Raw genomic sequence first — 288,358 nt, 5'->3', positions numbered from 1 at the left:
AATCCAGAGCTCTCAGAATCAATTCCTACAGTACCAGAGTCAACTCCAGATCTGTCAGAATTACTCTCTACAGTCTCAGAGTCAACTCCAGAGCTGACAAAATCACTCCTTGGTCCCAGACTGAACTCCAGAGCTGTCAGAATCACTCCCTGCAGTCTGAGAGAGAACTCCAGAGCTTTCAGAATCACTCCCTGCAGTCCGAGAGTCAACTCCAGAGCTGTCAGAATCTCTCCCTACACTCCCAGAGTCAATTCCACAGCTGTCAGAATCACTCCTTAGTCTCAGAGTCAACTGCAGAGCTGTCAGAATCACTCCCTAAATCTCAGAGTCAACTCCAGAGCTGTCAGAATCACTCCCTACAGTCTTAGAGTCAACTCTAGAGCTGTCAGAAACACTCCCTACACCCCCAGAGTCAACTCCATAGCTGTCAGAATCACTCCCTATACCCTCAGAGTCAACTCCAGAGCTGTCAGAATAAATCCCTACAGTCCCAGAGTCAATTCCAGAGCTGTCAGAATCACTCCTTCGTCTCAGAGTCAACTGCAGAGCTGTCAGAATCACTCCCTAATTCTGAGAGTCAACTCCAGAGCTGTCAGAATCACTCCCTACAGTCCCAGAGGCAACTCCTGCGCTGTCAGAATCACTCCTATGTTCCAGAGTCAACTCCAGAGCTATCGGAATCACTCCCTGCATTCCCAGAATCAACGCCAGAGCTGTCAGAATCACTCCTTACACCCCCAGAGTCAACTCCAGAGCAGTCAGAATCACTCCCTACCGTCTCAGAGTCAACTGCAGAGCTGTCACAATCACTCCTTAGTGGCAGACACAACTCCAGAGCAGTCAGAATCACTCCCTATACCCCCAGAGTCAACTCCAGAGCTGTCAGAATCACTTCTTAGTCTCAGAGTCAACTCCAGAGCTGTCAGAATCACTCCCTACAGTCTCAGAGTCAACTCTAGAGCTGTCAGAATCACTCCCTACGCCCCTAGAGTCAACTCCACAGCTGTCAGAATCACTCCCTACACCCCCAGAGTCAACTCCAGAGCAGTCAGAATCACTCCCTACACCCCCAGAGTCAACTCCAGAGCAGTCAGAATCACTCCCTACCGTCTCAGAGTCAACTCCTGAGCTGTCAGAATCACTGCTTATTCCCAGAGTCAACTGCAGAACTGTCAGAATCACTCGCTACAGTCCCAGAGTCATCTCCAGAGCTGTCAGAATTACTCCCTGCAGTCCGAGAGTCAACTCCAGAGCTGTCAGAATCAATCGAGAGTCTCATATTCAACTCCAGAGCTGTCACAATCACTCCTTAGTGGCAGAGTCAACTCCAGAGCAGTCAGAAACACTCCCTACAACCCCAGAGTCAACTCCAGAGCAGTCAGAATCAATCCCTACCGTCCCAGAGTCAACTGCAGAGCCGTCAGAATCACTCCCTACAGTCCCAGAGTCAAATCCAGAGCCGTCGGAATCACTCCCTAAATCTCAGAGTCAACTCCAGAGCTATCTGAAAAACGTCCTACAGTCTTAGAGTCAACTCCAGAGCTATCAGAATCACTCTTTAGTCTTAGAGTCAACTCGAGAGCAGTCAGAATCACTCATTACAGTCTTAGAGTGATCCCCAGAGGTCTCAAAATCACTTCCTACAGTCTCAGAGGCAACACCTGAGCTGTCAGAATCACTCCTTAGTCCCAGAGTTGACTCCAGAGCTATCAGAATCACTCCCAACAGTCCCAGAATAAACGCAAGAGCTGTCAGAATCACTCCTTAGTCTCAGAGTGAACTCCATAGCTGTCGGAATCACTCTCCACTGTCTCATAGTCAACTCCGGAGTTGTCAGGATCACTCTTTCGTCTCAGAGTCAACTCCAGAGCTGTCAGAATCACTCCCTCAACTCCTAGAGTAAAATCCAGAGCTCTCAGAATCAATTCCTACAGTACCAGAGTCAACTCCAGATCTGTCAAAATTACTCTCTACAGTCTCAGAGTCAACTCCAGAGCTGACAAAATCACTTCTTGGTCCTAGACTGAACTCCAGAGCTGTCAGAATCACTCCCTGCAGTCTGAGAGTCAACTCCAGAGCTGTCAGAATCACTCCCTGCAGTCCGAGAGTCAACTCCAGAGCTGTCAGAATCACTCCCTACAGTTCCAGAGTCAACTCTAGAGCTGTCAGAATCACGCCCTACATCTCAGACTCAACTGCAGAGCTGTCAGAATCACGCCCTACATCTCAGAGTCAAGTCCAGAGCCGTGAGAATCACTCCCTGCATCTTAGAGTGAACTCTACAAAAAATCACTCCATACATCTCAGAGTTAGATCCAGAGCTGTGAGAATCACTCCCGACAGTCCAAGCGTCAACTCAAGAGCTGTCAGAATCACTCCCTACATCTCAGAGTCAACTCCAGAGGGGTCAGAATCACTGCCTACAGTCCCAGAGTCAACTCCAGAGCTGTCAGAATCACTGCCTGCAGTCCCAGAGTCAACTCCAGAGCTGTCAGAATCACTCCCTACAACCCCAGAGCCAACTCCAGTGCTGTCAGAATCAATCCCTCCTACAGTCCCAGAGTCAACTCCAGAGCTGTCAGAATCACTCCCTACAGTCTTAGGGTTAACTCTAGAGCTGTCAGAAACACTCCCTACACCCCCAGAGTCAACTCCAGAGCTGTCAGAATCACTCCTTAGTCTCAAAGTCAACTCCAGAGCTGTCAGAATCACTCCCTAAATCTCAGAGTCAACTCCAGAGCTGTCAGAATCACTCCCTACAGTCTTAGAGTCAACTCTAGAGCTGTCAGAAACACTCCCAACACCCCCAGAGTCAACTCCACAGCTGTCAGAATCACTCCCTATACCCCCAGAGTCAACTCCAGAGCAGTCAGAATCACTCCATACACCCCCAGAGTCAACTCCAGAGCTGTCAGAATAAATCCCTACAGTCCCAGAGTCAGTTCCAGAGCTGTCAGAGTCACTCCTTACTCTCAGAGTTAACTGCAGAGCTGTCAGAATCACTCCCTAATTCTGAGAGTCAACTCCAGAGCTGTCAGAATCACTCCCTACAGTCCCAGAGTCAACTCCACAGCTGTCAGAATCACTCCCTACACCCCCAGAGTCAACTCCAGAGCAGTCAGAATCACTCCCTACACCCCCAGAGTCAACTCCAGAGCAGTCAGAATCACTCCCTACCGTCTCAGAGTCAACTCCTGAGCTGTCAGAATTACTCCCTGCAGTCCGAGAGTCAACTCCAGAGCAGTCAGAATCACTCCCTATACCCCCAGAGTCAACTCCAGAGCTGTCAGAATCACTTCTTTGTCTCAGAGTCAACTCCACAGCTGTCAGAATCACTCCCTACACCCCCAGAGTCAACTCCAGAGCAGTCAGAATCACTCCCTACACCCCCAGAGTCAACTCCAGAGCAGTCAGAATCACTCCCTACCGTCTCAGAGTCAACTCCTGAGCTGTCAGAATCACTGCTTAGTCCCAGAGTCAACTGCAGAACTGTCAGAATCACTCGCTACAGTCCCAGAGTCATCTCCAGAGCTGTCAGAATTACTCCCTGCAGTCCGAGAGTCAACTCCAGAGCTGTCAGAATTACTCCCTGCAGTCCGAGAGTCAACTCCAGAGCTGTCAGAATCAATCGAGAGTCTCATATTCAACTCCAGAGCTGTCACAATCACTCCTTAGTGGCAGAGTCAACTCCAGAGCAGTCAGAATCACTCCCTACACGCCCAGAGTCAACTCCAGAGCAGTCAGAATCACTCCCTACAACCCCAGAGGCAACTCCAGAGCTGTCAGAATCAATCCCTACAGTCCCAGAGTCAACTGCAGAGCCGTCAGAATCACTCCCTACAGTCCCAGAGTCAAATCTAGAGCTGTCGGAATCACTCCCTAAATCTCAGAGTCAACTCCAGAGCTATCTGAAAAACGTCCTACAGTCTTAGAGTCAACTCCAGAGCTATCAGAATCACTCTTTAGTCTCAGAGTCAACTCCAGGGCTGTCAGAATCAGTCCTTATTTCCATAGTCAACTCCAGAGCTGTCAGAATCACTTCTTATTCCCAGAGTCAACTCCCGAGGTCTCAGAATCACTCCCTACCATCCGAGAGTCAACTCGAGAGCAGTCAGAATCACTCATTACAGTCTTAGAGTGATCCCCAGAGGTCTCAAAATCACTTCCTACAGTCTCAGAGGCAACACCTGAGCTGTCAGAATCCCTCTTAGTCCCAGAGTTGACTCCAGAGCTATCAGAATCACTCCCAACGGTCCCAGAATAAACGCCAGAGCTGTCAGAATCACTCCTTAGTCTCAGAGTCAACTCCAGAGCTGTCGGAATCACTCTCCACTGTCTCAGAGTCAACTCCGCAGTTGTCAGGATCACTCCTTCATCTCAGAGTCAACTCCAGAGCTGTCAGAATCACTCCCTCAACTCCTAGAGTAAAATCCAGAGCTCTCAGAATCAATTCCTACAGTACCAGAGTCAACTCCAGATCTGTCAGAATTACTCTCTACAGTCTCAGAGTCAACTCCAGAGCTGACAAAATCACTCCTTGGTCCCAGACTGAACTCCAGAGCTGTCAGAATCACTCCCTGCAGTCTGAGAGTCAACTCCAGAGCTGTCAGAATCACTCCCTACGGTCCCAGAGTCAACTCTAGAGCTGTCAGAATCACTCGCTACATCTCAGACTCAACTCCAGAGCTGTCGGAATCACGCCCTACATCTCAGAGTCAAGTCCAGAGCCGTGAGAATCACTCCCTGCATCTTAGAGTGAACTCTAGAGCTGACAAAATCACTCCATACATCTCAAAGTTAGATCCAGAGCTGTCAGAATCACTCCGGACAGTCCAAGCGTCAACTCCAGAGCTGTCAGAATCACTCCCTACATCTCAGAGTCAACACCAGAGCTGTCAGAATCACTCCGTATATCTCAGAGTTAGCTCCAGAGCTGGCAGAATCACTCCCTACATCTCAGAGTCAAATCCAGAGCTGTTAGAATCACTGCCTACAGTCCCAGAGTCAACTCCAGAGCTGTCAGAATCATTCCCTATAGTGCCAGAGTCAACGCCAGAGCTGTCAGAATCACTCTCTACAGACTGAGAGTCAACTCCAGAGCTGTCATAATCACTCCCTACATCGCAGCGTCAACTACAGAGCAGTCAGAATCACTCACTACAGTCTGAGAATCAACTCCAGAGCTGTCAGAATCACTCTCTACACGCCCAGAGTCAAGTTCAGAGCTGTCAGAATCACTCCCTATAGTCTCAGTGTCAATTCCAGAGCAGTCAGAATCACTCCCCACAGGCATAGAGTCAACTCCAGAGTTGTCAGAATCACTCTTTACATCTCAGAGTGAACTCCAGAGCTGTCAGAATCACTCCTTACATCTCAGAATCAAGTCCAGAGCTGTGAGAAGCACTCCCGACAGTCTGAGAGTCAACTCCAGAGTTGTCAGAATAACTCCTTAGTCTCAGAATCAACTCCAGAGCTGTCAGAATCAATCCTTAGTCTCAGAGTCAACTCAAGAGCTGTCAGAATCTCTCCCGACAGTCCAAGCGTCAACTCCAGAGCTGTCAGAATCACTCCCTACATTTCATAGTATACTCCAGAGCTGTCAGAATCACTCCCTACAATCTGAGAGTGAAATCCAGTGCTGTCAGAATCACTCCCTACAGTCCCAGAGTTAACACCAGAGCTGTCAGAATCACTCTCTACAATCTCAGAGGCAACTCCTGAGCTGTCAGAATCACTACTTAGTCCCAGAGTCAATTGCAGAACTGTCAGAATCACTCCCTGCAGTCCGACAGTCAACTCCAGAGCTGTCAGAATCATTCCCTACAGTCTCAGATTCAACTCCAGATCAGTCAGAATCACTCTCTACACGCCCAGAGTCAAGTTCAGAGCTGTCAGAATCACTCCCTATAGTCTCAGTGTCAATTCCAGAGCAGTCAGAATCACTCCCCACAGGCATAGAGTCAACTCCAGAGTTGTCAGAATCACTCTTTACATCTCAGAGTGAACTCCAGAGCTGTCAGAATCACTCCTTACATCTCAGAATCAAGTCCAGAGCTGTGAGAAGCACTCCCGACAGTCTGAGAGTCAACTCCAGAGTTGTCAGAATAACTCCTTAGTCTCAGAATCAACTCCAGAGCTGTCAGAATCAATCCTTAGTCTCAGAGTCAACTCAAGAGCTGTCAGAATCTCTCCCGACAGTCCAAGCGTCAACTCCAGAGCTGTCAGAATCACTCCCTACATTTCATAGTATACTCCAGAGCTGTCAGAATCACTCCCTACAATCTGAGAGTGAAATCCAGTGCTGTCAGAATCACTCCCTACAGTCCCAGAGTTAACACCAGAGCTGTCAGAATCACTCTCTACAATCTCAGAGGCAACTCCTGAGCTGTCAGAATCACTACTTAGTCCCAGAGTCAATTGCAGAACTGTCAGAATCACTCCCTGCAGTCCGACAGTCAACTCCAGAGCTGTCAGAATCATTCCCTACAGTCTCAGATTCAACTCCAGATCAGTCAGAATCACTCCCTACAGTCTGAGAGTCAACTCCAGAGTTGTCAGAATCACTCCCTACATTTTGGAGTCCACTCCAGAGCTGTCAGAATCACTCCCTACAGTCTGAGAGTCAACTCCAGAGTTGTCAGAATAACTCCTTAGTCTCAGAATCAACTCCAGAGCTGTCAGAATCAATCCTTAGTCTCAGAGTCAACTCCAGAGCTGTCAGAATCAATCCTTAGTATCAGGGTCAGTCCAGAGCTGTGAGAATCTCTCCCGAGAGTCCAAGCGTCAACTCCAGAGCAGTCAGAATCACTCCCTACATTTCATAGTAAACTGCAGAGCCGTCAGAATCACTCCCTACATCTCAGAGTCAACTCCGGAGTTGTCAGAATCACTCCTTAGTTTCAGAGTCAACTACAGAGCAGTCAGAATCACTCCAGAGTCTCATAGTCAACACCAGAGCTGTCACAATCGCTCCTTAGTGGCAGAGTCAACTCCAGAGCAGTCGGAATCACTCCCTACACCCCCCAGAGTCAACTCCAGAGCTGTCAGAATCACTCCGTATAGTCCAGAGTCAACGCCGGAGCTGTCCGAATCACTCCCTACAGTCTGAGAGTCAACTCCAGAGCTGTCAGATTCACTCCCTACAGTCTCAGAGCCAGCTCCAGAGCTGTCAGGAGCACTCCTTAGTTCCAGAGTCAACTCCAGAGCTGTCGGAAACACTCCCGACATCTCAGAGTCAACTCCAGAGCTGTCAGAATCACTCCCTACAGTCCCAGAGTCAAAACCAGAGCTGTCAGAATCACTGTCTACAGTCTCAGAGTCAACTCCTGAGCTGTCAGAATCACTGCTTGGTCCCAGAGTCAACTGCAGAGCTGTCAGAATCACTCCCTGCAGTCTGAGAGTCAACTCCAGAGCTGTCAGAATCACTCCCTACGGTCCCAGAGTCAACTCTAGAGCTGTCAGAATCACTCGCTACATCTCAGACTCAACTCCAGAGCTGTCGGAATCACGCCCTACATCTCAGAGTCAAGTCCAGAGCCGTGAGAATCACTCCCTGCATCTTAGAGTGAACTCTAGAGCTGACAAAATCACTTCATACATCTCAAAGTTAGATCCAGAGCTGTCAGAATCACTCCGGACAGTCCAAGCGTCAACTCCAGAGCTGTCAGAATCACTCCCTACATCTCAGAGTCAACACCAGAGCTGTCAGAATCACTCCGTATATCTCAGAGTTAGCTCCAGAGCTGGCAGAATCACTCCCTACATCTCAGAGTCAAATCCAGAGCTGTTAGAATCACTGCCTACAGTCCCAGAGTCAACTCCAGAGCTGTCAGAATCATTCCCTATAGTGCCAGAGTCAACGCCAGAGCTGTCAGAATCACTCTCTACAGACTGAGAGTCAACTCCAGAGCTGTCATAATCACTCCCTACATCGCAGCGTCAACTACAGAGCAGTCAGAATCACTCACTACAGTCTGAGAATCAACTCCAGAGCTGTCAGAATCACTCTCTACACGCCCAGAGTCAAGTTCAGAGCTGTCAGAATCACTCCCTATAGTCTCAGTGTCAATTCCAGAGCAGTCAGAATCACTCCCCACAGGCATAGAGTCAACTCCAGAGTTGTCAGAATCACTCTTTACATCTCAGAGTGAACTCCAGAGCTGTCAGAATCACTCCTTACATCTCAGAATCAAGTCCAGAGCTGTGAGAAGCACTCCCGACAGTCTGAGAGTCAACTCCAGAGTTGTCAGAATAACTCCTTAGTCTCAGAATCAACTCCAGAGCTGTCAGAATCAATCCTTAGTCTCAGAGTCAACTCAAGAGCTGTCAGAATCTCTCCCGACAGTCCAAGCGTCAACTCCAGAGCTGTCAGAATCACTCCCTACATTTCATAGTATACTCCAGAGCTGTCAGAATCACTCCCTACAATCTGAGAGTGAAATCCAGTGCTGTCAGAATCACTCCCTACAGTCCCAGAGTTAACACCAGAGCTGTCAGAATCACTCTCTACAATCTCAGAGGCAACTCCTGAGCTGTCAGAATCACTACTTAGTCCCAGAGTCAATTGCAGAACTGTCAGAATCACTCCCTGCAGTCCGACAGTCAACTCCAGAGCTGTCAGAATCATTCCCTACAGTCTCAGATTCAACTCCAGATCAGTCAGAATCACTCTCTACACGCCCAGAGTCAAGTTCAGAGCTGTCAGAATCACTCCCTATAGTCTCAGTGTCAATTCCAGAGCAGTCAGAATCACTCCCCACAGGCATAGAGTCAACTCCAGAGTTGTCAGAATCACTCTTTACATCTCAGAGTGAACTCCAGAGCTGTCAGAATCACTCCTTACATCTCAGAATCAAGTCCAGAGCTGTGAGAAGCACTCCCGACAGTCTGAGAGTCAACTCCAGAGTTGTCAGAATAACTCCTTAGTCTCAGAATCAACTCCAGAGCTGTCAGAATCAATCCTTAGTCTCAGAGTCAACTCAAGAGCTGTCAGAATCTCTCCCGACAGTCCAAGCGTCAACTCCAGAGCTGTCAGAATCACTCCCTACATTTCATAGTATACTCCAGAGCTGTCAGAATCACTCCCTACAATCTGAGAGTGAAATCCAGTGCTGTCAGAATCACTCCCTACAGTCCCAGAGTTAACACCAGAGCTGTCAGAATCACTCTCTACAATCTCAGAGGCAACTCCTGAGCTGTCAGAATCACTACTTAGTCCCAGAGTCAATTGCAGAACTGTCAGAATCACTCCCTGCAGTCCGACAGTCAACTCCAGAGCTGTCAGAATCATTCCCTACAGTCTCAGATTCAACTCCAGATCAGTCAGAATCACTCCCTACAGTCTGAGAGTCAACTCCAGAGTTGTCAGAATCACTCCCTACATTTTGGAGTCCACTCCAGAGCTGTCAGAATCACTCCCTACAGTCTGAGAGTCAACTCCAGAGTTGTCAGAATAACTCCTTAGTCTCAGAATCAACTCCAGAGCTGTCAGAATCAATCCTTAGTCTCAGAGTCAACTCCAGAGCTGTCAGAATCAATCCTTAGTATCAGGGTCAGTCCAGAGCTGTGAGAATCTCTCCCGAGAGTCCAAGCGTCAACTCCAGAGCAGTCAGAATCACTCCCTACATTTCATAGTAAACTGCAGAGCCGTCAGAATCACTCCCTACATCTCAGAGTCAACTCCGGAGTTGTCAGAATCACTCCTTAGTTTCAGAGTCATCTACAGAGCAGTCAGAATCACTCCAGAGTCTCATAGTCAACACCAGAGCTGTCACAATCGCTCCTTAGTGGCAGAGTCAACTCCAGAGCAGTCGGAATCACTCCCTACACCCCCCAGAGTCAACTCCAGAGCTGTCAGAATCACTCCGTATAGTCCAGAGTCAACGCCGGAGCTGTCCGAATCACTCCCTACAGTCTGAGAGTCAACTCCAGAGCTGTCAGATTCACTCCCTACAGTCTCAGAGCCAGCTCCAGAGCTGTCAGGAGCACTCCTTAGTTCCAGAGTCAACTCCAGAGCTGTCGGAAACACTCCCGACATCTCAGAGTCAACTCCAGAGCTGTCAGAATCACTCCCTACAGTCCCAGAGTCAAAACCAGAGCTGTCAGAATCACTGTCTACAGTCTCAGAGTCAACTCCTGAGCTGTCAGAATCACTGCTTGGTCCCAGAGTCAACTGCAGAGCTGTCAGAATCACTCCCTGTATTCTGGGAGTTAACTCCAGAGCTGTCAGAATCACTCCCTACAGTCCCAGAGTTAACACCAGAGCTGTCAGAATCACTCTCTACAATCTCAGAGGCAACTCCTGAGCTGTCAGAATCACTACTTAGTCCCAGAGTCAATTGCAGAACTGTCAGAATCACTCCCTGCAGTCCGACAGTCAACTCCAGAGCTGTCAGAATCATTCCCTACAGTCTCAGATTCAACTCCAGATCAGTCAGAATCACTCCCTACAGTCTGAGAGTCAACTCCAGAGTTGTCAGAATCACTCCCTACATTTTGGAGTCCACTCCAGAGCTGTCAGAATCACTCCCTACAGTCTGAGAGTCAACTCCAGAGTTGTCAGAATAACTCCTTAGTCTCAGAATCAACTCCAGAGCTGTCAGAATCAATCCTTAGTCTCAGAGTCAACTCCAGAGCTGTCAGAATCAATCCTTAGTATCAGGGTCAGTCCAGAGCTGTGAGAATCTCTCCCGAGAGTCCAAGCGTCAACTCCAGAGCAGTCAGAATCACTCCCTACATTTCATAGTAAACTGCAGAGCCGTCAGAATCACTCCCTACATCTCAGAGTCAACTCCGGAGTTGTCAGAATCACTCCTTAGTTTCAGAGTCAACTACAGAGCAGTCAGAATCACTCCAGAGTCTCATAGTCAACACCAGAGCTGTCACAATCGCTCCTTAGTGGCAGAGTCAACTCCAGAGCAGTCGGAATCACTCCCTACACCCCCCAGAGTCAACTCCAGAGCTGTCAGAATCACTCCGTATAGTCCAGAGTCAACGCCGGAGCTGTCCGAATCACTCCCTACAGTCTGAGAGTCAACTCCAGAGCTGTCAGATTCACTCCCTACAGTCTCAGAGCCAGCTCCAGAGCTGTCAGGAGCACTCCTTAGTTCCAGAGTCAACTCCAGAGCTGTCGGAAACACTCCCGACATCTCAGAGTCAACTCCAGAGCTGTCAGAATCACTCCCTACAGTCCCAGAGTCAAAACCAGAGCTGTCAGAATCACTGTCTACAGTCTCAGAGTCAACTCCTGAGCTGTCAGAATCACTGCTTGGTCCCAGAGTCAACTGCAGAGCTGTCAGAATCACTCCCTGTATTCTGGGAGTTAACTCCAGAGCTGTCAGAATCACTCCCTACATTCCCAGAGTCAACTCCAGAGCTGTCAGAATCACTCCCTACATTCCCAGAGTCAACTCCAGAGCTGTCAGAATCACTCTCTACAGACCGAGAGTCAACTTTAGAGCTGTCAGAATCACTCGCTACAGACTGAGAGTCAACTCCAGAGCTGTCAGAATCACAGCCTACATCTCAGAATCAACACGAGAGCAGTCAGAATCACTCCCTACCGTCTCAGAGTCAGCTCCTGAGCTGTCAGAATCACTGCTTTGTCCCAGAGTCAACTGCAGAGCTGTCAGAATCACTACCTGCATTTTGAGAGTCAACTCCAGAACTGTCAGAATCACTCGCTACAGTCCCAGAGTCATCTCCAGAGCTGTCAGAATTACTCCCTGCAGTCCGAGAATCAACTCCAGAGCTGTCAGAATCAATCGAGAGTCTCATAGTCAACTCCAGAGCTGTCACAATCACTCCTTAGTGGCAAAGTCAACTCCAGAGCAGTCAGAATCACTCCCTACACCCCCAGAGTTAAGTCCAGAGCTGTTAGAATCACTCCCTACAGTCTCAGAATCAACTCCAGAGCTGTCAGAATCACTACCTACATCTCAGAGTCAACTCCAGAGCAGTCAGAATCACCCCCTACAGTCTGAGAGTCAACTCCAGAGTTGTCAGAATCACTCCAGAATCTCATAGTCAACTCCAGAGCTGTCAGAATCACTCCCTACAGACTGAGAGTCAACTCCAGAGCTGTCAGAATCACTCCAGAGTCTCATCGTCAACACCAGAGCTGTCACAATGACTCCTTAGTGGCAGAGTCAACTCCAGAGCTGTCAGAATCAATTCCTATAGTCCCAGAGTCAACTCCAGTGCTGTCAGAATCCTCCCCACAGTCCCAGAGTCAGCTCCAGAGCTGTCAGAATCACTCCCGACAGTCCAAGCGTCAACTCCAGAGCTATCAGAATCGCTCCCTACAGCTTCAGAGTCAACTCCCGAGTTATTAGACTCACTCCTTAGTCCCAGAGTCAACTCCAGAGCTGTCAGGATTACTCCTTATTCCAAGAGTGAACTCGAGAGCTGTCTGAATCACTCCTTAGTTCCCAGAGTCACCTCCAGAGCTGTCATAATCACTCCCTGCAGTCCCAGAGGCAACTCCAGAGCTGTCAGAATCACTCCTTTGTCCCAGAGTCAACTCCAGAGCTGTCAGAATCACTCCGTACCTCTCAGAGTCAACTCCAGAGCTGTCAGAATCACTCCCTGCAGTCCCAGAGTCAACTCCAGAGTTGTCGGAATCACTCCCTACATTTCGGAGTCCACTGCAGAGCTGTCAGAATCACTCCTTAGTCTCAGAGTCAACTCCAGAGCTGTGAGAATCACTCCCTATAGGCCCAGAGTCAACTCCAGAGCTGTCAGAATCACTCCGTACCTCTCAGAGTCAACTCCAGAGCTGTGAGAATCACTCCCTGCAGTCCCAGAGTCAACTCCAGAGCTGTCGGAATCACTCCCTACATTTCGGAGTCCACTCCAGAGCTGTCAGAATCACTCCTTAGTCTCAGAGTCAGCCCAGATCTGTGAGAATCACTCCTGACAGTCCAAGCGTCAACTCCACAGCTGTCAGAATCACTCCCTACATTTCATAGTAATCTCCAGAGCTGTCAGAATCACTCCCTACATCTCAGGGTGAACTCCAGAGCTGTCAGAATCACTCCCTATAGTTCCAGAGTCAACTGCAGAGCTGTGATAATCACTGCGTAGAGTCCCAGAGTCAATAGACAATTGAGAATTGATGCAGGAGTAGGCCATCTGGCCCTTCGAGCCAGCACCACAATTCACTTTGATCATGGCTGATCATCCACTATCAGTATCCAGTTCCTGTCCTATCCCCATAACCTTTGATTCGACTATCTTTAAGAGCCCAAACCATCTCCTTTTTGAAAGCATCCAAAGACTTAGCCTCCACAGCCTTCTGGGGCAGAGCATTCCATATATCCACCACTCTCTGGATGAAAAAGTTTGTCCTCATCTCCATTCTCAATGACCTACCCGTAATTCTTAAACTGTGGCCTCTGGTTCTGGACTCACCCATCAGCGGCAACATGCTTCCTGCCTGCAGCGTGTCCGATCCCTTAATGATCTTATATGTTTCAATAAGATCCCCTCTCAGACTTCTAAATTCCAGAGTATACAAGCCCAGTCGTTCCAATCTTTCGACATATGACAGTCCTGCCATTCTGGGAATTAGCCTTGTGAACCTGCGCTGCACTCCCTCAATAGCAAGAATGTTCTTCCTCAAATTCAGAGACCAAAACTGCACATAATACTCCAGGTGTGGTCTCACCAGGGCCCTGTACAGCTGCAGAAGACCTCTTTGCTCTTATGTTCAATTCCCCTTGTTATGAAGGCCAGCATGCCATTAGCTTTCTTCACTGCATGCTTGTTTTCAGCGACTGGTGTGCAAGAACACCTAGATCTCGTTGTGCTTTCCCTTTTCCTTACTTGACTCCATTTAGATAATAATCTGCCTTCCTGTTCTTACCACCAAAGTGGATAACCTAACATTTATCCACATTAAACTGCATCTGCCATGCATCTGCCCAATCACCCAGCCTGTCCAAATCACCCTGCATTCTCATAACATCCTCCTCACATTTCACACTGCCACTCATCTTTGTGTCATAGGCAAATTTGTTAACGTTACTTTTAATTTCCTCATCTAAATCATTAATATATATTGTAAACAGCTGCGGTCCCAGCACTGAACCGTGCGGTACCCCACTGGTCACCGCCTGCCGTTCCGAAAGGGACCCGTTAATCGCTACTCTTTGTTGTCTGTCAACCAGCCAATTTTCAATCCATGTCAGTACTCTGCCCCCAATACCATGTGCCCTAATTTTGCCCACTAATCTCCTACGTGGGACTTTATCAAAGGCTTTCTGAAAGTCCAGGTACACCACATCCATTGGCTCTCCCTTGTCCATTTTCATAGTTACATCCTCAAAAAATTCCAGAAGATTAGTCAAGCACACTTTCCCCTCCGTAAATCCATGCTGACTCGGACCGATCCTGTTACTAATATCCAGATGTGTCATAATTACATCTTTTATAATTGACTCCAGCATCTTTCCGACCACCGACGCCAGGCTAAGCTGTCTATAATTCCCTGTTTTCTCTCTTCCTCCCTTCTTGAAGAGAGGAACAACATTAGCCACCCTCCAATCCACAGGAACTGATCCTGAATCTATAGAACATTGGAAAATGATTACGAATGCGTCCATGATTTCTAAAGCCACCTCCTTAAGTACCCTGGGATGCACACCATCAGGTCCCGGGGACTTATCAGCCTTCAGACCCAACAGCCTATCCAACACCACTTCCTGCCTAATATAAATTTCCTTCAATTCGTCCATTACCCTAGGTCCTTTGGCCACTATTACATCTGGGAGATTGTTTGTGTCTTCCCTAGTGAAGACATGCAAAGTACCTGTTCAACTCATCTGCTATTCCCTTGTTCCCCATAATAAATTCACCCGCTTCTGTCTTCAAGGGCCCAATTTTGGTCTTAACTATTTTTTTCCTTTTCACATACCTAAAGAAGCTTTTACTATCCTACTTTATATTCTTGGCTGGTTTACCTTCGTACCTCATTTTTTCTCCACGTATTGCCCTTTTAGTTACCTTCTGTTGCTCTTTAAAGGTTTGCCAATCCTCCGGCTTCCCACTCATCTTTGCTATGTTATACTTCTCTTTTATTTTTATACTGTCCATTACTTCCCTTGTCAGCCACGACCTCCCCTTACTCCCCTTAGGATCTTTCTTCCTCTTTGGAACGAACTGATCCTGCACCTTCCGCATTATTCCCAGAAACACTTGCCATTGCTGTTCCACTATCATCCCTGCTCGGGTATTGTTCCATTGAACTTTGGCCAGCCCATCCCTCATAGCACCATAGTTCCCTTTGTTCAACTGTAATACTAACACTTCCGAGTTTCCCTTCTCCCTCTCAAATTGTAGATTAAAACTTATCATATTACAGTCACTACCTCCTAATGGTTCCTTTACCTTGAGGTCCCTGATCAAATACGGTTCATTGCACAACACTAAATCTAGAATTGCGTTCTCTCTGGTAGGCTCCAGTACAAGCTGTTCTAAGGATCCATCTTGGAGGGACTCCACAAACTCCCTTTCTTGGGGTCCAGTACCAACCTGATTCCTCCAGTCTACCTGCATGTTGAAGTTCCCCATAACAACTGTAGCATCACCTTTGCGACATGCCAATTTTAACTCTTGATTCAACTTACACCCTACATCCAGACTACTGTTTGGGGGCCTGTAGATAACTCCTATTAGGGTCTTTCTACCCTTAGAATTTCTCAGTTCTATCCATACAGACTCTACGTCTCCTGATTCTATGTCCCCCCTCGCAAGGGACTGAATATCATTCCTCACCAACAGAGCCACCCCACCCCCTCTGCCCATCAACTCCAGAGCTGTCAGAATCACTCCCTACAGTCCCAGTGTCAACTGCAGAGCTGTCAGAATCACTCCCTACAGTCCCAGTGTCAACTCCAGAGCAGTCAGAATCACTCCCTACATCTCAGAGTCAACTCCAGAGCTGTCAGAATCACCTGTTGATCTAGTGAAACAGCACCCCTAATTACCATAGCACCCAAGCAACAATAAAGTTATTAACTCTGTCCTGGTCTAAGCTCAGATCCACTCTACACTTCTGCTTATTTGTTTGTTGTTAATGTCTTGCCGTTGCTATCCTCAGATCAGTTAAGTTGATCTAAGATCACTTAAGGTGGTGACGTCACTCACTCTCACTCACGTGAGAGATTGATAGTATACATACACTGTTCGGGATCCAGGCTCACGAGACTAACGATGCTGCACACACACATTGTGCTTTTAGAAGCCAGCGTGTATTTTGGCCGACGTGAAATCGGATCGATTTTTGGTGAGAAAATGACCTCATCCAGCGGAATCAGTGGTGTCTCAGCTTCAGCCTGTCTTAATTGAAAGTGACATGCAGAAAGTAGGTGGGGATGAGGATGACAGCAGTTCATCCAAGGAGTGTGAGGGCAAAGTAGAGGAACAAGAGATGGAACGGGATTTGGAAGAGAACATGGATGGAGCTGCTCTTAGTACTAGTGGGAATACTGTTAGCAATGTTAGCCAGCAGCCTGATGAAGGACCCCGTCGCCAGCATTGAAAAACTACCCTTCGCAAGAGTTTGGCAATCAGCAAAGGAGTTTTATTTGTGGCTGGTTTGACCGGTACTCCTGGCTGGAATATTCGATCATGAAAGATACTACGTTCTGCTTCGCATGCAGGCATTTCCTGTGTGGAGGACATAGGTTCCATTCTGAGTCTACCTTCACTCTTACTGGTTACTGCAACTGGCAGAAAGCTACAACAGCTTTCAAAACCCACCATGTAAGTGCAGCTCATAAGTTTGCTATGGAGGCATGGGCCAAATTCAGATTGAGAAAAGAAGATGGTTCAAGATTGGGAAATATGCTTGATTAAGGACATGCAAAGATCGTCCAAGAAAATAGTTAGTATATGAGAGCAGTGGTTGAGTCTCTATGCTATACTGCATGCCAAGGCATTACCCAGCGAGGACACGGGGAAGAGGATGGATCTGGCAATAGGGGAAACTTTGTTGAGTGGCCCAAAACTATGGAGTGACTGAAGTGAACCTGACTGCAGAGCTACATCAGGTACGGTTTCTGCTGGAAACAATATAAAAGCAAGGACAGACAGCAAATGACACAGTGGAATTTCTAGCTCTAATGAGACCCTACCGCGAAGCATTTATAGATTTATACAAACTAATCTACATATCACTGACTCTGCCTCTGACATCTGCCTCATGCGAACGGAGTTTCTCTTGCCTCAGACGCCTCAAAAACTACCTAAGGAATAGCAGCAGTGATGCTCGGAACAGCAACTTGGCTCTGTTGGCCATAAACAGCCGGAGGACCAAGGCACTTGACATCCAGAAAATCATTGATGCTTTCACCACCAATCACAACCAGAGATGGATTGTGCTTCTCTGAAAACATCCATGGTGAGTGCAGTTGATTTTTTTTTAAATTTGGACCCGGACTAATGCTTATTATTATTATTTTGTGGTGGATACCCCATAGTCCTTATGTTTCCTGCAAATCCTGCAAAAACTATTACATTTACTGCTATTAAGCCTACTGGTTTTGCTTAGATGTCCAAGCAGTGATTCTGTTGATTTTTGATTTAAATTCAGTAGCCGAATTAATTGAGGTATTGCATGGTCAGAGTACAATTTGTCCAGCTCCTGGTAAAGCCTTGCATTTGTTGTTTGCCTTATTTGACTTTGATAATGGTGTATCTTTTGTCATTGTCTGTCTATGTAATGCGAGTAGCAGTTGACATTGTGGGTTAGCGTTGTGATTTTCAGTTGAAAAGCATGCATTTGACGCTGATTGTGGGACTGGTGTGTGATTCACGTTGTGTGTTGTGGGTCGGATGCTCTGTTGGTTTGTTTGTTTATGCTCTGTGTAGCCCAGATTGTCTCCAGTGCTGTTGACACCGTCACAGTTCACTTCCATATTAGATCTATCAATTGCTCAACGGTGGCATTTATATTAGGCTTGAAACTGACCTTTGAACGCCATGCGTCTGGCCTCACGAATACATATTACCATACGGTACATCCCTCAGCACCATCACTGAATAATTCAGCCCCACTGTAGCACCAGCAAGAAAAAAATCCCTGGCACCGCCACTGCAGTCCAGGCACTGAGTACAGGAGCTGGATCATATGGTACAGTTGTTTAAGATGTTGAGGAGGCCACAGTTGGAACATTGTGTATAGTTCTGGTCACCTGTTATATGAAAGACTGGAAAAGATCTACAAGGATGCTGCCAAGAACTGGTTGCCTGAATTAAAGGCTGGCCAGGCTAGGAATTTACTCTAGGTGTATGGAACTGTAAGGGGTACCAATGGGGTGAATGAACACAGACTTTACCCCAGGGAAGGGAAACATTAAACTAGAGGACATAGGCTTAGGGAAGAGGTGAATGATTTAAAAGGGATCTGAGGGGTAACTTCTTCATTCCGGAGATCTGTGTGCACAGCATGAACTGCCGGGGCAAGTGTTTGAGGACAGTATAATATCAAATTTAAGAAAGATTCAGAGAAGTACACAAATAGGGGGCATATATATGAACCAAATATCAGCAGATGGGACTAGCAACATACATAAAAGTGCTGGTGAATGCAGCAGGCCAGGAAGCATCTCTAGGAAGAGGTACAGTTGACGTTTCGGGCTGAGACCCTTCGACAGGACTAACTGAAAGAAGAGCTAGTAAGAGATTTGAAAGTGGAGGGGGGGGGAGATCCAAAATGATAGGAGAAGACAGGAGGGGTAGGGATGGAGCCAAGAGCTGGACAGGTGATTAACAAAAGGGATATGAGAGGATCATGGGACAGGAGGCCCAGGGAGAAAGAAAGGGGGAGGGGGGAAGCCCAGAGGATGGGTAAGGGGTATAGTGAGAGGGACAGAGGGAAAAAAAGGAGAGAGAGAAAAAGACTGCGTGCATATAAACAAATAAATAACGGAAGGGGTACGAGGGGGAGGTGGGGCATTAGCGGATGTTTGAGAAGTCAGTGTTCATGCCATCAGGTTGGAGGCTACCCAGATGGAATATAAGGTGTTGCTCCTCCAACCTGAGTGTGCCTTCATCTTTACAGTAGAGGAGGCCATGGATCGACATATTAGAATGGGAATGGGACGTGGAGTTAAAATGTGTGGCCACTGGGAGATCTTGCTTTCTCTGGTGGACAGAGCGTAAGTGTTCAGCGAAACCATCTCCCAGTCTGCATCGGGTCTTGCCAACATATAGAAGGCCGCATCGGGAGCACCGGACACAGGATATCACCCCAGCCGACTAACAGGTGAAGTGTCACCTTACCAGGAAGGACTGTCTGGGGCCCTGAATGGTAGTGAGGGAGGAAGTATAAGGGCATGTGTAGCACTTCTTCTGCTTATAAGGATAAGTGTTAGGAGGGAGATCAGTGGGGAGGGTTGGGGGGGGCGAATGGACATGGAAGTCGCATGGGAAGCGAGCCCTGCGGAAAGCGGAGGGGGGGAGGGAAAGACGTGCTTACTGGTGGGATCCCGTTGGAGGTGGCGGAAGTTACGGAGAACTACATGTTGGACCCGGAGGCTGGTGAGGACCAGGGGAACCCTATTCCTAGTGGGGTGGCGGAAGGATGGAGTGAGAGTAGATGTGCGTGAAATGGGGGAGATGCGTTTCAGAGCAGAGTTGCTGGTGGAGGAAGGGAAGCCCCTTTCTTTAAAAAAGGAGGACATCCCCTTCGTCCTGGAATGAAAAGCCTCATCCTGAAACCGGATGCGGCGGAGATGGAGGAATTGCGAGAAGGGGATGGCATTTTTGCAAGAGACAGGGTGAGAAGAGGAATAGTCCAGATAGCTGTGAGAGTAAGTAGGCTTATAGTAGACATCAGTAGATAAGCTGTCTCCAGAGACATAGACAGAAAGACCTAGAAAGGAGAGGGAGGTGCCGGAAATGGACCAGGTAAACTTGAGGGCAGGATAAAAGTTGGAGGCAAAGTTAATGAAGTGAACGAGCTCAGCATGCGTGCAGGAAGCAGTGCCAATGCAGTCGTCGATGTAGCGAAGGAAAAGTGGGGGACAGATACCAGAATAGGTTTGGAACATAGATTGTTCCACAAAGCCAACAAAAAGGCAGGCATAGCTGGGATCCATATGGGTGTCCATGGCTGCACCTTTAGTTTGGAGGAAGTGGGAGGAGCCAAAGGAGAAATTATTAAGAGTAAGGACTAATTCCACTAGACAGAGCAGAGTGGTGGTAGAGGGGAACTGGTTAGGTCTGGAATCCAAAACGCAGCGGAGAGCTTTGAGACCTTCCTGATGGGGGATGGAAGTATATAGGGACTGGACATCCATGGTGAAAATAAAGCGGTGGGGGCCAGGGAACTTAAAATCATCAAAAAGTTTCAGAGTGTGAGAAGTGTCACCAACATAGGTAGGAAGGGATTGAACAAGGGGGGATAAAACCGTGTCGAGGTATGCAGAAACGAGTTCGGTGGGGCAGGAGCAAACTGAGACAATTGGTCTAGCTGGACAGGCAGGTTTGTGGATCTTGGTTAGGAGGTAGAAACGGGAAGTGAGAGCTGTGGAAACTATAAGGTTGGTCGCAGTGGATGGGAGATCCCCGAGCAGATAAAGTCAGTGATGGTGTGGGAGACAATGGCCTGGTGCTCCTCAGTGGGGTCACGATCGAGGGGTAAATAAGAGGAGGCATCCACGAGCTGTCTAGCTTGGTGGGCACCAGGACTAGCATATACATATATAGGCAAAGGTTGGAGCCCAGAGGACAATCTGAGGTCCCAAAGTTGAAGCCTGGAATCTGGAAGATGTCTGGGAGATGGAGAACTGTCTATGTGGGTGTGTGGGTGCGAGGATAAAAGGGGCTTGTTTAGCTGTTCAAAGAAACACACACATAATGCTGGAGGAACTCACAAAGTCAGGTACCATCTGTGGAAATCAGTAAACTGACGACATTTCGGGCTGAGACCCATAATAGTAATCTCTGCACTGTGTATGATGTCTCCTACCCACTGTGTTAAGCTCCCCTCAGAGCTCAAAGTGTCCTACCCACGGTGGTAATCTCCCCACCATATACAAAGTGTCCCACTCACGGTAGTAATCACCCCATTGTGTACAATGTGTCCCACCCCCTGTGATAATCTCCCTTCTGTGTACAATGTGTCTCACTCACCGTGGTAATCTCTCCTCTATGTACAACGTCTAACTTTAGACTTAGACACTAGAATACTACAGCACAGTACGGGCCCTTCGGCCCTCGATGTTATGCCGACCCATATATTCCTAAAAAAAAGTACTAAACCCACACTACCCCATAACCCTCTATTTTTCTTTCATCCATGTGCCTGTCCAAGAGGCTCTTAAATACCCCTAATGTTTTAGCCTCCACCACCATCCCTGGCAAGTCATTCCAGGCACCCACAACCCTCTGTGTAAAAAACTTACCCCTGATGTCTCCCCTAAACTTCCCTCCCTTAACTTTGTACATATGCCCTCTGGTGTTTGCTATTTGTGGCGTGGGAAACAGGTACTGGCTATCCATCCTATCTATGCCTCTCATAATCTTGTGGACCTCTATCAAGTCCCCTCTCACCCTTCTACGCTCCAAAGAGAAAAGTCCTAGCTCTGCTAACCTTGCCTCATAAGACTTGTTTTACAATCCAGGTAACATCCTGGTAAATCTCCTCTGCACCCTCTCCACAGCTTCCACATCCTTCCTATAATGAGGTGACCAGAACTGAACACAATACTCTGTGTGGTCTCACCAGAGATTTGTAGAGTTGCAACATGGCCTCTTTACTCTTGAACTCAATCCCCCTATTAATGAAGCATAGCATCCCATAGGCCTTCTTAACTATCCTATCAACCTGTGCAGTGACCTTGAGGGATGTATGGATTTGAACCCCAAGGTCCCTCTGTTCATCCACACTCTTAAGTAACCGCCATTAACCCTGTACTCAGCCTTCTGGTTTGTCCTTCCAAAATGCATTACCTCACACTTAGCCGGATTGAACTCCACCTGCCACTTTTCTGCCTAACTCTGCATCCTGTCTATATCCTCCTGTAATCTTCGACAACCTACAGCTCCATCCACAACTCCTCCAATCTTTGTGTCATCTGCAAACTTACTCACCCATCCTTCCGCCTTTTCATCCAGGTCGTTTATAAAAATCACATAGAGCAGGGGTCCCAGGACAGATCCTTGCAGCACTCCACTAGTCACCGAACTCCAGGCAGACTCATTTCCTTCCACTACTACCTTCTGCTTTCTTCCTGTAAGCCAATTTTTTTATCCAAACAGCCAAGGTTCCACTGATCCCATGCCTCATGACTTTCTGGATGAGTCTCTCGTGGGGGACCTTGTCAAATGCCTTGCTAAAATCCATGTAGACCACATCTATCACCCTACCCTCATCAATTTATTTTGTTACCTCTTCAAAACTCAATTAGGCTCATGATGCACGACCTTCCCTTCACAAAGCCATGTTGACTATCCTTGAGTAGACTGTACTTCTCCAAATGCTCATAGATCCTATCCTTAAGAATCCTTTCCAATAGTTTGCAGACCACCGACATAAGACTCGCTGGTCTATAGTTCCCAGGATTCTCCCTATTACCTTTTTTAAACAAGGGAACTACATTTGCCATTCTCCAATCCTCCGGCACCTCCCCTGCAGCCAAAGAGAATTCAAAGATCATAGCTACTGCTCCAGCGATCTCTTCTCTCACTTCCCACAGCAACCTGGGGTATATCACGTCCGGCCCTGCGGACTTATCAATCTTGATGTTTTTGAGAAGATCCAACACTTCCTCCTTAATGTCCACATTGTTCAGCACACAGGTCTGTTCTATTTCGACCTCAGCCTAATCAAGATCCTTTTCACTTGTGAGTACTGAAGCAAAGTATTCATTTAGCACCACCCCAGCCTCCTCCGCCTCCAGGCACATGTTGCCTTCTTTATCCTTTTGCAGCCCCACCTTCATTCTTGTTATCCTTCTGTTCTTCACATACGCACAGAACACCTTGGGGTTCTCCTTAATCCCACATGCCAAGGCCTTCTCATACCCGCTTCAAACTCTCCTAAATCCTTTCTTAAGCTCCTTCCTGGCTACCCTATATTTCTCATGAGCCCCTCCTGCTTCCTGCTTCTTATATCTAACATATGCTTCCTTCTTCCTCTTGACAAGTTGCCTCACGTGTTTTGTCAGCCATGGTTCCCTATTCCTACCATTTTTTCCTTGTCTCAGGTTTGTCACAACTCACATTCTGATAATCTCCTGTCTGTGTACAATGTGTCCAACCCCTGTGGTAATCTCCCCAGTGTACAATGTCTAACTCCCAGTGTGGTAATCGTCCCTCTGTGTACAATGTGTTTCACTCACTGTGATAATCTCCCCAGTGTACAATGTGTCACACTCACTGTGGTAACCTCCCCTCTGTGTACAATGTCTCACAACCCCCCTGGTGATTTCCCCTCTGTGTATAATGTCTAACCCCCCCCACCCCCCATGGTGACCTCCCCTCTGTATATAATGTGTCCCACTCACTATGATAATCTCCCCTCTGTGTACAGTGTGTCCCACTCACTGTGGTGATCTCCTCTCTGTACAATCTATCACACTCACTGTGGTGATCTCCCCACCATGTACAATCTGTCCCACTCACTGTGGTGATCTCCCCACCATGTACAATCTGTCACACTCACTGTGGTGATCTCCCCACCATGTACAATCTGTCACACTCACTGTGGTGATCTCCTCTCTGTACAATCTATCACACTCACTGAGGTGATCTCCCCACCATGTACAATCTGTCACACTCACTGTGGTGATCTGCTCTCTGTACAATCTGCCACTCACTGTGGTGATCTCCCCTCTGTGTACAATGTGTCCCACTCACTGTGATAATCTCCCCTCTGTGTACAATGTGTCCCACCCACTATAGTGAGCCTGACTCTGTCAAATGTGTACAGAGAGAATAGCTTCAAAAGGTGATGCCTCAAAAAGGCACCATCTATCATGAGGGACCCCAGACATACTCATAACTATCATCTGGGAGGAGGTTCAGGAGCATGACACACACTTAACACTTTAGAACAGGCTCTTCCCCTCTGCCATGGGCCCCTTTTTGCACTACTTATTTTATTTTTTTACAAATACACTACTCTTATAATTTGTACTTTTTAAGTATTGCATTGTACTGCTGCCACAAATCAACAGATTTCACTACATCTGAATATTAAGCCTTATTCTCATTCTGACTCCAATTCAGGACCAGCTACTTCTGATGACCCCGATGATGTACCTACCCTCCCTCCTTGTCACCACTCCAAACCCACTGCCAACATCTAGAGTGCCAATTTACCATAGGGATTGAAACATCAAGTCCTAGTAGCTCTACAGATCTTCTGGAAGAAAACCAGTGACTGCTGTGAAAGTGCAGCTGACGACAACAGAAAGACTGTGTGACAGCTGGAGAGACAGCTGACAGGAGGAAATAGACCCCAACGGGGCTGTTATGGGCTAGCTATGCATAACAGCAGGCTCCATCACCTTGTCAGGGCACAAGAGCCACCCTTACTTGGCTACAAAAAGTTTAAAAAGTATACCCCCAGAGTCTGTAAGAACGGGGGCGCAAGAAGACTCTCTGACTGACCTCCGGGTAACGAACCTTGGCATGGACACGACAATGAATGAAGAAAATGGCAATACTCTTGAGAAAGCGGCAGCTGGATATGTTCTTCAGACCTGAAGGTGTGGCTGGACTAAAGTAACATCAACTCGTAGTCTAAAAATTCATCAAGGACAGAAGAAATGCTTGAAAGTCTCCAACCCAGGGCCCCACATTGACCAGATTCTGTTAAGAGGAAGGTCAAATCAGTCGGATGAAACTCAGTGGCAGGAAGAAACCCACACTCCACAGAGTATCAGCACCCTACGGGATATGGAAGAAGTTTCAAGCACAAGCAGCAGTCCAAGACACAGCCAGGCATATCGTAAAGTGGAAAACGTGCAAGGACGTAAGCCGTTGGTGAAATGGCCAAAGTCTAACAGCAAGGAGTGGGAAACCATCAATGCAGATGTGAGCCTGAACTTAAGTGGCATCAAGGGATCAGCAGAAAAGAAGTTGGAGAGGATGGGTGACCTGGTCTACAGCTACAGAAAGGAGAAATTTGGAGTGAAGGAACAAGTCAGAACAAGTATTGAAGAAGATGAGGGTGCGGGGTCACTCTCTCCAACAAGCAATCAAATCCTTGTCAAATACAGCAGAAGAAAGCAGCAATTGGATTTGGATTAAAAGGAAAGACAACAACTGGGCTGCAAGATGAAGACAGGAGGATATGGAACTGAGGGGGGGTGTATCTGGGACGCCAGGTAGCACCGTTGAGCCCTCTGGAGACGTCGTGGGTTTATCAACGAAATGTCAAAGAAGGAGGGTGCCCACCTGATGACCCCAACGACGTGCCTACCCTCCCTCCTTATCACCACTCCAAACCCACTGCCAACATCGAGAGTGCCAACTTACCATAGGGATTGAAACATCAAGTCCTAGTCGCTCTACTACATTAACCATTTGGTTCCAGAGCTAATCTGCACAACTCTAATCACTCCCTCAGTGAAGAAGCACTGTGATCGTATTGCACGACAACGGACCTTTTTTTTTGTTCTAATTATGTTCCTTAGAACATAGAACATACAAATCTACAGCACATTACAGGCCCTTCCGCCCACAACATTGTGCCGACCATGTAACCTACTCCAGAAACTGCCTAGAATTTCCCTAGCGTATAGCCCTCTATTTTTCCAAGCTCCATGTACCCATCTAAGAGGCTCTCAAAAGACCCTATTGTATCCGCTTCCACTACTGCCACCGGCAGTGCATTCCACGCACCCACCACTCTCTGTGTGAAAAACTATGATTCTGCATGATTTGTGTTTGTTCGGTTTGTCTTGTGAATGCTATGTTGCTCTGATTCTGTTGCAAGTAAATGTCGTCATTGGTTCTGCCTTCTGGCCCACTGTGAATTCCAGCTCCTGAACCTTCTGCATTCCTGCCTTTCTTGTCTCTGCATCAGCGAATCTCTACCCGCGAGCCTCATGCCTTCCTGGTCTCTACATCTGTGTACAGTATTCCTGCCCCACCCCCTGCAATTGCCTACCCACCCCCACAACCTCTGCCGGTTTGCCCCCTTCCTAGCGAGCGCCACATCCCTGACCGACCGGGCTGAATGAATAGGTGAGCGGCTGATGACGCACCGGCACCGCTGCCCCTTTGTGACATCAAATCATGCTAGGAGACGAGAGAAGCTGTTATCCCTTCCGTCCGTTCCGATTGGCCAACCCCGAGGTAGCGTGAGCTCTGCTCATCGATACGCCGCGCCGCCATTGGCTGAATGCACAGCGAGAGGCGGGAACCAGCCGGCGCTCTGGAACTGTCACTCACTCGGCTCATCAGTATCTCATTAAATAGACGGTGACTGTCGGCTGTGGGGCGACGGAGGCTAATTGGGAGTATCGTCTCGGTTTAGGGCTATCAATGTGAACTGGGGTCGCCAGGCTACAACTTGGGGTGAGGGCACCCACGAAAGAATGAACAGGTTAACGGTTTCTGTTCCAAAAAACTACTTTCTGTTTCTTAGCACAGGTGCGATGGCCTGAATGGTCTCTACTTCTGGTGTATCATTTTGTTGGTAATATTAAATCCCAAATTATATTTAAAGTTAATGAAAAAGTCCTTAAAAGAGAGTAGAAACCTTTATATTAAGTTATGGGATTGTAAGCAATAGCATCATGCATCTGTCACGAAAAAGGTAAAGAAATCACAGTGGCTGGGCAAGAAATTACATCTCTTTTTAACTTTTTCTCGTTATTTTTATTTCTTGGACACAGTGGAAGATAAACTAATTGAAGATTGAGGAAAAAGACACGTGCCGTGATTGTATGAAGGGATCTAGCGATAAATGGTTAAACTTCGATTTATATGAATGTTTGGAATTTACTGAGGTGGAATTACATTTAAGGGACAAAGTTGAAAGAAAAGGACAAAGATGTGGATTTTCCTAGGAATTGCTACTTTTACTTATGTGTATAAGAAGTGCGATGACTTGCTGGACGCGAGCTACGCGAACAAGGAGGTGCTGGGGGCTTTGCTGCTATTTTTCTCCTTAGGGTTACTGCTGTCCTGTCGTTATCGATATAGGCAAAGGAAGGGTCAAAAACAGCCTTCCAACCTGAGCTTCATCTACCAGCTTCTCTCATTCCTGCCCCTGGCAAGCTCCTTCAATGGGTCTGCAGACTCTGACAGCACTGAACAGGGCCAAGCCAAGCAGGTAAGGAGATAACCAAAGGTCTACTTACAGGCAACATGCAATACAATCGCTTGTAATTTATTTTCTGCTTTGATATCATAGTAGATTCCTGACTAGTTTTGTAAAGCAGATACTGAATTTAAAACTAAATACCAATGATATGTTTGTTGATGCTGTAAAACACTTTAAAATCTCTTTAGAAGTAACTATTAGTCGATGATATTTGTGAGTGTGTCTTGAGGTATGCACTATTGTTGGGCAATTCATTTGGCCTTGCATCATCCCTCCACCCCTGCCCCCACAACTGTTCTATAAGAATTAGAGAAACTTGGCTTAAGGAAGAATGATAGCAATTGTAAGAATATTAAAGGTAACTTTTGACCTACCAGATGTTTATTATCTTGTGTATTTTGAGCTGCATCCAATCCAGAGTACAGTTATTTTGTTTTCTTTTACACATTTGTACTGGAAATGACATTCAATGATCTTGAATTAAAAACTGTGGGCTTGGACAAATGGATAATATTCTTGAATTAGATTCCTGAATATTTTGAAGTACTGGTGTTTTGTTTAAAAATACAAATGTGTAATTGAGACTTGCATCAGCAAATTAGATTTCATTATGTAAAATAGATTTGGAATGTGTTATTTAAACTATTGAGGCATTTACCAATTGTCATTTGGAGTTCCCAATTGTGAAATCATCACTCCAAAGACAGTTCAGCTGAATGGGGAGGGGCAAGTGAATGTTTCCCTTAAGATTTGGGGTGACTTCAGACTGGGATATGTTAATTTATCTCACTCATTAAACAGCGACAGCCAGCAGGTTTTCCACTGTTGTTATGTGTAGCAATTTTAACCTGAATTGGACGGGTATGGGTTCCAGTCTTATTCTGGAGCCTAACGATGGATTCAGGCTGATGCCCTGTGTAGTAATGATGTAAAGAGATGCAGTACGGGAACAAGCCCACACCATCCATCCATCTATCTGCACTCACCTCTGCATTAATCCATTTTAAAAAAGACTCTCTACCATTCTTCCATACACTTGGGGCAATTTACAGAGGCAAATTAGCCTACATCTTTGGCATGGGGGAGGAAATGGACCATCTGGAGCTAACTCCCATGCAGTATAAGAAGGGACACTTGGAGGATTGTATGCTGTTTGGTCCCTGCATGACGAGAAGCATGTGATTAAGTTGGAGAGAGTGCAGAAAAGATTCATAAGGGTGTTGCCTGGAGAGAAGGAGACTGAGAGGTGATATGAGAGAGGTAAGTTTTTTTTCAAAACAAAGAAGCATGCTGCTGTTGGCCAGTGTCTGTTTCCCATGGTGTGGGGTGTGTAATATTAAAAAAATAAGTTCAAGGTGAAAGCGGATCTGAAGGGTGAATTTTTCATACAGAATAGTTCATATCACCAGAGGAGGCGGAGGCAGGAAGAGTTACAGCATTTAAGAGACATCTTAGAATCATTTCATGGAGTCAAAGAGCATTACAGCATAGAAACAGGGTCTTGGCCCATTTAATCTGCTCCAAGCTATTGTTCTGCCTCGTTCCATCAACCTACTCCCTGTCGATCACCCTCCATACCCCTCCCAACCATGTACTGTACATCCAATCATCTCCTAAATATTGAAATCAAACCTGCATCCACCACTTCTGCTTGCAGCTCGTTCATCACTCACACCACCCTGAGTATTTCACCCTTCACCCTTCATCCATGACCTCTCATCCTAGTCTCAGTAGAAAAAGCCTGATTGCATTTACCTCCCATAATTTCATATACCCATATCAAATCTCCCCTCATTCTCCTACATTCAGGGATAAAGTCTTAATCTATTCAATTTTTCCCTATAACCAATATTTGCCTTTATAAAGCTCAGGTGAGGCCTCACTTAGAGTATTGTGAGCAATTTTGGGCCCCATATTTTAAAGGACAAACCGACACTGGAGAGGGTTCAAAAGAGGTTCACAAAAATGATTCCAACATTGAATGGCTTGTCATATGAAGAGTCTTTGGGCCTGTATTCACTAGAATTCAGAAGAATGAAAGGTGATCTCATTGAAACCTATTGAATGGTGAAAGGCCTTGACAGAGTGGATGTGGAGAGGATGTTTCCGATCATGAGTCTAGGACCAGAGGGGACAACCTCAGAATAGACGGGCATCCTTTTAAAACGGAGATGAGGAGGAATTTCTTTAGCCAGAGAGTGGTGAATCTGTGGAATTCTTTGCCGCAGGTGGCTGTGGAGGCTAAGTCTTTCTGGATATTTAAGGCAGAGGTTGATAGATTCTTGATTGGTCAGAGCATGAGGCATCTGGGGAGAAGGAAGGAGATTGAGGCTGAAATGGATCAGTCAAGATGAAATAGTGGAGTAGGCCCAATGGGCCAAATGGTTTAACTCTGTTCCTCTATTTTATGGTCTTTGTAATTCAGGTCCTCAAGTCCTGGCAACATCTATTCCGGCATCAACATAGCATTCTCACAACTTGCTCCCTAACTGTCAGTCTTTGGAGTAGGAATGAAACCAGAGCACCCTGAAGAACCTCACACAGTAATGGGGAAAATTATATACACTTTACAGACGGTGGCGGGAATCAAACCCTGATCGCTGATTGCTGGCATGATAAAGTGATTGCACTAACTGCTATGCTAATGTGCCACCCTGGGTCTCTTGACACCAGGAAGCTGCAGCTGTACTTGCTGTTTAGCTCTGGCATTAAACTAAGGAATTGTATGGGCTCTTCAAATTGATGTGGCAAGGTTTTGAACAAGAGCTGTAGAGATAACACACAATCAGAACAAAAGCAGTGGAACAATTTCCTGAAACATCCAGCCCACTGACTATCAACTACCTACCCATTTGCACTAATTCTTCATAATCCTGTGCACCTGTCAATGGGACTAGGCAGAGTAACAGTTCATGTTTCTATGCTGTTGTTTTCTGAGAACATTTGTGTATGTTTTAAGTCATAGGTTAAGAAACGTGAAGATCTCTAATTCCTTCTGTCCTGATGCAGCACAAGAAAACAAATATTACTTCCCCTGAGTCTGCTATGAACATCAGGACTTCTTCTCAATGTGATCCTGACATCATCATTGTGGGGTCTGGGGTACTTGGCTCTGCCATGGCCAGTGTACTTGCAAGGGCCGGGAGGAATGTGACGGTGATTGAGAGAGACATGAAAGAACCGGACAGGATTGTTGGAGAGTTGTTACAGCCCGGTGGATATCGGGCCTTGAGAGCACTCGGTCTTGAAGGTACCAACAACATTGGCACTTAAAAGCTCTGAATATTTGCAGTTTAGCTAAAGTGGAAATAATTAAACCAAAACATTTGAACAATTTAGTTAAAACATTTTGTGCTTTTTATTTGCAAAAGTCAAGACTAAATGCAAATAAATTATAAAATATGTGATGAACCTCAGCAGCTCTAATTTGCAATTGCTTAGTGTTTCAAAATTCAAAGTAAATATGCTACCCTGAGATTGCAGGAATTCACTGTAGAACAAAGAATGAATTTGGTGCCCTTTTGCTTTGGACATTATATGATGAAAGGAATGCAAATCGACAAGCACATCTAACGATGTGCTGGGGGCAGCCCGCAAGTATGCAAGTATCACAATACAAGCAGTAACAACAATAAAACAAGCAACAGCAAAACAAAGTCCTTTCCCATTTTCCCCCACACACCCAGATGGGCTGTCTCCAGCCCTCCAGTCTTTATTCCCAATTGTCAGACTCCAATTTTGACTTCACCTCAGGATGCTGATCAGTGAATTAATCATTAACTTTTTCCAGAGAGCTGGCAGAGATATTTAATTCACTAATTGGCAAATTATTTCTAAGTATTAACATTATCAGCCTGTTTATTGTGTACAAATTGGTTGCTGTCCTTCCCACACACAGAGGATCGATACTTCAAAAGTATTTCATTGTGCTGTGGACATTCTGAAAGGGACATGAAGGATTCACTGCATCCAGTTCAAATACCAGTGTGCTCCATCAAAATCTATTCCTTGTATAACTTAAGAGGTTAATTATATCTTTGTCTTTTTTTTAAAAAAATAGTTCCTTCTAATGTTGAATATGAGGGAACCTTAGTGCAGTCAGAGCCAAGACTTTAGCAGCTTTTGGCTTCCATATGGCATAGTTCAGAAATCGGCCATTTGGCCTATAGTGGAAGCTCTGTCATTCAGGCTCAATTTTAATTGTCATTCAACCATACATAAACACAGCCAAATGAAACAGTGTTTTTCCAGGGCCAAGATACAGTACCAATAGCACACAGCATAATTGCTATACGATAGCAGAAAAACAGTCACAAACAAAATGATATAGCCAAAGTCCAAGTGGCATGCCCTGTAGATTGATTGGGCATGGGATGTTGTCCTGATCCAGCTTGTCTTTCACCGAGTGAACACTGGAAGGCAGCACTGAAGCAACATAAAGGGCAGCACCGATGGGAGGTGCTAGCCCCCAACCCGGTACAGATTCCAACATGCTAACAGAGGCCTCTACTCTCTTCCACACTGCCTTGGCGACACTCAGCATGAGGACTTGGTCTGTGCAACAACCGAGATGATGCAGTTCCCTTGCCATCTTTCTCACCAATGATACAGTGACCCAGTCATGCAGTGTTCTACATTACCAATGTCCAACAGGGTCTTGTGATCATAATAAAAATAACCAAAACAATCTTGCGGATGATAAGGATGGTGATAATCATGGCTGATTTATTATCCCTCTCAAGCCAATTCTCCCTATAACCTTTAACAACCTTACTGATCATGATCCTATCAACCTCTGCTCTAAATCTGTCCAATGACTAGGCCTCCATAGCTGTGTGTGGCAATGAATTCTACAGATTGACCACCTTCTGGCTCAGAAGTTCTTCCTCACCTCTGTTCTAAAGGTACATCCTTAACTGGTGCTAGACTCATCTACTATAGGGTTCAATGCGATCTCCCTCAGTCCGCCACATCTTCTCTCAGGATGAGGCTTTTCATTCCAGGACGAGGGAGATGTCCTCCTTTTTTTTAAAGAAAGGGGCTTCCCTTCCTCCACTATCAACTCTGCTCTCAAACGCATCTCCCCCATTTCACGTACATCTGCTCTCACTCCACTCTCCCGCCACCCCACTAGGAATAGGGTTCCCCTGGTCCTCACCTACCACCCCACCAGCCTCCGGGTCCAACATATTATTCTCCGTAACTTCCGCCACCTCCAACGGGATCCCACCACTAAGCACATCTTTCCCTCCCCCACCCCCTCTGCTTTCCGCAGGGATCGCTCCCTACGCGACTCCCTTGTCCATTCATTCCCCCCCCCCCATCCCTCCCCACTGATCTCCCTCCTGGCACTTATCCTTGTAAGCAGAACAAGTGCTACACATGCCCTTACACTTCCTCCCTTACCACCATTCAGGGCCCCAGACAGTCCTTCCAGGTGAGGGGACACTTCACCGGTGAGGCGACACTTCACCTGTGAGTCGGCTGGGGTGATATACTGTGTCCGGTGCTCCCGATGTGGCCTTCTATATATTGGTGAGACCCGACGCAGACTGGGAGACCACTTTGCTGAACACCTACGCTCTGTCCGCCAGAGAGAGCAGGATCTCCCAGTGGCCACACATTTTAATTTCACATCCCATTCCCGTTCTGACATGTCTATCCACGGCCTCCTCTACTGTAAAGATGAAGCCACACTGAGGTTGGAGGAAGAACACCTTGTATTCCGTCTGGGTAGCCTCCAACCTGATGGCATGAACATCGACTTCTCTAACTTCTGCTAATGCCCCACCTCCCCCTCATACCCCATCCGTTATTTATTTTTATACACACATTCTTTCTCTCACACTCCTTTTTCTCCCTCTGTCCCTCTGACTATACCCCTTGCCCATCCTCTGGTTCCCCCCCCCCCCGCCGCCACCTTGTCTTTCTCCCCGGACCTCCTGTCCAATGATCCTCTCGTATCCCCTTTGCCAATCACCTGTCCAGCTCTTGGCTCCATCCCTCCCCCTCCTGTCTTCTCCTATCATTTTGGATCTCCCCGTCCCCCTCCCACTTTCAAATCTCTTACTAGCTCTTCCTTCAGTTCGTCCTGACGAGGGGTCTCGGCCTGAAACGTCGACTGTACCTCTTCCTAGAGATGCTGCCTGGCCTGCTGCGTTCACCAGCAATTTGATGTGTGTTGCTTGAATTTCCAGCATCTGCAGAATTCCTGTTGTTTGCGTCCCTCAGTGTTTTAATGGTTTTGACTATGCAGAGGTGCCACTATGCTGTGTTTGGGGTAGAAAGGTGGGCTGCACTTAAAGTATACGACCAACGTTTCTGAGCTTTTGCCTTTTCTCCTTCAGTAGGAACATTTCTTCTGGGCTTGGTAGATAAGTCACACGAGAAGGCCAAGAGCTGGACTTGGTTGTCGGAGGCTATTTGAGGCGAATGCCGTAGGGAACATTTAATAGGAGCTTGTCCTCATTACCACCCCTGGCTGTAACAACCTTAAGGAAATATTTATTTCTTGTTGCTTTGTAGCAGCACTACAGTGCAATAAATTACAACAAATTTCATGACACATGTTAGTGATAATGAACCTGATTGTGATCATCTTGACTCTTGGTCCCGAAATCCCCTCTGGACAATGTCAGGTTTTTAAGCAATGTAGGCAATATGTATTTCTACATGGCTTAAAAACCTGAATCATATTTCCAATTTATTTGTTTCCAGTGGATAATTTTCTTTTAGATAAAAATGTTATTCTGTAAATGCTCAAATCCTTTCTGGTTTTTCTCCCACCAGCTGCTGTTGAAGGTCTTGATGCATGTGCCGTAAATGGTTATATCATCCATGACCTGGAGAGTCGGACAAAGGTGGAAATTCCATACCCTGTGGATGAGGATGGTCGGGTGAAGTGTGGCACTGCGTTTCACCATGGACGTTTCATAATGGGCCTAAGGAAGATAGCGAGGGCAGAACCTAAGTAAGCATTACTTATAGACCACAATTAGCTCAGAATATCCACACGTTGTTCGGTGACTGAAACCTGAGAAAGCGAGTGCAAGTTTCAAGATGACTAATGATTGAAAATTTATTAACTCACTATCAAAACTTAACTGTGATCAAATGGCATATCAGATAATATGCTGAATGTCTTAATTCTTCAGTGGCCACTTTACGCTAGAATTTGGGTAGTTGCTAATGTAATAGTGTTTGTCAATTTCTGTTGATTGGGCTAAAATAGAAATAATTTCTTTGGCTCTATTGCAGTGTAAGGTTCATTGAAGGAACAGTGACGCACTTACTGGAAGAAGGTGGTAGAGTTACCGGAGTACAGTACAGAGAAAAAGAAAGTGGAGATGTAAAGGTTTGTATGGTTTTCATTGGATAAGGTTACCCCCGCAGTATGGAGGTGCAGAGCCATGATAGAAGTAACGTACACAAACCCTTCCCATTTCTAAAGGATGACTGGTCAGTGTGTTGACTTTAGAATGGATCTGTTCTTGTTCCCACTGAGTATATCAATGAAGTATTCTCTGCATGTGATCTATTCCCTGATAAATTAAAATTTTCTCAGGGGGCTGCCACTTGCCACTTGTTAACATTCTATATGTGCTACGATTTGTATGCTTCAGAATAAATGCCACAAAGCACTGAATCACTAGCTATCATACTAGTATATATTTTCTTATGAAAGCTGAACAGAAAATGCCAAATCTTAATTTGAATGAATCCAGAGACTAGGCCTCGGCTGTGTCCATAGGCCAGTGATGTGGACAGATTACGAAGGACATCTGTAAATGTCGGGCTGTCCTAGGTTAGTCCTGGGATTGGATGTCCATGTAAGAAGTCACAGGTTGGTCAGTGAAAAGGGCCAGTTAGTTGGTGTTTGAACCAGGAGTTTGGGGTCTCATCATTGGGGGTTGATACTGAAGATCAAAGCCCATAAGGTAAATCAGAAGCTTGGTTGTTAAAGCCTTACGCCTTAGCCATTGACCTGTACTGGAGTTGGAAGTGTGTGTGTGGTGTGTGTGTGTGGTGTGTGTGTGTGTGATGGGCTTGTTTTTGTTGTATGTTGTGTTCTGTTTTATTACGTTCTCTATTGTTCTGCTGAACATAAGGGCATGCTATATTAGCACCAGGATGTGTGGCGATACTTATCGTATTGGCTGTCTCCTAGCACATCCTTGGGTTGTGTTGGTTATCAACACAATGACACACTTCACCGTATGTTTCAATCTACATGTGATGAATCTGAATCTAAATTAACTAATTTCCCTCTTATTTCACTGAATAAATAGACATTATGATTTAATAGTAAGTCAGGCTGGGAGGCCCCAGGTTTGATCCATGTTATAGGTGATCCAGCCCATCAGGTGTGTTTCGCCATTCTATCATGGCTGATTTATTTTCCCCCTCAATCCTATTCTGTCTTCTTCATGTAACTTTTGACACCCTGACTAACCATGAGCCTATCAACCTTCACTTTAAATGTTCTCAGTGACTTAGACTCCAGCTGTTCAAGGCCATTAATTCCACAGACTCATCACCATCTGGCTAAAAAAAATTCCTTCTCAGCTGTTCTGAAAGGACATCACTCTATTCTGCGGCTGTGTCCTCTGGTCCGAGACTCCTCCGTTATAGGAAACATCTGCTCCACATCCACTCTATCTAGACTTTCAATACTCGTAGGTTTCATTGAGATTCCCCCTCAATTTCTAAAATTCAGTTAGTACAGGTCCAAAGCCATAAAATGCTCCTCGTACATTAAACCTTTCATTCCCGGAATCATTCTCCTGAACCTCTCCAATGTCAACACAGCTTTCCTTAGATAAGGGGCCAAAAACTACTTACAATACTTCAAGTGCAGTCTGACTAATGCCTCATAAAGCCTCAGCATTACAACCTTGCTATCTCTTCTAGTCTTCTCAAAATCAATGCTAACATTGTATTTGCTGCCTTTATCATGACTCAACTTGAAAATTAACCTTTGGGGAACCCTACATTCTCAAGTCCCTTTGCACTTCTGACTTTTGAACTTTCTCTCTGTTTAGGAAATAGTCTATGCCTTTATTCCTTCTACCAATGTGACTGCAAGATCATACACTTCCCTACATTATATTCCATCTGCAACTTTACCCATTCTCTCAATCTCTTCAAGTCCTTCTGCAAGTACCCTGCTTTCTCAACACTACTTGTCCCTCCACCTATCTCTGTATCGTTTGTAAACTTGGCCACAAAGCATCATCAAATCATTGACACATAATGTTAATCTTTTTTTGGAAGTTTTAGATTTGATCAGAAAGTCTTTCTTTCTGTTTTTTGGCCGTATCCTCAAAGTGGACTGCCCAGTCCCTTTTTGTCTTTTTTCTATCGTGTAGTGGTTTTTTTTCTTTTCAATTAAAATCCAATGTTTTTTTCTTTTCTCTTCATAAACTGGTAAGAGGAGAATTGTTATTTTTATTTTTTATTATATATTTTATACTAGTTCAACAATATCTATGATTTTGACAATGTCTATCTTAATCTCAGTTTATATTGTTACTGATATATATTTGAAATAATTCTCCTGCATTGTATTTATGCTCCTTTTAAATCAATAAAAAGATTAATAAAGAAAGAAAAAGACACATAATGTGAAAAGAAGTCCCAATACTAACCCCTCTGGTTCTTGATTGGCCATGGCATCAAAGGTTACTGGTAGAAGGCAGGAATTGGGGTTGAGGAGGAGAAAAAAAAGATCAGGCATGATTGAATAGTGAAGCAGACTCGATGGGCCAGATGACCTAATTCTGCTCCTATGTCTTATGGTCTAACACTACTAGTCACCAGCAGCCAACCAGAAAAGACGCTCTTTATTCCAACTCTTTGCCTCCTAGCAGTCAGCCAATCTTGTATCCATATTGGTATTTTTTCCTGTATTACCATGGATTCTTGTTAAGCAGCCTTGCATACAGCACATTGTCAAAGGCTTTATGAAAATTCAAGTAAACATCTACTGACTCTCCTTTGTCTATCCTGCCTGTTATTTCCTCAAAGAATTCTAATAGATTTGTCAAGCAAGATTCCCACTTAAGGAAACTGCTGATTTTGGCCTCCTTGACAATGTGCCTCCATGTATCCTGAAACATCCTAAATAATGGACTCCACCATTTTTCCAACCACTGTTTAGGCTAAATGGCCTATAATTTCCTGTCTTTTGCCACTCTTCCTTCTTTAAGCACTATTCCAGAATCTCATCATTCTTGAAAAATTATGAACAAGTCCTCTACAATCTCTTCATGTTCACATAACTCACATATTCATGCCATTAGGTTGGAGATTGCCGAGGTAGACTATAAGGTGTTACTCCTTCATCCTCATTGTGGCACAAAAGAGGCCTCAGTGCGACCCAATGGAAAGGGAATGGGAATTAGAATTAAAGTATTTTGCCACCGGAAAGTTCCCCTTGTAGACGATGGATTGGAGGTGTTTGACAAAGCAATTTATGTCGGGTCTTACCGATGTAGAGCAGGCCGCAACAGGAGCATCAGACACAATAGACAACCCCAGCAGATTTGCAGGTGAAGTTCTGCCTCATCTGGAAGGACTGTTCAGGGCTCTAAATGAATGTGTGGCAGGAGGTGAATGGGTAGGTGTAGCACTTCGGCTGCTTGTAGGGAAAAGTGCCGGATAGAGATTTGTGGGAGGAACAAATGGACTAGGGAACCATAGAGGGAGTGATCCCTACCAAAAGCAGGCAGAGGCGCTGCTAAAAATATGTTTGGTAGTAGGATCCCATTGAAGATGGTGGAAGTTGCGGAGAATGATGTGTTGGATATGAAGGCTTATCAGGTGGTAAGTAAGGACTAAGAAAGCTCTCACTGTTAAGATGGCAGGAGATGAAGTGAGCGAGGATGTCTGGAAAATGGATGTAGGTGAGGGCAGCATCAATGGTGGAGGAAGGAAATCCTGTTCTTTCAAGGAGGACACCTCGGGAAAGGTAAGCCTTGTCCTGGGAACAGATGTGGCGGAGATGAAGGAACTAAGAAAAGGGAATAGCATTTTTACAGGAGACAGGCTAGGAAGAGGTATAGGCAAGATAGCAGTGGAAATCGGTAGGTTTATAAAATATGTCAATTGACAGTTTGTCTCCAGAGATGGAGACACATTTGAGAAGGGGAGGGAGGTTCAGAAATGGACTGTGAATTCAAGGGTAGGGTGGAAGTTGGAGCCAAAGTTGGTGAAATTGACCAGCTCGGTATAGGTGCCTGAAGCAGCACCAATGCAATTGTCAATGTAGTGGAGAAAGAGTTGGGGAGCATTACAGGGGAAAGATTGGAACACGGACTGTTCTACATAGCCAATAAAAAAACAAGTGGGCATAGATGGGGCACATGGCTACCCCTTAAGTCTGGAGAAAGTGGGAGGAGCCAAATTAGAAATTGTTGAGGGTGAAGATTAATTCTGGCGGATGGAGGAGGGTGGTAGTGGAGGGGAACTTTATTTGGATAGAAGTGGAGAGCTTTAAGGCCTTTTTGATGGGGGAATAGATCTGTATTGTGACAGGACAAGGTGGAAATGAGATGGTCAAGGCTAGGATATTATAAATTACAAAGATTAAAAGCATGCGGATGTAATTGGCAAGGGACTGAAGCAAGGGGGATAGAATAAATTTTAGGTATGAGGACATGGGTTCAGTGGAAACATTAGTTCCTTCAGAACCCTGGGGTGTAGTCCATCTGGTCCAGGTGACTTATCCATATAACCATATAGCAATTACAGCACGGAAACAGGCCATCTCAGCCCTTCTAGTCCGTGCCAAACTCTTACTCTCACCGAGTCCCACCGACCTGCACTCAGCCCATAACCCATCATTCCTTTCCTGTCCATATAGCTGGTAGTTTGCCTCCCTGGTGCCAGGGTCCGGGATGTTACAGGGCTTAGGCGGAAACGGGCGAGGCGAGGAAGGTTTGGTATACATTTTTTGTTTGTTATTTGAGGAGAGGGGCAGTATGAGTGAGGGCAGTTTGTTGTTCTTGGTGCCAGATGTGGGAGGCCCTGGAGTCTCCAAGCCTCCCGGACATCCACATCTGCGCCAGGTGCGCCGAGATGCAGCTCCTAAGGGACCACGTTAGGGAACTGGAGCTGCAGCTCGATGACCTTCATCTGGTCAGGGAGAGTGAGGAGTTGATAGACAGGAGTTACAGGCAGGTGGTCACACCAGGGCCACGGGAGGCAGACAAGTGGGTCACGGTTAGGAGGGGGAAGGGGAAGAGTCAGGTAATAGAGAGTACCCCAGTGGCTGTGCCCCTTGACAATAGGTACTCCTGTTTGAGTACTGTTGGGGGGGACAGCTTACCTGGGGGAAGCGACAGTGGCCATGCCTCCGGCACAGAGTCCGGCCCTGTAGCTCAGAAGGGTAGGGGAAGGAAGAGGAGGGCAGTTGTAAGGGGGTCAGATAGGCGATTCTGTGGTCGCAGTCCAGAGACCCGGATGGTAGTTTGCCTCCCTGGTGCCAGGGTCCAAGATATTTCTGATCACGTCCAAGATATCCTGAAATGGGAGGGTGAGGAGCCAGAAGTTGTGGTACATATTGGTACCAATAACATAGGTAGGAGAAGGGAAGAGGTCCTGAAAGGAGAATATAGGGAGTTAGGAAGGGAGTTGAGAAAAAGGACTGCAAAGGTAGTAATCTCGGGATTACTGCCTGTGCCATGCGACAGAGTAGGAATGCAATGAGGTAGAGGATAAATGCGTGGCTGAGGGATTGGAGCAGGGGGCAGGGATTCAAGTTTTTGGATCATTTTGGCGCAGGCGTGACCTGTACAAAAAGGATGGGTTACACTTGAATCCTAGGGGGACCAATATCCTGACAGGGAGATTTGCAAGGGCTACTGAGGTGACTTTAAACTAGAATGGTTGCGGGGTGGGAATCAAATTAAAGAGACTAGGAGAGAGGAGGTTAGTTCACAACAGGGGGATGGGAACCAGTGCAGAGAGACAGAGGGGTGTAAAATGAGGGTAGAAGCAAAATAACAGTAAGGTGAAAAGTAAAAGTGGCAGGCCGGCAAATCCAGGGCAAAAGTCAAAAAGGGCCACTTTTCAACATAATTGTATAAGGGCTAAGAGAGTTGTAAAAGCGAGCCTGAAGGCTTTGTGTGTCAATGCAAGGAACATTCGTAACAAGGTGGATGAATTAAAAGTGCAGATTGTTATTAATGAATATGATATAGTTGGGATCACAGAGACATGGCTCCAGGGTGACCAAGGATGGGAGCTCAACATTCAGGGATATTCAATATTCAGGAGGGACAGACTTGAAAGAAAAGGAGGTGGGGTAGCATTGCTGGTTAGAGAGGAGATTAACGCAATAGAAAGGGAGGACATTAGCCGGGAGGATGTGGAATCGATATGGGTAGAGCTGCAGAAAACGGGCAGAAAACGCTGGTGGGAGTTGTGTACAGGCCACCTAACAGTAGTAGTGAGGTTGGGGATAGTATTAAACAGGAAATTAGAAATGTGTGCAATAAAGGAACAGCAGTTATAATGGGTGACTTCAATCTACATATAGATTGGGTGAACCAAATTGGTAACGGTGCTGAGGAAGAGGATTTCTTGGAATGTATGCGGGATGGTTTTTTGAACCAACATGTCAAGGAACCAACTAGAGAGCAGGCTATTCTAGACTGAGTATTGAGCAATGAGGAAGGGTTGATTAACAATCTTGTCATGAGAGGCCCCTTGGGTAAGAGTGACCATAATATGGTGGAATTCTTCATTAAGATGGAGAGTGACATAGTTAATTCAGAAACAAAGGTTCTGAACTTAAAGAAGGGTAACTTTGAAGGTATGAGACTTGAATTAGCTAAGATAGACTGGCAAATGACACTTAAAGTGTTGACGGTGGATATGCAACGGCAAGCATTTAAAGATCGCATGGATGAACCACAACAATTGTTCATCCCAGTTTGGCAAAAGAATAAATCAAGGAAGGTAGTGCACCCGTGGCTGACGAGAGAAATTAGGGATAGTATCAATTCCAAAGAAGAAGCATACAAATTAGCCAGAGAAAGTAGCTCACCTGAGGACTGGGAGAAATTCAGAGTTCAGCAAAGGACTTAATTAGGAAGGGGAAAAAAAAGATTATGAGAGAAAACTGGCAGGGAACATAAAAATTGACAGTAAAAGCTTTTACAGATATGTGAAAAGAAAAAGATTGGTTAAGACAAATGTAGGTCCCCTACAGACAGAAACAGGTGAATTGATTATGGGGAGCAAGGACATGGCAGACCAATTGAATAATTACTTTGGTTCTGTCTTCACGAAGGAGGACATAAATAATCTTCCCAAAATAGTAGGGGACAGAGGGTCCAGTGAGATGGAGGAACTGAGGTAAATACATGTTAGTAGGGAAGTGGTGTTAGGTAAATTGAAGGCAGATAAATCCCCAGGGCCAAATGGTCTGCATCCCAGAGTGCTTAAGGAAGTAGCCCAAGAAATAGTGGATGCATTAGTGATAATTTTTCAAAACTCGTTAGATTCTGGACTAGTTCCTGAGGATTGGAGGGTGGCTAATGTAACCCCACTTTTTAAAAAAGGAGGGAGAGAGAAACCGGGGAATTATAGACTGGTTAGCCTATCTTCAGTGGTGGGGAAACTGCTAGAGTCAGTTATCAAAGATGTGACAACAGCACATTTGGAAAGCAGTGAAATCATTGGACAAAGTCAGCATGGATTTGTGAAAGGAAAATCATGTCTGATGAATCTCATAGAATTTTTTGAGGATGTAACTGGTAGAGTGGATAGGGGAGAACCAGTGGATGTGGTATATTTGGATTTTCAAAAGGCTTTTGACAAGGTCCCACACAGGAGATTAGTGTGCAAACTTAAAGCACACGGTATTGGTGGTAAGGTATTGATGTGGATAGAGAATTGGTTGGCAGACAGGAAGCAAAGAGTGGGAATAAACAGGACCTTTTCAGAATGGCAGGCAGTGACTAGTGGGGTACCGCAAGACTCAGTGCTGGGACCCCAGTTGTTTACAATATACATCAATGACTTGGATGAGGGAATTAAATGCAGCATCTCCAAGTTTGTGGATGACACGAAGCTGGGCGGCAGTGTTAGCTGTGAGGAGGATGCTAAGAGGATGCAGGGTGACTTGAATAGGTTAGGTGAGTGGGCAAATTCATGGCAGATGCAATTTAATGTGGATAAATGTGAGGTTATCCACTTTGGTGGCAAAAACAGGAAAACAGATTATTATCTGAATGGTGGCTGATTAGGAAAAGGGGAGGTGCAACGAGACCTGGGTGTCATTATACACCAGTCATTGAAAGTGGGGATGCAGGTACAGCAGGCGGTGAAAAAGATGAATGGTATGCTGGCATTCATAGCAAGAGGATTCGAGTACAGGAGCAGGGAGGTACTACTGCAGTTGTACAAGGCCTTGGTGAGACCACACCTGGAGTATTGTGTGCAGTACAAAGAAGGTTCACCAGATTGATTCCTGGGATGGCAGGACTTTCATATGATGAAAGACTGGATGAACTAGGCTTATACTCGTTGGAATTTAGAAGATTGAGGGGGGATCTTATTGAAAAGTATAAAATCCTAAAGGGATTGGACAGGCTAGATGCAGGAAGATTGTTCCCGTTGTTGGGGAATTCCAGAACGAGGGGTCACAGTTTGAGGATAAAGGGGAATCCTCTTGAGACCGAGATTAGGAGAAACTTATTCACGCAGAGAGTGGTGAATCTGTGGAATTCTCTGCCACAGGAAACAGTTGAGGCCAGTTCATTGGCTATATTTAAGAGGGAGTTAGATATGGCCCTTGTGGCTACGGGGATCAGGGGGTATGGAGGGAAGGCTGGTACAGGATTCTGAGTTGGATGATCAGTCATGATCATACTGAATGGCGGTGCAGGCTCGAAGGGCCAAATGGCCTACTCTTGCACCTATTTTCTATGTTTTCTATGTTTCTGATCGCGTCCAAGATATCCTGAAGTGGGAGGGAGAGGAGCCAGAGGTTGTGGTACATATAGGTACCAATGACATGGGTAGGAAAAAGGGAGATGTCCTGGAAGGAGAATATTGGGAGTTAGGAAGGGAGTTGAGAGAAAGGACTGCAAATTACTGCCTGTGCTATGCGACAGTGAGAGTAGGAATGCAATGAGGTGGAGAATAAATGCATGGCTGAGGGATTGGAGCAGGGGGCAGGGATTCAAGTTTTTGGATCATTGGGACCTCTTTTGGCACAGGTGTTACCTGTACAAAACCTTAGTGATAGCAGTTATGCTCACTTCTGGCCTCTCTTACTCTCAAATTTCCGGCATACTGCTAGTGTCTTCCATAGTGAAGACTGACGCAAAATACTTTTTAAGTTCGTCCACCATTTCTTTGTCCCCATTACTACCAGTGTCATTTTTCCAGCCGTCCAATATATACACTCACATCTTTTTTACTCTATATATCTGAAAACTTCTGGTATCCCCTTTGATATTATTGGTTAGCTTACCTTCACATTTCATCTTTTTACTCATTATGATTTTTAGTTGCCTTCTGTTAATTTTAATAGCTTCCTAATACTCTAACTTTTCACTTATTTTTGCTATATTATATGCCCTCTCCTGTCCTTTTTATACTTTCCTTGACTTGCTTCCCTTGTCTTATCCTCCCTTTAGAATACCTTTTCATCTTTGGGATATCTATCCTGCATCTTTCCGAATTCCCTCCAGAAGCTCCAACCATTGCTGTTCGAAGGGCCAAATGGCCTACTCCTGCACCTATTTTCTATGTTTTCTATGTTTCTGATCGCGTCCAAGATATCCTGAAGTGGGAGGGAGAGGAGCCAGAGGTCGTGGTACATATAGGTACCAATGACATGGGTAGGAAAAAGGGAGATGTCCTGAAAGTGTCCCCTTCCAATCAATTGTAGCCAGCTCCCCTCTCATGGTTCTGCAATTCCCTTTACTCCACTGTAACACTGATACATCTGATTTATCTTCTCCCTCTCAAACTGCAGGGTGAATTCTATCATGTTATGATCATTGCCTCCTAAGAGTTTCTTCACCTTGGGCTCCCTGATCAAATCTAGTTCATTACACAAAACCCAATCCAGAATTTTCTTTCCCCTTATGGGCTCAACCACAAGTTCCTCTAAAAAGCCATCAAATAGGCATTCTACAAATTCCCTCTCTTGTGATCCAGAACCAAACTGAATTTGCCAATCTACCTGCAAATTGAAATCGTTTTGGCATTCATTTTCTGTTGTTATTTGAGGAGAGGGGCAGAATGAGTGTGAGGCCAGTTTGCTGTTCTCGGTGTCGGATGTGGGAGGTCCTGGAGTCTCCAAGCCTCCCGGACGTCTACATCTGTGCCAAGTGCATCGAGATGCAGCTCCTAAGGGACCGTGTTACGGAACTGGAGCTGCAGCTCGATGACCTTCGTCTGGTCAGGGAGAGTGAGGAGGTGATAGAGAGGAGTTGCAGGCAGGTGGTCACGCCGGGGCCACGGGAGGCAGACAAGTGGGTCACGGTTAGGAGGGAGAAGGGGAAAAGTCAGGTAATAGGGAGTACCCCGGTGGCTGTGCCCCTTAACAACAGGTACTCCTGTTTGAGTACTGTTGGGGGGGACAGCTTACCCAGGGGAAGTGACAGTGGCTGTGCCTCTGGCACAGAGTCTGGCCCTGTAGCTCAGAAGGGTAGGGCAAGGAAGAGGAGGGCAGTTGTGATAGGGGACTCAATAGTAAGGGGGTCAGATAGGCGATTCTGTGGACGCAGTCCAGAGACCCGGATGGTAGTTTGCCTCCCTGGTGCCAGGGTCCGGGATATTTCTGATCGTGTCCAAGATATCCTGAAGTGGGAGGGTGAGGAGCCAGAGGTCGTGGTACATATAGGTACCAATGACATAGATAGGAAAAAGGATGAGGTCCTGAAAGGATAATATAGGGAGCTAGGAAGGGAGTTGAGAAAAAGGACCGCAAAGGTAGTAATCTCGGGATTACTGCCTGTGCCACGCGACAGTGAGAGTAGGAATGCGATGAGATGGAGGATAAATGCGTGGCTGAGGGATTGGAGCAGGGGGCAGGGATTCAAGTTTTTGGATCATTGGGACCTCTTTTGGCGCAGGCGTGACATGTACAAAAAGGACGGGTTACACTTGAATCCTAGGGGGACCAATATCCTGGCAGGGAGATTAGCGGGGGCTACTGAGGTGACTTTAAACTAGAATGGTTGGGGGGTGGGAATCAAATTAAAGAGGCTAGGCGTGAGGAGGTTAGTTCACAACAGAGGGATGGGAACCAGTGCAGAGAGACAGAGGGGTGTAAAGTGAGGGTAGAAGCAAAAAGTACTAAGGAGAAAAGTAAAAGTGGCAGGCCGACAAATCCAGGGCAAGCATTAAAAAGGGCCACTTTTCAACATAATTGTATAAGGGCTAAGAGAGTTGTAAAAGAGCGCCTGAAGGCTTTCTGCGTCAATGCAAGGAGCATTCGTAATAAGGTGGATGAATTGAAAGTGCAGATTGTTATTAATGATTATGATATAGTTGGGATCACAGAGACATGGCTCCAGGGTGACCAGGGATGGGAGCTCAACGTTCAGGGATATTCAATATTCAGGAGGGATAGGCATGAAGGAAGGGGAGGTGGGGTGGCGTTGCTGGTTAAAGAAGAGATTAACGCAATAGAAAGGAGGGACATAAGCCGGGAAGATGTGGAATCGATATGGGTAGAGCTGCATAACGCTAAGGGGCAGAAGATGCTGGTGGGAGTTGTGTACAGGCCACCTAACAGTAGTAGTGAGGTCAGAGATGGTATTAAACAGGAAATTAGAAATGTGTGCAATAAAGGAACAGCAGTTATAATGGGTGACTTCAATCTACATGTAGATTGGGTGAACCAAATTGGTAAAGGTGCTGAGGAAGAGGATTTCTTGGAATGTATGCGGGATGGTTTTTTGAACCAACATGTCAAGGAACCAACTAGAGAGCAGGCTTTTCTGGACTGGGTTTTGAGCAATGAGGAAGGGTTAATTAGCGATCTTGTAGTGAGAGGCCCCTTGGGTAAGAGTGACCATAATATGGTGGAATTCTTCATTAAGATGGAGAGTGACATAGTTAATTCAGAAACAAAGGTTCTGAACTTAAAGAAGGGTAACTTTGAAGGTATGAGTCGTGAATTAGCTAAGATAAACTGGCAAATGACACTTAAAGGATTGCTGGTGGATATGCAATGGCAAGCATTTAAAGGTTGCATGGATGAACTACAACAATTGTTCATCCCAGTTTGGCAAAAGAATAAATCAAGGAAGGTAGTGCACCCGTGGCTGACGAGAAATTAGAGATAGTATCAATTCCAAAGAAGAAGCAAACAAATTAGCCAGAGAAAGTGGCTCACCTGAGGACGGGGAGAAATTCAGAGTTCAGCAGAGGAGGACAAAGGGCTTAATTAGGAAGGGGAAAAAAGATTATGAGAGAAAACTGGCAGGGAACATAAAAACTGACTGTAAAAGCTTTTATAGATATGTAAAAAGGAAAAGACTGGTAAAGACAAATGTAGGTCCCCTACAGACAGAAACAGGTGAATTGATTATGGGGAGCAAGGACATGGCAGACCAATTGAATAATTACTTTGGTTCTGTCTTCACTAAGGAGGACATAAATAATCTTCCAGAAATATTAGGGGACAGAGGGTCCAGTGAGATAGAGAAACTGAGCGAAATACATGTTAGTAGGGAAGTGGTGTTAGGTAAATTGAGGGGATTGAAGGCAGATAAATCCCCAGGGCCAGATGGTCTGCATCCTAGAGTGCTTAAGGAAGTAGCCCAAGAAATAGTGGATGCATTAGTGATAATTTTTCAAAACTCGTTAGATTCTGAACTAGTTCCTGAGGATTGGAGGGTGGCTAATGTAACCCCACTTTTTAAAAAAGGAGGGAGAGAGAAACCAGGGAATTATAGACCAGTTAGCCTAACGTCAGTGGTGGGGAAACTGCTGGAGTCAGTTATCAAGGATGTGATAACAGCACATTTGGAAAGCGGTGAAATGATCGGACAAAGTCAGCATGGATTTGTGAAAGGAAAATCATGTCTGATGAATCTCATAGAATTTTTTGAGGATGTAACTAGTAGAGTGGATAGGGGAGAACCAGTGGATGTGGTATATTTGGATTTTCAAAAGGCTTTTGACAAGGTCCCACACAGGAGATTAGTGTGCAAACTTAAAGCACACGGTATTGGGGGTAAGGTATTGATGTGGATGGAGAATTGGTTAGCAGACAGGGAGCAAAGAGTGGGAATAAACGGGACCTTTTCAGAATGGCAGGCGGTGACTAATGGGGTACCGCAAGGCTCAGTGCTGGGACCCCAGTTGTTTACAATATATATTAATGACTTGGATGAGGGAATTAAATGCAGCATCTCCAAGTTGAGGCCAGTTCATTGGCTATATTTAAGAGGGAGTTAGATATGGCCCTTGTGGCTACGGGGGTCAGCGGGTATGGAGGGAAGGCTGGGGCGGGGTTCTGAGTTGGAGGATCAGCCATGATCATAATAAATGGCGGTGCAGGCTCGAAGGGCCGAATGGCCTACTCCTGCACCTATTTTCTATGTTTCTATGTTTCTATGTAATATGACTTTTCTATTTCTTGTTGAAATTTGTATCTCATATCCTGGCTACTCTGAGGGCCTGTATAGCTCCCACCAGGGACTTTTTACCCTTGCAGTTTCCTAACTCTACCCATGAGGACTCTATATCTTCGGATTTTGTCACCTCTTTCTAAGGATTTGATTTCATTTTTACCAGCAGAGCCACACCTCTTCCCTTTGCCTACTTGTCTTTTCTTTTGATATAGAAGTTAGTTCCTAACTATGATCTTCTTTCAGCCATGACTTTGTGATGTCCACGATATCATACCTGCAGATCTTTACCTGTGCTACAAGATCATCTACCTTATTCTGTATATTGCGTACATTCAAATATAACATCTTCAGTCCTGTATTCATCACCCTTTTCAATTTTGTCCTGTTACATTTCAACAACTTCCACTGAGCACAATTTTACCCGATCGTTTGCCTGTCTTGTTTCATTCCACACTGCATTAACTTGTATACCAATGGTCTCATCCTCAGCCCTATCACTCTGGTTCCCATTCCCATGCCAACTTAGTTTAAACCCTCCCCAACATCTCGGCAAACCCTCCATGCATGTCCTGAACTCGCTCGAAGATCAGTGATAGTGTGTAGACCTTGCATTTGGACCTTTTTTTTTGAGTGATTCTTCACACTTTATAACCTAAGTAGTGAGATTATTTTTATTATTCATGTGTATCCTTGAGGTTGGGCACTTCACCATCACTGTAACTTCACATATTGATACACAACTAACCAAAAGCCATTAAAATTCCAGGAACTGTGCTCCCCTTTGACTGTGGTTGCTGATGGCCATTTCTCTAAATTCAGGAAAAATCTGGTGAAGACCAAAATCAGTGTTTCATCTCATTTTGTTGGCTGTATCATGAAGGTAAGATTGCTCAAGTTTGCTTTGCTTATTGCATCTAGTTAAGGTACTTAAGCAAAATGTTTCCAATTCAAATGGTACTTGGATATGTAAATATAGTAGTTGCAAATATGAGATAAATGCAACTCTTGGGGGCTTGCCAATTAGTGATATTAAGGCAGTAGAGAAAAATATATTTCTCATCAACCTATGTCTTCTACAGTTCATTTATAAGGTCAGAATTGTACAAAGGGAATCAACGTAGTGATGAGTAAATTTAAATGGGAGTCAGCATGTTTTCCCTGTTTAGAAGCACTATAATGAGAAAAGTAATCCAAAAACTGCTGCTGAATGACTACTGTAACGTTAGTAGAAACTGAGACCATCTCTTGGCAAAAGTGTCTGAAGCTAGGATGATATCGAGAACACTGTTAACATTCTACTGTAAGGAGATTAGTGACCTTGTACGACGTTTACTGATCTGCTGACCTTAAATTTCTTCCCACAAGGCATTATGCTTTTTGAGAGTTGCCTAGAATCTTGGATCTTTGGGTCAATAATATGTACTGTTGTAAATGGATGCATTAAACAGGTCTTAAAGATTATCTTTAATTGTGACATGTATGTTGAAACACAGTGAAATGCATCACTTATGTCAACAAAAAGCACATTCCAATGATTGTACTGGGACAGCCCACAAGTCTTGCCATGCTTCCAGTACCAACGTAATGTGCTCAAAACTTGCTTACCCTAACCTGTACGTCATTGGAATTGAGGAGGAAATGGAAGCTCCCACAAGGTCACAGGGAGAATGTGTAAACTCCTCACAGACATTGATGGAAATTAAACTCTAAATCACTGACACTACTGTGCCACCTCTTGGCTGTATATGCTGCAAGCTATTAGAACTGGAATTTTAAAATCAAATAATTTTGAAGAAATTTTATGGAAATAGAATGAAGATGGCACCAAAGCTTACCATCTGTACTTTGTTTATAGGACATGCCACAATTCAAACCTAACCATGCGGAACTTGTCCTTGCTGATCCTAGCCCTATTCTTATCTACCAAATTTCATCCAATGAAACGCGAGTACTTGTGGACATCAGAGGGGAAATGCCAAGACATCTTCAAGATTACATGATTGAGAAAATCTATCCACAGCTTCCAGGTATAGCAGAATACCTTTGTTTTTAGACTGTGAGTTGAATTTAATTTTCCCTTGGTTGGATTGATCGGTTGAGTCTGCCAGTTTTTGGATGGGGGTTTGTGACTCCTTCCCAGTTTCTTCCAACGCTCTTTTGACCTTGTTATCTATATGCCTCGTGTTCATTTAAATCTCGCAGTTCAGAATATGCTCATTTTATAAAATCTCACTTCCAACAGCAAAACCAACTGCTAGGGAAAACAAACTGGGTTTCATAGTCACAATTGTATATTCACAAAATAAATACACGTATAATTTGAGTAAGTGAACCAAGTACTTGCATTTATATAACTTCTGTACCTTGCACACAAGATATGTTGCAGCACCCTGTATACTCTTGTGAATCTGTTGGTATGAAGTTCATGATGTACACCCTATCCTTGTTATATGCGAGGGATATGTTCCTTGAAGTTGACGCATAATGTGAAATCACATAATGTGAATAATTATTTAAATGGAGAAAAAAGGGATGCATCCTAAATATGTTTTATCTGTAATTTATTCACATTTTTATACCAATACAACACAAAAGCAGTACTACAAGACAACATTTGTATTATATTTAATCAATTTAAGGTAATTCAATGTAATAAATCATAGAAAGTTAACATCCTCTGGTGTACGGTACTCACCAACAGTGGCAGGTGTGTTCGCTCCAGAAGATGAGTGGTTGTTATGGTGTCGGGCAGCTTTACACCTAAGGTGTAAGGTGGATGGTTGTGGTCGTCAGGATAATATCAGGCACAGCAAGGGGTGAAGGGAGACTAACAGAAGTCTTAGAACTGCCGGCAGAAGGTGCTGCCGATTTGCATAAAATGATGAGGGTTGTTTGCTTGGCAGCATTTTGTTTTAAATTTGCTTGTAGGGAAGAAGGATTGACGGCAGGGAACGACTGAAATGCTGACTCCGTTCTAAACTTGGGTCCATGTCCATCGCTATTTGTGCCAAATGTTCCAACTTCCACCATTCCCTCACCGTTGGTTAACTCCCGGGATTTTCAACATCGACTGTTGCTTGCAGCATCTGAGAGATAGTTCGCCGTTTTAAAAAAAAACATACACCTTGAATGTGGATCACACCTTGGTCGAGTGGTTGAATCAGTGATGTTGTGTTAGGCGGCAGGAAACACACTGTTATGTTGGACGAATGCTGTTCAAATGTTTAGGATGGGCTGGCGCATTGTCAAGCAACAAAAGAACTTTAAAGGCAAGATTCTGTTCCTGTCAGTAGCGTCCCAGAGATGTGTTACCTTCAGCTGATGCCGCACTGTTTATAATTTCCAACTTTTTTTCAAGTGTTAAAGCAGTTCTTTGCCGCTCGGCTGATGGCCCAAGACATGACATCGGACGCTTAGGAGGCATAGTTAAATATTTCAAGTGTAAAATCACTGCACCATAGGTAAAACCAACAGAAGTTTAAGATCGCGCATCCACACCTTGCCAAAACCAATGCGAGAGTGGCCAGAGAGAGATTGTGAGGCGTGCGCACGTGACTTGTACTGGCGGGAAGGCAGTGCTCCTCACATAACTGTGAATTTTGGACACATGTAACGAGACGTTGGTAGAAATAGATTCCTCGCATAACCGTGAATCCGCATAGTCTGAAGAAGCATATAACGAGGATAGAGTTAGGATATTAGCCTTAATCACAATATCTGTCAGAATCAGAACGAAGTTTAATGTCACTGACATGTGTCGTGAAGTTTGCTGTTTTGTGGTAGCAATACAGTGCCTTGTATAGAAACAAACTAAAATTACAATTTAGAAATATTCTGGTTAATTGGGACAAATTAGGACCAGTACATTTTGGGAATTAACTGGCCACTCCAATTAGCCAAAGTTTCACGCAAAAAAGGTATTTTAAAAAATATGAGCCACTGTTTAAGTGAGTAGCAAAACGCAGAACAAAGCAGAACACAATCAGTACTACTAGAGCACTATAAAACTTCGTATTAGTTCTTAATAGTTATTGATATAGGAATAGATTCAGTGTACACTGCCATGTTATTTTGATTGACAGTAAATGAACTAAATCCAGAACGAGGGGTCACAGTTTGAGGATAAAGGGGAAGCCTTTTAGGACCGAGATTAGGAAAAACTTCTTCACACAGAGAGTGGTGAACCTGTGGAATTCTCTGCCACAGGAAACAGTTGAGGCCAGTTCATTGGCTATATTTAAGAGGGAGTTAGATATGGCCCTTGTGGCTAAAGGGATCAAGGGGTATGGAGGGAAGGCTGGTGCAGGGTTCTGAGTTGGATGATCAGCCATGATCATACTGAATGGCGGTGCAGGCTCAAAGGGCCGAATGGCCTACTCCTGCACCTATTTTCTATGTTTCTATGTAAATCAGTGTAGACACCTAATGTAGATAATGGACTATCTTCATACAATGCTATCAATGATTGTATTCTCCAAATCTTCATGCTGATTGATTGTTGATACCTTCAGACAGGTATGCGAAGGGGGTGGGTGGCTCTGATGGCTTAAAAAAAAAAATGAAATCAAATCATTGAAAGAAGTGATATAGGATCAGAAGGTGTAGAATTGTTGTAATTGGAGCTAAGAAACTGCAAGGGTAAAAAGATATTGATGGGAGTTGTATACAGACCTCCAAACAGTAATAAAGATATGGTCTACAAATTGCAATGGGAGGTGGAAAATGCATATCAAAAGGGCAATTTTATCATAGTCATGGGGGATTTCATTATGCAGGTAGATTGGGAACATCAGGTTGGTGCTGGTTCCCAACAGAAGAAAAATTGTAGAATGTCCTCAAGATGGCTTTTTGGCCCACTTAGAAGATCAGCTATTCTAGATTGGGCGTTGTGCAATGAACCAGAATTGATTAGGGAGCTTAAGGTAAAGGAACCTTTAGGGAATCATAATATGATCAAATTCACCCTGCAATTTGAGAAGTAAGAGCTAAAGTCAGATGTATCAGTATTACTGTGGAATAAAGGCAATTAGAGGCATGAGAGAGGAGCTAACCAAACTTTATTGGAAGAGAACACTAGCAAGGATGATGGTGGAACCACAACAGCTGAATTTTTGGGATCAACTCAAAATGCAGGATAGATACATCCTAAAGACTAAAAAGTATTCTAAAGGGAGAATGAGGCAACTGTGGGTGACGAGGGAAGTCAAAAGTCAGCATAAAAGGAAAGGAGAGGACATATCATTGAGCAAAAGTTAGTGGGAAATTACAGGATTGGTGGCTTTTAAAAACAAACAGAAGGCAATTAAAATATCATAAAGAAGCAAAAGATGAAAGACAAATGTATATTTATAAAGCACTGGTGAGGCCTCACTTGGAGTATTGTGAACAGTTTTGAGGCCTTATCTGAGAAGGGGTGTGTTGGCATTGGAGAGGATTCAAAGGAGGTTCATGAAAATGACTCTGGGATTGAATGACTTATCGTATGAGGAGTGTTTAATGGCTCTGTGCCTGTAGTCACTGGAATTCCAAAGAATGGGGGGGGATTTCATTATAACCTATTGAGTATTGAAACCCTCAATAGAGTGGATGTGGAGAGGATGTTTCCTATGGTGGAAGAGTCTAAGACTAGAGGATACAGCCTCAAATAGAGACATCCATTTAGAATGGAGATGAGGAGGAATTTCTTTAGCCAGAGAGTGGTGAATCTATGGAATTCCTTGCCAAAGAGAACCGTGGAGGCCAAATCATTGGATATATTTAAGGAAGAGGTCGATAGATTCTTGATTAGTCAGGGCATGAAGGATTACAAGGAGAAACAGGAGATTGGGACTGAGAGAGAAATGGATCAAACATGATGAAATCGCAGAGCAGACTTGATGGGACAAATAGCCTAATTCTGCTGCTATATCTTGTGGTCTAAATTGTTAGTTCCTAACTTGAAGTAGTGAAATTGTATCACTTTCATTCCCGCCTGTTTCTGGCATCTCTGAGCCTCAATGCTTGAAACTGCAGTGAACAAAACTGTTCTGAAGTGTCTTACTGCTTCTTTCTAGCCAACTATCAGTGACAAAAATCACTGCTTTTTAAACACAAGTGCACACAACTGACACTATTTAAAAAGTATTTGCTCAAAAGTATTGTCTAATGGCCACAAAAGTGCATGCATCTGGTGCTAGTTAGAAACTACTCAGCAACAATCTCCTGCCCCAATTATGTGGCATAGTCTCAAATAAATGAAGGGATCCTGGCTATTTTCTTGATTAGTTTTTCTTCTTTAAGAATTGTCCCAAATCATCTGCCACCCAATTAACCAGATTGGACTTAATACAAAATTTAAATTAAGTAAATAGTGCAAATAGAAAGCAAAGTAGTGAGGTTGTGTTCATCGTCACACAATTGCGTTGAGAGTGGAATTTAATCTATGCTGCTGAAATTGTTTCTAAGCACTAAACTGGATTCTGATTTCTCTTTAACAGAGTATATAAAAGAACCATTCCTACATGCAGTTCAGAATGATCGCTTACGGACCATGCCTGCAAGCTTTCTCCCTCCATCACCAGTAAACAAGCCAGGTACAGTTATAAATAAGCAAAGAATTCACAGGGTTTTGCTTTCCTTCATTTAAACAGAAGGAAAATTAGGTGTCCAGTCGCACCCATTGGCTTTCCCTGTCTATGCTCATTCTGGATCATGAACGTGTAAATTGGTTGGGAATTATTTAGTTTTAAGCTGCTTCATATGCAAAATAGAAGTGTGTTTTTAAACAGATCATGGTAAATATTTTGCTTCTCACTCGCCATCTTTGCTTTTCAACGTGTTTTTCAATAAAAGAAACTGCCAAGAACTCATGCTTGGGGGCAGCATGGTAGCATATCAATTAGCACAATGCTTTGGAGCACCAGCAATCACCGTTCAGGGTTCGATTCCCACCACTGTTTGTAAGGAGTATGTATGTTTCCCTTTGACCTGGATTTTATCCAGGTGCTCAGATTTCATCTGGTGTTCCAAAGTCTTACAGATTTAAGTTAATGAGTTGTGGGCATGCTCTGTTGACACTGGAAGTGTGATGACACTTGCAGGCTGCCCCAACACATTCCTCAGACTGCTGTTGATATAAACAAAGCATTTCTCTGTTTTGATGTACATGTGATAAATAAAGCTAATCTATCTCAAATGACAAGATACAATTTCAATGTAATATTTAGCATGATATGAAGTCCTTGTTTTGTATAAGATGGAACTAAATACGATTGCAAATGCAATAATGCTATTCAGCCATTTATACAAATATCAAAATATTATTACTACAAATTATTTAGTTGTAAAGTTTGTCAAGTCGTTTAAGGCCACTCTGAATTTGTTCTGTGTGGGGGGGCGGGGGAACAATTTTTAGTGAAGTATGGGAGGGATCACTATTGCATGATGATTGTGTCCTACTTAGACCGTCCATTTTCATTTCTAGTTGGGCAGAGTGAGTCTCCGAGCAGATCTTATGAGTTGCTAACACGCGCTGTAAAATTTGCCTTGGTTTCTTGGAAAAACATTGCTAAATTTACTCAGGATGCATGCTAAATAACATTCACTGAATCCAAACCTCTTTTTGACCAATGAAAGCGACCGTTCTTTAATATCCCTAGTCCAGTTTCTGGAGGAGAGGCATCCATTAGTCTCATGAGACCATGGATTTGTGCCTTGGAAAGTTTCCAGGGCGCAGGCCTGGGCAAGGTTGTATGGAAGACCAGCAGTTGCCCATGCTGCAAGTCTCCCCTCTCCATGCCACCAATGTTGTCCTAGGGAAGGGCATTAGGACCCATACAGCTTGGCACCGATGTCATCGCAGAGCAATGTGTGGTTAAGTGCCTTGCTCAAGGACACAAACGCTGCCTCAGCCAAGGTTCGAACTAGCGACCTTCAAATCACTAGACGAATGCCTTAACCACTTGGCCATGCGCCAACACAAGGAGGGTTATGGGCTATGTGCAGGTCGGTGGGAATAGGATAGAGTAAGAGTTCGGCATGGACTAGAAGGGCCGAGGTGGCCTGTTTCCATGCTGTAATTGTTATATGGTTATATAATAATATCTATATTAGTGACATCTATATTAAGACATAGCAACACATAAAATCCTTAAGGAGCTTAGCAGGTTAGGCAGCATCGGTGGAAATGAATAAACAGTCGATGTTTCAGGCCGAGACCCTTCATCATGTAGGTTCTAAAGGGACACCCTTGTGTTCTGAGGCTGTGCCGTCTGGTCCTAGACTCTCCCACTGTAGGGAACATCCTCTCGGTGGCCACTGTATCTAGGCCTTTCAGTATTCAGTAGGTTTCAATAAGATCCTCCCTCATTCTTCTTAATCCCATTGAGTACAGGCCCAGAGTCATCAAACACTTCTCATAAGTTAACCCTTTCATTCCCAGAATCATACTCGTGAACCTCCTCCATACCCTCTCTAATGCCAGCAAATCTTTTCTTAGATTGGGGGCCCAAAACTGCTCACAATTCTCCAAGTGTGGTCTGACCATTAAATCCTTGCTTTTATATTGGGGAGGCACTGTAGCATAGTGGTAGCACAACCTGGCTTCCTTTCCTACCACTGTCCATAAGGAGTTTGTACGTTCTACCCGTGACCACCTGTGTTTCCTCCAGGTGCTCCAGTTTCCTCCCATAGTCCAAAGACATACCAGTTGTTAGGTTAATTGATCATTGTAAATTGTCCCATGATTAAACTGTGGTTAAAATGCTGTGCGGTTTCGGCTGGAAGGGCTTATTCCATGCTGCATTTCAATTAAATAAGTAAATATTCTAGTCCTAGTCTTCTTGAAATGAATGTTAACATTACATTTGCCTTCCTTATCACTCACTCAACCTGCAAGTTAACCTTTGGGGAATGCTGGATGAGGGCTTCCAAATCCCTTTGCACTTCAGATTTCTGAATTTTCTCTCTGTTTAGAAAATAGTTTACTCTTTTATTCGTTCTGTTGAAGAGTTGTGTCTTTATCCAGGTGTGCTGCTTTTGGGAGATGCGTACAATATGCGTCACCCTCTGACAGGAGGTGGGATGAGTGTTGTACTCAATGATGTGAGGATATGGAATTGTCTGCTGCAGAGCATTCCTGACCTCCACGATAACGATGCAATGCTGCAGGTGAGATGTTTAATTCAGCAATTTGTGATACATGGATTTTTCAGTTCATTATGACTCTGAGGAGATTTATTTTTGCCTAACCTTTACAGCTCTGGCTGTAAGATCAGGGTTCAATTCCTGCCACTGTCTTTAAGGAATTTGTACATTCTCCCCGTGACTGGGTTTCCTCCGGGCATTCTGGTTTCTTCCCACGTTGCAGAGATATACAGGTTAGGGTTAGTAAGTTATGGGCCTGCTATATTGGCCCCAAGAATGTTGGCATGACTCGAAAACTGGAGTTGTAGGGAAAGGTTGAATAGATTATGATTTTTTACCCAAGAGTATAGGAGAATCAGGAGAAATTTGGTGAGGTATTTAAAATTTATGATGGGTATAAATTGCAGGCTTTTTCCACTGAGTTTGGGTGAGGCTAAAATCAGAGGTCATAGGTGAAGGATGAAAGGGGAAATATTTAAGGGAACGACGGGGAACTTACTGTAGGCTTTAGTAATTTGTCTTTTCCCACCTCAGTGTTAGACAAAATTGCTGTTTTCCTCTAATCAGAAAAGCCATGGAAAATGGAGGTAGTGGTCAGCCTCTTGGCTTTTGACCTATTCATGGCTGATCCTCTGGCATAGTGTTCCTGCACTCTTTCCATTCCACCTGATGCCTTTTGTATCTAGACTTCTATTTACTTCCTTCTTGTATACTGTATATTTGGCATATTTATCTTCATAGTCTTCTGTGGTAGAGACTACAAGGGATAGCCACTCCCTGAGTGATATAGCCATAGATCTATCCTGATCCCATACCCCTTAGTCTAATCCTACCTACCCCTGCGCCATCCTTACCATGTCCATTCTGTTCAGTTCTGTGTAAGACTTTAATACATTTCAAGGAGATTCCTTCCACTTGGATAAGTCTAGCCTTGTCCTCGTACTACACTCTTGTCATCTCAGGAATCAGTCTCAATAGGTTTCATGTCAGAGAAATGTATACAATATACATACTGAGATTCTTTTCCTTCGCAGACATCCATGAGAACAGAGGAGTGCCCCAAAGAATGAATGACAGTTACATGTTAAACCCCAAAGCCCCCCCCAACTCCCCACTCCCACGCAGCAGCAAAGCAACGGCTCCCACTCCCCCACCGAGCACTCAAGCATGCAGCAAGGCATCAATAAAGACAGACTTGCAGTACCCCAAAGACTACTCGTTCACCCAGTAGTTCAACATACCACAGGCTTGCTCTCTCTCCCTAATAAGGGAAAAAGAGGTGTCCCCATTTCACAGGTGAGAGGGGAGATCTAACAAAGCAACTCGTTGATCTATAGTATTAAAAGTCTGTTGCATCACTTTTTCCGAGCTCTGTGCCCAAAAAACTCGGGTCTCTGGGCACACAGCTAACAGCCAGCTTACTGCTTATGATCTTCCGTCTCCCACAACGCATCAGGCGGCAGCACCTGCCTCGAATCTGCCCACCTCCAGAGCCACGAAAATCCGCACTAGTCTTCCAGGCTGTGTCCTTGGCATATCAAAAAGCGGCCTGTCGTGAGGCCCCGAGATCAGGTCCCATTTCCGCAAAGAACTAAAGCCAATGTGTAACTCCAGGTCAGAATCTTCAAAAGAACCTTTGAAAGGGGAAAAATAGAGATATCAAAGATAGAAATAGAGCTGTTTCTGAAGATGCAAGCAAAGGATTTGCTGTTAGGTGCCATCATCCTCTAAGCTCCTCCTAGTTTTTTTTTTGCTGCACTCTGGCAAATAAATTCCTTTCACAAGTAAAGAGTCCAAAACTGCACACACTACCCCGGTGTAGTCTCTCCAAGATTCTTCACACAGGATTCTTCTTTTGGTCTCTTTCAAGAGCAAATGAATTAGACTAGACTTTGAATATTGTGTTCAGTTCTGCTTTCCTCGTTATAAAAGGATGTGAAAGCTTTAAAGGGGGTGCAGAGTAGATTTACCAGAATGCTTCCTGGATTAGAGAGTATGTCTTATGAAGGTTGAGTGAGCTAGGTCTTTGGAGCAAAAATGGATGAGGGGTGACTTGATAGAGGTGTATAAGAGGCATAAGATGTAGACAGCCTGCACCTTTGTCCAAGAGTAGGAATAGCTAATAGGAGGAGGCATAATTTTAAGGTGATTGGAAGAAAGTGTAAGGGGGATGTCAGAGGTCTTTTTTTAACCTGAGTGGCAAATGCATGGAATGGAAGGTTAGAAGTTCAGCACAACATCGTGGGATGAACGATCTGTATTGTGCTGTCATGTTCTGTTTTTAACTCAATTGAAATTAGTATCAATAACTGCAAACTAAATCTTTTCCCTTTTACTTGTAATGGTGAGCCCCTTTAGTTTTGTGCCTTGCCTTCATCTGAACTTTTTACTTTTGTGATCAGTTCATTGACTTGCACATCCCACATCAAATAAGATTGGCCAGGAGACAATCAGAGCATTTTGAAAGCTGCATCTTTCATTCTTAACCCAAATGAATGAAAGTATAAATCCTGCATGGTTAATATTTATCAACAAAACAAGGTTTTATAAGAGAAACAAAAACAATTGCTAGAAAGGACTTTGAGATGCTTTTGTCAACTGCTGTCTGTTAAAACTGAAGAATTTGAGCACATAGTTTGACCAGTGTGACTTGCATGTTCAAATGTACAATCGGTGGGCAGTGTTTGGATATCGATTGCAATGAGGGCATGTTTTGGGAAAGACAATTTATACTATCTGTTTTATTTTACTCTTCTAGGCCAAGAAGAAGTTCCACTGGGCAAGGAAAAAATCCCACTCCTTTGTGGTGAACATTCTGGCCCAAGCTCTGTATGAACTTTTTGCTGCTACTGATGGTAAGAGCGACTTAGCAATTCGAGATTCTCTTCCGCAGCCTTTAGAACCTGGGTTTGATCCTGACTACAGGTGTTAGATGTGTGTAGTTTTCCTGCGCTCCCTGTGCCCTGGTTTTCTCCCACTTCCCAAAGATATCCTGGTAGGTGAATTTGGCAACTGCAAGTTTACCTTTCAGTGTTGGGAAGAGGCAGAAAAGTCAAGGGGGATTTAATGAGTCAATGAGAGAGAGGTTGGCAGAGCTGATGGGATTGTTCCATTAGGGTGACTAGCCTCTTCTATGCCACAGTAAATCATCTCGAACAGCCAGAGAATAAGGTTCCAAAAGACTCCTGAGCCTTTGGGGAAAAATAATTGCCTTGTCTGTCTTGAGCAGTTCCCTTTTAAATAAACTGTGACCCCCTGGATCTGGAATAGGTTAAAAGGTCAGCACAACATTATGGGCTGAAGCATCTCCACTGTACTGTTCTGTTCTGTTCTATGCTACACCTTACCAATATCTTTATGAAATTTATGCAAATATTTCTTTATTTTATTTCAGATTCATTACATCAGCTGCGGAAGGCTTGTTTTCATTACTTCAAATTGGGAGGGCAGTGTGTCACAGGTCCAGTGGGTCTGCTATCTGTGTAAGTTCTAATATAACACATCCATTTCTGGTGGGTGGGAGTTTGGGGGTATTTTCAAAGATTGTTTCCTCTGAATTGTGGCTGTGAAAGGCAGTGTTAGTGGCAGCAGAGTTGTAGGGAAGTGGTGTGGGTCACTGTTATTCAAACTGATGAAAGCTGCCTCTGGGTGAAGAGGAAGATTCCAGTCAAGTTAGAATTTTCTTCAAAATGCCTAAATCTCCCAAAGATCTACCATCCAGTCATCCCTGCATCCCTGTGTTTGGATTTCCAACTACCAGAAAGCCAGATGAATACCTTGCTGAAAATCACAGCTTTAACTCAAACATAGTAGTCACTAGATGTGACTACTGGGGTGGCATAGTCAAGGCAGTTAGTGTAATGCTATTAACAGCACCAACCTGTAAGATCAGAGTTCAATTCCCACTAGTGTCTGTAAGGAGTCTGTATTTCTTCCTGTGACTCTGAGTTTTCTCTGGGTTCTCTCGTTTTCTCCCATGGTTAAGGTGAGTGAGTTGTTGGCATGCTATGTTGGTGCTGGAAATGTGGAGACACTTTCAGGCTGCTCAGCACAATACTCCCCCTCATATCCCATCCGTTATTTATTTATATACACTTTCTTTTTCTCTCTCTCTCCTTTTTCTCCCTCTGTCCCTCTCACTATACCACTTGCCCATCCTCTGGGCTTCTCCCCCCTCCTCCTTTTCTTTCTCCCTAGGCCTCCTGTCCCATGATTCTCCCATATCCCTTTTGCCAATCAACTGTCCAGCTCTTGGCTCCATCCCTCCCCCCTCCTATCTTCTCCTATCATTTCAGATCTCCCCCTCCCCCTCCCACTTTCAAATCTCTTACTAGCACTTCTTTCAGTTAGTCCTGACGAAGGGTCTTGGCCCGAAACGTCAACTGTACCTCTTCCTAGAGATGCTGCCTGGCCTGCTGCGTTCACCAGCAACTTTGATGTGTGTTGTCAGCACAATACTTGCTGATTTGAGTTGATGTACATCTGACAAATAAAGCCAATCTTTAATCTGCATTTGATAGCTTTTTTTTATATATCACACATTCATTCCAGGAATTTGGGTTGAACCTTAATTGCTTATTCCTAGTTGACCAATGCAGTCCTTGAGGTACAAGAGGGTAAACCCACAATGGATTGGGGTTGCAGGGATCTGATCTAGCAATGGTGAAGGAACAGTCATATAATTTCCAGCCTCCTGGGATGAAGTTTTGTGAGAGGAAATGTGATTCAGTGGTGTAAAACTATGGATATAATTCTGCAATTTGGTAATTGATTTTCTTTGTGTGTCATCCAGACAGATTAAATATGTCATTGTAATATAAAGGAGAAAGCAGTAATAAATTATAGAATCTAATGTTAGCAGTTACTGAGGAAGTGCAGGTCAATAATAGATTAGTATTGACTTAGTGTCATGCTGGAGAGGATATTTGCCTTTTAAATTTCCTGCATGTGTCTGACTGTTGACTTTTTTTCTTAGGCTTTCTCCTGAACCAATGACTCTGATTGGACATTTCTTCGCAGTTGCATTCTATGCTATCTATTTCTCATTCAAGGCAGAACCTTGGTACCTGAAACCACGAGCCCTGTTGAAGGGTGCTCTTATTGTTTATCGTGCCTGCTTGGTTATCTTTCCCCTTATTTATTCTGAAATGAAGTATCTCGTTTACTGAATCACAGTTGGAAATGATAAAAAAAAAAGGTCATGTAGAGCCTTGGAAATTTTAATATTTACCCTTGCTACAGTCTAAATAATGGATTCATAATGTTGTCGAAAGATTCTCTAAGACCATTTGTGAAACATGGCTGTTCACCTTCTACCTTGTGAACTTGTGATGCAAGCGTGTAATTGTAATCCACTTAATGCCCAATTGCAGACCATCCATAAAACGACTTGACCTTCGGTACACTTTTTATATAGCGCTGATTATGGCTGATGGCACGGGCTTTCAGAAGTCTCTCTGTTATTGATGAAGCGCTCCGTTCTTTTGTTATTCAAAACGTGTTTATCCTCAATGAATTACTCCTTTTTTAAAAAAAAAATCCAGTCAATTGATTTCCACAGTAAAGTCATCTCCAATTTGCATTGTGTGTTTTATTTTAATCATTCGTTGTTGCCCTCTGCCTCAGAACTGCAGGCACCTTGTACCTTATTGGAAATCAATCCATACAGTACTGGTGCAAAAATCTTGGGCACATGTATACAGCTAGAATGCCTAGGACTTTTCCACAGTACTGTATTTGTCAACATGGAGCAGAGAACGAGTTTGTAAATCTGGCATGAGTAAAGAATGTTGGGAATGGTGAGGGTGGAGCACTGTGGGAGGTGTGTGGGACTGGTGGCAGAGGAGTGCTAGGGGCGGGGTTGCAGACACACCCTGTCCTGAGACACTGGGGAAGGTAATTTGATTCCAAACAATTGGTTTATTGATCATTACAGCATGTCTCTCAAGTGCTTCCCACTCCCTCTTGTCTCCATTCCCCTTTCCCCAACAATGATTCCCCTCTCCCTGACCTCTCTCCCTCCACTCTCAGTCCATAATAGAGACCTACATCAGAATTAGGTTTATCATTACTCACATTATGTCAAGAAACTTGTTTTTTTTAATGTTGTGACAGCAATACAGCACAATACATAAAATTACTATAGTACTGTGGAATAGTCTTGGGCACCCTATGTGCCTTAGACTTTTGCACAGTACTGTATAAATATACTTCGTAAGAAGAAAATGTCAAGTTCAAGGGTGTTTGCTTTATCTGATTACATTTGGGTAATATTTGGAAGTACTAAAATTGGGATTTTAATGATTCTGTTCCTGTGAAACCATTTTGACAGCTAATTACTTATTCAAATTATATTTGAGTATTATGGGTGGGGTTCAATGGCTAGTTTGTGAAACATAACTCATTATTTAATCATTTAATGGCTCTCCTGTCCGTTTTGAAGACAAATGAAACCAGGTTTGTGTCTGCTGTTGGTAGCAAGGTACATCATTAGATAAAGAGCTGTCAAAAGCTAGCAATTATGGGGAAGGGTAATGTGTGAGGAGGGGTTAGAAAATAAAAATCTGTACTTATCAAAATTCTTTAGTTATTGATTTTCCCTACTGCCTCTGCAATTGGCCCTGTATTTTCCTTAAATTCGCGTACTTTATTTTGAATGGAGATTGCAGTAATGTTTGGTACCACTAGATGCCACTTGGGTACAGAGGGTTCATCATCATAGGGAGTTAGAGCATGGAAATATGCACTTCACCAGCAACCATCAATCAGACATTTATACCAATCCTATATTAATCCCATGTTTTTTTTCTTTTAAATTCTCCCTTCATTCCTATCGACTCTCCCTAGCTTACACTAGGGAAAATTTACAGTGGCCAATTAGCCTGCCAGTTAGTTCTTGGGATGTAGGAGACCAGGGTATCTGCACGGGCAACACCTGAAGTCAGGATTGAAGCAGGGTCTTGAATTCTGTGAAGCAGCAGTTCTATGGGCTGTGCCACTCTATCAAATATTTTCTAGTCAACTGATTTCCTTGGATGACTAAATGCTTCATTCTTGTGCATATGATCAAATACTCAATTTTCTTTTCTATTTCTTTAAATCCTTCTTTAAAAAGAGGCTGACATGTGTCAAATGGACAACTTTGCAACCCTCTAATCATACTCTCAATCTGAAATTTGTGTGCTGTATTAAAAGTGTATATAATTGTGAACATAGCAGTAATTTTTCACAGCCTACATTTCTTTGATATGTTTAGTTATTCTGTCAGTAATTCCAAAATTGGACAAGTTTTGAATAAAATCTTTATAATTTGTTGAAGACTGTTTTGGAAATAGGATTTTTTCCCCCGTGTTATCTCCTTGCAGGTGTGCTCATCATGAGTTATGATTTCTTTCCTTATAAAGATGTTCACCTGACAATGCACAAAATGCTAATTAAAGGTAGATGAACTTGCAGTACAGTTGCAGATTGGCAGGTATGTAGGCATCACTGAATTATGGCTGAAAGCAGATTATAGGACAGGCAGAAGGGCAGCTCTGTTGGTTTAAAAAATTACATCGTCACTAGAAAAAGGTGACATAGGGTAAGAAGCTGTTGAATCATTTTCGATAGAGCAAAGGAACTGTAAGGGTAAAAAGACCCTGATGGGAGTTGTTTACAGACCCCCAAACAGTAGTAAGGATGTGGCCTACAAATTACAATGTGAGGTAGAAAATACATACCAAATGGGAAATATGACTTCAGTATCCAGGTAGATTGGGAAAATCAGGTTGGTGCTGGATTCCAGGAGGGGAAGTTTCTAGAGGGCCAAAGAGATGGCTTTTTAGAGCTGCTTGTGGTTGAGCCCACTGGAGGATCAGTTATTCTGGATTGGGTTTTGTGCAATGAACCAGAATTGATTAGTGAGCTTAAGGTAAAAGAACCCTTGGAGACAAGTGATCATAATATTATCAAATTCACCCTGAAATTTGAGAAGCAGAAGCTAAAGTCAGATGTATCAGTATTACAGTAGAGTAAAAGGAATTACAGACGCATGAGAGTGGATTTGGCCGGAATTGATCGGAAAAGAACACTGGCAGGGATGACGGCAGAGAAGCAATGACTGGAATTTCTGGAAGCAATTCAGAAGGCACAGGAAATAAACATCCCAAAGAGGAAGAAGTATTCTAAAGGAAAGGTGACACAGCCATGGCTAACAAGAGAAGTCAATGCCAACATAAAAGCCAAAGGGAGGCATATAATAGAGCAAAAGTTAGTGGGAAGTTAGTGGAATGGGAAGCTTTTAAAAACCAAGAGAAGGCAACTTAAAGTCATTCAAAAAAAAAGTAAAGATGGAATACAAAAGTAAGCTAGCCAGTAATAATAAAGAGGATACCAAAAGTTTCTTCAGATAAATAAAGAGTAAAAGAGAGGAGAGAGTGGATATCTTGATTGGGCATGGCATCAAAGGTTATGGGGAGAAGGCCAGGAACTGAGGTTGAGGAGTTTTATTTAAAAAAAAAAGGATCAGCCACAATTGAATGGCGAAGCAGACTCAATGGATCAGATGGCCTAATTCTGCTCCTATGTCTTGTGGATATCGGACCATTGGAAAACTATGCTGGAGAGGTGGTAATGGGGGACAAGGAAATAGCGAATGAACCGAATTAAGTATTTTGTGTCAGTCTTCATTGTGGAAGACACTAGCAGTGTGAGGGCAATTCCAGGTGTCAGGGGTCATGGAGTGTTTGAAGTTACCATAACTAGAAAGAAGGTTCTTAAGAAACTGAAAGGTCTGAAGGTAGATAAGTCACCTGGATCAGATAGTGTATACTCCAAAGTTCTGAAAGAGGTTGCTGAAGAGATCATGAAGGCAATAGTAATGATCCTTCAAGAATCACTAGATTCTGGTGTGCTTCTGGAAGACTGGAAAATTGCAAATGTCACTTTTCTCTTCAAGAAGGGAAAGGAAACTATAGTCCAGTTAGTCTGACCTCAGTGGAGGGGAAGATTTTGTGGTCGATTGTTCAGGATAGGGTGTCAGGGTACTTGGAGGCATATGATAAAATAAGCTGGTATCCTCAAGGGAACACCTTGCCTGACAAATCTGTTGGAATTCTTTGAACAAGCAATAAGCAGGATAGACGAAGGAGAATCAGTTGATGTTGTGTACCTGGATTTTCAGAAGGCCTTTGACAAGGTGCCACACATGAGGCTGCTTAACAAGCAGGGAAGATACTAGCCTAGATAAAGCAGTGGCTGATTGACAGCAAGTAGAGAGTGGGAATAAAGAGAATTTTTCTGGTTGGCTGCTGGTGATGTGGTGTTCCACAGGGGTCGGTGATGGGACCGATTCTTTTCACGTTATCTGCCATTGATTTGGATGATGGAATTGGTGGCTTTGTTGCAAAGTTTGCAGACTATATGAAAATAGATGGAGGAGGGGCAGGTAGTTTTCAGGAAGTAGAGAGACTACAGAAGGATTTATACAGATTAGGAGAATGGGCAAAGAAATGGCAGATGGAATAGAGTGTCGGGAAGTGTATGGTCATGCACTTTGGTAGAAGAATTGAAAGCGTTGACTATTATCTAAATAAAGTATAAAAAACTGAGCTGCAAAGGGAATTTGGAGTCCTTGTCCAGAATTCCCTAAAGGTTAATTTGGAGGTTGAGTCTGTGGTGAGGAAGGCAAATACAATGTTAACATTCATTTCAAGAGGACTGGAATATAAAAGCAAGGGTGTAATGTTGCGACTTTGTTAAACACTGGTGAGGCCTCACCTGGAGTATTGTGAGCAGGTTTGGGCCCCTTATCTTAAAAGGTTGTGCTGAAACTGGAGAGAGTTCAAAGGAGGTTCACCAAAATGATTCCAGGATTGAATTGTTTGTCATATGAAGATTGTTTGAAAGCTCTGGGTCTGTATTCACTGAAATTTAGATGAATGAGAGGTGATCTCATTAAAACCTATCGAATAGTGAAAGGCCTTGATAGACCAGTTGTGGAGAGGATGGTTCCTGTGATGGGAGAATCTAAGATCAGAGGACACAGCCTCCGAATAGAAGGGTGTCCTTTTTGGAACCGTGAGGAGGAATTTATTTAGCCAGAGGTTGGTGAATCTGTGGAATTCTTTGCCACAGGCAGCTGTAGAGTCTAAGTCTTTATGTATTTTAAGGCAGAGGTTGATAGATTGTTGATTGGTCGGGGCATGAAGGGAAGAAGGCAGGAGACTGGGGCTGAGAGGAAAATTGGATCAGCCATAATGAAATGGTGGAGCAGACTCGATGAGTCAAATGGCCTAATTCTACTCATATCTTATGGTCTTGTATAAACAGGCCTGTATGGTAAAGCTCATCCATGCCAACCTTAAATACAATAGATTCTATAGATGCTGGAAATCCAGAGCAAAAACACACACACAAAGCTGGAGAAACTCAACAGGACAGGCAGCACCAATGGAGAGGAACAGTTGATGATCTAGGCCAAGACCTTTCATCAGGACTGGTGAAGAAGCCAGAACAAGAAAGTCATAGGTGAAGCCAGGTGAGAAGAAAGTTGGATAGGTGGGGGAAGGGGATGAAGTGAGAATCTGGGAAATGACAGGTGGATTTGGTAAAGGAGAATAAGAAGAAGTGAGTAGGCCATGGGAGAAAGGGAAGGAGGAGGGGCACCAGAGAGAGGATAGGAAGATGAGAAAAGAAAAGGTAAGCAGGGAGCCAGAATAGGGAATGGAAAAAGAAGGGAGAATGAGTAGAAATTACCAGAAGTTTGAGAAATCAATGTTCATACCATCAGGTTGAGGTTACCCAGATGGAATGTGAAGTGTTTCTCCTCAAACCTGAGAGTGGCTTAATTGTAGCAATAGAGCCTAGGCTGAAATGTTGGAATGGGGATTGGATTAAAATGGTTGGCCACCAGGAAATCTTGCTTGTTTGCCAATTCTGCTCATCCATGCCAATCTTGATGGCTATGTACATTACGCATGGTAGCATAGCAGTAAGCACAACTTTACCATGCCAGCAGTCATTGATTCCCATCGGCTGTCTGTGAGGGGTTTGTACATGCTCCCTGTAACTGCATGGAATTCCTCCCACATTCCAAAGACCTGTGAGTTGTGGGCATGCTATGTAGGCATTGGACGCATGACAATACTTGCAGTCTGTCCCCAGCACCTCAGACTGTGTTGGTCATTGAAAAGCAACACATTTCACTGTATGTTTTAATGTTTTGATGCACATATAATAAATAATGCTAATATTTCTTTTAGTGTAGAATTTCATTTGTAAGAATCTGAAGAGTTTAGAAGATTGGATCAATGGATTAAAAATGAATCATAGAACAATTAAAATGAAAGCTGTTTCTCAGTTATTCGAGCAGCAAGGCAAATGTAAAATGGAGGACAAATTGTGTCCTGTAGGAACGATAGCAGAGCCATTGGAAGGGTTTGATGTCAGTTTAATAGAATGAATTTGGTAATAACTTATTTTATTAATGAAGAGGATGAAAAGTAATTCTTTTATGAGAAACACAAAGGTGATCAATGAAGGTTCTGTACTTTATAAAGTATTGATGTACAGTTGCTGCTATAACATTGAAAACAGTAAAGGTTTGTTAATTTAGTAACAAGAGAGTATAAAATTAGTGCAAAAATAAATTGTGAAGTTAGCATTTTTCCATACCTTTTTACATTATCAGAATCAGAAACCGGTTTATTATCACTGGTATGTTGTGAAATTTCTGGCTCCCCTTTCTCAATCTCTCTGTCTCCGTCTCTGGAGACAAACTATCTACTGACCTATTTTATTCCTATGGCCAATTCCCACCCAGTCTCCTGTAAAAATGCTATTCCCTTTTCTCAGTTCCATCTGCTGCATCTGTTCTCAGGATGAGTCTTAGCTTTCCTTTCCAGGGATGGCCTCCTTCTGCAAAGAATAGGGTTTCCCTTCCTCCAACAGTGATGCTGCCCTCACCCACATCTCCTCCATTTCCCGGACATCTGTGCTACCCCATCTTCCTGCTGCCTTAACAGTGATAGGGTAACTTTTGTCCTCACCCACCACCCCATGAGCCTCCACATTTAACACATCATTCTCCGCAAATTCCACCATCTTCAATGGGATTCTACTACTAATCACATCTTTACCTCCACCCGCTCTCCACTTTCCACAGGGATTGTTCCCTCCATGATTCCCTCTTGACACATGCACCTGCAAGTGATAGAGATGCTACACCTGTCCATTTACCTCCTCCCTTACCTCCATCAGGGCCCCAAACAGTCCTTCCAGTTGAGGTAACACTTCACCTGCATCTATTTGGTAGTAGAGTGTTGGGGTTGTTTACTGTATCTGGTGCTCGCGAAGCAGCATCCTCTACAGTGGTGAAACATGTTGTAAATGGGGGGGAACCGCCTTGTCGAGGACCTCTGCTCCATCCGCCGAGCGGAATTTCCTGGTGGCCAGCTATTTTAATTCCTGTCCTCATTCCTGTTCTGACATATCAGTCCATGGCTCCTCTTTTGCCACAAAGAAGCCACTCTCAGTGTGGAGGAGCAACACCTCATAATCTGTCTGGGTAGTGTGACGAGAATACACATAAAATTAAGATGTTTGCTGGCCTGGGTTAGCATCAGTGACATCAGCAAGTGGTCTGCCACCTGCCCTCAGGGGAAGGAGAGATAAGGAACAATGGAGCAGCATCTGGAGATGTGTAATGAAGGGACAGGGGAGAGAGAGCTGTCTGGAGCGGCTCCCCCCTTTGAACCTTGAACTGTTTGAAGTGATGGACAGGCGATACCCCGGCAGGGGGATAAAAAGGGACTAGTTCGCTAAGGCAAGACACACGCCACCTGAGGTAACGAGACCCTGGAAGCGGTACGCTTCTCACGAGTCGGTGGGAAGTACCAGACAATGGCCAGGGTGGAAAGGTACGATCAGCAGGAACCCGGTGTGTGTCCACCCTTGCCTGGGTGCCGGGTTCACTGCAGAGGATCGACCGCATCTGGAGGAGGGGTCACAGTCGGTGCCCTCAGGTGACATCACCAAGGACCCGCCCAAAAGGCTGCTTGTGAGCCATATCGTCAGTCTGTGAGTGAAGCCGTGTCTGAATGATCAGTTGTTCCTGTTCTCTCTCTCTCTCCCCCCTCGTTGTCCATCGCCATGGAAACGATTACTGCGAACTGAACTATTAAACTGGACTGAACTTTGAGTCACTTTGAAATTTGGTCATTTACCCCTAGACAACGATAGAGCTTGATTGATGCTGTTATCTTAATTCTGTGCACATGTGTGTTTAGCATCGCTGAACTGTTGCATTTATTATCCTTTCGATGACTGTGTTGCTTGTTTCTTTAGTAAAACTTTCTTAGTTCTAGTAAGCCAGACTCCAACTGAGTGATCCATTTCTGCTGGTTTGGCAACCCAGTTACGGGGTACGTAACATAAGTGGGGTTCTCGTCCGGGATTTTGAACGCTAAATTTGGGACGGAGTAAATTGATTGGGTTAAAATTCCCGAAAGAAAGAAAAGACAAACAGCAGAAATGGAGGCTGAGGAATTTATAAAGGCGCCGACCTTGGAGGCATTAGAGGATGCCAGGAAATCGGAATTGATAGCTGTGGCCAAATGGTTGAATCTTGCTAAGGTGAAGTCGACAATGAGGAGAGAGGAGATACACAGAGCTATTGTAGAGCACTATGTATCTAAAGGTGTGTTTCCCCAAGGTGAGCTGGGGGTGGTGTCTATTGAAAAACCTGCTGGAGACGCGGTACAGGTTAAGCTTGAAAAACTGAGACTCGAGCACGAGTTCCGGGTACGGCAGTTAGAACACGAAGAGAAGCAGTTAGAAAGGCAGGAGAGAGAGAAAGAGGTAGAAAGGCAAGAGAGAGAAAGACAGTTGGAGAGAGAAGAGAAAGAGAGGGACAGACAGTTGGAGAGAGAGGAGAAAGAGAGGGACAGACAGTTGGAGAGAGAGGAGAAACAGAGGGAAAGGGAATTTGAGCTGGAGAAGTTAAAGATAAGGGCCGAGCAGGGGCTCGTGCCGAACCAAGGTGGAGGGTTCCGGGCGACCCAGGAGGTTAGGCTGGTTCCCCCATTTGACGATACCGACGTGGATCGGTACTTTCTCCACTTCGAAAAAGTGGCTATGTCAGGAATGGCCGAGGGATAAGTGGGCTGTGTTACTTCAGAGTGTACTGAAAGGGAAAGCCCAACAAGCTTACTCAGCTTTGTCCGCGGAAGATGCCCAGAGGTATGAGGTGGTAAAAGAGGCCATCCTCAGGATTTATGAGTTGGTCCCGGAGGCATACCGGCAGAGGTTCCGGAATGCGAGGAAACAGTGGGACCGCACGTATTTGGAGTTTGCCCGTGAGATGCAGACATATTGTGAGCTTTGGTGCGCCTCGAAGGGGGTAGGGGGGATTATGACAGACTGCTACAACTGATCCTGATTGAGCAGTTTGAAGGTTGTGTCCCTGAGGGTATGAGACCCTACCTCGATGAGAAAGAGGCAGCCACGTTAGCCGCAACTGCTAAGTTAGCGGATGAGTATGCGTTGACGCATAAAATGAAGTTTGCCCCGAGTAAAGGCTACCAGAAGGGTAGTCAGGACGGAGGGGAGAGTCCGCCGGAAAAGTCAGAAAGTAAGCCGGGGACTAGTGAAAAGGATAAGGTAGACTGGGAACAGTCTGGTAGGAAGTCTCCTGGGGTCGTCTGTTATAATTGTGGGAAAGCCGGACACTTTGCGTCCAGGTGCTTTGCCCCAAGGAAGGAGACGGGGAAAGGAAAAGCGGAAATTTTGAATGGCTGTATCGAGCTGTTAAGCGAACCGCTAGGGAAGGACAGGTCTGAAAAAGTCCAGGAAGGGCGCGAGAGGTTTATCTCGGCTGGATTGGTGTCAGTGAAGGAGAGGTTAAAACCAGTTCCAGTGCGGATCTGGAGAGACACGGGAGCGTGTCAGTCACTAACACTGAAGAGTGTATTAGAGTTTAGCTCAAAGATTGAGACTGGGGAGGTAGAGGTCAAAGGTGTTGGGGAAGGGACAAAGTCAGTCCCTTTGCACCAGATACACTTACAAAGCAACCTGGTCTCTGGACTAGTCACGATCGGGGTGAGGTCCGAATTACCGATGAAAGACGTGGAAGTCTTGCTCGGTAATGACATCGCCGGAGGAATCGTGTTCCCAGTCGTGAGATTGACAGGTCAGCCTGCCAGCATTGAGGCCCCGCCCATGGACTCACAGGTTCATCAGGGGCCCGCGATAGTGAATTTAGCTGAAACGTTTCTGCCAACCTTGTATGAGACGGGGTGTAGTGAGACAAGAGGTAGTGAGGGAGCTGGGACGGACGTAGCAGTAGCCAGGAAAGAATTTGTGCAGACACAGGAGCGAGACGAGGGGCTGATGGTTGTGGCAGAGACAGCTCTCTCTGACACAGCTTTAACAAGGGAACTAGTAGGCTATTGTGTGGAGAAGGAAGTGCTAAGGAAAAAAGGGAAATCAAGTACAGTACCCGCAGATGAGGAATGGGGGGTGGTGCAAAAGAGTTATGGGGATGAGGTTTTTAACATGGCCCACGAGGTACCCCCCCCCCGGTGGACATTTTGCTGTGCTGGAGGAAACAGTTGGTGGAATCATGAAAGAGATTTACCGGCTGCCCAGGGGGAAAAATGTTATTGATCATGACCGACGCGAACTGAGACGGTCACCGGCTTTTGATATGCTAACAAACCTAGTCGGTGTTAGCGTGGAAATCAATGAAGCTAGGGGCCCCCTGATAAGAGGAAAAAACCATTTTGAAAAGATTAGGATGGGATCGGTCAGATGGGAGAAGGCTATTGTTTTGGCCAGGTCTACTGATAAGGTCTCTCCCTTAATCCCCGAACAAAGCGAATCTTTAGAAGAAGTAATTAAACGACTCACACCCGTGTGTTTGATTGTCCCGAGGCAATGCAAAGAACTGGGACGTTGGGTGATTGTTGTTACAATAGGGCAGCCTAGTAAACAACACCCATATTTAATGAGTAATTCAGTGACTAAAGGGCTGAGGAACACAGAGGTGTGTATTGGCAATTTAATACGGCTGTCTGAAGCCAGTTTGATAGTGAACCTTGAAAAAAATGAATTCGGCCACACGTGGGTCACTTACCTGGGAATTGTGGTGACACAGGGGCAGCTGGCAGCGATGCAAGCTACAGTGCAGGCTATCGCTGACCTCCCAACCCCGACAGACAAGAGGGCCCTCAGAAGGCTCTTGGAGATGGTGGGGTACTGCAGGAAGTTTTGCAATAACTCTGCGGTCAATACCCGTCCCCCTCCTACTAAGCCCTTGCGAGAGAAAACTGAGTCGGAATGGGACGACCCTTGTTATTGTGGTCTGGGACAAAACCAAATGAGAGGTTACATTGGTCGCAATTCATCAGTGTTTTTGGCCACTATGAAGTTTGCTGAGTCGGAGCCTGGTCTAAGGGATTATTAATAACACGTGTAAAAGGAACAGAAAATGTGATGACTGTCTGTCAAGGTGTTGACAATTTCAAATTCTTTGTATTAGCCAAATAACTGATAAAGATGTATATTTGTGTGTGTATCAAATAATGTAGTCATGTTTGTAATTTTTACCTCCCGGTAAAAATCCTTAAAAGGGGGAAAGTGTGACGAGAATACACATAAAATTAAGATGTTTGCTGGCCTGGGTTAGCATCAGTGACTTCAGCAAGTGGTCTGCCACCTGTCCCCAGGGGAAGGAGAGATAAGGAACAATGGAGCAGCGTCTGGAGATGTGTAATGAAGGGATGTGGGAGAGAGAGCTGTCTGGAGCGGCTCCCCTCTTTGAACCTTGAACTGTTTGAAGTGATGGACAGGCGATACCCCGGCAGGGGGATAAAAAGGGACTAGTTCGCTAAGGCAAGACACACACGCCACCCGAGGTAACGAGACCCTGGAAGCGGTACGCTTCTCACGAGTCGGTGGGAAGTACCAGACAACGGCCAGGGTGGAAAGGTACGATCAGCGGGAACCCGGTGTGTGTCCGCCCTTGCCTGGGTGCCGGGTTCACTGCAGAGGATCGACCGCATCTGGAGGAGGGGTCACAGTCGGTGCCCTCAGGTGACATCACCAAGGACCTGCCCAAAAGGCTGCTTGTGAGCCATATCGTCAGTCTGTGAGTGAAGCCGTGTCTGAATGATCAGTTGTTCCTGTTCCCTCTCTCTCTCCCCCCTCGTTGTCCATTGCCATGGAAACGATTACTGCGAACTGAACTACTAAACTGGACTGAACTTTGAGTCACTTTGAAATTTGGTCATTTACCCCTAGACAACGATAGAGCTTGATTGATGCTGTTATCTTAATTCTGTGCACATGTGTGTTTAGCATCGCTGAACTGTTGCATTTATTATCCTTTCGATTACTGTGTTGCTTGTTTCTTTAATAAAACTTTCTTAGTTCTAGTACTCCAGACTCCAACTGAGTGATCCATTTCTGCTGGTTTGGCAACCCAGTTACGGGGTACGTAACAGTAGCCTCTAAACTGACGGCATAAATACTGATTTCTCCTTCTGGTTTAACAAAAACTCCCTTCCCCTTTCCTCTTCTATTCCACACTCCGGTCACTTACCTCTCCTTCTCTTGCCTATGACTTCCCCCTGGGTGCCCCTCCTTCCCTTTCTCCTATGATCCCGTCTCCTCTCCTATCAGATTCCTTCCTCACCAGCCACTTGGCTTCACCTATCTTCTTCTAGCTGATCCTCCTTCCCCTCCCCCCACCTTTTTTACTCTGTCATCTTCGCCCCTTCCTTTTTACTACTGAAGAAGGGTCTTGGCCCAAAATGTCAACTGTTTATTCACTTCTATAGATGCTGCCTGACCTGCCTAGTTCCTCCAGCATTTTGTGTATGTTGCTGTGGATTTCCAGCATCTGAAGAATCTCTTGTGTTGCTGTTGTGAAATTTGATGTTTTGTGGCAGCAGTAATAGGCCAATACATTTTTAAAAAATACTAAAATGTACAATAAGAAATATCTTTAAAAAAAAGTCGTGCAAAAAGAGCTGTAATAGTGAGGTGGTGTTCAGGGACCATTCAGAAATCTGATGGCAGAGGGGAAAAAGCTGTTCCTAAAATTTTGAATGTGTGTCTTCTGGCTCCTTACCTCCTTCCTGATGATAGCAATGAGAAGAGTGTATGTTCTACATAGCGGGGGTCTCAAACGATGGATGCCGCTGCCTTGAAGCATTGCCTTTTGAAGATGTTCTTGATGGCATGGAGGCTAAGTTTACAACACTTCGCGTTTTTTTTATGATCCTGTTCAGTGGAGCCTCCATACCAGACAGTGATGCAACCAAAGTACAGCTGTAGAAATCTGTTGGAGTCTTTAATGACTTACCAAATCTCTGCAAACTCATTACACACATGTGACTAGTGAGATAGAGAAAATAACATCTGAAAAAGGAAATTAGATGAGGATTTGCAAATTAAGATCTAATGAAAAGAGTAAATCTATGGGATTGGAAGAGACAACACAAGTTAACAGATGAATTGAGGAATGCTGCGCCTTCTATCATGAAAAGGAATAATTAAAAAAATCAAATAAAATCAATCAGAAAAGTAACTAAGCTACTTGAAAGAACATATTAAACTTACAAATAGATAACATTATGGTCTAATCCATACAGAGGAATTTACAGCTAAGCCAGTCACAACAGGAGGAAATTCTTCTCCTGTCACATGAACAGGAGTACATCAAAGATGAACTCATGGGATCTGTTCTGGGAACCTTACTCTTTGTGATTTTTATGAATGACCTGGATGAGGAAGTGGAGGGATGGGTTAGTAAGTTTGCTGATGACACAAAGGTTGGGGGTGTTGTGGATAGTATGGAGGGCTGTCAGAGATCATAGTGGGACATTGATAGGATACAAAACTGGGCTGAGAAGGGGGAGATGGGGTTCAACCCAGATAAGTGTGAGGTGGTTCATTTTGGAAGGTCAAATATCATGCCAGAATATAGTACTAATGGTAAGACTCTTGGCATTGTGGAGGATCAGAGGGATCTTGGGGTCCAAGTCCATAGGACGCTCAAAGCAGCTGCGCAGGTTGACTCTGAGGTTAAGAAGGTGTACGGTGTATTGGCCTTCATCAATTGTGGAAATGAATTTAGGAGCCGAGAGGTAATGTTGCAGCTATATAGGACCTGGTCAGACCCCACTTGGAGTACTGTGCTCAGTTCTGGTGGCCTCACTACAGGAAGGATGTGGAAGCCATAGAAAGGGTGCAGAGGAGATTTACAAGGATGTTATCTGGATTAGGGAGCATGCCTTATGAGAATGGGTTGAGTGAACTTGGCCTTTTCTCCTTCGAGCGACGGAGGATGAGAGGTGTCCTGATAGGGGTGTATAAAATGATGAGAGGCATTCATTGTGTGGATAGACAGATGCTTTTTCCCAGGATTGAAATTGTTGCCACTAGAGGACACAGGTTTAAGGTGCTGGGGAGTAGGTACAGAGGAGATGTCAGGGGTAAGGCTTTTTACTCAGAGAATGGTGAGTGCGTGGAGTGGGCTGCCGGCAATGGTGGTGGAGGTGGATATGATAGGGTCTTTTAAGAGACTTTTGGAAAGATACGTGGAGCTTAGAAAAATGAGGGCTACAGGTAAGCCTAGTAATTTCTAAGGTAAGGACATGTTCGGCACAACTTTGAAGGCTGAAGGGCCTGTATTGTGCTGTAGATTTCTATGTTTCTATGTTTCTATGTTTCAAGCGTGGAAGTAGAGTTAAAGTATGACTTACAGTTGGAAAAAGCACCACCGACCTCTGATGATACAAAGATAGGCATGAAAATAAGTTGCTGATAGGAGATAAAGAGGCTCAAAGGGATATACTTTATACTTTATTGTCGCCAAACAATTCACTGAAGGATACCCTTGAACATACAATCATCACAGCGATATTTGATTCTGCGCTTCCTGCTCCCTGGATTACAAATTGATAGTAAATATTAAATATTTAAATTATAAATCATAAATAGAAAATAGAAAAATGGAAAGTAAGGTGGTGCAAAAAAAACCGAGAGGCAGGTCCAGATATTTGGAGGGTACGGCCCAGATCCGGGTCAGGATCTGTTCAGCAGTGTTATCACAGTTGGAAAGAAGCTGTTCCCAAATCTGGCTGTACAAGTCTTCAAGCTCCTGAGCCTTCTCTCAGAGGGAAGAGGGACGAAAAGTGTGTTGGCTGGGTGGGTCGTGTCCTTGATTATCCTGGCAGCACTGCTCTGACAGCATGCGGTGTAAAGTGAGTCCAAGGACGGAAGATTGGTTTTTGTGATGTGCTGCGCTGTGTTCAAGATCTTCTGCAGCTTCTTCCGGTTTTGGACAGGACAACTTCCATACCAACAGGAATTCTGCAGATGCTGGAAATTCAAGCAACACACATCAAAGTTGCCGGTGAATGCAGCAGGCCAGGCAGCACCTCTTCCTAGAGATGCTGCCTGGCCTGCTGTGTTCACCAGCAACTTTGATGTGTGTAACTTCCATACCAGGTTGTGATGCACCCTAGAAAAATGCTTTCTACGGCGCATCTATGAAAATTAGTGAGGTTTTTAGGGGACAGGCCAAATTTCTTTCGTTTCCTCAGGAAGTAAAGGCGCTGGTCGGCCTTCTTGGCAATGAACTCTGCGTGATTGGACCAAGTCAGGTTATTTGTGATATTGACCCCGAGGAACTTAAAGCTTTTGACCTGTTCCACTTGCGCACCACCGATGTAAATTGGGTCGTGCGGTCCGCTACTCCTTCTGAAGTCAACAACCAATTCCTTCGTCTTGCTGACGTTGGGGGATAGGTTATTGTCTTTGCACCATGCCACCAGGTTCTTAATTTCCTCTCTGTACTCAAACTCATCATTACCCAAGATACAGCCTACAATTGTTGTGTCATCAGCAAACTTATATACTGAGTTCGATGGAAACTTGGCTATACAATCATGGGTGACAGTGAGTACAGCATGTTGTGAGTACAGAGTTGCGAGCATATTGATGGGTTAGGTGAGTAAGTAAGAATCTAGCAGACAATATAGTATTGGAACATGTTAACTTTTCTGTTTTGACAACAAAAAACGGACTGTAAAAGCTTTTATAGATATGTAAAAAGGAAAAGACTGGTAAAGACAAATGTAGGTCCCCTGCAGACAGAAACAGGTGAATTGATTATGGGGAGCAAGGACATGGCAGACCAATTGAATAATTACTTTGGTTCTGTCTTCACTAAGGAGGACATAAATAATCTCCCAGAAATAGTAAGGGACAGAGGGTCCAGTGAGATGGAGGAACTGAGCGAAATACATGTTAGTAGGGAAGTGGTGTTAGGTAAATTGAAGGGATTGAAGGCAGATAAATCCCCAGGGCCAGATGGTCTGCATCCTAGAGTGCTTAAGGAAGTAGCCCAAGAAATAGTGGATGCATTAGTGATAATTTTTCAAAACTCGTTAGAGTCTGAACTAGTTCCTGAGGATTGGAGAGTGGCTAACGTAACCCCACTTTTTAAAAAAGGAGGGAGAGAGAAACCGGGGAATTATAGACCGGTTAGCCTAACGTCGGTGGTGGGGAAACTGCTGGAGTCAGTTATCAAGGATGTGATAACAGCACATTTGGAAAGCAGTGAAATGATCGGACAAAGTCAGCATGGATTTGTGAAAGGAAAATCATGTCTGACGAATCTCATAGAATTTTTTGAGGATGTAACTAGTAGAGTGGATAGGGGAGAACCAGTGGATGTGGTATATTTGGATTTTCAAAAGACTTTTGACAAGGTCCCACACAGGAGATTAGTGTGCAAACTTAAAGCACACGGTATTGGGGGTAAGGTATTGGTGTGGGTGGAGAATTGGTTAGCAGACAGGAAGCAAAGAGTGGGAATAAACGGGACCTTTTCAGAATGGCAGGCAGTGACTAGTGGGGTACCGCAAGGCTCAGTGCTGGGACCCCAGTTGTTTACAATATATATTAATGACTTGGATGAGGGAATTAAATGCAGCATCTCCAAGTTTGTGGATGACATGAAGCATGGTGGCAGTGTTAGCAGTGAGGAGGATGCTAAGAGGATGCAGGGTGACTTGGATAGGTTAGGTGAGTGGGCAAATTCATGGCAGATGCAATTTAATGTGGATAAATGTGAAGTTATCCACTTTGGTGGCAAAAATAGGAAAACAGATTATTATCTGAATGGTGGCCGATTAGGAAAAGGGGAGGTGCAACGAGACCTGGGTGTCATTATACACCAGTCATTGAAAGTGGGCATGCAGGTACAGCAGGCGGTGAAAAAGGCGAATGGTATGCTGGCACTTATAGCGAGAGGATTCGAGTACAGGAGCAGGGAGGTACTACTGCAGTTGTACAAGGCCTTGGTGAGACCACACCTGGAGTATTGTGTGCAGTTTTGGTCCCCTAATCTGAGGAAAGACATCTTTGCCATAGAGGGAGTACAAAGAAGGTTCACCAGATTGATTCCTGGGATGGCAGGACTTTCATATGAAGAAAGACTGGATGAACTGGGCTTGTACTCGTTGGAATTTAGAAGATTGAGGGGGGATCTGATTGAAACGTATGAGATCCTAAAGGGATTGGACAGGCTAGATGCAGGAAGATTGTTCCCGATGTTGGGGAAGTCCAGAACGAGGGGTCACAGTTTGAGGATAGAGGGGAAGCCTTTTAGGACCGAGATTAGGAAAAGCTTCTTCACACAGAGAGTGGTGAATCTGTGGAATTCTCTGCCACAGGAAACTGTTGAGGCCAGTTCATTGGCTATATTTAAGAGGGAGTTAGATATGGCCCTTGTGGCTACGGGGGTCAGGGGGTATGGAGGGAAGGCTGGGGCGGGGTTCTGAGTTGGATGATCAGCCATGATCATAATAAATGGCGGTGCAGGCTCGAAGGTCCGAATGGCCTACTCCTGCACCTATTTTCTATGTTTCTATGTTTTCTATGTAACAAAGGTTAAAAAGACGTATTATTTAAATAGTGAGAAACTGAACAACTTTGAAACACAGAGGGACCTCGGTGTCCTGGTGTATAGTTCACGAAAGGTGCAGCAAGTATTGAGTTGAATTGGATTGAATTGACTTTACTTCTTGCATCCTTCACATACATGAGGAGTAAAAATCTTTACGTCTCCATCTAAATGTGCAATGATAATAATTTATAATAAATAGAACAGTCAGTATAATATAGAATACACTCAAGTCAGTGTGAGTTCATCAGTCTGATGGCCTGGTGGAAGAAGCTGTCCTGGAGCCTGTTGGTCCTGGCTTTTATGCTGTGGTACCACTTCCCGGATGGTAGCTGCTGGAATAGACAGTAGTTGGAAAAGCTGAGAGAATGTTATTGTTTATTGCTAGAGTAATCAAAGAGTATCCTTCAGTGAATTAAGACAATAGTATTTTTTTGTATCCATTTGTTTGTTTTGTAGGATCAGGACAATTTCACCCCCTAAAACCAATCTGAATACAGCCCATTTGATGTAATGTGACATGTATTTAAAATGTTTATAGTGGAGTCATTGAAAATCTGGTTGAATGGTGCCATAATAAAAACCTTTCACTCAACAGCAGCAAAACCAAAGAACTGACTGCGACTACATGAAGGAAAAAGCAGGGTTCATGAGCCAGTCCTCATTAGGGAATCACAGATGGATCGGGTCAGTAACTTTAAATTAGGTGACATTACAATTAAGGGAGATTCGGCATGTCATCTAAAACTTTGACAAATTTCTACAGATGCACAGTAGAGAGTATCCTAACTAGCCTGGTATGGAAACACAAATGCCTGAGAATGGAAAAGCCCACAAAATGTATGGTGGATGCAGCCCAGTCCATTACAGGAAAAGCCACCCCTGTCCACAACCATTGAGCACATCTACAAGGAGCACTGCCACAAGAAAGCAGCATCCATCATCAAGGGCCCCCCACCATCCAGGCCATGCTCCCTTCTCACTACTGCCATAGGGAATGCGATACAGCAGCAGCCTTAGGTCCCACACCACCAGGTTTAGAAACAATTATCACCATTCATCTATCAGGTTTCTACACCAGAGGAGATAACTTCACTCACCTCAGCACTGAGCTAATTTCACAACCTATGGACTCACTTTCAAGGACCCTACAACCCACATTCTCAGCATTATTTATTTATTGTATTTGCTCTGTTTGTCTTTTGCACATTAGTTGTTTGTCAACCTTTGTTGGTGTGCAGTTTTTCATTGAATCTATCTGTTTTTTTTTGGTCTAATTGAATGATTCCACAAAAATGAATCTCAAAGTTCAAAGTAAATTTATTATCAAAGTACATACATGCCACCATTTACAAATCTGAGATTCATTTTCTTGCAGGCATGCACAGTAAATACAAGAAACACAATAGAATCAATAAAAGACCTCAACCAAAAGGACGGACAGATAACCCGTCAGAAAATGCAGAGGAGGTTTGACTCAAATGTGGAGCAGCGGTTAAACAGCAAATGCAATTTAGCAGTGAGGAATGACTTAAATAATAAACTGCAAAATAACAAGCCATGAGGGACCACAAAACAAGATAGAACAGATACTTAATATGACAAAGCCACAAGATAACTGAAGGCTAGGAGCAACTGGTTGAGACAGATTGGTTCATTTAAGTGAACAGGAACTGCGGATGAGAGCTGGGTTTAAATAGGCTGCAGGTGATGAGTTGAAAACAAGTGGTATGTGACTCCTGATAGCTGGGTAGAGACTGGGAAATGCCTGTTACATAGAAACATAGAAAACCTACAGCACAATACAGGCCCTTTGGCCCACAAAGTTGTGCCAAACATGTCCCTAGCTTAGAAATTACTGGTGTTCCCCATAGCCCTCTATTTTTCTAAGCTCCATATACCTATCTGAAAGTTTCTTAAAAGAGACTGTTTGTGCAAGCCTGACAGGACCCCTCCCCCTCACCACTACAGCCGGCATCCAATGGTCAAGGTGAACCATGTGGGTCTAGTGGAACTCTTCGAGTGATGGATCCAAAATGAAACTGTATGGCAGCAAAGATCTCTTCTCCAGGCCGTACTCTTCCCAGTCAGCCAAGCACTGTACACCCCATCCACAGCAAGTGAACCCATCAACTGACAATCTGTGTATATTGGACCACCTTCAACCATTCTTGGTTCCAGAGGTGCAGGCTCAGATAAGTCGAGTGATCCATAGATAATGGGCTTGAGGTAAGATGCATGGAAGGTAGGTGTGATCCTGAGAGACAGTGGCAGCAGGAGATAGTAAGTGACTAGGTTGATGTAATGGGTAAACTTAAAGGGACCAATGAACTGGGACAAGAGCTTGTGGGAGTTGGTGCATGGGGGCAGTTCTCAAGTGGACAGCCAGACACAATCCCCATGCTGGAATAGTCTGGCTGGGTGCAAATAATAGTTAGCATTGAGGCAATAGACAAGGTTGGCATCTAGGATGACTCTCGTACCCTCTTCCAAGAATTCTGGGATCGGCTAACCATGGCCCTGGTGGACAGGACCTCCACTGTTGACTCCTCTGTGGGGAACAATGGAGGTTGGTAGCCATGAACCACTTCAAAAGGTGACATGCCCATTGCAGAGGAGGTGTGTAGATTATGGGACACTTCAATCCAGTGCAGATACTTCTTCCACATGGAGGGCTTAGAGGAGGTGAAGCACTGTAGAATCTTCTCTACTTGCTGATTGACCTTGTTTGTAGATGATAGCCAGAAGACAAACTCACTGATGTATGGAGAAGGGAACAAAAGGCTTGCGAGAAGCAAGAAACAATGTTGTGGGCCTTTGTCTGACCCAATGTCCTGAGGGAAACTGTGGAGACAAACTACTTGTTGGAAAACCAGGTCTGCCACCTCACCGGCTGACAGAAGTTTGGGAGGGCAAAGAAGTGGGCCATCTTGGAGAACTAGTCTACCACTCTCATGATCACTGAGGCTCCATCACAAGGTGGCAAACCTGCAATGAAATTCATGCTGATGTGGGTTCATAGATAGCAGGAGTCCAGAGAGCCACTGGTTAGAGGAATTGAGGGCAGGCAGTGATGCACTGGTGTACATTTGCAATCATGATGGGCCGTCAGAACCAGCATTGCAGAAAAATCAGAGTCCATCATGCACCTGGACGGCCGGAGAGGGATGAGAAATGGGGCCATTGGAGTGCCTCAGAGCATACTCACCAGCATGTACATGCAGCTGTCAGGTGTGTCAGCCAGAGTAGATATGCTTTAGGGCCTGGAGAATCTGGTTCTCAAGGTTGCAGACAATTGGGGTGAGGATGGAATGATGGGCTGAGGGTGGATCTCAATTTCAACTGGGTTGAACTGTCATGACAGGGCATCTACTTTAGTGTTCTTGGAGTGGGTTGGTAGAAGATAGTGAAGCTGAATTGCTGGAAGAAGAGGGCCCAGCAAGTCTGATGTGGGTTGAATTGGCAGGTCTTTTGTATGGATATGAGGTTCTGGTGGTCAGTCCAGATCACGAAGGGCTTCATATTCTCCATCAGCCAATACCTCAATTCCTCCAAGGCCCATTTACAGGTGAGTAGCTGCTTGTTTCTTACTCCATAATGGCACTGAGTAGAGTTGAACTTGTGCAAGAAGAAGGCACAAGGGTTTGTCTTCCCATTCAGTCCTCGCTGGGAGAGGATGGCCCCACCACCCAGCTTAGATGCACCCATCTCTACCATCAAAAGGTCCAGAGGAGTTGGATGGCAGAGAACGGGAAAGGTGGTAAACATCTTTTGGGCTCCTTGAAATCATGGTCCACAGAAGGTGATTTGGTGAGGGAGGTGAGAGGAGTGGTGATTTAGCTGTAGTTCCTGGCAAGATGGTTATAGAATTTGGAGAAGCCCAAGCAGCACAGTAGCTGTTTGAGAGAGCACGGTCGGGACTATTCAACAATGGTGCGCACTTTCTCTGGGTCCATGGTTATTCCCTGGGTTGAAAGGTCGTAACAGGAAGGAAATGACTGGGTGTAGAACTGGCATTTTTAAAATTTTCAGTATACCTTGTTTTTGAGGTGACATGAAGAAGTGAATGGAAGTGACAGACGTGATCCTTGGAGGTTCTTGGAGAAGATGAAGGTGTCATCAACGTAGATGAACACATACCTGTGTATCATGTCTCAGGAGATCTCATTAATAGAGGCTTGGAAAATGGCTGGGCCATTGGAAAGTCTGAAAGTCATCATCAAGCATTCATAGTAGCCAGTGGGTATTATGAACACTCTCTCCCTGGCAGACACAGATAAGATTGCATACACTCCGTAGATCAATTTTGGTGAAGATCTGGGCCCTGTGGAGCATTTCAAATGAGCTTTCCATCAAGGGATGAGAGCAACAGTTCTTAAAGGTAATTTTGTTGGGTCTACGGAAGTTGATGCATAGACAAAGACCCTCATTTTTCTTTTTGCCAAAGAAAAATTATGCATCACCTGGGGACGGAGGTGGTCGAGCAAAGCTGTAACACTTCAGCAATTTAGTCCTTCATGGTTTGGGTCTCAGGAGGAGAGGGGGAGATCAGACAACATTGGGCAAGGTGGTGCCCAGGAAGAGGTCAATCACGTAGTCGTGTGTTCTGTAAGGCAGCAAGGTGCTGGCTTCCCTTTTACTGAAGGTGACGGCTAAGTTATGGTATTTTTGTGGGAGGTTCATGAGGTCAAAAGTTTGAGCGGTCAAATTTATGGTGAAAGTCAGCTGGTTGCAGGCAGCTGTTTTGGCTGGTGGATCTCCAACTCAGCAGTGAACCAGATGACCAAAGTGAGGTTTGTGAAAGGTGAGTCATTATGACAGGAGTGTTGAGGGAGTGAATTGATAAGGGAGAATTAGATGAACTCCTGTTGCTTTTGATGGTTGTGCACAGGCCGTGTGTGTTCTATTACTATCCTACGCCCAGCGGATGGCCGCCAATGGCCATAATGCAGTAGGGGTGAGAGAAAGGCTTGGTAAGGAGTCCAAGCTGCACAGACAGAGTCTGGTCCAGAAAGTTACCTGTTGCATCGGAATCCGCCAGAGCCTCCTATATTCATAGAGCTGGTGTGTGAAGGAGAACAGAGAGGGTGAGTTGGTTATGGTGCTGGAATGAGAGGCTGGAAAGAGCTTGCCACATAGAAGCCCCCTTGTCTCTACCTGGAGGTGTCGCTTTCCTAGATGCAGCATTTGATCCATGGTAAGCACACAAGTTGTTTCTCCACCGACATTCACACTCTTAAGGGAGCTCTCCATAACTGCATGGGATTATGAGGGTCCAGCAGCCTACAATGGTTCTGGAAACAATACTAGGCTTCTGGCTGATGATTTGAAGGATCATTCCCTAGGGCACTTGTCAATTTGGAGAGACAGATTGATGAGGCTTTTGAGGTTGGTGGGCATCTCCTAGGTACTCAACTCAACGTTCAAGCACTCTGAGAGGCTGTGATGGTAATGGGCCAGCAGTGCTTCAGCATTCCAGCCACACTCCACCGCAAGAGTCTTGAATTCCACTGTGTTACCCAGCACAGAGCATGAGCCTTGATGCAGGCAAAGTCAGGAAATGTAGAGAAGACTTGACCCAAATGCAGAGCAGTGGAGACAATTTAGCTGTAAGTAATCATTTTAGCAATTAACTACAAAATAACAATCCATGAGGAGCCTCAAAACAAGAGAGATTGTGTACTTTAACTAGGTAACTGAAGGCTTAAAGCAACTGGTTGAAGCTGGCTGGTTTATTTGAGTGAACAAGGACTGCGGATGAGAGCTGAGTTTAAATAGGCTGCAGGTAGTCTATCGTAATGAGAGGCAGGTGACTCCTGTTAGCTGGGTGGAGACTTGGGGTGGCGCGCGAGTGCCTGCCTGTCAGCCTGACAGCCTGTCAGGCATGACGCAACCAATGTGCAAAAGACAACAAATGTGCAAGTACAAAAAGGAATAAATAGATAGGTAAGAGCAATAAATATTGAGAACATGACATGAGGAGTCCTTGAAAGTGAGTCCATAGGTTGCGGGAACAGTTTAGCGGTTCAGTGATGGGGTGAGTGAAGTTATCCCCTCTGTTTCAAGAACCTGATGGTTGAGGGGTAATAACTGTTCCTGAACCTGGTAGTGTGGGTCCTGAGGCTCCTGTATGTCCTTCCTGATGGGAGCAGTGAGAAGAGAACATGGCCTGGATGATGGAGGACTTTGATGATGGATCCTACTTTCCTGCAACAACACTCCGTGTAGATGTGCTCAATGGTGAAGTGGCCTTTACCCATGATGGACTGGCTACATCCACTACTTTTTGTAGGCTTTTCCTTTCAAGTGCATATGTATACTCTAATGCACTGAAATTTACTTTGAACTTTGAAAACGTAATTAGGGAGATAGGAACTGATCCTACCCAAGTCAATCAGTGAAAGTCAACCTGGTGGCTGCTTGCAGTCAGCTTCACATAAAAACTGTTAGATCTGTTAATGTTTCTTATGAAAGGTAAGACTTGGTGCTTCTTAAGCACTGGTTCATGCATAGCTGTCCAATAGTGGGCAGCATACATCATGAAGGATTTGGAGAGGGTGGAGAGATTTACCTAAGTAATTCCAAGGATAAGAAAGTATTAGGTCAAGCTGCAGTCTCCTTCAATACATAATTGATTTTTTAAGTTCGTAGGGATGGTTCTTGGGGACAAATAGGGGAGTTAGGAGGTAGGCTAGGTTTTAGGTACATGGGTGTGGAGGAGTTAGAGGTCAGGCTTTTGTACCATGCTTGAGGACCAAGGATATCATCGTCTAGTCTGAGGGTCGATACTGAAAATCAAAGCCCAGAGGTTGATCGGAAGCTCAGAAGTCAAAGCTCAATGACCAAAGCCTGAAGACTGGAGACAGGAGGCCCGGGGCCACCCCCGGGAGTGGGGAAACTGTTCATATGTGTGCATGAATGGAAGGAACGAGGCTTATTTTGCTGCTGTTGTTTCGGTGCGTGTTGTGTTCTGTGTTGTTCTACCGCTGGAATGTGTAGCAACATAAGGAATCTTTCCTGATGTGGAATGACTGGAAAAGCTGGGATTGTTTTCTTCTGAACAGAGCAGGATGAAAGGAGGAAACTGAAGGATATGTCAGTTGTAGATAGAACCTGTTCCCAACGGTAGAACAATGGAACAGAAGGGTGATTGGCAAAAATGACTTGAGGATTTGATTTCCAATGTGGCGTGGAATGCACGGCTGGGGTAGTGGTAGAGGCATACGTACTGAAAGGGCAGCTGCACAAGGACTTGAAAAAGAAGAATTTTGCAGGATTATGGACAGAGGGTGGAATGTTACACCAACAGAGCTAGGCCTATGTTGTACATAGGCCAAGGACTATGTACAATCCTTTGGTGAAGCAAACACTCTGAAGATTTGTTGGTAGAGTGCAAACTCCCCTCGAAATATTCCATCTAGACAGCTGTCAAATGCACCACCCTCTGGTACGGACTGTCTCTTTTGTCTTTTGTCTTATATTTTGCATGGAGCTCATACTTTAATTTGTTTGAATTAAAAAGAAAGAGAAAATGGCAAAGAAAACACAGTTATGTTCTTTAGGAATTTAAAATAATTCATATTACAGTTCTACTTAGAAATTAATTGATATGAGACACTCTCAGTACTGAATTGTATTTAAAGCATTCTTTATTGCATGACCCGTCGCTTAATGTGAAATAAAGTTTGACGGTACAGAACCTCTTGTTATTGTAAGCTTTCTCTGAATGCACCTTTTTAAAAAATTATTTTCCATCTCATTTAAATTCACAGAAGGATTTGCTTACTCAACAATTTCTTTTTACCTCTCATCCAGTAAAGTAATTGTAAGTGGAGTTTCAGCACACTTCTAATCAGCCCAAACTATTCATTACTTCTCCAGGAATGTTGGAATTTCAGAGTAAAAAGCTCAGCAGATTTCTCTGAGACTGAACTTACTGCTGGACAATCTTTATCACAATCCATTCAATTCCACGAGCCATCTCTATGAATCCTGTTTGGGCTGCATCCTCCAAGTCACCCTAATGTACCACACACTTAGCAGGTTTTCCAAGTATTTCACAGATTCATTGAAACCACACTCCAAGCAAAATTAATTTCATTTCCTACATACGTATGTGGATCAGATTGTCAGAGCTGGAAAATTTGAAAAATAAATGCCTTTAATGAAAAGAGTAGGGATTGAAATTAAAAGATAATGCATTTTATACAGTCAACGTTCCACAGCATTATTTTAAATACATTTGAAGAGTAATTGAATTTCATTGTTACAGTTTTCATCCATTTTGAAATCTATCATTTTATGAATAATCTTTACTAAATCAATGACATTGTTACATTTATACTATGAATATTTTAAAACTTTTATTCACATATACTGCATTGTAACAAGCCCTTCTGGCCCAACGAGCCCAGACTTCATAATTACACCCATGTGCCCAAAGTTCACTATCTCCAGCTATCACTATGTCTTTCAAATGTGGGAGGACACCAGAGTGCCCGAAGAAAATCCATGCTGTCACAGGGAGAATGTACAAGCTCTTACAGACAGTGGCGGGAATTTTATGCTAACAACTACACTACCATACCAATTTTCCTCAGCTATTTTGGAGGAAACATATGATCATGAAGACTTTAAATTGGCCTATATTTTTAACAACAAAGATATGCAATAATTTGTATTTATTGTAAAGTATTTCACACAGAAAACCTTTCAATTGCAGTAATTGTGCTGAACTATGGCTTACAGGGTGGCATGGCAAGTAGCTGGTACATTACATCTCAAGCAACCCAGGTTCAAACCAAGTCTTCCGGCTTTGACTGTGTGGAGTCTGCATGTTTGCACTCTCATGTAGGGTTTCCTCTCACAACCCAATGATATGCCGGTTTCTAGGTTATTTAATGTAAGTGTGTGACAGGAAAATTAGAGTGACAAAGTTGGGCAAGTGAAGTAGAAAAGGTTACAAGGAAACAAAAGGAGGAATGGAATTTCTCTGAGAGCTGGCATAGACCTGACCGGTAGAATGGCCTCCTTAGCTGTGGTAAAGAAATATCAGAAAATAGAAAGAATGTAGATTGTTTGGGCAGAGAAGTGGGGTGATTCAGGGAGGGAATTCCAGAGAACAGAGCCTGGGAATGTGAAGATGTGATTGACAGTGGAATTATGAACAAAGCAGCAGTGTGAGATTCAAGGGAAAAATCAAGAATATACTTTACAGAACATTATAGAAATAGGGAGGATACAGGACCTGGACAGGTTTGTTTTTATTACGAGTTCAGTTTATTTTTGTCAAGGAAGCTCTATAACAGGTAGTTAAAACTGTCCAACATATCACCTACACCAGCCTACCCACCATCAAGAACAGATATATAGAAAAATGCTGGAAAAAGGTGAGCAATATCACAAAAAATCCCACCCACCCTGCTCATGGACTGTTTGTCCCACTCCCATCAGGGAAGAGGCCATGTAGCATCCATGCCAGGACCACCAGACTCAAAAACAGTCATTTCCTTCAAGCGGTAAAGCTGAACACCTCCACCCACTAAACCACCACCACTACATACACATTACCTAGTGTGAGTTTATGTATTGATTTATCGATTGAGATACCACGTGGAATAGGCCCCTCTGGCCCTTTGAGCCACACCACCCAGAAATCCCCAAATTTAACCCTAACTTAATCACGGGACAATTTACAATAACTTACCAACTGGTACATCTTTGGACTGTGGGAGGGAACCAGAACATTCAGGGGAAACCCACACAGTAACAGAGAGGATACACAAACTTCTTCCAGGCAGTGGCGGTAAAGGAACCCAGGTTGCTGATACTGTAAAGCGTAGTGCTAACCATTACCCTACCATGCCAGCCATTTACTTTATGTACAATATTTAAGCTAATCATATGCATTTATATCTGTTGTTTTTTTAAAAAATTGTCATACAGGACAGAAACAGGCCCTTCAGCCCATCTAGTTCATGCCAAACCATTAATCTGCCTAGTCCCATTGACCTGCACTAGGACCATAGCCCTTCATATCCTCTAGTACTTGTACCTATCCAAATTTCTCCTCATTCTCCTGCACTCTCAGGAATAAAATCCTAACCTATTCATTCTTTCCCTATAACTCCGGTCCTCAAGACCTGGCACCATCCTTGTATATTTTCTCTGCGCTCTTTTAATCTTATTGACATCTTAGAGAGACAACTGCCTACTACCACTCTCTGGTTTCTCCCGTGAAGTCAATGTCACTTAGAATAATATCCAGTAATTTACTCACTATTTACCTACAACTGATGCCAGGTTCACTGACCTATAATTTCCCGACTTATTCTTAGAGCCTTTCTTAGACAACGGAATAGCATTAGCTATCTCCCAATCCTCTGGCACCTTATCCTTGGCTAGGAATATTTTAAATATCTCTGCTAGGGTTCCAGCAATTTCTACACCAGCCTCCCACAGGGTCTGAGGGAACACCTTGTCAGGTCCTGGGGATATATCCACTCTAATTTGCTTCAAGACAGCAAACACCTTCTCCTCTGTAATCTGTATATGGTAAAGATAACCTCACTACTGCTTTGCCTCACTTCTATAGACTCTGTTTCCATTTCCTGATTAAATACAGATGAAAAAAAATCAATCTACAATCGCCTTCATCTTTTTCAGCTACATACATAGATGGCCAGCCTGATCTTCCAGAGGACCAATTTTGTCCATTATTATCCCTTTGCACAAGGAAGCCCTTGGGATTTCCTTCACCTTGTCTGCTCATGCCTTCTTTTAGTTCTCCTGATTTCCTCCTTAAGCGTTCTCTTGCATTTCTTATACTCTTCAAGTACCTCATTTATTCATTCCTTCCTATACCTGCTATACATCTCCTTCTTCTCCTTAACTGGAGGCTCAATATCTCACAAAATCCAAGGTTCCCTATACCTGTCTATCGCATTTCAAACAATGAAGCCCTGGAACATTGAGCTGCTAGTACCATTCCTCCTGCGAACAAGTCTCATCAATAGTTGCAATATTATAATTCAAGTCCAAGTTTAATAATCATTCTACCATATATGAATGTGGCTAAATGAAACAACGTACCTCTGGGCCAACGTTCAAAACATATTACCAACAGCACAGAGCACACTGCACATAGCACAAATAGCATATATGGTTATGATTTCAGAAAGAACAAACAGTCACAAAGAGAAAAAATAAGCGGAATCTCCGGAGCAGAAGGCCCGGAATCCTCGGCTTTGCTTGTTTCAGCGGCCGGGGCTAGGTCGAAGGCGCTCGGCAGAGATGGCGCTCAGGAGGCTGTATCAGAGGGGCTGGTCGGAGGCTCGAAGTTTTTGGACAGAGTGTCGGCTGTGGTCATCTGCTTCCAAGGCATCGGCAAGTTGACGGTGCCTGGAGTTTTATGGCAGAGAGTCTCCCCCTTTTGCCGCCTGCTATCGGGGACTCGGAGACTTTGAGACTTTTTTTTTACTGTGCCCATGGTTTGTTCTTCATCAAATTATGGTATTGCTTTGCACTGCTGTAACTATATGTTATAATTATGTGGTTCTGTCAGTGTTAGTCTTTGGTTTGTCCTGTTTTCTGTGATATCACTCCGGAGAAACATTGTATCATTTCTTAATGCATGTATGCATTTCTAAATGACAATAAAAGAGGACTGAGTGTTCTCATAATCTAATCAACCATTTTATGGAATCTTAGAGAGACATTCTTAAGCACCACATAGAACATAATCCACTTTATTGAATACACCTGCTTATTAACGCAAATATTTAATCAGTCAATCATGTGACAGCTACTCAATACATAAAAGCATGCAGACATGGTCGAGACTAGAGGTACATTTGTTGTTTAGACCAAACATCAGGGTGGGGAGGGTAAAAATATGACCTAAGTGACTTTGACCGTGGAAAGATGGTTGGTGCCAGACAGGGCGGCTTTTGAATCTCAGAAATTGCTGATCTGCTGGAATTTTTCATGCATGACATTCTCTACAGAGAATGGTGAGACACAAAAAAAATCCAGTGAGCGGCAGTTCTGTGGGCGAAAATGCCTTGTTACTGAGAGAGGTCAAAAGAGAACCAGATTGGTTCAAACTGACAGGAAGGCCACAATAACTTAAATAAACACACATTACAACAGCGGTGTGCAGAAGAGCATCTCTGAACGTACAACACATTGAACCTTGAAGTGGATGGGTTACAGCAGCAGAAAGAAGGTCACACTGGTTCCACTCCTGCACCTAATAAAGTGGTCACTGGGTGTACTTTGAGATGTTTCAACAATGGGGCTAAATTTAATATGATGCATTTTAAGACTGGGCTCTGGGAATACAACAGGAATTTTAAGAATGCATGTATTACGACAAATGTTCCCCAGTGTTACTTCTATGGTAGTTTGATTCACAAACACATTTAAAATAACTACAATTTTAAGGTTGTTTTTTCCCTTGATGCCAACTTTCATATCCTCTGAGATTAAAAAAATGTGTATCTTTGTAATTTTAAAAATCTGCTTCAGTGTACATTTTACTGAGGGCCACTCTCTTAGAAGAGGATTACATTGAGATCATTCCCCCTCTGCAAAGCAATTGGGATAATTCAATTCAGCCAGTATTAAAATCACTGCATGTAATATACAGAAGCCATTTCACTGCAGGCTATGTTATAGACCGTTATTTCCAGGGAAGAAAATTAATAAATTCATGTCTAGATAGCACTCTTCTGTTAAAAACTGTTGCACTTTCAGAGGGAACGCCCGCCGCAGCTGCATTATCAGCAGACGTAAATGATTGGTTACTGCAATTTGGTGGGTCAGTGTGACTCACGTGGTATGTTTACCCAGCACTGCAAATAGTGTTTGCCGTGTCTTTGGAAGTCTTGTTCTCGGGAGCAGAGTTCCGTGCAGCCTAGAATCAGAATCAGGTTTAATATTACTGGCATATGTTGTGAAATTTGTTGTTTTACGGCAGCGGTACAATGCATTACACAAAAAAAACTATAACTTACAAGACATATATAACAAATAAATTAAATTAGTCCAAAAATAAAGCAAAAAAAATGAGGTACTGTTGAAAAGTAAACACGAGGAAATCTGCAGATGCTGAAAATTCAAGCAACACACACAAAATCCTGGTGAATGCAGCAGGCTAGGCAGCATCTATAGGAAGAAGTACAGTCGACGTTTCAGGTCGAGACCCTTCGTCAGGACTAACTGAAAGAAGAGATAGTAAGAGATTTGAACGTAGGAGGCGGAGGGGGAGGAGGAGACCCGAAATGATAGCAGAAGACGGGGGCGGGGGGTGGATGAAGCCAAGAACTGGGAAGGTAATGTCTGAAAGGTTGGCTCATAGTCCGTTTAGAAAGAAATCTGAAGCTGTTCCCAAAATGTTGAATGAGGGTCTTCAGGCTCCTATACCGCCTTCCTGATGGTATCAATGAAGAAAAGGGCCAACCTGAGGAGGGGAATCTCTCAGGCTAAACACATATACAAACAGAGAATCGAGGAGCATTTCAACTCCTCGGACCCCTGGCGCATATGGCATGGCATACAGGTCATTACAGACTTTAAACCTCCTAGTACTGTGCCCCCTTCCAGCTCTGCTTCCCTCCCTGATGAGCTCAATTACTTCTATGCTTGCTTTGACTGAGAGAACAAGGAGGTCATTCTCAAAGCGGATCTCCCACCTGGTGAACTGCCTCTCTCACTTTCCTCCTCCGATGTTTGTGCCACCCTGAGCAGGGTGAATGTACGGAAGGCAGCTGGTCCGGACGGAATACCTGGCCGTGTGCTCAGAGTCTGTGCAGGGCAGTTGGCCGGGGGTCTTCACGGACATTTTTAATTTGTCCCTGGCCCAGGCAGTTGTTCCCAGAGGCTTCAAAATCGCCACCATCGTGCCAGTGCTGAAGCATTCCACTGCCTCGGGCCTGAATGACTTCTGCCCAGTTGCACTCAACCCCATCATTGCAAAGTGCTTTAAGAGACTAGTTCTATCGCATCTGAAATCCTGTCTGCCCACTACCCTAGATCCCCATCAATTTGCCTATCGCACCAACAGGTCAACAGAGGACGTCATCTCCACGGCACTTCACTCTGCCCTGACCCACCTAGACAGCCCCAACTCTTACGTCAGAATGCTGTTCATTGACTTTAGTTCGGCATTCAATACCGCGATCCCCTCCAAGCTGATCAACAAACTTCGCCAGTTTGGTATCAGCTTATCCCTCTGCAACTGGACCTTGGACTTTCTGACTAACAGAGCCCAATCAATTAAGTTAGACAACTTCTCCTCCTCCACTCTCACCCTGAACACCGGTGTGCCTCAAGGCTCTGTGCTGAGCCCTCTTCTGTACTCTCTTTTCCCCTATGACTGTGTTCCTGTACATGGTTCTAACTCCATAATCAAGTTCGCAGACAACACCACGGTGGGCCTGATCAGAGGGGATGACGAGACGGCCTACAGGGATGAGGTCCAGCACCTGGCCGCGTGGTGTGCTGACAACAACCTGGCCCTTAACATCCAGAAGACCAAGGAGATCATTGTGGACTTTAGACATGCTAGGAGCCACACTCACGTCCCCATCTACATCAACGGAGCTGTAGTGGAGCGTGTATCAAGCTTCAAATTCCTTGGTGTCTACATTTCCGAGGATCTCACCTGGTCCCTGAACTCCTCCATCCTGATCAAAGAGGCACAGCATCGCCTTTATTTCTTGCAGAGCATCAAGAAAGCTCACTTCTGTACCAGGATACTGACGGACTTTTACCATTGTACTGTTGAGAGCATATTCACCAACTGCATCTCAGTGTGGTATGGCAATTGTCCCGTATTGGACTGCAAAGCACTCCAGCATGTGGTGAAAACTGCCCAGCGGATTATCGGCACCCAGTTGCCTACCATTGAGAACATCTACCATAAACGCTGCTTGGGCAGGGCAAAAAGCATTATCAAGGATGCATCTCACCCTGACCATGGACTTTTTACTCTCCTCCCATCCGGTAGGCGCTTCAGGAGCCTCCGCTCCCGTACCAGCAGGCACAGGAAGAGCTTCTTCCCTGAGGCTGTGACCCTGCTGAACCTCCCATCACAGCGCTAAGCAGTATTGCACCCATATTGTACTGTCTCAGTACTTTTATATTTGTGTGGTGTAGCACTTACTTTTTATTCGCAGTTATTTTGTAAATAACACTATTCTTTGCATTTCTGGTTAGATGCTGACTGCATTTCACTGGCTTTGTGTCCGTACTTGGCACAATGACAATAAAGTTGAATCTAATCTAATCTAATCTAATGTCCTGGGTGATGGGGGTCTTTAATGATGAATGTTGCCTTTTGAGGCATCGCCTTTGAAGGTATCCTGGATGCTGGGGAGGCAAGAGCTCGTGATGGAGACTGCTGAGTTTACAACTCTGCAGCTTTTTCCAATCCTGTGCATTGACCCTTCCATACCAGACAGTAATACAACCAGTTCGAATGCTCTCTGTGGTACATCAGTACAAATTTGCTAGTTTTTGGTGATATACAAACCTCTTCAAATACTAATGAATTAAGTCGGATAACCTTTTTTTTTGATGAATACATAGCAGGGCGACAGCATCTTGCTGTGTAGTGGAATTTAAAAGAATTGCTCTTATATTTTATACAGTAAAATCTAAATTCTAAGTATTCACAATAGTAGAGTGTCAGGAGAACTGCTTGCATTGGTGGTTCAGTCGTAGAATTCTCACCTGCCATGCGGGAGACCCGGGTTCGCTTCCTGGTCAATGCAGACAATTTCACACGTTCTCCAATAATCTCATTGTATATTATGATATAATTTTATTCTATATTTTTGATGGTGCACAATATTGCTAATTGAATTCTGATTTGTAGGTTGTAAAGCCAGGACAGGGTTGACGTAGGGAGAGAGAAGTTATTCAGTTGGTTCAGGAGTCTGATGGCTGTAGGGTGATAACTGCTCCTGACTTGGTGGTGTGGGACCTGAACCTGTAGACTCATCTCTTTGCCAATGGATGTTTAAACATGGAACAGCCTCTCTCTGTGGAGGGCCTATTGAGATGCAAGGCATAACAAATGTGCTTCTGTGAACAAGGGACATCCTGAATTTTTCAATGAAAGGCTAGATAATAAAGTTAACCATCCCTGCAATGCCTTTTCATTCTTTATATTCATCATCAATGCTTTTAGTAGTGTTCTACTACATTCAAAGTTTAAAAGTTTAAAGTAAATGTATTAACAAAGTACATCTATGTCACCAAATACAACCCTGAGGTTCATTTTCTTGTGGGCATACTCAATAAACCTATAGATAATAGTCACAACAGAATCAATGAATGCCTGCCCAACTTGGGTGTTACGCACACTGGTGCCACTCATGTGGCCCTCAGGAGTGGTATATGACTGGAATAACTGAGAAATTGCACAAATAAAAAAATAATACGGAGAACATGAGTTGTAGACTTTTTGAAGATGAGTCTGCAAGTTCAGGTCCCACACTACCAAGTCAGGAGCAGTTATCACCCTACAGCCATCAGACTCCTGAACCAACTGAATAACTTCTCTCTCCCTACCTCAACCCTGACCTGGCTTTACAACCTACAGACAGGGTCACACTCCGCGGTGCAGTCCAGGACTGAGCATGATCCTTGATGCAAGCAAGTATCCAATCTTCTGCCACTGCCGCCCCCTTCCACTTTCCGGATGGTCAAACCTGGTGCATCTCAGCAGTGGGGGGTAAATTCCTCATATTTATTGCAAATGGTGGTTTTATTGTCCCATTTAGCGGCAGCCTAGGTCAGAGCTCACTCAGTCAAGAGAGAGGTAACAAAGGCAATCTTGGCTCAGTCCATAGAATACCAAGATGGCTAGAGCTCGAAGTGTAAGATGCACTGAGACAAGAAGTTGCGGCATCAAGTTGGAAATCCATCGAAGTGTTTCTGTACCGAAATCCGGGTTTTAGAGGGAAGAGATTGACTATCGCGGGCCATGGAGAGTTGGTTGAGAGTGGGAGCGGGGTGGTCAGCGGTTTCCTGCTGCTTCTGGATCGTGTGCTCATGACTTCCTTTAGATGGGCAAACTCTGCTGTGCCAATTGCTGGTTCACTCATCCTGTCCAGAAATGCAGAGGAGGCTTGACCCAAAAACAGAGCAGCAAAAATGATATAGCGGTGAGTAATAACTTTAATAATAAACTGTAAAATAAAAAGCCATGAAGGGCTACAAAACAAAAGAGGACAGGGTAACTGAAGGCTCTGAGCAACTGGCTGAGGCTAACTGGCTTAATGGGTGAACAAGGACTGTGGATGAGAGCGAATTTAGATAAGCTACAGGCGATGAGATGGAAACGAGTGGAAAGTGACTCCTATTAGTTGGATGGAGACTGGGAAGTGCCTGCCTTTGTAGGCCTGACACTCTGTATGTTTTGATGTACTGTACATATGATAAATAAATGTGAATCTGAAATGACATTTGATAGAGAAGTTTTGCATAACATGATGTTAGATGTAGAAAGTAATCAATCAGAAAGAAGACACATGGCATTTAGTCATTGAAATTGGATAAAGTGGATAAAGTATATTTGTTAGTATTTTGTTCTTCATTAACAAAACTCTGCCAAGATAGCTCCTCTGGTTCCAGTGAATAGTACCCGGAGCCTCTTCTTATGGGGACAAAAACCACTGAGTACAGAGTGCAGCTGAACCAAAACTTTGGGGGATCAATAACCAGAATGTAGCCAGGCCTTGAGGTGGAGTTGGCCTTTTCATTGACCCTAGCTTCCCAGCTCCAATGCCCCCCAGCTACTAAGTCCCATTCTGTACTCCCTCCCTCCAGCAATGAGATCACCCAAAGGCTGAAGCTTTTGTGCTGTTGGTACCTCTAGCCTATGAACATTTAGCACCTCAGGAGAGGAAAGACCATTGGTACTCAAAGGAGGAAAAGCTTCTCTCAATAAAACGCTGCCAAAATAATCATTAAGGAAGCATTATAGAATCAGAATCAGGTTGAATACCACTGGCATATGTTGTGAAATTTGTTGTTTTGCAACAGCAATACAATGCAATATATTAACAAAAACTATAAATTACAATAAGAAAATTATTTTTAAACATTAAATTAAATACCCAGTGCAAAAAGAGAGCAAAAATCATGAGGCAGTGTTCATTGTCCCTTCAGAAATTCGCTGGTAGAGGGGAAGGAGCTGTTCCTAAAACATTCAGTGTTCATCTTCAGGATCCTTTAGCTCCTCTCTAATCATAGAAACAAGAAGAGAACAGGTCCTGGATGATGGGCGCCCTTAACGATAGATCCTGCCTTTTTGAGGCATTACTTTTGAAGATGCACAAACATGAGAGAATCTGCAAATACTGGAAATCCAAAGCAACACACACAGAATGCTAGATGAACTCAGCAAGCAGGACTGAAGAGTTCCTCCAGCATTTTGTGTGTGTTGCCTTTTGAAGGTGGATCACTTTAACTTGTTTCTATAAAAGCAGTAAGATTTAAATTCCATCAAGCGATCAATCCGTACTACCTGTTCAAGTGAATGTACAGTCAATTCTTCAACCTGAAGCAATTGCACATTCCCCTCCACAGATGCGGCCTGACCTACTGATTTCCTCCACCAGTTCGTTTGTTGCTCTATTCTACCAACCACTTCAGCTGGGTTGAGAATTTTGACCCCCATCCCGCTCTGCCCACATGTTCTTTCACGAAGATGGTTTGCTGCTGAGTGCACTACAGCACAGATTTTATTCCATAAAAACACTCTTCCTCATGCCCCAGTTTTAGATTCAAGGGAAATTTAATAGTGGGTCTCTGGTTCTACACACTAGAGTGTTTAAACTGCTGCAAACTTGAGCTGGGTGAATACCTTGTTTTCCAATAAATGTGTTTGAAGGCTTGATATATTGGAACATAGAACATAGAACACTACAGCACAGTACCGGCCCTTCAGTTCATGATGTTGTGCTAACCTTTTAACCTACTCTAAGACCAATCTAACCTTTCCCTCCTACATAGCTCTCTACTTCTCTATCATCCATGTGCCTATCTAAAGGTTTCTTAAAAGTTCCTAATGTATCTGCCTCTATCACCATGCTGGCTGTTTGTTCCACTCTCAGTGCAGAAAATTTACCTCTGGCATCCTCCATAATCTTTACTCCAATCACTTTAAAATAATGCCACCTTGTATTAGCCATGTTCTCAATTTTCTACTTTCTTCTTCTCTGAACGAACAGTACTGCACAAAACTGAGGCATATATATATAGCTAGGGTGCCTAAAACTTCTGCACAGTACTGTAGTAATTTTATGTATTGCACTGTACTGCTGCCATAAAAGAACAAACAAATTTCCTGACATACGTGAGTGATGATAAACCTGATTCTGATATAGGTCTCTACTGTGGACTGAGAACGGGACGGGGGCAGGGAGAGGGGAAATTGTGATTGGGAAATGGGGAAGGGGGAGGGGGAGGGAAATGATCGGAAACCACCAGAGAGAGTAATGATCAATAAACCAATTGTTTGGAACCAAATGACCTTGCCTGGGGTCGCAGAGACTTTTGCACAGTACTATTAATGAAATGGATGATCAGCAGAGCCTCTTAACTAAAGGCAACAAACCCCATCTTAGCTTTATGTCACAGGAAGTGGGAACCGAGAGACAAGAAACAATGGGGAGTGAAGTAGGGCTGGATAGATTTGCTAATTCCAATGTTCTGGAGATCATTTCTGTTGTGATATCATTTTATGATAAGGTTCCCCATGCAAGGTTCCTTCAGAAAGTAAGGAGGCATGGGATCCAAGGAGACCTTGCTTTGTGGATCCAGAATTGGCTTGCCCACAGAATGCAAAGGGTGCTTGTAGATGGTTCGTAATCTGCATGGAGGTCGGTGACCAGTGGTGTTCCTCAGGGATCTGTTCTGGGACTCCTTCTCTTTGTGATTTTTATAAGTGACCAGGATGAAGAAGTAGAAGGGTGGGTTAGTAGGTTTGCTGAGGTTGGGGGTGTTGTGGCTAGTCTGGAGGGTTGTCAGAGGTTACAGCAGGACATTGAAAGAATGCAGAACTGGGCTGAGAAGTGACAGTTGGAGTTCAGCCCAGATAAGTGTGAAGTGGTTCATTTTAGTAGGTCAAATTTGAAGACAAAATATAATATTAATAGTAAGACTCTTGGCAGTGTGGAGGATCTGAGAGGACTTGGGGTCTGGATCAATAGGACACTCAAAGATGCTGCACAGATTGACAGTGTTGTTAAAAAGGTGTATGGTGTGTTGGCATTTCTCATCCATGGGATTAAGTTCAATAGTCGTGAGGTAATGTTACAGCTATATAAGACCCTGGTCAGACCACACTTGGAGTACTGTGTTCAGTTCTGGTCACCTCACTACAGGAAGGATGTAAATATTACGAAGAGAATACAGAGAAGATTTATAAGTATGTTACCTGGATTGGAGGGTGTACCTTATGAGAATAGGTTGAGTGAACTTGGCCTTTTCTCCTTGGAGTGACAGAAGATGAGAGGTGACTTGACAGAGGTGTATAAGATGATGAAGAGTATTGATCATGTGGATAGCCAGAGGCTTTTTCCCAGGTCTGAAATGGCTAACATGAGGGAGCATTGTTTTAAGGTGTTTGGAAATAGGTACTGAGGGGATGTCAGGGTTAAGTTTTTCACACAGAGAATGGTGGGTGCATGGAATGCACTGCTGGCAGCGATGGTGGAAATGGATACAATAGGGTCTTTTAAGAGCCTCTTAGATAGGTACATGGAGCTTAGAAAAATAGAGGGCTATGCGCTAGGGAAATTTTAAGCAGTTTCTGGAGTAGGTTACATGGTCGAAACAACATTGTGGGCGAAAGGGCCTGTAATGTGCTGTAGATTTCTAGGTTCTATGTTTACATCTATATAAGTCAGAGCAGTGCTGCCAGGATAATCAAGGACACGACCCACCCAGCCAACACACTTTTCATCCCTCTTCCCTTTGGGAGAAAGCTCAGGAGCTTGAAGACTCGTACGGCCAGATTTGGGAACAGCTTCTTTCCATCTGTGATAAGACTGCTGAATGGATCCTTACCCGGATCTGGGCCGCACCCTCCAAATATCCGGACCTGCTTCTCAGGTTTTTTTTGCACTACCTTACTTTCCCTTTTCTATTTTCTATTTATGATTTATAATTTATATTTTTAATATTTACTATTGGTTTGTACTCCAGGGAACGCGAAGCGCAGAATCAAATATCGCTGTGATGATTGTACACTCTAGCATCAATTGTTTGGTGACAATAAAATATAAAGTATGAAGTATAAGTAACCTAGATTCAGAAATGCTGTGGAGCTGGGGCACAGATGCCACTGCTTTTAATAGGAAAGTGGGAATAAATGGTAGAGTCTAAGCAATAATTTTGTGATTACAGAAGCCCTTAACAACATTTGTAAATGACCAAATGAAATTCCAGGCACAAAAAGACAAAAGCTTTACACATTGAAGAAGGTAATGAGGGCCATACAAGCTGGGGAAGAGAAATCTGATTTACTTCATTAACTTTCATAGTTCTGCTCGCTCACAACTATTGTCAGGAAACTTCTTTGTCTCCTTCATCATTTCGTCAGATTTTCTAGATCCTTTCAACCCTTTAATTTGATGTTTATGCAAATATGGCACATACAATACATTTGTGAAATCAGATCATTTCTATTGTTTGTAAGCTCCATACAGACTATGTTTGGTCTTTGTAGAGTAGTGGTTTACAAATAAAACATGTTAGGCTATAGTCAAATTAATAAAAAGGTTTGTTTTTCTTTAATGTCTCTTGTGATGTTAATATATCCCAAAGCACTTTACAACCAATGGAGTAATTTTGAAACTCAGTCACGGTTGTCATGCCTGGAATGCAGCCGTCAATTTGTACACACCAACCTCCCAGTAGCAATGATATGATAACAATTACATCTGCTCTTGTGATATTGATTGAGATATCATCATATAATCACCAGGGAAATCTTTTACTGAAATAGTGTCTGTAGTTAATCCACCTGAGAGAGTAGATGGGGCTTTTCATTCAATATCTTAGCGAAAGGGTGGCACATCCAGCAATATAGTACCACCTCAGCTTGGACCAGAGATCCCGCTTTGAGTTTTATGTTCAAATTTCTGTATTCATACTTGAACCAACAACTTTCTGGTTCAAAAGTCAGAGTACTACCAACAAAACCAAAGCTTAATTCACAGTTACGGTTGGAATGAGATAATATCTTGAACTCCCTGGCCCTGAAAACAACACAGAAAGAAAAAAGAAAACAGAACAGTACTTGTGGCCATAGTTGCAAATGATACAAAGATATTTTGAGGGACAGGTAGCGTTGAGGATGGAAGAAGCTTGCAGAAAGACTTAGACAATGGGTAAAGAAGTGGCAGATGGAATATAGTGTGAAATATAGTATTAATATGGTGAAGGTAAAACAGAACTTTTTGGCCACAATGAGCAAAGGTATGTTTGGTGAAAAAAGGGTGCAGAATTTCATGAAAAGAACACCTCTCCAACTGTTAAGCACGGGGGTGGATCAATCATGATTTGGGCTTGTGTTGCAGTCAGTGGCACGGGGAACATTTCACTGGTAGAGAGAAGAATGAATTCAATTAATTACCAGCAAATTCTGGAAGCAAACATCACACCGCCTGTAAAAAAGCTGAAGATGAAAAGAGGATGGCTTCTACAACAGGATAATGATCCTAAACACACCTCAAAATCCACAATGGGCTACCTTAAGAGGCGCAAGCTGAAGGTTTTGTCATGATCCTCACAGTCCCCCAACCTAAACATTATCGAAAATCTGCAGATAGACCTCAAAAGAGCAGTGTATGCCAGACAGCCCAAGAATATCACAGAACTAGAAGCCTTTTGCAAGGAAGAATGGGCAAAAATCCCCCAAACAAGAATTGAAAGACTCTTAGCTGGCTACAGAAAGCGTTTACAAGCTGTGATACTTGCCAAAGGGGTTGTTACTAAGTACTTGAAGACAGAAACGGGTGAATTTATTATGGGGAACAAGGAAATGGCAGATGACTTGAACAGGTACTTTGCATCTGTCTTCACACACAAACAATCTCCCAGATATAATAGTGACCAAAGGACCTAGGGTAATGGATGAACTGAAGGAAATTTATATTAGGCATAGGCTAATATAAATTAGTCTATGGATAGACTGTTGGGTCTGAAGGCTGATAAGTCCCTGGGACCTGATGGTCTGCATCCCAGGGTACTTAAGGAGGTGGCTTTAGAAATCGTGGATGCATTGGTAATCATTTTCCAATGTTCTATAGATTCAGGATCAGTTCCTGTGGATTGGAGGGTAGCTAATGTTGTCTCACTTTTCAAGAAAAGAGGGAGAGAGAAAACGGGGAATTATAGACCGGTTAGCCTGACATCAGTGGTGGGAAAGATGCTGGAGTCAATTATAAAAGATGAAATTACGACACATTTGGATAGCAATAACAGAATCGTGCTTGACTAATCTTCTGGAATTTTTTGGGGATGTATCTATGAAAATGGACAAGGGAGAGCCAGTGGATGTAGTGTACATCGACTTTCAGAAAGCCTTTGATAAAGTCCCACATAATAGGAGATTAGTGGGCAAAATTAGGGCACTTGGTATTGGGGCTGACATGGATTGAAAATTGGCTGGCTGACAGGAAACAAAGAGTAGTGATTAACTGCAACACACATCAAAGTTGCTGGTGAACGCAGCAGGCCAGGCAGCATCTCTAGGAAGAGGCACGGTCGACGTTTCAGGCTGAGACCCTTCATCAGGACTAACTGAAGGAAGAGTTAGTAAGAGATTTGAAAGTGGGAGGGGGAGGGGGAGATCGAAAATGATAGGAGAAGACAGGAGGGGGAGGGATGGAGCTAAGAGCTGGACAGGAGATTGGCAAAGGGGATATGAGAGGATCATGGGACAGGAGGTCCGGGGAGAAAGACAAGGGGGGGGAAACCCAGAGGATGGGCAAGGGATATAGTCAGAGGGACAGAGGGAGAAAAAGGAGAGTAAGAGAAAGAATATGTGTATAAAAATAAATAACGGATGGGGTACGAGGGGGAGGTGGGGCATTAGCGGAAGTTAGAGAAGTCGATGTTCATGCCATCAAGTTGGAGGCCCCAGACAGTCCTTCCAGGTGAGGCGACACTTCACCTGTGAGTCGGCTGGGGTGATATACTGTGTCCGGTGCTCCCGATGTGGCCTTCTATATATTGGCGAGACCCGACGCAGACTGGGAGGCCGCTTTGCTGAACACCTACGCTCTGTCCGCCAGAGAAAGCAGGATCTCCCAGTGGCCACACATTTTAATTCCACATCCCATTCCCATTCTGACATGTCTTTCCACGGCCTCCTCTACTGTAAAGATGAAGCCACACTCAGGTTGGAGGAACAAAACCTTATATTCCGCCTGGGTAGCCTCCAACTTGATGGCATGAACATCGACTTCTCTAACTTCCGCTAATGCCCCACCTCCCCCTCGTACCCCATCTGTTATTTATTTTTATACACACATTCTTTCTCTCACTCTCCTTTTTCTCCCTCTGTCCCTCTGACTATACCTCTTGCCCATCCTCTGGGTTTCCCCCGCCTTGTCTTTCTCCCCGGAACTCCTGTCCCATGATCCTCTCATATCCCCTTTGCCAATCACCTGTCCAGTTCTTGGCTCCATCCCTCCCACTCCTGTCTTCTCCTATCATTTTCGATCTCCCCCCCTCCTCCCACTTTCAAATCTCTTACTAACTCTTCCTTCAGTTAGTCCTGACGAAGGGTCTCGGCCTGAAACGTCGACTGTACCTCTTCCTAGAGATGCTGCCTGGCCTGCTGCGTTCACCAGCAACTTTGATGTGTGTTGCTTGAATTTCCAGCATCTGCAGAATTCTTGTTGTTTGTAGTGATCAACTGGTCCTTTTGGAATGGCAGGTGGTGACCAGTGGGGTACCGCAGGGTTCAGTGCTGGGACCGCAGCTGTTTACAATATACATTAATGATTTAGATGAAGGGATTAAAAGTAACAATAGCACATTTGCAGATGACACAAAGCTGGGTGGCAGTGTGAAATGTGAGGAGGATGTTATGAGAATGCAGGGTGACTTGGACAGGCTGGGTGAGTGGGCGGATGCATGGCAGATGCAGTTTAATGTGGATAAATGTGAAATTATCCACTTTGGTGGTAAGAACACGAAGGCAGATAATTACCTAAATGGAGTCATGTTAGGAAAAGGAGAAGTACAACGAGATCTAGGTGTTCTTGTACATCAGTCACTGAAGCATGCAGGTACAGCAGGCAGTGAAGAAAGCTAATGGCATGCTGGCCTTCATAAAAAGGGGAATTGAGTATAGGAGCAAATAGGTCCTTCTGCAGCTGTACAGGGCCCTGGTGAGACCACACCTGGAGTATTGTGTGCAGTTTTGGTCTCCAAATTTGAGGAAGAACATTCTTGCTATTGAGGGAGTGTAGCGTAAGTTCACAAGGTTAATTCTTGGGATGGCGGGACTGTGATATGTTGAAAGATTGGAGTGGCTGGGCTTGTATACACTGGAATATAGAAGAATGAGAGGGGATCTTATTGAAACATATAAGATTATTAAGGGATTGGACACACTGGAGGCTGGAAGCATGTTCCCGCTGATGGGTGAGTCCAGAACCAGAGGCCACAGTTTAAGAATAAGGGGTAGGCCATTTAGAACGGAGTTGAAGAAAAACTTTTTCACCCAGAGAGTGGTGGATATGTGGAATGCTCTGCCCCAGAAGGCAGTGGAGGCCAAGTCTCTGGATGCTTTCAAGAAAGAAATGGATAGAGCTCTTAAAGATAGCGGAATTAAAGGTTATGTTGATAAGGCAGGAACTGGATACTGATTGTGGATGATCAGCCATGATTACAGTAAATGGCCACTGTCTATTGTCTATTGTCTATACTGACCATGCAGGGTGGCCAAACTTTTGCTTCAGGCCCTTTTCCTTTTTATTATTTTGAAACTGTAAAAGATGGAAATAAAAAAGTATTCTTGCTTAAAATATTAAAGAAATGTGTCATCTTTAACTTTATGCTTTTTGGAAATCAGGTCATCTTTTACTCGCTTAGCTATTCACAGTAACAGAAATTTTGACCGGGGTGCCCAAATTTTTTCATGCCACTGTATATATGAGAACTCTTGCATCTGTCCTCAATCAGCTCTTACTAGTATTGATCGATATATTTGCATCACCATTGTTGCTTATTGACCTGGGATGCATTGGCTAGTCCATTCCCTAACTTATAACACTGATTAACCTACAAATATCATTATAATGTATTTTGGGATTTTCTGATGTAGTAAAGATCAACATAAATTGAAATCCTCTTTCATTCCATTTATAACTGAATTTATTTCCATAAACTAGTTATGCTGTAGTTCCAACCTCCTGTCTGTGGCAGTAGTGCGTTACAGATCTTCCAGGTGTAGAGCAAACACTGTCATTAAAGTACAAGATTAACTTTGCAGAGCTTGGAGAACTATACCTGCTTCAGCAAACTACAACATACATCAAAGTTGCTGGTGAACGCAGCAGGCCAAGCAGCATCTGTAGGAAGAGGTGTAGTCGACGTTTCAGGCCGAGACCCTTCGTCAGGACTAACTGAAGGAAGAGTGAGTAAGGGATTTGAAAGTTGATAGGAGAAGACAGGAGGGGGAGGGATAGAGCCGAGAGCTGGACAGGTGATTGGCAAAAGGGGATACGAGAGGATCATGGGACAGGAGGTCCGGGAAGAAAGACAAGGAGCTGGGGGTGACCCAGAGGATGGGCCAGAGGTATATTCAGAGGGACAGAGGGAGAAAAAGGAGAGTGAGAGAAAGAATGTGTGCATAAAAATGAGTAACAGATGGGGTACGAGGGGGAGGTGGGGCCTTAGCGGAAGTTAGAGAAGTCGATGTTCATGCCATCAGGTTGGAGGCTACCCAGACGGAATATAAGGTGTTGTTCCTCCAACCTGAGTGTGGCTTCATCTTTACAGTAGAGGAGGCTGTGGATAGACATGTCAGAATGGGAATGGGATGCGGAATTAAAATGTGTGGCCACTGGCAGATCCTGCTTTCTCTGGTGGACAGAGCGTAGATGTTCAGCAAAGTGGTCTCCCAGTCTGCGTCGGGTCTTGCCAAGATATAAAAGGCCACATCGGGAGCACCAGACGCAGTATATCACCGCAGTCGACTCACAGGTGAAGTGATGCCTCACCTGGAAGGACTGTTTGGGGCCCTGAATGGTGGTAAGGGAGGAAGTGTAAGGGCATGTGTAGCACTTGTTCCGCTTACACGGATAAGTGCCAGGAGGGAGATCAGTGGGGAGGGATGGGGGGGACGAATGGACAAGGGAGTTGTGTAGGGAGCAATCCCTGCGGAATGCAGAGGGGGGGGAGGGAAAGATGTGCTTAGTGGTGGGATCCCGTTGGAGGTGGCGGAAGTTACGGAGAATAATATGTTGGACCCGGAGGCTGGTGGGGTGGTAGGTGAGGACCAGGGGAACCCTATTCCTTGTGGGGTGGTGGGAGGATGGAGTGAGAGCAGATGTACGTGAAATGGGGGAGATGCGTTTAAGAGCAGAGTTGATAGTGGAGGAAGGGAAGCCGCTTTCTTTAAAAAAGGAAGACATCTCCCTCGTCCTAGAATGAAAAGCCTCATCCTGAGAGCAGATGCGGCGGAGACGGAGGAATTGCGAGAAGGGGATGGCGTTTTTGCAAGAGACAGGGTGAGAAGAGGAATAGTCCAGATAGCTGTGAGAGTCAGTAGGCTTATAGTAGACATCAGTGGATAAGCTGTCTCCAGAGACAGAGACAGAAAGATCTAGAAAGGGGAGGGAGGTGTCGGAAATGGACCAGGTAAACTTGAGGGCAGGGTGAAAGTTGGAGGCAAAGTTAATAAAGTCAACGAGTTCTGCATGCGTGCAGGAAGCAGCGCCAATGCAGTCGTCGATGTAGTGAAGGAAAAGTGGGGGACAGATACCAGAATAGACACGGAACATAGATTGTTCCACAAACCCAAAAAAAAGGCAGGCATAGCTAGGACCCATACGGGTGCCCATAGCTACACCTTTAGTTTGAAGGAAGTGGGAGGAGCCAAAGGAGAAATTATTAAGAGTAAGGACTAATTCCGCTAGACGGAGCAGAGTGGTGGTAGAGGGGAACTGATTAGGTCTGGAATCCAAAAAGAAGCGTAGAGCTTTGAGACCTTCCTGATGGGGGATGGAAGTATATAAGGACTGGACATCCATGGTGAAAATAAAGCAGTGGGGGCCAGGGAACTTAAAATCATCAAAAAGTTTAAGAGCGTGAGAAGTGTCACGAACATAGGTCGGAAGGGATTGAACAAGGGGTGATAAAACAGTGTCGAGGTATGCAGAAATGAGTTCGGTGGGGCAGGAGCAAGCCTTTTATATATTGGCGAGACCCGACGCAGACTGGGAGACCGCTTTGCTGAACATCTACGCTCTGTCCGCCAGAGAAAGCAGGATCTCCCAATGGCCACACATTTTAATTCCACATCCCATTCCCATTCTGACATGTCTATCCACGGCCTCCTCTACTGTAAAGATGAAGCCACACTCAGGCTGGAGGAACAACACCTTATATTCCGTCTGGGTAGCCTCCAACCTGATGGCATGAACATCGACTTCTCTAACTTCCGCTAAGGACCCACCTCCCCCTCGTACCCCATCTGTTACTCATTTTTATGCACACATTCTTTCTCTCACTCTCCTTTTTCTCCCTCTTTCCCTCTGAATATACCTCTTGCCCATCCTCTGGGTCACCCCCCCCCTTGTCTTTCTTCCCGGACCTCCTGTCCCATGATCCTCTCGTATCCCCTTTTGCCAATCACCTGTCCAGCTCTCGGCTCTATCCCTCCCCCTCCTGTCTTCTCCTATCATTTTGGATCTCCCCCTCCCCCTCCAACTTTCAAATCCCTTACTCACTCTTCCTTCAGTTTGTCCTGACAAAGGGTGTCGGCCTGAAATGTTGACTGCACCTCTTCCTACAGATGCTGCTTGGCCTGCTGCGTTCACCAGCAACTTTGATGTATGTTGCTTGAATTTCCAGCATCTGCAGAATTCCTGTTGTTCAGGAAACTACAGTTGTGTTTAAGAGCTCAGCTGCACCTCTCTATCACCATTATCCCTACAACAGTTCACATTTGACTCAAATCAAATTTCAAGTGGCAAAGCAGGTTCTGTATTTATATCAATTTCTTAAAATTTCAAGAATAAACTTTATTAATAATAAAAAAAAGCCAAGTACAAAAGAAAAAGAAATCAATGTCTGGCTATTCATTTATACATTTACAACATTATTGCTTCTATACACTAGTAGTGTTAGCACACTTTGTATGCAGAGCAGCAGTGCCAGTCAGATTAATTAATTTATCACAGTGAAACACACAGTGAAATGGGTCATCAAGGGAATGGCGGCGTAAGGAAAAGGTCTCTCGACAAAAAAGAAGGTAAACTGCCCCAAAATCGAATTTAGACAAATACTTAATATTGCATAACTATATTAATAAAAGGGGCAAGGATGATGTCTAAGAACAAGAATAAAAAGTCTGCTTCGAAGGCTGATAAACATAAAGAGATGCAGCAAGGCGACGGGCCTAGCTCCCCCACGGCAAGCCAGGACGGAGATAATGAAGGGGAATCGGTGACTCTGTCTTTGATTCTCGGAGAGATTCGCGAGTTCCGACAAGATAACAGCAAACAGCTGGAAGATATTAAAGGAGAAATAGTAAAAACTAACTCGCGGATAGATGAAGCCGAAGCGAGGATTGTTGGAATTGAAGAGAAGCTACAAAATGTCGAGGAAGCGATAGCAGAAATGCTGAAGCTAAAAGACCAACTCCAGTGGAAACTAATAGATCAAGAAGGCCGCTCGAGAAGGGAAAATGTGAGGATCTACGGAGTTCCCGAAGGAACCAAAGGTAAACCGGGATTGATGATTCCCTTCGTGGAGAAGCTGCTTAGCAAGAACCTTGATATACCGGCCGCAAAAGACCTACAGATAGAAAGGGCTCACCGCGCGTTGGCACTACAGCCCCCGGCAGGCGCCCAGCCCAGATCGATTCTGATCAGATTTCTCAGTTACAGAACGAAGGAAGAGGTGCTTAAAAGAGCATGGCAAAAGAAAGGTTTCATGTGGAACAACTGCAAAATCAGTTTAGACCACGACTACGCACCGGGGATTCTTGCCAGACGGAAGGAATATACGGAAACACTGAGAGTCCTGAAGGAAAACAACATCAGATTCCAGACAACAGGAATTCTGCAGATGCTGGAAATTCAAGCAACATACATCAAAGTTGCTGGTGAACGCAGCAGGCCAAGCAGCATCTATAGGAAGAGGCGCTGAAGGAAGAGTGAGTAAGGGATTTGAAAGCTGGAGGGGGAGGGGGAGATGCAAAATGATAGGAGAAGACAGGAGGGGGAGGGATAGAGCCGAGAGCTGGACAGGTGATAGGCAAAAGGGGATACGAGAGGATCATGGGACAGGAGGTCCGGGAAGAAAGACGGGGGGGGGGTGACCCAGAGGATGGGCAAGAGGTATATTCAGAGGGACAGAGGGAGAAAAAGGAGAGTGAGAGAAAGAATGTGTGCATAAAAATGAGTAACAGCTGGGGTACGAGGGGGAGGTGGGGCCTAGCGGAAGTTAGAGAAGTCAATGTTCATGCCATCAGGTTGGAGGCTACCCAGACGGAATATAAGGTGTTGTTCCTCCAACCTGAGTGTGGCTTCATCTTTACAGTAGAGGAGGCCGTGGATAGACATGTCAGAATGGGAATGGGATGTGGAATTAAAATGTGTGGCCACTGGGAGATCCTGCTTTCTCTGGCGGACAGAGCGTAGATGTTCAGCAAAGCGGTCTCCCAGTCTGCGTCGGGTCTCACCAATATATAAAAGGCCACATCGGGAGCACCGGACGCAGTATATCACCCCATCAGACCCTGTATCCAGCTCGGCTGAGAGTCTTTTACGACGAAGGGACAAAAACTTACGCTACGGTGGAGGAGGCAACGTCGGACCTGGCGGACCGGGGACTACCTATTAAAGTTATCACCCAACCGGAGTCGCTACTGGAGAGGATTCGGCAGAAGTCGTGGCAGTTAGTGGGGCGAGGACGCTCCACTCGAACCAGAATGTCAAACTACAAGGAAAAGCTGCAAATATTCAGACGCGAATGTACAGAGAATACAGATTAATTAAGAGAAATGACTGAAAAGAGTAAATCGGACTTAAAAGTAAAATGAAAACTGGTAACTGAAAATAATCTAGGCGGAATAACTTGAATGATAGCAATATGGTCGAGACATAAATAGGAGAAAATTCTCTATGATTATTCAAACTGCTGAGGGCCCTCTAACACAGGGTGAAGATAGAGGTTATCCCTCTGAACTGAGGCGGGTCGGTGCTCAGGCCTCACTGTGGGAAGTCGGGGAAAATTTTCAAATGTTATACGTTCAGAAATGTCTAGGGTGTGGTTATATGTCTTGGTTTACAGTTGAGAAGGGATTGCTTACTGTTTGGTTAGAAAAGGAGAGTGCTTTTTTTCTACTAGAGAAAAATGCAAACTGAATTGGTAAAAATAATTTCCTATAATGTTAATGGGGTTTTGAATCCAATTAAAAGAAATAAGATTATGTCTAAATTGAAAAAAGAGAGGGCACAAATAGCTTTCCTCCAGGAAACACATATGAGCCAATCTGAACATGGAAAATTAAAAAGAATGGGCTTTAAGCATGTATTTTATTCATCATATAAATTGAGTCACAAAAGAGGGGTAGCTACTTTAATATCAAGTACTCTTAATTATGAACGTATTTCAGAGACTAGAGACAAAGAAGGACGGTTTGTAAAAATCACAGGAAGAATAGAAGGTACAGAAATAACATTGCTGAATGTTTATGCTCCTCCAGGTAGTGAATGTTCATTTTATAGACACATTTTTGACCTAATGGTCAGTTCTCGAGGGGTAGTAATTTGTGGAGGGGATTTTAATATTAGATTAAATCCTATATTAGATTCTTCAAGAATAATTACTCAGAATAAACCTCTGACTCGGAAAGTGAATTCATTGATGGAGGAGTTGGGAATTATAGATGTCTGGAGGGAATTACACCCTACTAGTAAAGATTATACATATTACTCTTTCCCTCATTCAGCCTATTCAAGGATAGACTATTTCTTTATCTTCAATACAGATAGACTCAGGATAAAAAACTGTAATATTGCAACAATTGATCTGTCGGATCATAGCCCAGTCTCTATGTCTCTAATCCTGGAAAGGAAAATGAGGAAAACACTATGGAGGCTAAACTCACATATACTTAATAACCCAAAAGTAATGGAGAGATTAAGGGGAGAAATCAAAGAATATCTAGACCTTAATGACACGGGAGAAACATCACCAGTGATTTTATGGGATACACTGAAAGCTGTACTGAGAGGGAAAATTATTTCCATTACTACTCACATGAAAAAAATCAATGCACAAAAATTAGCAGACCTTCAAGGAAAATTAAAACAACTTCAAGTTGTAGATAGCAACAAAAGTAATTCAAATCGAAAACAGGAAATTAGGAAATTGCAAAGTGAAATTGATGATATTTATACGTTGGAAACTCAAAGAAATTTTCTTTACCTGAGACAAAAGAATTATGAAGTAGGAGGTAAATCAGCTAGATTATTAGCATATAAATTACGAAAACAACAAGCAGACAATACAATTCATAAAATAAAGAATCCAAAGACAAAGCTTGTGGAGAGTACAATAGGGAAAATTCAAGAGAGTTTTGAAACGTATTATCGAGAGCTGTACTCCCAACCCCGGGCCCCCAATGAGCCCTATATAGACAGTGTATTGAATTTTTTAGATCTACCTAAACTTACAGATTGACAAAATGAAAGTTTATTAGAACCAGTAACTGTCAAAGAACTGAACGTGGCCATCTCTAGGTTAAAGGCTGGAAAGTCCCCGGGTTCTGATGGGTTTACCTCAGAGTGGTACAAGTCCCTGAAGACACAGTTAGCCCCATTACTACTTAACACCTTTAATTGGATCTTGCAGAGAGGAGAAACTCCACCTTCCTGGAGAGAAGCGATTATTTCAGTTATTCCTAAAGAGGGTAAAGAAAAACTAGAATGTGGCAATTATCGGCCAATTAGTGTTCTTAATTTAGATTACAAACCATTTACATCTATATTAGCGCGCAGATTGGAAAAGCTTTTACCTGGCCTAATCCATTTAGACCAGACTGGATTTATTCAACAAAGACAAACACAGGACAACATAAGGAGAACTCTGCACATATTAGAACAGGTTAATAAGAACGAGACAGAGACAATGGTAGTAGGATTGGACGCTGAGAAAGCTTTTGATTCGGTTAGTTGGGCATTCCTATACAGAGTGTTAGGAAGATTCGGCTTTCAAGAAAGGTTTATTAAAGTAATTCAGACTCTGTATGACAGCCCAACAGCCCGAATTAAGATAAATGGGGACCTCTCTGACTCCTTCATTTTAGAGAGAGGCACTAGACAGGGATGCCCAATTTCTCCTCTCCTTTTTGCGCTATATATTGAACCACTTGCCCAACTAATAAGACAGAGCGAAATCGTAGAAGGTATCAAGGTGGCAGGGATTGAACAGAAAGTGGCGTTATTCGCAGATGATGTTTTGGTTTATCTGAGTGAACCAGAAAAATCATTTATAGGATTGTTTACACTGTTGGATGACTTTGGGAAAATATCAGGTTATAAAATAAATGTAAAGAAAACGCAGGTTATGTCCCTAAATTATACACCATCCAAAAAATTGCAGGATACATACGATCTTAAGTGGGAAGCTAAATCATTAAAATATTTAGGAATAACCCTGCCGAAGGATCTTTCAACACTGTCACAGGTAAATTATGGGCCATTAATCTCAGAGATAAAAGCAGATATGCATAGGTGGAATCTTATCCCCTTTTTAAGTTTAAATTCAAGGATAAATACTATAAAAATGAATATTCTTCCTCGGTTATTATATCTTTTCCGTACTTTACCAGTGGAGGTGGATGATAATCAATTCAGGGAATGGGACAAATGGATTTCCCGCTTCATTTGGCAAGGAAGGAAACCTAGAATTCGATATAACACCTTACAGTTAGGGATGGAAAGAGGAGGTATGGTTCTTCCTTGCCTGAGAAATTATTTTTATGCCTCACAGATAACCCCTCTGTTATATTGGTGTAATAGGGAATATAAGGCTAGATGGAAGGAAATAGAATTTGGATTAGTTGACAGTTTTCCTCTTCAGGCCTCAATAGCTGACAAAGGATTGATGGCCCAGTTGGAAAAATTTAATAATGCTTGGATAAATCTTACATTAAAAGTATGGCAGAAGGTGGTTAATTCATGTGGAATTAATAACATGCTAAAACTCTTTAGATGGTGTGCATATGATACTGAATTCCTTCCCAACAGAGGAGATAAAAGATTTGAGCTATGGATAAAGAAAGGTCTTACAACCTACCTCTCATTTATAGATAAAAGAGTATTACAAAGTTTCCAAATCCTGCAGGACAAACATGGCCTAGAACATAATGACTTTTTTAGGTACCTTCAAATACGGAACTATGTTAACCAGAGTTGTAGATATACAGACCTATCAACAGTAGAATTAGAATTTTTCAAGATTCTGAATTCGGCTTGCAGTTCAATACCTAGTAAATCAGTTTCTCGCCTATATAATGCACTCTCCCATGCTAAAAATGTAAATACACTGTATATTAAAGAGAAGTGGGAGAAAGAAGCGGGGTTGGTACTTTCAGAGGAGGCTTGGGGGAAAATCTGCAGCTTTCAATGGTCCTCGACTAATTCTTTGACTTGGAGAGAACATTGTTGGAAAAACATTATAAGATACTTCAAGACCCCATATCAGGAAAAATATAAAGATACAAATGTGATGTGTTGGAGAAGGTGCGGCTCCAAGGAGGCAAATCATTTTCATATTTTCTGGGATTGCCCTAAATTAAGTCTATTTTGGGAAGGTATTCATAGAACATTAGTTAAGGTACTTAGGTCCCAGATACCTCTGAACTTTGAGACGCTCTATTTGGGGCATGTATTGTTCCTTGAACAGAAGGAAGATATAAAGTTGCTGCAGGCCCTCTTAGCGTCAAGTAAGAAATCAATCACTAGAAAATGGCTAAATCCAATACCACCTACATTAGAAGATTGGTACAAAATTATCTTGGAAATATTTAAAATGGAAAAGTTGACCTACTCCCTGAGAACTCAAAAAGAAACATTTTATCAAATCTGGAATAAATGGATTGAATATATGAATATTGAATGGTTGGTATATAGGCTTGTATGCAACATTTTGGACCAGTGGAAATGGTCCAGAAGGGTTGTATGGAAACTATTATTACCATTTTTCTTAACAACTAATTTCATTACTTAGCCTAATAGGTTAGATTTACCACAGTACATAATTATCTATTTAAATGTTTATTTTGCTTTTATATCATCTCAATGTGTACTTAAGAATGTATAAATAATTGTAGTTTTATACATATAAAAAAATGGAAAAGGTTATATGTGTGAAAAAAGTACATGATAATTGTGAACTCCTTATCCAACTAAAAATAAAATAAAAAAAAAAAAAAGAAATGGGTCTTTGGCATTAACAACCAACACGACCTAAGGATGTGCTGTGGCAGTCCACAGATATCACCGCACATTCTAGTACCAGCCCACCATGTCAGCAGAACAACACAGAACACAACAAGTAATAAAACAACAACAGCAAAAAAAAGCCCCCTCCCACCCATCCACATATATGACAGTCCACATATATGACATGTCGGACCTTCGGGCTACCAGCCTCCATTCTCCTGGCGTCGGCTTCTGAACTTTTCATTGATGTTTGGGCTTTGATCTTCAATATCGATCCCCGGACTAGCCTGAACTTCGGGCTTGCCCACTCACTGGCTCTCATGCTTCCAGACATCCAATCCCAGAACCCAATGAACTGAAAGAGCCTGATGTGTATCAAGGTCCTTTGTCTCATTTCCACTTTGCTGGCCTTTGAGTGTGGAGAAGAGGTCTAGACTCTGAAGGTCCTTCATTATTTGTCCACATCACTGGCCTTGTTATGTGGCTCCCAGGGCCTCGACACCTGATCCAGCCTCTCAACATCTTGTAGTTGAAGAATATTAGACTGCAGTCCTTTCCCACAAAACCTCAGCATGGGCTACTTTGAGCTTCCTTGTATCTCCCAGCATGTACTTCTATTGTGATGATACTGGGTCTGCTGACCTAAACTCAGATAGCTAAAGTAAGATTACTAAGGGGAGGGGGAGATCGAAAATGATCGGTGCTCCCGATGTGGCCTTTTATATATTGGCGAGACCCGACGCCGACTGGAGACCGCTTTGCTGAACATCTACGCATGGTCCGCCAGAGAAAGCAGGATCTCCCAGTGGCCACACATTTTAATTCCACATCCCATTCCCATTCTGACATGTCTATCCACGGCCTGCTCTACTGTAAAGATGAAGCCACACTCAGGCTGGAGGAACAACACCTTATATTCCGTCTGGATAGCCTCCAACCTGATGGCATGAACATCGACTTCTCTAACTTCCGCTAAGGCCCCACCTCCCCCTCGTACCCCATCTGTTACTTATTTTTATGCACACATTCTTTCTCTCACTCTCCTTTTTCTCCCTCTGTCCCTCTGAATATACCTCTTGCTCATCCTCTGGGTTCCCCCCCGCCCCCGTCTTTCTTCCCAGACCTCCTGTCCCATGATCCTCTCGTATCCCCTTTTGCCTATCACCTGTCCAGCTCTTGGCTCTATCCCTCCCCCTCCTGTCTTCTCCTATCATTTTGGATCTCCCCCTCCCCCTCCAACTTTCAAATCCCTTACTCACTCTTCCTTCAGTTAGTCCTGACGAAGGGTCTCGGCCTGAAACATCGACTGCACCTCTTCCTACAGATGCTGCCTGGCCTGCTGCGTTCACCAGCAACTTTGATGTGTGTTACTAAGGGGAGGTTATATTGTAATCACCTACACCTTCCAAGGCCAGTTCACTTCCCAGTTTATCCCCCAAGGTGAGTTTAGCTGTCAATACCCACTATTTGAACAGTGGGTCTTCCCTCCCTACCAAGGAGAAGATACTTCCAGCTAACATAGTTCATTTATTTTCAATGACCCATATTTAAATTCTTAAAACAGACAAAATTCTTAAAGCACATTTAAAACTCACAGAGGTTTTCTATCTTATAAAAGATTTCCAAATTACAAACCATTTCGAAAACACAAAGCATTTCAAAAACAGAGATACAATTCCTATAAGCTGAAAAGACACACCAACAAGTTACAGATGAACAAATTGTCTGACGCAGAAATCGAATGCAGAGCAATGGATTCTAGTCACCCCATCTTTCTATCTTTCTTGCTGTTCTGTGGACTAACAAATCTGACTGATCTCTTAGATTTACATTGCTTTTCTACCATTTGAGTGACTTCACATGCATATGTTATTTTTTTAAGATACCTTCTCACACAGATGGTCAAAAAGCTTTTGTGGAAGGAGTTCCCAGATACCCACAATTAATGCTGTAAATGCTGATTCTCTGAGTTCACAAAACTTCTGGCTATTAATAGATCACCTGCTGTATTTAATATGCTAAGTGATAGTATCAACCTGGTCTGCAAGCTTCCTTGAACTAAATAACTTAGACAGCGATGTCTGGTTTGATACAAGCCAAATTAACATTCCCCACTGTTTTATACTGCAGTCAGCCCAGATATTGTGGAACTAGCTGCCCTTTTAACTTCAGACTGATTATTGCTTTCTGTTTACAGTAAGAACTGAAGATTGGTTCCCATTTATGACAAGAAGTTGAACAAAGAATATTGGTTGGAAGGTTACCTTACTCATAAACAACTTTTTGATCTCTACAAGTGTCAGCTGCAATGCCAGAAGGATGAGCTTGTCAAAAAAAGGCCCTGTGACCCTGGACAGTGAATATCCATTACAGATCCATATCAGATGGGGATTGTTGCCTTAGACTAGCAGGCACTTGTATACCAGTGTGTTTCTTCTTTGCTGAATGGGACAGTCCAAGCCTCATTTTGAGGTCATTATTACTTTACTGGATGCCAATAGTTTGAAACTGACATCTTTTATGCATTGGCCTATATAGGAGACAAGATTTCTACCACTGAACCAGCAATTCAAGTGATAGATATGAGGTTCAGATAAAGACGCTTAACCCAAAACAGCAACTGTTCATTTCCCTCCAGAGATGCCTGACCCATTAAGCTCCTCCAGGCCTTTGTGTGTTGTTCCAGATTCCAACATCTGCAGTCTTTTGTGTCCCTCTCTTTTAATATCCTACATGCTCTCTCCTTTTTTATCAGCTGTTGTCCAAACCCAACTCTTTGAATGGCATTGATCTCCTATATCCAAGGAATATCTTCTATTATTTGTAAAAGTAGATTTGGATTAAGCTATCCAAGGCCAATGAATGAGAGAGAAACATTTCTTTTGTAAACAACTAAGTAACTGAAGCACCTTCAATTACTCCAAAAGACTGAGGTTTGGTAAAATACTGAAAGGCTTTTATTCGCTGTACAATACGACCTCCACAGTGAGTTTCTGCCCCCGGATTGAGGGGGAGAGGCAAGGCAAACACCTTTATACAGGACTCCGTGGGAGGAGCCACAGGGGCAGTCAGCAGAGGGGTGTGTCCAGACAGTTAACCCAGTCACAACACATATACATGGTTTACCACATTCACCCCTCCTTTTTTTAAAATGAGTCCTGCGGGGTGAAGTGACTGACAATATTTACAAGAAGTATGTTTACAGGTCAAGTCTATCAGGCGGTGGAGTCCGTCGCTGTGACCTATGTAGCACTGGCGGTGATTGCACCGGTGATGGCGGTTGTGCTGGCTCCGGCCTGACTTCAGGTGCCAGCACGTTAGGCGTCGTTAATCCCTCGTGCGTGTGCGTTGCGCCCGGTATGGGAGTGTCGTGTGGTGTCTGTATAGGGTTTGGGGTGCACGGTGTCTCATAGGTACATACGTTGGTGGGTACGGGGTCAAAAGTCACCACGGAGTGTTCAGGGTAGGGGCCCAGAGCTCCTGCGGGCGCCAGGTCGCGGATGGAGACCGTGTCCTCCTGCCCATCAGGTAAAACCACGTAGGCATACTGGGGGTTCGCATGAAGTAAGTGAACCCTCTCGACTATCGAGGAGTATTTATTGCTCCTCGCATGTTTCCGGAGCAGCACTGGCCCCGGGGACATCAGCCAAGATGGTAGGGTGGTTCCAGTGGTCGATTTTCTGGGAAAAGAAAAGAGCCGCTCATGAGGGGTGGCATTGGTGGCTATGCATAACAGGGAGCGGATGGAATGGAGTGCCTCGGGAAGGACCTCCTGCCAGCGGGAGACCGGCAGTCCCTTTGACCTGAGGGCTAAGAGTGTGGCTTTCCACACTGTGCCATTCTCCTTTTCTACCTGTCCATTCCCCCGGGGATTATAGCTCGTGGTCCTACTGGTTGCAATTCCCCTAGCCAGCAGGTATTGCCGCAGCTCGTCACTCATAAACGAGGACCCTCTGTCACTGTGGATATAGCATGGGTATCCGAACAGAGTGAAGAGCTTGCGCAGGGCTTTTATAACTGACGTGGTAGTGGTGTCGGGGCAGGGGATGGCGAAGGGGAACCGCGAGTACTCGTCAATTACGTTAAGAAAGTACACATTGCGGTCGGTGGAGGGAAGGGGGCCCTTAAAGTCAACACTCAGTCGCTCAAAGGGACGGGTGACCTTGATGAGTGGTGCCTTTTCAGGTCGGTAGAAGTGTGGTTTGCACTCTGCGCAGACTTGGCAGTCCCTGGTCATCACCCTGATCTCCTCAAGGGAGTAAGGCAGGTTCCGGGCTTTCACGAAGTGGAAAAGCTGGGTGACTCCCGGGTGGCAAAGGTCTACATGTAGGGCGTATAGCCGGTCGATCTGCGCGCTGGCGCACATTCCCCGGGATAGGGCATCGGAGGGCTCATTGAGCTTGTCAGGCCTGTACATGATGTCATTATTGTAGGTGGAGAGTTCGATTCTCCACCTCAGAATTTTATCATTTTTGATTTTGCTCCGCTGCTGATTATTAAACATGAATGCAACTGAGCGCTGGTCAGTTAGCAGGGTGAACCTTTTGCCGGCAAGATAGTGCCTCCAGTGCCTTATAGCTTCCACTATGGCCTGGGCCTTTTTCTCTACCGCAGAGTGCCGAATTTCAGGGCCTTGAAGGGTACGGGAGAAGAACGCCACTGGTCTTCCTGCCTGGTTGAGGGTAGCAGCCAGCGCAAAGTCGGAGGCGTCACTCTCTACTTGGAAGGGAATGGCCTCATCCACCGCATGCATTGCTGCTTTGGCAATGCCCCCTTTTATGCGGTTGAAGGCCGCGTGGGCCTCGGCAGAGAGGGGGAATGTGGTGGACTTGACCAGGGGGCGGGCCTTGTCTGCATAGTTAGAGACCCATCGGGCGTAATATGAAAAGAAGCCCAGGCACCGTTTGAGGGCTCTGAGGGTGTTGGGAAGAGGGAGTTCCAACAAGGGGCGCATATGGTCGGGGTCAGGGCCAATGACTCCAATCTCCACGACACACCCAAGGATAGCAAGTCGGGTGGTCCCAAATACACACTTGTCCTTGTTACAGGTGAGGTTGAAAGATTTGGCCGCTTGGAGAAATTTTTGGAGGTTGTTGTCGTGATCCTACTGGTCGTGACCGCAGATGGTGATGTTATCCAGATATGGGAACGTGGCCTTCAGTTGGCACTGGTCCACCATCCGGTCCATTGCCCTCTGGAAGACAGATATACCATTCGTGACACCAAAGGGGACGCACAGGAATTGATAAAGTCTGCCGTCCGCCTCAAAGGCAGTGTAAAGGCGGTCCTCCCGGCGGATGGAGAGCTGATGGTAAGCGGATTTTAGGTCTATGGTCGAGTACACCTTGTACTGTGCTATCTGATTGACCATATCCGCAATGCGGGGTAGAGGGTACGAGTCGAGCTGCGTGAACCTACTGATGGTCTGGCTATTTTCCACGACTGTCCTATTCTTCTCCCCGTTCCGAACAACGACCACCTGCGCCCTCCAAGGACTTGTGCTTGCCTCAATGACCCCCTCCCTGAGCAGCCGCTGCACCTCCGACTTAATGAAAGCTCTGTCCCCCGCGCTGTACCTCCTGCTTTTAGTTGCCACAGGTTTACAGTCGGGGGTCAGGTTGACGAACAGCGGTGGGGGAGGGATCCTGAGGGTGGAGAGGCTGCAAGTGGTGTCGGTAGTGCGGCAGTTGGCATGGTGTTGGGTGGGATGTGCGGGTCGGTGTGTGTGTGTGGTCAGTAGCAGGGTACATGACATATCTCTACAAAACAGGGGATTTATGACAGTAATTGGCAGGAGGGGCCCATCATACTTCATTGTCACGCTTTTCAGGTGGCTCTGGAAATCCAACCCCAACAGCACAGGGCACACAGTTGAGGCAAGACCAGTAACGTAAAGTCCCGATATTCTGTGCCCTGCACCACTAGTGTCGCTACACAACCCCCCTGGATGTCTGTTGTATACGACCTGGAGGCCATGGTGACCCTCCGACTTACCAGCCGTATCATGAGTCCACAATGCTGCACCGTGGCCGGGTGGATAAAACTCTCCGTGCTGCCTGTGTCAAACAGGCAGCTTGTCCTGTGCCCCTCCACCAGGATGTCCATCATTGACCTTGCGAGCTGGTGGGGAGCGCTTTGGTCGAGGGTCACGGAAGCCAGGGTGGGGTCGCTATCTTGGTCCGGCGTGGTGGGGTGCCCCGTGAGCACCCCTTGGTCGTAGGCGGTGGGAGGTGGCGCCGACCAAGATGCCTGCCCCCATGTCTCTCACGTCGTGGTGGCGTGCAGGGAAGATGGCTGCCCCCATGTCTCGCACATGGCGGTGGCGTGCAGGGGAGATGGCAGCAGGCAAGATGGCGACCCCCACGTCTTGCACGTGGTGGCAGTGTGCAGGGAAGATGGCGACGGGGAAGATGACGGCCCCCTTGTCTCGCATGTGGTGGCAGTCTGCAGGGAAGATGGCGACCCCCACGTCTCGCACGTGGCGCTGCTCGATCCCACTCGCGGTTTTGACTTACAGACCTTGGCGAAGTGGCCCTTCTTTCCGCAGCTGGAGCAGGTAGCTTGTCGGGCCACGCAGCGTTTCCGGGGGTGCTTCTCCAGTCCTCAGAAGTAGCACTTCGCGGACTCACGACTGGCGGCAGCTGAGGTCGATTCGCCGGCGGGTTGCGGGGTCTGCGGCACCCACAAGACCATCGGGGGATCGCATGCCTGGAGAGCCTCGGAGTTATGCAGAGCGGCCTCCAACGTATCAGCCAGCTCCATCGCCGAATTTAGGGTAAGATCAGCTTTTTCCAGCAACCGCTGGTGCATGTACACTGACCTGGTCCCCGTGACGAAGGCGTCTCTCACTACGAGTTCTGCATGCTGTGCCGCCATCAGCTCCTGGCAATTGCAGGCTCGCACGAGCGTCCGTAGGGCCTGGACGAACTCAGCACCTGATTCCCCGGGGCGTTGTTGCCGTGTCGCTAAACGGTGCCGAGCATAGACGCTGTTTATCGGCCGCAGGTATTGTCTTTTGAGTGCGTTCATTGCGCCGTCGTAGTTTGGCTGGTCTCTGATCAGCGAATAGACCCGTGGACTGACCCTGGAGAGTAGAACTCTGCGCTTTGCTACGGGGTCGGTCGCTTTAATCTCCTCTAGATACGCTTTGAAGCAGGCCAGCCAGAGTTTGAAAGCGTTTCCAGCTTCAGGTGTTTGCGGATTGAGGTCTAATTTTTCTGGTCTCAGGGCCTGTTCCATGTTTTAAAACGTACGGCGAATAAAATTGAAGCACCTTCAATAACTCCGAAAGACTGAGGTTTGGTAAAATACTGAAAGGCTTTTATTCGCTGTACAATACGACCTCCACAGTGAGTGTCTGCCCCCGGACTGAGGGGGAGGGGCAAGGCGAACACCTTTATACAGGACTCTGTGGGAGGAGCCAGAGGGGCAGTCAGCAGAGGGGTGTGTCCAGACAGGTAACTGAGTTACAACGTATATATATATACATGGTTTACCACAGTAACTGCCTTTAAATCAAGGCAGTGATAGCCACCAGACAGAACTGGTTGCCCTAGCTGAAATCTTTGAGGTATGTTCCATTAAACCATAAGACTATAAGGCATAGGAACAGATTTAGATCATTTAGTCCATCTAGTCTGCTCAGTCATTCCATCATTAGCCCTCTCAACCCCATTTTCCATTCCACGTTCAGATCTGACTTCCTTTTACAGTGCCAGAGACTTGGATTCAATCCTGATTTCGGGTGCTCTCTATGTGGAATTTATATATTCTCCAATGATTACATGTGGGTGCCGCAGTCTCCTCCGCATCCCAAAGGCATTACTGAATTACTAAAGCATTACTAAACCAAAATCTCATACTTGACCATGAAACATAAAACTGACTCTTACTTTGAAATAATAGAGAACAAACTAGTTATTTTCCAAAAGCAAGTTCTGTTGAAGTTAAATGTTTGACAAAGCAAAAAAAAGTTGATTTGCCATTTTTATTTATTCCACAATTTTTTAAACTAATTTTTAAAATTGAAATTATGTTATTTATTTTACTCATAAATAAAACTTTGAAGCACATGATGTACAACCGTTCTAACAAGAGAATTATTCTCTAAACATAATATTTGGAATAAGAAACAAACAAGAGAACATCTACAGATGCTGGAAATCCGAGCAACACACACAAAATGCTGGAGGAACTCAGCAGGCCAGGCAGCCTCTATGGAAAAAGTACAGTCGACGTTTCATCCAGCATTTTGTGTGTGATATTTGGAACAAGTTCTGGATTGAAAATTTTACCTTTATTATTTTCAAAAGCAAAGGTTTAAATCAAAGCTGGCTAATATTTCAATGAACTATTGTAATAAATGTTCAAGAATGTGTACCTTGAACTAAGAGGGAGAAGGAAATAAAGATGATCTCATTGTTTATACAGCTACAGGTGTTTCAGAGATGAACACATCCAGGGGTGGGAACTGTGGGAGTATCTAACAAAGTAAGTAACATCTGGAGTAGTGTTCATTTCACATCGACTCTTTCCACATCACAGGTTGGTATATTTTTTTAAGACTTGTTGAGTATGACTGGCAATGTTTCTAAATCTATGTGGTAATAACTTAATGTAATGGGTGGCAGGTCCATGTTCAAATATGGAAACGATCATTCAGGATTTATTTCAACATTAGTTAGCCCTCTCAGATTTTGTGTTCTACTGCTATTTTCTAAATGTTTTTCTTCTTCAAGATTTAATTTCTCTTTGTTTTTCTTTACAGTTTGCTGTCAGTTTGCCTCTAAGAATATTTGAAGGGTTTATAGTGCCAAGGGGAATATTCCTGCAGAGTATTTTTGAGTTTAATACATAAATTCGTAGTCAAATATTATGGCATTTTACACTGTTCTATTTTCACAGTTCAGTGGAAAAGTATAATGTCACTGAAGAAATCAAATCAAGTCAGACCACTAGTTTTTGAAAATGTGCCTGCAGTTTCCAAGTCACAGGTAACTTGTCAAAGTACTTTGTCTTAAACTTCTTCAGTACCTAAGCTTCTTATCATTAAATATGCTGATTCATTTTTAATTCATTTGACACGTGGCTGGGAAACTGCTAACAATATCTTTGCAAATATCTAGTTTGGGGGATTGTTTGAGGAAGGTGGCTGTCGTTGGTTACTTTAACTGCCATGCTTCTGCCTCGTGTACCGTGTTACCTGCAGATGGAGTCCTTATCTGGGCAAATCTGATCGTCAACTATTTCTTCTGTTTCACAAGTATTGAAGCAAAATATTGTTGCTATATCTGGGGAAGAAAATTTCAAATATAGGATTAAGTGAGCTGTATGTATTGCTAAAGGCTTGGTGTCTTTGAGAACATCCTGTTTTATGATTAAAGTTACTCATTTGCGTTATAGTCTTGGCCAACTCCCTCATTAAAGTGATAACACAGCTGCACAAATGATGGATGGGTGAACCACAGATTAACTTGGTCTTGCTAATGGGGGGGGAGGGGTGCTGCTTTCACTCACTTGTCTGCTATGAGGTACAAAGACATGTTTTTCCTTCGTAGGAAATCTCCATGATCGCATGCTAAGTTAAAAAACTTGTCACTTGAAGTCTGGTATTGAACTTTATTTTAAAAACCCCCTGACCAAGAAAACTTTGCATATACATACAGAACAAACGCAAACACCAGCTTATGTGGACTGCCTCAAACTATCTGATGATAGTTGCTGTTCATCAGGGAACTGTTGTGATTTCATCATTCCTTGTCAGGCATGCATCCATTTGGGAAGTGGATATTGAATTTGACCCATTTTCCCTTCAGCCAGTGGTTGATCAACATTCAAAGTATATTTATTATCAAAATACATACAGTATATGACACCATATTCTACCCTGAGGTTCATTTTCTTGCAGGCCTTCATAGTAGAATAAATAAGTGAATGGACATTTAACCCATGAACACTACCTCACTACTTTTATTAGTTCCATTTTTGCATGACATTTAACTGTTTTATATATATATACTTACTGTAATTAACAGTTTTTTTTGCCTATTATTATGTATTGCACAGTACAGCTGCTGCAAAGTCAACAAATTTCATGATGTATGCCGGTGGCAGTAAACCTGATTCTGATTAAATCGAATCGGTGAAAAACTACACACCAAAACTGACAATTCGTGCATGTACAAAAAGAGCAAGTAATAATAATAAATAAACAAATTAATAACTAAACAATACTGAGAACATGTGTTGTAGAGTCATTGAAAGTGAGCCCATAGTTTGTAGTCCAGTGCTGAGGTGAGTGAAGATGACCACACTGGTTCAAGAGCCTGATGGGGGAGGAGTCAGGTTCCTGAACCATGTAGTGTGGGACCTAAGTCTCCTGTACCTACTTCCTGATGGTAATAGGGAGAAGAGAACATGGCCTGGATGGTGGTGGTCCTTGATGATGATGGTTGTTTTGTAGGTTTTTGCAGCTAAAATGAAGTGAGGTGTTTTATGTTTCATGAAATCCGTAACACATTTTATTGAACTCTGAAACCGACAAAATCAAATTGCGCTTACATAATGTCATCATGTCAGATCAGCCTCATAAAGTGAAATCCCAACTCAATTTTGGTGATTGTGAATTTTGCACGATTCTCCCAATTACCTTACCCTACACAGGTCCCCCAGAACTCACTAAAGCCAGCATTGTGAGCCTCTGGCTCATCTAAAGGTCATTTGTGACACCAGGGCATGGTGGGCCAGTTTAAAGCGATTTACTAAAATAACTTCAGGTTTACCTCCCTATCTGTGATAAAAGTCTTTTCTCCCTGTTCCAAAATGTGAACAGTTCATCATAAGTGGGCCTAAGGGGATGCTGGTGTGCATCATGGCAGACGAATACAAACGAGGTGGAATGTAGGTCAACAGGAACCCAAGTGTGTTGTACGCCATAATGGGAGGTAGGAATAGGTGAGAAGGAACTGAATTTACTGAGAAGGAAGGAACATTGCTGAGAGGCCGACCAACTGGTCCTGACATCAGGAATGAAATCACCTGGCATTCATAACGGTTGCTCGTATACCAACTCAGCTATGGACTCCTTTGGATCAGTTTTGGGCCCCAGCAGGATCCATGGGAGACGATTGTGCCGACACTCATCGGTCAGGGAAGCCCTCAGGAACAGTGGAACTGCTCTTATAGGCTATTCAACTGCGGCTGATAAGCTATGTGTGATGTATTCTACTGTTAAAGTTTTGGGCCATTTCAGCCCAGAGGTCTGAAATCAACTGGGGACCATGGTCAGAGGAAATTTCAGATGGGGTGCCAAACTGAGCACTGATGAAAGCCCGAGCCACATCTGCAACCATTGTTGATGCCAGAGGGATGACCTCTGGCCAGCTGGTGGTACAGACCACTGTGGTAGGAAGGTGCCTGAAACCACAGAGGGGGAAGAGGACCAACAAGGTTCACATTGACATGGTTAAACCATTGTTCAGGAACCTCAAAAGCTGCCAATAGTGCCTGAACATGACGGTTAATTTTCATCCGCTGGCGCTCTACACAAACTGCAGTCCAATCATGCACATCCTTCCTGAGGCCATGTCAAACAAACTTTAGTACAACCAGTTTCGGTGAGGCCTTCCGGCCCAGATGTGAGAGGCCCTGTATGGAGTCAAAACAGTCTGTCTCCAGTTTGCAGCATGATGGGATGAGGGTGACTGGTTGAGACATCACACAGGATAGAAACCCCAGCTTCCCCAAACTTAATGTCAGCCAACTGCAGACCCATGACTGCTGTTTAGTAAGCCAGGACCTCTAGATCAGTAACTTGGTTCGCTGCCGTACAGCCTCAATGGCTGGCCATGAGAGGCAATCAACCATGTCATTATTTTCCCCTTGATATGTTGTATATCCATTGTGAACTCTGATGTGTAGGCTACCTTGCAGACCAAGGGTCTGATATTTTGACCATCATGTGCACAACTAGTTTGTGGTCAAAGAACGCTGTGAAATGGAGACCCTCTAGAAGAAAATCAAAATAGCGACAGCCAGATAGAGACCAAGAAGCTCATGATCAAATCCTTTCGGGGGAGATAGAGCTGCCAGCTAAAGAAGGTGAACGGCTACCACACACCTCCAACCAACTGTTTGGGCACAGCACCTTCAGCATAGTCTGAAGTGTCAGTAATAATGGTTATAGGTGTGTTGCAGTGAGGGTGTACCAGTTGGGTTGCATTAGAAAGAGCTCGTTTAGTATCATCAAATGCGCTGGTTGTGTCCACTGACAAGTCAAGCATTTGATTAGGGGTATTATCTTTAAGTGCACTATACAGGGGAGCATAAGTTCAGTAGCTTGTGGAATGTAGCGATGATAGAAATTCACCATGCCTAAAAACTCCTGTAGTCTTTTTGTAGAGCGGGGCAGTGGGAAATCCATAACAGTGACTACTTTTGATGGGAGGGTTTTCAAACCTTCTGTGGTGATATGATGGCCGAGAAAGTCAATGGTTGACAACCCAAAGTTGCATTTAGCAGGGTTAATAATCAATCTGTGTTGGCTTAAGCTCTTGAACAGTGTGTGGAGATGAGGTAACATTTAAGCTGCTTACGCACATCGACCTGCACCGGGACCATAGCCCTCCAGACCCTTACTATCCATGTACCTAACCAAACTTCTCTTAAATTTTGAAATCCAGCTCACATGCACTTCTTGTGTTGGCAGCTCATTCCACACTCTCAACCATCTGAACAAAAAAGTTTTCCCTCATGTTTCCCGTAAACTTTTCACCTTTCACCCTTAACTCATGACCTCTGGTTGTTGTCTCACCCAACCTCAGTTGAAAAAGCCTGCTTGCATTTACCCCTCATAATTTTGTACACTTCTATCAAATTTCCTCTCAGCCTTCTACATTCCAAGGAATAAGGTCGTAAACTATTCAACCTTTGCTGATAACTTAAGACCTCCAGACGCGCCAACGTCCTTCTAAGTTTTCTCTGTACTCTTTCAACCGTATTTACATCTTTCCTGTAGGTAGGTTATTATGGTGGAATGGCTGTTGCAGAGGTTTTGATACAAGGATGTCACCCAGTATCTTGGAGTATGGATTACAGAAGATTGTAATGGTTTAAGGTTATAGCCTATAATTAAATTGCTATCAAGATTGTAAATATTGATAAGGTATTGGGAGCTGTGTTAGAAACAAAGAAGAACTACAACACAATGCAGGCCCTTCAGCCCACAATGCTGTACCGAACATGTACTTACTTTAGAAATTACCTAGGGTTACCCATAGCCCTCTATTTTTCTAAACTCCATGTACCTATTCAGGAGTCCCTTAAAAGACCCTATCATATCCGCCTCCACCATCATCGCCAGCAGCCCATTCCATGCACTCACCACTCTCTGTGTAAAAACACCTACCCCTGACATCTCTGTACCTACTTCCAAGCACCTTAAAACTGTGCCCTCTCATGATAGCCATTTCAGCCCTGGGGAAAAGCCTCTGACTATTCACATGATCAATGCCTCTCATCATCTTATACACCTCTATCAGGTCACCTCTCATCCTTGGTCGCTCTAAGGAGAAAAGGCCAAATTCACTCAACCTATTCTCGTAAAGCATGCTCCCCAATCCAGGCAACATCCTTGTAAATCTCCTCTGCACCCTTTCTATGGTTCACATCCTTCCTGTAGTGAAGCGACCGGAACTGAGCACAGTACTCCAAGTGGGGTCTGACCAGGGTCCTATATAGCTGTAACATTACCTCTCGGCTCTTAAACTCAATCACATGGTTGATGAAGGCCAATGCACCGTATACCTTCTTAACCACAAAGTCAATCTGCGCAGCAGCTTTGAGTGTCCTATGGACTTGGACTCCAAGATCCCTCTGATCCTCCACACTGCCAAGAGTCTTACTGTTAATACTATATTCTGCCATCATATTTGACCTACTAAAATGAACCACCTCACACTTATCTAGGTTGAACTCCATCTGCCATTTCTCAGCCCAGTTTCGCATCCTATCAATGTCCCGTTGTAACCACTGACAGCCCTCCACAGTATCCACAACACCCCCAACCTTTGTGTCACCAGCAGATTTACTAACCCATCCCTCCACTTCCTCATCCAGGTCATTTATAAAAATCATGAAGGGAAGGGCTCCCTGAGGCACGCCACTGGTCACTGACCTCCATGCAGAATATGACCCATCTACAACCACTCTTTGCCTTCTGTGGGCAAGCCAGTTCTGGGTCCACAAAGCAATTTCCCATTGGATCCCATGCCTCCTTACTTTCTCAATAAGCCTGGCATGGGGTACCTTATCAAATGCCTTGCTGAAATCCATATACACTACATCTACTGCTCTACTTTCATCAACATGTTTAGTCACATCCTCAAAAAATTCAATCAGGCTTGTAAGGTACAACCTGCCTTTGACAAAGCCATACTGACTATTCCTAATTATGTTATGCCTCTCCAAATGTTCATAAATCCTGCCTCTCAGGATCTTTTCCATCAACTTACCAACCACTGAAGTAAGACTCACTGGTCTATAATTTCCTGGGCTCTCTCTACTCCCTTCCTTGAATTAAGGATTTTCTTGAATATTCTGCAACTCTCCAATCCTCCAGGAGCTCCCCTGTCCCCATTGATGATGCAAAGGTAATTACCAGAGGCTCAGCAATCACTTCCCTTGCCTCCCACCGTAGCCTGGGGTACATCTCGTCCAGTCCCAGAAACTTATCCAACTTGATGCTTTTCAAAAGCTCTAGTGCATCTTCTTTCTTAATGTCTATGTGTTCAATCTTTGCAATGCGCTGTAAGTCATCCTTACAATCGCCAAGATCCTTTTCTGTAGTGAATACTGAAGCAAAGTATTCATTAAGTACCTCAACTATCTCCTACGGTTCCATTCACACATTCCCACTGCCACACTTGATTGGTCTTATTCTCTCATGTCTTTTCCTCTTGCTCTTCACATACTTGTAGAATGCCTTGGGATTTTCTTTAATCTTGCTCGCCAAGGCCTTCTCATGGCCCCTTCTAGCTCTCCTACTTTCATTGTTGTTGGCCTTATAATCTTCTAGCTATCTATCATTACTTAGTTTTTTGAACCTTTTGTAAACTTTTCTTTCTTCTTGACTAGATTTACAACAGCTTTTGTATACCACGGTTCTTGTACATCATCCTTTCCCTGTCTCAATTGAGCATACCTATGCAGAACGCTATGCAAATATCCCCTGAACATTTGCCACATTTCTGCCATACATTTCCCTGAGAACATCTATTCCCAATTTATGCTTCCAAGTTCCTGCCTGATAGCTTCATATTTCCCCTTACCCCAATTAAACACCTTCCTAACTTGTCTGTTCCTATTCTTCTCCAATGCTATGGTAAAGGAGATAGAATTGCGATCACTATCTCCAAAATGCTCTCCCACTGAGAGATCTGACACCTGACCAGGTTCATTTCCCAATACCAGGTCAAGTACAGCCTCTCCTCTTGTAGGCTTTTCTACATATTGTGTCAAGAAACCTTCCTGAACACACCTAACAAACTCCACCCCAGCTTAAGCCCTCGCTCTAGGGACATGCTAATCGATATTTGGGAAATTAAAATCTCCCACCACAAGAACCCTGTTATTATTACACCTTTCCAGAGTCTGTCTCCCTATCTGCTCCTCGATGTCCCTGTTATTGTTGGGTGGTCTATAAAAAACTCCCAGTAGAGTTATTGACCCCTTCCTGTTTCTAAATTCCACCCACAGAGACTCTGTAGACAATCCCTCCATGATTTCCTCCTTTACTGCAGCCGTGACACTATCCCTGATCAGCAGTGCCACGCCCAGCCTCTCTTACCTCCCTCCCTGTCCTTTATGAAACAATTCCAGCCTGCCACTCTAAGTAACCATTCCTGCCCCGAGCCATGCAAGTCTCTGTCATGGCCACAACATCATAGCTCCAAGTACTGATCCACACTCTAAGCTCATCCGCCTTGTTCATGATGCTTCTTGCACTAAAACAGACACATCTCAAACCATCGGTCTGAGTGTATCCCTTCTCTATCACCTGCCTATCCTCCCTCACACACTATCTACAATCTTTCTCTATTTGTGAGCCAACCGTCCCTTCCTCAGCCTCTTCAGTTCAACTCCCACCCCCCAGAAATTCCAGTTTAAACTCTCCGCAATAGCCTTAGCAAACCTCCCTGCCAGGATATTTTTCCCCCTTGGATTCAAGTGCATCCTATCTGTTTTGTACAGGTCCCACCTGCCCCCAAAGAGGTCCCAATGATCCAGAAATCTGAATCCCTGCCCCCTGCTCCGATCCCTCAGCCACTCATTTATCCTCCACCTCCCTTTATTCCTATACTTACTGTCGCACAGACAGTAATCCTGAGATTGCTACCTTTGAGGTCCTGCTTCTCAACTTCCTTCCTAACTCCCTGTAGTCTGTTTTCAGGTCCTCCTCCCTTTTCCTACTTATATCGTTGGTACCAATATGTACCAAGACCTCTGGCTGTTCACCTTCCCACTTCAGGGTATCGTGGACGTGATCAGAAACATCCCAGACTCTGGCACCTGGGAGGCAAACTACCATCTGTGTTTCTTTCCTGTGTCCACGGAATCGCCTGTCTGACCCCCTAACTATAGAGTTCCCTATTACTGCTGCCATCCTCTTCCTTTCCCTACCCTTCTGCGGCACAGGGCCAGACTCTGTGCCAGAGACGCGGACACTGTTACTTCCCCCAGGTAGGTCCCCCCCACCCCCGCCAATAGTACTCAAGCAGGAATACTTATTGTTAAGGATACAGCCACAGGGGAACTCTCTCGTACCTGCTCCTGCCCTTCCCTCTCCTGACTGTTACTCACTTACCTGTCTCCAGTGTTGCTTTACATTGAACTATTGTGATAAATCTTCCTGACTTATTAACATCATTTGTACTTAAGTACTGCACTTTTACTTTATCTGTGGAATTTGTTGCCACAAGCGGCTGTATAGGCCAAGTCATTGGGTGCATTTAAGGTAGAGATAGATAGTTTCTTGATTAGCCAGTACATCAAAGAGTATGAGGAGAAGGCAGGGGAGTGGGGATGACTGGAAGAATTGGATCAGCCATGATTGAATGGTGGAGCAGACATGATGGGCCAAATGGCCTACTTCTGCTCCTATATCTTATAGTCTTTATGGTCTTATGTTGCTATTAGATGCTGGGATGTACTTGTGTTTATGTTATGAGTGATGAAACATGTTTATAAAGAGCTTTTTTATACCGTTCTGCATGTGGAATACCGAGGGATCATTCTGGAAGTGATAAGACCAGGTAAATCTGGAAAGAATAGTTCACTAACAACAACACTATAATTTGAAAACTGAAAACTGGTCATCACCCGCCATAGGTTCCTTTTATTTTCAAATCCATCATTGGATCCCTTACATAGCCTCCTCAATCTTCTCCCATGCATCAAGCAGATGTAATTGATGTTTTCTCCCAATTCTGTTTTCTTGTACAGATTCAGATTCTGATTTGTTTATCACATGTACATTGAAACATACAGTGAAAAGTCCCATCTGTGTTAACAACCAACACATTTAAGACGTGCTGTGGGTAGCTCAGAAGTAATGCCACACATTTCGGCACCCACATAGCATGCCTACAATGCTCAGCAGAACAACAAGAATACAATGGAACAGAACTTACCAAGTGACATAGCAATAATAACAAAACAAGCCCCATCTCTGCATCCCCCCCCCACCCACTCATGTACTTACACTGTCCTCTAACCGCGGGACAGGCCATCTTCAGCTCCCCACATTCAGCAGACTTATGGATTTGCAGCCACTTCCCATTGGACTTGCTGAGATGTGCAGACTTGGGCTCTGGCCACTGAGCCACAATTTTTGGACTTCAGATCAATCTTCAGGCTTTGATTTTTAGTATTGACCTGAACTCCTGTAATAACAACAGAATGCTGAAAAGTACTGAGCATCCTCTGGTTCTGTTTCAGATTCCCTGGTGTTGTATTATTGTCTTTCATTGCCTCCTAGATCTTTGTCTCTTTGTCTCAGTTTCTGTCTTTATATGGCTCAATATCAATTCTTATCTTTTGATTTACTACATTGACAGTGCTATACAAGTGCAAGTTGTTGCATTCTGTGAAGTTTCGATTGTTATGTTCATGTTGCACATTTAGACCTCACTGTGCAACAAAGTCAGAAGAATTTAGTTTTCACCAGACATATCTGGCTCCTGGGCTTGCTGCAAACCTTTCAGGATAGAGATTTGGGGCTATTTGTGAATTTCTGCTTTCCACAGAGAGTGTTCCTGGCGTCAAGTTGCAAACACACAGATTTAGGCTTTTCAGCTACCAGTTTAGTATGGCCGGACAGTGGGATGAAATCATAGAGTCATGGTGTTGTACAGCACAGAAACAAGCCCTTCAGCCCCCCAACATCCATGCTGACTGTCTGCCCATCTACGCTAATCTCACTTACCCACACTGTTAGGACCACGTGCTTCTATAACTTGCTTGTTTAAGTGTTCGTCTAAACAGTTGGGAAACATTTCTGACTCCACTCCTCTTTCGCATCACGTTCCAGAAATCAACCACTCTCTGTGAGGGGATCTTTAAAATTCCTCCTTGTCTAGACCCTCTTGTTTTTAATACCCTTACTAAGGGAAAAAAGGGTTTTGACTGACTACACTATATACAGTATGCCTCATAATCCTACGTGTAATTTTACTGGTCACTCCCTCAGCCTTCTTCACTCCAGGAAAAACAAGCACAGTCTCCCCAAAAGTGAAATCTTCCAGTCCCAATTTACTTCTCCAGTACAATCATGTGGTGGCCAGAACTGTACGCAGTACTCCAAGTGTAGTCTAACCAGTTCTTTGTAAAGTTACGACATGATATTCCTGACCTATGAAGTTAAGCGTGACTTATAGTTGCATGACATGATATTCCTGACCTATGAAATCAAGCCGCCACTTATAGGGATCTATGGGCTTGGATCCCTATGCTTCTCTGTGCGTCAACATTCCTCAGTGCCCGATCATTTACTATGGACATCCTGCTTCTACTTGACTTCCCAAAATGCATCACCTCAAACTTGTTGGGATAAAATTTCATATGCTAAAGCTCTGTCCAACTTTCCAGCCGACATGTATCTTGCTGTAGCTTTAGGCAACCCTCTTCACTTCTCACAACCTCACCAAGATTTGAAAGACAAGAGGCTGCAAATTCTGGGAAGTTTAGGACATTTAGAATCCCATCACCAGTGAGACTGGAGTTCGAGGCCTATTTTCCATGGTCCCCTCATCGGTGAGGCTTGGAGTTCAGGTCCTCATTTGTCATCAGCTATGTGTCCTGGGTCAGTACCAAAGAGCGAAGCCCAGAGGCTGATTGGAGGTCTGGATCGAAACCCAAAGGCCGACCAACGGTCTAGTCAAGGGCCGATGGCTGGAGCCCCAGTCTGTGAACCTCTGCAAGTGCACTGAGGAAGTCAGAGCCCAATGAGTCCACTGGAGGCTAGATGCCGAAGAAGATGGTCTGTCCTGGGGTTAGAGCACTGTGTATGTGCATGGGAGGTAGAACAGGGCTTATTCTGATGAAGGGTCTCAGCCCGAAACACCAGTTGTATTCTTCCTTAGATATTGCCCGGCCTGCTGAGTTCCTCCAACATTTTGTGTGTGTTGCTAGGATTTCCAGCATCTGCAGAATTTCTCTTCTTTCTTTCTCTGTTATTACTTTACTGCTTGTTATGCCCTGTTTTGTTGTGTTCGGTGTTGTTCTGCTAAACATTATGAGCACACTGTGTTGGTGCTATTGTGTGGTGACATTTTTGGGCTGCCCTAGCACATCCTTTGGTGTGTTGGTTGTTAGCACAAACAACACATTTCACTGTGTGTCATTGTACATATTAAATAAATTGGATTCTGAAATTGGAAATACAATATGACAGCCTTCCTAATCCATAATCCAATTTAGTAGACTGCCAAACATTGATAAATATTTCTATTTTGCTGTAAAATCATAACCTTTTGAAACAAACATGATACTGCCCAGCAAAATCGAGCCAGTAACCAGTATAGATTTTCAGGGACTGGGAAGACAGGAAGCGGGTGACAATAAGGTGCCTGTTTGATCTCCGAGCTCTGCCAAAAACTTTAAAATGAAGGGTGAAGCCAATGATAATTCGGGCCTCTCGATACAGTACCAGTTTTGTATGTACAATTCCATCATGGTTATTGCCCTCCCTCCTCCAAGTATAAGCATAGTCACTCTCCCAAGCCAAACCTACCTTGTTCCTGATGGTGAACCTACCAGGAACAGTAGTTGTCATGACAGAAACTGATCGATGATTGATCAAGCACAGACCAGTTACTATCCCAATATTATAACCAGTCAGTACTGCGTGAATGGATTTCTTGTACTGACTGACATTCATTGGGATGATGCAGGCTGTGACGAATGCATCAGCAAACTATCTCAATAAACTTCTGTCTGAAATTGTTGGTGCCTCTGACTCATTCAGTAAACATTGAATATAGGATCTTTCTGCAGCTGTGCCCTACTGCCATCTCACACCTGCCTTATTCAATGTTACTGCTCCCTCTCCCTCCCGCCCTCTCACTCCTTTCTCTCTCTCTCCCTACTCCCACTCTCTCCCCTCTCTCTCCTCCTCACTCTCCCCCTTACTCTCACCTTTTTTCTCCCCTCCCCTCCCTCTCTTCACTCCCCCTTCCTCCCCTTCCCACCTTCTCCCCCACCATCTACCCCCCTACTCCCTGTTGTCCACAAGCTACACCCTCTTCCTCCTCTTCCTTCTTTTTTCCTCCCCTGCATATCCTCTCTAGATCCCTCTCTCTCTTTCTCTCTCTCCCCTTCACTCCCTCTTTCTTCCTCCTTCCACCATGTTTGGCTCCCTCTGACCTGTTTATTCACAGTCCCTGTCACCCTTAATCAGCTGTTCCGTTATAAGTTCTTTAGCACCAGTGAGGAGTAATTTAATTACCCCTGTGTTGCTACTGCTGATCCATCCTATAGCTGGGAGAGACAAGCAGGAGCAGGGATTAATGTCCCAAACATAACACAGGCTAGTCTTTAGACTATGTGAGGTGGGTTATTTGTAGTGATAGACGTAGAGACAAAAATGCTTCTCTTTAAAAATGTTGTATCACTAACGGTACCCAGATGTCCTGATCCTCCTGGGTCTCTGAGGCAGTGAGACCTAACCCTCTGGGGTTCAATAAGGTGCTTTGTAATGTTGTTTTGTGAGATCTTTACTTCTGGATGTTGAGTATTGGATTCAGGCTGACCTGGTAGAGCCTGTTTACAGGTCAATACCTCCATCAGGGTAGAGATGGCCAATCATCACTGTATTTCACAGCAGAGCTGCAATACCCTTTGAATATTGAGATATATAGTTGAAGTAAGGTTGGTTACATGAGTGTTGCTAGGGTGAATACACCCTTAATCCTGGAGGATGTACCCAGAATTATTGTTTGCAGGAGCACAAGTAACTGGCATTTCTGCTATAACAAAATATTGCAGGCATTTCTCACAGGCATGAAGTGCTAAAGTGACTAGGGAGCTTAAGGAGACCCCTCGGCACCCTCAGGACATGTTCTTGTCTCACTTTTGCCATCAGGAAGAAAGTACAGGGGCATCAAAACACCAGTTTCAGGAACAGTTATTATTCCTCAACTATCAGGATCTTGAACCAGAGAGGATAACTTCACTCAACTTCACTTGCCCCATCACTGAAATATTCTCATATCCCAAAGACTCAATTTCAAGGACTTTGCATCTCATGTTCTCAATATTTATTGCTTACTTAGTTATCTAGCTACCTATTGTTTATATTTTATATTTGCACAGTTTGGTGTGTTGTGCACACTGGTTGTTTGTCCTGTTGGAGGTGGTCCTTCAGGATTCTTGGATTTACTGTTTATGCCGCAAGAAAACAGAATCTCGTGGTTATATATGTAACATATATGTACTTATATAACCCTGAGATTCTGTTTTCAATGTGATATATCTGTACTTCGATAATAAATTTACTTTGAATTTGGCAGCAACTCAGTACGTCAAAGCATTCAGACATAGTCAAGAGGTTTAATTGTTGTTCAGACCAAATATCAGAATGGGGAAGAAATGTGATCTAAGTGACTTTGACTGTGGAATGATTGTTCATGCCAAACAGAGTGGTTGAGTATCCCAGAAACCACTGATCTTCTGGGATTTTCATGCACAACATTCTCTAGATTTTACAGAGAAAGGTGCAAAAAAAAAAGACATGCAGTGAGCAGCAGTTCTGTGGGCCTTGTTAATGAGCAAAGTCAGAGGGGAATGGTCAGACTGACTGAAGCTGACAGGAAGGTGACAGTAACTTAAATAATCACGTGTTACAACAGTGGTGTGTAGAAGAACATCTCTGAATGCACAACATGTTGAACCTTGAACCTCCCGGGTGCCGGGGTCAGGGATGTCTCTGATCGTGCGCACAGCATTCTGAAGTCGGAGGGTGATCAGCCAGATGTCATGGTACACATCGGTACCAATGATGTAGGAAGAAAGAGTGAGGAGGTCCTGAAGAGGGAGTATAGAGAGCTTGGTAGGAAGTTAAAAAGCAGGACCTCGAGGGTGGTAATCTCAGGATTGTTACCTGTGCCATGTGCCTGTGAGGGTAAGAATGGGATGCTCTGGCAGGTGAACACTTGGCTGAGGAACTGATGTAGGGGGCAGGGTTTCAGATTTCAGGATCATTGGGACCTCTTCTGGGGCAGGTGGGACCTGTACAAGAGAGACGGGTTACACCTAGACTACAAGGGGACCAATATCCTAGCAGGGAGGTTTGTTGGTGTTTCAATATGCTGCACACAAGCATCTGGGACTGATTCCTTCTCTTTCTTTTTCAATCGAAAACAGTTAGCTACGACATGTCCAGGTTTCTTACAATAATTACAAATAATACCAAAATGTCTTTCCTTCACATGTCTCCCTTCATCCTTACCTTTCTCACGAACTTCAGATTTAATTTCTGGTTTACCTTGACTCTCGGTGCTATTTTTCCTTTTAAAAGCCCTACCTGGAGAAAATTTATTCTCATGAATTAAAGCATACTCATCAGCTAATTTAGCAGACTCCTGCAATGCAGCAGTGTTCCTTTCATTTAAGTACAGTATGTCCTTTCTTCAACAGCAAAATTCCTCCAGCAAAATCAACTCTTTTAACTTATTATACTCCCCATTCACATTTTTAGAGGAAACCCATCTCTCAAAACACACAGATCTCTTGTAGGCAAATTCCACGTAAGTTTTTTCCACAGATTTCTTCAAATTTCTGAATCTTTCTCTATACACTTCCGGAACCAACTCATACGCCTTCAATATAGGACTGTTTGACAATATTATAATCCAATACTTGCTCAGCATTTAAAGCTGTATAAACTTGTTGTACTTTCCATTTTATTACACTTTGTAACATCACTGGCGATTGCTCTTTCGGCCACTTTAAACTCAGAGCAACAATTTCGAAATGTTGGAAATATTTGTCCACTTCTGTCTCATTAAATGGAGGAGCCAAAATAACCTCTCAACTATCTACAAACTGTTTCCAAGAATCAGAGGACTCTTTCTCGGACTTTAATTTCTCCACCTCTAGCTCAAACTCTCTCCTTTTATTTGCTTCTCTTTCTTCAAATTCCCTTTTCCTATGGGCTTCTCTAGCCTCGAATTCCTTCTGTTTATTTTCTGCTTCTAACCGACTTCTTTCCAAATCAGCTTCTAATTGCTTTAAATTTATTTGTTCAATATGTAACTGCATTTCCAGATTACTCATTGGAAACCTATCTAACACTTCTTCATCAAACTTTCCCAAACTGATATAATGCTCAGCGATTTTTTTTCTGAATTACGGGCTTTGTTGTAGCCTTCATAATTCCTTTAAGATCCAACCTTCTAGCAATCTCAGATATAACACCCTTTCTTGCCGTCGCTAAGAACTCCGAGTCTGGTGTTTCCATAAAGCCGTCAACATTCATTGCTGCCGAATACCACTCACACACCAATCAAACAAAAGAATCAGGTATTTCCCTTTCCCAAATCGGGTTGATACTTAAACAAGCACTTAAGCTCAAAATTGGAACATATCTGGACGAGCCCCCAAATTTATGTCACGTGATCGGCGACAATGAATATCAATTGAGTCAGGTTTTATAAAAACAATCAAACATTTATTAAACTCTGCTCAATATTAAAAAAAATAAACAAATGAAAATCTTAACTGGAAGTAAACTGCTATGCGGCCGTTTAACAAACTGCCACTCTGTACTAGTTCCTCTTTTTTAATATAATTTTTATTGAGTTTTCAAAGTGAATACATGAAAAGATAATGTCTACCCTCCCCCCTCCCCTTAACCCTTCCCCCCGATATATACTCCTACCTAAGAAAAAAGAAAGAAAGAAAGAAGAAAAAAAAAGAAAAACTGCCTGGATATTGGAAGGTTTCCACATGCTCCATGGGATTCAAAATAAATTTAGTATATTTATTTATTACTTTCCCCAAGGGACCAAGGTCTTTATCATCGGAGCAACTAAATATGCCATCTCTATCTTTTGCAAATAAGGGCGCTAAATATTCAAAAATGTTTCATATGTATCTCTTAAATTGTAAGTAATTTTTTCGAGTGGAATAGAACTAGCCATTTCATTGTTCCAACGATTCATACTTAAATACGAATTGGATTTCCAAGTAACTGCTATAGCCTTCTTAGCTACTGCCAATGCAATTTTTATGAATTCTTTCTGATATTTATTCAATCTAAGTTTCGGTTTTATCCCTTCAATATCGCCTAATAGAAATAATACAGGGTTATGCGGAAGTTGAGTTCCAATAATTTGTTCCAATAAGACTCTTAAATTTATCCAAAAAGATTGAATTTTAGAACAAGACCAAATTGAATGTAAGAAAGTACCAATTTCTTAAATTCACCAAAAACATTGATCAGATAAATTTGAATTTAATCTATTTATTTTTTGTGGTGTAATATATAATTGGTGTAAAAAATTATATTGTACTAATCTAAGTCGAACATTTATTGTATTTGTCATACTGTCGAGGCACAGTCTTGACCAATTTGTTTCATCAATATTAATAGTGAGATCAGTTTCCCATTTTTGTTTTGACTTGTGGATTCCTTGTTTAACTGTCTGTTTTTGAATCAAATTATACATACAAGAAATAAATTTTTTAATTTTTCCTTTTTGAATTAAAATTTCAATTTCATTGGGTTTTGGCAAAAACATTGTTTGACTCAATTTGCCTTTTAAGTAAGCCCTTAATTGAAGGTAACAAAAGAAAGTGTTATTTGATATTTTATATTTATCCTTTAGTTGTTCAAATGACATCAATATACCTCGTTCATAACAGTCTCCTATAGATCTAATCCCTTTTTGGTACCAATTATATAAATGTTGATTGTCCATTGTAAAAGGAATAAGTCTATTTTGGAACAAAGGTCTCCTTGCTAAAAAAGATTTCTTTATTTCATTATCAACATTTATCTTATTCCATAGATCAATCAAATGTTTTAATATAGGAGATTCTTTCTTTTCCCGAATCCATTTAGATTCCCTTTATATATAAAATCTTCAGGTATATTTTCTCCTATCTTATCTAATTCTATTCTAATCCATGCCAGTTTTCCATCATCAAAGAAAGATGCAATAAATCTAAGTTGATTCTAAGTTGATACTGGTTCTTAAAGTGATAAATGCGAAAACTGTTCTTAAAGTGGTAAATTCAAACACAGTTCTTAGAATGGTAAATTCGAAAGTCCAAGAGATTTATACTGTCAATTAGGAGAGACTTTCCTGAAGTAAAGAATTCCTTGAAGACACGACATCACTGCCAATCCCAGCCAGATCCTGCCTTGTCCATAGGATTCACGATGACGGAAATAAACAGTTTAAAGATAATGACCTTTCCCTCTGGATACTAGATACTGCACAGCCTTTTCTGCTGCTTTTAGCAGAGGCTATCTCATGCAGATCACTCTTTCTTGAACGAATTCAGTAATGGTCGATCCTATCCAAAACCGCTGAACAACTCCTTGAGGTTCCCGTCTTCACTCTCCAATACTACTGAAAAGATACATCAACAAACCTGGCAGCGATTGGTTAAACTGCCAGCCCAACACTTTTGTACCTTACAATTGAACATAAGACTCTGTTTTAAATCAAAACTGTGTCATAAGGCAAATATGCTGCGGAGCGGAGTATCTGGCTAATGTTCTAACTGGAAAACTAACTGAGTCACCCCAGAGGTCTCCTTTTATACCTGTGGTGAACATGCCATCACGTGACCTCACATTGGTGGGAAAATTATATCAGGTGACCTCCAAAGGACCATTACATCATGGTCATAAGACAGTCACAAGATATCCATGAGGTATCTATGGTTTCTATACTTTCTAGGTATGTAACAGTGTGTTGGCATGCATGTAAATGTCCGTTGGTGTACGTGTGTGTCTGTGTGGGTGGGTGTGTGTGTGTGTGTGTGTGTGTGTGTGTGTGTGTGTGTGTGTGTAGAATAGATGACTACCAGGTTCTGAGTGATTCACAATGGGAGAATAGAGAAGTGGGAGTAGAAAAGAAATCCATCGTTATGGGAAATGCTTCAGTGTTCTGTGAATTTTCTTGCTGATGAATCGAAGCTAAATTTCAATGATTGAAATCTGTTATAAGCTGACCTAGTAGTGGAAGAACAGTTTGCATGATAAGAGTCAGTAAACACATGCTTTCAATATTTTCCCACAGGAAGTACAAGCAAAGGATGAAGCCGCAGATTGTGTGGAAGACAAGTGGAGTGGCTATGTGCGACAACGTCGAGCCCCACATAAACATATACCTTTCAAGTCAGACTCTGAGCTAGGTATGAAACCTTAAATTCACTGAAGTGCTTGTCAATTTCTACACTTTCAGATGGGGGTAGGTAATCAGGCTGGTGTCTGGGGTGCAGTCAGTGATGTGCAGATATGTTGGACAGCAGAGTTTGCGCATTTAAAGTACTTCAATATTACTTTGTACAATAGCAGAGCATTATAACACCTTGGAAGAATGTGATTTTTTTTTTTAGTTTCAGATTGCCAGTGAATATCTTCAGAAATAAAAATTAGGTTCATGTGCTTACAATTCCAGTGCTACACTAGTGTTCAGTGCTTGTAGAAAATTCTCTCTTGAGATTCTTGAGGAAGGAAAGAGGGAAGCAGCTGCTACTCCAGAAAGTATAAAGTGGGCTTCTCTTTGGTAGTTCAGGCCATGACACCAGGGGCAGACAGATAGGCAATCAGCCAAGGCTAGTGATGCACCACTAGACCGGGCACAGAAACGGCCAATGGAATGCATGAGCAAGCTTGAGAGCAGGATAACTGTGCAGGATCACAGAGAAAAATCCTCATCCCTTGTGTCTCGTACAGCCTCTGAAAGTGAATGGGAAGAAATTCAAACTTGAGTTTATTGCCACATGCACTTGTGCAATGAGAAACTTACTTGCAGAAGCATCACAGACAAAGCAGCATTCACAAGAAAAACAACTTTTACAGGAAGGAACACCATTAGAACAAATAACAAAAACAGGGTCCAATTTAATGCAGAGTGATCAAAGTGGTCAGAATCTTGCTAAACTCTAGCAATTAAGGCTGTTTCAACGTTTTGGAGATAGCGATCATAATTCTATCTCCTTTACAATAGCATTGGACAGAGATAGGAACAGACAAGTTAGAAAAACGTTTAATTGCAGTAAGGGAAATTATGAGGCTATCAGGCAGGAAATTGGAGGCTTAAATTGGAAACAGATGTTCTCAGGGAAAAGTATGGAAGAAATGTGGCAAATATTCAGAGGATATTTATGGGGAGTTCTGCATAGGTACGTTCCAATGAGACAGGGAAGTTATGGTAGGGTACAGGAACCATGGTGTACAAAGGCTGTAATAGATCTAGTCAAGAAGAAAAGAAAAGCTTACAAAAGGTTCAGAGAGCTAGGTGATGTTAGAGATCTAGAAGATTATAAGGCTAATAGAAAGGAGTTTAAGAAGGAAATTAGGAGAGCCAGAAGGGGCCATGAGAAGGGCTTGGCAGGCAGGATTAAAGCATTCTACAAGTATGTGAAGAGCAAGAGGATAAGACATGAAAGAATAGGACCTATGAAGTGTGACAGTGGGAAAGTATGTAGAGGTACTTAATGAATACTTTACTTCAGTATTCACTATGGAAAAGGAACTTGGTGATTGTAATGCTGACTTGCAGCAGACTGAAAAGCTTGAGCATGTAGATATTAAGAAAGAGAACGTGCTGGAGCTTTTGGAAAGCATCAAGTTGGATAAGTCGGCGGGACCAGATGAGATGTACCCCTGGTCTTTGTGGGAGGCGAGGAAGGAGATTGCTGAGCCTCTGGCAATGATCTTTTTATCATCAATGGGGAAGGAGAGGCTCTGGAAGATTGGAGGGTTGTGGATGTTGTTCCTTTATTCAAGAAAGGAAGTAGAGATAGCCCAGGAAATTATAGACCAGTGAGTCTTACCTCAGTGGTTGGTAAGTTGTTGGAGAAGATCCTGAGAGGCAGGATTTATGAACATTTGGAGAGGTATAATATGATTAGGAATAGTCAGCATGGCTTTGTGAAAGTCAGGTCATGCCTTACGAGCCTGATTGAATTTGTTGAGGATGTGACTAAACACATTGATGAAGGAAGAGCAGTAGATGTAGTGTATATGGTTTTCAGCAAGGCATTTGATGAGGTGCCCCATGCAAGGCTTATTGAGAAAGTAAGGAGGCATGGGATCCAAGGGGACATTGCTTTGTGGATCCAGAACTGGCTTGCCCACAGAAGGCAAAGAGTGTTTGTAGACGTGTCATATTCTGCATGGAGGTCGGTCACCAGTGGAGTGCCTCAGGGATCTGTTCTGGGACCCTTACTCTTCGTGATTTTTATAAATGACCTGGATGAGGAAGTGGAGGGATGGGTTAGTAAGTTTGCTGATGACACAAAGGTTGGAAGTGTTGTGAATAGTATGGACGGCTGTCAGAAATTACAGCAGGACATTGATAGGATGCAAAACTGGGCTGAGAAGTAGCAGATGGAGTTCAACCCAGATAAGTGTGAAGTGGTTCATTTTGGTAGGTCAAATATGATGGCAGAATTTAGTATTAATGGTAAGACTTTTGGCAGTGTGGAGAATCAGAGGAATCTTGGTGTCCGACTCCACAAGACACTCAAAGCAGCTGCACAGGTTGACTCTGTGGTTAAAAAGGCATAAGGTGTATTGGCATTCATCAATAGTGAATTGAATTTAGGAGCCGAGAGGTAATGTTGCAGCTATATAGGACTCTGGTCAGACCCCACTTGGAGTACTGTGCTTATTTCTGGTTGCCTCACTACAGGAAGGATGTGGAAGCCATAGGAAGGGTGCAGAGGAGATTTACAAGGATGTTGCCTGGATTGGGGAGCATGCCTTATGAGAATAGATTGAGTGAACTCGGCCTTTTCATCTTGGAGCGACGGGACATGAGAGGTGACCTGATAGATGTGTATAAGATGATGAGAGGCATTGATTGTGTGGGTAGTCAGAGGCTTTTTCCCAGGGCTGAAATGGTTGCCACAAGAGGACACAGGTTTAAGGTGCTGGGGAGTAGGTACAGAGGAGATGTCAGAGGTAAGTTTTTTACTCGGAGATTGGTGAGTGCATGGAATGGGCTGCCAGCAACGGTGGTGGAGGAGGATACGATAGAGTCTTTTAAGAGGCTTTTGGATAGGTACATGGAGCTTAGTAAAATAGAGGGCTATAGGTAAGCCTAGTAATTTCTAATGTAGGGACATGCTCGGCACAACTCTATGGGCCAAAGGGCATGTATTGTGCTGTAGGTTTTCTATGTTTCTAACTGAATGGTTAAATGGGAAAACTGAACTGGGAACATAATTAATGGAGCCTTGTCAAGCTAGATGTTTGTCTTTTGCCTGTTGGTTGTTTATCAATATGTAGTTTCTCATAAATTCTACTGTACTTCTTTATTTTTCTGTACATGTCTGCAAGAAAATGAATATCAAGGTAGTATATAGCAATATATACTGTATGCACTCTGATAATAAATTACTTTGACATTGATATCGGTGGGAAAAGCCCAACAAGGTCTTTCCAGATATTTATCTGTTTTATGCCCTTGCAAATATGAATTTCATCCCACCATCCTCCACATGATGTTTGCTGGAGGGCTGGAATTTGTTTGAGAGGGGCAGGTTGGTGGGAATTGTAAGGAAACTGCTTTCAAAACCTAGCTACCTCTGTTTTCAAAATTAAGATATGCTATATCTGCTTAATTCTGCATGATGAGGAGGGGACATTTAGAGATGTAGTATGTGTGACATTAGTGGAATTAATAGATAGGACATACAAAGGGAAACTGTAGAGGGAGAGTAGATTGCATTAAAGTATACTGAGGAAGAAGGAAGCAGAAATTAGAAGTGACAATCATTGCACAATGAATTTCATAGTGGGTTGCAGTTCCCCAGAAGGTGATGGTCCTGACAAAATGCAACTCTTCATTCTTCTGCACAGATGCTGCATGACAAACCGAGTTCCTCTTACATTTTGTGTGTGTGTGTGTGTGTGTGTGTGTGTGTGTTGTGCAGCCTGGGATAGCTTTCATGGAGCAAGTATCTCATTGACCTGAGTGTCAGGTGGCTGGGAACTGTGTCCAGATTTACAGACCACAGTGATGCTGCAGGTAGAGTGAATAAATGCCAGGAAGTTGTGCTGATTAGAATTGGCAAACAAAGATGTCTTTAACTGTCAGCACATTTGAAATGACATATATTTGTAAAAAGAAGCGCCTTGAATGAAGGAAATTTGAATATTGAAACAAAGCATGGGATTTAATCAGGAGAGAGATGGCTAGACTCACAATGTATAAGAGGCATTATCTCTAAGCTGAAGTAGTTGTAATAAAGGTTAATGTAATACAGGATACAGCCAATATGTACTGAATATAAAATGCTCATGTAACACCTTATGTCGATCATGTCTGGTTCACTTGGATACACTGTAGTGTTAGACTTAGCACAATGGTTAAGGTGCTGAGCAGAAGAGGGGATTCAGCTCTTAGTCACCAAGATGTTGAAGGCCATAAGTAAATGGAAGTAGTCCAAGCTCAAATCTTCTAAATAGTTTCTCTCTTCTCTTTACCTCTCCTTTGCTCTTTTTTTCTCCACTGCCTTCTCTGGCGCCCTTTCACGCGCTTTTAAATAATTTTTTATCACTCTCCAGCTTCCCTCCTTCCAATTTTTGATTGCTTTTACTTGTTTACAACTTGGATGAATGGTAGCAATGTGAGGTAGCAACTCAGGGCTCAAACCATTATGCTTCGAGCCTTGACTGGTTAGTAAGCATCTGCTCAATTGTTCAGATCAGGAGTGGTGTTTACTCCTCCCAAATTCTTTGAAAGAATTTCATTTGATCTTTGGTTTTATTCCTCCATATCTTATATATTTTAGGGACTGGATCTGTTACTCTATTGCCCCACTGAGATGGTACAATTTATTGAATGGTTCTGCTTCTTTTCCCATTGTCTTTGAATAGATCTGCTTCTAATATGTAATCACAAACTCCGCAATACCAAAAATATCTACTAGTATTCAGAAAACCAAATAAATTACTTGCATTAAATGAATAATAATCAATGGATTATTCAATGGAAAGCTGGCTGGACATCTACACTTCATGGTCAGGACATAACCCAGTGTCCAGGTGGAATTTTTATACTTGTTGAGCAGCTGAAAGAGTAATTGAAAATTTATTTTCCCTTTCTTCGTGGTTATTTTTGGAATCAATGATACAGGTCAAGACCTCGCTAACTGCACAAGTTGGGAATTCTCTAGTCAAAAATGTGCAGGTGGATGAGGCTCCACGTTTCAGAGCACGGACCAATTTTATTGTGGAAAATTGCTGTGGTACAGTCCCAATGTTTATGAATAGTTTGCTCTGAAAATACAATTTGCCCATTATATCCCATAGACATAAGATATGTCTTATGTCTTATCGAGATATGTCTTATTGAATCTGTTCTACCACTCAACCAAGGCTGATTTTTTAACAACTCCATTCTTCCACCCTCTTACCAATCGAGAACCTATCAATCTCTGACTTAAATACACCCAATGACTTGGCTCTCCTTTAGATATTGGGAAGCTTGGATGTTTTACAAATTGCTTTATAAATTTCTATGTTAAAGTAGCCTGAGATGAAACTTGTTTTTACTCTTTGTGAAAAATCCAGACATTTCCAAATCCGCAGCTGGCATCACCTTGCCTTTCTCATATTGCCTCTTCACTGGAGCCTTCAGTCAGCTGACCTCCACTGACTTGTACATGACTCTTCAGCCCATTTTTACTTTACTCACGATATTTTAATGATTTTTTTCTCAATATGAACTCTTCATTTTCTGTGTTAATGGTTATATTATTATCCTAGCGACCAGAGTTCTGAACCATTGCACTGAAGCACGAGTTTCACTATCACCATGGCAACTGGGAAATTCAAATTAAATTAATTAAATAAAATCCTGTATTTAAAAGAAATCATAATCACTAAATGTACCTCTGCCATTAGAACTACTGAATTGTTGTTTTACACAAACTCCACTTCTGTTCATTAATCCTTCAGGAAAGGAAAGGAAAGGAATATCTAAGGCAAAGATTCCCAGTCTCTTTTTTGCCATGGACTGAGTAGTACATAGACCCCAGGTTGGACACTCCTGACTTAAGGGGATTTGGACCCATGAAGTATTTAAGGGAAACCTGAGGTGGAACTTACAGAGTGGTGACAGTGTGGAATGAGCTGCTAGTGAAAGTGATGGAAGTGGATTCAATTGCAATAATTAAGAGAATGCTGGATAAATACACACGTTAGGGTTATGGTGGGCAATGGTCCAGGTGTGGGCCGTGGCCAAGTGGTTAAGGCATTGGACTAACGACCTGAAGGTCATGAGTTCGAGCCCCAGCTGAGGCAACTTGTGTTGTGTCCTTGAGCAAGGCACTTAATCACACATTGCTCTGCGACAACACTGGTGCCATGCTGTATGGGTCCTAATGCCCTTCCCTTGGACAACATTGGAGTCGTGGAGAGGGGAGACTTGCAGCATGTGCAACTGCTGGTCTTCCATACAACCTCGCCCAGGCCTGTGCCCTGGAGAGTGAAGACTTTCCAGGTGCAGATCCATGGTCTCGCAAGACTAACAGATGCCTTTAAAAAGGTCCAGGTGGAGATCACTGGGACTAGGCAGAATAATAGATCAGCATGGATTAGATGGGCTGAAGGACTTGTTTCTTTGCTGTAACACTCTATGACTCTTTGACGCTTGTGATGCCTGACCCACCAATGTGGATGACTCTTTCTTATTTCAGGGGAAATGGAGGATGGAGAATAAATCCCATGAACAAAGAAACAAAAACTCTCTGAGATTTTACATTGTAGGCTAGATGCTCCAAAGTTAGACTACATTTAACACTCTGTTGCTGTGACAATCATGAACAACATAGCATTTATTTAATCTCAGCAGGTCAAGCAAGGGAATAAAGAGTCAGTGCTACTTGCTGAGAATTTTCACCAGGACTGGAAAGGAAGGTGGCAGAAGCCAGAAATCTCTTCGATTTCTTCCTTCTTTCTTTCCAGTCAAAAAAGTTTTCCAGCTTCTTTCCCCTTTCTTTCCAGCCCCAAAGAAGGGTGTTGGCTTGAAATGTTGAATATTTATTCCTCGCCCTAGATGCTGTCTGATCTGCTGAGTTCCTCCATCACTATGTGTGAGTTACTCTGGATTTGCAGCATCTGCAGTAGCTGTTCAATCTCAGCAGGTCAGGCAACATCTATGGGAGGGGGGGGGGGGGACATGCAGTCAATGTTTCCAGTTTCTTCCTCCTTCCTTCAGTCCTGATGAAGATTTTCATCCTGAAAGGCCAACTGTTCACTCCTCTTCACAGATGCTGCCTAGACTGTTGAGTTCCTCCAGAATTTTGTGTGTGTTCCTGTGGATTTCCAGCACCTGTTCAACCTCTTTTTTTTGATTTCCAGAATCAACGGGTTCTGCTACATACATTGGCTTGAAAAGAAATACAGACGCAGGGCAATCAAATCAGCCTCCAGCAGCAGACACAGAGCAGAAAAGCACCACTGTTTCACCCACTGCAGTGTTCCTTCAGTATTTTATTACGACATCAAAGAGAGGCAATGACAGCCAGGTATCTTCTCCTGTTGACTCATAGCAGCATTTCTTGTCATGTGTTGGAAAATGTTATTTAATCCTTTCTCATATGACAGAAGCATTAAACATGGTTGTAATATTTTCTTTGGTAAAACTGACGGTATTTCCTCTTGCCTTAATCAAAGCCATCCCATTTAGTTGACACAAAAGAAGAGCAGGATGTTGTTCTGCAGCAACACACACAAAATGCTGGAGGAACTCAGCAGGCCAGGCAGCATCTATGGAAAAGAGTAGACAGTCGACGTTTCAGGCTGAGAACCTTCATCAGGACTGGAAAGGGGGTTGAGGGGGAAGGAGTCAGAATAAGAAGATGGGGAGAGGGGAGGAAGAAGTGCAAGGTGGTATGTGATAGGTGAAACCAGGAGAAGGGAGAGGGGTGAAGTAAAGAGCTGGGAAGTTGATTGGTGAAAGAGTTAAAGGGCTGGAGAAGGGGAAATCTGATAGGGGAGGAACAAAGATCATGGAAGAAAGGGAAGGGGAAGGAACATTAGAGGGAGGTGATAGACAGGTGAGAAGAGAAGGTGTGTGAGGGAAACAAGAATGGGGAATGCTGAAGGAGGGGTTCCAATTTCCTGAAGTTTGAGAAATCAATGCTCATGACATCCGGTTGGAGGCTACCCAGACGATTATAAGGTGCTACCCAGATGGAAAGCGGAAAGTGAAGGGGAGGAAAAGATAGAAAGCGGAAAGTTGGGGGGGGAGAGAAGATTTCCAGCATCTGCAGATTTTCTTGTGCTTAGGATGTTCTTCTTGTGTGTTTTAATGCCCTAGTGACTCCTCATGTAGTGGTTATAAGTGACTGATGGAATGACTAGCGACACTCTTAAGGCCGGCCGTCCTCTGTGAAAGTTGCTCTTCTCATTAGATTGTGGTAGAACATAGGAGTTCATGGTAGGAAAGTAGCCGAATGAAGTGAAGGTAATGTCAGAAGTGTAAGAATATACATATCAGCAAAGGGTGAACAGACTTGCTGTTGTTTCTCTTGAAAACGGTTGAAGAATTTATCAAAAGAGACTTGAAAACATAGAACATATAACTTAGAATAGTACAGGCCCTTCGGCCCACAATGCTGTGCCGACCCTCAAACTCTGCCTCCTATATAAGCCCCACCTTAAGTTCCTCCATATACCTGTCTAGTAGTCTCTTAAACTTCACGAGTGTATCTGCCTCCACCACTGACTCAGGCAGTGCATTCCACACACCAACCACTCTCTGAGTAAAAAACCTTCCTCTAATATCCCCCTTGAACTTCCCACCCCTTACCTTAAAGCCATGTCCTCTTGTATTGAGCAGTGGTGCTCTGGGGAAGAGGTGCTGACTATCCACTCTATCTATTCCTCTTATTATCTTGTACACCTCTATCATGTCTCCTCTCATTCTCCTTCTCTCCAAAGAGTAAAGCCCTAGCTCCCTTAATCTCTGATCATAATCCATACTTTCTAAACCAGGCAGCATCCTGGTTAATCTGCTCTGTACCCTTTCCAATGCTTCCACATCCTTCCTATAGTGAGGTGACCAGAACTGGACACAGTACTCCAAGTGTGGCCTAACCAGAGTTTTATAGAGCTGCATCATTACATCGCGACTCTTAAACTCTATCCCTCGACTTATGAAAGCTAACACCCCATAAGTTTTCTTAACTACCCTAGCCACCTGTGAGGCAACTTTCAGGGATCTGTAGACATGTACCCTGAGATCCCTCTGCTCCTCCACACTACCAAGTGTCCTGTCATTTACTTTGTACTCTGCCTTGGTGTATGGGGTGTCAGGGAGGGGTAGCACCTCTGGTGGGGGATCATATCGCGTCCTTTTTAGGGTGGTTAGTCCACCTTTGGTCCCCACCTGGCACTCAGTTCTCACCTGTGGCTCCCCGTAGCTGTTTGCATGCGACAGTGGCCACACCCCGGGCAACGGCTTCGACAAGCCGGCTAAACCAGGTGAGGGTAGCCGACGGGTCTCAAACCCTCGGTGAGATAGGGAGTTGTCTATCCCAGCATGTGAAGACAGACTCCGGCGGATTGAGCGGACGAGACCAATGGAAGGTCCAACGGTCAAGAAGACAGTCTCTGCAAGCGTCGTGGAACGTGTAGAGCAGATCAAGACACAGAAGACGTCCTGGTCATCCACTGCACCTAGTCCCATCTCCAGCTATCTAGACTCTGTCTTGCCACTGGATCCAGATGGGAATTGGGAAGAGAGAGTGAGGCTGACGCTGCGCAACTCTCCCTCACTTAAATCCAAATCACGCGCTAGTCTTGACACCATCATAATGGTGTCGAGGTCCTCATCGACGTCAATGATGGACGAACAACAACTCTGCCTTGGAGTATGTCCTTCCAAAGTGTACCACCTCACACTTCTCCGGGTTGAACTCCATCTGCCACTTCTCAGCCTACTTCTGCATCCTATCAATGTCTCTCTGCAATCTTTGAGAATCCTCTACACCATCTACAACACCACCAACCTTTGTGTCGTCTGCAAACTTGCCAACCCACCCTTCTACCCCCACATCCAAGTCGTTAAAAAAAATCACGAAAAGTAGAGGTCCCAGAACTGATCCTTGTGGGACACCACTAGTCACAATCTTCCAATCTGAATGTACTCCCTCCATCACCACCCTCTGCCTTCTGCAGGCAAGCCAATTCTGAATCCACCTGGCCAAACTTCCCTGAATCCCATGCCTTCTAACTTTCTGAATAAGCCTACCATGTGGATCCTTGTTGAATGCCTTACTAAAATCAATATAGATCACATCCACTACACTACCCTCATCTATATGCCTGGTCACCTCCTCAAAGAACTCTATCAGGCTTGTTAGACACGATCTGCCCTTCACAAAGCCATGCTGACTGTCCCTGATCAGACCATAATTCTCTAAATGCCCATAGATCCTATCTCTAAGAATCTTTTCCAACAGCTTTCCCACCACAGACATAAGGGTCACTGGTCTATAATTACCCGGACTATCCCTACTACCTTTTTTGAACAAGGGGACAACATTCGCCTCCCTCCAATCTTCCGGTACCATTCCCGTGGACAACGAGGACATAAAAATCCTAGCCAGAGGCTCAGCAATCTCTTCTCTCGCCTCGTGGAGCAGCCTGGGGAATATTCCGTCAGGCCCCGGGGACTTATCTGTCCTAATGTATTTTAACAACTCCAACACCTCCTCTCCCTTAATATCAACATGCTCCAGAACATCAACCTCACTCATATTGTCCTCACCATCATCAAGTTCCCTCTCATTGGTGAATACTGAAGAGAAGTATTCATTGAGGACCTCGATCACTTCCACAGCCTCCAGGCACATCTTCCCACCTTTATCTCTAATCAGTCCTACCTTCACTCCTGTCATCCTTTTTTTCTTCACATAATTGAAGAAAACAATCAAAGGTTTTTGATAGAGTGATTCCAGAGAGAACAAAACAAAGGTACAACTAAACACTTTATTAATAACTTTTTTTTGGTAAACAATTACTGCAAATAATAGTCTGTAACTTACGCTTTTGAACCGCCTGTATGACTTGGCATTTTTGTGTGTGAACTGAAGTCTCAAAGGTGCAGTACGGTTGTGGCATGCTGAGCTGGAGACCAGGAAATAAGTCAATGTATGACCATTGCTGGAGTGGACTTGGAAGCCTTCGTAAAATTCAGTTCTGAATGCTATCTGCTAACTTTTATTGTTTGCATAATTTGATTTTTTCTTTCTGCACATTGGGTGTTTGATGGTCTTCTTTTTAATGGGTCTATTGAGTTTCTTTGTTTTGTGGCTGCATGTAAGGAGACAAATCTCAAGGTTGCATGAAGTATATATACTTTGAGAATACATGTACTTTGAACTTTGGGGTAAATCCAAATATAGGCCATCAATATAAGAGATTATCATGTTTCCTGACACTATGTGATGAGGTTATTCAGACTCAGTGTCTATCCTGGTTTGCCAAGCAGTTCATTGCCTAATAATTTTTGTTATGTAATTTATTCTCCCTATGTTCCAATTTGAAGACTGTAGGGCCATGGGAACAACAAAATGGAAATTAAATTGGTTGGAATTGGCTCATTATTGTCACATGTACCAAGTTACAATGTAAATCTTTCACTTGTGTACAATTCAGACAGATCATAGGTGCATCAACAAAGGAAGGTAAACTTTTTTAGGGATTAAGATCCAGTTAAATGATCTTGGATCCTTTCCGGTAAAAAAACAGTTTAAGAACTTCAGTTGTGACATCTGCTGTGGCTGATTGGTCACCACAGATGCAATTTGTCCCACTGCATTCCTCAATGAACAAGTTGATAGCTCCACAATGCATCACCCTTTATTTACATCTTCATGATGGGCCTTGCTTTTGTGTAGATGCACCCATGTGGAAAGCCTCTTTTATTTTTAATTCTTAGCACTAGCTAGGATTGTCAGTATCAAAAATGTTTGCTAATAAGGAAATCATTTCACAACTAGAAAACACTACAAAATAAAATAACAATATTACTCCACATCCATAGATCCATCAAAGTTGCCTTGCAAGTTGATAGGATGGTTAATAAAACATACAGTGTTCTGCATTCATTAGTTGAGGGATTGAGTTCAAGAGCCACATACACAAGCCCAGCAGCTGCAGAGTTCAAGAGCCGCGAGGTAATGTTGCAACTTAGTAAAACTTTGGTTAGACCACACTTGGAGTATTGAGTTAATAGCAATTCAAATACTAGTATTTATAAAATGATGGACAAAAAATGAATATTCAAAATTACCAAACAGAAGGAAACAAGTTACGTAAACACAAGGAATTCTGCAGATGCTGGAAATTCAAACAACACACATCAAAGTTGCTGGTGAACACAGCAGGCCAGGCAGCATTTCTAGGAAGAGGTACAGTTGACGTTTTGGGCTGAGACCCTTTTTCAGGACTAACTGAAGGAAGAGCTAGTAAGAGGTATGGAAGTGGGAGGAGGAGGGAGAGATCCAAAATGATAGGAGAAGACTGGAGGGGGAGGGATGGAGCCAAGAGCTGGACAGGTGATTGGCAAAAGGGATATGAGAGAATCATGGAACAGGAGGCCCATGGAGAAGGAAAGTGGGGAGGGGGGAGAAACCCAGAGGATGGGCAAGGGGTATAGTCAGAGGGACAGAGGGAGAAAAAGGAGAGAGAGAGAAAGAACGTGTGTATATAAATAAATAACGGATGGGGTACGAGGGGGAGTTGGGGCATTAGCGTAAGTTAGATAAGTCAATGCTCATGCCATCAGGTTGGAGTCTACCCAGATGGAATATAAGGTGTTGTTCCTCCAACCTGAGTGTGGCTTCATCTTTACAGTAGAGGAGGCCATTGATAAACATATCAGAATGGGAATGGGCCGAGGCTGGGGTGATATACTGTGTCCGGTGCTCCCGATGTGGCCTTCTATATATTGGCGAGACCCGACGCAGACTGGGAGAATGTTTTGCTGAAAACCTACGCTCTGTCCGCCAGAGAAAGCAGGATCTCCCAGTTGCCACACATTTTAATTCCAAATCCCATTCCCATTCTGATATGTCTATCCACGGCCTCCTCTTCTGTAAAGATGGAGCCACACTCGGGTTGGAGGAACAACACCTTATATTCCACCTGGGTAGCCTCCAACCTGATGGCATGAACATTGACTTCCCTAACTTCTGCTAATGCCCCACCTCCCCCTTGTACCCCATCTGTTATTTATTTATATACACACATTCTTTCTCTCTCTCTCCTTTTTCTCCCTCTGTCCCTCTGACTATACCCCTTGCCCATCCTCCAGATTTCCCCCCCCCCACCTTTCCTTCTTCCTGGGCCTCCTGTCCCATGATTCTCTCATATCCCTTTTGCCAATCATCTGTCCAGCTCTTGGTTCCATCCGTCCCCCTCCTACCTTCTCCTATCATTTTGGATCTCCCTCTCCCCCTCCCACTTTCATATCTCTTACTAGCTCTTCCTTCAGTTAGTCCTGACGAAAGGTCTTGGCCTGAAACGTCGACTGTACCTCTTCCTAGAGATGCTGCCTGGCCTACTATGTTCACCAGCAACTGAGAAGCAAACAAGTTGCTTGCATGTCATGTATTTTTGTGATACGTATCTGTATGCTTTGCCCATGTTAATGCTGGTAACCAAGTAACATCTATAATCTTTGTTTTCAGATTGATCTGGATTTCCTGAACACAATTCTGGAAAATGGAGCAGATATTAATGCCACTGACAGATATGGACAGGGTGTTTTGCATGGGGTAAAGTGAACTTCATGACATTATTTAACTTAGGAAAAGCATTTCACTAATAACCATACCTTGTTTTTAAATTACTAAGATCAGAAGGTGACAATTACACCCTTCAATTCTGCAATATGTTTTAAATAGCTATAAAAGCTTTTTCTTGCAAAATTCAACTTTGTTTACCAACTCTCTTCATCTGTATGCGTTCAATGTATCCAAATGCACGTGGAGTCAGTACAATACAGTCGCAAATACATTTTTTCCTCTTGGTCATTGTTAAATAACATTAACATTAGAGAATGACATCTTGCATTTACAAATTATTTTCAATGTTGCAGCAACTCACAAGGGCATCCAGAAGATCTCTGCAGTATGGAATGATTCAGAAATTAAGGTCCACATCAGGCATCGCTGTCTGGTATGGAACCACCAATGTCCAAGAACAGAAAAGCCTACAAAAAGTAGTTAACAGCACAGTCCATCACAAGAAAAGCCCTCCTCACCACAGAGCACATCTACAAGGAACATTGCCACAAGAAAACAGAATCCATTATCGAGAACCCCTACCATCCAGGCCATGCTCTCTTCGCACTACTGTCATCAGGAAGGAGGTACATGAGCCTTAGGTCCCACACCACAAGTTCAGAAACAGTAATTACCCTTCAACCATCAGGCTCTTGAACCAGTATGGATAAGTTCACTCTGATAACTTCTGAACTGATTCCACAACATAGAGATTCATTTCAAGGACTCTAACACATATTCTTGGTATTACAGTATCTAATATTTACTTTTTAATAATAATAATAATAAATAAGTTTGTCTTCTTTTGCACATTGGTTGTTTGCTAGTCTTTGTGTCATGGTCCGAATCGGGGTCCCTTTAAATTTACCTTGTTTATGTTACGATCCGGACCGTTGATTCCCTGTTTTTCCGTGTCCCTCGACTTTGGTGATTAGAGGCAATTAACGCTCGGCTGAACCGGTAGTTTATAGTCTCCGGCTTTCAGCCGTTCGGCGCGGGAGCGTCTGCAAAGTCATCCAAGGTACGGTGTGCCGATGTCATCTGGCTGGAGCAAGCCTAGTCTCTGCTGAAGCGAGTGCCGGTAATTCGCCTTTCCTCACCGGAGCAACCCTGTCCAGTTACCTCGTCAAAGCGAGTCTGCAAAGTTTCCTCACCGAGGTGGGTCCGTCAGTTAACTCGCTGGAGGGAATCAAGAATTGCGGTCTAGTGTTCCCCGGCTGAGTCGAGAGCTCGCCACTACCCGGAGGCTCCAAGTCAAGTCCTGGCCCTGGTGGCATTCTAGCACCAAGTCAAGTCCTGGCCCTGGTGGCTTCTCAGTTCTACTCCAGTCCTGGCCCTGGCGGTCTGTGATTCCTGTCCTACCCCCTTGTCTGAATTCCTTCTCTGCTCCTCTCGCCTCTAGCCCTCGTCTGCAGCCCCCACCAGCACTTCGGTCTAGTTCCATCACCGGAGCTAGATAGGTACTGTCTGGTGTTCATTCGTGTTGGTCGTGTCTTGTCTTGTCCTCGCCTCCGTGGGGTAAGTCAGGCCGTCTTGCCGTTGCTCCGCTGGGGGTCATGTTTTGTCTTGTCTGGTCCTCGCCTCCGTGGAGTAAGTCAGGCCATCTTGCCATTGCCCCGCGGAGCGTCATGAGTCCCGGCCCTGTGTCCTGTACCCAAGGAGGGGTCCCGGCCCTATGTCCTGTACCCAAGGAGGGGTCCTGACTCTGTGTTCTGTGTCTGTGTCCATGGTTCCATGTACCTGCTCCCCGAGACTGAGGCTCTGTGTTCCCATGTTCCTCCTCTCCCTAGCCCATGTCATGCCCTTGCCTGGTTCTGGGGTCCGAGTCCGAGGCAAGACCCAGGTACTGGGTCCTTGCCCAGTCTCTGGCTCAGAGTCCATACCCTAGCATCTTCATGTCTCCTCTAGTTCTGGGAGCCAATTCCGAGCCCAAGCCCAGACCTTTGGTCCCAGCCTAGTCGTAGTCCTGAGTCCTTGTCAAGTTCGCTATTTCCTGCTCTTGCCTTGCTCTCCTGGTATCGAACAATAAACTAAATCTAAGTAACCTCACAAGATGTGTCTTGCATTTGGGTCCACCCTTGCTCCCAATGCCCCGCCTTTGTGACACTTTGTGAGTAATATTTTTCATTGATTCTATTGAATGTCTTTGTTCTAATCTGAATGCCCGCAAGAAAATGAATCTCAGGGTGGTATATAGTAACATGTATGTATTTTGATAATAAATTTACTTGAAAATTGTCAGAGCCCTATCTTCCATTGATTAAATATAATCGACAATAATTATGAATAAAACAGAAAATGCTGGAAAGGATCAACAGGTCAGGTAGCATCTGTGGTGAGAGAAAAACAGAGCTGATATTGTAGAACATAGAACAGTATAACACAGGAAATGGCTATTCAACCCACAATGTCCACAGTGACCATTTAAACTGAGCTATCAGCTGCACATTATTTTTAGATTGATCATCTCAGATGAGAAGTGCAGAAAGGGAGGAGGGTATAGGCTAGGTCCCTGGCCTTGAGAGTTGGTGGTGTGTGGAATAGGTTGAGCCAGTGAAAGCAGGCAGTGTCTAGCTCCATCATTCATCTTGTTACTGAATTACTGGTGTCCTCCATCCTTTGCAACACACACAAAATGCCGGAGAAGCTCAACAGGTCAGGCAGCATCTATGGAAAAGAGTGAACAATCGACATTTCGGGCCAATACCCTTCTTCAGGACTGAGAAAGATACCAGAATAAAAAGAATAAAAGAGGAAAGAGGCTAGCTAGAAGGTGATAGGTGAAGCCAGGTAGGTGGGAAAGGTCAAGGGCTGCAGAAGAAAGAATTTGGTAGGAGAGGAGAGTGGACAGTAGGAGAAATAGAAAGAGGAGGGGACCCGGGGGAAGTGATAGACAGCTGAGAAGAAGTAAAAGGTCAGATTGGGTAATAGAGGAGGGTTGAGAAATTTTGAGTGTGTCTATCAGTTTTATTCATGCTTCATACAGATCTTTTAAACAATTCAGTGTAGTGACAAACAATGTAATGAAATGCACACAAAATGTTGGAGGAACTCAGCCGGTCAGGCAGCATCTATAGAGAGGAATAAACGGTCAATACTTCGAGTTGAGACCCTTAATTAGGACCATGAATCTAATGAAACGTTGTTAAATACATAAACCATTTATAGACCTCAGTTAGATTTATTATATCAGCTGTTCCTGCTCATCAGCTGTTAACTCAATAGCATGCATGATACATAGTGGCCATAAAATTTATTCCTGCAAATAATGTAGACATTTCAGATTAACTCAATGAGAGGTAAATTCAGCAAGTCCTCTTTGTCACACCATCAGCATTGTAAATTCATTTTGGACTCCAAAAAGAGCTTTGGAGAAATTCTTAAGAAGACTCCAAGAACTCTAAAAGATGCCGGCATTCACTCTGTAGCCTAACCACATTTCATCTCTGCGTTGACAGGCTGCACTAAGATGGCACCCCGATGTTGCCCGGTTTATGATTGAGAGGCACGCTGATGTTAACAAGCCAGATAACTATGGTGTGACCCCACTCCATGTGGCTGCAGCGGCTGACTATCCTGAAATGGTGGATTTTCTACTGGACTGTAATGGTAAGACTAATACCATAGAACCATAAGACCATAAGATATGGAGCAGAATTAGGCCATTTGACCCATTGTGTTTGCTCCGCCATTTCATCATGGCTGACTAATTTTTCCTCTCAGCACCAATCTCTTGCCTTCTTTCTCTATCACTTCATGCCCTGACCATTCAAGAATCTGTCATCCTCTGCCTTAAATATACAGAAATACTTGGCCTCCATAGCCACTTGTGGCAACAAATTCCACAGATTCACCACCCTCTAGCGAAAGAAATTCCTCCTCATCTCTGTTGTAAAAGGATGCCTTCTATTCTGAGACTGTGTCCTCTGATCTTAGACTCTCCCACATAAGAAACATCCTCTCTACATTCATTTTATCAACTCCTTTCAACATTTGATAGGTTTCAATGAGGTCCCTCATTCTTCTGAATTCCTGTGAGTACCTGAAGCAATGGTAATAATATGACAACATTGCTGTACAAAGTTAATGAAAGAGGAGGAAAGTAATTTCTTTGGCCTGTCATTGACACCAAAATTAACACGTGCACACACTGACCCAAGTGTTTCAGGGGTTATTCAGTGGTGTCATCCGGTTTCAACACAGTTACTATTTTGTGACGCCTGCTCTAACTGAGAAAACCTGGATGGGGTCATACCCAAAAATGAATTTTGCTGTCCACTGCATTCGTTAAGGATGATCTGTAGGATGACTAGTTTAATACCCATGAGGGGTATGGTAGTGCTTCACTATTAGACTAAGAACTTGGACCACTGATCCAGAAATTAAATCCTACAGGTCAACATTACCATGAGACTGCTGGATAGATATTAACACTCATCTGGTTGACTAATGTGCAGATTAGGCATCATTACATCGTCTGACTTATACAATGACTCCAGACCTATTAAAGTGGTTATCTCATCTTCCCCCCTCAGTTCAGGAGTAATTAGAAACAGGCAAACAAACACCGGCACAGAGAGCATCTCATCCAGATGCATCACAAGCAACTTATCTGCCTAAGACTCCAAGAAACTGCAGAGAGCTGTGAACACAGCTTTGTCCATCACACAAACCAGCTTCCCCCAGCCTCCCACTGACTCCATCAGCACTTCTTGCTGTCAACATCCAGACCATGCTCTCTTTCACTGCTGCCATTGGGAAGGAGGTACAGGAGCGTTAGGTCCCACACCACTTGGTTCAGGAACAGTTATTACCCTACAATCCTCACTCACCACAACACTGAACTGATTCCACAACGTATGGACACTCCTGTAGCCATTCCCATCAATAATAAGTATACCACATTGAACACTGTTGGAGGAGATATTGGATACTGTATGAGGGCAAAGTTACAGGGAGCAGGTCTCTGGAACTGAGTCTGGCTCTGTGACTCAGAAGAGAAGGGAGGAAAAGAGGTGAGCTGTGGTGATAGAGGATTCATTAGAAGCGATTTCTGGTTGGTTTATTCCCTCCCAGGTGTCAGGGTCTGGGTCGTCTCAGACTGAGTCTACAGCATTCTTAAGTGGGAGAGTGAACAGCCAGAGGTCATGCTTCATGTCAGTACCAATGACGTGGGTAGGCTGGGTGATGAGGTCTGCAAAGTGAGTTCAGAGAGTTAGGTGCTAAGTTAAAAGACAGGACTTCCAGGGTTGTGATCTCAGGACTGCTACTAGTATCATGTGCTAGTGAGGCCAGAAATAGGAAGATCATACAGTTTAACACATGGCCAAGGAGATGGTGCGGGAGGGAGGGCTTCAGATTTTTGGATCATTGGGCACTCTTCCAAGAAAGGTAGGACCTGTACAGAAGGGATGGTTTGCACCTGAACTGGAGGGGAACTAATATCCTAGCAGAAAGGTTTGCTAGTTCTGCATGGGGGGTGGGGGTTAAACTGGAGCTACAGGGGGATGGGAACCAAAACACCAGAACAGATAGTGGAGTGATTGTGGAGAAAGATCTTGTTAAGCCTACATACAAGGTCAGGGTTTCAGTCGAAGCAAGCAGCTGAGAAGAAAGGAGTGAAGAAATCAGGTAGAAAACGTCCTTTTTTTTTAAACACTGCTCATGGAGAAGGGTCTGCACTGCGCAGGCGCGTGACATAGAACACCAAGGTTTAAAAACAGACCACCGGCCATCATAGTAGCGGCCATCGTCGGAGTGGACTGAGTCAGAGTGGGATGGCTTTGGCTCAACAGGTTTCGGCGAGAACAGGCAGAGGCCAGGGTAGGTTTCCAGTACGTTTTTTGTTCAGATTGTTTAGAGTAGAGAGAATGGCAGGCGGGATGTTGGAATGCTCCTCTTGCAGAACATGGGAAGTCAAGGAGCCCTCCGGTATCCCTGACAATGACACCTGCAAGAAATGCATCCAGCTGCAGCTCCTAACAAACCGCGTTAGGGAACTGGAGCAGGAGCTGGATGACTTGCGGATCATTCGGGAGAATGAAGAGATTATAAATAGTAGCTACAGGGAGGTAGTTACGCCAAAGGAGCAGAGGACAGGAAATTGGGTCACTCTCAGGCGAGGGAAGAGGAAAGGGCAGGCAGAGCAGGGTTCCCCTGTGGCCATTCCCCTCAACAACAAGTATACCGCATTGGATACTGTTGGGGGGGATGACTTACCTGGGACAAGCTGCAGTAGCCGGATCTCTGGCACTGAGTCTGGCTCTGCAGTGCAGAAGGGAGGGTGGAAAAAGAGGAGAGCGGTAGCGATAGGGGACTCGATAGTTAGAGGTGCAGATAGGAGGTTCTGTGGTCTGAGAATCCAGGATGGTTTGTTGCCTCCTGGGTGCCAGGGTCAAGGATGTCTCTGATCGCTTGCATGACATTCTGAAGTGGGAGGGTGATCAGCCAGATGTTGTGGTGCACATCGGTACCAATGACATAGCAAGGAAGAGTGAGGAGGTTCTGGAGAGTGAGTACAGAGAGCTTGGTAGGAAGTTGAAAAGCAGGACCTCAAGGGTGGTAATCTCAGGATTGCTACCTGTGCTACGTGCCAGTGCGGGTAAGAATAGGATGCTCTGGAGGATGAACAAGTAGCTGAGGAACTGGTGTAGGGAGTAGGGTTTCAAATTTCAGGATCATTGGGACCTCTTCTGGGGCAGGTCGGACCTGTACAAGAGAGAGGGGTTACACTTGAACTACAAAGGGACCAATATCCTTTCAGGGAGGTTTGTTAGTGCTATTGGGGAGGCTTTAAACTAGATTTACAGGGGGATGGGAACCAGAGTGCCAGAGCTGACAGTGTGGCTGAGGTGAAAATGAATGATGTTAAAAGTTCAAGTAAATCCGCTAATAGAAAGGTTGTGAGTGGTGGTAAAAATCTTCTAAGGTGTATGTATTTCAATGCTAGGAGTATTGCGGGGAAGGCGGATAAGTTGAGGGCGTGGATTGACATATGGAATTATGACGTTATAGCAATTAGTGAAACTTGGCTACAGGAGGGGCAGGACTGGCAGCTTAATATTCCAGGGTTCCAATGTTTCAGATGTGATCGAGGCAGAGGAATGAAAGGTGGGGGAGTAGCATTGCTTGTTAGAGAAAATATTACAGCAGTGCTCAGGCAGGACGGATTAGAGGGCTTGTCTACTGAGTCCTAATGGGTGGAGCTGAGAAACAGGAAAGGTCTGGCCACATTAGTGGCATTGTATTACAGACCACCCAATAGTAAACAAGAATTGGAAGAGCAAATCTGCAGAGAGATAGCAGGCAACTGCAGGAGACATAAAGTTGTGGTGGTAGGGGATTTTAATTTTCCATATATTGATTGGGTCTTCCATAGTGTTAGGGGTCTAGATGGTTTAGAGTTTGTAAAATGTGTTCAGGAAAGTTTTCTAAATCAATATATAGAGGGGCCAACTAGAGGGGATGCAATATTGGATCTCCTGTTTGGAAACGAGTTAGGACAAGTGACGGAAGTCTGTGTAGGGGAGTACTTTGGTTCCAGTGATCATAACACCATTAGTTTCAACTTGATCATGGACAAGGATAGATATGGTCCTAGGGTTGAGGTTCTGAATTGGAAGAAGGCCAAATTTGAAGAAATGAGAAAGGATCTAAAAAGCGTAGATTGAGATAGGTTGTTCTCTGGCAAAGATGTGATTGGTAGGTGGGAAGCCTTCAAAGGAGAAATTTTGAGAGTGCAGAGTTTGTATGTTTCTCTCAGGATTAAAGGCAAAGTGAATAGGAATAGGGAACCTTGGTTCTCAAGGGATATTGCATCTCTGATAAAGAAGAAGAGGGAGTTGTATGACATGTATAGGAAACAGGGAGTAAATAAGGTGCTTGAGGAGTATAAGAAGTGCAAGAAAATACTTAAGAAAGAAATCAGGAGGGCTAAAAGAAGACATGAGGTTGCCTTGGCAATCAAAGTGAAGGAGAATCTAAAGAGCTTTTACAGGTATATTAAGAGCAAAAGGATTGTAAGGGATAAAATTGGTCCTCTTGAAGATCAGAGTGGTCGGCTATGTGCAGAACCAAAGGCAATGGGGGAGAACTTAAATAGGTTTTTTTGCGTCTGTATTTACTAAGGAAACTGGCATGAAGGCTATGGAATTAAGGGAAACAAGTAGTGAGATCATGGAAACTGTACAGATCGAAAAGGAGGAGGTGCTTGCTGTCTTGAGGAAAATTAAAATGGATAAATCCCGGGACCTGACTGGATGTTCCCTCGGACCTTGAAGGATACTAGTGTTGAAATTGCAGGGGCCTTGGCAGAAATATTTAAAATGTCACTGTCTACAGGTGAGGTGCCAGAGGATTGGAGAGTGGCTCATGTTGTTCCGTTGTTTATAAAGGGATCGAAAAGTAATCCGGGAAATTATAGGCCGGTAAGTTTAATGTCGGTAGTAGGTAAGTTATTGGAGGGAGTAATAAGAGACAGAAGCTACAGGCATTTGGATAGACAGGGACTTATTAGGGAGAGTCAACATGGCTTTGTGCGTAGTGGGTCATGTTTGACAAATCTATTGGAGTTTTTCGAGGAGGTTACCAGGAAAGTGGATGAAGGGAAGGCAGTGGATATTGTCTACATGGACTTCAGTAAGGCCTTTGACAAGGTCCCGCATGGGAGGTTCGTTAGGAAAATTCAGTCACTAGGTATACATGGAGAGGTGGTAAATTGGATGACATTGGCTCAATGGAAGAAGCCAAAGAGTGGTAGTAGAGAATTGCTTCTCCGAGTGGAGGCCTGTGACTAGTGGTGTGCCACAGGGATCAGTGCTGGGTCCATTGTTATTTGTCATCTATATCAATGATCTGGATGATAATGTGGTAAATTGGATCAGCAAATTTGCTGATGATACAAAGATTGGAGGTGTAGTAGACAGTGAGGAAGGTTTTCAGAGCCTGCAGAGGGACTTGGACCAGCTGGAAAAGTGGGCTGAAAAATGGCAGATGGAGTTTAATACAGACAAGTGTGAGGTATTGCACGTTGGAAGGACAAACCAAGGTAGAACATACAGGGTTAATGGTGAGGCACTGAGGAGTGCAGTGGAACAGAGGGATCTGGGAATACAGATACAAAATTCCCTAAAAGTGGCATCACAGCTAGATAGGGTCGTAAAGAGAGCTTTTGGTACATTGGCCTTTATTAATCAAAGTATTGAGTATAAGAGCTGGAATGTTATGATGAGGTTGTATAAGGCATTGGTGAGGCCGAATCTGGAGTATTGTGTTCAGTTTTGGTCACCAAATTACAGGAAGGATATAAGTAAGGTTGAGGGAATGCAGAGAAGGTTTACAAGGATGTTGCCGGGACTTGGGAAACTCATTTACAGAGAAAGGTTGAATAGGTTAGGACTTTATTCCCTGGAGCATGGAAGAATGAGGGGAGATTTGATAGAGGTATATAAAATTATGATGGGTATAGATAGAGTGAATGCAAGCAGGCTTTTTCCACTGAGGCAAGGGGAGAAAAAATCCAGAGGACATGGGTTAAGGGTGAGGGGGGAAAAGTTTAAAGGGAACATTAGGGGGGGCTTCTTCACACAGAGAGTGGTGGGAGTATGGAATGAGCTGCCAGACGAGGTGGTAAATGCGGGTTCTTTTTTAACATTTAAGAATAAGTTGGACAGATACATGGATGGGAGGTGTATGGAGGGATACGGTCCGTGTGCAGGTCAGTGGGACTAGGCAGAAAATGGTTCGGCACAGCCATGAAGGGCCAAAAGGCCTGTTTCTGTGCTATAGTTTTTCTATGGTTTCTATGGAATTAAAAGGTTGAGCATGTTGGGACTAATGTTCTAATGTTCTTGCACATATTTCAATGCAATGAGTATTGTAGGATCGGCAGATGAGCTTTGGCATGCATCAGCACATGGAATTATGACATTGGAGCTACTAGTGATACTTGATTGCAGGAGAGGCTGGACTGGCAGCTCAATGATGCGTGATTCTGTTGTTTTGAACAAGAGTGGGAGGAACTAAAGGGCGAAGAGTGGTCAGAGAAAATATCACTCCAAGGATTTTGGGCAGTTTAGATTGATCTTGCTGCTCAGTGTGAAAGGGAAGATATCTTTCAGTATCATTTCCCATTGTCTGACTAGAGTTTCTCCTCAAAAGGTGGCTACATTGATACATCTCTACAGAAAGAAGGGATTCCTAGCGTGCCAGTGTTCCTGGAACACCTAGGCATTTGTTCAACTGTGAATGCCTGTATAAAAAGAATTTCAGGATAGAATATGGTGACAATAGAGCCTCCCGTCTACTGCAGGGCAGCTACCATAGCATATAGTGGTGCAGCTTGTTAGGATGCTGTCTACTGAACATCCGTAGAATGAATCAGTATGGGTGTGCATAATCCAGTTCTCTTTGGCCTCCTCAGAAAGCAAAGGCATTGGTGAGATTTCCTATGGTGCAGAATGTTTTCTGGGTCCATGATATATTGTGTGAGATATGCACTCCCAGTTTCCACAGCTGTGCCACCCATGTAAAGAGGGGTGTGAGTGGTGCGAGCTCTTCTGAAGTCAGTAATAATCTCCTTTGTCTTGTTGACATCGACACAGAGGTTATTTGCCTGGCACCAGGCCTCGAGCCCTTCCACCTTCTCTCTGTAGGCCACCTTATCATTGCCTTGATCATCCATGCCTAGCAAACAATGAGTTGAGCAGTACACCCTATGAGTGGTCTATCTGCAACCAATTAGTTTCCACAAAGCCTCTACTTTCTGAGAAGTTCCTGTAGATTTGGCAAACTTTGACAAACTTTAATAGATGCACATTGGAGAGTATTCTTTCTGGTTGCATCATGACCCAATGTGGAAACACCAATGCCCAAGAACATAAAGGTCTCCTGAAGGTGGTAGATACAGCCCAGTCCATCACAGAGCACATTTACTTGGAGTTCTGCTGCAAGAAAGCAGCATTCATCATCAAAGACTCTCACCATCCAGTCCATGCTTTCTTCTCACGATCACCATTGGGTAGGAGGTACAGGATCCTTAAGTCCCACACTACCTCTACAATCATCAGGCTCCTGAACCAACATGGATAACCTCACTCATCTGAACTCTTGAGCTGATTCTACAACCAACAGGCTCACTTTCAAGGACTCCAGAACTCATTTTTTCAGTATTTTTTTTATTTGCATGGCCTGTCTTCTTTTGCATATTGGTTGTTTATCAGTCTTTGTTTATGTAAAATTTTTCATATGTTTTATTGCATTTCTATATTTTCTCGTAAATGCCTGCAAGAAAATGAATTTTAAGGAAGTATATGGTACCTTGATAATAACTATACTTTGACTTTGAAGTCAATCAATGACTAATTTTAAAATTATTTTAATGGTGCACAGCTCCACTGCACAGAGTTAATTATTGTGTAAATATAATGTGTTCTATCTGGGAACAACTTTCATATGATTCTCATCACTCTTTTTGAAGCGGATATTGAAGCAAAGACATCTGGAATGATGCAGACACCAATCCACTATGCTGCAAAATATGATGCTGCTAGTTCCTTGAACTGTCTGCTGAAACATGATGCCGACATAAATGCTAGAGACTACAAACAGCGAACACCTCTACAACTGGCGACTGAGCTTGGTAAGGTGCACTATTTATATTGGCTGCTACCTTTTGCATGCTATCCATGCTTCTCAATGCTGAACGTGCCCTAGATTCTGCTGGCCCCAAGGACGCTTACTTATTTGCCAATCATATTCATTCAAGATTCAAGATTGTTTATTAACTTTCTTTAGTACACAAGTGTAAAGGAGAATGAAATGTGTTACTGCAGATCTCAGCACTGAGAACACACAAAAAGGTTTGCGTTTCATAACATCACTTCCTTGATGCGCTTTCTTTCTTTTCTTTCCCTGACTAGCTAATTTGCCTTTTCCTTATTTGGGGGTATGTCAGAAGCACAGCTCCTTAGTGATGGAGGCAAAGATCAGGAAAAGACTCTTTAGTCAGTTCCATGTCTTTAAATGTGGATCCCTTTAAATGTCACACCCTTCAACGTAATCCCATGTTTGGTTCAGATGCCTATTATCTGAAGGTTCTCATTAAGATCCAATAACAATCCAGTTGTTAAAAACCTGCAGTTAAATAATGAACACAAGAGATTTTGCAGATCCTGGGAATCCAGAGCAACACACAATATGTTGGAGGAACTCAGCAGGCTAGGCAGCATCTATGGAGAGGAATAAAGAGGTGACATTTTGAGCTGAGACTCTTCATCAGATATGGTGATCTTTTCTGTTTCCACGTAGCATGCTTCCAATCATGAAATTGTTCTGCATTTCCTTTCAGATCGAACTGAGTCAGCTCGACTGCTGCTACAGTTTCAGGCAGATGCAGGAACATATGACAACACAGGACAGCTATGTTTAACTCTGATGGCTGCTAATATGCCTCAGCTTGTGAGTAATTTGAAATATCTGTTTAAATTTGCTTGTAAAAAGATTGCAATTCAATGGAAGTAAGGGAAGTAGGCACACAATACAGAGTTCCTCTGTGGCCATTCCCATCAGTAACAGATACACACCTTTGGATACTGTTGGGAGGGTTGACCTCTCAGAGACCAGCAGCAGTAGCCAGGTCAGTGGCACTGTGGCAGCTCTGAGGCAGGGAAGGGTGAAGTCAGTCAGAGTGACTGCGATTGGGAATTCGATAGTAAGGAGCATTGATAGGCATTTCTGCAGTCACAATCAAAACTCTAGGATGGTATAAACAGGAGGAATTCTGCAGATGCTGGAAATTCAAGCAACACACATCACATTTGCTGGTGAACGCAACAGGCCAGGCAGCATCTCTAGGAAGAGGCACATTCGACGTTTCGGGCTGAGACCCTTCGTCAGGACTAACTGAAGGAAGAGCTAGTAAGAGATTTGAATGTGGGAGGGGGAGGGGGAGATCCAAAATGATAGGAGAAGACAGGAGGGGGAGGGATGGAGCCAAGAGCTGGACAGGTGATTGGCAAAAGGGATATGAGAGGATCATGGGACAGGAGGCCGAGGGAGAAGGAAAAGGGGGAGGGGGGAAAACCCAGAGGATGGGCAGGGGTATAGTGAGAGGGACAGAGGGAGAAAAAGGAGAGAGAGAGAAAGAGTGTGTGTATAAAAATAAATAACGGATGGGGTACGAGGGGGAGGTGGGGCATTAGCGGAAGTTAGAGAAGTCAATGTTCATGCCATCAGGTTGGAGGCTACCCAGACAGAATATAAGGTGTTGTTATATTCCTTATAACAACACCTCAGCAGGGGTGATATACTGCATCCGGTGCCCCCAATGTGGCCTTCTATATATTGGCGAGACCCGACGCAGACTGGGAGATTGTTTTGCTGAACACCTACGCTCTGTCCGCCAGAGAAAGCAGGATCTCCCAGTGGCCACACATTTTAATTCCACTTCCTATTCCCATTCTGATATGTCTATCCACGGCCTCCTCTTCTGTAAAGATGAAGCCACACTCAGGCTGGAGGAACAACACCCTCTATTCCGTCTGGGTAGCCTCCAACCCGATGGCATGAACATTGACTGCTCTAACTTCCGCTAATGCCCCACCTCCCCCCTCGTACCCCATCTGTTATTTATTCATATACACACATTCTTTCTCTCTCTCTCCTTTTTCTCCCTCTGTCCCTCTGACTATACCCCTTGCCCATCCTCTGGGTTTTCTCCCCCCCTCCCCCTTTTACTTCTCCCTGGGCCTCCTGTCCCATGATTCTCTCATACCCCTTTTGCCAATCACCTGTCCAGCTCTTCGCTCCATCCCTCCCCCTCCTGTCTTCTCCTATCATTTTGGATCTCCCCTCCCCCTCCCACTTTCAAATCACTTACTAGCTCTTCCTTCAGTTAGTCCTGACGAAGGGTCTCGGCCCGAAACATTGACTGTACCTCTTCCTAGAGATGCTGCCTGGCCTGCTGCGTTCACCAGCAATTTTGATGTGTGTTTCTAGGATGGTGTGTTGCCTCCCTGGTGATTCAGATTAATTTCTTTAATCTATGTACTGTATATGGAAACATACAGTGAAATATTTAGTTTGCAATCACTACCGACACAACAATGGATGTCCTGGGAGCAGCCCGCAATTGTTCAAATCAGATCAAATTCAAGTTTAATTATCATTCAACCATTCATGAATTCAGCCAAACGAAATAGCATTCCTCCACATTTTACCGTCAACAGAGCATGGCACCATGTTCATCAGAATAACAAAGGCAGAATAAAACATTTCCTCCCTCTCATCTACCCATCCAGCCACTCACATTTCCTCCCTCTCATCTACCCACCCAGCCACTCACACACACAGATAGTCCTGCAACACCATGACAGGCTGGGCCTCCAGCCTCCACTGCACTCACTGACGACAGCCTCCAACTTCTCCAGTGGATCTGCAAATTAGCAGATGCAGGGCCAGGGTTAACGATGTCTTGCACTGGGTAGAGGACATTCTGAGTGTGGAGGGTGAACAGCCAGAGGTTGTGATCCATATAGGTACCAGTGATATAGACAGGAGCAAGTATAAACGTGATCAAACTGACATTGACCATGGAAAGATTGTTAGTGCCAGATGGGATGGAAACCACAACAGTAGGGCAACAGATGGTAAGGTTGAGGGTAAGGAAGATGGTATGATGAGTAAATTTGAAAAGAAGAACAGCAATGGGTAGGCTGATAAATGTGGTGGGATTGATGGACTGATATGAGTTTATTGTAAATCTTGGAGTACTATGGGTAAGGAGGATAAACCTAGAACCTGGAATTATGATGTTGTTACCAATACAGGTTCATTGAGGGACAGGACTGGCAGCTCAATAACCCTCAGATTTGGTGTTTTAATGTGATAGAGATGGGGATAAAAGAGGTGGAGAGGTTGCACTAGTGATAAAGAGGGATATCTCAGTAGGACCCAGAGGACACATAGAAGGCTCATCCACATGGACAGTTTGTGTGGAACTCCAAATAAGAAAGGTGCAATTACACTGACGGGATTATACTATAGGCCCTCAATAGCCACTGGGATGTGGAGAAATAGATTGTAGACAGATTATAGAATGGTTCAGAAACAACAGGGTTGTCATCACAAAATAATCTGCAGGTGCTGGGGTCAAAGCAACACTCACAACACGCTGGAGGAACTCAGCAGGTCCGGCAGCATCCGTGGAAACGATGAGTCGACGTTTCGGGCCGGAACCCTTCGCCAGAACTGTAGGGGGAAGGGGCAGACGCCCTATAAGGAAGGTTGGGGGAGGGTGGGAAGGAGAAGGCTGGTAGGTTCCAGGTGAAAAACCAGTAAGGGGAAAGATAAAGGGGTGGGAGAAGGGAGGCAGGGAGGTGATAGGCAGGAAAGGTGAAGAAAGAATAGGGGAAAACACAATGGATAGTAGAAGGAGGCGGGACCATGAGGGAGGTGATAGGCAGCTGGGGGAGGGGGCAGAGTGACATAGGGATAGGGGAAGGGAGGGGGAGGGAATTACCGGAAGTTGGAGAATTCTATGTTCATACCAAGGGGCTGGAGGCTACCTAGACGGTATATGAGGTGTTGCTCCTCCAACCTGAGTTTAGCCTCATCATGGCAGTAGAGGTGCCATGTGTCTATGTGTCCTCTGGGTTAAACTCAGGTTGGAGGAGAAACTCCTCATATACCGTCTAGGTAGTCTCCAGCCCCTTGGTATGAACATAGAATTCTCCAACTTCCGGTAATTCCCTCTCCCTCCCTTCCCCTATCCCTATGTCACTCTGCCCCCTCCCCCAGCTGCCTATCACCTCCCTCATGGTCCCGCCTCCTTCTACTATCCATTGTGTTTTCCCCTATTCTTTCTTCACCTTTCCTGCCTATCACCTCCCTGCCTCCCTTCCCCCACGCCTTTATCTTTCCCCTTACTGGTTTTTCACCTGGAACCTACCAGCCTTCTCCTTCCCACCCTCCCCCCACCTTCTTTATAGGGCCTCTGCCCCTTTCCCCTACAGTCCTGTCGAAGGGTTCCGGCCCGAAACGTCGACTCATCATTTCCACAGATGCTGCCAGACCTGCTGAGTTCCTCCAGCGTGTTGTGAGTGTAACAGGGTTGTCACTGTAGGGGACTTTAACTTCCCCAGTACTGATTGGAACTTCCTCAAAATAAGAAGCTTAGATAGGATGGTATTTCTTCAGTGCATCCCAGAGGGATTCTTGAAACAGCATGTGGAGAGTCCTGCTGGAGGAGAAATTATATTGAATGTGATTTTGGGAAATGAACCAGGCCAGATGACAGACCTGATTGGGTGAACAATTAGGAACAGTGACCACAATTCATTATATCTTAAGATAGTAATGAGTAAAGATAAAATTGGATCTTGCGGGAAGGTACTAACTTGGGAGAGGGAAAATTATGTCAGGATAAGGCAGGAGCTAAGGGTTTTTGGATTGAAGCAGGTGCTGTTGGACAAGTCTACATCTGATATGAGGGACCATCTGATCAGAATTCATGATCAGCACAGAGTAAGGAGTAAGGAGTAAAGACAAGGATGGTAAGGTAACAGAATCTTGGATGACCTGAATGGCCCTAAATTTGGCCAGAAAGGAAAAGGGAGCATGCTTGAGATTTAGGAAGCTAAAATCAGACTGGGCCTTTGAAGAATATGATGACAGTGGCCTTCTTAATCACTTAAGCAGGTGATTAGGAAGGCTAAAAGGGACCATAAAATATCCTTGGTAATTCCAAAGTATTTTACACTTGCATTAAGAAAAATAGCACAACTAAGAAGATAATAGAATAAAGGTGGGAATTTGTGATCTGAGCCAGAGCAAGTGGCAGAGGTATCAAATGAATATTTTGTGTCAGTATTCATCTAGGGCAGGGGTTCCCAACATTTTTATGCCATGATTCCCCTACCATTAATCAAGGGGTCTGTGGTGTTCAGGTTGGGAACCTCTGATCTAGGAGAAGGAATTGGTGGATAGTGATGGCAGTGTGGGACGTGATAATGTGCTGAAACTGTTTGAGATTGAGGAGGTGGTAGTGCTGGGGCTTCCGAAGAGCATTAAGGTGAATACATCCAAAGGACCTGATGGCATATATCCCAGAATATTGAAAGAAGCAAGGAGATTGCCGGGGCTTTTATGAAGAGGTTTGTGTTCTTACTAACAACAGGCAAGACCCTGGAGGACTAGAGAACAGCAAATGTTAAGTCTTTGGTCAAGAAGGTATTGGATAGAGCTTTGGTAGAGAAGCTATTGTAGAAGGTACTGAGGATAGGATTTATACAAATCTGGAAACGCATAGCTTGATTGGGGACAGTCAGCATGAAAATTTGCGGTTCATACCTTATAAATGATTGAGCATATTGAGGAGATGAGAAAGGAGCTTGATGAGGATAAGCCAGTGGGCGTTATCTATAGGGACTGTACTAAAGTTCCCTCATGTTCGGTGGATCCGGAAGATAGAGGTGGATGAGATTGCAAGTTTGGATTTGGAACAGGCTTGCCCTTAGGAGACAGAGTTGGGGTGGCAGGTTGTTACTCTGGCTGGAGGTTCATGATCTGTGGTGTTCTGCAGAGATCTGTGCTCAGACCTCTGCTGCTTGCGATTATATATCAATGAGTCGGATGAAAACATAGATGGCTGGATTAGTAATTTGTTGAATGATACTCAGATAGGCAGAGTTATGAACAGCGTAAAGGTCTATCAAAGAATACAACAGGATATAGACCAGTTACATGAATGGGCAGAGAAGTGGCAAAGGGAGCTAAATCTGGACAAATGTGAGGTGTCGCACAAGGGAGGTAAAATGATAGGAGAAGGCATACAGGGTAGACCCCTTAATTGCATTGAGATACAAAGGGGTCTGATCCATAGTTCACTGAAAGTGGCTGTGCAAGTGGATGGGGGGGGGGTAATGAAGCCCTATGAGATACTTACCTTCATTGGTGGGAGTTGTGGGTATAAGAGTAAGGAAAGATGCTGCAGATATATAAAACTTTAGTCAGACCACACTTGGAGTATTGTGTGCAGTTCTGGTTGCCCCATTATAGGAAGGGTCAGAAGAGTTTTACCAGGATGGACAGACTTGGATTGTTCTTCTGAGGCTGAGGGGAGACCTGATAGAGACATAAACAGGGTAGACAGTCATAATCGTTTCTTCAGGGTAGGAAGGAAAAACACCAGATGACATGCTTTTAAGGTTGGGGGAGGGGTGTTGCAAGGACAAGTTTTTTTTAAACTCAGAGAATATTAGATACGTGGAATGAGTTGCCAAAAGTGGAATCAGGCAGTTTGGTGGTGTTGAAGAGACTTTGAGACAGACGCATGACTATGAAGCAAATGGAGGGACACGGATGGTGTGTAGGAGGAGAATATTTAGTATAAATTGGCATCAAGACAGGAACAACACTGTGGGCCAAATGGCCTATCCATTGCCGTAGTGTCCTTTGTTCTATGTCCTAATGCAATAATACTGCGATGCTGCTACATGAATGACCTGCTGGGGCCATTTGCAGCTCCAGGTTGCTCCAGTATCTGCCCCCTGCACCCACCCTCCTCCCCACCAGACAGCCGACCACCATACTCTCTGCCCTTCACTCCCAGTGACTGGCATGTCTGTCAGTCACTCAACCAACCATGCTACCAAACAGACTCTGTCCCCAAGACATCAATACTGAACAATCAGGAACTCCCAAGATGGAACTAGATAGATGCTTGAGGGAAAATAATTTCCAGGGCTACAGTGAGTGAGAGTGACTGGACTGAAGTACTATAACATCACCAACATAGACTCACTAGGTCAAACAACATTCACCTTCATGATAAAAATTGTTCAACTCCTTCCCACTATCCCCCCTCCTTCAATTATTCCCAAAAATCCTCCCCTAGGAGTGAATCCATGCTCTTCCCCCCGTAACCACAATGCCACCACTCCCCACTACTGGTAAATTTCTCATTCCTCCTGAATCACCACTTCTTCTTCCACAAGTTACTTTGTAGCCATAGGGTACCACCATTTAGGATGGCACTTAGAAGACCATAAGACATAAGACAAAGGAGCAGAAGTCGGCCATTCGGCCCATCGAGTCTGCTCCACCATTTTATCATGAGCTGATCCGTTCTCCCATTCAGTCCCACTCCCCCGCCTTCTCACCATAACCTTTGATGCCCTGGCTACTCAGATACCTATCAATCTCTGCCTTAAATACACCCAATGACTTGGCCTCCACTGTTGCCCGTGGCAACAAATTCCATAGATTCACCACCCTCTGACTAAAAGAATTTCTTCGCATTTCTGTTCTGAATGGGCGCCCTTCAATCCTTAAGTCATGCCCTCTCGTATTAGACTCCCCCATCATGGGAAACAACTTTGCCACATCCACTCTGTCCATGCCTTTCAACATTCAAAATGTTTCTATGAGGTCTCCCCTCATTCTTCTAATCTCCAAGGAATACAGTCCAAGAGCGGACAAATGTTCCTCATATGTTAACCCTCCCATTCCCGGAATCATTCTAGTGAATCTTCTCTGTACCCTCTACAACGTCAGCACATCCTTTCTTAAATAAGGAGACCAAACCTGCCCACGGTACTCCAAGTGAGGTCTCACCAGCGCCTTATAGAGCCTCCACATCACATCCCTGCTCCTATACTCTATTCCTCTAGAAATAAATGCTAACATTGCATTCGCCTTCTTCACTACTGACTCAACCTGGAGGTTAACCCTAAGGGTATCCTGTACGAGGACTCCCAAGTCCCGTTGCATCTCAGAACTTTGAATTCTTTCCCCATTTAAATAGCATTGATCATTTGTTTCGTTACTGAGAAAGGAAGGCAAAAATTAATGCTACACAAGAAATTGGCTTACCTGTGGTCTCTAATGGCCTTATGGATAGATGTATATATTTAGAGTGGTCAGCTAATGTTCATAGTGTTTCAGTGCACAGATGGATGTCTTCCTGGACAAGGTATGAATAGACTATCTATGGATTTGTAGTCCACCCTATGCCATTATTTTTAGATACATGTGTCCCCTGCTTTTCGAGCATTTGCTTTACGAAACCTCACTGTTATGAAAGACCTACATTAGTACCCTGTTTTCGCTTTCAGAAGGTGTTTTCACTGTTATGAAAAAAAGCAGTGCGCGAAAAAATCAGCACGCGATAAAAAGCCGCGCGCGCCCCAAGCAGCTGTTCTCCCCCAGATTCAGAACGGTATTCTCGCCGGCATTGCTGAAACACATGCCTGTGAGCAGCCGTTTGCAAGATGAGTTCTAAGGTATCGGAAAAGCCTGAAAGAGCTTGTAAGGGTGTAGCACTTAGCGTAAAACTAGACATAATTAAGCGTTTCGATTGTAGTGAACGAAGTGACGACAAAGTGAGTTTGGCTTGTGGAAGTTGACGAAGATGATGTTGAAGAGGTTTAGGCATCCCATGACCAAGAACTGATAGATGAAGAGCTAATGCAATTGGAAGAGGAAAGGATAACAATCGAAACCGAATACAGTAGAAGCAACTGCGTGAGATTTTCTCTGCAATGATAAAGTACGACTTTAATTTTGAAAGGGTACGTCGGTTTAGGGGATATTTGCAATATGGTTTGAGTGCTTACAAAGAACTGTATGATAGAAAAATGCGCGAGGCTCAGCAGTCAAGCAAGCCTTCCACACCAGCCACAGCAGACAACGAACCTCGACCTTCGACATCGAGGCAGGCAGACATAGGAGAAGATGACCTGCCTGCCCTGATGGAAACAGACAACGATGAGATGACACCCCAGTGTCCCACCACCCCAACCCCCGGGCCCCTGACAGATACTGATTTGCGGAGAATGCAGCGGTAACAGGGAGACACACAGCACATCTTTAAGAAAAAAGCAGAAATAAACATGCTAATTAATTAGGTGTCGCCCGACACGTAATTGTTGGCCCAGATCAGAGGTGACGCAACCGGCAATCGGCACTGATGTGGGCCGACAATTATGTGCCAGACGGCACCTAATTAATTAGCATGTTTATTTCGGCTTTTTTCTTAAAGATGTGCTGTGTGCCTCCTGGCTACTGCTGGACCCCTGCATGCTTCGCGGCAATGTATCAGTCGGCGGCCTGGAGGGTGGGGGCCACTGCACCACCCCAACCTGCGACAACTCAGCCTAACACACCACCATCAGCGCTGTCCCAATTCCGGTAATTGATACTACACTGTACATACATTATTTCTACTTTATATCGGCTGTGTATTTTTACGTGTTATTTGGTATGATTTGGTAGCTTCATAGCTTAAAGGTTACTGGAGAGAGTGTTTTTGCCAACAGCGCTTGTGTGAGATTTTCGCTACGGAGAACAATGCAGCAATGATTGTGGAAAAGTATTTCTACTTTATATAGGCTGTGTATTTATCATATTATTCCTGCTTTTACTATATGTTACTGTTATTTTAGGTTTTATGTGTTATTTGGCATGATTTGGTTGGTTATTTTTGGGTCTGCAAACTTTCTCAAAATTTTCCCATATAAATAAATGGTAATTGCTTCTTCGCTTTACGACATTCCGACTTACGAACCGTTTCATAGGAACACTCTACCTTTGGTTGGCGGGAGAAATCTGTACTGCAAAGCACAGAAGGAGGAGAAGGACTTTAATATAATTCTGGAGCACACAGTGAATATAGGAAATTTTTTCCCAAATCTTCGGCACACCATCGTGGGTCGGAAGGCCTGTATTGTGCTGTAGGTTTTCTATGTTCCTATGTTTCTTGCAGGCGTACACAGCTTTGGATCAGTTTCTTGTCAAGGACAGAGCGAACCGAAAACAGTACTTCATGCTGAACATCTTGATACCCCAACCTTCGGGTAAGCTGACTCATTTATCTGCTCAGTCAATGTGATATTTAAAAGTTGATTTGCACAAACAGACTGAGCCTCAGCTGAACACTGAGGACTCATATGCCTGTATTTTGGATTTTAAAGTTCCACAATTGTCAAGGGGCATATGTTGCTGAACATGTTGAACGTGTTAGACAATTGCCCAACCTCATACATAACAGTCACATGGTATAGCCCGATGAATAATGAAAACTTCAATTACACCAGGTAAATTTCTCCCCCATTATGTCTATACTAATTCCACTGTTGCAAATCCTCCCTGTTCTGTGACAAGTAGGTACAACATAGTTTTTGATTTGACTTTCTGATTTGCATTTACATTTGGAATTAAGTTACATAAAATATAATTTTTTTGAGTAACCAGTAATTTATAAACTGATTTAAAACAAGTTCAAGACCATAGTGTTACCAGGATTACCCTTTAGTAATAATGATTAGTTAGTCACAGAGATAATCTGTATTTACTGACAAGTACCTTTATTGTTTCAACTAACAAGCACATGGATTTACACAACAGAATACTTGTGTGCACATCTACTAAGTTTCCCTGACCCTCCACAAACAGACAAAGAATTGAAAAGGTAATACCCAGGAAAGTAGTCTACGCTCTGATGTGGGTCCTTCATGTCAGTGAAGTTTGTTCTCTGGAGAGTTGTCACTGTGTTGCATTCCAAGCTGTGTACTTTTGAATAGTTCTTTCAGTTCAAATATTCAATTTCAATCTCGTTGGCTCGAGGTCAGCTGACTGACCTATGTTACCCTCTTCCACAGTGAGAACTGGTAATTTATGCTTCTTTGTTCTAAATCAATTACCAAACTAGTAACCAGTTCAAATCACTCGGGGCAGACACAGACACCACCAATCACAAATCTGCATGATATATCACACCAAAGAACACCTCATAAATAACATTATTTAGAAATGATCTCTAGTTCAGCAGATTACTTGGAGTATCATTGTCTCTTCTTTAAAATACTCATTCAGCTGAGCAAAACCACTTCACAAAATGGAGGATGCAGAGCAGCCTCCATTACTTTGCCTTCATGGCAAGAAAAAAAACAAATGGTCTGTCTCCTTCCACTGCCTTTGATTCATTTGAATACACAGATTTGTAGACTGTAGTTCTTTCTGGACCAGCATTTATCTAACAGTAACTTTTATATTCTCTAATATTTATTAGACAAATGATTCTTCCGTGCTCAGACTACATCTCTGTTACAGATTTTATCTGAAACAATCATTACGCAACCAATCTTTAGCGTAAATGTTCAAATAATTTTAAAATAAAGGAACAACAGAAATAAAGAGAATTAACCCACTGGATTTCAACAATCTCTAAACTTTACCGGCAACAGTTTTACAGTGTTGTTCCTAGCTTGGCAGTATTAAAGATCAGAAGATATAGGAGCAGAATTAGACCCATTTGGACCATCGAGTCTGCTCCACTCTTTCATCGTAACTGAATTTGTTCATTCTTCTGCCATCTCCCTGTAACCTTTGACTCACTGGCTAATCAAGAACCTATCAACCTCTGCTTTAAATGTACCAAATGACTTAGCCTCTACAGCCATCTGTGGCACTGAATCTCACAGATTCAGAGAAAGCTACTAGAGTGATATCTAGATCATAAGACAATATGACATTGGGACAGAATGAGACCAATCAGCCCACTGAGTCTGCTCCACTATTTAATCATGTTTGATTTATTTTCCCTCTCAACTCCATTTTCTGCCTTCTTCCTGTAACCATTGACACACTTGAAAGATTGGATATTCTGGACCTGCACCAACCAAGCTTTAGAAGATGAAAAATGACTGGATTAGAAGATGCTGATGAGTCTTGACAGAGGGGATGTAGAGAGTATGCTCCCACATGTGGGAGAATCCAGAGCCAGCAGGAATCTGAATGCTGAATGCTTAGACCATTACCTAATTTAAAAAACACATCTCCCTGTCTTTCTACAAAGCAAGTGATTTCCTCTTTATGAAGTCAAATTTGCAACCTGCTCACAAACCTTCCCACAACTGATCAAAGGCAGTCATTAAGAGGTTTTCCATCTTCATTGGTGGTTAGCTTAACAATGAAATTATTGGGTATTGAAAGGTCTGGACAGCAGATTCAAAACATCTGTTCAAATACGACAAAGGCTGAGGAAAGTAAATTAAATCAATTAAATTAATCTAGAATAAAAGGCAAGTGACCCTGAAACCAATAAATGGGGAGTTGGAAATTTGAGTTAGCTGGTGGAGTTGGAAAAGAGCACGGAAGCTGCAATTGCTGAGTTGATGAAGAAAAGATCCTGTAGGATGAACAGGTTGATGGGTAGTGAAAGTGAGTTTGAGATAGAGGAATGGAATGAAGAGAGTGAGGAACGGAGACCAAGGTATGAGATGTCAAACTCTAAGGAGTCAGGGGACAAACAAAATAGGATAGCAAAACAACAGAAAGATTGAGATTAAAGCAATTGTAACACTGAGCGAAGGCGGAGTGTCTTTTGGTGAATGGTACCTGATTCATTTGACGAAGATAATCAAAAAACTTATAGGTGAGGTCAAAAAAGCCAAGATTTTACGAAATGGATAGCTATTAGTGATTTATCGGGACAGTGCTCAACAAGGCAAAGTGATAAGATTAAATAAAATTGACGGCAAAAAAGTACAATGCTCAATACCCAACAATAGAAAGTGGACTAGAGGAGTTATTTTGGGTATACCAACAAAACTTACTATGGATGAGATTAAACAGAACATAAAAGGAGCAAAAATTATTGAGGCCAAACATTTGAAAGTTACAAGAAACGGGAAAAAGTGTGATAGTTTATCGGTTATGATCAACTTTGATGAAGAGAGATTGCCGACTAAAGTTTATTTAGAGTATATGTGTTATGAGGTCAGAATATATATACCACCGCCTTTAAGAAGCTTTAAATGTCAGAAATTCAGGCATATTGCGGCGGTCTGCAGAGGGATGATGTGGAAGATGCGCTGGAGAACATGAATATGGGAAATGTGAGGTGGGAGCTAGGCTGAAATGCTGCAATTTTGGTGAGGAACACAGTGCAGCTTATCAAGGGTGCATTATTAGCAAGAAAGAAGCTGAGATACAATATGTAAAAGTAACTCAAGGGATCAGTTATGTAGAGGCAGTGAAAGCACTTGCTGGAAAAAAGGCTATCAAGCAAACAGGGAATAATAAACCGGTGAACTGTGAGGGATGTAATATGATAAATAAGGACACACTAATTATGAGTAAGAAGGATTTCATACTGTTTATGGTAGATGCAATTAACTGTTCAGCGCAAACCAAAAAAAATTAAAATTATAGTCAAGTCTGCAGAAAAATATCTTGGTATTACAGGGCTTAGGTGGGAAGCAGTCAAAGATACACTTAATGGTGGATCAAACAGTTCACAGGCAGGAGAGGCAGGAATTTAATAAGTTATATATATTACAAGGGAATGAAAGGAGTCATCACAAATGGTCAAGAATTTACGAAATATGTACCAGAATTTAAGGAAAAACCTCAGATTTTATGTTACAAGAAACATGGTTGAAACCCAGGGTAAATGTGCAGAACTCCATCAACAAAGAGAAGTACACAATAAGAACAACTGTGAGTTGGAAAGAGATTGGATGAAACGGTACTGCATTTAAAGGAGACAGTTTCTGAAAAAGATGCTTGTTGTCAAAAATTCAGTGACATGGAAAACAGATTAAAATGGAGGAACTTATTCCAAAGTTACAAAAGGAAAAAGGAATTTGTTGCAAAGTGAATTATCTACATTCGGATTATAAAATGAAAACATGGAATCAACTGAGGAAGAATTTCAAGATCTTAATAAACAACTACAGGTTTTGATTCAAGTAAAGGAACACTTGGAAATAGCAGATAGACTTGGAAAACAACAATCTTAAATGTTAAGCATGCAATAATGAATATTCTCAAGCAAGAAACTTTTACTTTTGCAAATGATTCAAATGAAATTAATGTAATTTGAGGCAATGCAATTATTTGGAAACCACATGACAAAATTTGAGAAGGCCTGTTTCTGTGCTGTAGTTTCTATGGTTTCTATTGGTCCGTGTGCAGGTCAGTGGGACTAGGCAGAAAATGGTTCGGCACAGCCAAGGAGGGCCAAAAGGCCTGTTTCTGTGCTGTAGTTTCTATGGTTTCTATGGTTTCTAAGGAAAATAATCTGCGGCATTGCTATTTAATGAGCACATATGGCGTTTGCAAGCAGAATTATAATTAATTATACATCCTGCGGAGGGCAGTGATATGCCTAGATGTGTCTAAATTGCCGGAAATAGAAGAAGAAGAAGAAGAACCAATAGATGGATCATTTAAATCCATTTGGTTAACTAACACTGTACATGGAAGAAAATCTGCTATCCTTACTGTTTGTTCAACCTGTACAGTGGTCATGTGGTAAAGTTACTAGGCTGGTAGGCAGAGTTCTGGACCACAGATCCAGTGACAAGAATTCAAATCCCACCATGGCATTGAAGTCAAATGCATAAGATGTGAAATACCAAGGAAAAGCTACACGTGGTAATGGTACCAATAAAGCCACTGGATTATTATAAAAACCCACTTGCTTCACTGAAGTTATTGAAGCAAGTCAATCTGCTGACTTTACTCAGCAGGACAGGCCTCACCTCTTAGAAGATAAACTAAGTATAGGACCTGAACTGTTAATTCTGTAGCTTGACCTACTGAATATTTCCAGCATTTTTCAAGTATGTTAGCTGAAAGGATCAACTTTATATGTCATATACACATTTGATGTGGTGTTGGTCAGGGTGTGACATGCAACAAAAACAACTGTTATACAGAATAGAGAATTATATAAAGTTAGAGGTTAAAGTACAGATAGAGAATAAAACGTGCATAAATACCTGCACGTATTTACAATGTAAAGAGTGTTATAGAAAGTGGTTTAAAGTACTGACAGTGCAAGAGACTGAGATAATCCTTAGAAGGGGGTGGGAAAGCTATCTAGAATGGTTGATCAGATTAAATGCCTGGGTGAAGAAACTTTTAAGATTTTAGACATAGCAACCTCTGCAGTTTGCTTTTGACTTTCAAACTGATGCACCTACTTGGTCTGGTCTATGTATAATGCCTGACCCATCAATGAGCCTCACTCTTACCTACTTCCTCAGCTCAGGGGTAAGTAGGAATGGGCAATAAATGGTGGCATTTCTAGAGATATCCCTATCGTTGTCCCCAATAGGGTGGCCCAGCCAGTCACTGTCTTGAAGGGACAATGTAAGCTTGTTTATTATGTAGAGATACAGCACAGTAACAGGCCCTTCCAGCCCAACGAGGCCACATCATCCCATTACACCCACATGAAAAATTAACCTATTAATCCGTACTTCTTTGGAATGTGGGAGGAAACTGAAGCACCTGGAGGAAACCCACATGGTCACAGAAGAACATACAAACTCCTTACAGACATTGGCAGGAATTGAACCTGGATCACTGGCACTGTAAAATGTGATGTTAACCACTATGTTACCATACCGGCCCAAGCTGGACAATGAGCACTGCTCTTGCCAGAACATAAGACTTTAGACTTGGATTTAGAGCACTACAGCACAGAAAAAGGCCTTTCAGCTCATCTCCTTCATGTCGTACTCTCATTCTGCCTAGTCCCATTGACCCTGCAGAAAGTAAAAAGGATGGAAGGTCCACAGAACTGGATCCTTCATTTGGTATGTGCTGAAATGGGCCATGAAGATTAGGAAGCTTTATGGTATGGTATTCAATCCTTGGTAGGTACAGAATTAGGGAAACCTTTATTGCCTTGCATTTCCAGAAATATGAAAGGACATTGATTTAGGGTTCCTGCTTCTGATAGCTTCCACAGCCTACTTTAGAATTATAACTATGAGAGCAGAGACCTGTTCACTTACGGTTCCCAAGCTAGAACAACTTACTCACTGTGACAAGCAAAGCCCTAATGTCAACAAAGTAAGCTTTTTGCCGCAGAACTGGAGGGGATCTAACTCTGAGGCATCATTAACAGGAGGAAAGGGAGAGATCAAACCCTCAAGAAACAAAATAACTTGGAACATGGTGATCATAATGTGTCCTGAGGAAAAATAGCAGTTTAGAAGTTAATTAGCATTAAAATATATCAACCCAGAGAATGAAAGAGAAATGTATTTTGTAGATAACTCATAGATTTGAAAGCTCTTGGAGGTATCTCAGTGTGAGGGCCATCTGATAAAGTTTGCTTTAATGCTTTGGATTATTATTCTCGGAGTGGCTGGCTGGCTGGCTGCCAGCAGAACATGTCCATCTCAAGGCCTTTATAAAGTTTATATATATATTGAGAATGGAATAGGCCCCATAGTCCCTTCTATCCCTTCGAGTCACACTGCTCACAATCCCCCCAATTTAATCCTACCCTAATCATGGGATAATTTACAATTATCAATTAACCTACCAACCAGTACACCTTTGGACCTTGGGAAGAAACTGGAGCACCCAGAGGAAACCCACGTGATCACAGGGAGAACATACAGCCTCCTTACAAGCTATGGCAGGAATTGAAACAGGGTCGCCTATACTGTAAAACGTTGTGCTAACCACTATGCTAGTCAGTTTCTGTCAGTGCTGACCCTTATCAAGGAACCACACTGGGGTGGCACAGAAGCATTATGCTATTACAGTACCAGCAACCTGGGCTCAAATCCCGCTGCTATCTGTAAGGAGTTTTAAGTTCTCCCTGTAACTGAGTGGGTTTCCTCCAGGTGTTCCAGTTTCCCCCCACATTCCAAAGACCTTCCACTTAATAGGTTAATTGGTCACAGGGCTGTAGCTGGGTGGTGCTGGCTCACTGGGCCGGAAGGGCCTGTTACTGTGTTGTATTTTTAAATAACATAAATAAAAAATAATATAAAAAATGGGCTTGGAGAAGACTGAAGAAGATAAATCTATAAACAGCAACCTCTGAACTGGGCAATTCCAAGAGCTACAGTTGAAGTCAGAAGTTTGCATACACCTTAGCCAATACATTTAAACTCAGTTTTTCATAATTCCTGACATTTAATCCTAAAAAACATTCCCTGTCTTAGATCAGTTAGGATCACTGCTTTATTTTAAGAATGTGAAATGTCAGAATAATAGTAGAGAGAATGATTATTTCAGCTTTTATTTCTTTCATCACTTTCCCAGTGGGTCAGAAGTTTATATACACTTTGTTAGTATTTGGTAGCATTGCCTTTAAATTGTTTAACTTGGGTCAGATGTTTTGGGTCAAACGCCTTCCACGAGCTTCTCACAGTAAGTTACTGGAATTTTGTTCCATTCCTCCAGACAGAACTGGTGTAACTGAGTCAGGTTTGTAGGCCTCCCTGCTCGCACACGCTTTTTCAGTTCTGCCCACAAATTTTCTATTGGATTTAGATCAGGGCTTTGTGATGGCCACTCCAATACATTGACTTGGTTGCCCTTAAGCAATTTTGCCACAACTTTGGAGGTATGCTTGGAGTCATTGTCCATTTGGAAGAGCCGTTTGCAACCGAGCTTAAACTTCCTGGCTGATGTCTTGAGATGTTGCTTCAATATATCCACATAATTTTCCTTCCTCATGATGCCATCTATTTTGTGAAGTGCACCAGTCCCTCCTGCAGCAAAGCACCCCCACAACATGATGCTGCCACCCCCACGCTTCACGGTTGGGATGGTCTTCTACAGTTCAATATTTGTTTCATCAGACCAGAGGACATTTCTCCAAAAAGTAAGGTCTTTGTCCCCATGTGCACTTGCAAACTGCAGTCTGGCTTTTTTATGGCGGTTTTGGAGCAGTGGCCTTCCTTGCTGAGCAGCCTTTCAGGTTATGTCGATATAGGACTCGTTTTACTGTGGATATAGATACTTTTCTCCCTGTTTCCTCCAGCATCTGTACAAGGTCCTTTGCTGTTGTTCTAGGATTGATTTGCACTTTTCGCGCCAAAGTACATTCATCTCTAGGAGACAAAATGCATCTCCTTCCTGAGCGGTATGATGGCTGCGTGGTCCCATGGTATTTAATCTTGCGTACTATTGTTTGTACAGATGAACGTGGTACGTTCAGGCATTTGGAAATTGCTCCTAAGGATGAACCAGACTTGACATCATTTTTGACCTCAATCCGATAGAAAATTTGTGGGGAGAACTGAAAAAGCGTGTGCGAGCAAGGAGGCCTACAAACCTGACTCAGTTACACCAGTTCTGTCTGGAGGAATGGAACAGAATTCCAGCAACTTACTGTGAGAAGCTTGTGGAAGGCTATCCAAAACATCTGACCCAAGTTAAACAATCTAAAGGCAATGCTATCAAATACTAACAAAGTGTATGTAAACTTCTGACCCACTGGGAAAGTGATGAAAGAAACAAAAGCTGAAATAAATCATTCTCTCTACTATTATTCTGACATTTCACATTTTTAAAATAAAGTAGTGATCCTAACTAACCTAAAATGGAGTATGTTTTCTAGGATTAAATCTCAGGAATTGTGAAAAACTGAGTTTAAATGTATTTGGCTGAGGTGTATTTAAATTTCTGATTTCAACTGTACCTGGATAGAATGACAGAGCAGACTTGATGGGCTGAATGGCCCCATTCTCTCCTATGTCTGTGGTCTTATGGTCTAATAACTTGTATACAGTACTGTTTTATTACTGGCCATGATGGTCAATTCTATGTTTTACATGTTTTGAAATGTCACTAAATGAATCTGTAAGACCCCACTTTCTGATATCATTATTTAATACAGAGTGACTTTTAACCTGATTGACATTTGGAAGTCATGGCATAGGAGACCACACAGAATAATGAAGAGAAGTGATCCGTTTACAATTTGTACATTTCATGACTATTGACTGAAATCTTTATGCAGCAATTTGTTGCAGACTTGAAGAACGAGAGCCACCTACCTCTTTTTTTTAAAGATTACTTTTTTTTGGTACGCATTGAATTATTGAAACAAACAGCGAAATGCAGTGTTTGCATCAGTGACCAGCAAAGTCTGAGGATTTGCTGAGGACAGCCTGCAAATGTCACCATGCTTCTGGCAGCAACATAGCATGGCCACAACTTTCAAATGCTAACACGTACATCTTTGGAACATGGGAGGACACCGGAGCACCCAGAGGGATCCACACTGTAACAGGGAGAATGTACGAACTTCTTACAGACAGTGATGGGAATTGAACCCCGATCACTGATGCCATAAAATGTTATGCTAACCGTTACTCACTGTCACCCCTAAATGTGCTGCATTTTCTTTTACAGTATCAGGAAAGTCATTAATGCTGTGATTTCTTTTTTCAAAATCTTATCTACAGAGACTGGTAACAGCCATGCCAAGTCTTTAGTAAGTATTGCCTTGTTGTTGATAAGAACATTATGTTGGAGTTTTCAGAAGAACCTCTTCTTACAGAATGAACCAAGCACAGATCAACTGTTAAATTCAAGGAGTCTCACTTAATAATAAATCACCAATTCATACCCAGAATCCAATATCGTCACTGAGCCCAATCCTTTTGATCTTTTTGTTTTTGCTTTTACTTAGGTTATTGATGAACGCCTTGATGTTCTATTACACAATTAAGTTGATAGTTGCCTGCATGTAGTTCTTTAAGAGGTCAGGTGTGGACTGTTTCTTTCAAAGTAGAGTAAACAATAGATGGTAAACAGAATAATGAGTCCCAGAAAGCTGGTGTGAATTAATGCAGTGGAATAATTGAAATGTTTACTACACTCTTCAAGCATCAATACTTATTTATCCACATTAAATTGACTTCTCCTTAAAAATACTTTCTTTTACAGTATTGATCTCAGTGCTTTGCTGTACTGTTATGACAGTCAAACATCGTAATAGACAGAGTTGTGGCAGGAAATCTTTCTGAGTTTACAAGAACTAATAAAGCACTAAAGACACAACAGAGCAGCTTAAGCCCCCAGTGCAATCTAAGCTAGAAGCACAGGAGACTTTGCAGATGTGAGTAATCTTGAGCAACACACACAAAATGTGGAGGGAAATAAACAGTCAATGATTCAGACTGAGACCATACATTAGGACTGGAAGGAAAATGGGGTTGTGGCTTCTGCCCGCCCTTCCTGTCCCGATGAAGGATCGCTGCCACAAACTTCAATTGTTTATTACCCTCCATAGATGCTGCCTGACCTCCAGCATTTTGTGTGTGTTGCACAAAATTAAACTTCTTCTCCCTGCACTTTATTCATATCCCCCAATTCCCTGTGTGTTAATTTGCCTATCAAACGACCTCCTAAACATGACTATCAGATTTGCTTCCAGCACTAGGCCTATCGTTTGCACTGCAAAGTTTTAATAACAGCATAAATTGACTTTTTGTTGTTAGTTTGTTATTCTGTAAGAAACAGAAACTTTTGTGCACTACAAACAGGCTTTGGTATTAGAGTTCAGTTTTATAATTTATTATGGTTAGAATGGAACCTGTCACCTCAGGAAGTGGTTATAATCATGATGGTTAGACTGTTTCAAAACAAAATTAGAATTGCAGATGAGAGAAATTGGGAACTGAAAACTGAACATATACTGAAACCTGAGGTAGATGGTAGGAGTGGAATATAAACAGCAGTATAGTGTAAGCTCAGGCACAAATAGAAGCCAATCCCTTTGCACCTTACGTATGCAAATTGGCACAATTTGTAAAGTTACTTCTTTACTTTTCCAGCAATACTGGTTCAATCCTGACAACAGGCACTGTTTGCACATTCTCCATGAGGTTACGTGGGTTTCATTAGATGTTTTAGCTTCCTCCCACATCTTGAAGGACTGCAGGCGTGTGTGCTAATTGGCCAATGTAGGCTGCCCCTGCTCTATGGCTGATTGATAAAGGCTGATTTATACTTTTGCGTAGCCCTACGCCATAGCGAGCATGCGTAGTTGTGTCTGCGTCGCTCTGCAATTCACCGCCAAAATGCCAGTTGGCGGTGGAGTTTCTATGCCACTGTGTTGAGTTTCTTCGTGAGAGACATGGACGAGGAAATGCATTTCAAATATTTTCGGATGTCGGCAGGTAGATTTGACGATTTGGTTCATTATCTCCAACCACTTATTTCGCATCAGTGTACAGACATGGCAGAGAAAAGCAACTGGAAATGCGTAGGAGGAAATGAGGTGCTACCAAGTGGGTCAATCACAGTTGTTGCGGTCTGCGTCGCTGTGACGTGTGGGTTACCTTTTTGGGGAGGTGCACGTCACCCTACGGCGTAGGGTATGTGTTACCTACGGCGTACATTTGACGCAGAAGTATAAATTGGGCTTTAGAATGAAAGTGTAGGACTAGTGAAAGTGGCCAGTTAATAACCATGTGGACTGCGTGGGCAGAAAATCCTGTTTCTTTGTTCTGTGTCTCAATGAGTGCTCCAGTTTCCAGTGACAGGTCAAATACATGTTCGTTTTAGATTAATTGGCAAAATTGCCTAAAGTGCAAAGTTAATGGGAACATGGGAAAAGTATGTTACTGAGTGGGTCAAAGTAGGAGAATGGGATATTTCTGTAAATTAGCAGACTTTCCATGGACCAAATGGAAATTAGAAATATGATGAGACCAATCATGAGCACTGGGTTAACAGCACATACAGTTCCATTACTTCATAGAAGTACTGTTATTGGTCCCCTTGCTTTACAGTCAGTTAGAGCCTTGGTATGCAGCTTGAGACTGCACATATTTAGCCTTTCAGGGAAATTAAAACTGCTTTGTATTGGATCTCAGTTCAGCAAAAGCTATTTCACAAATGTTGCTCCTCTGCGCCACCTAGTCGCTGATTTAGTGCAGCATCTCATGGTAACATGAAATCAATGAACTACAAGATCTTTCTAGAAGCAGATAAAAACAGATGTGAATTGTGATTTACACTCAGGCAATTAATGTTGGAAATGTTACTGACACAACACAGTAAACTAACAATAATGTAAGCTCTGTCAGGAATTTGCACTTTGTTAGAATCTCTGCCTACCATTATTAACACTCCGGTTAATATGTTCAGTTTTTCCCTCTGCCATTTTATTGCATTCACCAGACTTCTTAAAAAAGATTATTGACTGCTTAACATTGTCCAGACAATTTGAGCATTATTACATAAATCATTAAAATTATGAAGGAAAATCAGCACGTCAGGGGTTAATTTTTTTCCCTCTGAAGTATCTAGTTTCCTTTTTCATGCAAAACACTCTGTTAACTTCAACTGTTCTACAAAGCCATTTGCATCCATCCAGAGCTCTCATATGAAAATTTACCAGGGTCTTACATAGAACATAGAACACAGATCATAGAATAGTACAGCACATTACAGGCCCATCGGCCCACAATGTTGTGCCGAACCTCAAACCCTGCATCCCATATAACCCCCACCTTAAATTTCTCCATATACCTGTCAAGAAGTCTCTTAAACTTCACTAGTGTATCTGCCTCCACCACTGACTCAGGCAGTGCATTCCATGCACCAACCACTCTCTGAGTAAAAAAACATTTTTCTAATAACCCCCTTGAACTTCCCACTCCTTACCTTAAAGCCATGTCCTCTTGTATTGAGCAGTGGTGGCCTGGTGAAGAGGCGCTGGCTATCCACTCTATCTATTCCTCTTAATATCTTGTACACTTCAATCATGTCTCCTCTCATCCTCCTTCTCTCCAAAGAGTAAAGCCCTAGATCCCTTAATCTCTGATCATACTCCATACTCCCTAAACCAGGCAACTTCCTGGTAAATCTGCTCTGTACCCTTTCCAATGCTTCCACATCCTTCCTATAGTGAGGTGACCAGAACTGGACACAGTACTCCAAGTGTGGCCTAACCAGAGTTTTATAGAGCTGCATCATTGCATCGCGACTCTTAAACTCTATCCCTTGACTTATGAAAGCTAACACCCCATAAGCTTTCTTAACTACCCTAGCCACCTGTGAGGCAACTTTCAGGGATCTGTGGACATGTACCCCGAAATCCCTCTGCTCCTCCACACTACCAAGTGTCCTGCCATTTACTTTGTACTCTGCCTTGGAGTTTGTCCTTCCAAAGTGTACCACCTCACACTTCTCCAGGTTGAACTCCATCTGTTACTTCTCAGCCCACTTCTGCATCTTATCAATGTCTCTCTGCAATCTTCAACAATCCCCTACACTATCTACAACACCACCAACCTTTGTGTCATCTTGTCAACCCACCCTTCTACCCCCACATCCAGGTCGTTAATAAAAATCACAAAAAGTAGAGGTCTCAGAACAGATCCTTGTGGGACACCACTAGTCACAACCCTCCAATCTGAATGTACTCCCTCCACCACGACCCTCTGCCTTCTGCAGGCAAGCCAATTCTGAATCCACCTGGCCAAACTTCCCTGGATCCCATGCCTTCTGACTTTCTGAATAAGCCTACCATGTGGAACCTTGTCAAATGCCTTTCTAAAATCCATGTAGATCACATCCACTGAACTACCCTCGTCTATATGCCTGGTCACCTCCTCAAAGATCGCTATCAGGCTTGTTAGACGCAATCTGCCCTTCACAAAGCCATGCTGACTGTCCCTGATCAGACCTTGATTCTCTAAATGCCCATAAATCATATGTCTAAGAATCTTTTCCAACAGCTTTCCCACCACAGATGTAAGGCTCACTGGTCTATAATTACCCGGACTATCCCTACTATCTTTTTTGAACAGGGGGAACAACATTCGCCTCCCTCCAATCCTCCGGTACCATTCCTGTGGACAATGAGGACATAAAGATCCTCGCCAGAGGCTCAGCAATCTCTTCCCTCGCCTCGTGGAGCAGTCTGGGGAATATGCCGTCAGGCCCCATGGACTTATCCGTCCTAATATATGTTAACAACTCCAATACCTCCTCTCCCTTAATATCAACATGCTCCAGAACATCAACCTCACTCACATTGTCCTCACCATCATCAAGTTCCCTCTCATTGGTGAATACCGAAGAGAAGTATTCATTGAGGACCTCGCTCACTTCCACAGCCTCCAGACACATCTTCCCACCTTTATCTCTAATCGGTCCTACCTTCACTCCTGTCATACCTCTGTTCTTCACATAATTGAAGAATGTCTTGGGGCTTTCCTTTACCCTATTCACCAAGGCCTTCTCATGCCCCCTTCTTGCTCTTCTCAGCCCCTTCTTAAGCTCCTTTCTTGCTTCCCTATATTCCTCAATAGACCCATTTGATCCTTGCTTCATGAACCTCATGTATGCTGCCTTCTTCCACCTGACTAGATTTTCCATCTCACTTGTCACCCACGGTTCCTTCACCCTACCATTCTTTATTTTCCTCACGGGACAAATTTATCCCTAACATCCTGCAAGAGATCTCTGAACATCGACCACATGTCCATAGTACATTTCCTGGCAAAAACATCATCCCAATTCATACCCGCAAGTTCTAGCCTTATAACCTCATAATTTGCCCTTCCCCAATTAAAAATTTTCCTGTGCTCTCTGATGCTATCCTTTTCCATGATAATGTTAAAGGCCAGGGAGCAGTGGTCACTCTCCCCCAGATGCTCACCCACTGAAAGATCTGTGACCTGACCCAGATCGTTACCGAGTACTAGATCAAGTACAGCATTCCCCCTAGTCGGCCTGTCAACATACTGTGACAGGAATCTGTCCTGGACACACTTAACAAACTCTTCCCCATCTAAACCCTTGGAACTAATCAGGTGCCAATCAATATTAGGGAAGTTTAAGTCACCCATGGTAACAACCCTGTTATTTTTGCACCTTTCCAAAATCTGCCTCCCAATCTGCTCCTTGGTATCTCTGCTGCTACCAGAGAGCCTATAGAATACCCCCAATAGAGTAACTGCTCCCTTCCTGTTCCTGACTTCCACCCATACTGACTCAAAAGAGGATCCTGCTACATTACCCACTCTTTCTGTAGCTGTAATAGTATCCCTGACCAGTAATGCCACCCCTCCTCCCCTTCCCCCCCCCATCCCTTTTAATGCACTGAAATCCAGGAATATTGAGAATCCATTCCTGCCCTGGTGCCAGCCAAGTCTCTGTAATGGCCACTACATCACAATTCCATGTATATATCAAAGCTCTCAGTTCATCACCTTTGTTCCTGATGCTTCTTGCATTGAGGTACACACACTTCCGCCCTTCTACCTTACTACCTTTACACCGTTTATTCTGCTTCTCTTTCCTCAAAGCCTCTCTATATGTTAGATCTGGCTTTACTCCATGCACTTCTTTCACTGCTCTATCGCTCTGGGTCCCGTCCCCCTTGCAAATTAGTTTAAACCCTCCTGAACCATGCTATAAAACCTTCCTGCAAGGATATTGCTCCCCCTCGAGTTCAGGTGCAACCCATCCAATCGGTACAGGTCCCACCTTCCCCAGAAGAGATCCCAATGATCCAAAAATCTAAAACCCTGTTCCCTGCGCCAACTCCTCAGCCACACATTCAACTGCCATCTTCTCCAATTCTCATCATCACTGTCACATAGCACTGGCAGCAATCCTGAGAATGCCACCCTTGAGGTCCTGTTCTTCAGCCTTCTGCCTAGTTCCCGTAACTCACACTCCAGGACCTCATCCCTCTTCCTGCCTAGGTCGTTGGTACCAAAATGTATCACGACTTCTGGTTGCTTTCCCTCTCGTACCAGGATGTCGTGCACCCGGTCAGAGACATCCCGGACCCTGGCACCCGGGAGGCAACAAACCATGCGGGTGTCCTTCTCACATCCACAAAATCTCTTGTCTGCTCCCCTGACTATAGAGTCTCCAATGACGACAGCTCTCCTCTTCTCCGTCCCATCCTTCTGCACCACAGAGTCAGCTCTGTGCCGGAGGCCCTGCCACCGTGGCTCACACCTGGTCGGTCATCCCCACCAACAGTACCCAGGACAGTAAACTTATTATTCAGGGGAATGGCTACAGGGATGCTCTGCACTACCTGTCTGCTCACCTTCGCTCCCCCCCCCGACTGTCACCCAATGACCTGCTTCCGGCAGCCTAGTTGTGACTACCTCCCTGTAGCTCTCATCTATGACTGCCTCATTCTCCCTTATGAGTCGAAGGTCATCCAGCTCCTGCTCCAGATTCCTTACACGGTCTTCCAGATTGCCAGCCGCATGCACTTCTGTCAGATGTGACTCTGCGGGAGAGGGGCGTTCCCCCAAGACTGCCACATCTCACATGAGAGGCACATCACCGTCTCAAGAGGCATTGTAAAGACTAACTGTGAGCAAGTTTGTCCTCCACCTCTTCTCGTCGAAACCTCTCAAGTCAAAGCCTCAAAGCTCCACTCCTTCACTGGCCGCTTTCACTGGCTACACTTCTGAAAATTTATTTTCTGATTGGTTTCCCTACATTCCTTTTTTCCTACATCATGGATTTGTGTGCATACAAACATAAGTATTTCTCCTCTGAAATCTCCTCTCTTTCTTGGCTCCATATCTACACTCACAAGCACTTCCACCTTTTACATTACCTTAAGATAATTACTGAGACATTTACCTCACAACTTATCCTCATTGTTGTCCTCCGTTGAGACTTCCCTTCTTTATTCGTGTCTAAATGTGGTAGAACCAAAATGTGACAAGTCATAGCCAATTTGCTTTGAGGCAGCTCAAAACCTCAACAAAGGCAACCGAGAAATAGGATCCTGAAGAAGGGTCTTGGCCCAAAATGTTGACTGTTCGTTTCCACGGATGCTGCCCGACCTGCTGAGTTCCTCTAACGTGTTGTGCGTGTTGCTTTGACCCCAGCATCTGCAGATTATTTTGTGTTTGAGAAATAGGATCAGTTTGGTATAATGAAGAAACGGCAAGGGAAGGGATGCCAATGGTCTGCAGAGTCCTCAAGCAGCCACGAAAGTGCCAGGCAGTTTTGTTGATAAAGAAGTTAGCGATGCATAGAACAAGAGTCATACAATAATGATGGCAGATTTTCATTTACCTATTGAGAGTGTATAGAGAGTATAAACAATTAATTTATAATATGTAAGAAATACTTTTCTAGATGAGAATTCGAAGATTCAAAGTACATTTATTATCAAATAATGTATAAATTATACACTTTGAGATTTGTCTACGTACAGACAGCCATAAGCAAAAAACTTGAAGAACCCGATTAAAAAAAAAGAAAGACCAAAACCACTGTGCCGAGAAAGAGAAAGAAAATACCACAATCATGCCAACAATAGAAGCAAGCAAACCAGATTGAGTCCTTAGACCTGTTCCCCAAAGCAGGCAGAGTAGGCCCAAGCCTCGGTCTCAGTAGCACAGCAGCTGGAGCAGTTCATCACCAAGAGATGAATGAACACTGCGGGAGAGCGTACGAAATCAACCCGACCCTCGCCTCCAGTCCCAATACTCAGACTTTTCAGTCTATTTGAACCGGTATTTAAATTGTCCAAGCACCGGGTAGTGCCTTGCTCTAGGACCTGGACGCTGGTATAGCAATACACTTGGGCAGTCCAGGCTATCGAGATAAATGAGTCATTGTAGTTAGTGCAGAAGGTTTTAGAGGACAATTATCAAAGGAGAAAATAATTTATAAAGAAATTAAAATTCGTTCAGTTCAATCAGAAACCAGGACCTAAAATTTGAATTCTATGGGTAAGTGAGATGAAGTGGCCAAAATTAATTTAGATTAAATACAAAATAATCTGCAGATGCTGGGGTCAAAGCAACACTCACAATACACTGGAGGAACTCAGCAGGTTGGGAAGCATCCGTGGAAAAGATCGGTCGACGTTTTGGGCCTGATCCCTTCGTCAGGACTGTAGAGGGAAGGGGCAGAGGCCCTATAAAGAAGGTGGAGGGAGGGTGGGAAGGAGAAGGCTGGTAGGTTCCAGGTGAAAAACCAGTAAGGGAAAAGATAAAGGGGTGGGGGAGGGGAAGCAGGGAGGTGATAGGCAGGAAAGGTGAAGAAGGAATAGGGGAAAACACAATGGGTAGTGGAAGGAGGTGGAACCGTGAGGGAGATGATAGGCAGCTGGGTGAGGGGGCAGAGTGACATAGGGATAGGGGAAGGGAGGGGGAGGGAATTACCAGAAGCTGGAGAATTCTATGTTCATACCAAGGGGCTGGAGACTACCTAGACGGTATATGAGGAATTACCTCTAAAGCTATGACAGTGTACGAAAGTAAGTACATAGTTTACAACACACATCAAAGTTGCTGGTGAACGCAGCAGGCCAGGCAGCATCTCTAAGAAGAGGTACAGTCAACGGTTCAGGCCGAGACCCTTCATCAGGCCGAGACCCTTGGAATTGTCTCAGAGGATTGTGGAGATACAGTCACTGAATTTACTTAAAACAAAAATCGATGCTGTTATGTATCAAAGGTTGTGAGGAAAGTGCGGGGACTGGTGCTGAGGTGGACTTTGAGTTCCAGAGGGAGTACAGAGAACCGGATGGCCAACTCAAGCTTCTATTTGTGATCTTCAATGGTCTCAGTTCTTGATCCTGCACTTCATAATGGACACAAGTTTATTCACATTGTTCCATGGATTTGAAAGAAAAATTTCCAACATTTACACAACAGTTGGTTTTGTGTGCTGGTAATTTTTTATTGCTGCTTACCACACAAACTTAGTGTATGTAGCACCAAAATGACTGTCAAATCTGTCCTGGTGAAGAGTCTTGGCCTGAAACATTGATTGATTATTCATTTCCATGGATGCTGCCTGACCTGCTGAGTTCCTCTAGCATTTTCTATGTGTTGCTCTGGATATACAGCTTCTGCAGAATCTCTTCTCTCAAATCTTGATACAAACTTTATCTGTAATTGTGGCAGAGCAGAGTTAATGCTCAATTTCAATGTTTTGTTAATGATTTTTGTAAAGAATGCATCAAATCAAAACTGCTGTTTCATTTGGGTCTACTTCAAATTTTCTTCTACATTTGTATTGCAAAATTAGGCCAATTGCCTTCAAGAATTTACTGTATTGCATATTTGTTAAAATAGTAATGCCAGGGATAAAGATTTTTAAAAGTTTTGTTAATACTCCACAATGAATAGCTAAGTGAGTCTTAAGCTATATATTAATTGGTCACTAAAATGTTTTTTTTTCATTTTTGCCTGCAAAAATGATTCAGCTTGAAGTGATTGTTCAATATCGACAGCTGGATCTCATCATGCATCCTGTCGTCCAAAAACTCATCGCGGTTAAATGGACACGCTTTGGAATGTAAGTGTGCTCTCCTTCAGTTAAATACTGATTAGGCTGGATTTAACAGGTCATGGTTTCAAAATCCTGCCTGACTGTGATCTGTGCTTCTGAACATATCTTTTCCAACAACAAGACTACCTAATTTTAGCTCGTTAACGTAGAAACAGAGAAAACCTATAGCACGATACAGGATCTTCAACCCACAATGCTGTGCCGAACATGGACTTACTTTAGAAATTACTAAGTGTTACCCATAGCTCTTTATTTTTCGAAGCTCCATGTATCTATCAACAAGTCTCTTAAAAGACTATATCGTATCCACCTTCGTCACTGTTGCCAGCAACGCATTCCACGACCTCACCACTCTCTACGTAAAAACTAACCCCTGTCATCCCCTGCGTACCTACTTCCAGGGGAACGTCAACTCAGATCATGAGAGGCCTGCGTCGGGCATTTTCATGCCTTACAAGGCGCAGATTGGAAGTCTGTGTGGGGCACACTCCTCGTACAGTCACTAGAGCAATGTGTGGTTAAGTGCCTTGCTCAAGGACACAAACATGCTGCCACAGCTGAGGCTCGAACTAGCAACCTTCAGATCACTAGACGAATGCCTTAACCACTTGGCCATGTGCCCAACACAAAGGTAATTCCAAACACCTTAAAACTGTGCCCTCTTGCATTAGCTATTTCAGCCCTGGGAAAAAGCCTCTGACTATCCACACAATCAATGTCTCTCATCATCTTAAACACCTCTATCATGTCACATCTCATCGTCTGTCGCATAAAGGAGAAAAGGCCAAGTTCACACAACCTATTCTTATAAGGCATGCTTCCCAATCCGGGCAACATCCTTGTAAATCTCCTCTGCATCATTTCTATAGTTTCCACATCCTTCCTGTAGTGAGGTGACTAGGACTGAGCACAGAACTCCAAGTGGGGTCTGACCAGGGTCCTATAAAGCTGCAACATTACCTCTCGGCTGTTGAACTCAGTCCCATGGTTGATGAAGGCCAATACACTGTATGCCTTCTAAACCACGCGGTGAACCTGTATGGAACTGGAGGAGATGGCAGAGGTACTTAACGTATACTTTGCTTCAGTAATCACTACGGAAAAGGATCTTGGTGATTGCAGTGATTACTTGAAGCGGACTGAAAAGCTTGAGCATGTAGGTATTAAGGAAGAGCATGTGCTGGAGCTTTTGGAAAGCATCAAGTTGAATAAGTTACCGGGACCGTACAGGATGTACCCCAAACTACTGTGGGAAGCGAGGGAGGAGATTGCTGAGCCTCTGGCGGTGATCTTTGCATCATCAATGGCAGGGGTTCCGGAGAATTGGAGGGTTGTGGATTTTGTTCCCTTATTCAAGAAAGGGAGTAGGGATAGCCCCGGAAATTATAGACCGGTGAGTCTTACTTCAGTGGTTGGTATGTTGATGGAGAAGATCCTGAGAGGCAGGATTTATGAACATCTGGAGTGGCATAATATGATTAGGAATAGTCAGCATGACTTTGTCAAAGGCAGGTCATGCCTTACGAGCTTGATTGAATGTTTTGAGGATGTGACTAAACACATCGATGAAGGTAGAGCCTTAGATGTTGTGTATATGGATTTTAGCAAAGCATTCGATAAGATACCTCATGCAAGGCTTCTTGAGAAAGTAAGGAGGCATGGGATCCAAGGGGACATTGCTTTGTGGATCCAGAACTGGCTTGTAGACGGGTCATATTATGCATGGAGGCTGGTGACCAGTGGTGTGCCTCATGGATCTGTTCTGGGACCTCTACTCTTTGTGATTTTTATAAATGACCTGGAGGGATGGGTTAGTAAGTTTGCTGATGATACAAAGATTGGGGATATTGTGGATAATGTGGCTGGCTTTCAGAGGTTACAGTGGGAAATTGATAGGATGCAAAACTGGGCTGAGAAGTGGCAGATGGATTTCAACCCAGATAAGTGTGAGGTGGTTCATTTTGGGAGGTCGAATATGATGGCAGAATATAGTATTAGTGACAAGATTCTTGGCAGCATGGAGGATCACAGGATCTTGGGATCTGAGTCCATAGAACACTCAAATCTGCTATGCAGGTTGACTGTAGTTAAGAAAGCATACAGTGCATTGGCCTTCATCAATCATGGGATTGAGTTTAAGAGCCAAGAGGTAATGTTGCAGCTATATAGGACCCTGGTCAGACCCCACTTGGAGTACTGTGCTCAATTCTGGTCGCCTCACTATGGGAGGGATGTGGAAACTATAGAAAGGGTGCAGAGGAGATCTATAAGGATGTTGTCTGGATTGGGGAGCATGCCTTATGAGAATAGGTTGAGTGAACTCGGCCTTTTCTCCTTGGAGCGACGGATGATGAGAGGTGACCTGATAGAGGTGGACAAGACAATGAGAGGCATTGATCGTGTGGATAGTCAGAGGCTTTTTCCCACGGCTGAAATGGCTAGCATGAAAGGGCACAGTTTTAAGGTGCTTGGAATAGGTACAGTTTTTTTATGCAGGAAGCGTTAAGTGCATGGAATGGGCTGCCGGCGGTGGTGGTGGAGGCGGACACGATAGAGTCTTTAAAGAGACTCCTGGACGGCTACATAGAACTTAGGAAAATAGAGGGCCATGGGTAAGCTTAGGTAGTTTTAAGGTATGGACATGTTTGGCGCAGCTTTGTGGACTGAAGGTTTCTATGTTTCTATGTATAGCTTTGAGTGTCCTATGGACTTGGACCCCCAAGATCCCTCTGGTTCTCCACACAGCCAGGAGCCTTACTATTAATATTATATTCTCCCATCATATTTGACCTACCAAACTGAACCACCTCACACTTATCTGGGTTGAACTCCATCTGCTACTTCTCAGCCTAGTTATGCATCCTATCAATGTCCTGCTGTAACCTCTGACAGCCCTCCACACTATCCACAACACCCCCAACATTTGTGTCATCAGCAAATTTACTAACCCATCCCACCACTTCCTCGTCCAGGTCATTTATAAAAATCACAAAGAGTAGGGGGTCTCAAAACAGATCCCTGATGCACACCACTGGTCACCGACCTCCATGCAGAATCTGATCCATCTACAACCACTCTTTGCCTTCTGTGGGCAAGCCAATTTTGGATCCACAAAACAAGGTCCCCTTGGATCCCATGCCCCCTTACTTTCTCAATAAGCCTTGCTTGGGGTACCTTATCAAATGGCTTGCTGAAATCCATATACACTACATCTATGGTTCTACCTTCATCAATGCGTTTAGTCATAGAACCATAGAACCATAGAAACTACAGCACAGAAACAGGCTTTTTGGCCCTTCTTGGCTGGGCCGAACCATTTTCTGCCTTGTCCCACTGACCTGCACATGGACCATATCCCTCCATAAACCTCCCATCCATGTATCTGTCCAATTTATTCTTAAATGTTAAAAAAAGAACCCGCATTTACCACCTCGTCTGGCAGCTCATTCCATACTCCCACCACTCTCTGTGTGAAGAAGCTCCCCCAATGTTCCCTTTAAACTTTCCCCCCTCACCCTTAACCCATTTCCTCTGTTTTTTTTCTCCCCTTGCCTCAGTGGAAAAAGCCTGCTTGCATTCACTCTATCTATACCCATCATAATTTTATATACCTCTATCAAATCTCCCCTCATTTTTCTACGCTCCAGGGAATAAAGTCCTAACCTATTCAACCTTTCTCTGTAACTGAGTTTCTCAAGTCCCGGCAACATCCTTGTAAACCGTCTCTGCACTCTTTCAACCATATTTATATCCTTCCTGTAATTTGGTGACCAAAACTGAACACAATACTCCAGATTCAGCCTCTCCAATGCCTTATACAACCTCATCATAACGTTCCAGCTCTTATACTCAATACTTTAATTAATAAAGGCCAATGTACCAAAAGCTCTCTTTACGACCCTATCTACCTGTGATGCCACTTTTAGGGAATTTTGTATCTGTATTCCCAGATCCCTCTGTTCCACTGCACACCTCAGTGCCTCACCATTAATCCTGTATGTTCTACCTTGGTTTGTCCTTCCAACGTGCAATACCTCACACTTGTCTGTATTAAACTCCATCTGCTATTTTTCAGCCCATTTTTCCAGCTGGTCCAAGTCCCTCTGCAGGCTCTGAAAACCTTCCTCACTGTCTACTACACCTCCAATCTTTGTATCATCAGCAAATTTGCTGATCCAATTTACCACATTATCATCCAGATCATTGATATAGATGACAAATAACAATGGACCCAGCACTGATCCCTGTGGCACACCACTAGTCACAGGCCTCCACTCGGAGAAGCAATTCTCTACTACCACTCTTTGGCTTCTTCTATTGAGCCAATGTCATCCAATTTACCACCTCTCCATGTATACCTAGTGACTGAATTTTCCTAACGAACCTCCCATGCGGGACCTTGTCAAAGGCCTTACTGAAGGCCATGTAGACAATATCCACTGCCTTCCCTTCATCCACTTTCTTGGTACCCTCCTTGAAAAACTCCAATAGATTGGTCAAAGATGACCTACCACGCACAAAGCCATGTTGACTCTCCCTAATAAGTCCCTGTCTATCCGAATGCTTGTAGATTCTGTCTCTTAGTACTCCCTCCAATAACTTACCTACTACCGACGTTAAACTTACTGGCCTATAATTTCCTGGATTACTTTTCAATCCTTTTTTCAACAACGGAACAACATGAGCCACTCTCCAATCCTCCGGCACCTCACCTGTAGACAGCGACATTTTAAATATTTCTGCCAGGGCCCCTGCAATTTCAACAGTAGTGTCCTTCAAGGTCCGAGGGAACACCCTGTCAGGTCCCGGGGATTTATCCACTTTAATTTTCCTCAAGACAGCAAGCACCTCCTTCTTTTCGATCTGTACAGTTTCCATGATCTCACTACTTGTTTCCCTTAATTCCATAGACTTCATGCCAGTTTCCTTAGTAAATACAGACGCAAAAAACCTATTTAAGATCTCCCCCATTTCCTTTGGTTCTGCACATAGCCGACCACTCCGATCTTCAAGAGGACCAATTTTATCCCTTACAATCCTTTTGCTCTTAATATACCTGTAAAAGCTCTTTGGATTATCCTTCACTTTGACTGCCAAGGCAACCTCATGTCTTCTTTTAGCTCTCCTGATTTCTTTCTTGAGTATTTCCTTGCACTTCTTATACCCCTCAAGTACCTTATTTACTCCCTGCTTCCTATACATGTCATACAACTCCGTCTTCTTCTTTATCAGAGTTGCAATATCCCTTGAGAACCAAGGTTCCTTATTCCTATTCACTTTGCCTTTAATCCTGACAGGAACATACAAATTCTGCACTCTCAAAATTTCTCCTTTGAAGGCTTCCCAGCTACCGATCACATCCTTGCCAGAGAACAACCTATCCTAATCCATGCTTTTTAGATCCTTTCTCATTCCTTCAAATTTGGCCTTCTTCCAGTTAAGAACCTCAACCCTAGGACCAGATCTATCCTTTTCCATGATCAAGTTGAAACTAATTGTGTTATGATCACTGGAATCAAAGTGCTCCCCTACACTGCCTTCCGTCACTTGTCCTAACTCATTTCCTAACAGGAAATCCAATATTCCATCCCCTCTCGTTGGTCCCTCTATATATTGACTTAGAAAACTTTCCTGAACACGTTTTACAAACTCTAAACCATCTAGACCCCTAACAGTATGGGAGTCCCAATCAATATATGGAAAATTAAAATCCCTTACCACCACAACTTTATGTTTCCTGCAATTGCCTGCTATCTCCCTGCAGATTTGCTCTTCCAATTCTCGTTGACTATTGGGTGGTCTGTAATACAATCCCACTAATGTGGCCATACCTTTCCTGTTTCTCAGCTCCACCCATAAGGACTCAGTAGACAAGCCCTCTAATTTGTCCTGCCTGAGCACTGCTGTAATATTTTCCCTAACAAGCAATGCTACTCCCCCACCTTTCATTCCTCTGCCTCGATCACATCTGAAACATCGGAACCCTGGAATATTAAGCTGCCAGTCCTGCCCCTCCTGTAGCCAAGTTTCACTAATTGCTATAACGTCATAATTCCACGTGTCAATCCACGCCCTCAACTCATCCGCCTTCCCCGCAATACTCCTAGTATTGAAATATATACACCTCAGAAGATTTTTACCACCACTCACAACCTTTCTATTAGCGGATTTGCTTGAACTTTTAACATAATTTATTTTCACCCCAGCCACACTGTCAGCTCTGGCACTTTGGTTCCCATCCCCCTGCATATCTAGTTTAAAGCCTCCCCAATAGCACTAACAAACCTCCTTGAAAGGATATTGTTCCTCCTGTAGTTCAAGTGTAACCCGTCTCTCTTGTACAGGTCCCACCTGCCCCAGAAGAGGTTCCAATTATCCTGAATCTGAAACCCTGCCCCTTACACCAGTTCCTCAGCCACTTGTTCATCCTCCAGAGCATCCTATTCCTATATCCTCAAAAAATTCAATCAGGCTTTTAAGGCACGACCTGCCTTTGACAAGGCCATGCTGACTATTCCTAATCATATTATGCCTCTCCAAATATTCATAAATCCTGCCTCTCATGATCTTCTCCATCAACTTACCAACAACTGAAGTAAGACTCACTGGTCTATAATTTCCTGGGCTATCTCTATTCCGTTTCTTGAATAAGGGAACAACATCTGCAACCCTCCAATCCTCCGGAACCTCTCCCATCTCCATTGATGGTGCAAAGATCTTTGCCAGAGGCTCAGCAATCTCTTCCTTCACCTGGAGTATATCTCGTCTGGTCCCAGTGACTTATCCAACTTGATGCTTCCCAGAAGCTCCAACAGATCCTTTTTCTTAATGTTTATATGCTTAAGCTCTTCAATACATTGTAAGTCATCCCATAGTGTATACTGATGCAAAGTATTCATTAAGTACCTCTGCTACCTCCTCCAGTTCCATACACACTTTTCCACAGTCACACTTGATTTGTCCTATTCTCTCACGTCTTGTCCTCCTGCTCTTCACCTACTTATTGGATGTCTTGGGGTTTTCCTTAATCCTGCTCACCAAGGCCTTCTCATGACCCCGTCTGGTTCTCCTAATTTCATTCCTAAGCTCCTTCCTGCTAGCCTTATCATTTTCCAGATCTCTATCATTACCTAGTTTTTTGAACCTTTCATAAGTTTTTCCTTTCTTCTTGACTGGATTTTCAACAGCCTTTCTGCACCATAGTTGCTGTACCCTACCATCCTTTCTCTGTCTCATTGGAACATACTTATGCAGAACGCCACGCAAAAATCCCCTGAACATTTGTGACACTGTTACTGTACATTTCCCTGAGAACATCTGCTCCCAATTTATATTTCCAAATTCCTGCCTGATAGCTTCATATTTCCCCTTACTCCAGTTAAACGTTTTCCTAACTTGTCTGTTCTTATCCCTCTCCAATGCTATGGTAAAGGAGATAGAATTGTGATCACAATCTCCAAAATGCTCTCCCACTGACAGATCTGACACCTGATCAGGTTCATTTCCCAGTACAAGATCAAGTACAGCCCCTCCTGTTGTAGGCTTATCTACATGTTGTGTCAGGAAAACTTCCTGAACACACCGAACAAACTCCACCCAATCTAAACCTGAGATGTCAGGGGTATGTTTTTTACGCAGAGAGTGGTCAGTGCATGAAATGGACTGCTGGCGACGGTGGTGGAGGCAGATACAATAGGGTCTGTTAAGAGACTCTTGGACAAGTACATGGAGCTCAGAAAAGTAGAGGGCCATGGGTAACCCTAGGTAATCTCTAAGGTATTGACATGTTCGGCACAGCATTTTGGGCTGAAGGGCCTGTATTGTGCTATAGGTTTTCTCTGTTTCTATGCTCCTAAACCCCTTGCTCTGGGGAGATGCCAATCAATATTGGGGGAATTAAAATCTCCCATAACGACAACCCTGTTATTATTGCACCATTCCAGAATCTGTTTCCCTATCTGCTCCTTGATGTCCCTGTTACTATTGGGTGGTCTGTAAAAAATATCCAGTAGACTTATTGACCCCCTTCCTGTTTCTAACTTCCACCCACAGAGATTCAGTGGACAATCCATCCATGACTTCCTACTTTTCTGCAGCTGTGACACTATCTCTGATCAGCAGTGCCACGCCCCCACCTCTTTTGCCTCCCTCCCTGTCCTTTCTGAAACATCTAATGACTGGCACTCTTAGTAGGCATTCCTGCCCCTTAGCCATCCAAGTCTCTGTAATGGTCACAACATTGTAGCCCCAAGTACTGAACCACACTCTAAGCTCATCCACTTTGTTCATGATGCTTCTTGCACTAAAATAGATGCATCTTAAACTATCAGTCTCAGCTCATCCCTTCTTTATCAGCTGCCTATCCTGCTTCTCACACTGCCTGCAAGCTTTCTCGATTTCTGAGCCAACCGTCCCTTCCTCTGTCTCTTCAGTTCAGTTCCCAACCCCCTGCAATTCTAGTTTAAACTCTCCCCAGCAGCCTGAGCAAACCTCCCTGCCAGGATATTGGTTCCACCCCCCCACCCCCCACCCCCAGATTCAAGTGCATCCCGTCCTTATTGTACAGGTCACACCCGCCCCAAAAGAGGTCTCAATGATCCAGAAATCTGAATCCCTGCCCCCTGCTCCAATCCCTCAGTCACGCATTTATCCTCCACCTCACTCTATTCCTACACTCACTGTCACGTGGCACAGGCAGTAATCCTGAGATTACTACCATTGTGGTCCTGCTTCTCAGCTTCTTTCTTAACTCTCTGTAGTCTGCTTTCAAGACCTCCTCCCTTTTCCTACCTATGTTGTTGGTATCAATATGTACCACGACCTCTGGCTGTTCTCCTTCCCACTTCAGGATACTGTGGATGTGATCAGAAACATCCTGGACCCTGGCACCTGGGAGGCAAACTACCATCCCTGTTTCTTTCCTGCATCCACAGAATTGCTTGGCTGACCCCCTAACTATAGAGCCCCTATCACTGCTGCCATCCCCTTACTTGCCCTACCCTTCTGAGCCACAGGGCCAGACTCTGTGCCAGAAGTGCGGACACTGTTGCTTCCCCCAGGTAGGCCATCTCCTCCAAAAGTACTCAAGCATCAAGGGATACAGCACAGGGGTACTCTCTAGTATCTGCCTCTTGCCCATCCCTCTCCTAACTTGCCGTACTCTCCTAACCCACTTATCTGTCTCCCCAGGCCCCTGTGTGACTACTTGCCCATAGCTCCGCTCTATCACTTCTTCACTTTCCTTGACCAGACGAAGTCTGCATCTCCAGTTCCCTAACCCGGTCCCTAAGGAGCTGCAGCTCGACACACCTGGTGCAGATATGGCCATCTGGGAGACTGAGAGTTTCCTGGACATCCCACATACAACGCCTAACACCTAGTACAGAACACTGGCCTCACAGATATACTTCCTATTCCTATTCTTCACAAGTAACTTACCTCGCCTCGGCGTGTTATTGCCAATGCCCTGTTGAGCCAAAGCCCTCATACTCTGATCCTCTTCTCCCTCTCACCTGCTCTGTAAAGCTGTCTTCTTTTTAAATCCTTCCCACCAGTCTAACTCGCTGACATCTACGTGCCTGCACAGTCATGCCTCGATCAAACCACGGAAGAAAATATGACCTCTGTTTAAATTCCTTTCACCGGTCTAACTCACTGACATCCACGCACCTGTGCAGTCGTGCCTCAATCGAAAAAAGACATTGCCCAATTCTGCTTGAATTTCAGCTCTACTGCCACACTGATGCTTCAATCACCTCTCAGACTGAACAGTTTCAGTATTCCAATGGCCAATGTGCAATCTTACGCCTTATCTAGAAACATAGAAAACCAGCAGCACAATACAGGCCCTTCGTCCCACAAAGTTGTTCCGAACATGTACTTACTTCAGAAGTTACCTGAGGTTACCCATAGCCCTTTATTTTTCTAAACTCCATGTACCTATCCAGGAGTCTCTTAAAAGACCCAAATGTATCTGCCTCCACCATTGTTGCCAGCAGCCCATTCCACGCACTCATCTCTCTGCGTAAAAACTTACCCCTGACATCTCCTCTGTACCTACTTCCAAGCACCTGATAACTCTGCCCTCTCATGCTAGCCATTTCAGCACTGGGGAAAAGCCTCCAATGTTCCACATGATCAACGCCTGGCATCAACTTATACATCTCTATCTGGTCACCTTTCATCCTCTGCTGCTCCAAGGAGAAAAGGCCGAGTTCACTCAGCCTATTGGCATAAGTCATGCTCCCCAATCCAGGCAACATCCTTGTAAATCTCCTCTGTACCCTTTCTTTAGTTTCCACATCGCTCCTGTAGTGAGGTGACCAGAACTGAGCGCAGTACTCCAAGTGGGGTCTGACTAGGGTCCTATATAGCTGTAACATTACCTCTCAGTTGTTGAACTCAATCCCACAATTGACGAAAGCCAATGCACCGTATGCCTTCTTAACCATGGAGTCAACCTGCGCAGCAGCTTTGAGTGTCCTATGGACTCAGACCCCAAGATCCCTCTGATCCTCCACACTGCCAAGGGTCTTATCATTAATATTATATTTTGCCATCATATTTGACCTACCTCACACATATCTGGGTTGAACTCCATCTGCCACTTCTCAGCCCAGTTTTGCATCCTATATGTTCCGCTGTAACCTCTGACAGCCCTCCACACTGCCCACTACACCCCAACCTTTGTGTCATCAGCAAATTTACTAACCCATACCTCCACTTCCTCATCCAGGTCATTTATAAAAATCACAAAGAGAAGGGGTCCCAGAACAGATCGCTGAGGCACACAACTGGTCACCGGCCTCCATGCAGAATATGAGCCGTCAACAACCACTCATTGTCTTCTGTGAGCAAACCAGTTCTGGATCCACAAAGCAAGATCCCCTTGGATCCCATGCCCCCTTACTTTCTCAATAAGCCTTGCACGGGGTACCTTCCCAAATGCCATGCTGAAATCCATATACACTACATCTACTACTCTACCTTCATCAATGCGTTTAGTCACATCCTCAAAAAATTCAATCAAGCTCGTAAGGCATGACCTGCCTTTGACAAAGCCATGCTGACTATTCCTAATCATATTATGCCTCTCCAAATGTTCATAAATCCTGCCTCTCAGGATCTTTTCCATCAACTTACCAACCACTGAAGAAGACTCACTGGCCTATAATTTCTTGGGCTATCTCTATTCCCTTTCTTGAATTAGGGAACAACAGCCGCAACCCTCCAATCCTATGGAACCTCTCCCATCCCCATTGATGATGCAGAGATCATCGCTAGAGGCTCAGCAATCTCCTCCCTCGCCTCCCACGGTAGCCTGGGGTACATCTCATCTGGTCCCAGTGACTTATCCAACTTTATGCTTCCCAAAAGCTCCAGCACATTCTTAATATCTATATGCTCAACCTTTTCAGTCCTTTTCAGTTCAGACCTTGAATGTCATCCCTACAATCGCCAAGGTCCTTTTCCGTAGTGAATACAGAAGCAAATATTCATTAAGTACCTCTGCTCTCTCCTTGGTTCCTTACACACTCTTCCACTGTCACACTTGATTGGTCCTATTCTCTCACATCTTATCCTCTTGCTTTTCACATACTTGTAGAATGCCTTGGGATTTTCCTTAATCCTGTCTGCCAAGGCCTTCTCATGGCTCCTTCTGGCTCTTCTAATTTCATTCTTAAGCTCCTTCCTGCTAGCCTTATAATCTTATTGATCTCTATCAATACCTAGTTTTTTGAACTTTTCGTAACCCTTTCTTTTCCTCTTGAATAGATTTACAACAGCCTTTGTACACCACAGTTTCTGTACCCTACCATCCTTTCACTGTCTTATTGGAACCTACCTGCTCAGAACCACACGCAAATATCCCCTGAACATTCGCCACATCTCTGCCGTACATTTCCCTGAGAACATCTGTTCCCAATTTATGCTTCCAAGTTCCTGCCTGATAGCCTCATATTCCCCCTTACTCCAATTTAAAGCTTTCCTAACTTGTCTGTCGCTATCCCTCTCCAGTGCTATGGTATAAGAGATAGAACTGTGATCACTATCTTCAAAATGCTCTCCCACTGAGAGATCTGACATCTGACCAGATTCATTTCCCAATACCAGATCAAGTACACCCTCTCCTCTTGTAGGCTTATCTACATATTGTGTCAAGAAATCTTCCTGAACACACCTAACAAACTCCACCCCATCTAAACTCCTTGCTCTAGGGAGATGCCAATCAGTATTGGGGAAATTAAACTCTCCCACCATGACAACCCTGTTATTATTACATTTTCCAGAATCTGTCTCCCTATCTGCTCCTTGATGTCCCTGTTACCATTGGGTGATCTATGAAAAAACACCCGGTAGAGTTATTGACCCCTTTCTGTTTCTAACTTTCACCCACAGAGACTCAGTAGACCAGGGGTGCCCAACCTTTTTTTGCACCGCGGACCGGTTTAATATTGACAACTTTCTTGCGGACCGGCCAACCGGAGGTGGGGGGTGTTTAAGTGGTGTTCAAGTAGGGTTAAACTTACCTCAACATGTCCTTTACAGTTAGGGCTGCCAACTTTCTCACTCCCAAATAAGGGACAAAAGTAGCAGTCAAATCCCGGGACACTTTGCCCCAGGAAAGTCTACCATGACCATAAAGCCTTGCACGGGCACCTGTGTGCGCATGCGTGATGCTCGAATGTGATGAGTGCCTGCGCGTATGTGCCAATTTTTTTTCCCACAAATCGGTTTTGCCTTCATCTTCCCTACTATACTGTACATACATTATTTCTACTTTATATAAGCTGTGTATTTATCATATCATTCCTGCTTTTACTATATGTTAGTGTTATTTATTTTTGGTTTTATGTGTTATTTGGTATGATTTGTTAGGTTGTTTTTTGGGTCTGGGAATGCTCAAAAAATTTTCCCATATAAATTAATGGTAATTGCTTCTTCGCTTCATGCCATTTCGGCATGAAAGGTTTCATAGGAACGCTCTACCTTAGCGGGGGAAATATGGGACAAACCAATTTAGCCCAATACACGGGATGTCCTGGCAAATACGGGACAGTTGGCAACCCTATGTTCAACTTCAACAGTGCGTGACAGGGAATGAGGAAAGGTGCAGCTGACTCATATCATTCCCTCTTGGCCCGGTAGCACGTGCTTTGCGGCCCGGTGGTTGGGGACCACTGCAGTAGATAATCCCTCCATGACTTCCTCTTTTTCTGTAGCCGTGACACTATCTCTGATCAGCAGTGCTACACCCCCACCACTTTTGCCTCTCTTCCTGTCCTTTCTGAAACATCTATAGCCTGGCACTCTAAGTAGCTATTTCTGCCCCTGAGCCATCCAAGTCTCTGTAATGGCCACAACATCATAGCTGCAAGTACCGATCCACGCTCCAAGCTCATCCGCTTTGTTCATAATACTCCTATCATTAAAATAGACATATCTCAGATCATTGATCTGAGCGCGTCCCTTCTCTATCACCTGCCTATCCTCCCTCTCGCACTGTCTCCAAGCTTTCTCTGTTTGTGAGCCAACCACCTCTTCCTCCATCTCTTTAGTTCAGTTCCCACTCCCCAGCAATTCTAGTTTAAACTCTCCCCAGTAGCAGTAGCAAACCTTCCCACCAGGATATTGGTCCCCCTCAGATTCAAGTGCAATCCATTCTTTTTGTACAAGTCACACCTGCCCCAAAAGAGGTCCCAATAATACAGAAATCTGAATCCGTGCACCCTGCTCCAATCCCTCGGCCACGCATTTATCCTCCACCTCATTCTATTCCCGTACTTACTGTCACGTGGCACAGGCAGTAATCTCAAGATTAGTATCTTTGAGGTCCTGCTTCTCAGCTTTCTTCCTAACTCCCTGTAGTCTGTTTCCAGGATCTCTTCCCATTTCCTACCTATGTCATTGGTACCAATATGTACCATGACCTCTGGCTGTTCACCTTCCCATTTCAGGATATCGTGGACGTGATCAGAAGCATCCTGGACCCTGGCACCTGGGACCCTTCTTTCCTGTGTCCACAGAAACACCTGTCTGATCCCTAACTATAGAGCCCCTATCACGCTACCATCCTCTTATATTCCCTACCCTTCTGAGCCACAGGGCCGGACTCTGTGCCAGAGGCACAGCCACTGTTGTTTCCCTCAGGTGGGTCACCCCCCACAACAGTACTCAACCACAGGTGTACTCTCTTCCCTTCCCTCTTCTGACTGTTACCCACTTATCTGTCTCCCGAGACCCCGGTGTGACTACTTGCCCATAGCTCCTCTCTGTCACCTCTTCACACTCCTTGACCAGACAAAGTCTGCATCTCAAGTTCCCTAACCAGGTCTCTAAGGAGCTGCAGCTCGACGCACCTGACGCAGATCTGGCCGTCCAGAAGCCTGAGAGTCTCCAGGAGAGTCCCAATCTGACAAGCAGCACAGAACACCGGCCTCACACACACACACTTCCTCGCTGTATTCTACACCGGCCACCTACCTCTCCTCAACCCATTATCGCCTAAGCCCCATTGAGCCAAAGCCCTTCTACTCTGTCGCCCACTCCTCCGACACCTGCTTTAAAGAGCTGTCTCCTTTTAAACTCTTCTTGCTGTTCTACCTGGCTTGTGTGAAATTCTACTACACAGCTCCTAAATTGCACCTTGTCTTATTCCTCTATTAACCCTATGCTTAATGAGTTTCATTTGATTATGGAGCCATACGTTCAGAGAATAAGAAAACAGACTCTTTGCCAACCCCTTCTCTCCTTTCCAAGTCTGCATGACCATTGAGCACCCACCTGCGGTACTCTAATCCCAACTTTTCCTTCCGCATTCACTTCTCTGGGATTCACTTACACACAATGGTTGTACACTTACATATAATGGCCAATTAAATGACCACCCTGCACTCTTTTGGGGTGAATGTTGGAAATTGCAGCATTTTTGTAGGGAGAATGGGCAAACTTTATAGACAGCACCAGAGGTCAGGAATAACCAGAATAGCCGAAACCTTGCAGCCTAAATCCCTTGATCCTAAATCTTTCATCCTTGTGTTGTAATCTGTTTAGTATCTCACAGTTCGCTACATTAATACCTTACTCCAATCCTACAAGTATCTAGGAACTCAAAACTTTGGTTCCAATTCTTCCTTCAATTTGTTACCCATTCACTGGTGGACAAGCCCTCAAAAAATCCAAGTGCTGAGTTTGGAATTGAATTCTTAAACTACTGTTGCTTCTTCTTCAAGACCATTCAAAAAACCTTCATAATTTCTTTGGGATCAGTGTAATTAATCTCATTAACTCCTGCAACAAATTTTAAAGTAGAATTTAGTAAGAGATACATACTTCTATAATGAATTTACTTTGAACTTTAAAACAAAGCTTCTTGGGACTTTAACTGTAAATGTGTTATTATGACGTAAAGATTTCAATGTTTTATTATTTGTGATACTTATCTGACTTATATGAGGAAGCTCATGATTTGGTTTGTATTTTCCTTTTAGGAGAGGAGTAGCGATAATGTTGACCCTCAATATCCTCTTTATAATTTCATGGACTACTCTGGGACTTAGTTCATCACTGGCTAATGTGAAACAGCTTCATTATGAACTACCTGGTGTAAGTACAATGAATTTGTTTCAATTCTCTTCAGCATTAAAATATCTAGTAGTGTTGTGAGTCACTGTGTATCACCAGCAACATCTTGAAGTCTTCATCTACCAAGCTCCTGAAACAATATGGGTGGATAATCGCACTCCCCACAACATTGAGCTGACCCCATAACGTATGGACTCACTTTCAACGACTCTACGGCTTATGTTGTCTGTATTAATTATCAACTGTTTATTATTATTTTTTTTTTCGTATTTGCATAGTTTGCCTTCTTTTGCACAACGGTTGTTTGTCAGTCTTTGTGTGTAGCTTTCATTGATTCTATTGCATTTCTTTGTTCTATAGTGAATGCCTGAAAGAAAATGAATCTCAGAGTATATGGTGACATATATGTCCTTTAATAATAAATTCACTTTGAACTTTTAATATACAGTTGAAGTCAGAAGTTTACATGCACCTTAGCCAGATACATTTAAACTCAGTTTTGCACAATTCCTGATATTTAATTCTAGAAAACATTCCCTGTCTTAGATCAGTTAGGATCACTACTTTATTTTAAGAATGTGAAATGTCGGAATAATAGTAGAGAGAATGATTATTTCAGCTTTTATTTCTTTCATCACTTTCCCACTGGGTCAGAAGTTTATATACACTTTGTTAGTATTAGGGAGCTTTGCCTTTAAATTGTTTAACTTGGGTCAAACATTTTGGATAGCCTTCCACAAGCCTCTCACAGTAAGTTGCTGGAATTTTGTTCCGTTCCTTCAGGCAGAACTGGTGTAACTGAGTAAGGTTTGTAGGCCTCCTTGCTCGCACACGCTTTTTCAGTTCTGCCCACAAACTTTCTATTGGATTGAGGTCAGGACTTTGTGATGGCCACTCCAATACCTTGATTTTGTTGTCCTTAAGCAATTTTGCCACAACTTTGGAGGTATACTTGGGGTCATTGTCCCATTATCCATTTGGAAGACCCATTTGCGACCCAGCTTTAACTTCTTGGCTGATGTCTTGAGATGTTGCTTCAATATATCCACATAATTTTCCTTCCTCATAATGCCATCTATTTTGTGAAGTGAACCAGTCCCTCCTGCAGCAAAGCACCCCCACAACATGATGCTGCCACCCCCATGCTTCACAGTTGGGATGGTCTTCTTCGGCTTGCAAGCCTCACCCTTTTTCCTTCAAACATAACGATGGTCATTATGGCCAAACAGTTCAATTTTTGTTTCATCAGACCAGAGGACATTTCTCTAAAAAGTAAGATCTTTGTCCCCATGTGCACTTGTAAACTGTAGTCTGACTTTTTAATGGTGGTTTTGGAGCAGTGGCTTCTTCCTTGCTGAGCAGCCTTTCAGGTTATGTCGATATAGGACTCGTTTTACTGTGGATATAGATACTTGTCTACCTGTTTCCTCCAGCATCTTCACAAGGTCCTTTGCTGTTGTTCTAGGATTGATTTGCACTTTTTGCACCAAAGTACGTTCATCTCTAGGAGACAGAATGCATCTCCTTCCTGAGTGGTATGTTGACTGCGTGGTCCCGTGGTGTTTAATCTTGCATACTATTGTTTGTACAGATGAATGTGGTACCTTCAGACGTTTGGAAATTGCTCCCAAGGATGAACCAGACTTAACTTCATTTTCTGACCTCAATCCAATAGAAAATTTGTGGGCAGAACTGAAAAAGCAGGTTCGAGCAAGGAGGCCTACAAACCTGACCCAGTTACACCAGTTCTGCCTGAAGGAACGGAACAAAATTCCAGCAACTTACTGTGAGAAGCTTGTGGAAGGCTATCCAAAACCTTTGACCCAAGTTAAACAATTTAAAGGCAATGCTACCAAATACTTTCAAAGTGTATGTAAACTTCTGACCCACTGGGAAGGTGATGAAAGAAATAAAAGCTGAAATAAATCATTCTCTCTATTATTATTCTGACATTTCACATTTTTAAAATAAAGTAGTGATCCTAACTGACCTAAAACAGGAAATGTTTTCTAGGATTAATTGTCAGGAATTGGGAAAAACTGAGTTTAGATGTATTTGGCTAGGGTGTATGTAAACTTCTGACTTCAACTATACATGAAAGAATCTATAATGGACTTAACAGTGGGAAGAGGGCTTGGGGATTTTGCCCATTGTCCTTGCTTGATGGTTCCAGGGATCAACCCTAATTTTCACTTCTGTCACAAAGTTGCCAATGCAGTTCGGTAATAGCTGCAGACCATCAGATTTCAATTGTTTTGATGCAGAGCCAATCAAAAATGTTACCTTTAACATGGGAGGGAGGAGATATTCTGAATGATGAGGCAATAGGAGGGAATCTGGTTGACTATTTTCAGTGTGGTGTCATCAAATGCAATAATGTTTTGGAAAATCAAAATAAGATATTAGGGTCTTAGGGAGTAATAGGAATGGAGGGGCATTGAAGTATATTTTCATAGATCCTTGATGGTAGACATATAGGATACTGATTTTCATTAGTCAGGGTGCTGAATACTGAAGCAGTGAGAGTTTGCTTCAAATCTATAAAACCTTGGTTAGACCTCAGCTGGGGTATAGGAGGGATGAGATAGCACTAGAGAGTGTGCGGACAAGACTCAGTAGGATGATGCCTGAGACGGAGCAATTCAGTTGGAGAGATTTAGAGGGACTATGAGTATAGAACCCAGGAATTAATGAAAGATCAAAACCTCTACCATCAACAATGGCCAAGGTACAAACCTTTACAAGTAATTCCTTTCACATATTTTGTTGTTGAAAGGTAATTCCAAATTTCTTGTGCAACTCTTGGCCAGTTTGATCAACCAAAGTACAGTGGCCACTCAATGTACGTTTGACATTGACACACTGCTCACATATTGTATATCTTAATAATGAATGATTTTGTAACTGTAAAAGACTTGGATCAGAACACACAGAGAGTGGTAGGAACCCGGAATGTATTGCCTGAGAGTGGCTGAATGTAGTTCACTTACAGTATTTAATGTCTAATTGAGCACTTGAGTCACCTCGGTATATGAACCTATGGATGAAGTGATGGGTATGGTAGTGCACTCACCGGTCACCAGATGGCCTGTTTCTATGCAATATGATTGTACCACTGTATAACTTATTTTGTTACATAGGACAATACAAAGCATTAATAACACAGCCTGGAATTTTTATTCTATTTAATCTGTATTTCTTAAAACCACAAAAACAAAGAATGAAAAATTGGCTGTGAAATATAATAATTATTAGTTACTTTCTTTTGAAAATATTTACAGGACTGGTGGAGAGTTTTAATTGCCACCATAGCCATTGCACTTACTGCCTATCAGATTGGGGAGGAATTTGTAGAAATCCACTCTTCACAAACAAAGTTTATTCGTTGGAAGGAGTGGAGGACCCAGGAAATAATGAAAGATCTAAACCTATGCCACCCACGATGGCCAGAGGTACAAAAGTTGCTTCAATTTTTCAACAGGAAATTATGTCTTAAATCTTTGAAAAACATTTACAAGTAATTCATTTTAAATAATTTATAGTCAAAAGGTTAATTCCAAATAACTTGTTCAGTGTCCTCCCACATTCCAAAAGAAAGGTCAGTTGAGGGCATGCTATGCTGATGCTAGAAGCGTGGCAACACTTGCAGGCTGCCCAGCACACACTGATTTGATTTGATGTAAACAGTATGTTTTGATGTTTCGATGTACGTGTATTAAATACATCACCATCATCATTATGTGCCGTGTCATATGATGTGGATGATCAGGGTCCATGACCATGAACGTTCTTGGCAATTTTTTCTACAGAAGTGGGTTGCCGTTGTCTTCTTCTGGGCAGTGTCTTTACAAGATGGGTGAACTCAGCCATTATCAATGCTCTTCGGAGATTGTCTCCCTGGTGTCAGAGGTCGCATCACCAGGGCTTGTGATATGCACCAGCTGCTCATATGACCATCCACCACTTGCTTCCATGGCTCCATGGCTTCATGTGACCCTGAATGCGGCGGGGGGGTGCTAAGCAGGTGCTACACCTTGCCCAAGGGTAACCCGTAGGCTAGCAGAGGGAAGGAGAGTCTTACACCTCCTTTGGTAGAGGATTATCTCCACCCCACCACCCACAAACACATTTAAACGTGATATTTATCTTTATCTCAATACTGATTTTGCTTGACTTTGTAACTTTCTTTACACTGTAAACAACTTGGATCAGAACACTGTCCTGAAGTATAGTGAAATCAAATGAAATCAGGGTTGATATAGATAAATATGTTTCAAAGAATCAATTATTTAAATAATATATTTAGCATGTCTGCAGATACTCTCATTGGCCGTTACTTTAGCAATTTTTCTGAACCTTTCTGCTCCTAATTTCACCTTTAAAACACCATCGCTTACTAATTTCATCCTTACTTCTAGAACTGGATAGATCTGTTCGTGGATACTAATTATCTTTTGTTGCTCTCCCTTTACTGACAGGAGGAGGCATATCTTAAGAAGCAGCTGAGTGCACTGGATGACATGCATTCACACTATTTCAACGATTTTTGGTAAAGAGATTGTCTCAAGCTCTTCCTTCTGGTTTGGGTTTGTCATTAATACACATTAATTTTGTCAGTTTGTCAGTTGTGATTTATTTGAAGACTCACTCCTGTTATGACAGGCAAAGCACCCTCTAAATGACAGCAGATGGCTATAATTACACTTGTCCTTCCCATTGACCTCCCTCCAGGTACTTATCCCTGCAAGCAGGGCAAATGCTACACCTGCACTTCAGTCTGTTGGGGTCATTTATTGCGCTCTTGGTGCCCCTCTACATTATGGAGACCTGATGTAGATTGAGAAACTGCTTCATTGAGCACTTTTGCTCTGCCTGTCATAAAAAGCAGGATCTCCCGGTGGCCACCCATTTCAATTCTACTTCACATTCCCATCTTGATATGTCAGTCCATGGCCTCCACTACTGCCATGATGAGGCCACACTCTGGTTGGAGGAACACATCTTATATTCCATATAAGCTCACGGCATGAATATTGATTTCTTTAACTTCTGGAAATTTCTCCCTTTTTCTCCTTCTCTCTTTTCTATTCCCCATTCTGGCTCCCCTCTTACCCCTTCTCTTTTCCTTACCTCCCTCCGATACCTCTCCTCCTTCCCTTTCTCTCACGGTCCATTCTCCTCTCCTATCAGATTCCTTCTCAGCCCTTTACCTCTTTCACCAATTATCTTCCATCTACTTCATCCACCTCTCCCCCAGCCACTCACCTTCGCCCTTACCTGGTTTCATCTATAACCTGCTAGCTTGTATTCTTTCACTCTGCCCACCTTCTTATTGTGGCTTCTTACCCTTCCTTTCCAGTACTGATAAAGAGTCTCGACCCAAAACATCAACGATTTATTTCCCTCCATAAATGCTGCCTGACCTGCTGAGTTCCTCCAGCATTTTGTGTGTTGCTCAAGATTTCCAGCCTCTGTAAAACCTCTTGTGATTATGCCTATTATTTTCTTTATTTGCTCGAGGAAAGGGGACACTGTCATTTTTAGTGGACTTCAAAGAGGAATGGCTTGAGATCTGGCAGATTTTTCTTTTGAAATTAAAGGGTACTTTTGATATTTTAATTAATTTTTCTGATATACTTAAACACACGCATAGTTTTAATTCTGACAGCTGAATGTTTGAGACTTGGACTATGAAGATTAGCAATTGCAAAAACCGACGAAGCAGTTTGAGTGGGAAGTTTATAGAAGTGCCCTTCTATAAACTGGTCCATGGAAATAGTTGTAATCTGTTAAATAATATTTTTAACAGCCAAATAGGCAAGCCATAATAAATGACACCCGTTGCACAGTTTTTTTTCTCTGATGAAGAATAATGATCAATAAATTGGGCTTTCAACTTTATATGGAAATTTAAATAGCGATTAAGGAGATAGTTATAAATAACTTATATAATTGATCTAAATCTGTAAAAGGGGTTTAGTTGAAAAATAATGACTAATGGAAAACCACAAAAAGTTCCTGGGAAAAGGAGGAAGTTGAATTAAAAGTGCATTTATTAGCACTGAATATTTCAGACATCCAATTACAAGAACAAAGAACAGATTGTACTTAATAGTCCCTCCACTTGTGGAGTAAATGCCAATTATTTCTAACAGGTTTTCTCAGGATGGTTAGGGTTTGCAGTTGGTGGATAGGGACAAGTATACTTTTACACATAGATCTTTTCTAATCAAGTCTAGAACTCTTGGCTTGTGTGAGCAGGACAGGCAACGGCAGAATGAAGAATCTTCACCAAGTCATCCAGTAAATTAGACGAAGATCATGATTGCTTTGGAAGCTGAAAGGTCTGAAGGTAGATAGGGTATATGATGCAGATGGTTCTGAAAGAGGTACAGTAGTTGAAGAAGTTATGGAGGCATCAGTAAAGATCTTTCAAGAATCACTAGATTCTGGAATGGTTCCGGAGGACTGGAAAATTTCAAATGTTGCTCCACTCTTTAAGGGAGGGAGGCAGAAGAAATGAAACTATAGGTCAGTTAACCTGACTTCAGTGGTTGGAATGAAGTTTCAGGTTAAATTGAGGCACATGATAAAATAGGCCAAAGTCAGCATGGTTTCCTTAAGGTGAGATCTTCCCTGACAAATCTGTTGGGAATCTTTGAGGAAATAGCAAGCAGGATAGACAAAGGAGAGTCAGTGGATGCTGTTTACTTAGATTTTCAGAAGGCTTTTGACAAAGTGCTGCATGTGAAGCTGCTTAACAAGATAAGAGCCCATGGTATTACAGGAAGAATACTAGAATGGATAGATTATTGGCTGATTGGCAGGAGACAAAGAGTGGGAATAAATGGGATCTTTTCTGGTTGACTGCTGGTGTTATTCTGCAGGGGTCAGTGTTGGGACTATTGCTTATCACGGGTTATTTCAGTGACTTGGATGACAAAGTTGATGGTTTTGTGGCCAGATTTGCAGCTGATAGAAGATTGGTTGAGGGGCAAGTAGCACTGAGGAAGCAGGGATTCTGCAGAAGGGCTGAGACAGATTAGGAGAATGGGCAAAGAAGCGGCAGATGGGATATAGTGTAGGGAAGTGTATGATCATGCATTTTGGTAGAAGGAATAAAGGCTTAGACTATTTTCTAAACAGGAAGAAAATTCAAAAATCAGATACTTGGGAGTCCTGGTGCAGGATTCCCTAAAGGTTAACTTGCAGGTTGAGTCAGAAGGCAAATGTGATGTTAACATTCACTTTGAGAGGATTAGAATATAAAAGCAAGCACGTAATGCTAAGGTCTTATAAGGCATTTGTCAGACCGCACATGGAGTATTATGAGCAGTTTTGGGCCCCTTCTCTAAGAAAAGATGTGCGGGCATTGGAGAGGATCCAGAGAAGGTTTGTGAGAATGATTCTGGGAATGAAAGGGTTAAAGTTTAAGAAGCTTTTGATAGCTCTAGGCCCATTCTCACTGATATTTAGAAGAATGGGGGGTTGAAAAAGGAGGAAGACAGTGGATATGCAGGGGTTACTTCTTATAGTGAGGGAGTCTAAGACAAAGGCACAGCCTCATAATAAAGGGCTGTCATTTAGAACAGAGATGAGGAAGAATTTCTTTAGCCAGAGCATAGAGAATCTGTGGAATTCTTTGACACAGATGGCTGTGGTCTTTGGGTATATTTAAAGTGGAGGTTCTTGATTAGCCAAGGCCCCAAAAGTTACAGGGAGAGGCAGGAGAATGGGGTTGAGAGGGATAATAAATAAGCCAAACTTGCAGGACTAAATGGCTTAATGCTGCTCTTATATCTAACAGTGTTATGGTGTAAAATCAAGGCCACTGTTGATAGTGTTGGCATTACAAGAAAAATCCAAAAGTAGGGAAAGAAACAGAAACAGAAATTTGCATTCAAATAGTGTATGATCTGCCTGCACCTGGAGGTAGTTGCTTTTAAGAGGGGCATGATGGTGAAGCTATGGATTCTGGTCCCAACTGACATATTTATTCAGAATTCTCTTCCAAGGATGTTTCTAACAATATGGTTGGGATACCTGGAGGAAAGGCAGCAGGGGAACTCTTGAAACAGATAAGAAAGGGAGTGCAGCTGACTGAAGTTGTCAGGCTGGAAGTGATAGGTCAGATCCTCCATCCTGTGTGAGCTAGAGAACTGGGGCGGGATTTCTAATTATACATTCATGCAAGAATTGATAGGGATAAGAATTACAAAATGGGTGTTGAATGAAATAGATATGTATTCCCAAGGTATTCTACAGGCATATTAAGAGCAAGAGGGTAGTCAGGGAAGCAGTTCATCTTTTTAGCAACCAAAGGGATAATCTAAGTGTGAAAGAAGGGTATGTTAAGCAATGTTACTCATCTGTAATCACCAGAGAGATGGACATAGAGGACAGTGAATTCAGAGAGGGGTGTTAAATATGGATCAAGCAGGCTTGGTGGATCAAGAGACTCACTTCTTCTTGTGACTCATATGTTCATTGATTGCATAAATCAAAAACCAAACAGAAATCTGGTTCGACAGTTTTGATTAGCTGTCATGTGGACATGTATTTAACATTACTGACACGAACGTTGTCAATTTTTTTCCAGGAATTTGTTTGATTGGATGGTCTACCTGTTGCTCTTTGCTCTGATTGGAACTTACATAGCTGATCTGTCAATGACAAGTGAAAGCATTCACACAACCCACATTCGAATCTGTGCAGTGACCATCATATTCCTTTGGTTACGAGTCATGAAACACGTACGAGCAATCAGGTATGGAACCTCCCTGCTTTTCTTTTTGTTTTCACTTGAATGTCAAAGCACCAAAATCTGCCAATGTTTCCTGCTTTCCTTTCGTTTTGCGATGATCATTTGAAGGTGCAAGTTGTAAAGTGGATGAATTTTATTCATCACCCTATTCATCTTGTTAAACTCTCGGCACAGCTTTATGGCTAAGCTGCTCAAATTTAAGTCTGACACTTGCCTAGTTGAATTTTTAAGAGTTATTCTGTATAAAAGTTGCTTGGCATCAAGTCATAGATTGTGGTGCTGGTATGAGGAAGTTTACCAAATCTCTGCTGAATTTTACTCCAGCTATCCCTTCAGCTCTCTGTTCTAGTTTCGAAAAATGGATATGTGTAAGTATTATTTCTGTGAAAAAAACAGGCTTTATACACAGTTTACTTCCAATCATGCTCAGTAAAATGGTGGCTGAATGAATGAAAATAATGCAAGCAAGATAGCGAAGCATTATCAGCCTACAAGAGGAGAGGCCGTACTTGATCTGGTATTGTGAAATGAACTTGGTCAGGTGTCAGGTCTCTCAGTGGGAGAGCATTTTGGAGATAGTGATCACAATTCTATCTTCTTTACCATAGCATTGAAGAGGAATAGGAACAGACAAGTTAGGGAAACATTTAATTGGAATAAGGGGAAATATGAGGCTATTAGGCAGGAACTTGGAAGCATAAATTGGGAACAAATGTTCTCAGGGAAACATACGGAAGAAATGTGGCAAATGTTCAGGGGATATTTGGGTGGGATTCTGAGCAGGTACGTTCCAATGGGATGTGGAAAGGATGGTAGGGTACAGGAACTGTGGTGTACAAAGGCTGTTGTAAATCTAGTAATTTTCATTTTTAAATCTTTTTTATTAATTATTATTGAAAATCAACAAAAAAACATTAAAGTAATCAAGTCAACATGTACAATAAGAATTAAATTATCAAAAAACTGATTAACAAAGCTGAACAATATATCAATAATAAGAAGAAAAAAATAAAATGTTCCAACTTTTTTTTTGGAAAAAAGAAGGAAGGAAAAAAGAACACCTACTAACTGAAACAAAAAAACCCTACTAACAAAAAAAATCGAAAAAAAAACATTGGGAGCACAACCCCGGAGCTATTCGCCATACAAGCTTCCATAAAAGAAAAACATCAATCCGCCAACTCAAATCCATTTAAACTAGGACCATCTTAATCAACTTAAATCAAATGATAGTAGCAGGCAAAAGAACCCCACCTTTCCTCAAAGTCAAATCGATTCTGATTTTCACCAAACTAAGAGATAACATCACCTGAGAGAACCATTGTATCAAGGTGGGAGCAGAGGCATCTTTCCATTTTAATAAAATAGCCCTTCTGGCCAACAATGTGACAAATGCAATTACATGTTGGTCTGATATAGAAATACCATATTGAGGGATTATACTGAACAAAACTGTCAATTTATTAGGTTGTAAATTAATTTTTAAAGCTTTAGAAATTGTAGAGAAAGTAGATTTCCAAAACTGTTTCAAATATAAAACACAACCAAAACATATGTGTCAATGTAGCTGTCTCAGTTTTGCATCTATCACACTGACTATCAACATTAGGAAATATTTTAGACAGTCTCTCCTTTGACAAATAGTAACGATGTACAATTTTAAACTGAATTAAAGAGTGACTGGCACAAATCGAAGAAGAGTTAACCAACTTCAAAATTTGCAACCAATCCTCTGTTATCAAGGTCATGTTAAGCTCTCTTTCCCAATCTTGCTTAATCTTAAGTAAAGGATAATTGTACTGTTGTAATAGTAAATTATAAATTTTCCCAGTAAAACTTTTCACTAAAGGATTTATTTTTAAAATGATGTCTAACAGGCCAGAATCTTGTATATATGGAAAATTGCTTAAGTATTCTTGTAAGAAATTTCTGACCTGAAGAAATGTGAGTATGAGAGAGAATATTTAGTTACTAATTTCTCAAAAGACATCAATTTCCCTTCTTGGAACAGATCCATGAAGGAATAAACTCCTTTATTCCTCCAAAGAGAAAAGGTAGGATCACTAAGGGAAGGTTTAAATAAATAGTTTTGATAAATTAAACTAAGAAGGTTAAATTTTTTAAGATTAAAAAATTATGAAACTGATATCAAATTCGTAATGACTGCTTCATCATAGGATGTAGATTTAGATTAGAGATTTTGGCTAGTTGTACAGGTAAAGAAGCTCCTAATAATAAAGTTAAGTAAAATTAGTCAAGAAGAAAAGAAGAGCTTAAGAAAGGTTCAAAAAACTCAGTTATGATAGAGATTATAAGGCTAGCAGGAATGAGCTTAAGAAAGAAATTAGGACAGCTAGAAGGGGCCATGAGAAGACCCTGGCAGACAGGATTAAGGAAAACCCTGAGACGTTCTACTAGTATGTGAAGAGCAAGAGGGTAAGACGTGAGAGAATAGGACCATTCAAATGTGACAGTTTTTTTTCATGTCGTACCAGACATTCAGCCATTCTTGTCTGGCACGTGGTGTCAGGGTCATGTTATAAACGTTTCCCTTGTATTTTTTACGAGGCCGAGTGGCTAGCTCGACACTAAATCCGGCACGGATGGATAGCATGCTCGGGGGTGGCCCGACCTGGATTCAAACTCGGGAACCTTCATTCCAGATTCCGGCGCTGATCTCACTGCGCCACCAGCCGGCCTAGTGTGACAGTGGAAAAGTGTGTATGGAACCGGAGGAAATAGCAGAGGTACTTAATGAATACTTTACCTCAGTATTCACTATGGAAAAGGATCTTGGCGATTGTAGGGATGACTTGCAGTGGACTGAAAAGCTTGAGCATGTAGGTATTAATAACGAGGACATGCGGGAGCTTTTGGAAAGCATCAAGTTGGATAAGTCACCAGGACTGGACAGGATGTACCCCAGGCTACTGTGGGAAGCGAGGGAGTAGATTGCTGAGCCTCTAGCAATGATCTTTGCATCATCAATGAGGACAGGAGAGGTTCAGGAGAACTGGAGGTTTGTGGATGTTGCTCCCTTATTCAAGAAAGGGAGTAGGAATAGCCCAGGAAATTACAGACCAGTGAGTCTTACTTCAGTGGTTGGTAAGTTGGTGGAGAAGATCCTGAGAGGCAGGACTTATGAACATTTGGAAAGGCATAATATGACTAGGAATAGTCAGCATGGCTTTGTCAAAGGCAGGTCGTACCTTACGAGGCTGACTGGATTTTCTGAGGATGTCACTAAACACATTGATAAAGGTAGAGCCGTAGATGTAGAGTATGTGGATTTTAGCAAGGCATTTGATAAGGTACCCCATGCAAGGTTTATTGAGAAAGTAAGGAGGCATGGGATCCAAGGGGACATTGCTTTGTGGATCCAGAACTGGCTTGCCTGCAGAAGGTAAAGAGTGGTTGTAGACGGTTCATATTCTGCATGGAGGCAGGTGACCAGTGGTGTGCCTCTGGGATCTGTTCTGGGACCCCTACACTTCGTGATTTTTATAAATGACCTGGATGAGAAAATGGAGGGATGGGTTAGTAAATTTGCTGATGACACAAAGGCCAGGGTGTTGTGGATAGTGTAGCGGGCTATCAGAGGTTCCAACGGGACATTGATAGGATGCAAAACTGAGCTGAGAAGTGGCAGATGGAATTTAATCCAAATAAGTGTGAGGTGGTTCATTTTGGTAGGTCAAATATGATGGCAGAATATAGCATTAATGTTAAGACTCTTGGCAGTGTGGAGGATCAGAGGGATCTTGGGTTCCAAGTCCATAGGATACTCAAAGCTGCTACGTAGGTTGACTCTGTGGTTAAGAAGGCATACAGTGCATTGGCCTTCACCAATCGTGGGATTCAGTTTAAGAGCCAAGAGGTAATGTTGCAGGTATATAGGACCCTGGTCAGATCCCACTTGGAGTACTGTGCTCAATTCTGGTCACTTCACTACAGGAAGGATTTAGAAACTATAGAAAGGGTGCAGAGGAGATTTACAAGAATGTTGTCTGGATTGGGGAGCATGCCTTATGAGAATAGGTTGAGTGAACTCGGCCTTTTCTCCTTGGAGCGACGAAGGATGAGAGGTGACCTGCTAGAGGTGTTCAAGATAATGAGAGGCATTGATTGTGTGGATAGTCAGAGGCTTTTCCCCAGGGCTGAAATGGCTAACACAAGAGGGCATAGTTTTAAGGTGCTTGGAAGTAGGTACAGAGGAGATATCAGGGGTAAGTTTTTTTACGCAGAGAATGGTGAGTGCGTGGAGTGGGCCAGCAGCGGCAGTGGTGGAGGCGGAAATGATAGGGTCTTTTAAGAGACTCCTGGATGGCTACATGGAGGGCTATGGGTAAAGCCTAGGTAATTCTCAGGTAGGGACATGTTTGGCACAGCTTTGTGGGCAGAAGGGCCTGTATTGTGCTGTAGGTTTTCTATGTTTCTATGTTTCTATATGACTTTGTCTCACTATATGTGACTGGACTTGGGTGAGAAAAAGAATTATTCTATGCTACAGCCTGTTAGTTCCAACATAAGCAGGTCTTGTATTTGTTCAGCTGCTGGAAGTTAGGAGATAATAACCACTCAAGAAGCTCAGAAGGATCCTGGACAAAGCACCCCTCTCAATTCACGGATGCTGTACATGGTTTTAAATACAGGGATATATGGTCAATATTATCTTTATTTCTGTTGTTATTTCATTTCAAACAACTTAAGTGTTTCTGTTTTTATTTTTTTAACGTCTCTGATTGTAGACATACCAAGGTGACAAAAGGAGTCTGAATGAATGGTCTCAGCCTGAAGTGTTGAGTTTATTCCCCTCCGTAGCTGCTGCATAGCCTGCTGAATTCCTCCAGCAATTTGTGTGTGTTGCTTAAGATTTCCAGCATTTGCAAAACTTCTTGTGCCTTTGTTCCTCTTTTATTAATTCATTTCTTGGGATCTGGCAAAGCCATTATTTTTTGCCCATCCTTAATTGCCTATGAGAAAGAGGCAGAGAGCTGCCACCTTGAACCCTATTCCGATTTTGCACGTCTTAATATTCTTGCAAAATGCTACCTATTTTTAAAAAATCACCATGATTTCTCTCCTCCCTGTGCTAAAAATGTCTCAGTATTAGGCTTCTGAAGAGTGGCTCTAAAGGTTCATGTGCAGCTATTAAAAAGCTGATGTCCTGTGCCAGTTTCTTCGAACAATGCACTCCTTGCTCTCAAGAATTTCTCATTTTCACCAAGCAATCAAAATGTTTGCCAATGGGAAATCTTTCCAAGCATAATCTTTGAACTCTCATGAACTTGATGCTATGCAACTGTCAGCTGCACCTGCACACACACATGTTCACATTTCCCACCATGCAGTGAAAACATAATAACAAAGATGGCATTTAATAATTCTACACCAACAGTGGGAGGGTGGAGTGAGAAAGAAAACAGGAGATGATGAGAGAGGAAGACTACTTTCATCACAGTTGAATCAGCATTCACATTTTTATAAACACATAAAATTACTACCCCTCTCCTTTCTCTCTTTTTCCATTCCCCATTCTGGCTCCCTTCTTACCTCTTCTCTCCTGTCTACTACCTCCCTCTGGGTCCCCTTCTCCTTCCCTTTCTCCCATGGCCCACTCTCCTCTCCAATCTGATTCTTTCTTTTTCAGACCTTTATTCCTTCCAACTATCCTCTCTCACCTTCATCCACACTCACCCACCACCTTCTGCCTCACCTGGTCTCACCTATCATCTACCATCTTCTTACTTCATACCCCCCCCCAACCCACCTTCTCCCTCTCCTGGCCTCACCTATTGCCTGCCAGCTTGTACTCCTTCCCCTCCACCCGCCTTCTTATTCTGGCTTCATCCCCCTTCCTTTCCTGTCCCAATGAAGGGTCTCGACACAAAACGTTGGCTCTTTATTCCTGTCCATAGATGCCCCCTGGCCTACTGAGTTTAACAGTACAGCACAGGAACATGCACTTCGGCCACAATAAGTTCTTCCAGCATTTCCAGCATCATTAGAATCTCTTGTATTTTAAATGTCTATAGGTGCTGTTCTAGTGACCTACAAGATAAAGAGACCAATGTGGTGAGATGGATACGAGGTATTGGCATGCAGTAACTGTAAGCTACTGTTGAGGATGGGACCAAGAAATCTGTAGCACACTGTTTAAGAGCCTGTTCCACTGGTCATCTTGTTAATATCTGTGCTCAATACCTACAAACGTTTGTATTTCCTCCATCATTCTTTGATTTCCTTCATATCCATAAATCCATCCATCTCTATTTTGAATGAACTCAGTGACTGTGCCTATTCAGAATAGCGAATTCCAAAGATTAACACCCACTATCTAAAGAAATTTCTTTTCACCTCAGTCCTAAATTCATAGTGAATGTATTTCGAGATATAACTCCTGGTGCAGGGTCTATTGAGCACTGTGTTAAGTCCAAAATTGATAGAAAAATATGGGGAGCCCAGGGATAAACGTATGTAAGCACTTTGTTTTTACTTTTAGTGAGATGCGCTCTTATGATGTGGTGGCATAATGACGTTGATGGAACTTTTCAAGTGCGTTCAGATGTCATCGGTATGTTGTCCAGGTTTCTGATGCATACAGGAGCGTTGGGATTACCACTGCTTTGTACACTAACAATTTGATGTCTGTTCGGATGTCACGATCATGAAAGACTCTTGCCTGGAGATGTGCAAAAGCTGTTCCAGTGCATTTAAGACGATGTTGGATCTCGTCATTAAGGTCGACATTGGAGGAGAGGTGACTTCCAAGATATGGAAAGTGGTCCACATTTTCCAGGGTTATTTCGCCAAGTTGAAATGATGGTTCTATCCGATTTGCCTCAATTTGTGATGGTTGATAGATGATCTGAGTCTTCTTGGAACTGAATCTTCCTGAGTCTTCTTGAGTCTTCGAAACATCTTAAATATCTGCTGGGAAGGTAGAAGAACCAACGTCAGAGTGCTAAATGAAGCAAAAACAACAAGCATTGAAGCCTACGTCATCAAGAACCAACTAAGATGGAGCAGTCATGTTGTTCAGATGAAAGACGAACGTCTGCCGAAACAAATCTTCTACTCCCAACTTAAAGAAGGCAGACAACAGAAGAGATTCAAAGACCTCTTAAAAGCCAACATGAAGAAATGTAACATCGACATCAACAATTGGGAAACCAATACCAAGGACAGGAAACTCTGGCAAGCCATCATCCGCGAAGGAACAGCAACTTTCGAAGCCAACAGGTGTGCAGAATTAGAAGAAAAAAGAAGAAAATGGAAAGAGAGACAGTAACAATCAAATCCCGATCTGCCATCTGGAACTACCTGCCCTGAATGCGGAAGAATTTTCAAAGCCAAGATTGGACTCATAAGCCACTTGAGAGCCCGTAAGTAGATCAACAGAACAAAGACCATCATCCTCGACCTCGAGGGATAGCCACGACAACGACGACGATAATGACGCATGCTATTCACAAACTTTTACATATAACCCATAATGAATTTTGTAAATACCAAAAATGCTTAATCAAACAATATATTTACAATAGTACTCAAACATTACTGCAATATTAAATACACTTCACTCTGCTTGGCAGCAGAGACTTGTGGCTGTGAAACAACCTCGAGTTCTAGGGCCTCCTCCTTGGTGGTTGTAGGAGTTGACTCTGGGACTGTAGGGAGTGGTTCTGACAGCTCAAGACCCCTTTCATCTCTAACAGTTGACACTACTGTCCTCAACTGATCGATGTGTCATCTCCAAATGATATCACATGCAGTCTTCACTGTGTAGGAGAGTGGGTCCAGTTATGTGCTTAACCTTTCCAAGTACTCACTTTAGATCACCTGCATAGTCCCTCATCAGAACTGCTTGTCCGGGAGTGAAACATTGAACCTCCTTGTTTGAGGGACCTTCAGTTTGTCTCCTCTGTTTGTCCTGCATACTCCTTCTGAGATTGGGTTTGAGAAGATCCAAGTGTGAATGCAAGGGATGACCCAGAAACAGCATAGCTGGTGAGTTGTTGGTTGTGGAGTGTGCTGCATTGTGATATGCAAGCAGGAAATTGGCCTTCTTCTAATTCAGTGTCAGTGTAATGTGTTCTGATATTGCTCACAGTGTGTTCTTTAGACTCAGGACAAACCTTTCTGTGAAGCCATTTGTAGCTGAGTCATGCAATACAGATGTAATATGCCTTATTCCATTCACTTTCAGGAATGACTGAAACTTTTGCGAAATAAACTGTGGTCCATAGTTCTGGAACTCCAGTCCTTGAGGAGAGGCTTCTCAGTACATCAACAGTATGTGAGGCTGTAGTGGAGGCTACTGGGAACACTTCTAGACACTTTGTAGCTGCATCCACTACTACCAAGAAATTTGTCCCTCTGAACAGTCCAATGAAATCCACATAAATCCTCTGCCAGGGCAATGCTGGCTGGTCCCTGGGATAGAGAAACGCTGCTTTTGGCATCTTCTGGATGTGTTGGCATCCCAAACAGTGCATGGCAAGCTACTCAATTTACTGATCTGTCACAGGCTACCAGACAAAACTTCAAGCAAACACGTACATTTTGACCCCACCTACATGTAGCTCCTCCAACACTTTAGCTCTCAGCTTAGATGGTAAAACAACTTTCAATTCCACATAAGACAACCCCCATCAAGGATAAGTTTATCCTAGCACTGGTATCTATTTTGGGTTGCCATATAGACCTGAGACAGTGTGGGGTCTTTTCTGCTTTCTCTTTGGATCATCTCTGCTGTAATAGGGAAACTTTTGATTTGCATTAGTGAGAACGCGGCAAGAGAAGTGTCCTCTTTTGTAAATTATTCAGATATTTCCTTTTCCAAGGGTTAATGGGACAATCCATCAGCATTTCCATGAATAGTTGTCCCCTTGAATTCAATCTTGTACTTGTGTCTCTGCACTCATGCTGCTGCTGTTTGTGGACCACCCTTCTGTGGATTGTAAATAGACAGTAGTTGTTGATGATCAGGAATGAGCGTAAGCTCTCTCCCAAACAGGTACTGGTTAAAATGTTTTATACCTCAAACCAATGTCCTGTCAATGTCCCGTCGGAACCTCTGCAACGGTAAGGAAAGATAATGCAAAGGCTATGGTGCGGTCACTTCTAAAACATGTGACATGACACCTCATACCATAAGGTGAGGCATCACAGGCAAGCTTCACTGGACGATATGGATCATAATGTGTCGATACAGTGTCTGATGTCACCATTTCCTTTGTCTTTTGGAAAGACACCTCACGCTGCTTTGTCCATTGCCATTTCTTCCCAAACTGTAGTAATGAGTTCAAGGGGTGGAGCACAGTAGCTGGGTTTGACAGGAACCTGTTATAGTAATTGACAAATCCTAAAAAGGACCACAACTGTGATGCATCCTTTGGCCTTGGGGCATCCACCAATGTTTGAATTTTTTTCAGCACACTTATGTAATTCTTGTACATCAGTAGTGTAACCACGGTAAGTGATGATTGGTTTAACAAACTGTTGCATCGTGCTCTGAGCCCATATTCTTCTAGTGTTTATAACACCATTTGAGATTCTGGTGTTGTTCCTTCTCATCCTTACCAGTAACAATGATGTTATCCAGGTAACACTGGGTGCCAGGACAGCTTTGCAGCACCTGGTCCATAGCTTTCCACCAAAGTGCAGGTGTAGAAGAAGCTACTCCAAAAAATAAGCACATTATAGTGATAAAGCTCTTTGTGAGTGTTTATGGTGAGAAACACATTGGACTCTTCTACCTTCTCCATCTGTAGGTAGGCCTCAGCTAAGTCCACTTTGCTGAAGTGTTTTCTTCCGGAAAGGCTTGCAAAGATATCCTCTATCCTGGGCAGGGGGCATTGATCTACTTTCAGTTCTGGGTTGATAGTGACCTTAAAATCACCATAAATCCTGACCGTCCCATTCTTCTTAGATACTGGGATCACTGACATTGCCAAGGGGCTCCACCCAACCCTGGAAAGAATTCCTTCAGCTTCCATGCAATCTAGCTCACTGGGTACTTTATCACAGATGATATAAAGAACTGGCAGGGCTTTGTAAAACTTGGGTCTGGCATTTTCATTTAACTCTATTTTGCCCTTGATACATTTGAGTTTTCCAATGCCATCTGTGAACACTGCTGTGGCATCATCCAGTATCTTAATTTGCTTTCAGTTGACTCAATTGCAGGGGATGTGGCATGCAAATAGTGGATAAATCTCAGTATCTTTGAATTCAAACTCATTTTGTCAAATGACTGAAACAGCCGAGCCAGTGTCCATTCCATTTTAATTAATTTACCTTTAAATTCTGATGTTAGCCATATTGCTTGCCTCTCGTTAGTTTTCACATCTTAAATTTCAAGGCTACTCGGTCCTGTATCTCGCTAATCATTATAATTTTTTTTATCAACAGCATGCAGATTAGCATTCTTTTTGAAACTGCAACTTGAAGTTGTATCTTTTTCTCTTCCCTGTGCAGTCCATTTAATTTTGTTTGCCCAACATGCTCTTTCTATGTATCCTATTTTGTTGCATTTTCTGCAAGTTTTTCCTTTAAACTTGCATTAGTCTGGTATATGTGAGCCCTGCCACAATGGTAACACAAGTTGTTCAGCCAGGTCGATTTCTGTTTGGACATTGCAATTTTGTTCATGCTCACTTTCATTCCTGACTGTAAATCACTTGCATCTCTGTATGCCTTTTCCATTGATACAGCAATTCCAACAGCTCATGTAAATGTGAGTTGAGCTGTTTTAGAAAGCTTTCTTGTAAGATTCCACAAACTAAACAATCTGCCAGTGCATCATTGAGGCCATCACTGAAATGACAACGTTTAATCTCTTCCATTCAGCCAGGTAAGCTGAAATGGACTCCACTTCCTTTTGATTCTACTTATGAAACGTAAAATGTTCTACAATCCACAATGGTTTCCATTCTAAGTGTTCCTACATTACTTTCATGATATTGGCAGAGCTAACTTCTGCTGGTTTGGTTGGAGCAGCCAACCTCCTAAGCAAACTGTATGTTTTTCCACCTTACGCATTCAGCAAAAGTGGCACTTGAATTTCGTTGGCTATTTTATTTGCTTCAAAATACTGTTCAATTTGTTCAGTATACATCATCCACTTATCCATTGTGCAATCAAAAGCACCTATTTTTCTGATGTAGCGAGCCATTTCTGCATTTTTATAATTTATTATTAATATCACCCAGTACTCACTATTTAAGAACCCATGAATTTCATCTATTTCTTGTCTTACTTTTAACTTGATCATCTCCTCTTGTGAAGAAAAATATGTGCTGTGCTTTTTTTAACCTCGAACATCTTGCTGCACTTCAACAAGTAGGCAGTATTCTTGGGTTTGTTTTAAAATTTACTCGTTGCCACAGTTATGTTTTGTAACTCCAAAACTAATTGAATGAAAAATGTAGGGAGCCTGGGGATAAATGAGTGTACTTTGTTTTTACTGTTGGCAAGGTGCGCACTACAGACACGGTGGTGTAATCACATATTGTAGTCACGGATCTTTATATACAACCTGTAATGAACTATGTAAATAATGAAGAATGCTTAATCAAACAATATATTTACAACATTACTCAAATATTACTGAAATATTAAATGCACAACAAGTCATGGTCCGGTCCGTGAAGTCCGCATTCCGGTTCACGGTCCGGTCCATCAATCCTCGTTCCGGGTTTGCCTGTTTTCTCCCTTGTTCTGTTATGTGCCTGATTCTAATTTCGGTCTGGCACATAAATACTTCTGCAAACCAGGGATGGTTTGCTGGACTGTTCCTTTGCTCTTTCTTCCCCTTCCACCTGCAACCTTCGCCTGCAACCTATCCTGTATCGCCGTCAAGTTCAACCGCCGGAGTGAGAATGGAGCCTTGCCGCGCCAAGAGAAGGAACTATCTATTGTTGAGTTTGGAACTGTCTCTTTGAGTCCTTGTGTTTAGTGTCCGTGTTCTGCGTACGAGCCCCGGCCCTACATCCTGTGCTTCCCAAGGAGGGGTCCTGAATCTGTGTTCCCGACCTGTGCTCAAGTCCAATACTCTGTGTTCCTGTGTTCCAAGACCAAGTCCCAGCTCCGTGTTCCAGCCCTGTCCAAGTCTGAGCTTCGTGTCCTTGCCCAGCCCAGGGGTACCTCGCCCAGCCTGGTGCTGGAGATTCCTCGTCCTTTGCTGGATCGTCCCCATCCGAATCCTCAGCAGTTCACCTCGGTGGTCATCCTGGCCCTGCATCCTAGAAAGGGTCCCGGCCCAGCATCCAAGAAAGGGTCCTGGCCCTGCGTCCGAGGAAGGGTCCCGGCCCTACTCTCCAAGGAGGAGTCCCAGCTCCGTACCCAAGAGCCTAACCAAGCCGAGTCCAAGAGCCGAGCCAAACCTAGTTCGAGAGCCACGTCCTGTGCTGGAGTTCCCTCATCCTGTTCAGGTGTCTCTCATCCTGTCCAAACCACGTCCTAGAACCTCGTCTTGTCTAAGCCTAGTCCAAGAACCTCATCCTGTCCAAGTCATGGCTTTGTGTTCTCCTCCAGTCCATGTGTCTTGTCCTGTTCAGGAGTTCCATGTCCAGTCCTGTGGCCTAGCTACGTCCAGTCCTGTAACCACGTCTCGTCCTTGCCTAGATCCAGGGTCCGAGCCTGAGTTGAGACACAGGTTCCAGGTCCCTGTCCAGAGTCTGGCTCAGAGTCCTAGCCCAGGCTCCTAGTTCCAAGTTCCTTGTCCTGGTCTTGCTTTCCTAGTCTTAATCCTAGCCCAGGACTTGTCTCATCTAGGGCCCATGTCCACGTCCAGTCTCGGTTCTTCCTTACTCACCTTGATATCTCGATACACCTTGTCCTGTTCCTAGTACTTCAGTGTCTGTGTCTTGCATTTGGGTCCACTCCCAACATCCCCTTGTAACACAACACCCTGTAAGAATATTTAGGTTTCAGTGAGATCACTCTCAATCTTCAGAACTTGAGAACCTATCTCCCCAATCTCTCTTCACTCAGCAAGAAAACTGTCCTGGAACCAATGGAGTCGACCTTTGTTGCACTTAACTTGTATTCTTCTTTCTGCTGGGAGACCTAAATGGTACTCACTATGCCAGTTGTAGTTTTACCAAGTTTCCTTGTAATTATAAATAACATCAGAATTTGTTGGAAATACTCAGCGAGGCAAACAGCATGTATGGAATGAGAAAATCTGCAGTTTCATATCTGGGATCTGTCATGATAACTTTCTTTTTTGCATCTTTATCCCTTACTCAAATCATCTCACAATGAAAACCATCCTACCATTTGTTTTTGAGGTTGCTTGCTGATAGTGAGGATCTGATGTGGGGAATCTGTGGAAGGAGCATATGGCACTGAAGGAGGAATGGGACTGTGAAGAAACTGAATAAATTTTTCCAGTATAAGATACCCTGCTCTTTATAGGGCGTGAGAGAGGCAATTCTCTGCCATTGTTACAGAGAAATGGGCCCATGTTATAAAGTATTACATTTTGTGACTCACAGAAGAGCCACTGTATACATTTCAAAAAGATGACTTTTTTGAAATACTTTTCAGGATCTATGTTTAATGTAAAGAGTTGGTATTTTAAAAACTCCTTTATCTTCCTCATAATAAATTGTCTGCATTTATATGATGGCCCCGCTGTTTTACCAAGTATTAATGCTTCTTCTTGCTCCTCTTTATCTGCTGTATCTCTATCACAAACACGAATGGAAGCAAAAGTAGGCTACTCAATTCTTCAATTCTGTCCTGCCATTCAATACAATCATGGCCCATCTGTCACAGGACACAATTTCTCTTCTCTGGAAATTCCACATATTCCTCAATACCTCTGTCATTCAACTTCTCTACCTCCTCTTTAAATACCCCCAGTGGTCTAGAGAAAACTTGACCACTGAAGTAGAGAATTGCAGTGATTCATCAAACTCCTATGCTCCTGAGTTTCAAATGATAACTCACAGATGGAAATATCACAACATCTACCTTGTTGTGCCCCTTTAGTATCTTGTATATTTCAATAAGATAGCCCCTTCTAAATTCCAAAGAGTTCCGTTGAACTGCTCATAACAGGACAACACACTCATCTGAGGAATTAGCCTAGTGAATCTCTTCTGGACTACCCTCAATTCTTGTAACCCTTTCCTAAGTAAAGGAACCAAGTCTGTACACAAGAAGTTCCCATCTCTCGTATGTTTTAATTTAAATTCCTTTCATATCTCAGTTATTCATTGTGTTAATAAGCTGGCATTCTCATCCATCTTGAAGCACGAGTGATTTGTTGAAGACTAATTTGTCCAATTGGCAACCAGCATTAGTCACTGACATATAATCTTTTTTTTGTGCGCCATACTCTGCCAGAGCCTCGGCGACCACTTTTTCAAGTGGTTGTCTTGGAGGAAAGATTCTGTGAGTGGTCCCCTATGTCCTTCTCACAGTGCAGTTTTTTTTTACGAAGCCGAGTTGTGAGCTTGACACTCAACCCGGCATGGATGGAAAGCTTGCCCAGGTATGGCCTGACTGGATTCGAACACGGGAACCTTCACTCTGGAGTCCGGCGCTGATGTCACTGCGCCACCATTCGGCCTAATCTTTATATACCTGTCTATTTTAAAATGCTAGGCAACCCCATACCTCCCCATTCTTGAGAGAAAATTCTATCCAGATGTCTCTGCTTGCTCTGTTCTTTTGGTTCTAGTGTAATCCTGCTTTTGCATCTTTTTCAGTGCCTTTATACCCTATTGATATTTGAGAACTAATGCAGATCTGGTACAACTTAGTTCCAAATCAAGTTTTGTGTGTTTAATGATATTTTCAATTCTATTCTTCTAGAAATATTTCTTTGTGCTCTGTTCACTAGTGCTGCTTTGGGATGCTATGTGTATGTTTATCAAAGATCTCTTTGGTCATCCAAGCAGCATGTGATCTACAAAGCTAACACCTGCAGCTTTATTGTGCAACTTTGTTAATATTCTGGTGCAGGTCCCTGGGACCCTTTATCGTGATGCTTGGGAAAATCATTGTGGACCTCCTGAAGTTCCTTTTTCTTTATGGAGAGTTTTACATTCCCTTTGCGTGTTCATTCTGGATCATTTTTGGTGGTAAGTTGTGTGTTTGCCTACAGATTAATTGATGGAAGTGGTGATCGGTTGCAACTTGTGAGGGAAAATTCTCTTCATCTGTCCAGCTCTTGGCTCCATCCCTCCCCCTCCTGTCTTCTCCTATCATTTCAGATCTCCCCCTCCCCCTCCCACTTTCAAATCTCTTACTAGCTCTTCCTTCAGTTAGTCCTGACAAAGGGTCTCGGCCCGAAACGTTGACTGTACCTCTTCCTAGAGATGCTGCCTGGCCTGCTGCGTTCACCACCAACTTTGATGTGTGTTGTTCTAAGAAACTGTATGCATTTCTGGGCATTGTTTGAGGTTCAGATGGAGTTAATGAAGGGTGTGAGCGTAAAACATAGTTTTCCTTTTGAATGTGGTTTCAGTAGTGAATCATTAACATGTATTTCCCTTTCCTTGTTAAAAGGGAATTTCAACCCTATTATCTGAGCATTGAGAGCTTCACAAGTATTGCAGAACTGTGATTTAACTGTAAGTCTTCACTTAACTCAAATAGTCACCCTGCTGATTCTGGAATGGAATCAAAGTGAATATCCCAGTGTTGTGTCCAAACAGAAACAAAAACATCTCCCCAGTTGTGTTAATGACTCACTGTCAGGAACCATGATATGGTTAGTAGCTTTCACCTTGGGATCAGTGATACATGCCAATGGCGTTGGGCATGAGAACTGAAGTTCAAAATAAATAACCACAGAAGGCATGAATAGCTGGTGACAACATTTGCTCACATGTAAGCTTTCCCTGTTATTTTCTTGCTTACAGGTCTTGTTCCAAGTATGTCAACCATACCCCAGATGCTTTTTACTGTCTTTCGCATTACACTGGTTGATGACTATGGATTTGAGGAGATGTATGCAAGAGACCCAGTAATGGCATATTTACTCTGTGGAACCTTTCTGGGGGTGTCAAGCATACTTTGTATCAACCTTCTCATAGCATTACTTTCAGATACCTTCCAAAGGTACAGGAACGAAAAATATCATAGCATTTATTGGTAGTTTAATGGGTAAGCACATACTCAGAATCAGAATAAGGTTTATTATCATCGGCATGTGTCGTGAAATTTGTTAACTTAGCAGCAGCAATTCAATGCAATACATAATTTAGAAGAAGAAAAAATAATAATAAATAAGCAGGTAAATCAATTACAGTATACGTATATTGAATAGATTAAAAATCATGCAAAAAACAGAAATACTATATATTGAAAAAGTGAGATAGTGTCCAAGGGTTCAATGTCCAATGTCAATGTCCATTTAGGAATCAGATGGCAGAGGGGAAGAAGCTGTTTCTGAATTGCTGAGTATGTGCCTTCAGGCTTCTGTACCTCCTACCTACAGTGAGAAAAGGGCATGCCCTGGGTGCTGGAGGTCCTTAACAATGGATGCTGCCTTTCTGAGACACTGCTCCTTAAAGATGCTCTAGGTACTTTGTAGGCTAGTACCCAAGTTGGAGCCAACTAAATTTACAACCCTCTGTGGCTTCTTTCAGTCCTGTGCAGTAGCGCTCCTCACCGACCCCCCCCCCCCCCCGTCCTCATACCAGACAGCGATGCAGTCTGTCAGAATGCTCTCCATGGTACATCTATAGAAATTTTTGAATGTTTTTTGCAGACATACCAAATTTCTTCAAGCTTCTAATGAAGTATAGCCACTGTCATGCCTTCTTTTTAACTGCATCGATATGTTGGGACCGGAGATCTTGACACCCAAAAACTTGAAACTGCTCACTCTCTCCACTTCTGATCCCTCTATGAAGATTGGTATGTGTTCCTTCGATTTACCCTTCTGGAAGTCCACAATCAGCTCTTTCGTCTTACCGACGTTGAGTGCCAGGTTGTTGCTGACGAAGGGTCTTGGCCCGAAACGTCGACTGTACCTCTTCCTAGAGATGCTGCCTGGCCTGCTGCGTTCACCAGCAACTTTGATGTGTGTTGCTTGTATTTTCAGCATCTGCAGAATCCCTCGTGTTTAGGTCAGTAGGTTAATTGGTCTTTGTATATTGTCCTGTGATTAGGCTAGAGTTTAACTGGTAGGTTGCTGAGCTGTGCAGCTTGTTGGACCGAAAGAACCTGTTCCACACAGTATCTCTAAATAAATAAATAACCATCTGAATATTTTGGCTGTGAATTATATACAATAAGCAGCCATCTTGATGGGCCTGGCCTTATTTTTTGACTTTTCCCATCAGCTGTTATATCTGAACAGTGAGGTTAGAGTGGAACAACTGGAGAGACAAATGGAACAATAGGATATCATCACTTTAGTTACACTTCCATAACTGACTACAGCGGATCCCAAAAATATGATGGGGAATGGGGAACAAAGGTCAAATATAATTTTCTTAGAATATTATGACTGAGGACTTTTGATCCTGAGTTCCTAATCATTGGCAGCAGATTTGACAGTCTGGTGTGCTGTTTGGAGGGAATCCTGTAAAAAAAACACATGGAAAATGCCTGAGATAAACTTCTGAGAAGTTCGTTTTCAACATGGCAAGATGGATAAAGGAACCTTTATTGAGGATATATTCTCCCATTTCCACAAAGATTTATAAGATAAGGTTAGTTTTACTTGTCAAAGATATGCATGCAATGAAATGCATCATTTACATCAACAACATCTCAAGGTTGTGCTGGAGACATCCTGCAAGTGTTGCTATGCTTCCAATGCCAACAAAGCATGCCTCCAACCTACTAACCCTAGTTCTAATGTATTGGAATGCAGGAGAAAACCAGGTACCCAGAGGAAACCCACAGAGTCACAGGGAGAATGTACAAACTCCTTACAGACAGCAGCAGTAATTGAACCCTGATATTTAAATTCAATCAAGAATCGAGATGTAGGGAGCAGTCAAACTTATCATGAAAATTAGAGTGCCAATTATCTTCCAACCACCAGCCAATGCATTTAGAAAAAGCATTCCTTCTGTGACAATTGACTCTCTCAAAAAAAATATGAAAAACGATTTTGGAAAATTTGAAGATTATAAGGGTAAATGGTTGAATTTTGGGAGAATATAGCTGTTTCCGTGTTTATTGAGATTTTACAATCAAGACATAATGATAAATGTAAGTCATTAGAAGGCAAGATTGAGAAGTTGTGGAAGAAAATATATTTCCTATATTGCACTTGATTACCTTTAGGGAATATAGAGCATTATTGAGTTTAAGGGTATGAATCAGCAGGTGGCTTAGAGTTCAAGCTATGGTAGATTATATATTTTGGCTTGGAAGAATGAGGAAACCTGTCTAATGCTTTCTTGTAACTATCACTGATATTCTGGATGTGCATCTAAAGATTGTTCCTGGTTCTTATTTTAGAGTATATGACAATGCAAATGCCAATGCAGCCATGCAACAGGCTAGCATTGTTCTGTACGTTGAAGACCATCTGAATGAGAAAAGAAAGAAAAAGTTTCAAGAATATGTTCACACATTCTGTGCACCTTTGGAAATATTTTTTGATGATGATATTACAATAGATCAAGAAGATGATCTCAAGAAAGTTACCATTCAAATAAAGGTAATGAGAATCTTTCATTATTATTACAATTGGTCAAATCAAGTGCAGCATAATCTGAACCATAAAGTGGAATAGAGAAATGGAGTACTTTTATGTGCTGTTGTGTTGGGTATTGTTAACAAGTAACAATCTCGGGTCCAGAATGAAAGGTAAGGATCCGAAAGTATGGTTAGGTCAGAACAAATGAGGTACTTGAGTATAAGAAATGTAAGAAAACACTTAACAAGGAAATCAGGAGGGCTAAAACCAGACAAAATTAAAGGAGAATTCTAGTGGCTTCTATAGATACGTTAAGAGCAAAAGCATAGCAGGGGACAAAATTAGTCCTCTGGAAGATCAGAGTGGTCATCTACAGTATGCGTGGAGTCGAAAGAGATGGAGGAGATCTTAAAAGGATTTTTGCATTGTATTTACTTGGGAGATGGACACAGAGATTATAGAAATGAGGCAAAGCAATAGTGAGGCCATGGGCCCTATACAGATTACAGAGGAGGAGGTGCTTGATGTTTTGAGGCAAATTAGCGTGGATAAATCCCCAGGGCTTGATATGGTGTTCATTCAGACCCTGTAGGAGGACAGTGCAAAAATTGCAGGGGCCCTGACAGGGATATTTAAAGTATCCTCAGCCTATAGAGGGTGGAGTGCCGGAGGTTTAGAGGATAGCTTAAGAATTGCTTAAGAATAAGAAGGAAAATTAGAGGCTGATGAGCCGAATATCAGCTGTGGGAAAGTTATTGGAAGGTATTCTAAAGGACCAGATATATAAGTATTTGGATAGACATAGACTGATTAGGGATAGTCAGCATGGCTTTGTGTGTGATAAATCACGTCTAACCAATCTTACACGGTTTGTTGAAGAAGCTACCAGGAAAGTTGATGAAGTCAAGGCAGTGGATGTTGTCTACATGGACTTTAGCAAGGTTCTGCATGGGAGGTTGGTCAAGAAGATTCAGTCATTTGGCATTCAAGATAAGATAGTAAATTGTATTAGATATTGGCTTCAATGAGAGTGGTTGCTTCTCTGACTGGAGGCCTGTGACTAATGGTGTGCCACAGTGACTGGTGTTGGGTCTGATGTTGTTTGTCATCTTTATCAATGATTTGGATGATAATGTGGTAAAATGGATCAGTAAATTTGCAAATGACACCAAGATTGGGGTGTAGTGGACAGCGAGAAAGACTATCAAAGGCTGCTGCAGAATCTGGATCAATTATAAGAATGGGCTGAAAAATGGCAGATGGAATTCAATGCAGACAAGCGCAAGGCTGTCACACTGGCAGGGGGATTGGGAGCAAGGGTGGACCCAAATGCAAGACACATCTTATGAGGTTACTTAGATTTAGTTTATTTTTCAATACCATGAGAGCTAGGCAGGAGCAGGAGTAGCGAACTGGACAAGGACTGAGGACTACGACCAGGCTGGGACGAAGGGTCTGGGCTAGGACTCGGAATTGGCTCCCAGAACTAGAGGAGACATGAAGAGGCTAGGGTATGGACTCCGAGCCAGAGACTGGGCAAGGACCCAGTACCTGGGTCTTGCCTCGGGCTCGGACCCCAGAACTAGGCAAGGACATGACATGGGCTAGGGAAAGGAGGAACATGGGAACACAGAGCCTCGGTCTCGGGGAGCAGGTACATGGAACCATGGACACATACACAGAACACAGAGTCGGGACCCCTCCTTAGATACAGGACATAGGTCCGGGACTCACACACAGAACAGAGAGCCGGGACCCCTCCTTGTGTACTGGACATAGGGCCGGGACTCATGAACCTCCTCAGGACAACAGTAAGACAGCCTGACTTACCCCACGGAGGTGAGGACAAGACAAGACAAGACCAACAAAAATGAACACCAGACAGTACCTATCTAGCTCCGGTGATGGAACCAGTCCGAAGTGCAGGCGGGGGCTGCAGACGAGGGCTAGAGGCGAGAGGGGCAGAGAAGGGATTCAGACAAGGGAGTAGGACAGGAATCACAGACAGCCAGGGCCAGGGCTTGACTCAGAACTGGGAGGCCGCCAGGACCAGGACTTGACTTGGTGCTTGAATGCCGCCAGGGCCTGGACTTGACTTGGAGCTTGAATGCCAGTGGGGCCAGGACTTGACTTGGAGCTTGAATGCCGCCAGAGCCAGGACTTGGCTTGGAGCCTCCGGGTAGTGGCGTGCTCTCGACTTGGCCCAGGAACAGTAAACAGCAGTTCTTGATTCCCTCCGGCAGATTAACTGACGGACCCACCTCGGTAAGGAAACTTTGCAAGCTCGCTTTGGCGAGGTAACTTGACAAGGTTGCTCCAGTGAGGAAAGGTGAATTACTGGCAGTCGCTTCAGGAGGAGACTAGGCTTGCTCTGGCCAGATGACATTGGCATGCCATACCTTGGTGAATTTGCAAACGCTCCCGCACCGAACGGCTGAAAGCCGGAGACTATAAACTACCAGTTCAGCCGGGTGTTAATTGCCTCTAATCACCAAAGTCGAGGGACACGCGAAAACAGGGAGTCAACGGTCCGGATTGTAACATAAACAAGCTAAATTGTGCAATGAACAGGATTTGATAAGTGATGTTGAAGTAAAGGAGCCATTAGGAGGTAGTGACCATAATATGATAAGTTTTTATCTGCAAGTTGAGAGGGATAAGGGCAGATCAGAAGTGTCAGTATTGCAGTTGAACAAAGGAGACTATGGAGCCATGAGGGAGGAGCTGGCCAAAGTTGACTGGTCGGATATCCTAGCAGAAAAGACAGTAAAACAGCAATGGCAGGTATTCTTGGGAATAATGCACAAGGTGCAAAATCAGTTTGTCCCCCGGAGAAGGAAGGATTCAAAGGGGGGAAAGTGGCCACAGTGGTTGAAAAAGGAAGTCAAAGATAGCACAGCATTAAAAAAGAAGTATAACAGAGCTAAGGTGAGTGGGAAGATGGATGATTGGGAAATTTTTAAGGAGCAACAGAACTTAACTAAAAAGGCAATACGGGGAGAAAAAATGAGGTATGAACGCAAGCTAGCTAGGAATATAAGGGAGGATAGCAAAAGTTTTTTTAGGTATGTGAAGAGAAGGAAGATAGTTAAGAACAATGTTGGGCCCTTGAAGAATGAATTGGGAGAAATTGTTATGGGAAACAGAGAAATGGCAGACGAATTTAATAAGTACTTTGGATCTGTCTTCACTAGGGAAGACACAAGCAATCTCCCAGATGTATGGATGGGCCAAGGACATAGGGTAACAGAGGAACTGGAACAGATTGACATTAGGAAGGAAACGGTAATGAGTAGACTGATGGGACTGAAGGCTAACAAATCCCCAGGTCCAGATGGTCTGCATCCTAGGGTACTAAAGGAGGTGGCTCTGGAAATTGCGGATGCATTGGTGATCATTTTCCAATGTTCCTTAGATTCAGGATCAGTTCCTGAGGATTGGCGAATGGCTAATGTTATCCCACTTTTTAAGAAAGGAGGGAGGGAGAAAACAGAGAACTATTGCCCTGTTAGCCTAACATCAGTAGTGGGGAAGATGCTAGAGTCCATTATTAAAGATGAAATAGCGGCATATCTTGATAGCAGTGATAGGATTGGGCCGAGCCAGCATGGATTTACCAAGGGCAAATCATGCTTGACTAATCTATTGGAGTTTTTCGAGGATGTAACCAGGAAGATAGACGTGGGAGATCCAGTGGATGTGGTGTACCTTGACTTTCAGAAGGCATTAGATAAGGTACCACATAGGAGATTGGTGGGTAAAATCAGAGCTCATGGCATTGGGGGGAGGATATTGACATGGATAGAAAACTGGTTGGCAGATAGAAAGCAAAGGGTAGCAGTGAATGGGTGTTTCTCGGAATGGCAGGTGGTGACTAGTGGGGTGCCTCAGGGCTCGGTATTGGGACCACAGCTGTTTACGATTTACGTCAATGACTTAGAGGAAGGCATTGTGAATAACATCAGCAAGTTTGCTGATGATACTAAGCTGGATGGCAGTGTGACATGTGATGAGGATGTTAGGAGAATTCAAGGTGACTTGGATAGGCTGGGTGAGAGGGCAGAAACTTGGCAGATGGCGTTTAATGTGAATGAGTGTGAGGTTATTCACTTTGGGAGCAAGAACAGGAAGGCAGATTATTATCTGAACGGTGTGAGGTTAGGTAAGGGAGAAATACAAAGAGATCTAGGAGTACTCGCTGCTTCCTGCACGCATGCAGAGCTCGTTGACTTTATTAACTTTGCCTCCAACTTTCACCCTGCCCTCAAGTTTACCTGGTCCATTTCCGACACCTCCCTCCCCTTTCTAGATCTTTCTGTTTCTGTCTCTGGAGACAGCTTATCCACTGATGTCTACTATAAGCCTACTGACTCTCACAGCTATCTAGACTATTCCTCTTCTCACCCCATCTCTTGCAAAAACGCCATCCCCTTCTCACAATTCCTCCATCTCCGCCACATCTGCTCTCAGAATGAGGCTTTTCATTCTAGGACAAGGGAGATGTCTTCCTTTTTTAAAGAAAGGGGCTTCCCTTCCTCTACTATCAACTCTGCTTTTAAACGCATCTCCCCCATTTCACGTACATCTGCTCTCACTCCATCCTCCCGCCACCCCACTAGGAATAGGGTTCCCCTGGTCCTCACCTACCACCCCGCCAGCCTCTGGGTCCAACATATTATTCTCCGTAACTTCCACCACCTCCAACGGGATCTCACCACTAAGCACATCTTTCCCTCCCCGCCTCCCTGCATTCCGCAGGGATTGCTCCCTACACAACTCCCTTGTCCATTCGTCCCCCCCATCCCTCCCCACTGATCTCCCTCCTGGCACGTATCCGTGTAAGCGGAACAAGCGCTACACATACCCTTACACTTCCTCCCTTACCACGATTCAGGGCCCCAAACAGTCCTTCCAGGTGAGGCAACACTTCACCTGTGAGTCGGCTGGGGTGATATACTGCATCCGGTGCTCCTGATGTGGCCTTTTATATATTGGTGAGACCTGACGCAGACTGGGAGACCGCTTTGCTGAACACCTACGCTCTGTCCGCCAGAGAAAGCAGGATCTCCCAGTGGCCACACATTTTAATTCCACATCCCATTCCCATTCTGACATGTCTATCCACGGCCTCCTCTACTGTAAAGATGAAGCCACACTCAGGTTGGAGGAACAACACCTTATATTCCGTCTGGGTAGCCTCCAACCTGATGGCACGAACATCAACTTCTCTAACTTCCACTAATGCCCCACCTCCCCCTCATACCCCATCTGTTACTTATTTTTATACACACATTCTTTCTCTCACTCTCCTTTTTCTCCCTCTGTCCCTCTGAATATACCCCTTGCCCATCCTCTGGGTCCCCCCCCCCATCTTTCTTCCCAGACCTCCTGTCCCATGGTCCTCTCGTATCCCTTTTGCCTATCACCTGTCCAGCTCTTGGCTCCATCCCTCCCCCTCCTGTCTTCTCCTATCATTTTGGATCTTCCCCTCCCCCTCCAATTTTCAAATCGCTTACTCACTCTTCCTTCAGATAGTCCTGACGAAGAGTCTCGGCCTGAAATATCAACTGCACCTCTTCCTAGAGATGCTGCCTGGCCTGCTGCGTTCACCAGCAACTTTTATGTGTTTTACTTGAATTTCCAGCATCTGCAGAATTCCTGTTGTTTAGGAGTACTTGTTCATCAGTCTCTGAAGGTGAATGAGCAAATGCAGCAGGCAGTGAAGAAGGCTAATGGAATGTTGGCCTTTATTACAAAGGGAATTGAGTACAAGAGCAAGGAAATCCTTTTGCATTTGTACAGGGCCCTGGTGAGACCACACCTGGAGTATTGTGTGCAGTTTTGGTCTCCAGGGTTAAGGAAGGACATCCTGGCTGTGGAGGAGGTGCAGCGTAGGTTCACTAGTTTAATTCCTGGGATGTCCGGACTGTCTTACGCAGAGAGGTTAGAGAGACTGGGCTTGTACGCGCTGGCATTAAGGAGATTGGGGGGGATCTGATTGAGACATATAAGATTATTAAGGGATTGGACAAGATAGAGGCAGGAAATATGTTCCAGATGCTGGGAGAGTCCAGTACCACAGGTCGTGGTTTAAGAATAAGGGGTAGGTCATTTAGGACAGAGTTGAGGAGGAACTTCTTCTCCCAGAGAGTTGTGCAGGTGTGGAATGCGCTGCCTCAGAAGGCAGTGAAGGCCAATTCTCTGGATGCTTTCAAGAAGGAGCTAGATAGGTATCTTATGGATAGGGGAATCAAGGGTTATAGGGACAAGGCAGGAACCGGGTATTGATAGTAGATGATCAGCCATGATCTCAGAATGGCGGTGCAGGCTCAAAGGGCCGAATGGTCTACTTCTGCACCTATTGTCTATTGTCTATAAATTTAAAGGGACCCCGATCCGGACCATGACAGAGGCGCTGCACTTTAGGAGAACCAGTCAGGGTAGGTTTTACATGGTGAGCAGTAGGGCATTGAGAGATGATGGATCTAGGAACACGCATTCAAAATTCACCGGAAGCAGCTTCACAGGCAGATAGGGTCTGCATTCAGAAGTCAATGTATTGAGTACAGGAGATGGAGATGGGATAGAAACATAGATGTTCTATTAAAGTTGTATAAGACATTGGTGAGGCCTGATCTGGAGTATTGTGTGCAGTTTGCTCACCTACCTACAGGAAAGATGTAAATAAGATTAAATAAGTGCAGAGAAAATTTACAAGGATATTGTTGGGACGAGGACCTTAGTCATAGAGAAAGATTGAATAAGTTAGGACTTCATTCCTTAGAATGTAGAAGATTGTGGGGAGATTTAATAGAGGTTTTCAAAATTATGAGGGATATTGATAGTGTAAATGCAAGCAGGCTTTTTTTACTGTTAGGTGAGACCACAAACTGAGGCCATAAGTTAAGAGTAAAAGGTGATTTGTTTAAGGGGAACATGAGGGAGATCTTCATCCAGAAGGTGATAGGACTGTGGAATGAGTGGTGTATGGAGGATTATGGTGCAGGACAATGGGACTAGGCAGATTAATTGTTCGGCACAGATGGATAAGACTTTAAGTTTGTATGAGACTTGCAGACATTTCATATGAAGCATGATAACATAAATAATTGATTCCAGTGTTAAAAGACCTGAAATTTAAAGCAGGTATTAATAGTTCAATGCTATCAAATGCTGTAAACATCCAACTGTTTGCTGGTGTCCCATGGACAGAGAACAATGTATTATAGAATCATAACTAATGGAGGAACAGAGTGCTCTTGGTGTCCATGTCGAGCGATCCCAGAAAATTGCCATGCAAGTTGAAAGGGTTGTTAAGAAGGCATATGTTGTATTGGCCGCCTTTAGTAGGGGAATTGAGTTTAAGAGCCATGAGGTAATGTTGCAGCTCTATAAAACACTGGCTAGACCACATTTGGAATATTGTGTTCATTTCTTGTTGCCTCATTATAGGAAGGATGTAGTAGTTTTAGGGAGGGTACAAAAGAGATTCACCAGGATGCTGCCTGGATTGGAGAGCATGGCATATGAAGACAGGTTGAATGAGCTTTTCTCTTTGCAGTGAAAGAGGATGAGAGGCGACTTGATAGAAGGGTACAAAATGATAGATAAAGTGGATAGCCAGAGACCTTTCTCCAGTGCAGAAATGGCTAATTTCTGGAGCATAATTTTAAGGTGATAGGAGCAAAGTATAAGGGAAGTAAAGCAGAAGGAGTTTGTACGTACTCCTTGTGACTGGGTAGGTTTCCTCCAAGTCTTCCCAGTTCCTCTCACTTTTCAAGAGACATATGGGTTAGTAAGTTGTGGATATTCTATATTGGCACTGGAGCATGGTGACACAAGTGGGCTGCTGAGCAGAATTTGATATGACACAAATGACACATTTCACTGTACATTTCAATGTACATGTGACAAATGAAGCTAATCTCTCTTTATAAAACTAAAGAATAGCTGGTGTAAGATAAAACATATCCTGTAAGAGATATCAGTCCAGTTGGAGATATTTTTAATTTGCATTACTGGGACAATGCAGAGAGAAGAAATGGTGAACAGAGCTTGACATCATCTGCAGTAAATGATAACAAAGCTAAGGTTATTTGGGAATAGGAACTTTACCCCACTCTCTTCTATATGGGCTTCAGTGAGAATAGAAATCAGGTAATCCAATAGGAAGCTATCCATCTGCTTCTAACTATGCTGCGTTACCAACAAAGTCAAAATTTAGCCCCTGTGTGATCAGCATCTTGAGGTATGGTGATGCTCCAGAACGAATTCATTCCTGTGTAGCTTATCCAGTTATAATACTGAGTATTCAAACGATTCCAGAATTACACAGAGAGTGACTTCCCTTTCCTGCTTCAGCAATAATCTTTCGTCGCATCCTCAGAGGAGGATACTTTTCCTTCACTCCATCTGCCAGTAGTGGGGGGGAGGGGATGAACTGGAAATACAAGGATGGAGTTAAAGGGAAAGTGAGAATAAGAAAAGATAAGAATGACAGCAGAATCAACAGAGCAGAAAGCTCAAGAAGGGATCGTACAGTATGGACAAGTGAAATAGGAATTGATATGGGAGTTGAGGGGAGTAATGAATTAAAAGTATTATATATGAATGCACGAAGTATAAGAAATAAAGTGGATGAGCTTGAGGCACAGTTGGAAATTGGTAAGTATGGTGTTGTGGGAATAACAGAGACATGGCTTCAAGTGAACAGTGTCAGGGAAATGAATATTCAAGGGTATACGTCCTATCGAAAGGACAGACTGATGGGCAGAGGGGGTGGGGTGGCTCTGTTGCTGAGAAATGATATTCAGTCCCTTGCGAGGGGGGACATAGAATCAGGAGACGTAAAGTCAGTATGGATAGAACTGAGAAATTCTAAGGGTAGAAAGACCCTAATGGGAGTTATCTACAGGCCCCCAAACAGTAGACTGGATGTAGGGTGTAAGTTGAATCAAGAGTTAAAATTGGCATGTCGCAAAGGTAATGCTACAGTTGTTCTGGGGGATTTCAACATGCAGGTAGACTGGAGGAATCACGTTGGTACTGGACCCCAAGAAAGGGAGTTTGTGGAGTCCCTCTGAGACAGATTCTTAGAACAGCTTGTACTAGAGCCTACCAGAGAGAACACAATTCTAGATTTAGTGTTGTGCAATGAACCGGATTTGATCAGAGACCTCGAGGTAAAGGAGGCATCAGGAGATAGTGACCATAATAAAAGTTTTAATCTACAATTTGAGAGAGAGAAGGGAAACTCGGAAGTGTCAGTATTACAGTTGAACAAAGGGAACGATGGTGCTATGAGGGAGAAGCTGGCCAAAGCTCAATGGAACAATACCCTAGCAGAGATGACAGTGGAACAGCAATGGCAAATGTTTCTGGGAATAATGCGGAAGGTGCAGGATCAGTTCATTCCAAAGAGGAAGAAAGATCCTAAGGGGGGTAAGGGGAGGCCGTGGCTGACAAGGGAAGTAATGGACAGCATTTATAAACGAGAAGAAGTATAACTAAGCAAAGATGAGTGGCAAGCCGGAGGACTGGGAAACTTTTAAAGAGCAACAGAAGGTAACTAAAAAGGCAATACGCAGAGAAAAAATGAGGTACGAAGATAAACTAGCCGAGAATATAAAGGAGGATAGTAAAAGCTTCTTTAGGTATGTGAAAAGGAAAAAAATAGTTATGACCAAAATTTGGCCCCTGAAGACAGAAACAGGTGAATTTATTATGGGGAACAAGGAAATGGCAGAAGAGTTGAACAGGTACTTTGGATCTGTCTTCACTAGGGAAGTCACAAACAATCTCCCAGATATAATAGTGGCTAAATGACCTAGGGTAATGGATGAACTGAAGGAAATTTATATTAGGCAGGAAATGGTATTGGATAGACTGTTGGGTCAGAAGGCTGATAAGTCTTGGGACCTGATGGTCTGCATCCCAGGGTACTTAAGGAGGTGGCTTTCGAAATCGTGGACATTTCCAAAGTTCTATAGATTCAGGATCAGTTCCTGTGGATTGGAGGGTGGCTAATGTTGTCCCGCTCTTCAAGAAGGGAGGAAGAGAGAAAACAGGGAATTATAGACCAGTTAGCCTGACGTCGGTGGTGGGAAAGATGCTGGAGTCAATTATAAAAGATGAAATTACGACATATCTGGATAGTAGTAACAGGATCGGTCTGAGTTAGCATGGATTTACGAAGGGAAGTCATGCTTGACTAATCTTCTGGAATTTTTTGAGGATATAACTATGAAAATGGACAAGGGAGAGCCAGTGGATGTAGTGTACCTGGACTTTCAGAAAGCCTTTGATAAAGTCCCACATAGGAGATTAGTGGGCAAAATTAGGGCACATGGTATTGGGGGCAGAGTACTGACATGGATTGAAAATTGGCTGGCTGACAGGAAACAAAGACCAGCGATTAACGGGTCCCTTTCGGAATGGCAGGCAGTGACCAGTAGGGTACCGCAGCTGTTTACAAATATATATTAATAATTTAGATGAGGGAATTAAAAGTAATATTAGCAAATTTGCCGATGACACAAAGCTGGGTAGCAGTGTGAAATGTGAGGAGGATGTTATGAGAATGCAGGGTGACTTGGACAGGCTGGGTGAGTGGGCGGATGCAGCTTAATGTGGATAAATGTAAGGTTATCCACTTTGGTGGTAAGAACAGGAAGGCAGATTATTATCTAAATGGAGTCAAGTTAGGAAAAGAGGAAGTACAACAAGATCTAGGTGTTCTTGCACATCAATCACTGAAAGCAAGCATGCAAGTACAGCAGGCAGTGAAGAAAGCTAATCGAAGGGCCGAATGGCCTACTCCTGCACCTATTGTCTATTGTCTATAAAAAGCAGGATTTTCCGGTGGCCACTCTTTTCAATTCTGTTTTCATTTCATGTCTTGCTCTACTGCCATGATGAGGCCACACTCAGGTTGGAGGAACAACACCTTAAAATATTCTGTCTGGGTACCTTCCAACCTGATGACATGAACGTTGATTTCTTCAACTTCTGGTAATTAATGCCTCCCCCATTTCACCATTCCCCATTCCCGTTTCCCTCTCACACCTTCACTTTATACCTGCCTATCGCATCCCTCTGGTGCTCGTCCCCCTTCCTTTTCTTCCATGGTCTTCTACCTTTTCCTATCAGATTCCTCCTTCTTTACCCCTTTATCTCTCCCATCAATCAACTTCCCAGCTCTTTACTTCACCTCTCCCCCCACCTTCTTATTCTGATCTCTGCCCCATTCTTTTCCAGTCCTAATGAAGGGTCTCATCCTGAAATGTCAACTGTTTACTCTTCAGATGCTGCCGGACCTGCTGAGCTACTCCAAGATTTCTAGATTTCTAGATTTCTAGATGCTCAAGATTTCTAGCATCTGCAGTACCTCTTATGTTTACTTTTTTTCCTAAACTGCTTAGCTAGCATTCAGTTTGTGGTGTTTTTGCCATCTACTTAACCAATTGTGTCCTTAAATAAGGGATCCAATTAAGCTCAGCCTCAATCTTCATCATTCACAATATGTACTAATTCCAATGCATCTCTCTGTTCAGGAAGATATTGATAATCTTACCAATTTAATACAAATGGAAGAATGGGAAAAGGCTGACTACGAACAGAGTCCTGGACCTAGACAAGGCAAGATGTTTTTTGGCAGAGGCCAAAGCCAAAATCAAGATGAAGAGTAAGTTCACTTAAATAATCCCCAATCTTTAAATTTTACAACCCACAAACTCATTTAGACAAATAAAGCTAATCTCTCTTTATAAAACTAAAGAACAGCTGGTGTAATATAAAACATATACTATAAGACTTACCAGTTCAGTTAGAGATATTATGGTCTAGTGGCTTGAAACTGATCATTCATTAATAACAGCATATGTGTGAGACTCATCATAAATTGGGTGATCACTTCGTTGAGCCACTCCACTCCATAGACCACAAGCAGGATTTCCTGGTGGCCAAACATTTTAATTCCCGTTCCCATTCTCATTCCAACATGTCAGCCCCCTTCTTTACTCTATTCCTCACTCTGACCTTTTAGTTCTTCTCACTTGCCTACTGGGTCCACTCCTCCTTCGCTTTCTCCTATGGTCCACTCTCTTCTCCTATCAGATTCCTTCTATCCAGCCCTTGACTTTTCCCACCCACCTGGCTTCAGCTTTCACCTGCTAGCTGGCCTCTTTACCCTCCATCCACCTTTTTTATTCTGGCATCTTCCCCCTTCCTTCTCAGTCCTGAAGAAGGGTCTCGGCCCAAAATATCAACTATCTATTAATTTCCACAGATGCTGCCTAACTTACTGAGTTCCTCCAGCATTTTGTGTGTGTTTGTTTGGATTTCCAGCATCTGCAGACTTTCTTGTGACAGTTTTAAATCTTTGATTTTATTCACCAATAGCTGTTGACATCTCTATTTTGCAAACTTCAGAGGAAGCAAGAGGGAAGGGGCCACACCAAGTGGGGACAAAAAGGAAGAAATGAGCATGCCTTGGGCCTTAAGAACTAGATTACTGGTTCTGTTTGCTACAAGGTACCAGTGAGGATCTGTGAACATACTTTGCACAGCATGATCTAAAACTGGCAAAAAGCAAGTAAAGCAGATGCCAGAAACCTGGTGGAAATACTTAACAGACCAGGAAGCATCAGAAATTAAACAAGGTCATTGACCTGAAACAATTAACACTGTTTATCTCCCTGACCCAAATATTGCCACTGTTTTCTGCATTTATGTAAAATTGCTTATTGTATGATAACATTACCCTGGAAACATCGCAGCGAGCTTCAGATTGTCCATCTGTGTGTTGTGATGTTCTGCGAACAAGTAAAATAACATTTTACCCAGTTAACTTGCATATGGAAAAATAGTTCTGTGATTTTAGATTCATTCTTGTCCTTGTCCCTGTGAGTGTGAGTGTGTGTGTGTGTGTGTGTGAGAGAGAGAGAGTGAGAGTGAGATCTTGTCCAGCTCAAAAGTATCAGCATTCATCTAATTCTGGTTTCTTGCAAAATCCCAATTTAAGTGGCATGGTAGTGTAGTGATTAGTGCCACACTTTAAAATGTATGGCAGCGCGACGCAGCTCGCAGCAGCCACTCCGGTGGTGATGTCTGTTATCTGGCAAGTAGGGTGCCGTGCACAATCCTGATTTGATGGAGACAGACGTGAGAGCATGGAGGAACATCTGGTGAAACTTCTGAAATGCCTGCTTCGCTGCTGCTGCTACTGTGTGATCCAGAATCTCCAGAGGAGAAGGCCCCGAATCCTCGGCTTTGCTTGTTACTCGGTGGCCGGGGCAGGGTCGAAGCGCTCAGCAGAGGATGGTGCTTGGTGCTCGGTGTCGGAGGGCTGGTCGGAGGCTCAAAGTTTTCATATGGACTCAGAGTGCACTGCGGTTGGGTGCTTCCAATGGTGCTGCATCGGCAAGTTTGTGGCGCTTGGAGGTTCATGGCAGGAAGAGTTTCTCCCTTCTACCATCTGCGTGAGATGATGGGGCTATCGGGACTTTGAGACTTTTTTTTTTACCGTGCCCATGGTCACCTCTTTATCAAATTACGGTATTGCTTTGCACTGTTGTAACTATATGTTATAATTATGTGGTTTTGTCAGTTTGAGTTTTGGTTTGTCCTGTGTTTCTTGTGATATCATTCTGGAGGAACATTGTATCATTTTTTAATGCATGCATTTCTAAATGACAATAAACAAGGACTGAGTGTCCTCATAATCTAATCTTATACAATCTGTAAGATCAGGCTTTGATTTACACTGCTGTGAAAGGAATTTTTATGTTCTCCCTGTGACCTTGTGTGTTTCTTTTAGGTGATCTAGTTTCCTCCCACATTCCAAAGATATATGGGTTAGGGGAAGTGAGATTTGGGCATGCTACGTTGGCAACAAAAAGCATGACAACACTTGCTGGTTGTCAGCATGATCCTCACTGATTTGATTTGACACAAATGCCTCAATTCACTGTATGTATCAATGTGCAGGTGACAAATAAAGCTAATCTTTATCCTTATCGTTATTCTGTCCTTGGTCCTGCCATCTCTGCTTTGTGAGGTGGTAAGCTCTGGTGCTCCTTGTTAAACTGTTGACTCCCTCTTTCTCTCGCCATCTCTGAGTTGCTCCTTAATTCTTATCATCTTATATAGAAACGTAGAAAACCTACAATACAATACAGGCCCTTAGGCCTCTCTCCTAAATGATCAACACTTGTTTGACAATTATCCAGTGGAGCAGCCCTTGAAGACTTGTTGCTACGTAAATACCTTAGCTTGTTGTGTCACTGACATCCAAGTTGTCTAGTACTGCTCCTCACAACTGAATCCAGATAGCCTCAGCCCAAATCGTCGACTATTTAATCTCTTCCATAGATACTGCCTGACCTGCTGAGTTCTTCCAGCATTTTGTGTGTGTTATTCTGGATTTCCAGCATCTACAGAATCTCTTGTGTTTATGGTGTATTGTTTACATCCAAAAGCCATTTCCTTCTGTCCAGCATCTCTTGGATCAGGACTCTGAGAGCAACAGATCAAAATTATCATTAATTTGATGCACCTATATCTCATCTTAAAAAGCTATACAATTTCCAGTTGATCAATGGCCCGTTAAAAGTTTCCTACAGTTTAAAAAAAAAGTCCTCTCCTTGTTCTCATCCTCTTCACCCCACACCTACCCATGTATAGAAACCATGTTCCTCCTCTATACACCTGGGGACGCCAACTGTTTTTATGCCCTATTATTAACCGAGGGTTCCATGGACTCCAGTTTGGGAACTGCTGCTCTCCACAGTTGTGGATGTGATGTAATTTGGGAAGAGGTTCCTATGTCAGGGCTGCACTATTGGGCACAGTTTCAAAAAGGGGCTGAGCTTTGACAAAATGGGTGCAAATCTCATTCAAAATTTTGATTTTCTAAAGCAAACTTCTCAATTTTTTTTGCTCACATTTGTAAAATCTCAAGTTTAAAACTGTCCAGAACTTTGGATGTAAAAGCTTATTCTTTGAGCCTATTAACAAATGTTCCTGATGTTTCTCAGAGCAGGAACATGGTGCAGATTAATGAAAGCAGCTGAAAATGGGTTTAATCACAAACATAAAGACTATTAGTCTTTCAATAGGAGAAGAATTAGGTCATTCAGCCCATCAAGTCTTCTCAATCATGGCTGATTCATAATTCCCCTCAACCCCATTCTTCTACCTTTTCCCCCTTAATCCCCTAATCTTTGACACCCTTATCAATCAAGAACCTATCAATCTGTTTTAAATATACCCAATGACTTGGCTATCTGTAGCGATGCATTCCACAGATTCACCATCCTCTGGCTAAAGAAATTCTGTATTCTGAGGCTCTACCCTTTGATGTAAGACTCCCCCACTTTAAGAAACATCCTCTATAGACCCCAACTCTATCTAGGCCTTCCAATATTCATTCAGTTTCAATAAGATCCACTTATTCTTCTAAACTCTAGCAAGTGCAGAGCCATCAAAACTTGTTTAGCACCCCTGATTTTGAAGAACTGAGAATAGCTTTAATAAAAATTAAACAGACCATTTGGTTTCATTAGTGTACAGTATTTAATAATCTTAGTAAATAAGTTTTTGTGTAGAAAGGCTAAAAGGGGAGTGTTGGTGGCCATGACCCTAAAGACATTTAAGGACTATTTATCCACCACTCAATTTTATCCAGAGCTGTGACTAATTTTGTGCAAGTCCAGCATGGAGCTCAGTACTCAAATGAGCAGCTCAAGGGCATCCAGAAACACAAATTGCCTTGGATGTCCTTTGTATTTGAAGTTCCTCAACCCTTTACAGTAGTTGGTCAACATTATGCAAGTTATGTTTGGCAGGGATGTAAATACAATTACTATAAACACCACTTCATCAGAGTATTTAAAGTGCCCTCGAAGAAGAACTGCAGAAAACCTGGCAGATATTTTGAGCATGTATTACAATTTAACCAGTTAATTGTTCAAGTGAGATTGATTATAGAAACATAGAAAACCTACAGCACAATACAGGCCCTTCGGCCCACAAAGCTGTGCCGAACATGTCCTTACCTTAGAAATTACCTAGGATTACCCATAGCCCTCTATTTTTCTGAGCTCCGTGTACCTGTCCTGGAGTTTCTTAAAAGACCCTATCATATCCGCCTCCACCACCGTCGTCGGCAGCCCATTCCACGCACTCACCGCCCTGTGCGGGAAAAAAAACTTACCGCTGGCATCTCCTCTGTACCTGCTTCCAAGCACCTTAAAACTGTGCCCTCTCATGTTAGCCATTTCAGCCCTGGGAAAAAGCCTCTGACTATCCACATGATCAATGCCTCTCATCATCTTATGCACCTCTATCAGGTCACCTCTCATCCTCTGTCACTCCAAGGAAAAAAAGCCGAGTTCACTCAGCCTATTCTCATAAGGCATGCTCCTTAATCCAGGCGACATCCTTGTAAGCCTCCACAGTCTTTCTATGGTTTCCATATCCTTCCTATAGTGAGACAACCAGAACTGAGCACAGTACTCCAACTGGGGTCTGACCAGGGTCCTATATAGCTATATTACCTCTCGGCTCTTACACTCAACTCCACGATTAATAAAGGCCAATACACCATATGCCTTCTTAACCACAGAGTCAACGTGCGCAGCTGCTTTGAGTATCCTATGGACTTGGACCCCAAGATCCCTCTGATCCTCCACACTGCCAAGAGTCTTACCATTAATACTATATTCTGCCATCATATTTGACCTACCAAAATGAACAACCTCACACTTATCCAGGTTGAAATCCATCTGCCACTTCTCAGCCCAGTTTTGCATCCTACCAATGTCCCGCTGTAACCTCTGACAGCCTTCCACACTATCCGTAACACCTCCCATCTTTGTGTCATCAGCAAGTTTACTAACCCAACCCTCCACTTCTTCATCCAGGTCATTTATAAAAATCACAAAGGGTAGGGGTCCCAGAACAGATCCCTGAGGCACACCACTGGTCACCGACGTCCATGCAGAATATGACCTGTCTACAACCACTCTTTGCCTTCTGTGGGCAAGCCAATTCTGGATTCACAAAGCAAAGTCCCCTTGAATCCCATGCCTCCTTAAGCCTTGCATGGGACACCTTGTCAAATGCCTTGCTGAAATCCATGTACACTATAGGTTATAGTTATAGGTTAAATGTCAGTAAAGGGAAAGTACTAGTTCTTTGAAATTGTGTCATTAGATTGTTTCTGTCCACATGTCAGGGAAGAGGGACCCTCAGTATTACATTGTGAATAAAAGCAGAAAACGCTGGACAAACTCAGAAGGTCAGAAGTTAGGTGGTCATGTTTCAACTCCCAAGACCCATCATCACTTCTCAACCTGCTGAGGTTTTCAAGTTAGGATTTCCAGCATCTGCAGTTATTTTATGTTGCATTGTGCATATCAGTTCAGATATTTCGTTCAAGAATCTGGAATGTGATTTGAAACTGCAACCTCTGACTCAGAGGCAAGAGCCATCAGCCGAACCATAATGATGTCGTACTGAATCAGAACTAGTTTCCTCTGCTCTAATCTAATCTGCTTTCAGACTCTGGAGTATAAGTTTTGGTTTCATTACTAGCACTTTAATTCCTTTTCCAAATGTTAAGCTGATATAATATGTGCATAAACTGTTATAATTTAATAACTGATTCAACCAATTTACCTCTTGTATTACTGACTAAATTTAATGTATCTAACATCAACAGTATGTTATCCAAATGTTAAAATGTTATAAGCATAAAATCCCATTTAAATATCTTTATCTAAAAGGTTTAAACCATTAATTTGTGCCGTCTTGCTGCACAGTTACTCTTCATTAGATTAAAATTCCAATAAAGAATAGCAATCTGACCAGTTTTAGTCCTGTATATCTTACACATGGATATGATGTCTCCAAGAAGAGAAACTGTAATCACCTCCACTTGATAATTAAATAATGCGGCCATCACAATCAACTTTCTGGACACTACTTTTGCATTCCATAGCTTACAACATGATCACCACTCTCCAATAATCTCAACCATATACATAGAGCATCCATCCCAAAGCAGCATCCATCGTTATGGAACCCCACCATCCAGGCCATGGTCTCTTCTCGCTGCTGCCATTGGGAAGGAGGTACAGGAGCCTTTGGTCCAACACGACCAGGGATGTGTATGTGTGTGTGTGTGTGTGTGTGTGTGTGTGTGGCCTCCGTTAGTCGTGATCAACCATGGGTACTACGCCTTTGGTAGTCACTGGTTTGTCGAGCAGCGTCGACTGTGGCTATTGAGGCCGATCCTGGAATGTCAGGCTCTGCCACAGTTGCTGCATGTGTAGGGCATCGTGGAATTGTTGTCCACTGTCCGCTGTGCTCCCCGCTCCTCAAACTGACTCAGTTTTTACCCTACAACTATCAATCTTCTGAACCAGAGTGGATAACTTCTCTCACCACAACTCTGATATTGGTTCCACAATGTATGGATTCACTTTCAAGAACCCTGTTCTCAGTTCTCAGTTCTCATGTTCTCATGTTCTCATGTTCTCAGTTCTATTTATCACTTTTATTTGTTTTTGTTATTCACACAATTTGTTTTCATTTGCATATTAGTTGTGAGTAGTTTTTCATTGCTTATATTGTATTTCTTTGTTCTACAATGATTGCAAGAAAATGAATCTTGGGGTAGTATATGGTGACATATACAGTACACGCTTTGATGATAAATTTTACTTTGAACTTTGAAACAAAGCCATAACTGACTACCTTTTGGATCTTTTGAATGCCAATAAAGGGTCTCGACTCGAAATGTTGACTGTTCATTTCCCTGCCTGGCCTGCTGACTTCCTTCGGCATCATGTGTGTTGCTCTAGGTTCCAGCTTCCGTAGTCTCTTGGGATTTGCAGTCTTTAATGTGGAGGGGAGCACCCCTACATTTTTCCATATGCAAGGAATCATGAAACTCTTTTTAACTCATGGAACCAGAGTCTTCTATCTCCATTTCATTGTTGGGTTTTTAGATGTTTAGAACACGTGTGTTATAGTACATTAGCAAATTTTAATCAGATTCTAATTGATTTTTTTTAACCAAGTGTAATATAAATTTATGGAACAACCTACCCTGGGAGGGATTTGGATATTCAGGGAGAGGGTATGTTTAAACCATGATGACACATTTTTGGACACATGAAGCTTTTTGGTAGGATATGGGGATTAGCACATCCCACCGACGATCAACACTGGTGCACCTCAGGAGTGTGTGCTTAGCCCACTGCTCTACTCTCTATATGCACACTACTGTGTGGCTAGGCCCAGCTCAAGTACCATCTATAAATTTGCTGATGATACAACCATTGTTGGTAGAACCTCAGGTGGTGATGAGAGGGTGTACAGGAGTGAGATATGCCGACTAGTGGAGTGGTGCCCCAGCAATGATCTGGCACTCAATATCAGCAAGACGAAAAAGCTGATTGTGGACATCAGGAAAGGTAAGACGAAGGAACACATACCAATCCAGCGGCTATACTTCATTAGGAGGTTGAAGAGATTTGGCATCTCAACAAATACACTCAAAAACTTCTATAGTTGCACCATGGAGAGCATTCTGACAGGATGCATCACTGTCTGGTATGGCGGGGGCGGGGGGTGCTACTGCACAAAACCAAAAGAAATTGCAGAGGGTTGTAAATCTAGTCAGCTCCATCTTGTGTACTAGCCTACAAAGTACCCAGGACATCTTCAGGGAGCGATGTCTCAGAAAGACCTCCAGAACCCAGGGCATGCCCTTTTCTCACTGTTATCATCAGGTAAGAAGTACAGAAGCCTGAAGCACATCCTCAGTGATTCAAGAACAGCTTCTTCCCTTCTGCCATCCGATTCCTAAATGGATATTGAACCCTTGGACACCACCTCACTTTTTTTAAATATACAATAGTTCTGATTTTTGCACATTTTAAAATTTATTCAATATATGCTTACCGTAATTAATTTACTTATTTGTTATTATTATTTTATTTTTTTCTGTTTTCTATATTATGTAATGCATTGAACTGCTGCTGCTGCTAAGTTAGCAAATTTCGCGTCACATGCAGGTGATAATAAACCTGATTCTGATTCTGATAAGAAATCAGGTTTTACAGGATGAGCCAGAATCTTAATGAATGGGCCAAGCTTGCTGAGCCTTGTTATTTCCTGTTTCATCCTGTTTCATTTAATTGGCCTTTGACAATGTAACATGTTAATTATCCTGCTTCATGTGACCAATGAGCGAAGAGCAGATAAGACCAAAAGATATAGGAGCAAAATTAGGGCATTTGGTCTATCGGGTCTGCTCTGCTATTTTATCATTGCTGATCCATTTTCCCTGTCCGCCCCATTTTCCTGCCTCCTCCCCGTAACCCTTTGTGCCCAGACTAATAAAGAATCTACCTCTACCAAATATACTCAATAACTTGGCTCCACAGCTGCCTCTGGCAATGAATTCTACAGATTCAACACTCTCTGGCTAAAGAAATTCCTCCTCATCTCTGTTCTAAAAGGACACCCCTCTATTCTGAGGCTTTAGATACCCACAGCATAGGAAACATCCTCTTCACATCCACTCTATCGAGCCCTTTCACCATCTGATATAGAATAAGATGTAACCAAATATACCAAATTATATAAATGTAATCATCATCAAAAGGCATTAAGTAATCCTATAAGCAGGTTAAATTTAAAAAGTAGTTTTTAGAAGTGTTTTGAAACATTCCACACTACTAGCCTGGGGTATCTCAGTTGGTAGAGTATTACAGATTTTTGGTGCACCAGTTCTTATATGCTTGTACACTTATACACTAAGCAAACCAGTATTCACGGGTCTAATATTACGATTTGGGATGAAAGAGGATAGACACTCCATACTCTGGAGGAGTCAGATTATTTAGAGCTTTATATATAATGAAGAGTTTTTAAGAATTGATCCAAAAGAACTCAGGCAGCCAGTGTAATGATGCCAAAACCAGTGAAATGTGCTCAGACTTTTTTTTAGGTTGAGATTCTTGCTGTTGCATCTTGAACAAGCTGCAGCTGATTTATATTTTTCTTAGGCAATCCTGAAAAGAGTGCATTACGGTGATCTAATTGACTAAAAAGAATTTTTTTGCATCTTGAGATGTCATAAGAAGTCAAGCTCGTACAATATTCCTTAAATGAAAGAACACAATCTTAATAATATGGTTAATATGTGATTTGAAATTTAGCTCAGATTCAATAATAACGTCCAAGTTCTTTACTTCCAGCTTGACTTGTAAGGCCAGATGATCAAATTTATTTCTAAGATTCACACTTTTTCATTGTTACCAATAACCAAAAGTTCTGCTTTTCTTCCCCCTTATTTAGTTTAAGGAACTTCAAACTAATCTATTCTGTATTGCTAGTAAGACACCAGGGTCACCAGCCTTAGGGTCATCTGGCATGATTCTATGTCGATTTGGCACAGCCAAGAAGGGCCAAAAGGCCTGTTTCTGTGCTGTAGTTTCTATGGTTCTATGGTTCTAATATTGTGCAATCTTATTTGCACTGCACTACCTAGCAACAATTCACCATCTCATTTAGATTATAATGCTTTAAGGCATCTTAATTCATATTCACTTCCTCACTTACTTTTACCACTCTCTCTACATCTCACTACTAAGGTGTTTTATTTACCGTACTGTGCAACTTAACATGTAAAGCTCCGCTTACATTATTGTGCAGCTGAAAACCAGGTTTGCTGACTGTAGCATAAGAGACTCTGCTTCTATTTTCGTTTCTTTTCAGAAGCATTTCATCAGGTGCAGAAATACAGGAGGAGATTGAAAAGCTACGGTTGAAGGTTTCGGATATTTATCACCAGCAAGAAAATACAACTTTGACACTGACGAATGAGATACGGAGAACACAAGATTTGATCAATGAAATACTCAAGCATTTTGGATCTGGTAATAAGTTGTCACAATAAGCAAAAATGTTTTGCAAGTAAAGTGCTTTTCAGTTATTAGATGGGATATTGAGCTGTGAGGAGGATGCAAGGAGTTTGCAGAAGGTTATAGATGGGCTAAGTGAGTGGTCAAGAATATGGAAAAGAGAGTATAAAGTAAAGACTGTAAAGCTATTCACATAGCTGAGAAGAACAGAAAATAATATCTTTTAAATCAACCACAAGGACAGCATTGTTGTTTCCTCTGGCTTGGCCTGGAGTCTTGGCCTCCAGTTAAAGGGTTCTAAAATGTAACAGTTGGTAAATGACACACTTTGCATCCACTGGTGGTGTAGATGGAGGTAAATGTTTTGGATGGTAAAAAAAACCACCAATCAAACAGGTGTTTCCTGGATGGTGTCTGGGATGAGGGCTGTTGTAGGAGAAAAGAATTTAAAAAAACAGATCTGGCATTTGAGGGCATTAGTAATGATCTAATTGAAGCATAAAAGATTTTGAAGGGTAGGAGAGATGGTTTTTCTAACTGGATCGATTTGGCCTCGGGGTAGGGTGTCTAGGTAAGTGGTCAGAAGGTAGGACTGACTTCCAGAGGAATATTTTTAATCTCAAGAGTTGGGAATCTCTGGAATTCTTTTCTCATCCTGACAGCTTAGGATACTTAATCATTTGTGTGAGTTCAAGGTGGATAATACAGTTTTGGACTCCAGGGGAATTGAGGGATAGGGAGATCGGGTGAATTTTAGAGAGATTGGACTTGCTGGAAAGCAGGCTTGGAACTCAGCATCCTGCTCCTCTTTTTTCTCCCTATTTCTCATATTCCTAATCAGAGTCAAAGGACTATATTTTTTCCATATCCAACCCTCACTTTCCGTGCTTACTTAACTCTGAACACGAGGTCCCAGGAAGTGCAGTCTAGTAAGGCCATGGGTAATGCAATGAGGAGAGGAATGATGAAAACTCACTTAATTTTACACCGGCAGAGAAATTGGCATTGTGCATAATTTAGGTATGATATGTGTGAGAGACTGGACTCTGAAGTATATAGCAGGCAAAGTAGGGGGCAGAGGTAGCAGTTCATGAGAAGGCAATTGCAGCCAAGTTCTTCTGCAGAGGACTTGATAAGATCAGCCTTGGTTACACGCTGTACTTTGGTGGATTAGGAGCTGGATGTTCTACTATTAAAACCCAGAACCAGCCATGCATTTGGCTTTGTACAGGACTATCAAGCATGGGGTTGTCAATTCATCAGATCTCTTGTAAAGTCTGCCACAATTCAGCAAACAATTAAAGAAAGAAGAGACAACAAATCAGGCAGCATATGTGGAAAGAGAAAGAGATTTAATGTTTCAGGACTGAGCTACCTTGGCAGAACTGAGAAAGAGAGATGACAAGTTAGTTTTAATTTGCAGAGAAAAAGGGAGGGGATGGATAGAGCAAAGGGAGTATCTATGATAGAATGAGACTAAACAGGGGCATATCTATGGAAAATAGCACCTATGGCAAGTACTGAAATTGCACCCCTGTCCAAACATCTGACACCCATCTTTTAGATAACTTTACCATAATATCAGCTCAAAAATACAAGTCAAGCTCCTTAATCTTTTAATTAACAAATTATGGCACTATATGAAAATTATAACTGCACCTTCCTTGCTTTCACTGATGCAAATTGGTCTATGATGTGATCAAAGTCAGATTTTTCAGTTTCTTCTCTTTCTACACTCAGCAGAGCAAGATCAGAGTCTGCCTTGACCCATGGAGGCTCTAAAATACGAAAGCATTAGCTTTAACTTTCTGAATGATCTCTCACAGCTGGCGATGGAAGCTGCGATGGTTAGCATTATCTGAATAGCAATGTGAAGATTGGGGAAGATCCTCGCATCTCCATACTGAACAATAAATTCAAGAAGCTCTTCAGGTCTTGATATTTTCATGTTGACCTGTCTTGATAGAAACATTCTGCAATCCAAAATTTCTTCATATAGTTGCTGTCCATCAACATCAGAGCTGTACAATTCACCCAAATTTTTGCACTTCTTCTTTAGGTCATTACTGTCGGCGCCATAACACAGTCCCTCGACATCGAGAAGGAACCCAAACTTGGCGTCAGTGTCGTACAAACAAGTGAACGTTTCATCCATTTCTCTGTGAAGACAGTCGAGTGTTCCCATCATGACTCTTTCCTTTTCTTCCTTAGCTGTTAACCCAGCGTCTCTTGAGTTCTCATCAGCCATTTGTTTCTTTCGTCTCTGAAATCTTTCAACTTCAATATTCCATTCTTGACAGAGACCGACTCCTTCTTCGAGTGACTCACTGACCAACACTTCTCTGTCATCATAAAACTGACCTTGGAGGGCTTTCAAATCCAGGGCAGCATGGTGGAAGTTCATGCTAGAATCCTGCAGCCTATTTTGAGTACGGTCAACGCGAATGAGTATTTTGTTCCAAAGTCCAAGCAAAATCAGAAAATCGTAACTCAACATGCAGTTGTACAGCTGCCTTGTGTCATTTCTTGTTTCACTGGTCTCGTTTTCATTGTCTATCATGTCCTGGAGAACTTGAAGTGTCTCCTCAAAGTACTTATTGACGGGCTTCACCGCTTCTGTCCTTGCACTCCACCTGGTTTCGGATTCCGACTTAACAACCACACGTTTTTGAGTTTTTCCCAGTGCTGTGTTGAATGAGAGAAAAGCACATAGAGAGCTTCGATAGTTCCAAAGAACGTGACCTGCTTGGCTGCATGTACACCCACCAAGTTGAGTGAGTGATTGTCACAATTCACAAACACTTGCCAGGTTGTTTTTCTCACTTATTCTTTGATGAACACCACTTCTGTGGCCAGCCATCACAACACGTTCACGTTGTCATAGCACTGTGACCGACATCTTGTAGCTCCATTTCATCTTTCTCTAGCTGTTTCAAGATGTCTTCAACAAAGCTCTCAGCATCCTTCTGGCTTATCTGGATAAAACCAAGGAAGGACTCTCTAACATGGACTGTTTTCCTCTCAAGATCAACTTCCACATACCTCACTACTTCTGACATCTGCTCATGGTGTGCCTGATCAGGAGTTGAGTCGAACATGAGACCATAGCACTTGGCTTTACGAATACTTCTCAGTAAACTCTGGCGAACAGTGGATGCCATCATGTGGATGAATTCGTTCTGGACACCCAGTGAAAGATCCAGGATGACTTTCCACATGAGTGAGGTGTTCTTTTATGACAGGGTCAAAGATGGCCAGTAGTTTCAGTCAGTCAAATAAATTTCCCACATTGGAGTCATCATCTAGCTGAAGTGACTCCCTGTGTCCTCGCAAAGCCAGGTTCTGAGTCACAAGGAAATTTATGCAGTGAAGGATTCTTGTCAAGATATCACGCCACATCTGCTTTTCCTTCTCAATCTGTGACTGAAATACCGCGTCAATAACCCCTCTGTTTCCAGCTAAATTTCTTTCCAAATTCTCTCCACTGTGTGAAGCATTCCTGATGTTCTTGGCATTTTCATGAACACTAATCCTTTCAGGTGCTTTCTACTGGTTGAATCCATTTTCTTGCTCCAATGAGGATTGATTGTCTGACCAGGAATAGAGAAGACAACAGATACAAAATGCAGACGTTTTAAGAAGGGGAATGGACCAGCCATGAGTGAGTCTCTTCCTCACCACGACCATTTCTCAATTTCTTCTTAAACCAAGTTTTGTTCATTTGTTGGTAGGAAAGGCCCCTCACTGTTCTGGAAATACTTCAAACCCAGCTTTATTATTTCTGTTCTCAACGCGTCAGGCAGAGTTGCTTTTCCAGTATCCTTGTTGAACTTCAGAAGTCCAATGTCATGCTCTTCAATCACTTCTGGTATGACAGTTCGAGGCTCTTTGACACCATCCAGTTCACTAGGTTCAGTGTCATCAGGTTCAATCTCCTCAGGTAAAATCTCGTCAATAAACTCAACATCACCACCACCACCATCGTCTCCCCCTCCTGTCATGTCCACGTTCTCTGTGGCAGCCTCACTCTTAATCTCATCATACTCAGATTTATCTGACTTGACTTCCTCCTTGGCTTGTGAGGCATTTGTACTTGATCCACCTTCGGATTCTAACAAACTTGTAGCAGGTGCAGGCGACTCCATGGAAGGTGTCGAACTACTTGTTCCGGCCTTTTCAAAGAAGGGCATTAAGAACTTGCTCAATTTCATGGCTTCCTCCGCCTCCAACTTGTAATTGTTATATGGTTATATGGTTATAGTGCTTCTCACCCATGATAATCAAAGACAGATCATACATCTGAAGAAAATTCTTTTTTCACTATCCAAGGATGGCTTGTCTGACTTTAATAGAAACTGCTCAGTGGCGCCCCCCTTCAAGTGGCGCCCAGGGCCATGTGCCGTACCCGCCAGACTTTAGATACACCACTGAGACTAAATGGTTTAATGTGACAGAATCCCATTATGCTTCTTTATGTTATGAGTTATGTGTTGCTCATAGCAAGGCAATGCTGTAAGTTCAGCAGGCCAGAATGTACTAATGGACGGTAAAAAACTGAACCTTGCAGACTGTTGATGAGCAAAAATTGTCAGGTCAGACATAAACTGAATTAATGAGTGAATTATCTAAAGCAGAGAATTCAGTGATAAGCAGCACTCAAAGCACAGGAGGGACTACGCAATTGATATTTTGGGTTGAGACCCTTCATGTGGACTAGATTAGATTAGATTATGAGGACACGCAGTCCTTTTTTATTGTCATTTAGTAATGCATGCATTAAGAAATGATACAATATTTCTCCAGAATGATATCACAGAAACACGTGACAAACCGACTGAAAAACTGACGAAAACCGCATAATTATAACATATAGTTACAACAGTGCAAAGCAATACCGTAATTTGATAAAGAACAGACCATGGGCATGATAAAAAGTCTCAAAGTTTCTCGAAAGTCCCATCATCTCACGCAGACGGTGAACCTCCAGCACCGCAAACATGCCGATGCAGCATCCTGGAAGCATCCGACTACAGTCCAACTCTGAGTCAGTCCGAGTGCATCCAGTAGTCCAGATGAAGGATGCCAACTTGAAACATGGACTGTTTATTTCCTTCCAGAGGTGCTGCTTGACCTGCTGAGTTCCTTCAGTAATTGGTGTGCTGCTCCAGATCCCATCATGTGCAGAGTCTCCTGTGAATTCAACACTGAATCCGGAGGCTATAATGTGCCCTGGTTGAAGATGAGATATTATTCCTTGAGTTTGTGTAGAGCCTCACTGAGGTCCACACAGAGAACACAAACACACAGGCTGGAGTGGGAGTGGGATGGAGAATTAATGCAGCAAACCCCCTTTCATTACAGCAGTGACCCTGAGCTTCCAGCCTGCTGACATCTTCTGCTAGTCACCGTCTGTGATATTTGCTTTAGTGTTTGTCTCCTTCCATTAGTTTAGCCTGGCCCACTAAGCATGTTTCACTGAGCTACCAGGTAACACAGACAAAAAACACAATTTGGTTCAAACTACCACATCATCTCATTTGAGCTCACTCTATCTGAGATATCTCCTACTGAAAACTGGTTATCTCTTTTACTTTCTGATAGACCTGAAACACTGACTGTTTCTCTTTCTGTGGAAGCTGCCCAACCTGCTGACTGTTTCATGTATCTTCTGATTAGTTCCTACTGCTACACAATAGCTTTCACAAAACGTCTACTTGCTGCAGTAGAAGTAGAGATTAAAATTGTGCAAGTTCATAGAAACAGAAAATGCTGGAGATACTCAGCAGATCAGGTCAGACACCATTCTGTGGACAGAGTAATGTCAGGTCAACAACCACTCATGAGAACAGGAGAAGTGATAAAAAGAAGCACTTTCTGCTTCTGGAAGATTAAGCGATTTGCAACATGAGTCATATAATTGGTGTTCAATTGATGTTCACTAGCATTGCTAAGTTAATATCTCTTGGAATTGACAAGACACAAAGGAGGATAGCAGTCACATCAACAAGTTGAAGTCAGTGTGGTCTAGATTTGAGTTGGAGTGGGGGAGGGAGTAGTGTTTTGGTCTACTGCACCTTCAGAAGGTTCTAGAAACATAGAAAACCTACAGCACAATACAGGCCCTTCGGCCCACAAAGTTGTGCCGAACATGTCCCTGCCTGAGAAATTACTAGGCTGACCTATAGCCCTCTATTTTTCTAAGCTCCATATACCTATCCAAAAGTCTCTTAAAAGACCCTATCGTATCCGCCTCCACCACTGTTGCCGGCAGCCCATTCCACGCACTCAGCACTCTCTGTGTAAAAAACTTACTCCTGACATCTCCTCTGTACCTACTCCCCAGCACCTTAAACCTGTGTCCTCTTGTGGCAACCATTTCAGCCCTGGGAAAAAGCCTCTGACTATCCACATGATCAGTGCCTCTCATCATCATACACACCTCTATCAGGTCACCTCTCATCCTTTGTCGCTCCAACGAGAAAAGGCCGAGTTCACTCAACCTGTTTTCATAAGGCATGTTCCCCAATCCAGGCAACATCGTTGTAAATCTCCTCTGCACCCTTTCTATGGTTTCCACATCCTTCCTGTAGTGAGGCAACCAGAAATGAGCACAGTACTCCAAGTGGGGTCTGATTAGGGTCCTATATAGCTGCAACATTACCTCTCGGCTCCTAAATTCAACTCCACGACTAATGAAGGCCAATACACCGTATGCCTTCTTAACCACAGAGTCAATGTGCGCAGCTGCTTTGAGTATCCTATGGACTTGGGCCCCAAGATCCCTCTGATCCTCCACACTGCCAAGAGTCTTACCATTAATACTATATTCTGCCATCATATTTGACCTTACAAAATGAACCACTTCACACTTATCTGGGTTGAACTCTACCTGCCATTTCTCAGCCCAGTTTTGCATCCTATCAATGTCCCGCTGTAACCTCTGACAGCCCTCTTCACTATCCACAACACCTCCAACCTTTGTGTCATCAGCAAACTTACTAACCCATCCCACCACTTCCTCATCCAGGTCACCTATAAAAATCACGAAGATTAAGGGTCCCAGAACAGATCCCTGAGGCACACCACTGGTCACCGACCTCCATGCAGAATATGACCCATCTACAACCACTCTTTGCCTTCTGTGGTCAAGCCAGTTCTGGATCCACAAAGCAATGTCCCCTTCGATCCCATACCTCTTTACTTTCTTAATAAACCTTGCATGGGGTACCTTATCAAATGCCTTGCTGAAATCCATATACACTACATCTACTACTCTTCCTTCATCAATGTGTTTAGTCACATCCTCAAAACTTCTGCAGCAGAAATGATGATAAAATATGCCAGTGAGATCACAACCATTGCCAGTCCTGACTGATAATTCCACTCCTGCAGTAGATGCCAGGATTTCTATTGGGCTCTCCTTTCTTGTACACTCTTTTTCCATATTTTGTCCTCTATTAACACAGATTAATTACCTGACATGGGACCGGTACTGTAGTGTAGTGGGGACCTTGATTCAGTTCCCACCGCTGCCTGTATGGAGTCTGTATGTTCTCCCAGTGGCCGTGTGGGTTTCCCCCAGGTACTCTGGTTTCCTCCTACAGTCCGGTTGGTAAGTTAATTGGTCATTGTAAATTGTCCCGTTCTTAGAGTAGGATTAACTCGGGTGTTGCTGGGTGGTATAGCTCGAAGGATCAGAAGGGTATCACAATATTCCATGCTGTATCGCAATACAATAAAAAATAAAATAAAATAAGAAATAACAACCAAGATTTCCCAGTGGAGATGGAAGACTGTGAGGTTCTTTTTTTCCTCAAATATCCGTAATGACATCCAAAATAGGATCTGTCTTCCACAGACGTTTCTATTGGATCTTGGTTTTGATTTTTCATTGGTTTTGACCTTTTCCCCTTTGACTAGCCCTCATGTTAACTCCTGCTGTGATAACATTATCAGTTTCTTCTTTGGCACTGGTAAACTCCATCTTTTGAGCTACAAACCCTCTAGGAATGCACTAAGCAATCAATGGACCCTCATTACCTCACCACAGGAAATTCCCATTCTGTTCATTTATACAATACTGACTATTCAACAATAGCTCTCATTACCCAAATTGCTCCCTCTCTCTCTCTCTTTAAACATCAATTTCTCAAACTTCTGGTAATTGCAACCCCTTCACCATTCCCATTCCCATTTTCTCTATCACTTTATCTCCTTACTTTACCTCACTTCCCTCTGGTGCTCCACCCCCTTTACTTTCTTTAATGATCTTCTACCCTTTCCTCTCTGATTCCCTTTTCTCCAGCCCTTTATCCCTTTCACCTATCAGCTTCACAGCTCTTTACTTCATCCCTCCCCCTCTTCCGGTTTCACCTATCACCTACCACCTTGTACTTCTTCCTCCCCTACCCCCAGCTTCTGCTCTAATCTCATCTTTTTTCCCTGTCCTAATGAAGAATCTTTCCCCGTAACGTCAGCTATACTCTTTTCCATAGATGCACCCTGGCCTGCTGAGTTCCTCCAGTATTTTGGATGTTTTCCCCTCTCTCTCTCTCTCTCTCTTGCTCTATTTTCAGGAACAGCTTTCTATACAGAGTGCTTTGAATTTATTGACTAGCATCCTCATTACACATTTTCCTTGGTTTTTGTCTGATCACCAACAAATATATTTACTGCATATTCATGTGGCTGCCCAAGTCTTCCTTCGTAACCTTTGACAGGTCACTGGCAGTCACTTGAGACAACAGAATAAGTTCAAGTTCAAGTTTAGTTATCTTTCAACCATACATGAACAAATATGAATACAGCTGAACAAAACAGTGTTCCCGTGTCAAAATACAAAACACAGTACCAACAGTCATATACAGCAGAAGGCACATATAAGACAGTCACACAAGACAATATGTATAGCCCAAGTGCCTGAGTGACATGTCCTGTAAGTTGATGGTACATTGGTGTTATCAGCAAGAACAGGCAGTTCTCTGTAGTCCACAGATGAATACATGCACACACGCAATCCAGCTTGTCATTTCACTGATTGAACACTGGAGGGCTGCATCAAAGGGAGGGGCTAGCCCCCAAGAGCATGGGTGCTGCGCTGCACCGCCTCCGGTGTCTCCCTTCCTGGATTGCTGCAACAGTTGAGTCCGCGGCTTGAGGCCTAGACACCACAATGACCAAGGCCACACAGCTCCCCTGCCAAAAAACGAACTTGCAACATTTTATCAATTTCCAACAGGGCCTTGTGATCGCAAGAGAAACATTCAAGACAATCACTTGCACACCACCTTCATGAACTGACTCCAATGACTTTCTGTAGCAGGCAGTAGCAGGTCCACACAAAGTCCAGCTGCTCTGCCAATGAGTAGCTCATTGGTGGGATAGACCTGCAGTACCTGAAATTCTTAATGTCCAGCATTGTCCTGCGATTGTAAAAAAAGCTTAAAAAATAGACAAAACACCTTTGGTTGGTCCCTGAGAGGCTGCTCTGCCCTTATGCACCAACATCTTACCAGATATGCTAGAAATAAATTGCTGGAAGTGCCTATTTTTACTATTTTCCTAGGGGTATAATTGCATCAATATATTACAACTGGAGACTGAAAGATGCTTCATAAATTTCTGCATTGCTTTTTTAGGAGGTGCATTGGCATTTCCCTGGGAGTTCTCCAATTCTCCACCATTTCTCTGGCAGTAAACCAGGAGAAAATTCTCAAAGTTACAGTGTAGATTGGATAATCAACAGAAATTACAAGCAGTTACTGAATGTCCTAACTTTCACCAGATGTTATACAAGTAGATACATCTTCTTTAAATTAAATCACATCTTTAAATATCTCTGTGGTAGCTGGCACACTTTAAAAATTCTGTTTGAATGCATTTGGTATGGATAAAATAGGTATTTAAAACAGTATCAATTGCTCATAATATTTTGTAAAAGTTTTCAACAAAACTTGTTCCTGTGCTTTCTCTCTTTTCTAATCACTTTTAGGTGGCAGTGGGTTCCAATTGCCACCTGAGTCAACTGGAGATGTTCAGGACAGCAGCCATGAATGGTAAGTTTTGTTAAGTGGTTTGTATTGTTGAGGGTTATATAAAGTTGAGAAGAGTTCCTACTGTCAATCAAATGCAAGTCTTGTGCTGAAAGCCACAGTTTCTTGCTTTCCAGTCCAAACATCATGATCTCATATTTCCTGGATTTTCCAGGCACCAACAATGTTGATTGCCAATAAAACTACAATTAAATAGGGCTTTGGCAATCCCTAAAATATTAAATGATTTTTGAGTACTAAACTCAAAAGGTTTCTGAAACATCCAATAACAGAAGTGATCTATCAAACAAAGTATCCAATTAGACCCATAAAAAGGTTAAAATCATAAACAATGTTATTTTCTACAGCATGCTTAAATGATGGAACATGTGTGTGATCAAATTGAAATGTCATAATTTGTTTCATAATTCAAATTTGATTTCTTCAAAAACTTAACATTATTAAATAGTATCTGTGAAAATGACAATCTGCATGCAAAAACAAAAATCAGCCTTATAGAGCCAGAAAAAATATTTAGCATCACTATGTCCTAATGTACCATCAAAAACTTATTTTTACCTTAATGACAAAGCTTAATGTTGGAAAATGCATGGTCATGCACTTTCATAGTAGAAATAAATATGCAGACTAGTTTCTAAAAGGGGAGAAGGGAATCTGAGATGCAAAGGGACTTGGGAGTCCTTGTGCAGAACACCCTGCAGGTTAACTTGCAGGTTGAGTCAGTGGTGAGGAAAGCAAATGCCACGTTAGCATTAATTTCAAGAGGTCTAGAATACAAGAGCAAGGAGATTATGCTGAGGCTTATAAGGCACTGGTGAGGCTACACCTTGAATACTGTGTACAGTTTTGGGCCCCTCATCTTAGAAAAGTGCTGGCATTGGAGAGGGTCCAGAGGAGGTTTACATGGATGATTCCAGGAACAAAAGTGCGCATGCGCCGGTCGTGCATGCAGCCTGGTACAGCCGTTCCAATCTATTCTTACTTTCTTCTTCTTACTTTTTAATTTATGTTATTTTTTGTATTTTTTTTTCTCACGGTAACACGTCGAAGCTGCAACGTGTTACCTGCAATGAAGCTGCACCCTCTCTAACATGCTGGTAGAGAGAGTTTTATTTGGGTCTTTTTTAGCGCTGGAAATGGTTACATCCCGACACGCGGGACAGAAGCAAGGTTGCATTGTGTATTCCAGAAACCAGCTAATGCCAGCTGGTTTAGCGAACAGAGCGGCGGACACCCCTGCTGAAATCCGGAGGAAAACACACAGAGGATGCAGAGGGGGATCACAAAGCCAAGGAATGAGGACTGGGTCAAGACGACAGAGGCTTATGAAGAAGAGGAGTTCAGTAGGTAATACCGTTCCGGCTGACCGGAAGTGCACTGAGAGCGGTAAGCGTAAAGGAGTTGGGTGCTTACTGATCTGGTTAACAACAGATGATGCAATTCGGGGCATATTACGTTCGACGAACGTGTTTGCAGACTGGATATTGAACTTTTTACTTCTGGACTTCGGCCTCATTCCACCGTGATACAACACTTGGCGGCACGGGAGGTCGTTCCTGCCTGTGGCCATCGAACGTGCAGCTCCTCCCATGGAGGGTCAGACACCCTGAGCCAATAGACTGGTCCTGGACTTATTTTCCATCTGGCATAGTTTGCATTTTGTTGTTTGAGTGTTGGTGGTTCTTGTATTGCTATACTTACGCTCTATTCTTGGTTGGTGCGGCTGTAACGAAACCAAATTTCCCTCGGGATTAATAAAGTATATCTATCTATCTATCATACAAGGAACATTTGATGGCTCTGGGTCTGTACTCACTGGAATTCAGAAGGATGGGGGGGTGGGGGGGGATCTCAGTGAAACCTTTGAATGTTGAAAGGCCTAGACAGAGTAGATGTGGAAAGGATGTTTCCATGGTGGGAGTCTAGGACAAGAGGGTACAGCCTCAGGATAGAGGGGTGCCCTTTCAAAACAGAGATGCAGAGAAATTTCTTTAGCCAAGGGGTGGTGAATTTGTGAAATTTGTTGCCACATGCAGTTGTGGAGGGCAGGTCACTGGGTATATTTAAGGCAGAGATTGATAGGTTCTTGATTGGACATGGCATCGAAGGTTACGGGGAGAAGGCTAGGGACTGGGGTCGAGAAGGATCAGCCATGATTGAATGGCGGAGCAGTCTCGAAGGGCCAGATGGCTTAATTCAGCTCCTGTGTCTTATGGTCTTAATATTTTAATGGTTTTTACTAAAGTCAGTCTTGTTATTAGTTCTATAAAGAAAAATATAGAAAGGGTTGTCAGTTTACTAGTATTTCAGTAACACATTTTTGACAATGGTCATAGAGTCATAGAGTATTACAGCACGGAAACAGGCCCTTCGGCCCATCTAGTCAGTGCTAAACTACTAACCCGCCTAGTCTCATTGACCTGCACCCAGACCATAGCCCTCCATACCCCTCCCATCCATGTACTTAACCAAATTTAAATTTTAACATCAAACACACATCCTTTCATTGTGTTCTCTGCTCGTTCCTCACTCTCTCTACCCTCAGAATGAAAAAGATCCCCCCCATGTTCCCCTTAAACATTTCACTTTCACCCTTAACCCATGACCTCTAGTTCTAGTCTCACCGAACCTCAGTGGAAAACGCCTGCTTGCATTTACTCTAAACTATACCCCTCATAATTTTGTAAACCTCTATCGTATCTCCCCAGCATTCTCCGAAGCTCCAAGGAATAGAGTCCTATCCTATTCAAACTTTCCCTATAACTCAGATCCTCAAGTCCTGCCAATATGCTTGTGAATTTTGGTTCAGAGTATCTAGACCAAATTTCACAAATAAGTTCAAGGTGGTATATATTATTCTGCAAGAATTCTTTCTTATCTTGGAGTAGATGGAAAAATCATGCTTAAAAGAAACTGTACCTCAAAATCTGTAGAACTCATTATCTTTTCCTGACAGAAGGATCCACCCACTCCTTACCCCCAACCCCATTCTGTCAATTTATTTTCATTGAATACTAGAAAGGGCAAGTTATAACTACCCGAGTGAGGGACAAACATAAGAACAAAGCAACTGTGGGACATATACATGTCCAAGCAACTGGACATGTCACTGGAGCAACAATAATAGTTGGGACCTGGCATTTACAATTGTAATGATGTCAAATTTGTCTGCTGTATTTCCTCCTACTTTTCTGTAAAATTGACAGTAGCCACTGTGGGTTCACTTGAGCTTGTGATTCCACTTCGAAGAAAGCTAAGGCACAAAATGGAAACCCACATCAAATAGACAAGAGAATGTGCACGTTATTTTAAGGATTGGATGCATTGTAGTGTTTGTGCAGAGTTACTGGTAGTACAGTATTATTAGAGATGCACATAATGTTATGCTACACTACAAGAGGGAATAATTTAGTCCATTATCTGTCTTACACCCTTTTTGAAGCAATCAAATTATAATTTTTATTGATTGTTTAATGCTTCGCTGTCTCCAATCATGTGTCAATTTTTGACCTAAGATACCCTTCCATTTTTGTATGACTGATTGCATTTTCTTCTTTTCCCTAGAGATTCTTCAGTGAGTAAGTAATTAATTACTCAAGATGACATGATGTAAGCATAGTGGCTTCATAACTCAAAGTGGAAACCGAGTGAGAATGCAGCTGTAGAAGAAATACCAACGTCAATCAATTTCATACTGATATTTTACAGAAAGTCATTCAAGTTAGAGGATGGCTGTAAATGTGGACAGTGGTGTCAAAAGTTTAAGAGAAAAGATTTACAAACTGAAATATCATAATCTATTAAGCTAATTTTGTACTGTCATCTTGTCACATTTGCAAACATCATTAGTTTAAGCCTAGGGATTTCGTTATCAAACTTACAGATTAATTAGTTACATCTTTGCAAAGGAATTGCAGCTTTGAAAGAAATTGGCAGAGCTTCATGTAATAGTATTGAGCAGATGATCATCAACGATCTTGCTTCAAGGTATAATTGGAATTGCTTGCAAAATTAAATTCAACTGTATATTTTCAAAGAAGCTAAGGCAATAGTGCATTATTAATGATAAAGCACTGCAGGTCTCAGGTTTAAACCAGCAGAACAAATGGGAATTCCCTTCCTTCTACTAAACAATTGCAATATCAGTTAGAGAAGAACATGTTTTATCAGTTACCTGAGTATCACCTCCATTCAATCAAAAAACAGTTTAGCTCAATTGATTCTCACTCAGCAGTCTAGCTGCTGTCTCAGAGTAGGATGTCTGTTATTCAGGGTTCCATAAATTTGATAAAACTGTTGGGAAAAGAAATGTCTGAACACCAGAATGTCTAATTATATCTGTGCATCAAGCTCGTTTCTTCTGATTAAAGCACCATGGACAGTGTCTGCCTTTCTGTGTATTGCTGCATCAATAAAGCTGTATTTATAAGTATCTTGAATTGAGTGTTTGATAATTCTTTAGCACCAGCCTAGAACTCGTAGCAGGTTTTATAACAAGCTGGAAAGGGAATGAGAACACTGCGGTTACCTGGATAATGTTTTCACTGAGCAAAGTTAAGGACATTGAATTTTAGAATTTATGCTTTACCTTAAAAAAAAGCTGCAAAAGCATTCACTGGATTCTAAGTCATTTATTTTTGGTTGTGATCCTGTTACTATAAAATTTGTAATTATTACTATGGTGCTGATGATCTGTATTCCATGACCAGCCTAACTAAACCATTAGGCTACAACTTTGGCTATCATCTGACAAAGTGGAACATTGTCACAGTTCACCTTGTCCTCGATATTACTTTGGATCATCAGCAAAATGATGATAGGGTTCATGAACAATGTCATGAGTTGAGTTCTGACAGACTCTCAATTCTTAATTCTAGCCACAGCACAACTGAAGTATTGACTTTCAGAGCTGAGGTCAGGGTAACTGCCTTTTGTATCAGGGTTTAAATAAGTGTGGAATCAAGGATCTTAAGCAAAACTGACAAATAGAATCGAGAGGAGAAATTCAATACTGGGTGGATGAACAAGGCTGTGATTGCTGCTGAAGTGTTGAATTAATTCACTCCAATGCCCAGCCATCTTCAGAAGTTTCAGCAATAACTGACCCTCTGTGGTAAACACCGGACTGCTGATGGAACAGTGTTCTGTATCGCTTACTAAGCCTTAGGTAAAGAGTCCATAAAATACCTGTAGAAAGATCCAAACATGTGAGCTAATAAGTATTATGTAGTGTTCATACTTCAGTATGCTTGATAAAGATCAGATCCGGAAGAAACATAAGACCTAGGAGCAGAATGAGGCCATTCAGCCCATCAAGTCAGCTCCACCATTCCTTCATGGCTAATTTATTATCCCTCTCTCAACCCCACTCTCTTGCCTTCTCCTCATAAACATCGATGCCCCTACCAATCAAGAACCTATGAACCTCAGCTTTAAACATAGCCAATGACTTGGCCTCCACAGCTGTCTGTGACAATAAATTTCACAGATTCACCACCCTCAGATTAAAAAGATTCCTCCTCATTTCTGTCCTAAATAGTCATCTTTTTATTCTGAGGCTGTGCCCTCTAGTCGTGGATTCTTCCACTATTGGAAATACCCCCTCCACCTCCATTCTATCTAGGCCTTTCAATGTTCAATACATTTCTCTGAGATCTCCCCTTCTTCTAAATTCCAGCAAATACAGGTCCAGCCAGCAAATGCCTCTCCTCTGTTAACCCTTTAATTTCAGGGATCATTCTCTTGAACTTTCTCTGGACCCTCTTCAATGCCAGCCCATCCTTTCTGCTTCCTCAACACTGCCTGCCACGCTTTGTATCATCCACAAACCTAGCCACAAAGCCATAAGTTCTGCCATTGTGAAAAGAAGCAGTCCTAAATGCCATCAAAAACCAGAAACATTTTGGAGTCTGAAGAGAGGGAGGGCTGAATGTTATCCAGAAACTTAACTTGACAAGCCACAAATACTAGCAGAAAATGGGTATCTTGCAATGTGACCCACCTTGACACCACAGGGGCTTTCCACCATCTACATGGCATAAGTGAGGACTGAAAGAAAATACTCTCCACTGGTCAAGATAATTGGAGAAACAACAATAGTCAACAAGCCCCCAACTACCCAGAATTAAACAGCTCATTCGATTAGCACTCCAATCAACCCTTTAAGCATTTACTCCCACATCACAAGTATTGTGTGGCTCTCCAAAAAGAAGGAGCTTCCACCTCTATTGGCCTTATCCAATCAAACTGACTTTTCCTCCCTTTCCAATAATTTCATTATGCATAAAAATACTTAAAGAAAATGAAAAAGGGTTTTTAAAGGACAATTCCACAATTTTGCCATTTGCTCATGTTCAGTTTCTGATAATAATCTCAAATTCCTGAAGATTCCAGGCAGGGCAACCCTAGAGAGACCTGAAAACCCTTCCCGTTTTCTGTTCTAGTTTGATTTTTTCATTCTTTTAACCTCTTCCTCCTGTCTTCCCATGTAACCTCCTGGTAAGCCTTAGACTTGCTCAGCTAGCTTTCGTCTGGGGAAGCAGGCTTCAGCCCCGCAAAACTGTGTAATCAAGTTTGTGTGGATGCTGTGTGATGTACCCCACCACGCCAAAAAACGGATAGTACACCATATGTGATTAAATGATTACACTTTATAACTCTTACTTGACTATGTGGATAGTAAAGGACCAAAATAAGAACTGCTTAACTGTTTAAAAAAAAAAGAAAAAGGCGCCATTATTATTAACCAGTTTGTGCACACATCGTTGGAGCTCTTACAGAACCGGGCCCCCTTTCCTCCAGTCGATGTCCTCCGAACTCCACTGATCCATGAATGGGACCACCCTCGGTGATCGACCAAGCGCTCTACTTGAGTCTGTCCATGTCTCCTCTCCTCGCCGAGTCTGGGCCTCGGACTCCCGCTCAGGGTCCGTTCCATCGCCCAGCTTACAGCATCTCTCGGGCCGCATCTCCTCTTGCTGTCCCCATTGCACCTTCTCCCCAAAGCCCATGAAAAACAACAGGTTACAGACACACAAGAAAGAATAACATCTATCCCAATTGGTTAGCAAATGAATACAATTCCTCTTATCAGTAGTTATAACCCAAACAAGCTGCTACCATTAACTCAGCAGTTAACATTACAGAGAAGCCATTTTATTATAACATAACAAAGAAGCCATTTTATTAGCCTTAGCAAATAACATGAAGGAACACCCTTACACCCATTTATAGATAACTTGATTTTACAATCAGAACAAGAGTCACTTTTGACCTGATGGAACACACACAAAATGCTGGAGGAACTCAGCAGGTCCAGCAGCATCTATGGAAATGACTAGATAGTCCACATTTCTGGCTGAGACCCTCATCAGGACTTCTTTTGATCTGATTGTAACATGAAATTATCTATATCTTTTTAGTATTATATAAATTAAAAACACAACAAAGGTAAAGACAGAGAGGGATATATGTAAATTAGCAAATTTGTGGTACTACCAAGAGTCGGGAACTGAGTTAAGTGATCCATGTATAATCCACTGCACCATCTATTTCCCTTGGTTATATATAAACTTGGTGTACTTTTTGCAAAACCAAATACATGGTTCTTCAAAATTACTTATTTATGCATGTTCTATATCTTATTTGCTGAACTTAATTTTTTTCCCTGTGCACCCTCAACCCTAAAATATCCTGTATAAAAACATTTCCTTTTACTTCCCCTAAAGAACATTCTAAGAACAGAGAGATGCTTATAATGTTCAAAAATTGTATCTGATCTTTTGAAACTGCACATCAACAACTACTCCATGGAAACTCACTCTCAGGTCAGTGTATGTTAGCTATAAGTTTGCAGTTCAGAATGTTGAGTTTATTGTAGTGCCTGCAGTAGATGAATTAACTCAGCACACCCTAGGAGTTCCTCCAAAAAGACCATGACTTTGTTGTAGGGTTTGGAGGCTTGCCTGCCGCAATGACCTGGAGAGCTATGTTGGCTGGAGTTAGGGCCATATGTTTTGGCTCTTGGTAGGTTGCCCGCGGCAAACAGGTCAAGAGGGTAGAAGCCAAACTCAGAGTGATCTACCAGTCCTCCAGGTTCGGCGGTTTAGCCCAGGTTTAACAACCCTGACTGGTATAACAGAACTGTTACGGAAACAGGAATGAAGAATCCTTCTACATCTGAATGTGACAGCATTTCTGAATCTCCAAATGGAACTTGCATTACTGACGGTATTGAAAACCATGCTACTGACATGATGAAGGAAGCCATGAGCACTGTCAGAGATAAAGGATCTTCATTGCTGCCTATACACCAGCAGCATAATTGGCAAAAGAGAGATCCTAGGAGTTGAAGCCAAGAACTTCCCAATCTACCTCAAAGCCACATATTATGATAAATGTATCCATCAGGCAACTGGGGAGAGCAAATATTTTGAAAATAAAATGTTTTTCTGGTATATTTATTTCCCCATTTCTTTCTTCCACTATTCTAAACGTGAGATATATATCTTCCAAATTTAAAAAGATAAACTGGTGGAAATGTACATAATTCACAACCACCGACATTGTGTTGGGGTTTCACTTTAAGTGGCCGGTCAGACGTGATGTCTTTATAACGAAAAAGCTTTTTTTTACCACATTCTTGTTGTGTAGGTTTTGGAGTTATGGATCTCATTAAACACAAAATACCTCACTTCACTTTATTTGTGAAAACCTACATTGGTGACCCCAATGCTCTAGGACAGTTCCAGAGCTATTGAACACGTCGGCTAACACAGTCACTTTGAAACTCCTGGAGTTTTGAGTGCAAAATGCCACTGCTTGGTTTGTAGAAGCTAAGGCCCAGTTCGCTCTGTGAGAAATCACCACCGATGGCACCAAGTTCTACTATGTGATAGTGTTGCTAGCAATTCCACGGCTGCAAGAGTGGTGAGTTTGCTTGAACACCTGCCTGAACACAATAAATACCAATCATTGAAAACTCACCTTTTATAGCCTTTAGGAGTATCGGATTTTGAAAACACCAAACAGTTGCTCTCTTGGCCTGGCCTCGGCAATGGTTCACCTTCAGAGCTGATGGACCACATGCTGTCGCTCCTGGGAAATCACCATCCTTGTTTTATTTTTAAAGAACTCTTCATGCAGCAAATGCCTAATGAAGTTCGCATAGTCCTCACTTATGCATCCCTGATAGACTCTGTATTAAAAGACTCAGATTTTCTTTTTGTTTACCTGAAAGACATACTTATTACCAGTGTGTCCAAATCTGAAAACATATCTCATCTTGCACATTATTCAAGTACTTAAGCCAACATGGGTTGATTATTAACCCTGTTAAATCCAGTTTGGGTTGTCAACCATTGACTTGCTCAACCATCGCATCTCTGCAATAGGTGCAAAACCCCTCCCATCAAAAGTAGCCACTATTATGGATTTCCCACCACTCCACGCTACAGAAAAAGGACAGGAGCTTGTAGACATGGTATATTTCTATCACCACTTCACTGTGCAAGCTGCTGAACTTATGCTCCCCTTGCATAGTGTGCTTAAAGGCAATATCCCTAATCAAGAGCTTTACTGATCATGAACACGACCAGGGCATTTGATGATATCAGACAAGCTCTTTTCAATGCGACCATACAGGCAGACACACTCCCCAACACACCCATAGCCATTGCTACTGACGCTTCAGGCTATGCTGTGGGTGCTGTGCACAAACAGTTGGTCAGAGGCGTGTGGCAGCCACTCACCTTCTTCAGTCGGCAGCTCCGATGCCCCAAAAGAAAGTACAGCACATTTGACTGTGAATTTCTTCGTCTCTATCTAGCTGCCCGTCATTTTAATTTTCTTCGAGAGGGTCACTATTTCACAGCATTCGTTGACCACCGTGCACGCGATGGCCAAAATATCAGACCCTTCGTCTGCACAGCAGCAACACCACCTGGCCTGCATAGTTCACAACTGATACACACCATATCAAGGTGGAAAATAATGCCGTGGCTGATTCCCTCTCATGGCCAGCCATCAAGGCTATACACATCGGGGTTGACTATGCCGGCATGGCAGTTGACCAAGCTACTATCCCAGTGGTCCAGGCTTGCTGAACAGCAGTCATGGGTCTGCAGTTGGCTGATATTAAGTTTAGGGGAGTTGTGGTTTCTCTCCTGTGCAATGTCTCATCCAGTCTCCCCTGCCCCAATGTGCCCGCAAATTGAAGGCAGACTGTTTTCGACTTTATACATGGCCTCTTGCATCTGGGCCAGAAGGTCTCACAAATACTTGCACTAAAGTTTGTTTGGCATGGCCTTTGAAAGGACATGTGTGATTGGACTGCAGCCTGTGTGGGGTGCTAGCAGGCAAAAGTTAGCCATCATGCTCAGGAGCCATTGGCACCTTATGAGGTTCCTGAGCGATGGTTTAACCACGTCAATGTGCAGCTTGTAGTTCTTCTTCCCCCTTCCGCGGTTTCACGTACCTTCTTACCATGGTGGACTACACCATCAGCTGGCCAGAGGTCATCCCTCTAGCAGCAACAATGGCTGCAGACACGCCTTGGGCATTCTTCTGCACTTGTGTTGCTTGGTTTGGCACCCTGTCAGATATTTCCTCTGACTGTGATCCCCAATTCATATCAAACCTCTGTGTTGTGATGCCCCAGAATGTATGCTACATCACACCACACTGTATCACCTGCAGTCCAAAGGCCTTTATGAGCAGTTTCGCCGCTCCTTAAAGACTAAGGGCTTCCCTGACCGATGATCGTCTCCCATGGATCCTGCTGGGGCTCAGAACTGCTCCAAAGGGGGACCTGCAGTTGTCCACAACTGAACTGGCTTATGGGCAGCCATAACAAGTGCCAGGAGATTTCAATCCTGATGTCACAATCACCTGGTTAGTCACTCAACTGTTCCATCCTTCTCACAAATTGAATTCCTTTTCACCTATTCCAATCTCCCATTATGGTGTACACTCTCTTGGGTCCCTGTTGACCTATGTTCTGCCTTGTTTGTTTTCGTCTGGCACGATGCACACTAACATCCCCTTAGGAGATCTTACGACAGCTTATTCGGTATTTTGGAATGGAGAGAAAAGACTTCTATCATGATAAGGTAAGAGTGATAAAACTGAATGTATTTTGGTTGATCACTTTAAATTAGCCCACTAAGATTTGAGTACTCTACTGCCATGCCCCTAGCATCACAACATGACAATTAGTGTGCCAACGCACCTCTGGATGAGCCAGAGGCACCTGCTGTTCCTCCGCTCATGAAACACATGGCCTGAGCTGAGCAACTTGTCAGAGCTCCAGACTGGCTCACAATGCTGGTTTTAAGTGAATTCTGGGGGTGGCCTGTGTAAGGTAACATAATTAGGAGAAATGTATGTAATTCACAACTACCGACATTGAGTTGAGGTTTCACTTTAAGAGACTGGTCTGACGTGATGACATTGTTACATAAGGATTTTTAGCACATTTTTGTGTTTAGGGTTTGGAGTTCAATAAAATGTGTTATGTGTTTCATTAAACATAAAATGCCTCGTCTTGTTTTATTTGCGAAAACCTAAAGTCTCATTAACCATGGACCATAGCACCCCATACTACTCCCATTCATGTACCTATCAAAATGTCTACTGACAGCTCGCACCACACCCACATCACGCTCTGAGTGAAGAAGTTCCCCTTACACATTTGACCTTTCACCTTTAACCCTGAATCTCAATGAAAAATACCTGCTTGCATTTACCTTACTCAAGGGGAAAAAAATCCTAACCTATTCAACCTTTCCCTATAACTCACCTATTCAACCTTTCCCTATAACTCAGGTCCTTAAGACCAGACAACATCATTGTAAATTTTCTCTGCACTCTTTCAATCTTTTTGATATGTTTCCTGTAGGTAGCTGACAAGAACTGCACACAATACTCCAAATTAGACCTCACCAATGCCTTACCTTCATTCAATGATTGTATGATTTGGTGATAAGATCACAGAAACAGAATCAGGTTGAATGTCACCAGTATATGTCATGAAATTTGTTGCCTGTGGCTGCAGTACAATGCATTACGGTAAGTATAGTATATATATATATAAAATAGTTAAATTAAATAAGTAGCAGTAGTAGCAACAAAGAAAAATATCAACCAGCAAAACTTCCTCTTACCCTGTACCCCACCCATGGTCCTGCAATGTAAAATTAATTTAATCTACATTGTAGGTGGCTCCTGGCTCCCTGATTTAAAAACATAGAAACATAGAAAAACCACAGCAAAATACAGGCCATTTTGGTTCACAGTGCTGTGCTGAACATGTACTTACTTTAGAAATTACCTAGGGTTACCCACAGCCCTCTATTTTTCTAAGCTCCATAAATTTAAATTGTGAAGATGTCATGATAGTTTTGCATGTATCGTTGTTATTAACATGTTTCCTCCATATTCCTTCTCTCCTCCTTATCCAGCACAAACCTAAAAAGATCTGGATTTTTTTCTAAAAAGGGCACTTTTCATCCTCGCACCTTGTTCATCAAACCTTCTCTATCTAGAAATGTTGCATGCTCCCTCAGTTATTCTGTTCTCTTGTTCAACAGATCTCTGAAGAAAATTTAAATAAAAGTCAGAATTACATCAAACAACAATAACTTAGAAAAGAGGGAAGAATCTACCCACTGAAAATAGGCAAAGTGGCAAATTAAAATTCTATGCTTAACAGCTAAGAGAAACGAAAACAACAGTCCGGGGGGGGGGGGGGGTTTCAATGTAAAATATAACAAGAATGGTGTCAATGAAACCACACCAAACACAACCTTTTTTATGCCATGGATCAATACAATTAACCAAGGGGTTAAGTCACCGGGACTGGACGGGATGTACTGCAGGCTACTGTGGGAAGCAAGGGAGGAGATTGCTGAGCCTCTGGCAATGATCTTTGCATCATCAATGAGGATGGCAGAGGTTTTGGAGGATTGGAGGGTTGCGGATGTTGTTCCCTTATTCAAGAAAGGGAGTAGGGATAGCCCAAGAAATTATAGGCCAGTGAGTCTTACTTCAGTGGTTGGTAGGTTGATGGAGAAGACCCTGAGAGGCAGGATTTATGAACATTTGGAGAGGCATAATATGATTAGGAATAGTCAGCATGGCTTTGTCAAAGGCAGGTCGTGCCTTATCAGCCTGATTGAATTTTTTGAGGATGTGACTAAACACATTGATGAAGGTAGAGCCATAGATGTAGTGTATATGGATTTCAGCAAGGCATTTGATAAGGTACCCCGTGCAAGGCTTATTGAGAAAATAAGGAGGCATGGGATCCAAGGGGACATTGCTTTGTGGATCCAGAACTGGCTTACCCACAGAAGGCAAAGAGTGGTTGTAGAAGGGTCATATACTGCATGGTGGCCGATGACCAGTGGTGTGCCTCAGGGATCTGTTCTGTGACCCGTACTCTTGGTGATTTTTATAAATGACCTAGATGAGGAAGTGGAGGGATGGGTTAGTAAATTTGCTGATCACACAAAGGTTAGGGGTGTTGTGGATAGTGTGGAGGGCTGTCAGAGGTTACAATGGGACATTGATAGGATGGAAAACTCGACTGATGGAGTTTAACCCAGATAAGTGTGAGGTGGTTCATTTTGGTAGGTCAAATATGATGGCAGAATTAATGGTAAGATTCTTGGCAGTGTGGAGGATCAGAGGGATCTTGGGATCCGAGTCCAAAGGATACTCAAAGCTGCTACGTAGGTTGACTCTGTGGTTAGGAAAGCATACGGTGCATTAGCCTTCATCAATTGTGGGACTGAGTTTAAGAGTAGAGGTAATGTTGCAGCTATATAGGACCCTGGTCAGACCCCACTTGGAGTACTGTGCTCAATTCTGGTCGCCTCTGGAAGGACATGGAAACCATAGAAAGGGTGCAGAGGAGATTTACAAGGATATTGCCTGGATTGGGAGCATGCCTTATGAGAATTAGTTGAGTGAACATGGCCTTTTTTTCTTGGAGCGACGAGGATGAGAGGTGACCTGATAGAGGTGTTCAAGATAATGAGAGGCATTGATTGTGTGGATAGTCAGAGGCTTTTCCACAGGGCTGAAATGGCTGGCACGAGTTTTAAGGTGCTTGGAAGTAGGTTTTTACGCAGAGAGTGGTGAGTGCATGGAATGGGCTGCCAGCGGCGGCGGTGGAGGCGAATACAATAGGGTCTTTTAAGAGACTCCTGGATGGCTACATGGAGCTTAGAAAAATAGTGGGCTATGGATAAAGCCTATTTAGTTCTAAGGTAGGGGCATGTTCGGCACAGCTTTGTGGGCTGAAGGGCCTGTATTGTGCTGTAGGTTTTCTATGTTTCTATGTTTCTATATCCAGCTCTATATAAGTGGCAAGAATGCAATATATAGTAACAAAAATGTGTTATCTGGGGTAATTTCTGTCAGTTTGACCTTGTTCATACTATGCAAGAACTATACTACAAAAAAGAGCTTTGACCAGTGGTCATTCCGGACATTGGAAGTTTTGAGAAGAGAGGACTTCAATCAGGTCCACTGCTTGTGAACAAAAGGCAACAGCAGGTTGCTATGGCTAAAAAGAGCTTTGACCAGAGACTAATCGGCATTAGGGACTGATTAGTAGGAACAAATTAAAGGAAGGTGGGGGCAAGCACAGCGGCTATTTTCACAGAGCCTGTCGTCTGAGTGGGCAGAGTCAAAGTGGTGATCTTGAGGCCTTAACTCTTTGAGGCTTTGGTCAGAGAAAGCAAAAGAAAGAAAAGCTCAAGGTTAAGTTTTTTTCTCCTTGCCTTCTTTATATCTGTTCAGCTAGGACAGTAGAGATGCCAGGCAGTACAGTTGGATTCTCCTCTTGGGGGATATGGGAAGACAGGGAGACCTCCAGTGTCCCTGACAACTACAGCTGGGAGAGGGGCATCCAGCTGCAGTTTCTAACAGTCCGCATTAAGGAGTTGGAGCTGGAACTGGATGAACTCCGGATCATTCAGGAGGCTGAGGGGGTGATAGATAGGACATATAGAGGTGCAATTACACCCAAGGTGCAGGACAGAGGAGACAGTCAGGAAGGGGAAAGGGTTAAGGAGCCAGTACAGAGTACCCCTGTGGCTATCTCTCTCAACAACAGGCATATCACTTTAGATACTGTCAGGGTGGGGGGATGGGGTGACCAAACAGAGGAAAGTCACAGTGGTCGGGTCTCTGGAACTGAATCTGCCTCTGTGACTCAGAAAGGAAGGGGGAAGATGAGGCATATTATGGTGATAGGGGACTCGATAGTTAGGGGAACAGAATGGAGGTTCTGTGGGTGAGCACGGGATTCCCGGTTGGTATGTAGTCTCCCAGGTGCCAGGGTCTGGACGAGTGACGAGGTTCTGCATAGATAGTTAGGTGCTAAGTTGAAGGGCATGACCTCCAGAGCTGCTATCTTTGGATTGCTACCTGTGCTAGTGAGGCCAGAACTAGGAAGATTGTACAGGAAGTTAGATTATTAGGAAGTGTGTCTAAGAAGTTGGTGTAGGAAGGAAGGCAAGGGAAGGTGGGACCTGTACAGAAGGAACAGTTTGTACCTGAACTGGAAGGGACTAATATTATTGCTAAGACAACTGCACTGCTCCAAAGACCACCATATGAGGTCATTCTTACCCTCAGCCATTTGACTCTAATACAAGTCAACCTATAGCCAGGGAAGTGAGGACACCCTCCTGTTAGACTGCTTGAGGTAACTTATTTTTTTATTCTTTCTTGCTTCTCTTCTAATATTTGTATATCTGTGTACTTGTAATACTACCTTGACACTGTAATTTCCTTTGCAATCAATAAAGTATCTGTCTATCTATCTATCCGAGCAGGAAGGTTTGTTAATGTTACATGGTGAGGTTTAAACTAAAGTTGCAAGGTGGATGGGAACCAGAGTGCCAGAACAGTTAGTGGTGAGGTTTTAGAGGCAGATGTTGGTAAGACCTCAGACAAAGTTAGGAATCAAAAGCTGGATGATGGTGCGTCTATTGTCCTGAGCTGTGTATATTCCAATGCAAGAAGTATTGTAGGAAAGTTGGATAATAGTGCTGAAGATTAGGTAGCTGGTTTACAA

General features: G+C 43.4%; 2 protein-coding genes across 5 annotated transcripts; both read left to right on the top strand.

Annotated features, from left to right (window-relative positions):
• Positions 1-26,424: 26,424 nt before the first annotated feature.
• Positions 26,425-62,597, top strand: sqlea (squalene epoxidase a). 4 transcript variants are annotated; one of them, XM_063058557.1, is made up of 12 exons: positions 26,425-26,563; positions 26,856-27,295; positions 30,296-30,536; positions 34,076-34,256; positions 34,544-34,640; positions 48,662-48,775; positions 49,751-49,922; positions 54,372-54,467; positions 56,900-57,042; positions 59,777-59,873; positions 60,413-60,500; positions 61,994-62,597. In XM_063058557.1, exons 2-12 carry the CDS (start codon positions 27,014-27,016, stop codon positions 62,184-62,186), a joined length of 1,704 nt encoding a protein of 567 aa, XP_062914627.1. In that variant the 5' UTR covers positions 26,425-26,563; positions 26,856-27,013; the 3' UTR covers positions 62,187-62,597. The 4 variants fall into 4 exon arrangements, with proteins under 4 accessions (XP_062914627.1, XP_062914628.1, XP_062914629.1 ...); XM_063058558.1 differs by having other exon boundaries at positions 26,425-26,610; XM_063058559.1 differs by having other exon boundaries at positions 26,430-26,535.
• Positions 62,598-154,524: 91,927 nt separating this feature from the next.
• Positions 154,525-284,866, top strand: LOC134352259 (transient receptor potential cation channel subfamily A member 1-like). The gene is made up of 19 exons (XM_063059549.1): positions 154,525-154,626; positions 156,142-156,228; positions 159,696-159,840; positions 164,428-164,442; positions 167,714-167,875; positions 168,584-168,693; positions 177,998-178,088; positions 183,781-183,842; positions 197,222-197,313; positions 212,799-212,913; positions 216,174-216,344; positions 217,371-217,441; positions 221,492-221,659; positions 236,639-236,757; positions 237,541-237,739; positions 240,101-240,302; positions 264,279-264,338; positions 272,211-272,274; positions 284,859-284,866. Exons 1-19 carry the CDS (start codon positions 154,525-154,527, stop codon positions 284,864-284,866), a joined length of 2,043 nt encoding a protein of 680 aa, XP_062915619.1.
• The last annotated feature ends 3,492 nt before the right edge of the window (positions 284,867-288,358 follow it).

Source organism: Mobula hypostoma, chromosome 9 (genome assembly GCF_963921235.1).
Source record: "Mobula hypostoma chromosome 9, sMobHyp1.1, whole genome shotgun sequence".
In the NCBI taxonomy this organism is placed as follows: domain Eukaryota; kingdom Metazoa; phylum Chordata; class Chondrichthyes; order Myliobatiformes; family Myliobatidae; genus Mobula; species Mobula hypostoma.
The sequence above is the reverse complement of the archived record's forward strand: the minus strand, read 5'-3'. Positions and strand labels throughout refer to the sequence as shown.

Coding starts and splice junctions, on each gene's coding strand:
- sqlea (XM_063058557.1), top strand. CDS start 27,014: ATGTGGATTTTCCTAGGAATTGCTACTTTTACTTATGTGTATAAGAAG. Junction 34,641..48,661: donor AAGAAAGTGGAGATGTAAAG/GTTTGTATGGTT, acceptor TTAAAATTCCAG/GAACTGTGCTCCCCTTTGAC. Junction 60,501..61,993: donor CCAGTGGGTCTGCTATCTGT/GTAAGTTCTAAT, acceptor TTTTTTTCTTAG/GCTTTCTCCTGAACCAATGA.
- LOC134352259 (XM_063059549.1), top strand. CDS start 154,525: ATGGTTAATAAAACATACAGTGTTCTGCATTCATTAGTTGAGGGATTG. Junction 183,843..197,221: donor AGAACTGGATCCTTCATTTG/GTATGTGCTGAA, acceptor AAAATGATTCAG/CTTGAAGTGATTGTTCAATA. Junction 264,339..272,210: donor AGAAGGAACCCAAACTTGGC/GTCAGTGTCGTA, acceptor AATCACTTTTAG/GTGGCAGTGGGTTCCAATTG.